This window comes from Rhinoderma darwinii, chromosome 10, assembly GCF_050947455.1.
Source record: "Rhinoderma darwinii isolate aRhiDar2 chromosome 10, aRhiDar2.hap1, whole genome shotgun sequence".
Taxonomy (NCBI): Eukaryota; Metazoa; Chordata; class Amphibia; order Anura; family Rhinodermatidae; genus Rhinoderma; species Rhinoderma darwinii.
Window position 1 is genome coordinate 80,980,125 of NC_134696.1, and position 288,358 is coordinate 81,268,482.

Genomic DNA, 288,358 nt, shown 5'->3' on the forward strand with positions numbered 1-288,358 from the left:
ATAGTCCAGTGGCATTCTGGGCTAGATTGCAGACCTCCTTCAATTCTGCGTGCACTGGCCCTTTAAGACCGTGCGGACGCCCTCCGGGAGACAGTCTCGATACCAGGAAGTGAGTGCCAGCGCCTCAACATTTGTAAAAAATTTCTCCCGAGTACAGCAATACCCCCGTATGTGGTCATATGTACACATTTGCAAAGCCCCTGAGGGTCCAAAATTCTGGTAATCCACAAGTGACCCCATTTTGGAAACTACACCCCTCAATGAAATTATCTAGGGGTATAGTGAGCATTTTGACCCCACAGTTTTTTTTTGCAGTAATTATTAGAATTAGGCTGTGAAAATGAAAATCTACATTTTTTTCCAATAAAATGTAGGTTTAACTATTTTTTATTTTTTAAATTTCCACAATAACTAAAGGAGAAAAAGCACATCAACATTTTTAAAGCAATTTCTTCAGAGTAAGGCAATACCCCATATGTGGTCATAAACTGCTGTTTGGAAACACAGTAGGGCTCAGAAGGGAAGGAGTGCCATTTGGCTTTTGGAATGGTTTCTGGGCGCCATGTCGCATTTGCTGAGCCCCTGTAGTACTAGTTTAGTGGAAACACCCCAAAAGTGATTCTGTTTGGGAAACTGCACCCCTTGAGGAATCATCTAGGGGTATACGGAGAATTTTGACCCCAAAGGTTTTTTGCTGAATTAATTAAAATTAAGACCTTAACCCCTTCCCGCTCCTGGACGTACTATTAGGTCATGGTAGCTGTATCGTTCGCGTTCCATGACCTAATAGCACATCTCGGGAGTAACGGCCGTTTCCTCCGTCCTCCCGACACATACAGGAGCTGTGACAGCTGCTGTCTCGTACAGCAGCTGCCGCAGCTCCTACAGCGGGGACCGATCGCTGTGTCCCCAATGATTAACCCCTTCCCGACAATTGATGTAAATGTACGTCATGGAAAGCATTGACTTCCCGCAAAATGCCGTACATTTACGTCAAATGTTTGGCACCGGCTCAGAAGCTGAGTCGGTGCCATCATCGTCGGATCTCAGCTGTATCTTACAGCTGACATCCGACTGTAACGGCGGGGACCGAAATTAGCTTCGATCCCCGCCATTAACCCCGTAAGTGCAGCGCTCAAACGCGATCGCTGCACTTAAGGTGTTTGCAGCTCATCGGAGCCCCAGCAATGAAATTGCCAGCGTTCCGGTGGCTGCAATGGCAACCGGAGGCCTAATACTGGCCTCCCGGTCTGCATAGCACCGAATCCGGTCAAGAACCGCCCGGCGGCGGAACCTGATCGGCTTCCGTAGCTGCCGGCAAGATGGCGCCGGGTCAGGAGCTGATCCGGCGTCATCAGCGGTGGAAGTCAGCTGTACTGTACAGCTGACATCCACCTGTAACGGCAGGAACCGGAGCTAGCTCTGATCCCTGCCATTAACCCCTTCGATGCAGCAATCGAAAGCGATTGCTGCATCGTAGCGGTTACTAGCAGATCGCCAGCCCTGAGAGGCAATCGGGACTGGCGACTGCTGTTATGGCAACAGGAGACACAATGGTCTCCTGCTCTGCCATTACGGAAGCCGATTTAGGCCCCGCCGGGAGGCGAAGCCTAATCGGCTTGCTGTCAGTGAATGACTGACAGATCTAATACATTGCACTACATAGGTAGTGCAATGTAATAGAAAAAAAAAAATCTGACCGTTGGACCTTCAAGTCCCCTAGTGGGACTTGAAGAAAAGTGTAAAAAAAGTATAAAAAAGTGTAAAAAAAAGTGCAAAAAATAAAAGTTTGAAAACAATAAAAGTTTCAAGTAATCAAATAAAACACAATCCCCCTTTTACTCTTATCAAGTCCTTTATTATTGAAAAATAATAATAAACCATATGTATTTGGTATCGCCACGACCGTAACGACCTGAGGTATCAAAATATAATATTATTTATTGCACGCGGTGAACAGCGTAAAAAAAAAACTTAAAAAGCGTTACCAGAGTTTCTGTTTTTTGGTCACTTTGCCCTACAAATAGAATAGAATAAAAAGTGATCAAAAAGTCGCACGTATCCAAAAATGGTACCTATAAAAACCATAGCTCGTCCCGCAAAAAACAAGCCCTCATACACCTCCGTCGACAAAAAAATTAAAAAGTTATGGTTCTCACAACTTGGCGACAGAAAAAAGACATTCTTTTTACAAAAGTAATTTTATTGTGCAAAAAGTTGTAAAACATAAAAAAGTGCTATCAATTAGGTATCGCCAGAATCGTACTGACCCACAGAATAAAGTTAACATGTAATTTATAACGCATGGTGAACGCTGTATAAAAAAAACGAAAAAAGCTGTGCCAGAATTGCGTTTTTTTGTTTACCTGGCATCCCAAAAAATAGGATAAAAGGTGATCAAAAAGTCACATGTACCCCAAAATGGTACCAATAATAACTACAGCTCGTCCCGCAACAAACCAGCCCTCATACCGCTACGTCTATGAAAAATAAAATTAGTTATGGCTCCAATAAGTCAGGAAATAAAAAAATATGCAGTTGTGCCCGAGGGGAACATTTCTTCTGTTTCAAGAGGCGATTTATCAAGGACCTAAAATTAGGGAACCAGGAAGGGGAGAGCCCAAACATATCCGCTGGAAGCGACGGTGCCCGTATTATACCAGGACAACACTTTCCCAGCAAAATTCCCCAAACTACAAAAGGTGCGGAGTGTGGACCAAAAGGGGATAAGAAATGACACCATTTATCAGTGCGACACTGGCCTGTGCGGAAAGGATTGCTTCACAGCGTAACACATATCTATGGATTTTTATTTTTTTTATACCACCTGACTATGCCCCTTATATACTCCGCCCCGCTTACATGTACCCCCACATTATAAAACACCAGCAATACTCAAACAAATATAGTACCAAGCAAAATCCGCTCTCCAAAAGCCAAATGGTGCTCCCTCGGCTCTGAACCCTACAGTGTCCCCAAACAGCAGTTTCCTTCAACATATATGGCATCGTCATACCCGGGAGAACCCTTTTAACAATTTTTGGGGTGTGTGTCTCCAGCGTCATAAGCTGGGCATGACATATTTGCCACTGAATGGCATATCTAGGGAAAAATATAAATTTTTAATTTGCACCATCCGCAGCGCATTCATTTATGGAAAAGACCTGTGGGGTGAAAATGCTCACTACACCCCTTAATAAATGCCTTGAGGGTTGCAGTTTCCATAGTGGGGGTCACTTATCAGGGGTTTCTTTTTATTATTTCACATCTGAGCCTCTGCAGTTGTGAACCAATACTTTGTAAATCGCCAAATTAGGCCTCCACTCCGCATGTTACTCTTCACTTCTGAGCCCTGTCATATGTCCAGGCAAAAGATTAGGGCCACATGTAGGGTGTTTCTAAAACCGGGAAACACCACATAATAATTAGAGAGCTGTCTTGTTATGGTGGCACAAGCCGGGCACCACATATTGGCATATCTATGGAAAAAAAATCCCATTTTCACTCTGCAACATCGAGTGAACACTAATTTCTACAAAACACATGCAGGGTTAAAATGCTTACTACACCCCTTGGTAAATGCATTGAGGGGTGTAGTTTCCAAAATGGGGTCACTTCTGGGGGGTTTCCACTGTTTTGGGCCCACAGGTACCCAGAAACCAATCCAGCAACATCTGCACTCCAAATGGCGGTCCTTCCCTTCTGAGCCCTGTCGTTTGCCCAAACAGCAGTTTATGACCACATATGGGGTATTGCCGTACTCGGGAGAAATTGCTTTACAAATGTTAGGTTCTTTTTTTTCCTTTATTTGTTGAGAAAATGAAAAAATTTGCGCTAAAGCTACGTCTTATTGAAGAAAAAGGACTGTTTTTATTTTCACTGCCTAATTCTAATAAATTCTATGAAACATCTGTGGGGTCAAAATGCTCACTACACCCCTAGATGAATTCCTCAAGAGGTGTAGTTTCCTAAATGGAGTCCCTTTTTGGGCGTTTTCATTGTTTTGTCCCCTCAGGGGCTTTGCAAATGTGACCTGGCCTCCGCAAATCATTCCTGCTAAATGTGATCTCAAAAAGCCAAATAGTGCTCTTTCCCTTCTAAGCCCTGCCGTGTGTCCAAACAGCCGTTTATTACCACATGTGGGGTATTGTTTTACTCGGGAGAAATTGCTTTACAAATTTTGTGGTGCTTTTTCTCCTTCAGTCCTTCTGGAAATGAGAAAAAATTAGCTAAACCTAGATTTTTTTTGAAAAAATGTAGATTATTATTTTCAGGGCCTACTTCCAATAATTTCTGCAAAAAAACTGTGGGGTCAAATCGCTCACTATACCCCTAGATAATTTCCTCAATGGGTGTAGTCTCCAAAATGGGGTCACTTGTGGGAGGTTTCCACTGTTTTGTCCCCTCAGTGGCTTTGTAAATGTGACATGGCCTCCGCAAACCATTCCTGCTAAATGTGAACTCCAAAAGCCAAATAGCGCTCTTTTCCTTCTCAGCCACGCCGTGTCTCCAAACAACCGTTTATTACCACATGTGGGGTATTGTTTTGCTCGGGAGAAATTTCTTTACAAATTTTGCAGTGCCTTTTCTCCTTCAGTCCTTGTGGAAATTATAAAAAATTAGCTAAACCTACATTTTCTTTGAAACAATTTAGATTGTCATTTTCAGGGCCTACTTCCAATAATTTATGCAAAAAACCTGTTGCGTCAAAACGCTCACTATACCCCTAGATAATTTCCTCAATGGGTGTAGTTTCCAAAATGGGGTCACTTGTGGGGGGTTTCCACTGTTTTATCCCCTCAGGGGCTTTGTAAATGTGACATGGCCTCCGCAAACCATTCCTGCTAAATTTGAGTTCCAAAAGCCAAATGGCGCTCTTTCCCTTCTCAGCCTCGCCGTGTGTCCAAACAGCCGTTTATTACCACATGTGGGGTATTGTTTTACTCTGGAGAAATTTCTTTACAAATTTTATGGTGCTTTTTCTCCTTTAGTCCTTGTGGAAATGAAAAAAAATTAGCTAAACCTACATTTTATTTGAAAAAATGTAGATTTTCATTTTCACAGCCTACTTGCAAAAATTTCTGCAAAAAACCTGTGGGGTCAAAATGCTCACTATACCCCTAGATAATTTCCTCAAGGGGTATAGTTTCCAAAATGGGGTCACTTGTTGGGGGTTTCCACTGTTTTGTCACCTCAGGGGCTTTGTAAATGTGACATGGCCTCCGCAAACCATTCCTGCTAAATGTGAACTCCAAAAGCCAAATAGCGCTCTTTCCCTTCTCAGCCACGCCGTGTCTCCAAACAACCGTTTATTACCACATGTGAGGTATTGTTTTACTCGGGAGAAATTGCTTTACAAATTTTGCGGTGCTTTTTCTCCTTTAGTCCTTGTGGAAATGAGAAAAAAAATCGCTAAACCTACATTTTCTTTGAAGAAATGTTGATTTTAATTTTCACGGCCTACTTCCAATAATTTCTATAAAAAACCTGTGCGGTCAAAATGCTCACTACACCCCTAGATAATTTCCTTGAGGTGTCTAGTTTCCCAGATGGGGTCACTTTTGGGGGATTTTTACTGTTTTGTCACTGCAAGAGCCCTTCAAACCTGACATGGTGCCTAAAATATATTCTAACAAAAATAAGGCCCCAAAATCCACCAGGTGCTCCTTTGCTTCTGAGGCCGGTGCTTCAGTCCAGTAGCACGCTACGGCCACATGTGGGATATTTCCTAAAACTGCAGAAACTGGGCAACAAATATTGAGTTGCATTTCTCTGGTAAAACCTTCTGTGTTATAAAAAAAATTGTATTAAAAATTTATTTCTGAAGAAAAATATGAAATTTGTACATTTCACCTCTACATTGCTTTAATTCCTGTGAAATGTGTAAAGGGTTAAGACATTTTCTAAATGCTGTTTTGAATACTTTGAGGGGTGAAGTTTTTAAAATGGGGTGACTTTTTGGGGGTTTCTAATATATAAGGCCCTCAAAACCACTTCACATCTGAACTGGCCCCTGTAAAAATAGCCTTTTGAAATTTTCTTGAAAATGTGAGAAATTGCTGCTAAAGTTCTAAGCCTTGTGAGGTCATAGAAAAATAAAAGGATGTTCAAAAAACGATGCAAATCTAAAGTAGACATATGGGTGATGTTAATTAGCAACAATTTTGTGTGGTATAACTGCCTGTCTTACAAGCAGATACATTTAAAGTGAGAAAAATGCTAATTTTTGCAATTTTTCGCTAATTTTTGGTGTTTTTCACAATTAAATACTGAACATATCGAGCAAATTTTGCCAGTAACATAAATTCCAATGTGTCACGAGAAAACAATCTCAGAATCGCTTGGATAGGTGAAAGCATTGCGGAGTTATTACTACATAAAGTGACACATGTCAGATTTGAAAAATGAGGCTCGGTCAGGAAGGTCAAAAGTGGCTAAAGAGGGAAGGGGTTAAAAGCCGCGTTCAATAGAGATCGCTGCTTTTTAGGGGTTAAGCTACCATCAATGGCGTCCGGCTATGCCATAGACGGAAGCCTAGTGGGTCCTGACAGTCAGGACCCACTATGCTTGCTGTCAGTGGGTAGCTGACAGCTCTAATACATTGCACTACGCATGTAGTGCAGTGTTTTAGAATAGCGATCAGGGCCTCCTGCCCTCATGTTCCCTAGTGGGACAAAGTAATAAAGTAAAAAAAAAAGTTTAAAAAAGATGTGTAAAAATAAGAAAATAAAAGTTTTAAAAGTAATAAAAGTAAAAATCCCCCTTTTTCCCTTATCAGTCCTTTATTATTAATAAAAATAGATAAATAAACAAATAAACTATACATAATTGGTATCGCCGCGTCCGTACCGGCCTGAACTACAAAATTATTTCGTTATTTATCCCGCGCGGTGAACGCCGTAAAAGAAAATAATAATAAACCGTACCAGAATCACAATTGTTTGGTCACTTCACCTCCCAAAAAATGGAATAAAAAGAGATCAAAAAGTCGCATGTACCTAAAAATGGTAATGATTGAAACTACAGTTCGTTACGCAAAAAATAAGTCCTCGCACGGCTTTATTGATGGAAAAATAAAAAAGTTCTGGCTCTTAGAATAAGGTAACACAATAAGTGAATGATTTTTTACAAAACGTATTTTATTGTGCAAACGCCATAAGACATAAAAAAATAAAATAAACATTTGGTATCGCCATAATCGTATCGCCCCGCAGAATAAAGTGAATATGTCATTTATAGCGCACGGTGAACGCTGTAAAAGAAATAGTATAAAAAAACAATAGTAGAATTGCTGTTTTTTAGTCACCGCGCCACCTAAAAATAGAATAAAAACTGATCAAAAAGTCGCATGCACCCCAAGAAAACTACAATGGATTCCTCAAGGGGTCTAGTTTCCAAAATGGGGTCACTTTTGGGGGGTTTCCACTGTTTTGGCACCACAAGACCTCTTCAAACCGGACATGGTGCCTAATAAAAAAGAGGCCTCATAATCCTCTAGGGGCTCCTTTGCAAAGGAGGCCCAGGGCCGCCATCAGGAATTTCAGGGCCCCCTACAGCTAAATTTTCTGGGCCCCCCTACCGTGGCACCGCCTATTAACGGTACTCCGTCTAGCACTATATCATGGTACCCAGGGCCGCCATCAGGGGGGGTATTAGGGGTACTGATGTGAGAGGCCCGGCCAAACCTAATTGAAAGGGGGGCCCGGCAACTGCCGCGACTTGCCTTTGGTAGAAAAAAAACAGGCCTCTGCAATGGGGCCCGTTTTTTTCACCAAAAGAATGTCGTGAGCTGCGGGCCCCCCTTTCAATTAGGTTTGGCCGGGCCTCTCACATCAGTACCCATAATACCCCCCCTGATGGCGGCCCTGGGTAGCATGGGGGTCGTCATGGGGGCCGTCAAACACCGCCGCCCGTGCGACCGATCGCGCACACCCGCAAACTCCCGCGCATGCGCACCCGCGACCGCCTGGAACCGCGCACCGAATTTTGAGGCAGATTTTGACCTGCCCACACTATCTTGCCGCGTTTTTTGCCCGCGGCGATTGAGGACAGCAGACAAAAAACGCAGGGAAAATGCATTTTCTGCCTCCCATTGATTTCGATGGGAGGTCAGAGGCGGAACAGCAGCAAGAAAGGACGTGCTGCTTTTTCTTTTTTCCGCGACTGGCTCCCATTGATTTCAGATTAAATCAATGGGAGGCGGTTTTGGAAGTTTTTTGGTGCTGATTCTGACGCAGTGTCCGAGTCAATATCAAGGCCCAAAAACTCTGTGAACTGGGCCTTATTGTTAGGGCTTATTCAGACGAACGTGTAATAAATCTGTGCAACGTGCGTGATTTTCACACGCCTCGCACGGACCTATGTTACTCTATGGGGCCGTGCACACTGTCCGTGAGTTTCACGCAGCGTGTGTCCGCTGCGTAAAACTCACGACATGTCCTATATTTGTGCATTGTTCGAGCATCACGCACCCACTGAAGTCAATGGGTGGGTGAAAATCATGCCCAGCACTTTCGCAGCAGTATAAACTTTGAATGAAAACAGAAAAGCACCACGTGCTACAAACAGAGTGTCATAATGATGGCGGCTGCGCGAAAATCACGCAGCCGCGCACCATACGCTGCTGAAACACGGAGCTGTTGTGGACCTTTTGCATGCGCAAAACGCCACGTTTTTGCGCGCGCAAAAAGCACACGCTCGTGTGAATCCGGCCTTAGGGTAGGAACACACTAGGCATGAACACTGCGGATTTTATGCAACACATTTTATTGTGGAAAATCCGCAGCGTATTACAGTCGCAGAAGAGTGGATTAGATTTGAACAAATCTCATCGACACGCTGCAAAAAAAAAATGGACCTGCAGTGTGGCTTTTTAAGCCGCAGCGTGTCAATGTATTCTGTGGGATCGCTGCTCCTCTGTTGCAGAAATGCTGCGGTTCTGCTGCAAAAATTACACATGAGAAAAAAAAAAGGCACTATTTTAAATTCATAAAAAAGTTTAGACTTGCCCCAGCTGTAGTCCTGGTGACGCGATCCTCTATTCTTAGCGCAGCCCGGCCTCCTGTCATGACGTTTCATCCCATGTGACTGCTGCAGCGGTCACATGGTCTACAGCGTCATCCCAGGAGGCGGGGCTACGTTCAGAAGAGAGAGACGCGCCACCTAAACTACGGGCAGGGCAAGTCTAAACTTTTTTTTTCCCTGCAGGATTCCCGCAGCGGACATGCGTCACGAAACCTGCGCCACTATTTGGTACGGTTTTGCTGTCGGAATTCCCTGCGGCTACCGGGGCGGATAAGCTGTGGAGTTTTACTCAGCGTATCCACCTAGTGTGTTCCTACCCTTATGATGTCACTCCTGGAGCTGCTGCCTGTCTCTAAATAGGCAATTGGTCCAGTAGAATTTTGAATTATTTTTTTTTGTGAACCAGCTTAAAAAAATGTTGTTCACATCACCGTTCGCTTCCGCTCCGGGGTTGCGTCTGAGGTTTCCGTCGGGTGAACCCCGCAACGGAAAGTGACAGCACAGCTTCCGTTTCCGTCACCATTAGCGCAGTCGATTGCGCTATTGATTCCGTCCGAAAACCAGCCGGCATGGTGACGAACGGAAACCATTAGCGATGTTTCCGTCACCATTGAGATCAATGGTGACTGAAACGGAAGCTGTGCTGTCACTTTCCGTTGCGGGGTTCACTAGACAGAAACCTCAGACGGTGATGTGAACAGGCCCTAACACAAAAGTTTTGTATTTTTTTAAGCTGGTTCACAAAAAAAAAAAATTCCAAATTCTACTGGACCAACTGCCTATTTAGAGACCGGCAGCAGCTCCAGGAGCGACATCATAAGGAACACACTAGGCGGATACGCTGAGTAAAACTACACAGCTTATCCGCCCCGGTAGCCGCAGGGAATTCCGCCAGCAAAACCGCACCAAATAGTGGCGCAGGTTTCGTGAGGCATGTCCGCTGCGGGAATCCTGTAGGGGAAAAAAAGTTTAGACTTGCCCTGGCCGTAGTTTACGTGACGCATCTCTCTCTTCTGAACGTAGCCCCGCCTCCTGGGATGACGCTGTAGACCATGTGACCGCTGCAGCAGTCACATGGGATGAAACGTCATGACAGGAGGCCGGGCTACGCTAAGAATAGAGGATCGCGTCACCAGGACTACGGCCGGGGCAAGTCTAAACTTTTTTATCAATTTAAAAAGTGCCTTTTTTTTCTCATTTGTGATTTTTGTGGCAGAACCGCAGCATTTCCGCAACTGAGGAGCAGCGATTCCACAGAATACATTGACATGCTGCGGCTTAAAAAGCCACACTGCAGGTCACTTTTTTTGCAGCGTTTCGATGAGATTTGTTCAAATCTCATCCACTCTGCTGCGACTGTAATACGCTGCGGATTTTCCACAATAAAATGTGTTGCATAAAATCCGCAGTGTTCATGCCTAGTGTGTTCCTACCCTAAGGCCGGATTTACACAAGCGTGTGCTTTTTGCGTGCGCAAAAAACGTGGCGTTTTGTGCATGCAAAAGGTCTATAACAGCTCCGTGTGTCAGCAGCGTATGATGCGTGGCTGCGTGATTTTCGCGCAGCCGCCATCATTATGACACTCTGTTTGTATGTTTGTAGCACGTGGTGCTTTTCTGTTTTCATTCATAGTTTATACGGCTGCGGAAGTGCTGGGCGTGATTTTCATGCACCCATTGACTTCAATGGGTGCGTGATGCTCGAACAATGCACAAATATAGGACATGTCGTGAGTTTTACGCAGCGGACACACGAACACACGCTGCATGAAACTCACTGACAGTCTGCACGGCCCCATAGAGTAACATAGGTCCGTGCGAGGCGCGTGAAAATCACGGGCGTTGCACGGATGTATTACACGTTCGTCTGAATAAGCCCTAACAATAAGGCCCAGTTCACAGAGTTTTTGGGTCTTGATATTGACTCGGACACTGCGTCAGAATCAGCACCAAAAAACTTCCAAAACCACCTCCCATTGATTTAATCTGAAATCAATGGGAGCCAGTCGCGGAAAAAAGAAAAAGCAGCACTTCCTTTCTTGCCGCGGTTCTGCCTCTGACCTCCCATTGAAATCAATGGGAGGCAGAAAATGCATTTTTCGCTGCGTTTGTTGTCTGCTGTCCTCAATTGCCGCAGGCAAAAAACGCAGCAAAAAAATACGGCAAGATAGTGTGGGCAGGTCAAAATCTGCCTCAAAATTCTTTAAGGAATTTTGAGGCAGATTTTTTTTCTGCCTGCAAAATACTCTGTGTGAACAGGGCCATACATAATCAGCACTTTGAGACATTTTACTCACTGTGTCAGAAGAGCTGCTCCCACTCCAGTCCTCGTCAGGCGATGTCTTCGGTCCAGATGTCGTCCTTCACCTCCAGGCTCCAGAAAATTGATCGACGAACTCCTGCCGCCGCGCAACAACTGGACTCCTCCCCCTCTCCTTACGTAGCTACGCTCTTGAGGGAGGCGGAGAAGGAGGAGGAGGCGGAGAAGGAGGAGGAGGCGAAGGAGGAGGAGGAGGGCCAGCAGGTAAGTAGTCTGTGCGCCGGGGATGTTCGGGGATGTTCTTGTGGTGCGGGCACGAGCAGGTTGCGCGCCGGCACGCCCGGTCGTTCGCGATTTGCGGTGGAGCGCGCGCGGGTGTTTTACGAGATGGGGACCCGCAGCTCACGTCGGTGTTTTACGAGAAAGGGCCCGCAGCTCACGACATTGTTTTGGTGAAAAGAACAGGACCCATTGCAGGGGCCTGTTTTTTTCTACCAAAGGCAAGTCGCGGCAGTTGCCGGGCCCCCCTTTCAATTAAGTTTGGCCGGGCCCCTTACAGTAGTACCCCTAATACCCCCCTGATGGCGGCCCTGCGGAGGCCGGTGCTTCAGTCGATTACCGTACTAGGGCCACATGTGGGATATTTCTCAACACTGCAAAATCTGGGCAATAAGTATTAAGTTGCGTTTCTCTGGTAAAACCTTTTGTGTTATAGAAAAAAATGGTATAAAAAGGATTTTCTGACAAAAAAAAAAATGTAAATTTCACCTCTACTTTGCTCTAAATTCCTGTGAAACACCTAAAGAGTTCATAAACTTTCTAAATGCTGTTGTGAATACTTTGAGGGGTCTAGTTTCTAAAATGGGGTGTTTGATGGGGGTGTCTAATATATAGGCCCCTCAAAGCAACTTCAGAACTGAACTGGAACCTAAAAAAAAAAAAAATGAGGCAATACTTCGCTTCTCCTAATGAGCATTGCCTACTCTAAGACGACCCCAGTTTTGACCGTTTGTATAAACGGAGACTCCTATTAGACCGTTTCAGTGCCCGGTTTTCCCAAGCATACACCCCCGAGAAGTGTATTTCAATTGATGAGTCCTTGGTACATTTTAAAGGGAGGCTTCAATTCCGCCAGTACCTGCCGAGTAAGAGGGCAAGGTATGGTGTGAAGATGTGTAAGCTGTGCGAGAGGGCATCCGGGTATACCTACAAATTTAGGATATATGAAGGGAAGGACACCAGTGCTCAGCCCCCAGAATGCCCCCCCCCCTTACTGGGAGTTAATGCAAAAATTGTCTGGGATTTGGTGCACCCACTACTGGACCAGGGTTACCAACTCTACCTGGATAATTTTTATACCAGCGTCCCACTCTTCAAGTGCCTCGCTTCCAGAAGTCCTGCGGCATGCGGCACTGCTAGAAGAGATCTGAGAGACCTCCCTAAGACTCTGCAGGGCAAACACTCAGAAGGGGTGAGAGCAGGGCACAATCTAGCAGCAACATATTGTGTGTCACGTACAAGGACAAGAGAGATGTCACACCAGTACCCATGTACCTGTACGAGGTACCAGTACAGAGACCCCCAAACCAGACTGCATCCTGGACTACAATAGGTACATGTGAGGGGTGGACTTGTCAGATCAAGTCCTGAAGACCTACAGCGCCATGCGGTGTGGTGTAAGAAGCTGGCCATGCATATCATACAGATGGCATTACAATGTGTACGTGCTACGTCGATGTGCAGGCCAGACGGGAACTTTCCAGGAATTTCAAGAGGTGGTTATCAAGAAACTAATTTCTAGGGACCAAGAAGCCCAGTACTTCTGGAATCGAGGCCACATACATCGTACCAGGGCAACACTTTCCAGGAGAACTGGCAAGTAGGGCAAAATTCAAAAGAGGTGCAAAGTCTGCTATAAGAGGGGGATAAGGAAGGACACAATATAACAATGTGACATGCGTCCCGAAAAACTAAGGCTCCGTATGAAAGAGTGCTTCAAAATGTATCATACATTCCTTGATTTTTAATCTACCCCAGTTTTACTTACACTGATGCACTCCGCACATCTTATCCCCCTCATCTTTCCCTTCTGAGCCCTGCTGCGTGCCCAGGCAGCTGATAACAGCCACATGTAGGGTATTGCCATACCCGTGAGAACCCACATTACAGTTTATGGGGTGTATGTCCCGGTAAAAATGCTCACTACACCTCTAGATGAATGCTTTAAGGGGTGTAATTTTTAAAAAGGGGTAACTTCTCAGAGGTTTCAACTGTACTGGTATCTCAGGGGCTTCTGCATACATGACTTCGCACCAGAAAATCCCCAGTAGGCCAAACGGTGGTCATTTCCTTCTGAGCCCTCCCATGGGCCCAAACGTCAGTTTATCACCACAAATTGGGCATTACCGCACTCAGGACAAATTGGGCAACAAAATGGGGTATTTTATTTCTTGTGAAAATAAGATATTTTGAGCTAAAACTACATATTACCTCTGGGGCTCTGCAAATGCGACATGGCACCCGAAAACCTATTGATATGGCAGGAAGGAGGTGAAGGGAACAAGTGAGCCCTAATCTACCCACCGCCCTGTCCCTGCCTACTTGCAACGACCCGCCCTAGGCGACGGGGTACAACTTGGCGGCGTTCCCTACGCTGACTAAGTGCAAGGGGATACAAACAGGGCACAAGCAAGGGAAGGGGCGGTAGCCCACGGAACACCGTGAGGAAACGGAGAGGTGAACGAGCCAGTCAGGATCGGAATGTAGTGGAGTATACAAACGCAGAGCACGGAGCAGGAAGCAAGCCAGGGGCAGAGCGAAGCAGGATAAGCGGGAACTGAAGCAAGGCAGAAGCACGGCAGAAGCAGGCTGGAGCAAGGCAGCAGTGGGGCCAGGAATCCAAGAAGAATAACAAGCAATGAGGAAGAGAAAACGGCAGGTATAAATGGACAGGGGGCGGAGCTAACTCCGACTGACCAGGCCGCGATAGGCTCTCCCACTCCTGAGCCTGCCACCCTGATTGGTGGGAGCCGGTGTCAGTCTAAGAGGTCTGGCCTCAGGTGTCGACTGATTAATCATGGGAGTATCCACAGACGTAGTGCCTGGCAGATCCTTTACAGTACTCCCCCTTTTATGAGGGGCCACCGGACCCTTACTAAGAGGACCCGGTTTAGTGGGGAAGCGAAGGTGGAACCTCCTGACCAATACCCCAGCGTGAACATCTCGAGCAGGTACCCAAGTCCTCTCCTCCGGCCCGTATCCTCTCCAATGGACCAGGTACTGGAGGGAGCCCTGGATCATCCTACTGTCCACAATCTTGGCCACCTCGAATTCCACCCCCTCAGGGGTGAGAACGGGAACAGGAGGTTTCCTCGAGGGGGACCAGGACGTCGTGTATGCGAAAGGATGGGGGCAGCTCCAGACAGAAGGATACAGGGTTGAGGACTTCAATGACCTTATAAGGCCCAATAAATCGGGGAGCAAACTTCCTGAACGGGACCTTAAGGCGCAAGTTCCTAGGCGACAACCACACCAGATCCCCGACGACAAACCGGGGGTTAGCAGAACGTCTTCTATCAGCCTGAATCTTTTGTACGCTCTGGGACGCCTCTAGGTTCTTCTGAACCTGGGCCCAGACTGTGCACAGTTCTCGATGAACGTCCTCTACCTCAGGATTATTGGAACAACCAGGAGAAACGGAGGAGAACCTTGGATTAAACCCGAAATTACAGAAAAACGGGGAGACCCCTGACGAGTTACTGACCCGGTTATTCAGGGAAAATTCGGCGAGGGGAAGGAATGAGACCCAATCAAATTGACAGTCAGAGATGAAACACCTTAAATATTGTTCCAGGGATTGATTAGTCCTTTCCGTTTGGCCATTAGTTTCGGGATGAAAGGCGGAAGAGAAGGACAGATCAATCTCCAACTTTTTACAAAAAGCTCTCCAAAATAAGGAAACAAATTGTACCCCTCTGTCAGAAACGATATTGACTGGGGCCCCATGGAGACGCAGAATGTGTTTAACAAACAAAGAAGCTAACGTCTTGGCGTTAGGTAGTTTCTTAAGGGGCACAAAGTGGCACATCTTGCTGAAGCGGTCTACTACCACCCACACCACCGAGTTGCCCTGAGATGGAGGCAAATCGGTGATAAAATCCATGGAGATATGGGTCTAAGGTCTCTGGGGAATGGGCAAAGAACGTAGTAAGCCCGCTGGTTGGGACCTGGGAGTCTTGGACCTAGCACAAACCTCACAAGCGGTGACGTAAGCCCTAACATCTTTAGGCAACCCAGGCCACCAATAGTTTCTGGTAATGAGGTATTTGGTACCCAAGATGCCAGGATGACCAGATAGTACGGAGTCATGGTTTTCCCTGAGTACCCTTAGCCGGTATTGCAGGGGGACAAACAGCTTGTCCCCAGGGAGGTTCCCGGGAGCAGAACCTTGATCAGCCGCAATGTCAGAGGCTAAATCAGAATCAGTGGCAGAAACGATTATACCAGGGGGTAAAATACAAGCAGGATCCTTCTCAGAAGGAGGATTGGCCATGAAACTACGTGACAGTGCATCAGCCTTAATATTTTTGGACCCAGCCCTATAGGTAACCAAGAAGTTAAATCTGGTAAAGAATAGCGCCCATCGAGCTTGTCTAGGATTAAGCCTCCGGGCAGATTCTAGGAAAACCAGATTCTTGTGGTCAGTAAGGACCGTTACCTGGTGTCTGGCCCCCTCCAGGAAGTGACGCCACTCTTCAAAAGCCCATTTAATGGCTAAAAGTTCGCGGTTGCCAATATCATAGTTACTCTCCGTGGGCGAAAACTTCCTAGAGAAGTAAGCACAGGGGCGAAGATGGGTGAGGGAGCTGGTACCCTGGGACAAGACGGCCCCCACTCCCACCTCGGACGCGTCAACCTCCACAATAAATGGCTCCCTTTGGTTGGGCTGAACCAGCACGGGGGCCGAGATAAAGCACTTCTTGAGGGTCTCAAAAGCCTGGACGGCCTCAGGAGGCCAGTGGAGGACATCAGCACCCTTGCGAGTGAGGTCCGTAAGAGGCTTAGCGACGACCGAGAAGTTGGCAATAAATCTCCTGTAATAGTTAGCGAACCCCAAAAAACACTGTAGCGCCTTCAGGGAGGCAGGTTGGACCCATTCCGCCACAGCCTGAACCTTGGCAGGGTCCATGCGGAATTCATGAGGAGTGAGGATTTGACCCAAAAATGGTATCTCCTGTACCCCAAACACACATTTTTCGGTTTTCGCAAACAGATTATTTTCCCGGAGGACCTGGAGGACCTGGAGGACCTTCCTGACATGCTCCACGTGGGAGGACCAGTCCTTGGAAAATACCAGTATGTCATCAAGGTACACTACAAGAAAATTTCCCAGGTAATGTCTCAGAATTTCATTAATAAAATTCTGGAAGACGGCAGGGGCATTGCACAACCCAAAGGGCATGACCAGGTATTCGAAATGACCTTCGGGCGTGTTGAACGCAGTCTTCCACTCATCCCCCTCTTTGATGCGGATAAGGTTATATGCCCCCCGTAGATCGAACTTAGAGAACCATTGGGCCCCCTGAACCTGATTAAAAAGATCCGGAATCAAAGGAAGGGGATACTGGTTCCTTACTGTGACCTTATTCAAGTTCCGATAGTCAATGCATGGCCTAAGACCACCATCCTTCTTCCCCACGAAGAAGAAGCCAGCACCTACAGGAGAAGTCGAGGGGCGAATGAAACCCTTGGCCAGGCATTCTTGGATATACTCCCTCATAGCTTCACGTTCAGGACATGAAAGATTAAATATCCTACCCTTAGGAAGCTTAGCACCAGGTACCAAATCGATGGCGCAATCGTAATCTCTATGAGGGGGCAACACCTCGGAGGCCTCCTTAGAAAACACATCAGCGAAGTCCTGAACAAACTCAGGTAGCGTGTTTACCTCCTCACGGGGAGAAATAGAGTTAACCGAAAGACATGACGTCAGGCATTCACTACCCCATTTGGTGAGATCCCCAGTATTCCAATCAAACGTGGGATTATGCAGCTGCAACCAGGGAAGACCTAATACCAGATCGGACGATAATCCCTGCATCACCAGTACAGAGCACTGCTCCAAATGCATGGAGCCAACAAGGAGTTCAAAAACAGGAGTATGCTGAGTAAAATAACCATTAGCAAGAGGAGTGGAGTCGATACCCACTACCGGGACAGGATAAGGCAAATCAATAAAAGGCATTTTTAGAGACATAGCAAATTCCACAGACATGATATTAGCAGATGAGCCAGAATCCACGAAGGCACTGCCAGTGGCAGACTGGCCAGCAAACGAGACCTGAAAGGGAAGCAAAATTTTATTGCGTTTCATATTAACGGGAAATACCTGTGCGCCCAAGTGACCTCCCCGATGATCACTTAGGCGCGGAAGTTTTCCGGCTGCTTATTCTTGCACCTGGGACAGGTGTTCAGTAGATGCTTGTCATCCCCACAATAGAAGCAGAGACCATTCTTCCTGCGGAACTCTCTACGTTGTCGAGGGGACATGGAGGCTCCGAGTTGCATAGGTACCTCCGAGTCTTCCGTGGAAGAACGAGGAGACGGGACCTCGGGGGGAATCGCAGGGAAGTTAGAGGGGAAAACATTAAAATGCTCAAGCTGACGTTCCCTGAGACGTCGGTCAAGTCGTACCGCTAAAGCCATAACCTGGTCTAGGGAGTCAGAAGAGGGGTAGCTAACAAGCAGATCCTTCAGGGCGTCAGATAATCCTAACCTAAACTGGCACCTTAGGGCCGGGTCGTTCCACCGAGAAGCTACGCACCACTTTCTAAAATCAGAACAGTATTCCTCAACAGGTCTCCTACCCTGACGTAAGGTCACCAGCTGACTCTCGGCTAAGGCAGTCCTGTCCGTCTCGTCGTAAATGAGTCCGAGGGCAGAGAAAAAACGATCCACGGAGGAAAGTTCAGGGGCGTCAGGAGCCAAGGAGAAGGCCCACTCTTGGGGCCCTTCCTGGAGTTGGGATATAATGATACCCACCCGCTGGTTCTCGGAACCTGAGGAGTGAGGTTTTAGACGGAAGTAAAGTCTGCAACTCTCCCGGAAGGAGAGAAAAGTCTTACGGTCCCCTGAGAACCGGTCAGGTAACTTGAGGTCGGGTTCTAGAGGTGAGGTGAGGGGTACTACTATGGCAGCGTCAGACTGGTTGACCCTCTGAGCCAGGGCCTGGACCTGTAGGGAGAGGCCCTGCATCTGCTGGGTCAGGGTCTCAAGGGGGTCCATGATAGCGTCAGCGTAGGAGAAGTGGTAGACTAGGTATGGGCTTGTTATTATGTTATGGCAGGAAGGAGGTGAAGGGAACAAGTGAGCCCTAATCTACCCACCGCCCTGTCCCTGCCTACTTGCAACGACCCGCCCTAGGCGACGGGGTACAACTTGGCGGCGTTCCCTACGCTGACTAAGTGCAAGGGGATACAAACAGGGCACAAGCAAGGGAAGGGGCGGTAGCCCACGGAACACCGTGAGGAAACGGAGAGGTGAACGAGCCAGTCAGGATCGGAATGTAGTGGAGTATACAAACGCAGAGCACGGCGCAGGAAGCAAGCCAGGGGCAGAGCGAAGCAGGATAAGCGGGAACTGAAGCAAGGCAGAAGCACGGCAGAAGCAGGCTGGAGCAAGGCAGCAGTGGGGCCAGGAATCCAAGAAGAATAACAAGCAATGAGGAAGAGAAAACGGCAGGTATAAATGGACAGGGGGCGGAGCTAACTCCGACTGACCAGGCCGCGATAGGCTCTCCCACTCCTGAGCCTGCCACCCTGATTGGTGGGAGCCGGTGTCAGTCTAAGAGGTCTGGCCTCAGGTGTCGACTGATTAATCCTGGGAGTATCCACAGACGTAGTGCCTGGCAGATCCTTTACACCAATCCAGCAAAATCTGCACTCCAAAGAACACACAGCGCTCCTTCCATTCTGAGGCCTCCCATGGGCTCAAACGGCAGTGTATCTCCACAAATGGAGTATTGCTGCACTCAGGAGAAATTGGGCAACAAAATGGTGTATTTTGTTCCCTGTGAAAATAAGAAATTTTTATAAAAAATGACATCTTATTGGAAAAAATTACATTTTTTTAATTTCACAGCCCAATTCAAATAGGTGCTGTGAAAAAACTGTGCAGTCAAAATGGTAACAACAACCATAAATGAATTCCTCGAGGGGTGTAGTTTCCAAAATGGGGTCACTTCTGGTGGGTTTCCATTGCTTTCATACCTCTGGGGCTCTGCAAATGCGACATGGCACCCGAAAACCAATCCAGCAAAATCTGCACTCCAAAGAACACACAGCGCTCCTTCCCTTCTGAGGCCTCCCATGGGCTCAAACGGCAGTTTTTTGCCACAAATGGGGTATTGCTGAACTCAGGAGAAATTGGGCAACAAAATAGTGTATATTGTTCCCTGTGAAAATAAGAATTTTGATAAAAAAATGACATCTTATTGGAAAAAATGACATTTTTTTAATTTCACAGCCCAATTCAAATAGGTGCTGTGAAAAAACTGTGCGGTCAAAATGGTAATATTAATCATAAATGAATTCCTTGAGGGGTGTAGTTTCCAAAATGGGGTCACTTCTGGTGGGTTTCCATTGCTTTGATACCTCTGGGGCTCTGCAAATGCGACATGGCACCCGAAAACCAATCCAGCAAAATCTGCACTCCAAAGAACACACAGCGCTTCTTCCCTTCTAAGGCCACCCATGGGCCCAAACGGCAGTGTATTGTCACAAATGGGGTATTGCTGCACTAAGGAGAAATTGGGCAACAAAATGGTGTATTTTGTTCCCTGTGAAAATAAGAAATTTTTATCAAAAATGACATCTTATTGGAAATATTTTTTTACATTTTTACAGCCCAATTCAAATACGTGCTGTGTAAAAACTATGGGGTCAAAATGGTAACAACAACCATAAATTAATTCCTTGAGGGGTGTAGTTTCCGAAATGGGGTAACTTTTGGGGGATTCCTACTGTTTTGGCACCTCAACACCTCTTCAAACCTGGCATGCTGCCTAAAATATATTCTAATAAAATAGAGGCCCCAAAATGCACTAGGTGCTTCTTTGCTTCTGTGGCTTGTGTTTTAGTCCACGAGCGCACTAGAGACACACGTGGGACATTTCTAAAAACTGCAGAATCTGGGCAATACATATTTAGTAGTGTTTCTCTGGTTAAACCTTCTGTGTTACAGAAAAAAATTGAATACAATTGAAATTCAGCAAGAAAAATTTAATTTGCAAATTTCACCTCTACTTTGCTTTAATTTCCTGTGAAATGCCTAAAGGGTTAAATAACCTTTCTAAATGCTGTTTTGAATACTTTGAGGGGTCTAGTTTTAAAAATGGGGTATTTTATGGGGTTTCTAATACATAGGCCCCTCAAAGCCACTTCGGAACTGAACAGGTACCTTAAAAAAAGGCTTTTGAAATTTTCTTAAAAATATGAGAAAATGCTGTTTATGTTCTAAGCCTTGTACCGTCCAAGAAAAATAAAAGAATGTTCAAAAAACGGTGCCAATCTAAAGTAGACATATGGGAAATGTGAACTAGTAACTATTTTGGATGGTATAACCGTCTGTTTTACAAGCAGATGCATTTAAATTCAGAAAAATTCTATTTTTTATATATTTTCTCTAAATTTTGCAATTTTTCACCAATAAACATTGAATATATCGTCCAAATTTTACCACTAACATAAAGCCCAATGTGTCACGAGAAAACAATCTCAGAATCGCTTGGATAGGTTTAAGCATTCCGACGTTATTACCACATAAAGTGAAATATGTCAGATTTGAAAAATGGGCTCTGAGCCTTAGGCTAGGTTCACACGACCTATTTTCAGACGTAAACGAGGCGTATTATGCCTCGTTTTATGTCTGAAAATAGGGCTATAATATGTCGGCAAACATCTGCCCATTCATTTGAATGGGTTTGCCGACGTACTGTGAAGACAACCTGTCATTTACGCGTCGTCGTTTGAGAGCGGTCAAACGACGACGCGTAAAAATACAGCCTCGTCAAAAGAAGTGCAATATGTGTAACTTTTTAACTTTATTTTGTTTTTTTAATAGTAAAGCATTTTGTAAGGGCAAAAGCTGGGTTTTTCATTTTTTTTTCACATTTTTTTTTAAATTAACTTTATTAAACTTTTTTTTCACTTTTTTACTAGTCCCATTAGGGGACTATCATATGCAATTCTGCGATCGCATTTATAATACACTGCAATACTTTTGTATTGCAGTGTATTAATGCGTGTCCGTTTAACACGGACAGGCATCTACTAGGTCATGCCTCCGGCATGATCTAGCAGGCATTCACTCCAGGCAGCCTGGGGGCCTTTATTAGACCCCCGGCTGCCATTAGAGACACAGACACTCGGCGATCGTATCGCCGGGTGTCGGTGGGAGAGAGAGGGAGCTCCCTCCCTCTCTCCAAAACCACTCAGATGCGGTGCTCGCTATTGAGCACCGCATCTGAGGGGTTAAACGTGTGAGATCGATACTAATATCGATCTCACACGGCAGAGCAGGGACGCTCCCAGCCCTCAGCTGCCTCTAGCAGCTGAGAGCAGGGAGATCTGACAGTTCCCTGCTCTGTTTACTTATTCCGATGCCGCGACGTAAAAAGTCTATGGCATCGGAATAAGGCCCGTTAGTGACCGACGTAGAAACACGATGGGTCGGTCACTAACGGGTTAAAAATAATTATTTGTTTTCTGTATCGCCATATTCTAAGGCCTGTAACTTTTTTTATTTTTGCGTGGTAAAAGCTTTTTTTTTGGGACGGGCTATCGTTTTTATTGGTACTATTTTGGAGTAAATGTGACTTTTTGATCACTTTTTATTCCATTTTTGGGAGGAGATGGGACCTAAAAACAGCGATTCTGGCATTGTTTTTGTTTTTTGTTTTTTTACGGCACTCACCATGTGGGATAATTGACATCATGGTTTTATAGTTTGGGTCGTTACGGACGCGGCGATACCAATTATGTATATTTATTTTTTATTTTTTTTATTTTCCAATCACAAGCCTTATTATGGGGAAAAAAGTCAATTTTGGGGTTTTTAACTTGAAACTTTAACTTTTTTATAACATTTTTATTAACTGTTTTTAACCTTTTTTTTTGTCCCACTAGGGGACTTGAAGGCCTGCACCGCTGATCTCTATTCTAATACACTGCACTACGTATGTTACGAATTAGAGCTGTCAGTCATACACTGACAGCAAGCTTATGAGGACCCGCTGGGGGCGTGTCCTCATAGGCTTCCATAGTAGGCAGACACGGAGGCTATTGTTACGCCTCCGGTTTCCATGCCAAAAATCGGCACCACAGCGATCGCTAAAAACTCCTCAGATGCTGCGATCTCTATTGAGCACAGCTTCTGAGGGGTTAATCGGTCAGATCCGAGACTAGCTCCGGTCCTTGCCATTACAGCAGGGTGTCAGCTGTAATAAATTTAATTTTTTACACTTTTTTATTTTTAATACAAAAGTCGTAAAAAAACTAAAAAAAAAACTATATCAATTTGGTATCGCCATAATTGTATTGACTCGCAGAACAAAGTTAACATGTTGTTTTAATTGCATGGGGGACTCTATAAAACCGAAGTGCAAAATACAATAGAGGAATCGCTGTTATTTTCATTTTCTACCCCACAAAGAGTATTTTTCCCATTTCCTAGTACAATATATGGTACAATAAATTGTTCCATGAAAAAGAACAACTCGACTCGCAAAAATTAAGCCCTCATAGGGCTATATCGCCGGAGGAATGAAGAAGTTATGGCTTTGGAAGTTGGGAAGGAAAAAAAGAAAATTTAAATTCGAAAAATGGCAGGAAGGGGTTAAGGTGGCACTGCACTTCTTCCTGGGTTAGACAGGTCACATTTATTGGAGAGTTTACTTTATTCCCCTGCAAACACAGTGGTGAAAAAAATGTTTAATAAATTAGCTTTCTTCTCGTTTACCCCCCACAATTGCTCCCTAATTACTTTTTCTTCAAAAGGGTTTTTTAGTTACAATGTAAAGAGAAAAACAATAAAAAAAATAAAAGAAATAAAAGGAAGCAAGTAATGCGCTGCAGTAATAACCGTGAACAAGGTAGGTAGATAATCACATCAATATAGTACTGCAATTATCACATCAATTCAAGTTAAGCATATCTACGGCATATAAACAGTAAAAACATACCAGAAAGAGAGCGTCTTGCTTTTTTGATGAGCAGCATGATGAAAAACAGAAGAGACACGCAGCGAAACATGGAATATAATAGGGACAAAAGGGTAGGGATTGCAGGGTATCCTGACCTACTACTATAGTCAGAAAAAGGTAGGGAGGGCAATTGTCACTATCTACAAATGATATGTATTAGAAAACACATCCCACAGGTGCCAAATTTTCGAGTAATCCTCTAGGCGATCAAAAATCAGTAAGATGTTCTAGACATCTAATATCTTTAATCCTGGTGTATAAGTCAGTGAGCATGGGAGGGCCGGGCTGTTTCCAGCAGCGAGTTCTGAAACATCTGGCCACTGTCAAAATGTGCAAAAGAAATGCTAGGGAAGGCTTCCCTATTGGGACGGCAGGACATTCAACAGGTACGATAAAGGATCCAACAGGATGCCTAATTGAAGTATATTGAATATGAGTTGTTTAACTTCATCCCAAAAGGATCCTATTCCTGGACATTCCCAAAAAATTTGAAACAAAGACCCCCTAGCATTTTTACATCTCCAGCAAGTAGCAGGGATTGTTGGGTTCAGGTAGTGAAGGAAATCAGGTGTATGGTACCAGTGCATCAACATTTTATATTGGTTTTCCCTGTAAATTGTGTATACCGAGGTTTTGGCAGCTCTCCTCCAAATAGTTTGCCATGTGGCAGCTGAAATCAGTCTTCCAAAATACCCCTCCCACCGCTGCATGTAAGGGCATGTTCACACAGCCTATTTTCGGGCCGTAAACGCCCGAAAAACGGCCGAAAAATGGGAAGCAGAAGGCCTCCAAACATCTGCCCATTGATTTCAATGGGAAAACGGCGTTCTGTTCCAACAGAGCGTTTTTCGCTGTGTGTTTTACGGCTAAAAAAACGGCAGTGAAAAAGAAGTGCAGGACACTTCTTGGGACGTTTTTGGAGCCGTTTTCCATACACTCTATTGAAAAAAGCTCGAAAAACGCTGCGAAAATCGCGAGTGGCACAAAAAACTTCTGAAAATCAGGAGCTGATCTCTCTTGTAAACAGCTCCGTATTTTGAGACGTTTTTGACTCTGTGTGTGAACATACCCTAAGGGTGGATTTACACGAACAGACCTTTGTTCGCCTATGCGGCCGTGCAGACAATCCGTGATTTTCACGCAGCATGTGTCCGCTGCGTGAAACGCATGACATGTCCTACATTTCTGCGCTGTTCGCGCATTACGCACCCATTGAAGTCAATGGGTTCGTGAAAATCACACGCCTCACACGGAAGCACTTCCGTGGGACGCGCGTGATTCGCGCAACAGCAGTAAGAAGTATGATTGAAAACAGAAAAGCACCACATGCTTTTCTGTTTACAAACATACAGAGTGTCATAATGATGGCGGCTGCGTGAAAATCACGCAGCCGCGCATCATATGGTAATGACACACGGAGCTGTTAAGTGCCTTTTGCACGCGCAAAACGCAGTGTTTTTTGCGCGCGCAAAACGCACACGCTTGTGTAAATCCGGCCTGAGGGTGTTTTCACATTTATCAGTTGCATCAGCATAATTTTTTTTTCTCTCAAGTGATTACAACTAATGCAAAAACTGATACAAAAAAACAGAAACTGCCGGAATGGTGACGAACGGAAACCATTAGCGATGTGTCCGTCACCATTGAGATCAATGGTGACTGAAACGGAAGCTGTGCTTTCACTTTCACTTTCCGTTGCGGTTTCACCCGACGGAAACCTCCGACGGAACCCCGGAACGGAAATGAGCGGTGATGTGAACAGGCCCTTAGGCTTTTTCACAATTTTTACTACAAAACCATCAGTTGTCATCGGTTTTTACCATCTGTTTTTACCATCAGTTTTTATCACAATTGTCCAACAAAAAGGTGGTCTAGGGTCTGAAAATGTGCCAATTTTATCAGAGTGGTGCATAGTTTGTGATAGATTGTATGCATGATAGATTAGATACATGTTGTGTACCATGTCAGGGCTCTCCTTCTCTGCTACACCCTCAGCGCTACACTGAAGTCTGACACACACATTGTAATGTCACGTGTGTCATATTCAGTGCAGCGCTGAGGCCGGCGCCGAGAGGGAGAGCCCAGAAGGCAGCTGCTGTCCACTCACCTCAGATCAGATCTTCGGAGCAGCCTTGTGAACCTGCAAAAACGCCAAACACTCACCATAACTTTAGAGAGTAGCTAGTTTTTGGCGCCTTTTCAGCTACACAATCCCACCCTACATCTCCTACCCACCCCACACCACGCAGGGATTGCTGTTGTTTCTATTCACACAACAGGGTCCGGGTATTGTCCATTAAAAACGTCTGTCTAGGCTCCGTTTTTGATGCCCGTTTTGTATCTATTCCGTGTTTCCGTTTTTTGATGAATTTTTAAAAACAGTTGTATTTCATGTGTAGATAATGAAACAGTGCCCTCTGTAGGTAATGCTGCAGTGCCATCTGTTTATAGTGCCACACACACCCTGTAGATAATGCCACAGTTCCCTCTGTAGATAGTGCCACACTGCTCTCTGTATATAGTGTCACACCCTCCTGTAGATAATGCCGCAGTGCCCTCTTTAAATAGTGCCACACACCACCTGTAGATAATGTCACAGTGCCCTCTGTAGATAGTGCCACACACCCCCATGTAGATAATGCTGCAGTGCCCTCTGTAGATAATGCCACATTAGATAGCGCCACACAGCGCTCCTGTAGATGGCACCACACATCGCCCCCTGTAGATAGCGCCATACAGCGCTCCCCTGTAGATAGCGCTACCCACACTGTATACAGCGCTACCCCATTCCCCTGTAGATAGCGTCACTAAAGCTGCCTCTAGCAGAAGAATCCCTGGCCAGAGCATTTCCGACACTGTGGACGGAGATTTCCTCCAGGAGGAGCCCTTAATGACATAGTCATATATGGAGAGTGACGTCAGCAGTTACCTCTAGAAGCGGAATCTACGGCCAGAGTGTTTTGTGATGCTCTTCTGGCAGGGGATTCAGTTCTAGGAGTAGCCCCTGACGTCACTGTCCATATATTGACTGTGGAATCAAGGGCTCCTCCTTGAGGGATTCCCCGACCACAGCGTCGGCATTTCTCTGGCCGGGGATTCTGCTGCTAGAGGGAGCTACAGTGGCGCTATCTACAGGGAGGGTAGCGCTATCTACAGAGGGTTATGGGGGGCACTAAATTCCGATCCTGCTCCCCGGCCAGAGTGTCGGCAATGCTCTGGCCGGGGATTTCCACGCCGGGTTTTGCCGGAAGGTAGATGCAGCAACACCCGGCGATGAACTTGGGAACAATGGATTAAATAGGATACGGTGCTGGAGCTCAAAGTGCAGACAACCTGTCATTAAGGGTATGTTCGCACACCCTAATTACGGACGTAATTCGGGCGTTTTTGCCCCGAATTACGTCCATAAAATACGCCTCGATAGCGTTGACAAACATCTGCCCATTGAAAGCAATGGGCAGACGTTTGTCTGTTCACACGAGGCGTATATTTACGCGCCGCTGTCAAATGACGGCGCGTAAATGGACGCCCGCGTCAAAGAAATGACCTGTCACTTCTTGGGGCGTAATTGGAGCCGTTTTTCATTGACTCCAATGAAAAGCAGCGCCAATTACGTCCGTAATTGAGGCGGCGTTCAAGCGCCTCCACATGCCGTTACGGCTGAAATTACGGGGATGTTTCCTCCTGAAAACATCCCCGTAATTTCAGCCGTTACGGACGCTGTCGTGTGAACATACCTTACGTGTCGTCGTTTGACAGCTGTCAAACGACGACGCGTAAAAATACAGCCTCGTCAAAAGAAGTGCAGGACACTTCTTTGGACGTTTTTGGAGCCGTTTTCTCATAGACTCCAATGAAAACAGCTCCATTTTTCGCGGCGTTTTTTACGTCCGTTTTTGGAGCTGTTTTCATTGGAGTCTATGAGAAAACGGCTCCAAAAACGTCTAAAGAAGTGTCCTGCACTTCTTTGACGAGGCAGTCATTTTACGCGTCGTCGTTTGACAGCTGTCAAACGACGACGCGTAAATGACAGGTCGTCGGCACAGTACGTCGGCAAACCCATTCAAATGAATGGGCAGATGTTTGCCGACATATTGTATAATACGCCTCATTTACGTCTGAAAATAGGTCGTGTGAACCCAGCCTTTGGGTATGTTCACACGACAGCGTCCGTAACGGCTGAAATTACGGGGATGTTTTCAGGAGGAAACATCCCCGTAATTTCAGCCGTAACGGCATGTGCAGGCGCTTGAACGCCGCGTCAATTACGGACGTAATTGGCGCTGCTTTTCATTGGAGTCAATGAAAAACGGCTCCAATTACGCCCCAAGAAGTGACAGGTCACTTCTTTGACGCGGGCGTCCATTTACGCGCCGTCATTTGACAGCGGCACGTAAATATACGCCTCGTGTGAACAGACAAACGTCAGCCCATTGCTTTCAATGGGCAGATGTTTGTCAACGCTATCGAGGCGTATTTTTCGGACGTAATTCGGGGCAAAAACGCCCGAATTACGTCCGTAATTAGGGTGTGTGAACATACCCTTTGAGTGTCTGGGCAATTGGTCAGGAGTTGGATTTAGGAGAATGTTATAGATAGCAGAAATAAGGCCATTAGTGGTGGTGCCCAGCTGGCATAAGCATTCAAACTGAGTAGGGATGGACCCTAATTACTTTTTAAATCCCATGCATAGACTTAAAGGAAAGGTGTCATAATTTTTTTTTTTATTTGATGTGTTTTAAGTTATGGGCCCATTTTTTTATTTTTTTATTATTTTAATGTGTTCCCTAATGTAACTTTATTTATTTGTGTGTTTTTACTTTTGTGGGGGCAGCCATCTTTATTAGCATCTGTGTATATGTCTCTTCACGATACATACACAGGTACTCTACAGCATACCCATAGCATAGGAGACTAGGGACAAGAGCTGACCCTATCTCTTATGCTGGTGCCTTTTTAAGGCCTCATTCACACGGCAGGGTTTCCCGGCCGGGTGCCGGCCGTTCATAAATCGGCCGGCACCCGGCTGCATTAGGAATAATAGACCCCTAAGGCCTCATTCACATGGCAGGGTTTCCCGGCCGGTTGCCGGCCGTTCATAAATCGGCCGGCACCCGGCTGCATTAGGAATAATAGACCCCTAATGGGGCTATTCACACGACCGATTTTTTGACGGCCGGGAAAACCGGCCATCAAAAAATAGGACATGCTCTATCTACGCCCGGGTACCCGGCCGCCCGGCTCCCATAGAAGTCTATGGGGCCGGGTAATACACGGCCATCACCGGGATGTGTCCCGAGTGATGGCCGGGTTTTCCGAGCTTGCGCTCTATCTCCTCCTCCTCACAGCGCAGAGTGCATGTGAGGAGGAGGAGGAGTTGATGCCATTCTGACGAATGGCATCGCTGTACACTGTGTGGCAGGGCCGGGGTGTACAGCAGGTGGAAGGGAGCGCTGCGCTGGCTCCCTTCCCCTGCTTGTTAAAAGCACCCTGGCCCGGCGACACCTTCGATGGCGCCACTAGCAGCTGCAGCTGCTGCTGCTGCGGCTGCTACTACTGCAGCGACGCCACTATAGCAGAGCAGGGAGGTATCTCCCCGCTCTGCTATGTGCTAGCCGCACTTTAGCTCCTTGAAGGAGCGGAATCCCTGTGTTTTCGGGGATTCCGCTCCTGGACAGAGCGCTTGATGTCTCTGTCCATATCTGGGCAGTGACATCAGGGGAAACTCCTGAAGCGGAATCCCCGAACACATGGGGATTCCCCTTCAGGAGTTGCTGCTGATGTCACTGTCCGTATCTGCCCGGCCCGGCACGGATGCAAAACTTAATGCAAACCGGCCGGGCAAAATGGCAGATTTTACCGGCCGACACTCGGGCTCGGGAACGACCCGGTCGTGTGAATCCCGCCTTACTGTGAACTGTGCGTGCTCTGTGGCATGCGCAGTACACAGCAACCCTCCGATTCAAGGGGGAAGGTTTCCATTTTATTGAAGAGCGGCAGCCCATGCAGTCATTGCAGGAGCTGCCGCAAATTCAAATAAATTGCCGGGTCCCACCTGCTGTGAATGCAGGAATTCATGTTTTGCGGGAACAGCGGCGCTAATACGCCGCTGCACTCTTCAGTCCCAACTCCTACTGTGAAACGCAGTGTAGCGGCGGTTCACAGTATTACAGCCTTCTCCCATTCACTTGAATGGGAGAAGGTTGTAATACTGTGAACCGCCGCTACACGGCGATTCACATTAGGATCAATAAGCCACTGCTAATACGCCGCTGCTCCTTCATTCCGCCGCCTTGGGAGAAGGCTGTAATACAGTGAACCACCGGTAGAGGGCGATTCACAGTATGAGCAAGGAATGAAGAAGCAGCGGCGTAGAAGCACGGCTAATCCTTCAAAACAGCTGATAGGTGGCTTTGAAGGATCAGCGGCGCTTTTAAGCTGCTGCTTTCCCTTCAGTCCCCATTCCTACTGTGAATAGCCATCTAGCTAGCGATTCACAGTAGGAGCAAGGAATGAAAAATTATCCTTCAAGGCAGCTGATCGGTGGGGGTGTCGGGAGTCGGACTTCCTGAGGATAGTCCATCAATGTCTTATGAATAGAGAACTCAATGTGACGGGGTTAACAGCGGTCACATTGAAAGTAGGTCACTGACCTGCTTTCAATGTGACCGCTAGTAACCCCGGTCACATAGCTAATGCATGGACTCTGTCACTTTAGGGGTCCCTTCATTAGCATTTTCTAGTGCACGGGACCTCCATGATGCGCCAGAATTATTAATAACTGTTCATTGACCTCTAGTTTCTATTGTGGCACACGGGAGAAGACAGAAGTCTGCTATTGGTGAGCGTACGTTTTTTTCCGGTAATGCTAGGCTGTGGCTTTATTGTATCTGGCTGGTTATGAATTGGGGGGGACACTACGTCGTTTTTTACTTCTTGGGACGTAATTGGAGCCGTTTTTCATTGACTCCAATGAAGAACAGCTCCAATTACATCCGTAAAAGACGCCGCGAAAAACGCGTGCACTTGTAAAAACGTCTAAAATTCAGAAGCTGTTTTCTCCTGAAAACAGCACCGTAATTTCAGACGTTTTTGGCGTTGTCGTGTGAACATACCCTTAGCTGTTTTTCAATGGAGTCAATGAAAAACGCCTACAAAAACGTCCCAAGAAGTGACATGCACTTCTTTTTCGCAGGCATCTTTTTACGCGCCGTATTTTGACAGCGACGAGTAAAATTAAGGCTCGTGGAAGCAGAACATCGTAAAACCCATTGAAAGCAATGGGCAGATGTTTGTAGGTGTATTAAGGGCGATTTTTAAGGCGTAATTCGAGGCGTAAAACGGCCGAATTACGTCTGAAAACACTGCGTGTGAACATACCCTAAACAGCTGTAAAATACGGGAAAACAGCCCCTGATTTTCAGCCGTTTTTGAAACCACAAAAGTTTTTTAATGAGTTTTTTGTGTCCGTTTTTTGAGCTGTTCTATTGACCGAATGAAAAATGGCTCCAAAAACGGCTCAAGAAGTGACATGCACGGCCCGAAAAATGGCTAAAAATAAGGGTATGTTCACGCACTAAACAAAAAATGGCTGGAAAATACGGAGCTATTTTCAAGGGAAAACAGTCTCTGATTTTCAGACGTTTTGGAGCTGTTTTTCTATTGACCCACTGAAAGACGGCTTTAAAAATGACTCGAGAAGTGACATGCACTTCTTTTACGGGGCGGTTTTTTTACGCTCTGTTTTTCAAACAGCTGCGTAAAAAAACAAACGCCCCATCGGAACAAAACACAATTTTTACCATTGAAATCAATGGCCAAATGTTTAGAGGCCTTCAGCTTCCGTATTTTCAGACTTTCTTGGGGCGCTTACGGCCCGAAAAACGGCTGAAAATAAGCCGTGTGAACATACCCTAGAAGTTTCCAGTAAGCTTCTAAGCTATCCCTACTTTTGGCTGAAGGCAGAAAGAATTTTATGATTTAACCCTAAGCTTCCAGCACACGTAGCAGATTTTTTGCGGATTTTCCATCCAGATTTGTAGGCAGAAAATCTGCAGCGGAAGACTTAAAAAATGTCATCCACACGCTGCAGTACATTTTTTGCACGGAATTCAGAGCTTGCTGCAGATTTTTAAACTTGCAGCATGCTGCGTCTGTTCTGGATGTTCACTGCAGATTTCACCTTTTTGAATGTAAAATTTTTTGAAAATTTGCCGAAAAATCTGCAACAAATCTGATAAGGCGAAATTCACACAAACGTGTGCATTTTACGGCCGCAAAAAATGCAGCGTTTTGCGCGCATTGCCGTTCCGTGTGTCATCAGTGTTTGGTGCGTGGCTGCGTGATTTACACGCATATGGCATCCTTATGACATGCGGTTTCGATGCTTAGAAACTGCAAACAATGTGGTGCTTTTTTTTCCCCTTCATTTATTTAACAACTGTAGCGTAAATCACGCGCGACACACGGAAGTGCTTCCATGTGCTGTGCGCGATTTTCACGAACCCATTGACTTCAATCGGTGCGTGATGCGAGAAAAACGCCAAGGTATAGGACATGTCGTGAGTTTTACGCAGCGGACACACACTGCGTAAAAATCACGGAATGTCTAAACGGCCCCATTGCCTAACATAGGTCCGTGCGACGCGCGTATCACGGACGTTAAATACGCTCATGTAAATAAGGCCTTAGTGTGTAGCTACCCTTAGGCCTTATTTACACGAGCGTAGTTCACGTCCGTTATACGCGTGTGATTTTCACACGGACCTATGTTAGTCAATGGGGCCGTTCAGACATTCCGTGTTTTTCACACATTGTGTGTCCGCTGCGTAAAACTCACGACATGTCCTATACTTGGCCGTTTTTTGTGCATCACGCACCTATTGAAGTCAATGGGTGCGTGAAAATCACGCGCAGCACACAGAAGCACTTCCGTGTGTCGCGCGTGATTCGCGCAACAGTAGATCAAGAAATGAAGGGGAAAAAAAAAGCACTTCCTTCATTTCTTTTTCTAAACATCAAAACCGCGTGTCATAAGGATGGCATATGCGCGAAAATCACGCAGCCACGCAGCAAACACTGATGACACACGGAACTGCAACGCGTCAAAAACGCTGAATTCGATGCCTTGGATTTCTGCTGCAATTTTGCAGTCTGCATTTCTGCAAGCGGAATACGCTGTGGAGACCGCATCACCAAGTGACATGTCACTTCTTTTTTTAGCGAGGTGGTTTTAGAATTTCGACCACTGAAAATTCTACCTAGTATGAACAAAGGAGCGGTTTCCCACTGAAAACAATGGGAATCTTATTACAAGCATTTTTCACGCTGATTCCGACACGGAAAACGCATCAGAATCAGCATGTAAAATTCTGCCATATGAACAAGGTCTTAGGATACCCATACACATAGACGATTTGTTGCAGAATTTTTTTATAGCACATCCACAGCACATTTGCAGCAAAATCCGCACGTTATATGCAGATTTTGCTGCGGATTCATTGTGGATTTCACCCCCTTCTACATTGAAAAGTGTGAAATCCACTGTGAACATCCGTAACAGAACAAATCTCATCCACATGGCTGCTACTGTAATCCGTGGTAAGTTGATATATATCAGGTTTACTATTACATCAGCAAGATGTTTGAGAAGTTACTGTCCATTTAAGTATTTCAAAGCATTATGTCAGCAATCAAGAAATCACAACTTCAAGTCCGGTAGTGGGACAAAAATATAATTGAAATTTAATAAAGTTGAAAAAAAAATGTAATGAATTTTTTTTTAATTATTTAAAAATATACTATTTTAGGGTCCACTGCAATCATAACGACTGATAGAATAAGGTTAATATATAATTTCTCCGCATGGTGTAACAAAAAAATCCAAAAAATGATGGCACATTTGCTGTTTTATTTCCCCATTTAACCCCCCAAAAAATGTATAAAAGTTAAATAATATTTCATATGTAACCCAAAGGCCCTGTTCACACGGAGTATTTTGCAGGCAGAAAAAATCAGGCAGATGTTGACCTGCCAGCACTTTCTTGCCCCGGTTTCCGCTCCTTTTTTGCTCCATTGAAGGCTGCGGGCAGAAAACGCCACGGAAAACGCTTTCTCCGGCTCCCATTGATTTGAATGAGAGGTCAGAGGCGGAACCGCGGAAAGAATGGACATGCCGCTCTCTTTTCTCGCGAGCGGCTAAAAGCCGCTTGGGAAAAGGAACACCTCTGCCTCCCATTGAAATCAATGGGAGGCGGTTTTGGCTGTTTTTTTACTTTGATTTCAACGCGGTTTCTGTGTCAAAATCAGCGCCAAAAAACGTAATGTGGACTGGGCCTGAGGGCTTATTCACGGACCTATATTAGTCTATGGGGTCGTGCAGACAGTTGCGTGATTTTGACGCAGCGTTAGTCCGCTGCGAAAAACTCACGACATGTCCGTTCTTTGTGCGTATTTAGCGCATCACGCACCCATTGAAGTCAATGGGTGCGTGAAAATCACGCATGCCACACGGAAGCACTTCCGTGGGACGAGCGTGATTCGCGCAACAGCTGTCAAACTCTGAGCGTATGTGCACACGATGAGAGGCTTTTACGTCTGAAAAGACAGACTGTTTTCAGGAGAAAACAGCTGCCTCGTCTCAGACGTAAATGCTCCTCCTCGTATTATGCGAGGCGTCTGTGACATTTGTAATCTTGAGCTGCTCTTCATTGACTTCAATGAAGAACGGCTCAAATTACGTTGCAAAGAATTGTCCTGCACTTCTTTGCCGAGGCAGTCACAAACGACGACGCGTAAATGACAGGTCGTCTGCACAGTACGTCGGCAAACCCATTCAAATGAATGGGCAGATGTTTGCCCACGTATTGTAGTCCTATTTTCAGACGTAAAACGAGGCATAATACGCCTCGTTTACGTCTGAAAATAGGTCGTGTGAACCCAGCCTAAATGTAAACAGAAAAGCAGCACGTGCTTTTCTGTTTACAAACATCCAAACGGAGTGTCATAATGATGGCGGCTGCGCGAAAATCACGCAGCCACGCATCATACGGGGCTGACACACGGAGCTGATAAGTGCCTTTTGCGCACGCAAAACACCGGGTTTTTTGCGTGTGCAAAGCGCACACGGTCGTGTAAATCTGCCCTTAATGTGCTAATAAAAACAACAACTTAGTCTGCAAAAGCTAAGCCCTCATACGTCTGTCTCAACTTGAATAGAAAAAAGTTATGGCTCTTCACTTTCTATAACACATTTGCGAAAGTACCAAAAAAAATAATAATATTAATCTCTGCAAATAATTATCAAGTTGTTCATACGGTGTAAACAATATAAAAAACATAAATAAGCTGCATAAGGAACAATGGTGAAATTGATGTTTTCTTGTTCCACCCCCCCCCCCCAAATGAAGTTATTGAATAAATTATATGTACTTCAAAATCCTGACAATAAAAAACTACAACACGTGCGACTACGTCAATGGAAAAATAAAAAATGATGGCACTTGGAATGCGCCGACACAAAAATTGAAGGCACAAAATAGACCAGTCCTTATGGGGTTAAGAAGTAGGTGACAGATGGAAGGGAGAAGGACTGCAGGATCAGAGTACACAGGGTTTGTTTGTAGCCTTTTACCGCAGAGACACATTGGTCTGCATAGGAGCTGTAAACACATAACAACAGATTTTTCAAAGTTGCTTCATTGTTCATTATAACAACTGAAATAAAGGTTGTGAAGGTGGACATGCCCTTTAAGCTGACCATAGACATGGCAGTTCTGATTTGCAGACATAAATGATCAAATATTGTTGGGATTATTTGGGACTCACAGTGAATAATTGTTAATAGCCACAATATGTAACATCTGAGCCATCAATCATATTAAAACATGACCCCTACAAGTTTGATAGATTTTCATTGTCTTTTATTTATAGATATTTAGACAGTGAGCAGCTTTAGACCAGATGTGCTGAGGGTATTGGTTGTTTTTTAGGGAGGAACAGGCAGTTCTATTTCCCTGCAGCTAGCAGTATTATTATTATGATGGTGATTATTGCACCTGCTGATAATTCCGTATTTTGGCCACTAGGTGGCAGTGTTGTCAGACATCAGGCCGCACAGGTGGTAGGTGCAGAGCGGGCAGAGACAGGTGTCGACCTCACAAATGGGCTGTGAAGGTGCCCAGCTGCCAGCTGCTCCTATCCCTGCTTCCTCCTCCCCTGGCTCACTCATGCTATGCAAATAGGTGGTTTGCATTGGCCCCCGGCCAGAGGCGCAGGATGTTGGCTTGCATGGAAGAGGTGTGGTGGCTTCTCTAAACTGGAATTCCGTCTGCCCTCTTAGTGCCTGCATCTGCCACCTCCATGCCATCCCCAGCAGGCAGCCGAAACAGCGACAGTTCTGCAAACCAGCAGCATGGTTAATGTGGAGTACAGTCACCCAGGTACGCGCACTGCTTATCATGCCCGCACTGACTGATAACCGCTGGCACGGTGCCCTCTGTGGGCACAGTCTGCTTGCTGTGCGATGCACTTACTGCAACATGTTCTTCGGCAGTGCAAACTTTAGTAAAACAAAAAAATTTGACCGGTATAACATCTGTCTTATGTAAAACAGCTGCCCCCATCCTGCCATGCGCAGGGGTGATGATGGGTACAGATGTGAAGGCTCCTCAATACTGAGGGTATCTATTTACTCAGCTTAAAATGTACATGGTATCTCTGTAATGAAGTAATATGATGTCAGGTAATGGCAATGATGTGAAATTATAGTATAATAGTAATATGACAATGATTACATTATTATTATTATTATTATTATTATTATTATTATTATTATTATTATTATTACATTCATAAAAATGTATAATATGTTCTAAAACTAATATATGTTTAGTCATTTATTATTGTTGTTATTATAATTAATATCATTATTACTACTACAATTATTACTGTTGCTGTTTTATGTTTTTAGTTTGTCGATAGATAGATAGATAAATAGATGGATAGATAGATAGATAGATAGATAGATAGATAGATAGATAGATAGATAGATAGATAGATAGATAGATAGATAGATAGATAGATAGATAGATAGAGAAATAGATAGATGATAGATAGATAGATAGATAGATAGATAGATAGATAGATAGATAGATAGATAGATAGATAGATAGATAGACAGAGAAATAGAAAAATGATAGATAGTAGATAGATAGATAGATAGATAGATAGATAGATAGATAGATAGATAGATAGATAGATAGATAGATAGATAGATAGATAAATAGAAAAATGATAGATAGATAGATAGATAGATAGATAGATAGATAGATAGATAGATAGATAGATAGATAGATAGTAGACAGATAAATAGAAAAATGATAGATAGATAGATAGATAGATAGATAGATAGATAGATAGATAGATAGATAGATAGATAGATAGATAGATAGATAGATATGAGATAGATAGATAGATAGATAGATAGATAGATAGATAGATAGATAGACAGATGATAGATAGATAGATAGATAGATAGATAGATGATAGACAGACAGACAGACAGATAGATAGATAGATAGATAGATAGATAGATAGATAGATAGATAGATAGATAGTAGACAGATAAATAGAAAAATGATAGATAGATAGATAGATAGATAGATAGATAGATAGATAGATAGATAGATAGATAGATAGATAGATAGATAGATAGATAGTAGACAGATAAATAGAAAAATGATAGATAGATAGATAGATAGATAGATAGATAGATAGATAGATAGATAGATAGATAGATAGATAGATAGATAGATATGAGATAGATAGATAGATAGATAGATAGATAGATAGATAGATAGATAGATAGATAGATAGATAGATAGATAGATAGATAGATAGATAGATAGATAGATATGAGATAGATAGATAGATAGATAGATAGATAGATAGATAGATAGATAGATGATAGATAGATAGATAGATAGATAGATAGATAGATAGATAGATAGATAGATGATAGACAGACAGACAGATAGATAGATAGATAGATAGATAGATAGATAGATAGATAGATAGATAGATAGATAGATAGATAGATAGATAGATAGATGATAGATAGATAGATAGATAGATAGATAGATAGATAGATAGATAGATAGATAGATAGATAGATAGATAGATAGATAGTAGACAGATAAATAGAAAAGTGATAGATAGATAGATAGATAGATAGATAGATAGATAGATAGATAGATAGATAGATAGATAGATAGATAGATAGATAGATAGATATTGGATAGATAGATAGATAGATAGATAGATAGATAGATAGATAGATAGATAGATAGATAGATAGATAGATAGATAGATAGATAGATAGATAGATAGATAGATATTGGATAGATAGATAGATAGATAGATAGATAGATAGATAGATAGATAGATAGATAGATAGATAGATAGATAGATAGATAGATAGATAGACAATTGAACCAAAGCACCCAAATGTGCAAACTGAAATGTCACTTATGCATGGGGTGAAATTCTGATTCCCACAATAAATGGATACTTTAAATGAGTGTTTATTGATCATTAAATCTATTGTGAATTCCTGCCCCTTGTGATTTAGCAGCCGCCATTGTCTAACCAGTGCAGAAAATGTCTAGTAAATTAGAAGGGCAGGGACTGTCTATGTACACAATGCATATGACTGCACATTGCAGGCTCAGCAAGTCTAGAAGAATGGCCGGTCACCGGTAACGAACACCATTTATTCAGAACATTGGTGGAGGGTCTGACCTCCCCGAACCTCAGCAACATGATCTTCCCAAATATAAATGTTCTTAACCCCTTCCCGACATTTGACGTATCCATACGCCAAAGTCGGGTATGGGAAGTATGGAACGGGCTCAGGGAGTGAACCCGCTCCATACGATGCTGGTGTCGGCTGTATGTTACAGCCGACACTTCAGAGTAACTAGCGGCATCGCGCTCCAGGGCTATCCTGCTCGTTTAACTCGTTAAATGCCAGGGTCAATAGCGACCGCAGCATTTAAATCATTAGAAAGAGGGGGGCGACCCCCTCTAACAGCTCATCGCTCCCCCCGCAATGCACTCGAAGGATGGCAATGGCTATGGCTGCTTGGGGGCCTAATGAAGTCTCCCAGGTCCGCCATCTTTGTTCTCCTATTAAGCGCCGCCTCCGGCAGGGTATAATAGATGCCTGTCAGAATCACGATATACTGCAATACATTAGTATTGCAGTATATCGTGCCAGATATCTAACGATCGCTGGTTGAAGTCCCCTAGGGGGGACTAATAAAAAAATTAAAAAATTAGTCAAATAAAGTTGTTTTTTTTATGTAAAAAAAATTTGTAAAAATGTAAACTTCAAGAAACCCCCCTTTTCCCATTTTCCCCCTAGAGCATAGTAAAAAAATAAATAAATAAACATAGCTGTTATCGCCGCGTCCGTAAAAGTCTGAACTATTACAATATATCATTATTTAACCCGCACGGTCATCTCATCTCCCACATAAAATGAAATAAAAAGTGATCAAAACATCGCATGTACACCAAAATGGTATAATTAAAAACTACAGCTTATCCCGCAAAAAATAAGCCCTCATACCGCTTAATCAACGGGAAAATAAAAAAGTTATGGCTCTCGGAATTTGGCGACACAAAATAATAAAACATTTTTACACTTCGGTTTTTACATGTAAAAGTAGTAAAATATAAAAAAAACTATATATATTTGGTATCGCCGCAATCGTATTGACCCACAGAATAAAGCTAACATGTTGTTTTAATTGCACAGTGAATTCCGTAAAAACGAAGCGCAACAAACTATGGAGGAATCTCTGTTTTTTCATTTTCTACCCAACAAATAATTTTTTCCCGTTTCCTAATTCATTATATGGCAAAATAAATGGCGCTACGAAAAACTATAACTTGTCCCGCAAAAATCAAGCCCTCATAGTACTATATCGACGGAAAAATAAAAAAAGTTATGGCTTTTGGAAGGTGGGGAGGAAATAACGAAAATGAAAATCTGAAAAATGGCTGCGGTGGGAAGGGGTTAAAGTCAATTGACACTTTGTAACATCCCCATGAAATGAAATCTTATGCAGATGAGGTTCCTGTAATAACTTTCTTATGGTGCTGAGATCAGTAAATGTCTCGGGAGACAGTCAGTATGTTGCTGTGCCTGGTGACTGAGGATTTGTCCCTTGTCTGGTATCTCCACCAGTAGGTCCTGTTACCTACCACTAGAAATACAATGTAATGCAGTGCTGGCTACACTGACCCCCAAGTCATAGATACGAGTACAAACCCATGGCAGTGGTTGTGACTTTCATGGCTAAGGGAATAGGGAATTTTGTATAGATGTCTTAAAGTGTCATTAGAACCCCCCCCCCCTATCAGGGCCATATTAGAGGCAGGGTAAACAAGACAATTGCTCCTGGACCGCCACCACCTGGGAGCCTGAAGCGTCCTCCACCATCTTGTGTTTAAAAATTATTTCAACATTATAATTTTTTTAATAACTTAATAACTTACTGTGTAATGCTGCTAAACCGAACGTACAGCGGGTTGCATTCATCAGAGTCATCTCTTACACCCGTTCAATGCATTATGGGTTTCCATCGGCTTCCAAAGGGAGCATTTCCATTAATGACACTATACTGGGAACTCGCTATTTATCCAAATCCCTTCTATAATTGTTAGAGGCAGCCCTACACTCAACCTTCTCTTAGGCACATGGCTGTATTGGGAGCCCATATCACGCAAATCCCGAATGTAGCGCCCATAGCATTGACTGATTGCCGAATGGCAGGAAAATAGCCTTTCCCACTCTACCTAAAGAATAATTGTATATATAGTATTAATAAAACATAACCTCTAATCATTGCATTTATTATAAAGAAGGTTTACAACGACTTGCCTTTGGCTCTCTGGTAACTATGTCGATTCCTGCACTATGGCAATTGCCTATCATGTTGTATGTTTCTCTCTAGGGTGCGTCTGCACATCGCTTCCCCTATAACTAGTAGATACTAGACTAGTATAACTGAGCTTTTTGCCATTTTTAATATTATGTCGATTTAGCTGTATGAACAGGGGCGTAACTAGGAAAGACTGGGCCCCATAGCAAACTTATGACTGGGGCCCCCTCCCCTGGGTGCCACACAACCCCCCCTTGTAGATAGTGCCTCCCTGTAGATTCTGCCACACAGCTCCCCTTGTAGATAGCGCAATACAGTCCCCTCCCTGTATATAGCGCCATACAGCCCCCCTGTAAATAGCGCCATGCAGTCCCTCCCTGTATATAGTGCCATACAGCCCCCCTGTATATAGCACCATACAGCCCCCTGTATATAACACCATACAGCCCTCTGTATATAACGCCATACAGCCCCCCTGTATATAGCACCATACAGCCCCCCTGTATATAGCACCATACAGCCCCCTGTATATAACACCATACAGCCCCCTGTATATAACGCCATACAGCCCCCCTGTATATAGCACCATACAGCCCCCCTGTATATAGCACCATACAGCCCCCCTGTATATAACACCATACAGCCCTCTGTATATAACGCCATACAACCCCCTGTATATAGCGCCATACAGCCCCCTGTTTATAGTGCCATACAGCCCCCCTGTAAATAACACCATACAGCCCCAACCCCCCCCCCCCCCAAAAAAAAACGGCCTGTAGCCTATGGTTTGTCTCACAAAAGACATGTATCCCCTATCCATGGGATGTGTGATCGCTGGGACACCCAGCGATAAGGAGAACGGGGGACCGAGAGTCCCCCGAAGTTCTCCATGAGAAACCTCAGACTACTAGGGTCTGTGTCAGCTCAATAAAAATGAAAGGAGCGCTGGTCACGTATGCACATAATCGCGACCGATGCTTCATTCATTTGTACGGAGCTGCCGACACAGACCCTGGTAGTCCGAAGTTTCTCATGAAGAACTTTGTGGGTATTTCGGTCCCCCGTTCTCCTTATCGCTGGGGGTCCCAGTGATCACACATGTATCCCCTATCCTGTGGATAGGGGATACATGTGTTTTGTAGGAAAAACCCCTTTAATGGCAGAGCGGGGAGATACCTCCCTGCTCTGCTATATTGTTCAGTGGCGTCGCGCTGTAGCAGCCATAGGGGTTGTCCCCTCATGCCACGAGCCCCGTAGCAGCCGCTATGGCTGCTACAGCGGTCGTTACGCCACTGCGTATGAGGTTTATCTGGTCCCGGCCATTACACCTATCAATCACCACTGGGGTCCTGCTGTTGATCAGGCGGGCACAGCTCCAGTGCCTGTGCGATCACCATGTTGTACATGAACGGAGGCTTCAGTTAAGGCTGTAGGAAATGATTGCTGAAATTCTGAAGTTTACACAGGGAGCAGGATAATGGCATCAGTGTACAGACAGAATACTGCACCTCAACTCAATATTTTTTTTGCTTAGTTTATTATTTATATATTAACATTTTTTGACAATAATTTAGTAATACTAGAGATTTGGCTAAAATATGAGAGAATGCATTAAGAACGATTCTCTAATATACTTTAAAGTAACTCCATCTCTGACTATCATTAGTTATTGAGGGTAAATGGAAAATGGAGAATCTTTATCGTTCATCTTCATTATCTTTTTGCTTGTTTTTTAGTGCAATAACTTTATGCAGTGTAGAAAAATAATGCTCCCTGGAAAGCATCAGCAAGCAGGCTAGAAACTGATATATAGACCAGAGTTGGTTATGTCTCCATTACTGTGTATTGAAAACTAGAAAAGTAAAATGAGTGGGAGACCTTACCTGCCTCTATGGGTAAGGCTAGACGCAGGTCCAGATCCAGTTATGAACATGAGGAGGTGTAACTTAAGTATGAAGCAGGCTCTGACAGCCGAAGACTATCAGGGCCTGCTGGGAATTGTAGTTTTAACAGCTGGAGACCACTGGGGTAAGGACAAGGTGAGTAAGGGCATGACCACACGTGGCGGATTTCCTCCACAACTGTCCGCATCAATGCCGCACAGAATCTGCTGCGGATCTGCACAAAATGTGCAGTAAATTGATGCGGACTAGCTGCTGCGGACTGCGGTAAAAGTACTTCCCTTCTCCCTATCAGTGCAGGATAGAGAGAAGGGACAGCACTTTCCCTTGCGAAAGTCAAAGAAATTCATACTTACCGCCCGTTGTCTTGGTGACGCGTCCCTCCTTCGGCATCCAGCCCGACCTCCCTGGATGACGCGGCAGTCCATGTGACCGCTGCAGCCTGTTATTAGCCTGTGATTGGCTGCAGCCGTCACTTAGACTGAAACGTCATCCTGGGAGGCCGGACTGGAGACAGAAGCAGGGAGTTCTCGGTAAGTATGAACTTCATTTTTTTTTACAGATAGATGTATATTGGGATCGGTAGTCACTGTCCCGGGTGCAGAAACAGTTACTGCCGATCGCTTAACTCTTTCAGCACCCTGGACAGTGACTATTTACTGACGTCTCCTAGCAACGCTCCCGTCATTACGGGAGCCCCATTGACTTCCTCAGTCTGGCTGTAGACCTAGAAATACATAGGTCCAGCCAGAATGAAGAAATGTCAAGTTAAAAAAGCAAGACGGATCCGCAGCACACATAACATGTGCATGACAGCTGCGGACTTCATTGCGGAAATTAGAATCTCCATTGAAATCAATGGAGAAATTCCGCCATGAGTCCGCCACTGCTCCGCAACAGACAGAGCATGCTGCGGACACCAAATTCCGCTCCGCAGCCTATGCTCCGCAGCGGAATTTTACGCCTCGTCTAAACGAACACTGCTAAATTAAAGTGTAAGTCAATGGACAAACGGCTCCGCTGCGGATTAACGCTGCGGAGTGTCCGCAGCGGAATTTAAGTGAAATTCCGCCACGTGTGAACCCAGCCTAAGAGGAGAGGACAGATCTACTTGTTAATGGTAATACAAGTCATGGTTTATTTGAGTGAAGTTGTATATCCACGTACATTTATCCCTTAAAGGTGGTTGTCACATTATGTTGATTTGCCCTACTAGGGCTTGGAACCCTCTTCTATGAGCCAGAACAGAAAGCCACTCTGCAAAAATCGGCTCCTGCTTTCTGCCGCTCTGTGTTGCGGCTAATGCAGGTGAAGAAGATCGCTGAGCTACGCTGTTTCCGTAAGTCCCATAGAACTAGTAGTTACAGAAACAGGTAGGGACCCGCATCTGTCTGACATTTATGACATATCCTGTGGAAAAGTCATAAATGTCCCTGATAGGAAAACCCCTTTAAGTAAGTAAGTCGGAACATCTTACTGCTGCGAGCAGTATTTTCAAATCTTACCAAAGAGTCGAGCGCTCCAGACTGACCGACACAGTAGCAACATCATCGATACCGGCTAACATCACACGCCTCACCAAAGAGAAGCAGTTCCAGCCATCACATTAGGGGTGAGTTAATGAAATGTTTGACCATATATAGTAGGCTCATTTTTAAGTTGATAATTTTGTATGGCCCGCGAATGATGTTATAAATATCCAAATGGCCCTTGGCAGAAAAAGGTTCCCCACCTCTGCTCTAGATAATTAAGGCCTCGTTCACATCTGCGTTGGGGTCCTGTTCTGAGGTGACGTCTGAGCTTTCTGTCAGAACGGGACCCTGAACAGACACAAACTGACACAAACAGAAACCATAGGTTACCGTTTGCATCACCATTGATTTCAATGGTGACGGATCTGGTGCCCATGGTTTCCGTTTGTCTCTGTTGTGCACCGGATCCGTAGTTTTGCCGAAAGCAATAGCCTAGTCGACTACGATATTCATTCCGTTAAAACGGCGGAACCCTTGCACAACTGAGACAAACGTAAACCATTTGCAATAGTGATGCAAAACAGAAACCTATGGTTTCCGTTTGTTTCAGTCAGGGCTACTCTCTGACGGAAAGCTCAGACGGAACGCCTGAACGGAGCTCTGACACAGATGTGTACTTATTTTATATTTGTACAATGTTTTCTAAATGAGTTTTTTGGAAGAAGCGCAAATACCCTCTTGTAGATTATAATAATATTGTTAATAAAATTATTAGTCCACTATGACAGTCATTCCACAAGAGATGTAATCACTCTTTATATGACTATATTCTGCATTCTTTTACAGTGCTGCTGCTGTGTTTCAGGATCACTATAGTGTTTTTGGATGGTTTTGGTGCTGAGCACCTTGTGGATTCATTGCATCCTGTATGCGAGTCATCTGACAGTTGTAAGCGTTAGGCAATGTCACATGCATATATTCACAGTAGTGGTGAGCTCAGGTGTACAAAATAAATATAACTTCATACATGATAGTTAACAGAAGTCAAGTGCGTAGTATTCACATGAATAAATAGGACTTTACTGAATCTAAAGTACAAAGGTGGAAAAAATATATTTGTCCCCTTCCAGATGTCCCCTGTTATTGCCAATTTGCCACCCTGAACATTTAAAAGTAATATTAAGATTAAAAGGAAAACATCATCCAAAAATGGCATTACTTAAATCAGGTTCTTATTATAAAAATGTATTTTTCTACATTTTGTTGCTTTTTATTTATTTATCTTGTTATTATCCACATAAAAAATATAATGTCGTTTTCCTCCTGCTTTCTAAGGGTATGTTCACACGGCCTATTTACGGACGTAATTCGGGCGTTTTAACCCCCGAATTACGTCCAAAATTACGGCTTGAAAGCGTTGACAAACATCTGCACATTGAAAGCAATGGACTGACGTTTGTCTGTTCACACGAGGCGTATATTTACGCGTCGCTGTCAAAAGACGGCGCGTAAATAGACGCCCGCGCCAAAGAAGTGTCATGTCACTTCTTCAGACGTAAATGGAGCCGTTTTCCATGGACTCCATGGAAAACCAGCTCCAGTTACGTCCGTAATGGACGCGGCATTCAAGCGCCTGCACATGCCGTTACGGCTGAAATGACGGGGCTGTTTTCTCCTGGAAACAGCCCAGTAATTTCAGCCGTTACGGACGCTGCCATGTGAACATACCCTGATGCTCACTTGTCAGCTTTAGGGTCTGTTCACACGGCAGCGTCCGTAATGGCTGAAATTACGGGGCTGTTTTCAGGAGAAAACAGTACCGTAATTTCAGCCGTAATGGCATGTTGAGGCGCTTTTTGCTGCGTCCATTACGGGCTTTTTGCTGCGTCCATTACGGACGTAAATGGAGCTGGTTTTCCATGGAGTCCATGGAAAACGGTTCCATTTACGTCTGAAGAATTGACAGGCACTTCTTTGACGCGGGCGTCTTTTTTACGCCCCGCCTTTTGACAGCGGGCTTAAAAAAAATGCCTGTGTGCACAGAACATCGTAAGACCCATTCTAATGAATGGGCAGATGTTTGCCAACGCTATCGAAGCGCATTTTCGGACGTAAATCGAGGCGTAAAACGCCCGAATTACGTCCGTAAATAAGCCATGTGAACATACGCTTATTGTTTAGACTGGGATGGATTCAACATTATCTCATTATCATTAAAGGGTGGCATTTTATGGCGCTGATTTTGATGTGGAAGCCACCAGGGGAATCAGTGCCAAGAAACGCCCCAAATTGCCCCACTTACCATTGATTTTAATGGGAGGCAGAGGCTTTTTTTCCCCCGAGTGCCTCTTGGCCGCTCGTGGAAAAAGAAGTGGCATGCTCTTTCTTTGATCGGTTTCCGCCTCTAACCTCCCATTGAAATCAATAAGAGACAGAAAAATCCTGCGACGCTCGTTTGGAGCTGTTTTTTTGCAGTGTTTATTAGATTCGATGGCTAAAAAAAATGCGGGCAAAAACGCTTGCAATTCAAAAGATTTTTTTCACAAAGATTTTTTTCTTCCTAACAAAAAACACTATGTAAATTCCCCCTTGTTCTGCTGGAGGCCTACATAAGGCAGGATAGCAACACTATACGGGTTAAACACAGATACAATTTACTCCCATTCATTTCAGCAGCCATAAAGCGCGCACACTTTGTTGTACTGTCTAGACAGAAAATACAGGAAGGAAGTGTGCTTGTCTCCAATATGGCCGCCCCCAGGAAAGTTTTATTCATATACCGTATAAAAGCATATGTACATCATAGAGGGTGGTCCCCTGCTCGGGACCCCTCTATATACCAAAATGGACAGCCGCTCAGTAAGAGTGGCTCCTGCTCTTGTGAACCTAGCACGTTAATGGATTGCATAGACGGCCATTTATTTGAATGACTGACATGCAATGCTACACTGTGGGGCTGCCCTTAGCTTTTCCCCTGTTTTAGGAAATACTTATATTCCCAATAAAATAACAATTCTTGAGAAACTTTTCTTAGCGCTCTATTTTGCGCCGTTCCTGTTATTTATGAATAAATTGACAACTGGGTGTTACCATTCCACTTCTCAAAAAGGTGTGTAGTCTTTTTGTAGCTGCTTTCCGGACTTCACTCCCGAATGAGGGACATCCTTCTATTAACTCAGAATGCCCTATTATTAAGTATATGAAACCTGGTTTCCTAAACTAGACACCCCCTTTAAGATTATTTTAGTACAATGAAGCAGTCATGATTCTGTGGAATGCTGTCATTTATACAAGGATAATAAATCCTGTGTTGTAGACTTCCACTTCTGACTCATCTTTCCATAAAACATTATTCCAAATGTGAATCATCCAGAAGCTTGTTGATAAATATACTGTCACATGTGCATTGACCTTACACTCGGATAGTTGTGGTTTTAGCCATGAATTTCATTTTTACCCAGTTCCTTGGTCCGACTTAAGATTGTCACAAAAAATACCAGCCGGTGTAAGGCTATGTTCACACGGAGTATTTTGCCGAGTTTTTTGACGCTGAAACCGCGTCACAAAACTCGTCAAAAACGCCTCCCATTGATTTCAGTAAAACTGCCTCGCGGCGCCATACAGCCCCCCCTGTAGACAGAATCCTTGAACTGAGAGACCTCGGTTTATCACTCCGGCCAAGATGTCACACTGTTCAATGTTGCGTGTCCCGGAGTTTGGGAGAACAACAACAAACAGTAATGACAGCAAGAGGTGCATGGAGGCAAACCTACGCAAAGATGGATCTTTTGATTGAAAGAATGGCGCATAGTGATCCATTCTGTACTGCAAGTGAAATTGGACATCATATCCGAAGCCTAGGGCGGTAACCAGTGCAGACACAAACCATCAGAAGGCGTTTGCACGACATTGGGCTAAGAGCCAGGCGTCCAGCTACAGGTGTTCCATTGACCACACGCTACTGCTCTCAAAAGCTATCAAAGTGCAAAGCAAGACGGCAATGGAGGCTGGAAAGGAGGTCTATCCTCTTGAGCGATGAGTCCCGCATTTGTCTCGGATGCAATGATAGCCACAGATTGGTCTGGAGACTACGTGGGCAACGCTATGAAGAGGCATTCACAAGGGAACGTCACACCGGTGCTTCTCCTGGGATTATGGTGTGGGGTGGCATAATGTATGGTAGCCGGACCCCTCTAGTCTTCTCTTCTCCGTACAATAACAGCTCGGTGTTACATTGATTTGGTCGTGGAACCAGTGGCACGGCCATTTGTCCAAAGTGTCCCAGAAGTAGTTTTTCAATAGAACAACGCCAGGCTCCATGATGCTCGTGCTACTGTGAGCATGCTGTGTGGCCTAAATGTGCTACCATCGCCTGCAGCGTTTCCTGGATTGTCTCCCATTGAGGACATCTGGGACGTCATTGGTCGACAATTGCAAAGGGAATTGCCAGCAGCAGGCAATCTTGATGATTTGCGTGCCGAAGTGCATTCAGTGTGGCATAGCATTCCTCAGACAACCACTAATAACCTCATTGATAGCATGCCAATGCATGTAAGTGCGTGTATTTCTTCGCGTGGCGCTCATACTCAATACTGAATAAACCAATATGTTTGGAATCGTTTTGTTTCCGTTTTTTTTAATTTGCATATCAATAACATGTCTACCGATCCTGTACTTTTCACAATTTCGAAACTTTTCCTTCTTGATGTTGCAATTTCAATGTTGAGAAGTGTGTGTGTGTGTGTATATATATATATATATATATATATATATATATATATATATATATATATATAGAGCAAAGAAAATCAGGCAGCACTCCGTAGAATTTCAGTGAACAGAGGTGGTGTACTTTATTACCCTAGTGCAACGTTTTAGCTCCTAAGGTTGGAGCCTTTCTCAAGTGTAATGAACTGAGTATATATCAGAGTATATATCATAGTGTCTGTTAATTACATAATGAGAGGCAATCAAGATACAAAAAGTATGAAATACAGAGTCACAATACTGTATATTTTATACAAATAATCATACATGAAGAGTATTAGTGTAGTGAATGAATAGCAAGTATTGAAATTCAATTAATGTGTTGATAGAAAACTAGATCATAGCAACAAGATAAGTAGGTAATCAATGTGCTAATCTGCACACAGGTGACGTGCTACAACAAGTGCTGGCGTATAAAATATATTTAAAATCAATGTATCACCTCGAGGTATCCAAGACAGGGTATGTACGGCGTTCTCAACTCACGAGTGCGCAAGCGCAAAGCGAGTAGTGAAGCCCAGTATCAGGTGTACTGATATCGCGAGACCTCGCAAGCGCAGTACAAAGCTAAGTAGTGAAGTGGCCATATTGTTTATGGGAACACAGTGATGGAATAGCGAATGTCCGCACATGCGTAAAGGATTAGTATCTAGTTCCGTTGGTGGCAGAAACTACAGTAGCTGTAGCGTATATAAAAAAATAATAAAGCAGAAAAATAAAGACTGCTAGATGAGAATATAAAAACTAAGGACCATAATAAAGTAATAAATGGGAATGGTGTCACAGTACGTCACTGGGGGAATCGCAACCAATTATAGGTTAGAACATCATATTGTCACGATGCGGGGTGTGGACCCACTGGGCCATACCGCGTAGCGGGATGGCAGCTGGCCAAACAGGTATGGTACAGAGTATATAGTCCAGAAAGGTTACCAGAGGCAATGTAGACTGTAGCAAGGCAGGCTCGGCTGGGACCAGGCGGCAGGTAGACGTCAGGCGTGGAGTAGCAGAACAGGTGTGAAAATGCAGCACAGCGCGACAACAGCTCAGCACGGCAGTAGACCAGGATAGTACTGGATAGCACGGGATACAGGATACAGGTACGGGGAACACTGGGAAGCTGGAAGACACTTAGGAGACCATTTGCAAGACAAACTTTGGGAAACATCAACAATGCTCACGCGGGGATCAGAAGGGCGCTGGCCTTCTTATAGTCCAGGAAATCATGTGAGTTGATGATGATGATTTTCATGAACTCGCGCTGGCCCATTAAGAGCGGGCGCGCGCACCCTCCGGGAGACAGTCTCGATACCCGGAAGTGAGTGCCGGCGCCTCACAGGGGTACAACGCAGCACAGCAGCAGGACGTCCATGGCCGCGGTCGTTGAGGGGTAAGTTAGAACGACGGCCTGCTGCCATAGACGTTACACATATGAGGTTAGCATAAGTCACAAATGTAAACACGTCACAAACAGTGACTTTGAGGGAAAAACAACCAATGACGTAGCGTATGAAAGGGGGACAAAGGACAATGGGCTGTTAAGTTTAACTGTCCATGTCACTCTATCAAACCATTTAGACAGGCATAATCGGTGTGTTGCACACATCTGTGTCAAAATATCATAAACGTGACCCCCTGAGCAATGTCAATAGGGGCTAGAGACACGTAGTGACAATCATAGAACCAGATGTAAAGCTAAAATCGTGAACATACATAATAAATTTACACCAAAGACCCGGTCCATAATAACGGGGAATAATAACAATAATTTAAACATAAATATATAAATAGATACTTGTACAAGTGTAGAAACAATGTGCTGGATTCTCAGAGGTGAATATCATACGATCCCTCAAAGAAGGAGTCGAACTCTGATGCTATAAAAATAGAAAGAATAAGGTTAGTATACAGTTCACTGTAACCCATAAAAAGAGATTAATCATGAGTCAAAATGAAATAATCGTTGTTATACCATATCATAATATCGGAGGTAAAAATTGAACAAAATAAAGATGAGAGACAAGAACGTGAGACTAGAATTTCCTATACAACACCATCCAGCACGAAGTCAACATTAAAGAGGCTCTGTCACCAGATTTTGCAACCCCTATCTGCTATTGCAGCAGATAGGCGCTGCAATGTAGATTACAGTAACGTTTTTATTTTTAAAAAACGAGCATTTTTGGCCAAGTTATGACCATTGTTCCCTGATTTGAAGAGTTTTCATTCTATTTCCTCTTCTCCTTAGGGGGGAAACATGGTCAAGAATAAAGAAACGCAATTGATGTTCAGTATGGCCCATCTCTGCAAAGTGCTTTGACACTGGTAGGTCTAACCTCTTTTTCCTAATGGAGTACCTATGCTGATTAAGCCTGGTTTTGAGATCAAGGGTTGTTTCACCCACAAATAGCATGGCACATGGACACTGTAGAAGATAAAGGACAAAATCTATGTTGCATGTGAGAAAATGCCTACTGAGATAGACTCTGCTTGAGTTAGGATTTGTGAACGTCGGTCCCTTGCACATCAGTCTGCAGTTAACACAGCTGAGGCATGGGTAGCACCCTAGTTTGGGTTCTTTAAGAAAGGTTTGCTTACCTCCACGAAAATAGCCAATGTCTGCTTTAACTACCGTAGTTTGTCTCTCAGATTGGGTGACCTGCGATAAGAGAACAGAGGAGGTTTGTCAAATTCAGTTATATTTTGTAGCCAATTGTCCAACATCGGCCAGTGGTGTCTAATGATGTTAGCTACCTGATTGCTGTTTTCATTATATCTGGAGACAAACTGAATTCTTTCTAATTTAGACTGTGGGCCATGAGGTAGTAGAAGTCCATTTCTGTCAACTTCATTAATGTGTTTGCGGTGTCTGTAAAAGGCGAGGGGGGGTAACCACGTGTAGTGAATTTCTGTATCATAGCATAGAGGGTGTGTTCGGAAGTGTCATTGTCACTCAGCATCCTCTTAACCCACATCAGTTGGCTAGTAGGTAGGCTTCTAATCATGCTTCTTGTGTGATTACTGCTGATAAAAAGCAGGTTGTTATGATCAGTGGGTTTGGTATACAATTCAGTCTTAAATCGCCCCTCCTCAAATTTAACAAGGACATCTAGAAATTGAATCTCCGTCTTGAAATATACTAATCTGAATTTAATCATCAATAGCATTGAGATAAGTATGGAAGTCATTAAGTGTGGTCAGCTCACCTAGCCAAACCAGAAAGACATCGTCTATGTAACGCCACCAATGTAGAACTCGTCCAAAGTGGTGAAAAACATAGACGAATGTTTCCTCCAGTGTGCGCATGTAGATTTTAGCGTAGGTCGGAGCAATGTTGGACCCCATGGCAGTAACTTGTAATTGGTAGAAAAAATCGTCACCGAACAGGAAATAGTTGCATCTCAAGATTATATCAAGAAGTTGTAGAAGGAATGTGCGCCATTCAATAGAAAGATGGAGGAGTTGAGAAAATATTCAACAGTTTTAAGAAGGGGTCTTAAAGCTGTTGAAAATTTTCTCAACTCAGTGTGGTCAATCACACTGTAAAGACTTGTCACGTCAAAAGAGACCAGTAGGATCTTATTGCCTATGAGTATACAGACATCACCAAGTTTAACCAAGAAATCACTAGGTTCTCTAATATACGAGGCAGAACTTGTTGCATAATTTCTAAGAATTCTGTCAAGGAAAATGGCCATTTTAGAGAATATGGATTCAGTCCCAGATACAATGGGCCTACCTGGGGGATCGATAAGTGATTTGTGTATTTTAAGTAACAAGTATAGAACAGGAGTTCTAGGTTCTTCTACCTTTAGAAATAATCGTAGATCAGTATCAATAAGCCCACAATTTACTGCTTTATCAAGGATGATGTTGATTTCCCTGCTGATCTCAAATTTGGGATCATAAGAAATTTTCTTATAGATCCTAGTATCGCTAAGTTGCCATCTAATTTCTGAGAGATATGTGGGGGTATACATTATGACCACTGCCCCACCCATGTCTGCTGGTTTTATTGTTATACTTGTATCACAAGAGAGTTCTTTTAGGGCTTCTATTTCCAGGTGGGTAAGGTTAGGGTGTGAAAAACCATTATTGATAGAGTTACCCTTCAGGGTATCAATGTCTGCCTTTACAGCCATTATAAATGCATCAATGGCTGGTGTACTGGTTGGGGGACTAAAATGACTACCCTTTGAGAGAGAGAAATCTTTTAACCGTAATTCAGAACATAAAGAGAACTTACTGTTTTGATGTCCAGAAAACCACGTCTTGAGTTTGTTAGCCCTAAAAAAATGAAAAAGGTTAGTTTCCAACTGAAACAAGTCAGTGAATGATGAGGGGCAAACGGATAAACCCTTGTTCAATAATGAGTTTTGTGATGAAGACATTACCTTAGATGAAATATTGACAACTAGCGTCTGCTCCTTTCCGCTGCTCTCCGTGTCATTGGAGGTATGGGTTTGTTCAGCCTCTGAGTCTGTGCGTCGGCAATGCCTCCTACCCTCTCTCCTGGTGTGCTTCCTGCTGACAAGGAAGGATCGCGGGTTGTCCCTGAAAAGATGAAGTATCGTCTCCAGTCAATCTGGTTTGTGGCATAGGTTTTTTCTTTCTCCTAGTATCCCTAGATGTAGATCCATCTTTGAGTTCATCATTCCGCCAAGTGTAGACATGGACCTTAGATTAATCCTCCAAATCTGGGTTCCACTTTTGACGTTTAACCTCCTCCTGGTCAGTTTTCAACTTCTGGACATGTGCAGACATAGAATCTGTAAACTTATCAAACTCAAGTTTGTCAGTCACAGTCTTTAGGGCAGTCTGTTTCTTGTATGTTATTTTGTATAGTAAGAATGTCTTGTTGCAAAAATGCAAAATTTTGTAAAATTATATCAAAAGCATATTTATTACTAAGTTGCTTAAAGCGAGTGGAAAAATATTCATTTTAAGAAAAAAGCATGGGTCTAAGACTAGACAGCATCCCTTGAAGAATTATTTTATGTATATAATACTGTCCAAAAGTTGCAAGGCACAATTGTAAAGTAACCAACCTCTTTGATTCATTCTCAAGTCTCCGTTTCAAATCTGTAGTGGACAGTGGTGGATTAGGTCGACCATAGGCCTTGGGCTGTTACCCAAACTTGGGCCCCCCTTCCGCAACCCCGCCCTGCCGCGCCGTAATTATTGTTAACACTACCTTTTTTGGCAAGCATTAACAAATTGGTTTTACGATTCCCCTTGTCACAGGGCTGTGTCTCTACATACTGACAGTATCACACTGTGCAGGGACACATCCTCCTGACAAGGGGAATTGTCTATCAGTCCTGGACTGCAGAAAGACTTTTTGTGAAATGCACGGATTTCCTATAAAAAAAAATGTCCGGAGAGGTGACAGATTCTATATAACTCTAGTGACTCACAGGTTACTATTTCTCTGATTCTAGTAGTTTTTTTTCCTCTTTACTTCTCCATCCGGTCCAGAGCTCATGACGACTTCTCCCGGCCATGTCCCATTTCTGCAGAATTTGCCACTCAGATGTCTTCGGCTCCACACTTTTCCACACCTATAAAACGAAAATAAAATGATCATGGTGCCACATACTGTACCCATAAATATAATAGCACCAAACACTGCGTGCCTAAATATAATAATACCATAAACTGTAAAACACCACATACACACATCCACTGTACATAGTGCCACGCACGGCCCCTGTAGATATTACACACCCCCATAGATAGCGCAACACACAGCCCCCTGTAGATATCACACATCTCCCCTATAGCTAGCACCACACACATCCCCCTGTAGAGAGCGTTACACACAGCCCCCCATAGATAGCGCCATACAGCCCCCTGTAGGGAGCGCCACACAGCCCTCCCCCTCTTGTAAATAGCGCCAGAGCCCCCCCTGTAAAGAGCGCCACACACATGCCACTGTGAATAGCGCTACACAGCCCCCTCCTTGTATCTAGTGCTACACAGCCTCCTCCTTGTATATAGTGCTACACAGCCCCCTCCTTGTATATAGTGCTACACAGCCCCCTCCTTGTATATAGTGCTACACATCCCTCCCCTTTGTATATAGTGCTACGCAGCCCTCCGCCTTGTATATAGTGCTACACAGCCCTCCCCCTTTGTACATAGTGTTACACAGCGCTCCCCCCTTGTATATAGTGTCACACAGCGCTCCCCCTTTGTATATAGGGCCACACAGCGCTCCCCCTTGCACATAGGGCCACTTGGTGCGCCCCCCTTGTATATAGGGCCACATAGCGCTCCCCCCTTGTATATAGTGCCACACAGGTCACACTCCCCCCCTTGTATATAGTGTAACGGAGAACTACCCACTTGTATATTGTGTCACAGAGCACTACCCCCCCTTGTATATAGTGTTACAGAGCACTCCCCCCTTTGTATATAGTGTCACACAGCGCTCCCTCCCCCTTGTATATAGGCCCACACAGCGCTACCCTCCCCCTTGTATATAGGGCCACCCAGCACTCCCCCTTGTATATGGTGTAAAGGAAAACTCCCCCGCCCTTGTATATAGTGTCAAGGAGCACTTCCCCCTCCTTGAATATATACACAGCGCTACCCCACCTAAAATATATATTACTTACCTTGCCCAGTAACGGCCGCTCCAGCTGGACGCATGTGAATCCTCTGGACTAGACACATGTGCAGACCAGCGTGATGCAATACCACATCACGATGGCCTGCACAGGGAGTCTTCCCAGTGCCTTATAGGCTGCAGGCCTAACTTGGTCTTCAGCCTATAATATTCATTTATATCTGAGTCCTGAAGACTCAGATACAAATGAATCTGGCTGCCGCTAGCACCGGGTCCCCCTCCGGTGCTAGCGACGCCACCGGGCATGAGGGGGCCCATGCGATCATCTGCGGTTCGGGCGGCCATGGGCCCCCTTGGAGCCTTGGGTCCCGGGCTGCCGCCCGAACTGCCCTAATGATGATCCGCCACTGGTAGTGGATGGCGTGTGTAACGTCTATGGCCGAGGGCCGTCGCTCAGACTTACCCTCTGTGTTCTCGACGACATCTCCCTCCAGGGAGACGCCGGCACTCACTTCCGGGTTCTGGGACTGTTTCCCGCAGGGCGCGTCCAGCTGTCATCACTCAATAATTTGCCCAGAATGCTGCTGGACTATAAAAAGGGCTCTGCCCATTTGATCCTTGCCTGAGCGTTGTTCTCTACCTAAAGTTTGTCGTGCAAATGGTCTTCCAGTTCCCAGTGTTACCCGTTCCTGCTGCCTGTACCCTGTAGTCAAGTCGTGTCTTCCGCTGCATCTACTGTGCCATCTACAGTGAGAGTCAAGTCGTGTCTTCCACTGCATCTACTAGCCTGCTACAGTGAAAGTCAAGTTGTGTTTCCGCTACTGTCTACATTGCCTCAGGTACCCGTTCTGGACTATAGACATTGTTTTGTACCTAGTTGGCCAGCTGCTAACCCGCTACGTGGTACGGCACAGTGGGTCCAAACCCCGCGCCGTGACAGCGTGGTCAGGAATCCAGTCCCACCGTCCTGCCCCATCGAGATCCGTTCAATATCGCCGTCCGTATATGAAAAGACGCCAGGAGGTAAATTACTGGGGATATCCCCTAATAAAGACATGTTGAAAAAGTGAAAACCGTGCAGGCTGGCGAGTCAAAGTATACAGCCAATCCAAAGTCCAGCACTGGCAATCTGTGGGTGCAAGCCCTGGGGAATAGACCAATGTCGCATATATATATATAAGTCTAATCATACATGAAGAGTATTAGTGTAGTGAATGACTAACAAGTATTGAAATTCAATTAATGTGTTGATAGAAAACGAGATCATAGCAACAAGATAAGTAGGTAATCAATGTGCTAATCTGCACACAGGTGACGTGCTACAACAAGTGCTGGCGTATAAAATATATTTAAAATCAATGTATCACCTCGAGGTATCCAAGACAGGGTATGTACGGCGTTCTCAACTCACGAGTGCGCAAGTGCCAAGCGAGTAGTGCAGCCCAGTATCAGGTGTACTGATATCGCGAGACCGATATCTTGTTGCTGTGATCTCGTTTTCTATCAACACATTAATCAACACATTAATTGAATTTCAATACTTGTTATTCATTCACTACACTAATACCCTTCATGTATGATTATTTGTATAAAATATACAGTATTGTGACTCTGTATTTCACTCTTTTTGTATCTTGAATGCATCTCATGTAATTAACCGACACTATGATATATATACTCTGTTGTTGCACCAGTTCATTTGCTTGAGAAAGGCTCCAATATTAGGAGCTGAAACGTTGCACTAGGGCAATAAAGTACCCCACCTCTGTTCACTGAAATTCTACGGATTGCTGCCTGATTTTTTTGCACTATATATACGGGACATTGGTCGGTTCCACAGGTCGTGCACCCACAGATTGCCAGTTCTGCTGGACTTTGGATTTGCTATATATGTATATGTAACTTTGTTTCATGAGCCTTATTGATAGAAATGTCCCCAGTAATATTCATTTATTTTCCACTTGCAATAACCCAGGCTGGGAAATCCTTTATTTTTAGTATATCAATCCACTGAGATCTAATTCAAGTCAATTTTGATATTAGAAAGTGTATAATATGAGTATGAACTCAACCAAGATCTATAGGTATTTATATTATACCCACATATGCCTATTTTTGCTTAAAGGGGTTAACATCATAAAGACATTTATGGGCTATCAATTGAATTGAATGGTGACATTCACAGCCCAAATACAATACAATATCCCCCAGAGTTTTCTTTAGTCACGCCCTGATGTCAATTGACATCTTTGAGTGCGCCAAACGTTGCAGGCCCTAGGATAAAAGTTGTCCTGCTGGTAGCACCGATTTCAGTGTCATATTCTGCTCTTAATATGATCGACAACATAGTGGTCCATACAGAATAACTAAGTATTTTATGACTTCAGATACAATTTTATCATAGTATACGGAATACATTTCTCTTCATCTATGCTATGCTCCTGGAAAACCTTTTTGAATTTTTTTTTTTAAATCACATTTAAAGAGCACCTGTCATCTCATCTGACATGTTTGTTTTAGTAAATACTTGCATTCCCCAGGATACACACTACCGTTCAAAAGTTTGGGGTCACCCAGACAATTTTGTGTTATCCATGAAAACTCACACTTATATTTATCAAATGAGTTGCAAAATGACTAGAAAATATAGTCAAGACATTGACAAGGTTAGAAATAATGATTTTTATTTGAAATAATAATTTTCTCCTTCAAACTTTGCTTTCGTCAAAGAATGCTCCATTTGCAGCAATTACAGCATTGCAGATCTTTGGCATTGCAGCTGTTAATTTGCTGAGGTAATCGGGAGAAATTTCACCCCATGCTTCCAGACGGCTCTTCCACAAGTTGGATTGGCTTGATGGGCACTTCTTGCGTACCATACGGTCAAGCTGCTCCCACAACAGCTCTATGGGGTTGAGATCTGGTGACTGCGCTGGCCACTCCATTACAGATAGAATACCAGCTGCCTGCTTCTTCCCTAAATAGTTCTTGCATAATTTGGGGGTGTGCTTTGGGTCATTGTCCTGTTGTAGGATGAAATTGGCTCCAATCAAGCGCTGTCCACAGAGTATGGCATGGCATTGCAAAATGGAGTGATAGCCTTCCTTATTCAAAATCCCTTTTACCTTGTACAAATCTCCCACTTTACCAGCACCAAAGCAACCCCAGACCATCACATTACCTCCACCATGCTTGACAGATGGCGTCAGGCACTCTTCCAGCATCTTTTCAGTTGTTCTGCGTCTCACAAATGTTCTTCTGTGTGATCCAAACACCTCAAACTTCGATTTGTCTGTCCATAACACTTTTTTCCAATTTTCCTCTGTCCAATGTCTGTGTGCTTTTGCCCATATTAATCTTTTCCTTTTATTAGCTAGTCTCAGATATGGCTTTTTCTTTGCCACTCTGCCCTGAAGAGCAGCATCCTGGAGTCGCGTCTTCACTGTAGACGTTGACACTGGCGTTTTGCGGGTACTATTTAATGAAGCTGCCAATTGAGGACCTGTGGGGCATCTATTTCTCAAACTAGAAACTCTAATGTACTTGTCTTGTTGCTCAGTTGTGCAGCGGGGCCTCCTACTTCTCTTTCTACTGTGTTTAGAGCCTGTGTGTGCTGTTCTCTGAAGGGAGTAGTACACACCATTGTAGGAAATCTTCAGTTTCTTGGCAATTTCTCGCATGGAATAGCCTTCATTTCTAAGAACAAGAATAGACTGTCGAGTTTCACATGAAAGCTCTCTTTTTCTAGCCATTTTGAGAGTTTAATCAAACCCACAAATGTAATGCTCGAGATTCTTAACTAGCTCAAAGGAAGGTCAGTTTTATAGCTCCTCTAAGCAGCAAAACTGTTTACAGCGGTGCTAACATAATTGCACAAGGGTTTTCAAGTGTTTTCTAATCATCCATTAGCTTTCTAACACAGTTAACAAACACAATGTACCATTAGAACACTGGAGTGATGGTTGCTGGAAATGGGCCTCTATACACCTATGTAGATATTGCATTAAAAACCAGACATTTGCAGCTAGAATAGTCATTTAGCACATTAACAATGTATAGAATGTATTTCTGATTAATTTAATGTTATTTTCATTGAAAAAAACTGTGCTTTTCTTGTAAAAATAAGGAAATTTCTAAGTGACCCTAAACCTTTGAACGGTAGTGTAACAATTCCTGAGTATCTTTTCTTAGAACTCTGCGTTGTGCCATTCCTCTTTTATTCCTCCTAGAAATGTATGAACAAATTGACCACTGGACGTTACCATTCGTCTTATCAATGGGGCTTGTCCCTACACAGTCTGATATTGTCCAATCAGTGTGCATAGTAAAACTCCCTATTGACAAGAGGAATGGTAATGTCAAGTTGTCAATTTAGTCATACATTTCCAGGAGGAATAACAGAGGAATGGCACAACACAGAGTTCTAAAAAAAAGATGCTCTGGAAATGTTATTCATGACAAATGCAAGGGAAATATTATTTTTATTGTAGGAATATCCCTTTACTGAATACAATTATTCTTTACACACACATTAGGGTTCAGGATTCATGTTATTAGAGTTATATCTGCTATTTACAACATCATTTATTTTTATACATTTTATTGAATTAGAACTGTCGCCGTCAGATCTGCTAATAAACTGCTGAAAAACGCCCGTAATTGCACCTGCCAGCTGGCCCCATAAACTGTAAATAATGGGGTCACATACTTGATCCTGGAGAATCAGCAGGGAAGAGTGAAGGAGCGTTGGTGATTTGCTTCTTCTGTAATTTGCTTCCTGCTTATGACAAGACTGAGGAGCTGTATAAAGTTTCGGTGGAATTGAGTATTCCAAGGTCAGGGTGTGTGGAGTAGATGATAAATGATGAGGATTTTGTGAATGTAATTGATGGGTTGCCAGGAATGAGGTGTTATGATGTTCTGCAGCTCCCTGTTGCTATCTTATCCACTGCACATTAGCTACACTTCTCTACAAATATATGTAATGAATATACAATTCATTCGGAAAGTCTTCAGACCCTTTTAATTTTTTTCACATTTTTATGTTGAGGCCTTGTGCTAAAATAAAAAAAATTCTAATTCTTCCCCATCATTCTGCACTCAATACCCCATAATGACAAAGTGAAAACAATGTTTGTAATCGTTGCTAATTTATTGAAAAGGAAAAACTAAAATATTGCATTGACATAAGTATTCAGACCCTTTACTCCGTACTTAGGTGAAGCACCTTTGGCAGTGATAACAGCCTCCAGTCTTCTTGGCTCTGTCAGGTTGGATTTTGACAGTCAGTGGCAGCCATTTTCAGGTCTCTCCAGAGATGTTTGATTGGGTTCAAGTCAGAGCTCTGGCTGAGGCACTCAAGGACATTTACAGAGTTGTCCCTAAGCTACTCCTGTGTTGTCTTGACTGTGAGCTTAGAGTTGTTGTCTTGTTGGAAGGTGAACCTTCAGCCCAGTCTGAAGTCCAGAGCACTTTGTATCAGGTTTTCATTAAGAATATCTCTCTACTTTGCTCCATTCATCTTTCCCTCAACCCTGACCAGTGTCCCTGCCCTAGCCATTAAAAAACACCCCACAGCATGATGCTGCCACCACCATGCTTCATTGTAGGGATGGTATTAGGCAGATGATGAGCAGTGCCTGGTTTCCTCCAGACATGACACTTAGAATTGAAAAAACGTTCAATCTTGGTTTCATCAGACCACATAATCTTGTTTCTCACAATCTGAGAGCCCTTTAGGTGCTATTTTGCAAACTCCAGGCGGGCTTTCATGTGTCCTTTACAGAAGAGAGACTTCTTTCTGGCCACTCTGCCTTAAAGCCCAGATTGGTGGAGTTCTGCAATGATAGTTGACCTTCTGGAAGTGTCTCCGATCTGTACATAGGATCTTTGGAGCTCTGCCAGAGTGACCATTGGTTCTTGGTCACCTCTATTACCAAGGCTCTTCTCCCTTGATTACTTAGTTTGGTGGGGCGGCCAGCTCTTTGAAAAGTCCCGGTTGTTCCTAACTTCTTCCATTTGAGAATTATGGAGGACACTGTGCTCTTGAGAACTTTCAGTGCAGCAGAATTTTTTTTGTACCCTTCTCCAGATCTGTGCCTCCACACGATCCTGTCTCTGAGCTCTACTGGCAGTTCTTTCCTCCTTTATGGCTTGGTTTTTGCTCTGATATGCATTGTCAGCTGTGAGACCTTCAAAAGACAGGGGTGTGTATTCCAAATCATGTCCAATCAAATGAATTTACCGCTGGCGGACTCCAATCAAGGTGTAGAAACATTTCAAAGATGATCTAGAGAAATGGGAGGCCCTCAGTGCTAAATTTCAAGTGTCATAGCAAATGGTCTTAATACTTATGTCCATGCGAAATTAGAGTATTTCCTTTTTTACAAAATCTGTAAAAATTTCTAAAATTCTGTATTCACGTTGTCTTTATGGGGCATTGAGTGCAGAATAATGGGTAAAAACTAGCATTTTTCTCATTTTACCACAAGGCCTCAACAAAACGAAATGAGAAAAAGTAACAGGGTCGGAACACTTTCCGAATGCACTATATATATATATATATATATATATATATATATATATATATAGTATCAACAGTCTAATCTGTGATTCAAAACATCGGAACATGTATGGATAAGGAATAGAGTCTTATAATATTCCATTGAAAATATAAAAATAAAATGCAATATCGCACCTCACCATTTTAAATTATGTTTATAGGGTGGGAGTTCTTGGCAAACAACTGATGTGCTCTTATCAAAATGCCATGTAAATACCACTTGGTAGACCTAATAGGTTGGTCCTCACACCTCTGTATTGCACTTCCTCCGCCTGATGGTTCCTTTAATTCTCCAAAGCTGAAAGGCACTGGGATAAGACCAAGAACTTTCCCCTTCAAGGATGCTAGATAAGGCGAAAACAACTGAACATCGTGTGATACTGTAACCACTTTAAAAAGGGAATCCATTTTTATTAAATTCACAAAGTTTCTAAGATGAAACAAGTATATCACAAAGGAGAAAAACGCACCATGCCTTGTCTCTGTCCGACCCTGGGTTTCGCTTTCTCGGCTTCTTCTGGGTGATATTAGGCGTGACCATTTCGTTCTCTTAAATAGCCACTGCATGCAAGCTTATAAATAGTTTTCACAATTAGTAAAATACTAAAATATAAAAAATCCAAAAACTTATTTCAAATCCAAAAACACATAAAAATCCCCAAAATTTATGTTTTTGGATTATTAATATTTTACTAATTGTGAAAATTCAGCAAGACTGCAGTACACCAAAAATACAGCCAACTGTACCTGAAATAAAGTAATAAAGCAAGTTTCAGCTTCTCCATAACAGCTTCTCCATAATGGGTAATGTTGGACAGTATAACACTACATAACACCATTACCACAGATGAGACACGTTACCTTGTTTATAATTAAAATGAGAACGAAAGATATTTGTGCCGATTGACACTGGGAGTGAATAACATGCTAAGGAATTGTAAAGGTTATAGTCGGTAATTGCATGAAGAGCAAATCCACAATCGAAGACATTAAACAGAGTCAATTCCTTTACCAGAGAAGACATCCAGAAATCTAAATCTCAACCACGTGCTGCGAAACATTTTCCACATTGAAACATGCTGTGGATCTTCAAATCCGCTTCACACTCATTCTGTTACGAATGTTCAATTTTAAATGTAGAAAGGGTGAAATCTGCTGTGAATCCGTAGCTTAATCCAAACATGTATAAAACCTGTAGATTTTGTTGCAGAAACTATGCGTATTCGCTGCGGAAAAATGTAAAATCCCCAACATGCTCTGTTATTCAAATCTCATCCACATGGCTGGTACTGTAATCTGCTGCGGATTTCCCACACAGAAAATCATCACGGAAAGTCAGCAGCATTTCCTACTCGTCGGCCTAAAGTTTTAGGCTATGTTCACACACTAAAGTAAAAACAGCTGTAAAATACAGAGCTGTTTTCAAGGGAAAACATCCTCTGATTTTCAGCTGTTTTTAACCCCTTCCCTCTTTGGCCACTTTTGACCTTCCTGACAGAGCCTCATTTTTCAAATCTGACATGTTTCACTTTATGTGGTAATAACTCCGGAATGCTTTTACCTATCCAAGCGATTCTGAGATTGTTTTCTCGTGACACATTGGACTTTATGTTACTGGCAAAATTTGCCCGATACATTCAGTATTTAATTGTGAAAAACACCAAAATTGACCGAAAAATTTCAAAAATTAGCATTTTTCTCAATTTAAATGAATCTGCTTGTAAGACAGGCAGTTATAACACACAAAAATGTTGCTAACTAACATCCCCCATATGTCTACTTTCGATTGCCATTGTTTTTTGAACATCATTTTATTTTTCTAGGACGTTACAAGCCTTAGAACTTTAGCAGCAATTTCTCACATTTTCAAGAAAATTTCAAAATGCTATTTTTACAGGGGGCAGTTCAGTTGTAAAGTGGCTTTGAGGGCCTTATATATTAGAAACCGCCAATAAGTCACCCCATTTTAAAAACTGCACCCCTCAAAGTATTCAAAACAGCATTTAGAAAGTTTCTTAACCCTTTAGACATTGCGCAGGAATTAAGGCAAAGTAGAGGTGAAATTTACAAAGTTCATTATTTTTTTCCAGAAATTCATTTTGAATCCATTTTTTTTGTACCACAGAAGGTTTTACCAGAGAAATGCAACTCAATATTTATTGCCCAGGTTCTGCAGTTTTAGGAAATATCCCACATGTGGCTTTAGTGTGCTACTGGACTGAAGCACCGGCCTCAGAAGCAAAGGAGCACCTGGTGGATTTTGGGCCTCCTTTTTATTAGAATATATTTTAGGCACCATGTCAGCTTTGAACAGGTCTTGTGGCACTAAAACAGTGGAAACCCCCCAAAAGTGACCCCATTTGGGAAACTACACCCCTCGAGGAATTTATTTAGGGGTGTAGCAAGCATTTTGACCGGCCAGTTTTTTGCAAAAAATTTTGGAACTAGGCCATGAAAATTAAAATCTAAATTTTTTCAAATAAAATGTAGGTTTAGCTAATTTTTTTTCATTTCCAAAAGAACTAAAGTAGAAAAAGCACCACAACATTTGTAGAGCAATTTCTCCCGAGTAAAACAATACCCCACATGTGGTAATAAACGGCTGTTTGGACACACGGCAGGGCTTAGAATGGAAAGAGCGCCATTTGGCTTTTGGAACTCAAATTTAGCAGGAATGGTTTGCGGAGGCCATGTCACATTTGCAAAGCCCCTGAGGGGACAAAACAGTGGAAACCCCCACAAGTGACCCCATTTTGGAAACTACACCCCATGAGGAAATTATCTAGGGGTATAGTGAGCAGTTTGACCCCACAGGTGTTTTACAGAACTTATTGGAAGTAGGCCGTAAAAATGAAAATCTACATTTTTTCAAAGAAAATGTAGGTTTAGGTATTTTTTTTTCATTTCCACAAGGACTGAAGGAGAAAAAGCACCATAAAATTTGTAAAGCAACTTCTCCCGGGTGAAACAATACCCCACATGTGGTCACAAACATCTGTTTGGACACACGGTAAGGCTCAGAATGGAACTAGCAACATTTGGATTTTGGAATGGTTTCTGGGTGTCATGTCACATTTGCTGAGCCCCTGTAGTACTAGTACAGTGGAAACACCCCAAAAGTGACTCCATTTGGGAAACTGCACCCCCTGAGGAATCATCTAGGGGTATAGTGAAAATTTTGATCCCAAAGGTTTTTTGCTGAATTAATTAGAATTAAGCCATGAAAATGAAAAATAATTTTTTTTTCCAACAAGATGTAGTTTAGATCAACATTTTTCATTTTTACAAGGAATAGAGAAGAAAAAAGCACCCCAACATTTGTAAAGTAATTTCTCCCGAGTACGGTAACACCCCATATGTGGTTATAATAGGCTATTTACGTATATGGGAGCATTCAGAAGAAAAGGAGCGGTATTTATCTTTTGGAGCGTAGATTTTGCTGGAATGGTTTGCGAACGCCATGTTGCATTTGCAAAACCCCTGATGTACCAAACAAAAGTGACCCCGTTTTAGAAGCTACACCCCTAAAGGCATTTATCAAGGGGTGTAGTGAGAATTTAGACTCCACAGGTGTTTTTCAGAAATGAATACGCAGTGTATGGTGCAAAGTGAAAATTGCAATTTTTCCACTGATCTGCCCATTCACCGCACAAGATGTTGTGCCCCTAGAGAATCTTACCCCATAAATTGTTAAGAGGGTTCTCCCGGGTATGGTAATGCCTTACTTCTGGCCATAAATTGCTGTTTGGGCACGCTGTATGGCTAGAAGGGAAAGACCGCCATTTTGAGCATGGATTTTGCTTGGTAATAGTTCTGTTTGAGGTTTTGCTGGTATTTCCGTTTATAATGTGGTGGCATATGTAATCTGTGCGGAGTATATCAGGGGTATATGTAATCTGTGTGGAGTACATCAGGGCATAATAAGAGGGTATAATAATGGGGTAAATAATACAATTATCCATAGATGTGTGTTACGATGTGAAGCGATCCGTTATGCACAGGCCGGTGTCACACTGATAACCGGTTTTCTTATCCCCTTTTGTAACGCTCTGCACCTTTTGGGGACTTTTTCTCCTTCGTAGTTTGGGAAATATTACTGGTAAAGTTTTGCGCTGGTATAATACGGGCGCCCTCGCTTCCAGCAGATGTGCTATGTCCATTCCCTTTCCTAGTTCCTAAATACTAGGGCTCTGAAACTGCAGGAATGTTCCCCTCCGGCCTGCGCATTGACATGTTTTTCATCACCGCATTACTAGTGCCATAACTTTTTTATTTTTCAGTTGATTGAGCGGTGTGCGGGCTTGTTATTTGCGAGACGGGCTGTAGATTTTATTGGTACCATTTTAGAACACATACGACTTTTTGATCACTTTTTATTTCATTTTTTGGTAAAGGAAATTACCAAAAACAAGCAATTCTGGAATAGTTTTTTATTGGTTTTTTTTTTCGGCATCTACAGTGCGCCCTAAATTACATTACATGTTAGCTTTATTCTGCGGGTCGATACGATTACGGCGATACCAAATTTATATAGTTTTTTTTTATGTATTGCGGCTTTTGCACAATAAAATCACTTTTTTTATAAAATCATTTGTTTTCTGTGTCGCCATATTCTAAGACCCATAACTTTTTTATTTTTGCGTGCACAAAGCGGTGTCAGGGATTATTTTTTGCGGGACGGATTGTCGTTTTTATTAGTACTATTTTGGAGTAAATGTGACTTTAAATGTGACTTTTTGATCACTTTTTGATCAATTTTTTGGAAGGAAATGTGACCTAAAAACAAAGATTCTGGCGTTGTTTTTCATGGTTATGTATAGTTTTTTTAATTTTTACGGTTTTTCCCATAATAAAAGACTTACTATGGGAAAAAAGTCAGTTTAGCTTTATTTTTATTTGAAATGTGTGTGTTTTTATTGTTTTACCACATTTTTATTAACTTTTTTTAACTTTTTTGACTTGTCCCACTAGGGGACATGAGGGCCTGATGCCCCGATCGCTACTCTAATACACTGCACTACATACGTAGTGCAGTGTATTAGCGCTGTCATTTATTCACTGACAGCAAGCCTATGAGGACGCGCCGCTGGCGGGTCCTCATCGGCTCCCGTACAAGGCAGACTCGGACGCCATTTTCTGGCGTCCGATTGCCACAGCAACCCAGCGATTGCATCACTGGGTTGCCGGTCGGGTGAAAAACCTATCAGATGCTGCGCTCTATTGAGCGCAGCATCTGAGGGGTTAATCAGCCGGATCGGAGAATAGCTCCGGTCCTGGCAGTTACAGGAGGGTGCCAGCTGTATAATACAGCTGTCACCCCGCGGTGATGGTGCCGGCTCTGCTTCTGAGCCCGCACCATCATCGCGCCGTAACTGTACTGCGCTTTGCGGGAAGCACCTCCCGACAGCGCCGTACATGTACGGCGGATGTCGGGAAGGGGTTAATGCACCAAACGTATTTTGATGGGCTTTTTGGAGCCGTTTTTGGAGCTGTGTTTCTATTGACACAATGAAAAATGGCTCAAGAAGTGACATGCACTTCTTTTTACGGGGCGTTTTTTAAAGCACCGTTTTTTCAAACGGCCGCGTAAAATAACGCCCCGTCTTAACAAAACACAGCTTTTCCCTTTGAAATCAATGGTCAGATATTTGGAGGCGATCAGCTTCCGTTTTTCAGACACTTTTCGAGGCGTTTATTCCCCTGAAAAACGCCTGCTAACACTGCGTGTGAACATATCCTTATACACATGGCTGGGCTACACACATTGAGCGGTAGGCACTCGCCATGTAAATATGTGAGAAAAAACCTTTGTATAAGAATCAGAGCCATACAGAGGTACAGTAGGGCCCATGGACTTCTATAGGTGCTGTATTACAACTCCATATGACTCAGAAGGCCTGTGTGTGGTTTTCTGTCCTCGGCAACACTGCAAGTTTATTATATATTATAATCTCTTTTGATTGTAATACTAATAATAAGTTTTTAGTAGGACATTTTTGTTTATGCAGAAACTAAAAATTCACCTAAACCTGAATCCTGTATCACATAATACATATCATTTAGAACTTGTTTATTTAGGTATATAGATATTGGTATATATTGATGCATAGTACTAGCCACTTTATAATGGATTTACATTTATGGATTTCATGGCTGTTTTTTTTTAACTTTAGAAAAGTTTAAATGCCCTGAAACCAGCCCATTGTTATCTTATGCAAATTCTCTTTGACAGCTGTAATGTGACTGGCTGCCTGGGGCATATGCAAATGATCTCCTTTATCTGTTTGGTTTACCTGTGTACTAAGGGTTAAAGGCCTCATGGGGGGGCAGTATAATTTGTATAAAATATTCCTCTTCTCCAACTGACTTGTGTGTCACCTGGAGGAGAGCCGTAGTGCCTGACTGCAGGAGCAGCCACAGATCTCATCTGGAGCTGCCAACTTTAGAGTAAATCTGAGAGGGTATTCAGGTGAGGAGAGCTGTGCTTATACCGGGGGAGCATTGTGGATGGGAGAGAGAAGTCTACTTTGAAGTGAATATATGAGGTTTAAATTCCTAATAGACACAAAATGTGTCTACTTTAAGGGAAATTACCAATGCAGATCTCACATATACGATCTTTATCATGTTGCATTATCAAAATACTGTCAAATTATGACAGTTCCTATGGAACGTGACTGCCCCATGACAACTCTTAAGGAAGAAGTTGTAGAACACAAGCCATTGTTTACCCCCAAATATTGGTTTTTTTCAATCTATTAGAATTTTTGTTTGATATTTTAAAAAATATATAATTTTGTACGTGTGTGTGTGTGTGTGTGTGTGTGTGTGTGTGTGTGTGTGTGTGTGTGTGTGTGTGTGTGTGTGTCGTCACGGATTTAGCTGCCAGGGCAATGGATTCTGCAGGTAGGTGACCAAATGAAGAGAAATGATAGGAGTTCTGCCACTCCCGCCTGATGAATATGATAATATCATGTGTACACTAGAATTTGAAAGTCCAATGATTTCTATTGTAATCCAATGATTTGTTTAGAAATATACCATAAACATTTATTAAAATTGGCTTCTTTTTCTGGACTTACATCAGGTATTAACATGAGCCGCGAACCAGATTCCACGGAGGAGCAGCAAAACGCAGGTGGACATCTTCAAAATGGTAAGAGCCCAATACTGATGAGTGTTTAGCAGTGTCTTATTGAATGTCACTATTACATAGTACCAGGTATGGAGTGCATGTTCTCCATTCACACCAGTGTCTGCCTCTATACTGATTATTACAGTGCTTGGTTTTTTTAGCATAGTTTTTAATGTTCTCCAGTTCTGTTTTCTTAACATTAATTACTGTCACTGTCCTCCGAAGAAAGAAAAAGACAAGACAGGAGAACTTTAATATTTCCCCTCCATAATCTTGAGTATTGACTAAAATCTACAAGTACAGTGTATGGCTCTTCTTAGTTTGTTTCTGGTATACCAAGAATATATTTTTACTTCTGCTTCCAAGTATGGCTTTATCTGTCAGAACATTATCAAAACGTACAATACATTGTTGGATTAAAAACTATATAATTGTATTATACATAAAATACATACAGATGGAGCAGAATTAATCATTTAACTGAGTCTCTGCTGCACCATAATTACTCAGTAAGTTTACTTGTCTTATGGAAAATGACAAAAAACACTTTCTGATATCATGACACAGCTCTGCTATATAGACAGATAAAGAGATAGATAGATAGATAGATAGATAGATAGATAGATAGATAGATAGATAGATAGATAGATAGATAGATAGATAGATAGATAGATAGATAGATAGAGAGAGAGAGAGAGAGAGAGAGAGAGATAGATAGATAGATAGATAGATAGATAGATAGATAGATAGATAGATAGATAGATAGATAGAAAAGAATAATGGATAGAGATAGATAGATAGATAGATAGATAGATAGATAGATAGATAGATAGATAGATAGATAGATAGATAGATAGATAGATAGATAGATGATAGATAGATAGATAGATAGATAGATAGATAGATAGATAGATAGATAGATAGATAGATAGATAGATAGATAGATAGATAGATAGATAGATAGATAGATAGATATGAGATTTAGTATAATGAATGTTTAAAATGTTAAACTAAGAAATTCTTGTTTTGTAGAACGTAATGTTCGTTGTATTTTCAGGCAATATTTGATTTTTGGAAAGCACATATCTCACCTGTGTATTTTGGCTTCAGGACCTTAAAGTCACCTGCTTCTCTGTCCTGTAATTACCGAGGCTTTTTACCTTTCAGTCATTCTCATATTTATTTAAGAAATAGGAAGTCTTGGCTTAAAGTGAATTTCCACCCTGGAACACATTTTTTTTTATTTTCTGTTTTTTTTCTTTTTAGCTAAATAGGTTTAACATTTGGTAAGGATTCATTTCTTTATATATCTTTATAGCGGTTGGAGCTGAATTTATAGACGTAGATTTAAGAGGCAGCATGCTACCTGCCGGCAGCCACCACTTGAAGAAGCTCACGATCTTTATATATACATTGAACCAACATCTGTGGATATGCCATTATTGTCCGAGATGATGAGAATACCCCTTTAAGATATAATAGTGTCACCGATAAGAGGAAGCATATATTTCTAATGCTACTGATAGTAATCATGTGGCGGTGAGTTTGGATGGAGACCTTATCGGCACCGCACTAGGACCATACAGGAAGATAAGTTTTATGCTCGATAACTACTATCGATATCCTCCGCTATTTTTTTCTATTACGTTTTGTGACACCGTTCATACCTTGACTTTTTTATATGTATGTGTATACTCCGGATACCCACAACTTGGTCCCCTGATGAACCGTTTAATGAAGAAATGCGTCAGGACAGTACAGATTAATACTCTTGTATTTGTATACTACTCGCACACCCTTGTGGAAGAGTTTTTCAGAGTACATGCAGGAATACTTTTCTGCGCGGGGCCGCCTTTTTTGGGGAGTCTACTCCGCTAGTTCTGAGGATTTAGCAGTTAAGGGCATTTAAAGGTTTCAATAGCTCACATACCTTTTTCCTTACCGCTCTGCATTATCATTATGCTGATTGGTTGCATCGGCAGCGTGAGTATTTCTGTTCCTTTATTGACTATTTGTATATACAGGTAACTCAGGAACATTAAGAGTTACCACCGGTTAGTACCTGTTTGTCTTGGGTGATACCCAAAGTATAGGGTTTTCTAAGCATGGACAGGTTCCTTCATAGGGCCACCACTTTTAGTGCGATTACTCCGCATGTACGGAGGGATTAGCAATTTAGGGTTGTCTAGGATTGTGTTGGGACATTTACCCCCACCCCCTTACCCCACTTTTTTTGTAACTTTTTTTTGCTGTTTTCAATATGTGGCTGCTAATGGCAACATAAATACATTTTGGCCTAAATATTGCCATTGACTGCACAAAAACCTTGTTGCCTTGTTTTATTTATATGTTTATGTTATGATTGTATCTTGGTATACGTATATTGTATATTTCAAACTCAATGGGCTCATGAACAAGGAAACCATATATATAAGGCTGGTATTGTGTGTGTACAGGGAAAGGAGGGAGGTAGAGGCAGGACATGTGTAAAGTGATTGTATGATAGTCACATAGTAACATAGTTGATAAGGTTAAAAAAAGACACAGGTGGATCTAGTCCAACCTAATTGCCAATTGCCCCATATTGGGGGCTAAAATTCATTTCCGACTCCATTTATGGCATTCGGAATAAATCCCTGAATCAAACTACCATCTTCACAAATCTAGTACTCATAACTTGTAATATTATATCTTTCAAGACTGCAACCAGCCCCCTCTAGAAATTTCAATGAATCAACCATCACAACATTGTGTGGCAGACAGTTCCATAGTCTCACTGCTCTTAGGCTATGTTCACACGGGGCGGATACGCTGCGTCAAAGTACACAGCGTATCCGCCCTGACATCTGCAGGGAAGACTGGCCAAAAACCGTACGAAATTGTGGTGCATTTTTTCGGCCGGATTGCCCACTTCGGTAAATTGCACATAAAGAAAAAAAAAGTTTCATATTTACATAGCCGTGGCGACGCATTCCTCTGCCGTCCTGCAGGCCAGCCTCCTGGGATGACGTTTCATCCCATGTGACCACTGCAGCCTATGATTGGCTGTAGCGGTCACACGCGATGAAACGTCATCCCTGGAGGCCGGTCTGGATGAAGAAGAACAGAATTCTGGGTAAGTTTAAGATGAAATTTTTTTCCGAGTTGCGATTTATGCGGTGGAATCGCAGCTTTTCCACTGCAAAAATCGCAACATCTGCTGTTTGTTGCAGGTTTTACCTCCCCATTGTGTTCAATGGGGATAACCCGTAACAAAAAATAAGCGATTGCGCAAATACAATTGACATGCTGCGGATTAAAATAACGCACCTAAGATCAATTTCTGAGCTGTGTTTCCGCTTATCATTTAATTAGGCAAAAAGTCTCACAGGACATATAAATATCAGGGTGGGAACAGAGAAGTCTCGACCACCCACTACATCTATCAGAGAAAGACTCCAAAGAATGGTATATATAAACAAGAGAAAAAGGAGTAAGAGATATCAAATATTGAAAAAATAGAAAATCTTTATTAATAATCAAACATGAGAATCTAAAACACATCAATTACTGGGTCAAAAAATATACAAAATCAAAAGTCACTGATTTATTTGTACCCCAAATCAGGGATATATCCCTTTCAAAAAAGCTACACGCGAAACGCGCGTCGGGGCATCACTTTATCCGCTGGGTCACACTACCACGCTACTGAACATAGGTAAGAACATTTTTATGGTTCTGTCAGGTCCTATATATAGTTGTTAACTAGCTATGTTTACTAGGTGTAAGCCCTTACTTAAGCTCTTCACCTTCTTCTTTCTTCTGTCCTGACATACATTTACCTACATGGATATATCCCTGATTTGGGGTACAAATAAATCAGTGACTTTTCATGCCGTAATTTGTTTGTACGTAATGCTGATTTAGTGTACATCTATTTTTTGACCCAGTAATTAATGTGTTTTAGATTCTCATGTTTGATTATTAATAAAGATTATAATTTAAGCAGCGCGTGGATGAGATTTGTTCAAATCTCATCCAATCTGCTGCTTCTGTATTATGCTGCAAGTTTTGCTGAAAATCTGCAGTCTTTACCCATAAGGTAGGTCGCATCTATGATGATGGTGAAACCTTTTTTCCTCTAGACATAAAGGATGCCCCCTTGTCATAGTTACAGGGCTTGGTATAAATAGATCATTATACAAATCTCTGTACTGTCCATTTATATATTTGCACATTGATGGCCCCTAAGACGTCTTTTTTAAAACAGAACAATTCCAAGTTTGATAACGTTTCATGGTACTGCAATCCACCCAATCAATTAATTACCTTGGTCGTCCTCCTCTGCACCCATTCTAGTACGCTTCATATACACAGGTCCCCAAAATTGTACACAATATTCCATGTGTGGTCTGACTAGTGATTTATATTAAGTCAAAACTATGTCCTTATCAAGAGCATCTATGCCTCTTTTGAGGCATCCCATTATTTTATTTGCCTTGGCAGCAGCTGCCTGGCACTGGTTGCTAAAGTTAAGTTTACTGTCCACCAATATTGTTAAGTATTTTCAGTGAATGTTTTACCATTTAATACATATTTGTAGAATTTGTCACCTCGGCCCAAGTTCCTGGAAAAAAAAAGTATCACGCATGTGTATATTTTTTCTTTTACATGGGAGCCTAAGGGTGATGGATGCCACTGTATGGACAGTGGACAACAGGAAGCTTCCCTGAGTACAGCGCTTAAGGTAGCGATCTGCCTGGGGTTTCTGGCCATGTATCCCACTGTATACCTATATCCTCTAATTCAACCTTCCATTGGAGGTGTACGTCAGGTGTCCTCCTAATTTTTACCTCCAACGGAAGGCTATAACGTGAGGTGAAAAGGGCATAATTATCATCGTCAAATATTAAAATGATACTCTAAGTCCTCTACAAGGTCATTAATAAACATATAGTACCAAATACAAACCCTTTTTGTACCCTACTAGTAACTGTGATACAATCTGAGATTGTACCATTAATAACCACCCACTGTGGTATTATCACGGAGACAGTTTTTTACCCAAATACACATATTGTCCCCTAGTCCAAGCATTCTCATTGTATGTACCAACCTTTAATGTGGTACATACAAGTGTTTAAAACATCAACAGAATTAAAAAGTGACCAAATGTGCTCATTTGGATTCATTCTTCTCTGCAGCACAATCCTTATTTTTTAAAATACATTTCTCTTCTACCAGGCTGACTGGAAGAGTCTACTATTAATCCCTTGAGGATGCAATCTATTTGGCCTTCAGGCCTTTTTTTTTTTTCATTGTCGCATTCCCAGAGCTATAACTTTAAAATGTTTCTATCAATACAGATGTATGAGTGATTGTTTTTTTTGCAGCCAATTCACTGATTTCCCTGCACTGTTGCACCCCAGCCACCTGCTGTGCAGTAACTACAGAATGGTCCCATTCAAGTGAAAAAGCTCATAACATAAATTCAGCACCAGAAACAAGCTCATAACAAAAATACAGCAGCGGTACCAAGCTCATAACATAAATATAGTACTAGAACCAAGCTCAAAATATATATGCAGCACCAGAACAAAGCTTATACATATATACACTACCAGAATCAAGCTCAGTACATATATACAGTACCAGAACTAAGCTCAGTACATATCTACAGTACAAACCAGCTCAGTATATAACTACAGCACCAGAACAAAGTTCTGTACATAAATATAGTACTAGAACCAAGTTCTATACATAATGACAGTACAAACCAAGCTTACTACATAAATACAGCACTAAAACCAAGCACAGTATATAAATACAGCACCAGAAGCAAGCACGCTACAGGAATATAGTTCAAAACAAAGTTCATAACATAAATACAGCACCAGAACCAAGCTCAGTACATAAATACAGTACCAGAACTAAGCACATACATAAATACAGTACCGGAACAAGCTCGTAACTTAGATACAGCAAAAACCAAGTAGTAGAGAGCTCAATTTTCTGCAATATAAGTCTGTATCTCGTAAAACTCGAACTCCTAGTATGAGCTTAACAATAGTAAGGGTATGCTGGAGTGGTCATTTCACAAACAATAATGCTACCACCCATCATCACACTGTAGACAATACCATGACTATAGTACCGATCAGACGAGGTCATAGGCAGAATAAACAATGACATTCAATGACTCACAGGTAAAGTGTTCTCTGATTGTAGCCATTCTTTTTCCTTTTCTTCTCCATCTGGTCCAGACCATCATGATAATTTCTCCTGGGCACAATTCTGCAGAGTTTGCCATACAGATGTCTTTGGCTCCCTGCTTTTGCAGCACATGCCCTCTCTGTGCCCCCTAAATATAATAGTGCTACACACTCTGGCTCCTGAATATAATACTGCCACACAATGTGCCCCTGAATAAAATAATGTCCCACACTGTATCCCTGAATAATAAACATGCGCACACTGTGACCCTTTAGTAAATAATGCCCACACTGTGCCTATTCAGTAAATAATGCCCACAATTTGCCCCTTTAGTGAATGATGCCCACACTGTACCCCTTTAGTAAATATTGGCCACACTATGCCCCTAAGAAAATAATGCCACACTGTACCCTTTAGTAAATATTGCCCATACTGTGCCCCTTAAGTAAATAATGCTCACACTGTACCCTTTTAGTAAATAATGCCCACACTTTGCATCCTAAGTATATAATGCCCAGCCCCTATCCCTAGTAAAGAATACTCACCTCCCAACATTGCTGTGCCATCTTTTAGCCACTGCTTTGGCCTCTTCTGCAGAATGACGCAGATGCTGTGATGACATTCTTGCCTGCGTCACGACATCATCACTGTGTGGTTCCCAGCCACAACCAGTCTGCAGACACCGACTAAGTTGGATGTCGGTGGGAGAGCGAGGACTGTGGCCCAGACAGGGCCCCTCTGAGACAGGAGGAGAGCGAAGGAGCTCCAATGATAATCCAACTCGTCTCTCAGGGACCACTTTCAAAATAAAAATTAAGTACATTTCAGCCCCTTTAGTAAATGACCCTTTAAAGGGGTTTTCCAGATCATAAAAATTGTCTCTAAATGGATAAATCACTATGTAACTTTAAGGGTATGTGCACACACACTAATTACGTCCGTAATTAACGGACGTATTTCGGCCGCATGTCCCGGACCGAACACAGTGCAGGGAGCCGGGCTCCTAGCATCATACTTATGTACGATGCTAGCAGTCCCTGCCTCGCTGCAGGACAACTGTCCCGTACTGTAATCATGTTTTCAGTATGGGACAGTTGTCCTGCAGCGAGGCAGGGACTCCTAGCATCGTACATAAGTATGATGCTAGGAGCCCGGCTCCCTGCACTGAGTTCGGTCCGGTACTTGCGGCCGAAATACGTCCGTCAATTACGGACGTAATTAGTGTGTGTGCACATACCCTTACACTTACCAATTTTATGTCTGTCAAGTTATTGGCTGTGAAAGCCCGTACAAGATGTAGTCAGGTGAACTCCCTTTATCAGGTTATTTCCTGCTTCTGTGACGTCCCGTACTCTGATCATGTGGAATTAAGTCCTTTACAACTGTCTCATATCACGTGCCATATTTCTTCACTCACTACCCCCTCCTTTGTAAGAGTACAGTAGGAGGGGAATCTACAGTAGAAGGAGAAGTTAGGCACAGTACAAGGGATGGGGAAAACTGCAGAGCAGGAGAAGGAAGGGGCAAGTGGCAGCTGAGTATATGAGGTGAGAAGAAATCATGTAGATTATAGTTTTAAGGTCCAATGCTGCTGGCATAATCCCACCCGGAGCAAGTCCCGACACCATGTAAACATGGGCACTACATAGAAAAGCCCAAAACAGGAAAAAATAAAAATAAATAACTTCTGAGCTTTCGAGGCATCTTGCTGTTTAATTGAAACATAAAAGGTGAAATTAGTGAATGCTAAGAGCTCCCAGAATACAACTCCTAGAACCAGACTTTGCTGGGCTGTATCCTATGTCTGGCATCTAGCTGAAAATAAATCTGGGAGGAGCTTAGTCAGAGGAGCCCGTCTTTCATCTGCTCTCAACCAATCAGCGTAACGGGAGTGTCTTCAGTAGTTTTGAGCATAGCTAATAGGCAGGATTCCCCTCACAGTGCTCCTCCCAAATGTCTTTTTCAGGTAGATGCCAAGCACAACACAAAGGCCCCAAACTCGTGTGCTGGGAGCTATTGGAACCCACTAGTTTAACCAGAGACACAGATAACTGAGGGCGGCTGTGCAAAAATAGCACGGGTGCCCCCTTCAGCCACCATACACACAACTTTTATCTTCTCACATTTAAAATAAATAATGACTTCAAATAAAATAACAATTTTGCAGTTATCTTCCTGGAAAATGGTCGGAAAGTCTCATTTTCTCCTGCAAGCGGGCTCGGCTGTTTCCATAACTCCCACAGGAATTAATAGAGAGATCAGTGTGGCTACCTCTCCATTAATTTTCCCCCTGGATGTGGCGGCTGTAAATACGCCATAAATGTTTAAGTTGAGAATACCCCATTAATGATAATATCCCTGCTGTCCAGGGCAGTGAATGGGCCAATGGTTCCATCCCTGGTGGTCTCGAGTAGTGTAGTGAATACGTCAACTTCTTATAATGGATGCAAGACTTCTTCCTTTTGCTACTCCATCTGTAACTGCACACTGTTCAGACACACATATATAGCATTATCAGCTATCAGCCAATCACAGAGCAGAAGTTCTGTGATTGTCGGGCTGGGATGATGTGGGGTCTATGTAATCTATGGGAGACCCATTGAGAGTGTGAGCATGAGAGGTGAAGTGAGTAGCAACGTACTTATTTCAAAACCTTTTGTGGCCACTAGCCAGAGTGGGTCCCCCCCCCCCCCCTCCCCGTCTAGGCCCCTGCTGAAGAGGCTGCACAGGCTATATGTCCGCCCCTAAGTTTATCCCTTTATCAGCCGCTTATTGACATCTCTGTTTAAAGTGCCCCTGCCTCATGAGCTGCTAAATAGAATTACATTTTCAACAAGTTGTAACAATCGGTAACAATTATATAAAATAACAATATATTATTAATACTAACAGCATTTCTATAAGACATACAATGAAATAGTGAGGTCTATTTTAGGCAGATCTCCTGGTTCCACTTTCTGTGATTTATTGGCATGTTTATGTTAGATCATTGACATAAATTGCACAATATATACTATTTTCTATGTAGATTAAAAGAACATTTATAGATGACTCAGAATTCAAGTCACTACTCGCTATATGTTATACAATATCCAGCGTCTCCGTGATAGGAGGGAAACAAACTGAAGTCTTGTTCATCTGCACTTTCAGCGTATAGTTGTTGTGATATCACATAGACTGTTTTTGTGGCAGTTTTTTTTATAGCTAAACACAGGAGTGGATACAAAAAGTAAAGCTTGACCACCATCTGAATTCTAATTTTTTGGGAACAGCAAATGTCCTAAAATAAAAACAGAATCAGGGCTCACCTATTCTTTCCTCTGGCGATCCAGCGCTGACACTCTGGTGGTCCTCCCAGTCTTTGTCTACACGCGGGCAGCATGTGACCGCTGCAGCCAATCAAAGCAGTGATGCATCCTATTTCTGGCACAATGCCGGAATTACAACACATGACAGTTGAACCCTTGTATTGGCTGTAGTGGTCACATACTATGTGCATGTAAACAATCAATGGTTGTGCCGCCAAAGCGTCAGCGCTGGATCGCCGGGGGGAGAGGATAGGTGTGTACTGCTTGTTTTGTGAATTCATTTAATTTGCAGCCATTAGTAAAACATTTTAGGAACTCTGTTAAGATACATATTAAATGGGTTTTCCCATCAGGGACATTTATGACATATCCACTATCCACAGGATATGTCAGATGGATGTGGGTCCCACCTCTGGGACCCGCACCTATCTCTAGAACAGGGCCCCCTAAACCCCGTTCTGCCGCTCTGAGTTCCGGCTAAAGTGTGTAATTTCCAACCATGAAGAAGAAAACATGTAAGCTGAAAACAGCGTAGAGTTATGCTGTTTCCGTAAGTCCCATACAAACTGAATGGTAGATATGGAAACAGCGTAGCTAGAGATAGGTGATGGGACCCGCATCTATCTGACATATCCTGTGGATATGTCATAAATGTCCACAGAATATGTCATGAATGTCAGATAGATGTGGGTCCCACCTCTGGTACACGCACCTATCTCTGGGACGGGGCCCCCTAAGCCCCGTTCTAGCCTTTTGTGGTCTCCCGGCCACTTGATTACATGTCGAGTTACTGAAACAGTGTAACTCGCTGAGCTACGCTGCTTCCATAACTCCCACAGAACTGATTAGTAGTTATGGAAACAGCGTAGCTCGCATGCTACGCTGCTTCTGTAACTGCCATTCACTACTATGGGAGTTACGGAAACAGCGCAGCTCAGCGAGTTATGCTGTTTCTGTAACTCATCCATGTTTTGCAGTGGGCTCAAGTCCCCGAGGGGAACTAATAAAATGTGTAAAAAAAAAAGTTAGATACATTTTCAGGAGTGTATAAAAATATTAAAAGTTAAAAAAAAAACGGATCTATTACAAGATACCATTATTAAACTGCACGGTGAACGGCGTAAAAAAGTAATTGAAAACACCAGAATCGTTTTTTGGGTTACCTTAGCACTTAAAAATATTAAATAAACAGTGATCAAAAAATGGATACCAAATAAAAACGACAGCTCGTCCTGCAAAAAATAAGCCCTCACACCGCTCAATCGATGAAAAATATAAAAGTAATGGCTCTCAGAATGTGGTGAGCAGGGTCGTATTTTGCTAGCCTGTTGTGGTTGTGATTAGTAGAGTCACGACACTGATGAGAGAGGGCAAAGTTGCAGCTTTAGGAAAAAGGTACCACCGCAACAGTAACCCTTTATTTGTTTATTATTTTTTTTTTTTTTGTTACATTATTTCAAATGAACTAGTTTATTACATTTTAACATTGCCATATGTCACTGAATGCTACTAGTTGATACTTGGAGCACACTAACCTTCCCAGGCATTGTCCCTTCTTGCACATAATAAATGTTTTTGTCTGCCCCCGATCTCATTGCCATACTGTGATCTGTTCTGCTGCCATTTTATGTATATATATATGAGTTTATATTCACTTAATGCTTGCTGAATAACAATTTTCTTACGTCTTTGACACTTTTATTTGTATATACATACCTGTTTCTCTCTCAATGTTATTATGGCCTGGCAAAGTCACTAGTACACCATAGCCGAAACGCATAGCCAGTGTCATCGCCACACACTACTTGCCATGGCAATGCGGCGCACCCATCTGCGAGATGTAGCAGAGCAGCGCTGGAATGGGGAGAGGTATGTAACAACCATAGTCACACAAGTGTATTGAAATAAAAAAGAGATATGGCCTTTATTTATGTCCATAGTCTGTCAATGTTCTGGCAGTTCTCTGTGTTTTCTTTTTCCAGACATATTTTCATCCATTTCCCAGCCACAGATACAAATTAAATACAGGCTTAAATATGACCATAAATATTGCTAAAAAATATGAAGCTGCATGTTTTCATACCTTCCAATGTCCAGTTTATTGCAGTATTGTTCCACAAAACGGACCTCCAAATGCGCCTAATAGTGGGAATTTTTAACTGCATTGGGGGCGTAAATTAAAATGACCCGCAAATGGTGATTAAAATGTTGGGAGGTATGCGTTTTCAGTCTCCTCTAAAGAAGACCTACCATAAGTAAATTTAAAAAAAAAGCCTTTCAGTGTACAATAAAATATGAAAAACTATTTTTAATATCTTACTTCTGGGCCAAGATATTATTGATTGAACACACATTCCCAAAGTCTAAGTTGCATTACTTAGAGATTCTGTAGAGAATATATGCCCTTCTGACTGCCAGATGTAGTCAAGTTCTCACATGTACGCACATAAATGCCACTGTTTAAACCAGGAGGGATGGAGATACTGATGTGTTTGGCGATATCAATTCATACAAGCTCAGGCGTTGGGTCTGTAACTTTAAGCCCTTGGAGCTCCATGTCATAACTGTACGTCATGATTTGCTTAGATACTCCATGATGTACAGTTACGTCAGGAAGATTGAAACGGTATAGCAGTTGTTTCACGCCATCAATAACGGGGTATCAGAGAAACCGCTGATCTCAGCCATCCATAGATTCTGCACTCAATACTGCAATCAATATTGCTTGTGGTATCTAACGGTATTTGCACACAGAAACTCAAAAACGTCTGAAAATAGCTCCTGATTTTCAAACGTTTTTTATTCAAAGTCACGTTTTTCGCTGCATTTTTAACTGACGTTTTTGGAGCTGTTTTTCTATAGAGTCTATGAAAAACGGATCCAAAAACGGCTGAAGAAGTGACATGCACTTCTTTTACGCGGTCGTTTTTTTACGCGCCCGTTTTTCAAAACGGCCACGTAAAGAAACGGCCCGTCGGGACAGAACACCGTTTTCCCATTGAATTCAATGGGCAGATGTTTGGAGGCTTTCCGCTTCCGATTTTTCGGAAGTTTTTCGGCTGTTTAGGGCACGAAAAACGGCCAAAAATAAGCCTTGTGAACATACCCTAAATAGTTTAAAGAAAAGGAATTGGGCTCCCGTTGTGTCACCCCCATCAGTCCTGGTATTGGGATCGCTGAGAGTGGGAGATCAGTAAGGCCCCCAAGGTCATCAGCCATGACACCCATTTAGCCTATGCATTTTATATGCTGAAAAAACATAGGGGAAAAGGGGGGGAGGATGAAACCACCAGCTCTGCGTTCTGTATTCAGGTCTCATCCGGATCTCCGCGACGGCACACGGCAGACAACATAGAAGAAGAGAAGATAGGATCCAGCGAAGTGTAGTAGTTAAAAGGAAATTGATGTTTCCACTTTATTGAAAATAAACAATTAAATATAAAACACGGAAGGGAGAACGCAGTACAGGGTGGTCTCAAATGGCAAAATGAGAAAGCCTACGCGTTTCGAACACGGTCTGTGTTCTTATTCATGGCTGATGTTAGTGTGGCATTACTGCGTGCTCCCTCCCGTGTTTTATATTTAATTGTTTATTTTCAATAAAGTGGAAACATCGATTTCCTTTTAACTACTACACTTCGCTGGATCCTACCTTCTCTTCTTCCATTTTATATGCTCATATAGTATTGCATTGGAATAAACAGACTAAAAGCATAAGCATAACGTAAATTAAAAAAAATCATAGAAAGAAAAAGGAATAAACATGATATTTTTAAATATTTTTTTTTTTACCACCAACACATCACAAAAAAACAAATACCATAACAATCCATGCTATGAAACTAATGTGTTGTTATTATTGGTGTACAGTGAAGGGATTAAAAAAATAATAATAATAATGGTGTGATTTATTTTTTTTATGCATTCTGCCGCTATAAAAAAATTATATAAATTGGACATGAACTTATCTGTAACAACTCGTCCCTCAGTAAATATGATCTTATAAGATCTATAAAGCTACATCAACAACAAAAATACAAGTCTTGGGCCCTGTTCACACAGAGTTTTTTACAGGCGGAAAATTCTGCCTCAAAATTCCGTCAGGCAAAAACGCCTCGAAAAACTCTTTCTCTGCCTCCCATTGATGTCAATGGAAGGTCAGAGACGTAAACGCCCGAAGATAGGGCATGTCGCTTCTTTTTCCCATGAGACGGTTTTTCCGCTCGCGGGGAAAAAAACGCCTCCGCCTCCCATTGAAATCAATGGGAGGCATTTTCGGCCGTTTTATTGGCGTCTAAAAAAACTCTGTGTGAACAGGGCGTAGGTTGGCAGAATGCAGGGAAGCAAAACTGCTTTTGTTTTCTGTATTGTTCTACTCACCAAAAACAACTGAAACCGAATTGTGAGTTGACATTGCCAACGAAGAAACATATAGCAGACAAGACCCAGTGTTTCCTGCCACACACGTAAAAGAATAATCATAAAGAAATGACATCAATCACAAATCAGAAATGACTGGGATAAATCTATTAGTAATTATGTTTTCAGATATAACTGGAAATTAGATTCTTCTTATCCCCCCCCCCTCCCCCAGTACATATCCAACATGCAAGATCACCTTAAATTCACTTGACATACCATATACAGTATAGTTGGAAGAAAGCAGCAGCACTCGAAAAATGCAATAGATGAACAGGGTGCCAGCAAATGATCCTGATCCAATGATCTTTAGTAGTAGGAAGAAATTGTTGCGGTACTCTCAGAGTAAGGTTACATTAACACGATCGTATCGGATTCATGCGCGTGAAAAACACTCGTGAATCTGGTCTGTGTGTGTTGCGTTATGCATCAGTGTTTTTATTCACTTTATTCACATTATTCACGCACTCGCATAGCACATCTTTTTTTTTTTCTTTTTTTTTCTTCTATTTCCAAACGAATTGATGCACAAATCCCGCACCGCACACGGATGTGCATCCGTGTGCGGTGCGTGGTTTCACGCACCCATTGACTTCAATGGGCGCGTCGGTGCGTGATAACGCACCAATATAGGACATGCAGTAAATTTCACGCAACGGACTCTCGCTGCGTGAAAACTCCTGCATGTGTGAACGACCCTATTGAAATCAATGGGTCTGTGTGCTGTGCGTGATTTATATGTGCAGCACACGGACGTTATTTACGTTGGTCTGAATGAGCCCTTAAGGTATGTTCGGGTATGTTCACACGGCAAACCAAAAATGGCCGTAAAATACGGAGCTGTTTTCAAGGGAATGAACAGTCCCTAATTTTCAGCCGTTTTTTATGCATCAAGCGTTTTTTTATGCGTTTTTTACTGTTGCTTATGGAGCTGTTTTTCTATTGAGTCAATGAAAAACTGCTTAAAAAACTGCTCAAGCAGTGACATGCACTTCTTTTTACGGGGCGTTTTTTTTACCCAGTGGGAACGAAACGCCATTTTTCCCACTGAAATCAATGGGCAGTTGTTTGGAGGCGTTCTGCCTCTGAATTTTTTGCCGTTTTTCAGGGCGTTTATGACTGAAAATTAGCCGTGTGAACATACCCTTACACAACCTATTAGGGAAAAACGGCGTTCTGTTCGCACAGGGCGTTTTTACGTGGGCGTTTTTAAAAACGGCCTCGTAAAAAAATGCCTCGTAAAAAGAAGTGCATGTCACTTCTTGAGCCGTTTGGGAGCCGTTTTTCCAAAAACGGCTGCTAAAAACGCCGCAAAAAATGAAAGTTGCTTAAAAAACTGGTGAAAATGAAAGACCGAGAGAGAGAGAGAGAGAGAATGAGACAGAATTAGAGAGAGAGAGAGAGAGGGAGAAAACAAAACAAACCCCTATGGTTGCCACAATGGTTGTTTCTTTTTTTTCTCCCTTTAAATTTATAGAGTAAGGCCTCATGTACACGAACGTATTTTTTCCCTCCTGTAAATACTGGCGTAAATACGGGTCCTTGGTCACACGTATTCGTCCCGTATTGCACCAGTATTTACGGACCCGTGCCCGTAAATACGGGTCCTTGGTCACCAGTATTCCACCCGTATTTACGGGCACGTTTTCGCTGCAAAATTGCACTGCACTAATCGGCAGCCCCTTCTCTCTATCAGTGCAGGATAGAGAGAAGGGGCAGCCCTTTCCGAGGTAAAAGTAAAAGAAATTCATGCTTACCCGGCCGTTGCCTTGGTGACGCGTCCCTGTCTTGACATCCAGCCCGACCTCCCTGGATGACGCGGCAGTCCATGTGACCGCTGCAGCCTATGATTGGCCTGTGATTGGCCGCAGCGGTCACATGGGCTGAAACGTCATCCCGGGAGGCCGAACTGGAGGAAGAAGCAGGAAGTTCTCGGTAAGTATGAACGGCTTTTTTTTTTACAGGTTGATCTATATTGTGACCGGTAGTCACTGTCCCGGGTGCTGAGAGTTACTGACGATCGTTTAACTCTTTCAGCACCCTGGACAGTGACTATCCCCTGACGTCGCCTAGCAACGCTCCCGTAACTACGGGTGTACACACGTAGTCACCCGTAATTACGGGAGCCCCATAGACTTCTATGGGCCTGCCCGTGCCGTAATTACGGCCTGAAATAGGACATGTTCTATATTTTTCAACGGCACAGGCACCTTCCCGTAAGCATACGGGGAGATACCCGTGGCCAACAGAAGTCCATGGGCTCGTAAAAACGTGCCATAATTACAGCTCGTAATTGCGGGCGTTTTTACGTTCGTGTGCATGGGGCCTAAGAGTTTTAAATCTACAATACTTTAAATCACGAAAATGGCAATAAGAACTATATATTAAATATGAATACTATGTTCTTTGTATATACTTTTCATATATAGTGACCTCTGTGGCTTTGAAGGCGTGCTGCAGTTTTTTTTTCCTATACCTGCAGGGTGCCATATCCCATCTCATGTCATATAGGGGGGGAGATTAATAGGAGTGGCATTTTTCATGCCAGTCTTAATAGGAGACAAACTGGTGTGAGATGCAACAAATGTATTAACCCCTTAAGGACACGGCCAATCTTCGTTTTTTCATTTTCGTTTTTTCCTCCCCGCCTTCCAGAAGCCTTAACTTTTACGACATAGGCGAATGAGGGTTTGGTTTTTGCGGGACAAGTTGTAGTTTATAGTGGCACCATTTATTGTACCGAATAATGTACTGGGAAACTGTAAAACAATTATTTGTGGGGTGAAATGGGGGGGTTTTGTTTTTGCAACGTCCATCAGGCAATAAAAAAATTAATTTCACCTTATTCTAAGGGCCGATACAATTACGGCGATACCAAATTTATATTTATTTTTCTGTTTTACCACTTTTATATAAAAAAAACTATTTGCGATACCAGTTATGTTAACTTTTTTTTTTTTAACATTGCTTCAGGGAAAAAGTGAGAAGGTGTTATTATTTATTTTAACCATTAGGGCATGTTCAGACGTGGCAGAATTTGCATATTTGAAAGTTTGTTCAGATGTTGCGGATTTCACAGCGGACAGGCAGTCGATTTCAGCTTCTGCATTGCAAAGTCAGAAATCCGTAGTGAAAATCCACTACTTCTCCGCTGACGGCCATGCATGCTGCGGAATGAAAATTTTGTACCGCAGCCTATTTTTCGCAATATCTGCACTGTTACCTAAAATGCCCTAGAAAGTAATGGTAAAAAAGTCTGCTGCGGATTTCCATTGCAGACTGCCCACAGTGGAATTCCGCCACGTCTGAACATGCCCTTAATATATATTTTTTTGGAACATAAAAAACACTTTATTTAACTGTGTCTTACTTTTTTTATTAGTCTCCTTAGGGGACTTGAACCAGCGATCGTTGGATCACATGCATGATATACTGCATTACAAATGTATTGCAGTATATTGCTATACTAACAGTCTCTATTGAAGCCCTGCTAGAGGTAGGGCTTCAAAGGAGTACAAAGATGGCAGACCTGGGGGCCTTCATTAGGCCCCCAGGCTGCCATGACAACCGTCGGCACCGCACTAGCGTGTCGCGGGGTGCCTATGGCATGTCAAAGCGGGCCGCCACCCTGATTCTTATGATTTCAATGCAGCGGTCGCGATTTACCACGGCATTTAAGGGGTTGAACTAGTAGAATCAAAGTGATCTTTGACTCCGTTCATTTCAGTGAGGTCTCGGCTGTATTTTTCAGCCGTCACCCGCTAAGTATGGAGCGAGCTCAGCCCGTGAGCCCGCTCCATACTTCCACTTAACGGCTGCTGCGTCCAGGAGTTATAATTTTCGCCCGTTTCTGGTGTAAAATAAAAGCACTGGCCACTTTTAAGTTGAAGCGTCAAGAGTGGCGAAAACTATTTCAAAATTTCATTTTTTTTAACACTTTTGAGCCGTTTGCGACTTTTCTACGCCCAAAAACTGGCATAGAAAAGTTGATGAACCCCCCACACGAGCGTATTTTGCCGCCATTTTTTACCTTTCAGTTTATTCGGCATAAACCAAAGTGGGAACAACTGCAAAACATAATGTGTGGATTTACTATGTGGTACACTACGGTACATGTGGTTTTTAATAAGAAACTGTTCTAGAAACTACAACAATTAATCAACTATAAAGATATTTGGAAGTTTTGTGAGCAGAGGAAGTTTGCATAGCACTTTATGTAGCCAAGATTCAAAAACAATGTTTGTTCTACAAATAACTGTCCACAAGAGAGACAGAACAATAGTGTAGCAAAGCAATATCTCATCATATTGATATAATGTACAATAATACACTTATTTCACTAAAATAATCAGTGAAGAATTAAAGGGCTAGTACAGGGAATTCACACGTGCAGCCCATTTAAGGCCAGCACCTGACTACGGCGTCACCTTTTTTAGTGTTATGACATCATAGGTGTAAATGACATCACTCACCCTATGAAATCATAGGTGTTATGATGACATCATAGGTGTGGTTAAGCCTACACTCTGCTAATAAATGAAATCCTGTGCATATGTTTAAAGAGGGAATTTCCCCTGAGGTTATTTTCAGATATTTTCTGTTCGGTCACATAGATATATCAGAATATAATGTTGGTGGGGGTTTCCTAAGCTTATTTATCCACTAATTTCCACCACAAAAGACCATAGCACTCTATAAATAACGTATAACCCTATTTTTATCTTATTTTTTTCAAATATTGCAATAAAAATATTGACAACAGGGAAAAATAAAATGATCATTGTCATTCTAGAATTTTATTAATAGAATTATAAAAAAAAAGTATGGGCAGAGCACTAATAAGACCGCAATGATATTCCTGTATATCACAGATTTACATATAAAACTTTATTGGTATAGGTTCTAGATCTATACACATCTGATTAATGCAAATAATCTAATAGACAGATGAAATTTAAGTCATAGTTCGCCAAAAAACTGATGCTAGTAGCGGTATCGGTAAAGCACATCAAGAATCAAACACTTGCAGTTACAGTCAATCTGTAATCTCACCACTCCAGATGACATATTGGGGCAGTTCATAGACTTGTTCCTTCTGTGTCGGTGTGTTCCAGGTGACAAACGGAAACCATTTGCACCAGATCCATCACCATTGAAATCAATGGTGATGCAAACGGAAACCTATGGTTTCTGTTTGTTTCAGTTAGGATTCCAATCATGGGTTCCCCTGACAGAAAGCTCAGACGGAACACATGAATCGAGTCCCGACGCAGATGTGAACGAAGTCTAAGGTCGGGTTCCCACGGGACGGATACGCTCTGTAAAAATCACGCAGTGTGTCAGATCTGGAACCCGCATGACATACACCACATTGTGGTGCGATTTTTCAGACGGAAATTCCGCTGCGGAGGAAAGCCGTTCATACTTACCCCCTCCCTCCTCTGACGTCTGCTCCGGCCTCCCTGGATGAAGTTTCAATCCATGTAACTCTGCAGCCTATGACTGGCTGCAGCAGTCACATGGGATGCAACATCATCCCAGGAGGACGGACTGCAGGAAGGAGGACGTTCTGGGTAAGTCTGATTTTTTTTTTCCGGCATTGTGATTTTTGCGCGTAAACGCTGTGATTACGCCGCAAAAGTCACAACGCTTGGCTTTCTGTTGTGGGTTTTGCATCCACATTGAATTCAATGGGGAAAACCAGCAAACGGAAAACGAACAAAAACGCTGAATAAATTGACATGCTGCGGAATTAAATTCAGCATCGCAGGTCAAGTTATTAACGTTTACGCTGCGTTTTTTTTCCGCAGCGTGGACATGAGATTTTACTCAATCTTATCCACTTTGCTGCTACTACAAACGCTGCAGGAATTTCCGCACATAATTCCGTTTGCGGAAAATCCAAAGATCACAGGTATTACCCGACTAGTTTGGCCTTTTGGCTTTATCAAAAAATTGCTATATAACTTAGTGGGAGCTTAATTTTGAAATTAATAAAACTTAATTATAACAGAAGTCTGGAGTGTTGTTTAATTTTTGAATTTTCTTTAGCATTGTGGATCCGGAACGTGCACACAGCACACGTAAGTATAGAGGAAGGAGAGGAGTGAGTCCATTGCTTTAGCATGCTCTCTTATGATTTTACACAGCAAGCAGAATCAGGACCGGCAGGAGAGGCTGTTATAAAAAAGGGACATTTTCAAAACGATTTACCATTGAACTTTTCTCCAAGAGTCTAATTTTAAGAGTAATTGTACTTTCAGAAAACTTTTCATATCATAGAGACATACCAGAAGTTTTGATCGGTGGAATTTCAGGTGCTGAGACCCTCACCATCGCTGAAAGAAAAAAGAAGATGAGCACCTTTGGCTGTGATCGGCTCTTCTTGTCAGCCTGAAGACGGGCTCACATCAGATCGGTGATGGTGGGGATCTCATCACCCTGACCCCCACTCATCAAAACTGCTGATGTGTCGGTATGACATATCAAAAGTTTTCTGAACGTACAATCTCCTACCTAGTCGCCTCCAGCCGTGCCAGGACATTTATCCGAATCTGCAGCGGCTGGTGGCGATGTCTTCCATCGCTCCGGTGAAGGATCTGCCAGAGGAAGTGACGTCACAGCATGATCTCACGAGATCACGCTGTGCTGTGTATAAAGCTGGGCGTGAATGAAGAGAAGTGTATGACGCTGATTGGTTAGCGTCATACAGTTTTCTATACAACGCCCACTTGGTGAATAGAAAAAAATGCCCAGTTGGGCATTTACTGTAGAAAAAATTTTCATAAATCGAAAAAGGTTCATAACGTGGTCAATAATAAAATTTTTTTAAAACAAAAACAGTAGTTATCTACATCAAAGAGCCTATTAGATTAGGTAGAAGATAGGGAAGTTATCAACTGGTGACAGATCCTCTTTAAGTATCTTTTACACTTATCTTTATATTTTTCACATTTATGACAAGTACTTATCAGAACCCCATGGATGTAAGATGTGCTCTTAAAGGAGTATTCCGGTTACAACAAGTTACCCCCTATCCATAGGGTAAGGGGTAACTTGCTGATCGGTGAGTGTCCGGCAGCACGGACCTCCACCATTTACGAGAACCCCGAACCCCTCGTTTGAACCGAGTGGCAGGTCGCTCATGCGCACTCCTACTCCATTCATTCTCTATGGCAGCGTCGGAAAAAGCCGAACACTACACTCGGCTATCTCCGACTGCCACCTACCCTGGATGACATCATTCTTCTTGCCACCCGGATTAACATGAGGATCCGGGAGCGATCCCAAGAAGTTCATCGGGAGAGAAGATTCCCCAGGCTGGCTCCTACTTTCCAGCAATCTCTGTTGTCCTCATGAGTTGTTCCTCCAGAGGAGCCTATGCAGGTGGACCAGCTCAAATTGTCAGTCCATGAGAAACAACGCAGATGCACTTCAGGGCTTTGTCTGTATTGCGGCCTCGGAGGCCATGTGCGTTTGTGTCCCCAGAAGCCAAAAAACTCCAATGCCTAGGATTGGTTGGAGAGACAACCCTAGGTGGAACAGCGCTGAATAAAAAATTATCTTCCAAACTGTCCATCCCCGTGACCATAGTGTCCGGCGAAAAGATGCACTGGGTCTCTGCCTATCTGGACTCAGGGTCTGTGGCAAATTTCATCCAAAAAGACCTAGTGGATCATTTCCACTTGCCCACAGTCCCTCTGGAGATGCTGTTGAATGGACTGCCTCTGCCGACCCGATCGTATCTGAAACCAGGCCACTGAAGCTCTTTATCCAGGGTCATCACTCCAAGCATTCCTAGGTTTTGGGATTTTTTGGGACACAGGCGCACCAGGTGGCCATCGAGGCCGCAATAAAGACAAAGTCCAGATGTGCGTCTGCGTAGTCTCTCTTGGGTAGATAACTTATAATGGTCCATTATTACCGACTTTTCAGGAGGATCGGCATCTGAGGGCAGCAGGGGTTGCCGCTACGTAGGGGCCAGACTAGGAAGGCCTCCCTCCCGTCTAACCTCTTGGAGGCGTTCACGGATCCGCACATCAATCCTGGCAGAGAGAAGGTCGAGGTCATCCAGGGTAGACGGCAGATCCCGGGCGGCAAGTTCGTCCTTAATTCTGGAAGATAGTCCGTGCCAGAATGCAGCCACCAGAGCCTCATTGTTCCATGTGAGCTCTCCCGCCAGGGTGCGGAAGTGGATGGAGTACTCACTCACGGAGGTGTCTCCTTGGCGCAGGTCAATCAAAGAGGCCGCTGCAGATGAGACCCGGCCGGGCTCCTCAAACACCATGCGAAACGTTCGAAGGAAGGCAGGGAAGTCACGGGTCTCTGGTCCTTGTCTCTCCCAGACAGGGTTCGCCCATCCAAGGGTCTTTCCAGTGAGGAGAGAAATGATGAACGCGACCCTGGAGCCATCAGACGAAAAAGTCCTAGCGTACAAGCTGAATTGGATCTGGCATTGATTAAGGAAACCGCGATAGGCACTTGCTTCTCCATCGTAGTGGTCATGAAGGGGCAAAGAAACACGTGGGTTAATACTGCCAAGCGGTGTACACGGAGGATCCACATTTCCAGGAGGTGTAGTAGGAGGAACAATATTGCCAGGAGGTGAAGTAGGGGGAACAGCAGCTTGTGCCTCCTGCCGACGTGCAAGAATGTTCAACGCCTGGAGGAGTTGGTCCTGTCGGGACCGGAGGTCCAGCATATCCGCTCGCATCTCTTGCGTCGTCGTCATAGTTTTGAACCGGCCAGCGGGGTCCACGGCCTGAGCGTACTGTCACGAAGGGTCTGTGGACCCACTGGGCCGTACCGCCTTGGCGCTAGGGCAGCTGACCAACAGGGCGCAGGTCACAGTCTATGGTATATAGGGTACCTGTGGCAGCACGGACAGTAACTTGGCAGGAACTAGGCAACAGGTGGACAACAGGCGTGGGTAGACAGTCAAGCGTGGTATCCAGCACGGCACGACAATAGCAAGCATGGCACTAGATCGGGATATAGGAACAGGAGCAGGAACGGGAAACACTGGGAGCAGGAAACACTTGGGGACCAATTTGCATAGACAGACTAAGGAAACACAACAACGCTCAGGCATCGAACTAGGGGGCTGGACCCCTCTTATAGTCCAGGGTACTCATGGGTCAAAGGTCGTCCATGATGTCCGGTGCGCGCGCTGCCCCTTTAAGAGCGGGGACGAGCGGGATCCGGCAGAGGTGAGTGGATGCAAGCGCTGGCGTCTCCTGAGGAGGAGGCTGGGGCCAGCGCTTGCCGACTCGTGGCTGCGGCTGTCAGCGGGAGGCTGGAGCTGACAGCCCGCAGCCACGGACATTACAGCAGATACTTGGAGAAAAGAGCCGCCTCGGTATCTTCCAGGTACCAAAGTCTGGCTGTCCTCAAGGAATATCCGGCTGAAGGTGCCGTCATACAAATTTGCTCCCAGGTTCCTCGGACCCTTTGAGTTCCTGCAGCAAATTAACCCTGTCTCTTATAAGCTTCAGCTGCCCCCTACCCTCAGGATCCCCAACTCCTTTCATGTGTCTCTCCTGAAGCCTGTGGTCCTGATCTGCTACTCGCTAAGACTCCTAGCCCTGCAGTTGCTCCCAGCGGTTCTGCTGATGTGTTTGAAGTTAAGGAGGAAGAACTTTTTTATTTTGTGGATTAGAAGGGGTTTTGTCCTGATAACGGGTCCTAGGAGCTAGAAGAGAACCTCAATGCTCCTACCCTCATTAAGAATTTCCTCTCTTGCTCTGGCCCCAAGAAGAGGGGGCGTAAGAGGGTGGATACTGTAACGTCCACAGCCGCGGACCGTCGTTCTAACTTACCCCTCGACGGCCGTGGCCACGGACGAGTGAGTTCTGGGCAGTATCTCCCTCCACTTACTTCCGCATAACTGTGCTGGTTCCCGTAGGGTGCGCGCATTCACGCCCGGCCTTAAAGGGCCATACTGGTGCACATATGTAAAATCTGTAATTAGCCCATGATCACTCTGGACTATAAAAAGGACTCAGCCCTTTCACTCATTGCCTGAGTGTTGTGTTTACCCATGTTAGTCTTAGCAAATGGTCCCGTAGTGTTATTCTGTTTCCGTTGTTCCCGTGCCCTGCTACCTGTATCCCAAGCTATATTTGTTCCTGTGCCTTAGAGTTTTGGAGTCATGTTGTGCCACCTGTCACACCTGCTGTTATACACCACGTCTGGTGTCATCTGCCTGCAAGTTCATCTGTGCCTAGCCTCCGCTACTGTCTGGACTATCAAAGTTACCCATGTACTAGGATTGTTGTTTGATCAGCTGCTACTCCGCTACGGCGGTGCGGCCTAGTGGGTCAACATACCCACGGATCATGGCAACGTCTATATGGGGGCACAATGTGACCTTTTTTGCCATTTTACTGCCGCCATGAGTTCCCCCGCAAAGGGGCCTACTAAGTCTGTGTCACCCAAGGGCCCACATAAACCTCGAGCCGGCCCTGTATGTATGTTTAGAGAGAGAGGGAGAAGCAGCGGCAACATGAAGGAGATTTTACAACCGCAATGAGCAGTGTAGCCGAGAAGCAGTCTGTGCCTCCTCTCTCTATTCCTGCTCTCTCATCCTGCTCCCCCTCCCATTTCAATAGACTTCTATCTGCCTGCTCCCTCCTCCAGTTCCCACTTTCCTCTCCCTAGACTTCTATGGCAGCGTATACCCCTACATATATCTCCTAAGCATCACTAACAGAGCATGACAACAAAAAAACTTAAGCCATAAAACCAAATAATCTCTCAGCTCAAAAAATTCCATACATTTACAGACTCATTAGTCCAAAAGATAATCTATATTAGTCCATGCATATGGTCAAATTACCACCCCACACACACACACACACAGAAATATATACAATGTGATAAAACATAATTAAAAACAGCCTTAAGTAAAACCATCACACAACCCAGTCAACTAGGTATCCAATTACAATATGTTTAGCCGGTTCAGGACCAGACACCATTTGAGAGTTCAGGACCAGACACTGTTTAGCCATTTTTAGCACGTGTCAGTGAAACCGCTATAACGTTTGTATTTATTGGGTTAGCGACGTGTTTTTTGCGATGTTTTTTTTGTAGACAATGCAGGTTTCTTTTTTTTATTATTTTTATGCACATCCTTTTTGCTGTTTTTTTAAATAACAGTAAAAAAAATATGCTTTTTTACTTTTCAGATAATTTGTTTCTGGTAATAATATAGTTTTACCCTAAAATAAACCTTTTATTTATGATAGTCAATGTCTACTGTAAGTTTTGATATATTACATGTCTATTTTAGGGTAAATGGGTCAGGGCTAGCGTTACTACAATGATTGTCGGGGGGAGAACTTTTTTTGGGTGGGTATTTTATGTGTATTTGCTATTTTGTATTATTTTTTACTTTATTTTACTTTTATTCTTTTATTATTATGGTCTGTCCCCCAAAGGTCAGAAAATACCTTTTCCTCTTTTGCGCCTTATTTTTCCACTGTAACTGGGGCTGCACAATCAGCCCCCTTATAGTGACTATTGTCACTAATAGGGCTGTGGTGGGTTTAGTTAGACCCAGCAGAAGTCTGCCACTAATGGCATCCCGGCGACAATGTGACTAGTCACATTATTACCGGGACATTAGAAGCAGCGGCGCTGCCGCTATTCTATACACAGTGCTCGTTGAGCGCTGTGTAGAGAAGATAGAAGCAGTGAAAGCTGCTTCTATCTTCTCCTCAGGATCCCCGGCAGTCACTGACTGCCAGGGACACGACATTCAGCTGCCCGATCAGGGCAACCAGCTAAAACCCATGCCATAAATACACTATGGCTCAGGTTTTAAGGACCCTGACCGCCGGGCGTTTATATACAGCCAGCGGTCGGGAACCGGTTAATAGTGGCTCATGAAACTAGGTTCAGTGTCATGAACGAGACCCTAAAGATAAAGTGACCAAGAAAGTAAAACTATTGAATGAGGGTAGTCAATTACCTGTGGCTGGCATGATGCCAGATGGAAGATTCACAAGAGGAGACACCTCAACGCGCATTTCATAGTCTTCGTCAGGTTACTTTTGGACTACTGAGTCAGTAAATGTATGGAATTTTTTGAGCTGAGATATTATTTGGCCTTATTTTATGGGCAGCATATCTATATCTCTCAGTCTGCCCCCTCTTCCTGCTCCCCATTACATCTCCATAGACTTCTATGGACAGCATCTGTGACTCTATCTCTCTGCTCCTTATCCAGTCACCTTCCTACCCTACCCTCTCCATAGACTTATATGGGCAGCATGTCTGTGTCTCTTTCTCTCACTCTGCTCCCTCCTCCTGCTCCCCCTCTCCATGGACTTGAATGAGTAGTGTGTCTGTGTCTCCTCTCTCCCTGTTTTTTCCTCCTGCTCCCCTTGCCTCTCCCCATAGACTTCTATGGGGCATGTGTCTGTGTCTCTTTTGCTCCTCCCTCTCCTCTTTCCATAGACTTCTATGGGCAGCGTGTCTGTGTCTTTCTCTCCCTGCTCCTGCTTCCCCCTCTCCTCTCTATAGACTTCTATGGACCACTAATCTGTGTCTCCACCCTATTCTCCTGCTCCCCCTCCCCATCCATAGACTTCTATGAGCAGTGTGTCTGCGTCTTTCTCTGCGTGCTCCCTCATCCTGCCACTTGTCTGTAACTCCTCTCTCTTCTCCTGCTCCCCCTTCCCTCTCCATAGACTTCAATGCGCAGGCAGTAAAGAGACATACACATACTTTCTGCAGTCTGTTTTCTCTGCTCTGCAACTAGGGATGGATACACCTACACCTGGTAGCAGTAACTTCCCACAGAATTTGCATGGATAAAATGACTACATTTTAACTAAGTCGATTACAAAATTGATATAGCAGGTATGCTATTAAATTAACATAAGTTAGTGTCCATTTAAACAAGGAGGAATATAGACCATATCAAAATCTGTTGTTTTCTAAACCAAACTCATATAAGGACAATAGATTTTTTTAATTAGGTTTATCAGCGACAGTTATCTAATGTGTCTGGCCAGCCGTACCCTAGTGACTGCCAGTGATATGGAGTGACCCTAGGGACATATTTCAGTAATGCTATGACATCCCTGCTGCCACTAGGGCACAATAGTATGCCTTCAATTGGGGAGCCAAATGCAGAGGGCTTGGGAAACACTGGTGTATACACTGAATTAAGTATTAAAACAGGCAGGCAGAATTTTATCTTTTATGTCTATGCCTAGGATTGGAGCTCTGTATCACAAAAACGGAGGTACAATGTTGGATTTGAAATTAAAATGGTGGAAATTCACTTGAAACTGAAACTCAAGTTTTAAAAAACAAACAAAATACTTCTGACATATATTACAGAAAAGGCTCTATTCACACAACACTGTGGCACTATGCGAGATGTATATGACTAAAGTTCTAGGGCTTAAGGCTTCATGTTGCACACTATGGCCACATATGGGATATTTCTAAAAACTGCAGAATCTGGGTAAGGCTTCGTTCACATCTGCGTCAGGGCTCTATTCTGAGGTTCTATCAGAGCTTCCCGTCATAATGGAGCCCTGACTCAAACAAAGAGAAACCATAGGTTTCCGTTTGCATAACCATTGATTTCAATGGTGACGAATCCGGTGCCAATGGTTTCCGTTTGTTTCTGTTGTGCAAGGGTTCCGTCGTTTTGACGGAATTAATACCGTAGTCGACTACGTTATTGATTCCGTCAAAACGGCTGCAGCGGTCACATGGGATGATACGTCATCCTAGGAGGCTGTACTGCAGGAAGAAGGAGAGCGTTCTGGGTAAGTATGACTTTTCTTCCTGAATTGCAATCTACGTGGCGGAATTGCAGCGATTCCACCACAAAAGTCGCAACACTTGGCTTTCTGTTGCGGGTTTTGCATTCCCATTGAATTCAAGGGGTAAAACACGCAACAGAAAATCAACAAAAACGTAGCATAAATTGACATGCTGAGGATTTAACCCCTTAATGACCAGCATATTTTAAACCTTAATGACCAAGGTATTTTTTACGTTTTTCCATCGTCGCATTCCAAGAGCTATAACTTTTTTAATTTTGCGTCAACATAGCTGTTTAAGGTCTTGTTTTTTGCGGGACAAGTTGTATTTTTTATTAGGACCATTTTGGGGGACATATTGTTTATTGATTAACTTTTCTTAACTTTTTTTTGGGGGGGGAATAAAAAAAAAACCTGAAATTTCGCCATTCCTTTTTTGCGTCCCAAATCTATGCCGTTTACCGTGTGGTATAAATAACACAATAACTTTATTCAGCGGGTGGTTACGATTGCAACTATACCAAATTTGTATCGTTTTTGTGTGTTTTACTACTTTTACACAGTAAAAACGCTTTTTTTTCAAAATTATTTGTTTTTGTGTCTCCATATTTGAACAGCCATAACTTTTTTTATTGTTCTGCCGATGCAGTTGTATGAGGGCAATTTTGGAGTAGATGCGACTTTTTGATCACTTTTTATCACATTTTTTTAAAGTCAGGATTCACAGAAAACAGCAATTGTTCCATAGCTTTTTATTTTATTTTTTTACGGCGTTCACTGTACGGGTTAAATAATTGGTTTTTTTTAATAGTAAAGCAGTTTGTAAGGGGAAAAAGTGGGTTTTTCATTTTTTTTTTCTTAACTTTCTTAAACTTTTTTTTACTTTTTTACTAGTCCCACAAGTGGACTTTAATATGCGATTGTCCAGTTGCTTTTATAATACACTGCAATACTTTTGTATTGCAGTGTATTACTGCCTGTCCATTTAAAATGGACAGGCATCTGCTAGGACATGCCTCCGGCATAACCTAGCAGGCATTCACTAAAGGCAGACCTGGGGGCCTTTATTTGGCCCCCAGCTGCCATCGGAGACACAGACACTCGGCGATTTTATCGCCGGGTGTCGGTGGGAGAGAGAGGGAGCTCCCTCCCTCCCACTCTCCAAAACCACTCAGATGCGGTGCTCGCTATTTAACGGGTGAGATCGATACTTATATCGATCTCACACGTTCGAGCAGGGACGCCCCCAGCTCTCAGCTACCTCTGAGAGCAGGGAGATTTAACGGCTCGCTGCTCTGTTTATTTATTCTGATGCAGCGCCGTGAAAAGGCTTATGAGTCAGAATAGAGCCCATTAGTGGCCGCCGTGAAAAGGCGTATTGGCGGTCACTAACGGTTTAAATTCCGAACGGCAGGTCAATTTATTAACGTTTACGCAATGTGGGAACCTTGCCTAAATGCTGTTTTGAATACATTGATGGGTGCAGTTTCTAAAATTGGGTAATATATGAGGGTTTTTTAATACATAGGCACCTCAAAGCCACTTGAGAACTAACGAAAATATGTTTGCAAATTTTGTTGAATATTTGAAAAACTGTTAGTAAACTTATAACTTCCTAAAATATTAAACTTTAAAAATGATGCCTGCATAAAGAATATATATGATAAACCTTATGTATTCACTATTTTGTGTTCTATCATTATTCACTTTAGGGCTTATTCAGACGAACGGGATATACGTCCGTGCAACGTGCGTGATTTTCACGCGCGTTGCACGGACCTATATTAGTCTATGGGGCCGTGCAGACAGTTGCGTGATTTTTACGCAGCGTGAGTCCGCTGTGAAAAACTCACGACATGTCCGTTCTTTGCGCGTATTTCGCATCACGCACCCATTGAAGTCAATGGGTGCATGAAAATCACGCATGCCACACGGAAGCACTTCCGTGGGACGCGCGTGATTCGCGCAACAGCTGTAAAACTATGAATGTAAACAGAAAAGCACCACGTGCTTTTCTGTTTACAAACATCCAAACGGAGTGTGCGAAAAGCCCGCAGCGTGCATCATATGCTGATGCCACACGGAGCTGTTAAGTGCCTTTTGCGCACGCATAACGCACACGCTCGTGTGAATCCGGCCTTAAAAGCAGAGGATTTTAAATTTAGGAAAGGAATTTAGAAAGAATTTAGAATTATTTTTTTTTATAAATAAAGTATAAACATATCAACCAAAATTCACCACTATGGCCTCATGCACACGACCGTTTTTTTGCGGCCGCAATTTATCCGCATTCTTGCAGGATAAATTGCGGACCCATTATTTTCTATGGCCCCATGCACACGACCGTGATAGACACAGATCAGTGTGTGGGCTGCAAATCCGGACCGCAAAAACTCAGGACAAGTCATTTTACGGTCCGGATTTGCGAGTTCACCAATACTGGTGAGTTGTTGTGGGTCCCTGAGTCCAGGTGACACACGGATGCACAACAAGAGTTTTTTGCAGACCACAAAACCAATACGGTCATGTGCATGAGGCCTAAGATAAAGTACAATATGTCACGAAAAAACAATCTCAGAATCACTTAGATAAGTAAAAGCATTCCAAAGTTTTAATCACACAAAGTGACACATGTCAGATTTCAAAAATGGGGCTGCGTCCTGAAGGCCAAAATAGGCTTGGTCCTGAAGTGGTTAAAATATAATATTAGATAATCGGTATACAGCCTCTCAAATAGGCATTATGTTGGAAAGGCCCAAGCAGTTCCGATACTTGATTGAAATAAAAAAGGTGTCAGAGAGGGACTGTCAACAACATTTATTAGTACACATTCCTTCATTAAACTAACCCTTAACCCCTTAGTGACCAGCCCACTTTAGGCCCTAATGACCAAGCTATTTTATTAGTTTTTCTATAGTCGCATTCAAAGAGCTATAACTTTTTTATTTTTTCGTCTACATAGCTGTATGAGGACTTGTTTTTTGCGGGATTAGTTGTTCTTTTTAATAGCACTATTTTTGGGTACATATAATTTTTGAATTAACTTTTATTAACTTTTTTTGGGGGGATTATAAAAAAAAACTGAAATTCCACCATAGTTCTATGCGTTTTAAATTGACGCCTTTCACTGTTCGGCGTAAATAACATGTTACCTTTATTCTATGGGTCGGTACGATTGCGGCGATACCACATATGTAGAGGTTTTTTATGTTTTACGACTTTTGCACAATAAAAACACTTTTGAACTAAAATTATTTGTTTTTGCATCGTCGCTTTCCAAGAGCTGTAACTTTTTTATTTTTCCATCAATGTAGTGATTTTTTGGGCTTGTTTTCTGCGGGACGAGACGTAGCTTTGATTGGTACTGTTTTGGGGTGTATGGGACTTATTGATTCATTTTTATTATGACTTTTTTGGGGGGCAATGGAAAAAAATTGCAATTTCGCCATTTTTTTTTGCGGGTTTTATTACGGTGTTCACCTTGCGGTTTAAATTACATATTAACTTTTATTAATGGAGTCATTACGGTCGCGGTGATACCATATATGTGTACTTTTATTTATTTTTTACACTTTTACTAAATAAAACCACTTTTTATGGAAAAAAATGGTTTTATTATTTTTTTTTACTGTCATTTTTATTATTAATCTTTATTTCACATTTATTACTTATTTTATTAGTCCCACTAGGGGACTTTACTATGCGACCTTCCGATCGCTGCTATAATGCTTTGGTATACTTCGTATACCAGAGCATTATTGCCTGTCAGTGTAAATCTGACAGGCAATCTCTTAGGACGTGCCTCCGGCGCGTCCTAACAGGCATATGTCCAGGGCAGACCTGGAGGCTTTTATCAAGCCCCTGGCTGCCATGACACCCCATCGGAGACCCGCGATTGCATTTGCGGGCCGCCGATGTGTGACAGGGGGAGCTCACTCCCTCTGTAAACAAGTTAAATGCCGCGGTCGCTATTGACGGCGGCATTTAACAGGTTAGTAAACCTCGATCGCGGGTGTTGGAGCAGGAGCCCAGCTGTCACCAGACAGCAGAGCCCCGGCTCCAGCCTGCACGGGACACCCGTGCAGGACTTAGACTAGGCCACCGTGAAAAGGCGACGGCCTAGCCTAAGGCCCCTTAGTGACGAACGTGAAAAGGCGACGGCCTAGCTGAAGGCCCCTTAGTGACCAACGTGAAAAGGCGTATTGGTGGTCACTAAGGGGTTAAGCGACCAACCACATAACATAACGTCCCCACATGAAGTACTGTATAGTAAGAAACAAGTAACCATGGTTGCAGTTCATAACTAAAATAAACAAGTCATTATAGACTTCAAATAGTAAGAATTGTAAGTGCACACCTACGTATAATGTATACAGAGCTGACATAATATGCAACATTCTGTTTTTGTCTGTTGTGTCTTTTTGTTCTGTTTTTTTAAACAAAAGTATGAATATCTATTAACTGTACATTAGTGGGGTTCTAAAGTGTTCATAAATAGCTTTGACCAGTGGCGGACACAGACTGCAAAAGGCCCCTGTGCAGATAATGTGCCAGGGCCCCCCCGCCCCCCCCCCCCAATACCGACAAAGTTACCTAAACATATATATGCATATAAAAATAAACCTTACTAATAAAAATTATGAAGGAAGATTTATATTGTACATTTTATTACCAGTTTAGAACACAAGTAACACATTTTTTTCCGGGTTAAATTCTTATCTAAACTAAGTCCCTAAATGTGGGCAAAGAAAATGAAAAACCTATACTCACCTCCTCCGGCGCCTCCGTTCCCCCTCCGCAGCCCCTATCCCTTTCTGTGTTTACAAAGCTGCTGTGGTGACGCGCGGTCGATGGCACATGACCGCTGCAGCCAATCAATGCCCTCAACAGCGATTTGCTGTGGAACTACTGTCCTCAGCAGCACACCAATGAGGAGTTATTGGCAGCAGCGGTCACGTGCCATCGGCAGCGCGTCACCAGTGCAGCCTTGTACACTTGTAACACAGACCGAGACAGGAGGATGGGGGCTGCGGCGGGTGAACGGAGGCGAGGGAGGAGGTGAGTATAGTTTTTTTATTTTCTTTGCCCACATTTAGAGACTTAGGTTAAATTGAATCATTGAATATAACACAAAGCACTCATGCAACTGAGATGCAATAATTTAGATGATCTTATCATGCTTAGCTTACTGCACTGTTACCTATCAAGCAGGACTGAATCTCAAGATATCTACAGAGGGGGCTGTATGGCGTTATCTACAGGGGGGACTGTATGGCGCTATCAACAGAGGGGGCTGTATGGCGTTATCTACAGGGGGGACTGTATGGCGCTATCTACAGAGGGGTCTGTATGGCGCTATCTACAGGGGGGTCTGTATGGCGCTATCTACAGGGGGGACTGTATGGCGCTATCTACAGGGGGGACTGTATGGCGCTATCTACAGGGGGGACTGTATGGCGCTATCTACAGGGGGGACTGTATGGCGCTATCTACAGGGGGGACTGTATGGCGCTATCTACAGGGGGGACTGTATGGCGCTATCTACAGAGGGGGCTGTATGGCGTTATCTACAGGGGGGCTGTATGGCGTTATCTACAGGGGGCTGTATGGTGTTATCTACAGGGGGGACTTTATGGCGTTATCTACAGTGGGGTCCGTATGGCGTTATCTACAGGGGTTCTGTATGGCGTTCCCTACAGGGGGGGTCTGTAGGGAAAGTCATACAGCCCCCCCCTGTAGGGAACGCCATACAGACCCCCCTTTAGGGAACGCCATACAGACCCCCCTGTAGGGAACGCTATACAGCCCCCCCTGTAGGGAACGCTATACAGCCCCCCCTGTAGGGAACGCCTTACAGCCCCCCCCTGTAGGGAACGCTATACAGCCCCCCCCCTGTAGGGAACGCCATACACCCCCAATCACTCAAAAAAATGCGACCTACAGTGTGAAAAGACAAAAGACATGTATCCCCTATCCACAGGATAGGGGATACATGTGTGATCGCTGGCATTGATAGGGAGAGCGGGGGACCGAAAGTCCCCCGAAGTTCTCCATCACTCACCTCTGACTTCCGGTGTCTGCGCAGCTCAAGTGTGACCGGCGCTCCATTCATTTCTACGGAGCTGCCGACACAGACCCCGGAAGTCCGAGGTTTGTGAAGGAGAACTTCAGGGGACTTTCGGTCCCCCGTTCTCCCTATCAATGCCAGCGATCACACACGTATCCCCTATCCTGTGGATAGGGGATACATGTCTTATGTTTAATGGCAGAGCGGGGAGATACTCCCTGCTCTGCCGTAGTGTTCCGTGGCATCGCGCTGTAGCAGCCATAGCGGCAGCTAGCGGAGATTCCGGCCAAGGTGGGGGCCCGTGCCGGCAGGTGACGCGGGCCCCCTCATGCCGCGGCCCCGTAGCAGCCGCTACGGCTGCTATAGCAGTAGTTACGCCCCTGTGTTAGGGGGAGTTCACACTGAGGTTTTTTTCGCGAAAAACGTCAGAAAGTGCCTCCCATTGAAATCCATGAAATTTTTCCTGCGAGCAGTAAAAACCGCATGCGGGAAAAAGAAGCGCAATGCCCTTTCTTCGGGCGTTTCTGTCTCTGACTTCCCATTGACAACAATGGCAGGCAGAAAATGCGTTTTTTGCTGCGTTTCCCTGCCCACGGCCCGATGGCCGAAAAACGCCACAAAAAAACGCAATGAAAAACGCGGGAAGTGTTCTACCGGCAGGTCAAAATATGCCTCAAAATTCCGGAAGGAATTATGAGGCAGATTTTTCTACATAAAAACTTCTCCCTTCTGACATGAACTTTTTAACTTCATCTACCTGTCCTCTGCAGTCTGCACGTCCTCCACTCGTCCTGTGTCTGTCCTCCGCTCATCCTATGAGTTCTCCGGCAGTCCTGACTGTACTGTCCAGCCGCCCGAAGTCTTACGTCGCACCGCCCCCTGTCCTCTCCCCTGCCTGAGCGCTCCTCCTACCACCAGCATCGCCGTCCTGTCCTATTCATCTGTGCCAGATTGGCAGTGCAGTGTAGCGGCTATCACCGGGCCCGGGCACCCGCCCCCTCCCTCCCGATTGGTAGTGCAGTGTGGCGGCTATCACCGGGCCCCCGCCCCCTCCCTCCCCTCATGCCTAGTGTTGTGATGCTACTAGGCATGAGGGGGCCCGTGCCGCCAGGCCTGGTACATAAAATGTAATGTGCCTGTCAGGGCGACACGGGCCCCCCCATGCCGCGGGCCCCGTAGCAGCTGCTACGGCTGCTACTGTGGTAGTTACGCCACTGAACGGGCCCCCTTCCCACGCGGGGCCCTTGTGCAGCTGCACCGGCTGCACATGCGGTATGTCCGCCCCTGGCTTTGACCTTTCCTGGATGTCATCTTTTGGTCTGAGAATATATCTGACATGTGCTTACTCTGTATGAGGACTATGCCACATAGGACACCCTTAAAAATGTCAGAAACTGCCTTAATGCATTTGGTGCATCATATACCAATTGGCATTCAACAACTCGTCCACAATATGCATCAATTTGAAGAAAATGACCAATAATTTTATTGAAAAATAGAAAGTAAAACAATCTCTTTTTTTTTTTGGGTGCATTTCAGTGTTTCCTTATTCACTTTTTCACGAGGGAATACAAAAAAATAAAATAACAGTATTAATATATATGTGTATGTATATATATATATATATATATATATATATATATATATATATATATATATACACTACCGTTCAAAAGTTTGGGGTCACCCAGACAATTTTGTGTTTTCCATGAAAACTATAAAAAATATAGTCAAGACATTGACAAGGTTAGAAATAATGATTTTTATTTCAAATAATAATTTTCTCCTTCAAACTTTGCTTTCGTCAAAGAATGCTCCATTTGCAGCAATTACAGCATTGCAGACCTTTGGCATTCTAGCTGTTAATTTGCTGAGGTAATCAGGAGAAATTTCACCCCATGCTTCCAGAAGCCCCTCCCACAAGTAGGATTGGCTTGATGGGCACTTCTTGCGTACCATACGGTCAAGCTGCTCCCACAACAGCTCTATGGGGTTGAGATCTGGTGACTGCGCTGGCCACTCCATTACAGATAGAATACCAGCTGCCGGCTTCTTCCCTAAATAGTTCTTGCATAATTTGGTGGTGTGCTTTGGGTTATTGTCCTGTTGTAGGATGAAATTGGCTCCAATCAAGCGCTGTCCACAGGGTATGGCATGGCGTTGCAAAATGGAGTGATAGCCTTCCTTATTCAAAATCCCTTTTACCTTGTACAAATCTCCCACTTTACCAGCACCAAAGCAACCCCATACCATCACATTACCTCCACCATGCTTGACAGATGGCGTCAGGCACTCTTCCAGCATCTTTTCAGTTGTTCTGCGTCTCACAAATGTTCTTCTGTGTGATCCAAACACCTCAAACTTCGATTCGTCTGTCCATAACACTTTTTTCCAATCTTCCTCTGTCCAATGTCTGTGTGCTTTTGCCCATATTAATCTTTTCCTTTTATTAGCCAGTCTCAGATATGGCTTTTTCTTTGCCACTCTGCCCTGAAGGCCAGCATCCCGGAGTCGCCTCTTCACTGTAGACGTTGACACTGGCGTTTTGCGGGTACTATTTAATGAAGCTGCCAGTTGAGGACCTGTGAAGCGTCTATTTCTCAAACTAGAGACTCTAATGTACTTGTCTTGTTGCTCAGTTGTGCAGCGGGACCTCCCACTTCTCTTCCTACTCTGGTTAGAGCCTGTTTGTGCTGTCCTCTGAAGGGAGTAGTACACACCGTTGTAGGAAATCTTCAGTTTCTTGGCAATTTCTCGCATGGAATAGCCTTAATTTCTAAGAACAAGAATAGACTGTCGAGTTTCACATGAAAGCTCTCTTTTTCTAGCCATTTGGAGAGTTTAATCGAACCCACAAATGTAATGCTCCAGATTCTCAACTAGCTCAAAGGAAGGTCAGTTTTATAGCTCCTCTAAACAGCAAAACTGTTTACAGCGGTGCTAACATAATTGCACAAGGGTTGTCAAGTGTTTTCTAATCATCCATTAGCCTTCTAACACAGTTAGCAAACACAATGTACCATTAGAACACTGGAGTGATGGTTGCTGGAAATGGGCCTCTATACACCTATGTAGATATTGCATTAAAAACAAGACGTGTGCAGGTAGAATAGTCATTTAACCCATTAACAATGTATAGGGGGTAATTCTGATTCATTTTATGTTATCTTCATTGAAAAAAACTGTGCTTTTCTTTAAAAAATAAGGAAATTTCTAAGTGACCCTAAACTTTCGAACGGTAGAGTATATACACACACACTTTACTTTTTTATATCTATATATATATATATATATATATATATATATATATATATACACACACACAGTGGATATAAAAAGTCTACACACCCCTGTTAAAATATCAGTTTTTGTCATGTTACAAACTCAGTGCAAGATGAATAATTTCAGAACTTTTTACACCTACAGTGTGACCCATAATCTGTAAAATTTCATTGAAGAACAAACTGAAATCATTTAGAGGGGAAAAATAACAAAACTACAATAGTGTGGTTGCTTAAGTGTGAACACTCTCTTATAATTGAGGATGTGGTTGTGTTCAGAATTAGCCAATTACATTTAAACTCATGTTAAATAGTAGTCAGTACACAGCTGCCATTGTTTAAAGTGATTCTGAGTAACCCCATATAAAGTTAAGCTGTTCTATTAGGATTTTCCTGACATTTTCTTTGTTGCATGTGACAGCAAAACCCATGGTCCATAAAGAGCTTACAACACATCAAAGGGATATGATTGTTGAAAGGCATCAGTCAGGAGAAGGGTACCAAACAATTTCCAAGTCATTAGATATACCATGGAACACAGTGAAGACAGTCATCATGAAGTAGATTACATTTTGCACAACAGTGACGTTACCAAGGACTGGATATCCCTCAAAACTTGTTGAAAAGACAAGTCGAAAATTGGTCCAGGAGGCTACCAAGAGGCCTACAGCAACATTAAAGGAGCTGCAGGACTTTTCTGACAGGTTCTGGTTGTGTAGTGCATGTCACAACAATCTACAGTATTCTTCATATGTCTGGGCTGTGGGGTAGGGTGGAAAGACGGAATCCTTTTCTAACATAGAAAAACATCCAAGCCCGGCTCTGTTTTGCAAAGACCTACATCAAGTCTGCCAAAAGCATGTGGGAAAACGTGTTATGGTCTGATGAGACCAAGGTTGAACTTTTTGGCCATAATTCCAAAAGGTATGTTTGGTGCAAAGCCAACACTGCACCTCACCAAAAGAACACCATATCCACAGTGAAGCACAGTGGAGGCAGCAATATGCTTTGGGGCTGTTTTTCTGCAGCTGGAACTGGAGCTTTAGTCAAGGTGGAGGGAATTATGAACAGTTCCAAATATCAGTCAATATTGGCACAAAACCTGCAGGCCACTGCTCAAAAGCTGAAGATGAAGAGGAATTTCACCTTTCAGCATTACAACGACCAAAAGCATACCTCCAAATCAACAAAAGAATGGCTTCACCAGAAGAAGATCATCAGTTTTGGAATGGCCAGACAGAGAGACCTTAATCCCATTGAAAATCTGTGGTGTGACCTGAAGAGGGCTGTACACAGGAGATGCCCTCACAATCTGACAGATTTCGAGCTCTTTTGCAAGGAAGAGTGGGCAACAATTGCCAAGTAAAGATGTGCCATGCTGATAGACTTCTACCCAAAAAGACTGAATACTGTCATAAAGTAAAAGGGTAATTCAACAAAGTATTAGTTTAAGGGTGTGCAAATTTATGCAACCACATTATTATTGTTCTTTATTTTTCCACCCTAAAAGATTTCAGTTTGCTTTTCAATACCATCGTACAGATTATAGGTGACATTAATGGTGGAAAAAGTTCTGAAATGACTCCTCTAGTATATATATATATATATATATATATATATATATATATATATATATATATATATATATATATATATATATATATATATATACAGTGAAGGAAATAAGTATTTGATCCCTTGCTGATTTTGTACGTTTGCCCACTGTCAAAGACATGAACAGCCTAGAATTTTTAGGCTAGGTTAATTTTACCAGTGAGAGATAGATTATATTAAAAAAAAAAAAAACAGAAAATCACATAGTCAAAATTATATATATTTATTTGCATTGTGCATAGAGAAATAAGTATTTGATCCCCTACCAACCATTAAGAGTTCAGCCTCCTCCAGACCAGTTACACGCTCCAAATCAACTTGGTGCCTGCATTAAAGACAGCTGTCTTAAATGGTCACCTGTATAAAAGACTCCTGTCCACAGACTCAATTAATCAGTCTGACTCTAACCTATACAACATGGGCAAGACCAAAGAGCTTTCTAAGGATGTCAGGGACAAGATCATAGACCTGCACAAGGCTGGAATGGGCTACAAAACCATAAGTAAGACGCTGGGTGAGAAGGAGACAACTGTTGGTTCAATAGTAAGAAAATGGAAGACATACAAAATGACTGTCAATCGACATCGATCTGGGGCTCCATGCAAAATCTCACCTCGTGGGGTATCCTTGATCCTGAGGAAGGTGAGAGCTCAGCCGAAAACTACACAGGGGGAACTTGTTAATGATCTCAAGGCAGCTGGGACTACAGTCACCAAGAAAACCATTGGTAACACATTACGCCATAATGGATTAAAATCCTGCAGTGCCCACAAGGTCCCCCTGCTCAAGAAGGCACATGTACAGGCCCGTCTGATGTTTGCAAATGAACATCTGGATGATTCTGAGAGTGATTGAGAGAAGGTGCTGTGGTCAGATGAGACTAAAATTGAGCTCTTTGGCATTAACTCAACTCGCCGTGTTTGGAGGAAGAGAAATGCTGCCTTTGACCCAAAGAACACCGTCCCCACTGTCAAGCATGGAGGTGGAAACATTATGTTTAGGGGGTGTTTCTCTGCTAAGGGCACAGGACTACTTCACCGCATCAATGGGAGAATGGATGGAGCCATGTACCGTCAAATCCTGAGTGACAACCTCCTTCCCTCCACCAGGACATTAAAAATGGCTCGTGGCTGGGTCTTCCAGCACGACAATGACCCGAAACATAGAGCCAAGGCAACAAAGGAGTGGCTCAATAAGAAGCACATTAAGGTCATGGAGTGGCCTAGCCAGTCTCCAGACCTTAATCCCATCGAAAACTTATGGAGGGAGCTGAAGATCCGAGTTGCCAAGCGACAGCCTCGAAATCTTAATGCAAAGAGGAGTGGGCCAAAATTCCATCTAACATGTGTGCAAACCTCATCATCAACTACAAAAAAACGTCTGACTGCTGTGCTTGCCAACAAGGGTTTTGCCACCAAGTATTAAGTCTTGTTTGCCAAAGGGATCAAATACTTATTTCTCTGTGCACAATGCAAATAAATATATATAATTTTGACTATGTGATTTTCTTTTTTTTTTTTTATATCATCTATCTCTCACTGGTAAAATTAACCTAGCCTAAAAATTCTAGACTGTTCATGTCTTTGACAGTGGGCAAACTTACAAAATCAGCAAGGGATCAAATACTTATTTCCTTCACTGTATATATATATCTCAATCCAAAAAATAGGTAGCACACCGTAGTTCAAAGTGCAAAAATGAAGGGTACTTTATTGCCCCATGTGTGACGTTTCAGCTCTGTCCTCTAGAGCCTTTCTCAAGGCTCGATACTTGGAACAACGGTGTGCTGTCTATTTTTTGGATTGCTGTATATTTGGGACCTTGGTCTGTTCCCTAGGGCACCCATATTTGACCAGTGATGCTGGATTTTCTGTTTTTCTCTATATACATTGCACAAAGTCATGGATTTTGTAGGATTACAGGTGATAATGATAATCATTTTCATATGTAATTTGAAACACAGTCATTAACTGTAACAGAAACAGCTGTGTAGCTGGATGTGTAGGTGAGGAAAAGCCAAACTCTGTTACAAAAGTGACGTTGTGAAAGACAATTTCATGTCATAGGTCCAACATGGCAAGACTGAACACAGCAACAAGACACAAGGAAGTTATACTGCATCAGCAAGGAGTCTCCCAGGCAAAGTTTTAAAGCAGACTGGGGTATAAAGATGTGCTGTTCATGTCCTTTTGAAAAAGCACAAACAAAACAGGCAACCTTGAGGACCGTAGATGTAGTAGTGGGCCAAGGAAGCTTAGTGCAGCAGATCAACGACACATCACGCTTACTTCCCTTTGAAATCGGAAGATGTCCAGCAGTGCCATCAGCTCAGAACAAGCAAAAGCTGGTGGTACCCAAGTTTCATCCATCTTCTATTCAGAGAAGTCTGGGCAGAAGTGGTCTTCTTGGAAGAATTGTGACCAAAAAGCCATACCTTCGACTTGGAAACAAAGCCAAGTGACTCAACTATGCATGAAAACATATGAACTGGGGTGCAGAAAAACGGCAGCAGGTGCTCTGGACTAATGAGTAAAAATGTGAAATATTTGGCAGTAACAGAAGGCAGTTCGTTCGCCGAAGGGCTGGAGAGCGGTACAATACTGAGCGTCTGCAGGCAACAGTGAAGCATGGTGGAGGTTCCTTGCAAGTTTGGGGCTGCATTTCAGCAAATAGAATTAGGGATTTGGTCAGGATAAATGGTTTCCTCAATGCTGAGAAATACAGGCAGATACTTATCCATCATTCAATACCATCAGGGTAGTGTCTGATTGGCTCCAAATTTATTCTGCAGCAGGAGAACAACCCCAAACATACAGCCAATGTCATTAAGAACTATCATCTTTAAGTCTTACTTTAGAACTGTTTTTTCGAAAGCTGAGGCACATCCAAATGTTTCAGGTATGCCCCGCCAGGATTTTGAATGTAAGATAGCTGTCTACGCTGATGATCTTTTGTTTTTTATAACTAACCCGGCTGTCTCTCTTCCTAACCTGACTCACAAGTTCAAGCTGTATTCTAAACATTCAATTTTAAAATCAACCTCTCTAAGTTAGAAGCAATGGATATCACCTTGGCCCCTGAATTAGTACATCTTATTAAAAATTTTTCAATTTTCGGTGGACCGTTGTCTCCTTGAAATACCTGGGAGTTAATATTAGTCCAAAGCCAACCGATCTCTATCAGTTCAACTTTCCCCCACTTATGCGCACTATACGTGAGGACTGTGTGAAGTGGACTAAAGGGAGTTTTATTTGGTTAGGTCGCTGTGCAATATTTGAAATATCTTCTGCCTCGTCTTTTATATCTCCTCCCGCCTCTGCCGATTAGAGTTCCATCCTCTCTTTTTAGAGCTATTGCCTGTATTCAGATATCATTTATTTGGGCAGGCAAGACTGCAAGAATTAAGAAGACATTGTTGTGCCGACCCCAAAAAAAGGGGCGGGGGAGCATGCTTTACAAGGTCTTAAGACATTAATATTTGGCATCTCATCTGTCGCTTCTCATTGACTGGTGCCAACATGGCTCCTTTAACCCTTTAATGAACAGCCTATTTTAGGCCTTAATGACCAAGCTATTTTTTAAGTTTTTCCATCGTCTCATTCAAAGAGCTATAACTTTTTTATTTTTGCGTCGACATAGCTGTATAAGGTCATGTTTTTTGTGGGACAAGTTGTATTTTTTATTAGCACCAGTTTGGGGTACATATAATTTATTGATGAACTTTTTTTGGGGGGATAGAGAAAAAAACAGCAATTTCGCCACACCTTTTTTGCGTCCTAAATTTACGCCATTTACCGTGTGCTATAAATTACACAATAACTTTATTCAGCGGGTTGTTACGTTTGCAACGATACCAAATTTATATAGATTTTGTATGTTTTACTACTTTTACACAGTAAAAATACATTTTAAAAAAAAAATACCAACTGCCAATGCCCCGTGCAGTTGTCACGTATATAAACGTTGGCAGACTGGAACGGGGGTTAATGATCGCTCCGGCTGGGGATTCTGCTCAAGAAGTAGCCCCTGATGTCTCTGTCCATATTTGGACAGTGATGTCAGGGGGTCTCTCGAGGAGCGGATTCCCCAGCCGATGTTCTGGCCGGGGATTCTGCACGGGAGAAGCCCTTGGTGTCACTATCCATATATGGACAGTGACGTCAGGGGCTACTCCTGGAGCAGAATCCCCGGCCAGAGTGCTGCCGAAGCTCTGGCAGAGGATTTCGCTCTTAGATGGAGCCCATGACGTCACTGTTCATATATGGACAGAGACATCATGGGCTCCCTCTAGGTGCAGAGGGATTCCGCTGCTACAGTGGTGCTATCTACAGGAAGGGGGTACCATTTATGGGGGCGCTATCTACAGGGGGAGTGGAACTATCTGCTGGGGGGTGGCGCTATATGCAGGGGAGTGACGCTATCTGCAGGGGGGTGGTGCTAACTACAGGGGGGATGGTGCTATCTACTGCGGGAATAGTGCTATTTACAGGGGGTTGGCGCTAGCCGCATGGGGTGGCACTATCTTCAGGGTATGTGGTGCCATCGTCAGGGGGGTGCTATATACAGGGGGTGGCGCTATCTTCAGGGGGGTGGTGCTAACTACAGGGGGATGGTGCTATCTACTGGGGGAATGGTGCTATCTACAGGGGGTTGGCACTATCCACATGGGGTGGCAATATCTACATGGGCACTGTGGCATTATATGGACACTACCTACAGGGGACACTGTCGCGTGATCTACATAGGCACTGCGTGTGGCACTATATGGGCACTATCTACAGTGGGTCCTGTGGCACTATTTACAATGACACTATGTGGGCACAGGCACTATCTACAGTGGGCAGTGTGGCATTATCTACAGGGGTATTGTGGCACTATCTACATGGGCACCGTGGTGTTTTCAGTTGGCTGGGACAAAAATTCTTCCATTTTTTTTTTTTACGTGCATGAAAATCGGATAGTAAATGGCGGTTAAAAATGTCCCGACAGCCCGGAAATGGATTCAAATTTTGAGACATACTGATGCAAAACAGCCATGAAAAACTGACAGTTGATCCGTTATTTACGGCCCTTTTTTTCACGTTGTGTGAATATAGCTTTATAGCCCTCTACACTCAACCCCCTCACAGCGATCCAGGCTCACGGAGAGAGATGATGACTAATTGTTACAGGGCTGCAACAGCATGTGTATATATATATATATATATGTGTATATATATATATATATATATATATATATATATATACACACACAAATAATATGGATAAATATATTTACAAAAAAATCTCATTTTTTGTGATTTGTCTGCTCATAATATAAATTAAAAACATGGAAATAATTAAACTAATCTAGAAAATGGAAGCCTCATAAGTCTTGTAAAAAAAAACGAAATAATAATTGTGATATTTATAGCGGTTGCAAATATATTATCGTTTAAAGAAGTGCATATCAGAAATGGAAAAAGTGACCTGGACACAGGGGCATCAATGACCCTCGGTCATGAAAGGGTTAATGCCCTATCCCATGTTATTGCCACTTTTGTTCTTGGATTTTTCAGCTGCTAAAGCTATATATAAAGATGAAAAATAAAGAATAAAAAAAGCGTAAAAAAAAGAACAAGGAACCCTGGAAGTGATGATATAGCCCCACAGATCCCTGATCTCAACATCTAGTCTATCTGGGATTACATGAAGAGACAGAAGGATTTTAGGAAGCCTATATCTACAGAAGATCTGTGGTTTGTTCTCCAAGATGTTTGGAACAACCTCCCTGCCGAGTTCCTTCAATAACTGTGTGCAAGTGTACTTAGAAGAATTTATGCTGTTTTGAAGGCAAAGGGTGGTCACACCAAATATTAATTTGATTTAGATTTCTCTTCTGTTCATTCACTTTGTATTTTTTTAATTCATAAAAAAGAAAGTATTAACACTCCTATTTTTTAAACCATTTTTTACTTTGCATAATTTTTCCACAACTGCCTAAAACTTTTGCGCAGTACTGATATGATATGTCAGTAAAATACATGTATAAGAAATTAGATTCTTACATTATTTTTTTCATAAAAATACACTAGAATTTTGATTAAAAAAATATGAATCAGGTACAAATAAATCGTATATATAGTATACAATAGTAACAATTTCCTGCTCCAAAATAATATAAAACACTAATCAAGGGACCAAGCATTCTTTTTCGTTTTTTCCTCCCCACCTTCCAAGAGTCATAACTTTTTGATTTTTATGTCGATATATCCATATGAGGGCTTGTTTTTTGCAGGACAACTTTTATTTTTTAATTGCACAATGTTTGGGTGTATATATTATATTGCTTATCTTTTATTCATTTATTTAGGGAAGGAATTAAAAAACAACAGCTATTCTAGCATGGTTTTTCACGTTTTAAATTTACGCCGTTTACTATGCGGTGTAAATAACATGTTAACTGTATTCTATGGGTCAGTACAATTACAGAGATACCAAATATGTATATATATATATATATATATATATATATATTTGGTGGCGGGAATGGATGGAAAAAATTTGTTACGATCGCGGTGATATTATATACGAGTATGTTTTGTGTTTTTTTGCACTTCTACTAAATAAAACCACTTTTTATGGAAAAAAGTGGTTTTATTGTCATTTTTACTGTAATATTTTTTCTTTTTAATTAAATTTATTTAACTGTTTTAATATTTTTTTATTAGTCCCAATAGGGGACTTTACCATGCGATCTTCTGATCGCTTATATAATGCTTTGGTATACTTCGTATACCAAAGCATTATTGCCTGTCAGTGTAAAACTGACAGGAAATCTATTTGGCCATGCCTCTGGCATGGCCTGATAGGCATACAGCCAGGGAATCGGTGACAGAGAGAGCTCCCTCCCACTGTCAAATATGACATGCTATTGACCGCGGTTTCTCCAATCCTAGCTGTTGCAGCGGGAGCCCAGCTGTCATTCACAGCTGGGCTCCCGCGTCGATCGTGCGGACATAGCTTCTCTGCCTGCACGATCCTGTTCACGTACATGCACGGCGGAATGCGCTAATGGCTGGATTCTATGCCGTGCATGCACGTGATTTTGCGCCAAGGGGTTAATGTTGATCATTATAGTAACAGTTAATGAAAACCCAAAATTTTGTGTCTCAGAAAATTAGAATATTATATAAGACCAATTTCAAAGATGATTTTTAGTACCGAAATGTTGGCCTACTCAAAAGTCTGTACAGTATATGCCCTCAATACTTGGTCGGAGCTGCATTTGCATGAATTACTGCATCAATGCGACGTGCCATGGAGGCGATCAGCCTGTGGCACTGCTGAGGTGTTATGAAAGCCCAGGTTGCTTTGATAGTGGCCTTCAGCTCATCTGCATTGTTGGGTCTGGTGTCTCTCATCTTCCTCTTGCCAATACCCCCTAGATTCTCTATCGGGTTTAGGTCAGGCGAGTTTGCTGGCCAATCAAGCGCAGTGATACTGTGGTTATTGCACCAGGTATTGGTACTTTTGGCAGTGTGGGCAGGTGCCAAGTCCTGCTGGAAAATGAAATCAGCATCTCTATAAAGTTTGTCAGCAGAGGGAAGCATGAAGTGGTCGAAAACGTCCTGGTGGACGGCTGCGCTGACTCTGGACTTGATATAACACCCCAACCAAGTATTGAGGGCATATACTGTACATACTTTTCAGTAGGCCAACATTTCGGTATTAAAATTATTTTTGAATTTGGGATTATATAATATTAAAATTTTCTGAGACCGCAAATTTTGAGTTTCATTAACTGTTCCCATAATCTTCAACATTAAAAGAAAAAAATGCTGGAAATAGATCACTCTGTGTGTAATGAATCTGTATAATATAGGAGTTTCACTTTTTGAATTTAATTACTGAAATAAATTAACTTTTTGATGATATTTTAATTCATTGAGAAGGACTAGTATGTCCCAGAAAATGATATAATTTGTTCAGAACTATAATGCTTGTTAGGCTTTATTCACACCATGTTAGGGGCAAACAGTTGAGGTATACGTATGCTCAACTATATACAGAAAATGTATGCAACTGCAAGACAATACAGCCACATACTGTACATCTGCCTGTGACTAAAAATTTTATATCTTAAAGAGGCTCTGTCACCAGATTATAAGTGCCCTATCTGCTACATAATGTGATCGGCGCTGTAATGTAGATAACAGCAGTGGTTTTTATTATGTATATGACGCTGATTGGTCACTGATTGGTCAGCGTCATACACTTCTCTTTACAACGCCCACTTGGTAAAAAGGTAAAAAACGCCCAGTTGTCTATTTAGAAACTAATTAGGATAAATCTAAAATTGTTCATAACGTGCTCAAAATTGAAAAAATAAAAACCACTGCTGTTATCTACATTACAGCGCCGATCAGATAATGTAGGAGATAGGCCACTTATAATCTGGTGACAGAGCCTCTTTAATGTTTACTTTTTTTTATTTTGGAACTTCTGTGGAATGAAAATACATTTTAGACTCGTTTTTTTTCTTAATATTATTTAAAATTTATTTTATTTTTTATATTATTTTTAGGATTTATTATTAACAGGTGTATGTTAAGACTACAGCTTTGACCGACTCCTTTATGTTATCTCTTGCTGAGCGGACATAATGGTCCTTATTTGAATGTCAAACCCTCGGATTCTTGGTCATAAAAACTTTCAGCCTCATTTAGGGAAATTTGTCCTTCAGACCAAGCAGCAGTATGGAAATGAGCAGGTCATGCAAATACCCTCAACACAGTTCTCACAGTGAAGGATTGTGCACGCACCATACAAACACACAGCACAGACTTCAAAACATGCGTGCGTGTACATACGCACTGGATATATACTGTATATATATTTATCGATTTTAACCTTAAAAAAGTTGTTTCTTTGTTTTTCACAATTGTTTGACCTCATCCATCAAAACAGAAATAAAAATGGCATCATAGCAGGAAAAAAAACAAGAATCCTAACAAAATCTGACCTAAAAGAACAAAACCTGAAAGAGTGAATGGCATCCATTGTCACGTGCCATACTTAAAGAGGCTCTGTCACCAGATTTTGCAACCCCTATCTCCTATTGCAGCAGATCGGCGCTGCAATGTAGATTACAGTAACGTTTTTATTTTTAAAAAACGAGCATTTTTGGCCAAGTTATGACCATTTTTGTAGTTATGCAAATGAGGCTTGCAAAAGTCCAAGTGGGTGTGTTTAAAAGTAAAAGTCCAAGTGGGCGTGTATTATGTTCGTACATCGGGGCGTTTTTACTACTTTTACTAGCTGGGCGTTCTGACGAGAAGTATCATCCACTTCTCTTCAGAACGCCCAGCTTCTGACAGATCACGCTGTGACGTCACTTCCCCAGGTCCTGCATCGTGTCAGACGAGCGAGGACACATCGGCACCAGAGGCTTCAGTTGATTCTGCAGCAGCATCGGCGTTTGCAGGTAAGTCGATGTAGCTACTAAGGCTGGGTTCACATGTGGCGGAATTGCACTTGAATTCCGCTGCGGACACTCCGCAAGGTTAATCCGCAGCGGAGCCGTTTCTCCATTGACTTCCACTTTAATTTAGAAGTGTTCGTTTAGACGTTGAGTAAAATTCCGCTGCGGAGCATAGGCTGCGGAGCGGAATTTGGTGTCCGCAGCATGCTCTGTCTGTTGCGGAGCAGTGGCGGACTGGTTGCGGACTCATGGCGGAATTTCTCCATTGACTTCAATGGAGATTCTAAATTCCGCAATGAAGTCCGCAGCTGTCATGCACATGTTATGTGTGCTGCGGATGCGTCTTGCTTTTTTAACATGACATTTCTTCATTCTGGCTGGACCTATGTATTTCTAGGTCTACAGCCAGACTGAGGAAGTCAATGGGGCTCCCGGAATTACGGGAGCGTTGCTAGGCGACGTCAGTAAATAGTCACTGTCCAGGGTGCTGAAAGAGTTAAGCGATCGGCAGTAACTGTTTCTGCACCCTGGACAGTGACTACCGATCCCAATATACAGCAACCTGTAAAAAAATAGAAGTTCATACTTACCGAGAACTCCCTGCTTCTGTCTCCAGTCCGGCTTCCCAGGATGACGTTTCAGTGTAAGTGACGGCTGCAGCCTATCACAGGCTGCAGCGGTCACATGGACTGCCGCGTCATCCAGGGAGGTAGGGCTGGATGCCGAAAGAGGGACGCGTCACCAAGACAATGGCCGGTAAGTATGAAATTCGTTTACTTTCACTAGGGAAAGTGCTGTCCCTTCTCTCTATCCTGCACTGATAGAGAGAAGGGAAGCACTTTTCCCGCAGTCCGCAGCAGCTAGTCCGCATCAATTTACTGCACATTTTGGGCAGATCCGCAGCCGTAATCCGCAACCCGGATTAGGTGCGGCATTGATGCGGACAGTTGCGGAGGAATTCCGCCACGTGGGGGCATGCCCTTACCTGCAAACGCTGATGCTGCAGCAGAATCAACTGTAGCCTCTGGTGCCGATGTGTCCTCGCTCGTCTGACACGATGCAGGACCTGTGAGTGACGTCACAGCGTGATCTGCCAGAAGCTGGGCGTTCTGAAGAGAAGAGGATGATACTTCTCATCAGAACGCCCAGCTAGTAAAAGTATTAAAAACGCCCCGATGTACGCACATAATACACGCCCACTTGGACTTTTACTTTTAAACACACCCACTTGGACTTTTGCAAGCCTCATTTGCATAACTACAAAAATGGTCATAACTTGGCCAAAAATGCTCGTTTTTTAAAAATAAAAACGTTACTGTAATCTACATTGCAGCGCCTATCTGCTGCAATAGCAGATAGGGGTTGCAAAATCTGGTGACAGAGCCTCTTTAACATTAGTTTCATATAAGGGCTTATTCAGACGAGCGTATTATAGCATATTAAAAAAACGGACAGCACATGGACCCATGCAATTCAATGGGACTGTTCACATGGCCGTTGTTTTAACTGACCGTGTGAAGATATTTTCGTCCGTTTTCACGAATATTTCAATAGACTCAAATCTATGGGGGATCCATGAAAACGGACGTTTTTCACGTCCGAGTTTACACTCGTTCGTCTGAATAAGCCCTAATGCATACTAGAATAACATAAAACAGTAATGTACATGAGCCATTTGAGTAAAAGCCTTTGGGTTACATCCAAACCATGCGGTAATTATTTTCTATTTCTAAAAACGTTGATACTTTGGTACTTAGCTTATATATAGCACCACACACAGCAGGCGTCGCAGTGGCATGCCCACATCTCTTTCCTATGTGGAATTGTTTTTCTGTGAAATAGATAGATGACAAGAATGAAACACATTCTGTAAGATAAACGGGCAACGATGCTTTTTTCACCTCATTTTCATACTTCACAATGGTCGCTACGTTACACCTCAGGGCTTGTTAAGACAAGCTGCTATAAACTACAGGGTTGCAGCTCACGTTTGGATTTGCATCTCATGGGTTGTGTTTGATGGTAAATCTTAAATTGCATATAATTCAAAATAACTCACTCAGCTCAAGTTTTATCATAAAAAAGCTAAAGTAGAACTAATAATATAAGGTTCGCTAAGGCAGTTACACACATAGGTTTTCAGACACAGTGGCAAGTCATGTATGAAAGCGTTAGAGCAAGTAAAGTTACAGAATGAACACAGTGAAATTTACTACATTTTTTAAAAGTGTTCTTTTTTTACATTTTCTGCAATGCCTAGAATTTTTTCCAAGAAGAATTTCCTTCCAGAATGCACGCACCGAATTCAATTCCCGCATGTAGCCTTTATCTGTTTTGGGTGAATGTTCGTTTTCTACTATCATGTTAGAGATTCATTATTTTGTGCTCATTAATTTCTTAATATATCTTTATAGAGGCTGGCGATTTATTTTCCCGATACAGAGCTCCAAATCCCCTGCATGGACATAGCTAGAATTTTATCATTTCACTATCTGCAGTCACCACTAGAAGGCGTTCACTACATACTTTTTCATTATTGAGTTCAATGTATAAACAGCATGCAGTAAGCTCCCCCTAGTGGTGTCTGCAGGCAAGCAGAATGAGTCAAATGGAGCTCCAAACACTACAAAGATATATAGAGAAATTAAGATGCACAGAATTCTGGGCCCATTATGATAAAAAAGAAAAATGTCATTCAAGGATGACCAATCAAATTAAATAAATGAACCCACTATGTAAAGCAGGTTTGGTTAACCATTAAATCTGTATGGGGCAGAACAACTGTCCCCCAATGTCTGCTGTTGGGAAAAAAAAGGTCTCAACATGCCTGATCCTTTGTTTCCCTGGGAGATATGTGCTACCAGAAACCGATTCCCCCCCATACGACTGAAATAAACAAGCATTGCTGGCTGATCTGAGTGTACACTTATGGGGAAGTCAGGAAGACTGCTGATGGATGAACGAGTGTCTCATGCTTTCTCATGTGTATGGCCAGCTTAACTTGGGCCCAAAGTATAAAGACTGGGTCAAGAAGTAGGCAAAATCCTCACTTGGCTGTTCTATGCCAAAGCCCTGGCTGCAGGGCCAGCCTTAGGGGTGTGCGACCTGTGCCTTTGCACAGGGTGCATCACTCCAGCAAGTGGAAGGGGGTGCTGTGCTGGCTCCCTTCCCCTGCTTGTTTCAGAAGCGCCAGGGCCCGGCGACACAGCAGTCTCCTTTCCGCCCAGGCGCTTCTTCACTCAGCGACACGTTGCCGACGCTGTGACCGGGGATTCCACTCCAGGAGAAGCCAATGACGTCACTGTCCATGAATGGACACAGACGACAGGAGTTTCTCCTGGGGTGGAATCCCCGGTCACAGCGTCGGCAACTCTGTGGCCGGGGAATTTGCTTCAGGAGTTACTCCTAATGTCACTGTCCATATATGGACAGAGACATCAAGGGGAGCGCTCCAGGAGCAGAATCCCCGGCCACAGGTGGGAATCCGCTCCTTCAGGGAGCTACAGCGGCTCTATCTACATGAAGGGCGGGTGCTACCTACAAGGGGGCTGCAGGCTGTGTTGGCACTACCTACAAGGAGGCTGTGGGATGTGTGGCACTACCAACAATGGGGCTGTGGGCTGTGTGGCACTTCCTACAAGGGGGCTGTGTGGCACTACCTACAAGGGGGCTGTGTGGCACTACTTACCAGGGGGTTGTGTGGCACTCCTACCAACATGGGGGCTGTGGGCTGTGTGGCACTACCTGCAAGGGGGCTGTGTGGCACTACCTACAAGGGGGCAGTGTGCCACTACCTACCAGGGGGTTGTGTGTCACTCCTACCAGGAGGCTGTGTGGCACTACCTATCAGGGGGCTGTATGGCACTCCCTACCAGGGGGCTATGTGGCACTACTTACCAGGGTTCTGTGTGGCACTACCTACCAGGGTCTAGTGTGGCACTACCTACAGAGGGCTGTATGGCACTACCTACAAGGGGGTTGTGTGGCACTATCTACAAGGGGGCTATGTGGCACTATCTACAAGGGGGCTATGTGGCAGTAGCTACAAGGGGGCTATGTGGCGGTATCTACAAGGGAGCTGTGTGGCGCTATCTACAAGGGGGCTATGTGGCGCTATCTACAAGGGGGCTGTGTGGCACTACCTAGAAGGGGCTGTGTGGTACTACCTACAAGGGGCTGTGTGGCACTACCTACAAGGGGCTGTGTGGCACTACCTACAAGGGGCTGTGTGGCACTATCTACAGGGGGAATCTGTGAGTGCGGGGCTGATGGTCATTTTACTGTGAGTTAGGGGCTGATGGTCATATTACTGAAAGTGGGGGCTAATGGTAATTTTACTTTGAGTGGGGGGATGACGGTCATTTTACTGTTAGTGGGGGCTGATGGTCTTCAAGTGGTTTCCACCTCTGAGCTCCAATTGAAATTAATAGAAGGCAGAAAATACCTGCGGCGCTCGTTTGGTGCTTTTTTTCCTGCGTCTTTTGCATTGGCTTCAACGGCTTAAGAAAAAACGCAAAAAAAAATGTCAAACAACGCCGTCAATTCCTGAAGGAATTTAGAGGCATATTTTTTTGCCTTACAAAAAAACGCTGTGTGAACACACCCTACGTGTGTAGTGCTTGTTTCTAGCCATTTTCTGTCTGTCTCAAAACAATTTTTGGTAGGGGTGTCCTGAGGAAATTTTATTTTTCCAGTGCTGCCCCATGTCGGAAAAGGTTAGGAAACTCTGTACCAGGCTACAGGATCACGCCGGCCTATGCAAAGATCCCGTCATGGAGCAGCTCAGTTTGTAGTGGGAACGGGGCCTAGGTGAGTAAAATTTTTGTTTTTGTTTGGGCGCACTGTCAACAAGAGGGTGGTGGGGGGGGCTGTATGGCACTGTCTACATGGGGAGGTGGGGGGCTGTATGGCACTGTCTACAGGGAGGCTGTATGGCAAAATCTACAGGGAGCACTATACTGTGTGGGGCCACTAAGCGGACATTATACTGTGTAGGGGTACTACAGGGTGCATAATACTGTGGGCACAATTAGAGGACAAAATACTGATGGGGTGGGGCGCCGAAAGATCATTTCTCACAGGGCGCCATCTATGCTAAGGTTTGCCCAGCCTGGCTGTACATAGTATACCCTGTTATCAATCATTTCAGGCTAGGGAAAAGATAACTGTAGTCTTCAAAGGATTACTACCAAAAAAATGTCCATCCGTCCCCTCCGCTGCTCTCTACTTTATCTCATATGTCTTCACTTCTGGGAATCACCAGTAACATTTACATACCTACTTATATTAGCAGCTCTAAACGGAAGGCTTTAGGATTAGTGATCATTCAAACTTTTTATTTGTGAGACGTTTTAATATCTAGATTTCAGGTCTGATGTTTGAAATCTGATGTTCTGCAAAAACATACATGACCCCAATAGTGTGAACACTCCTCCACCAATATGGGTATCCCACAGTGATCAGTACCATGGGCACCATTGTCAAGCAGTACAGCAGTTCTATAAGATTCGAATTACAGAATGCACTTTATACTTTTTGTTGCATTTTGAGTTATAGCAGTGCCGAAACATTGTCTGACCAGCAGAGCTATCTAGTAATTGGTTTCAACCATTACAATAGCTGTGGATGGTATAAGTTATTTTGTGTTCCTCTAAAAATACAGTAAAGCATATTTTCCAACATGTTCTCTGCTCATAAACCAGCATTAGCAGTTACCTTTGGGCGGTTTCGAATTAAGTAGACCATAGGTCCTAGGCAGTTCACCAAACTTGGGTCCCCCTTTCCCGCCGCCTGAACACCACCTTTCTGTGCGTGCATTGTCAAATGGTTGTTACGATTCCCCTTGTCAAAGGGCTGTGTCCCGACATGCTGACAGTCTCCAACCATTGCTGACAGTATCATGCTGTATAGGGACAGATCCTCTTGCCAATGGGAATGGTAACACGCATTTGTCTATTAGTCCTGGACTACTGAAAGACTTTATGTGGAATACAAGGATTTTCTATAACGGACATGTCAGGAGAGGGGGCAGATTCTCTATAAATCCAGTGACTTACAAGTGATGTCTTCTCTGATGGGAGTCGTTCTCTTTTCTTTTCTTGTCTTCTCCATCTGACACAGACCGCTATGGCGACTTCTCCTGATGACTGCAGAGTTTCCTGATGAAAAATCTTTGCCTCCACTTCTGAAGTCATTTGCAGCCTCTATAGAAACACAATAATTCAGACACCAAGGCCAAGGGTTAAGGGGGTTGTTCGGCCCCGGCAATTTCTTAATACTGATGACCTATCCACATGATAGTTTATCAGTATATGATCAGTGCGGACCCCGCACTGATCAGCTGTTGTGGCTGCTTCCTGTTGTAGTGCAGTGTTCAGTCCCCCTAGTGCTGGAAGCAGATGGCTCCGTACACTGCATAGACTGCAGGACTTCAACTCTGCTTTTATTCACTTGAATAGGAGCAGAGCTGCAGGATTGCAGCACAACCACTATACTGTGGCCTGAGCCATCTGCTTCCGGCACAGACATCCGCTGCCCGGAAGCAGCTGGAGCAGCTGATTGGTGTGGGGTCTGGGTGTCAGACCCCCACTGACCATATACTGATTACTTATCCTTTGGATAGGTCATCAGCATAAGATAAGTTAACTTTATTAATCCCCGAAGAGAAATTTCAAAATAAAAAATGATCCGTGCCTGGACAACCCCTTTTAATAAATTCTGACCACAGACAAGACCCTAGAATACATCCAGACCCCAGACTTTCTAAACTATTGTAGTCCCCAGATCAGAACCCCCTTAAACAACACAGGCCTCAGAACAAGTACCCTAAATAAATACAGACCCTTGACAAGACCCCCTAAATACAGACCTCAGACCAGACCCCTAAATACAGACTCCAGACGTGACCCCCTAAACTAATACAGACCCCAGACCTGACTCCCTAAACTAATACAGACCCCAGACCCCTAAATACAGACCCCAGACTAGACCCCCTAAACTAATACAGACCCCAGACTAGACCCCCTAAACTAACACAGACCCCAGTCCCCCTAAATAAAGACCCCCTAAGTACAGACCCCAGAACTGACCCCCTAAACTAATAATGACCCCAAACCTGACTCCCTAAACTAATACAGACTCCAGACCCCTAGATACAGACACCAGACCCCCTAAAGTAATACAGACACCTAAATATAGACCCCCTAAATACAGACCCAAGACCTGACCACCTAAACTAATACAGATACCAGACCAGACTCCCTAAATACAAACCCCAGAACTGACTCCCTAAACTAATACACACTCTAGACCCCTAAATACAGACACCAGACATGCTAAACTAATACAGACCCCAAATATAGACCCGCAAATACAGAACCAAAACAACACAGACCCCAGAACAAGCACCCTAAATAAATACAGACCTTTGACAAGACCCCCTAAATACAGACCTAGGACCAGACCCCTAAATACAGACCCCAGACCTCACCCCCTAAACTAATAATGTCCCCAGACCTGACTCCCTAAACTAATACAGACACCAGGGGGGATTTATTAAGATTCATATGCCAGTCTCAATCTAAAGAAAGTTGGCGTAAGATGTGCCTAATTTCTTGAGAGTCACATGTCTTAATAAATAAGGCACATCTGTGGCCAGAAAATCAACTCTAACCCACTAAGCCCTGTCCACTTTTTAAACTAGTGGTGGAGGTGGCGTAAAAATAGAAACGGTGCAAAACTTTTGTGCAAAAAGCAAGTTTTTGCGCAAATTGCAACTTTTCTATGTCAGAGAATTGGCTTAGAGGGCTCCATAAATTTCTCCCTTTGTCTGCTTTCTCTGTATTGCATTTGGTGCTTTCACCTTAATCTGAAATTGTAAGTAGATGACTTTTCACATACGATTAAAGCACACATCCCAACCGTCCCGGATCCGGCGGGACAGTCCCGGTTTCTCCCCGCTGTCCCGCCGTTCCGGGCGGTCTGCAAAATGTCCCGCTGGGTGCTGCAGCTGTATCAAAACAGCTGATCGCTGCTGACAGGCGCCCTGCATGCCAGACGTCCGCAGCAGCGATCAGAAGAAGGCAGGAGTCTTGTGGCGGTGTTCTGACTGGGATCGATGCCTGCCTGGGAGTGGACCAGTCCAGTCACCTGACCTGTCATCTGACCTCACCGGTCAGGTGACAGATCAGGTGACTGGACTGGTCCACTCCCGGGCCGGCATCGACACCAGTGAGAACGCCGCTGTAAGACTCCTGCCTTCTTCTGAGGGTGAGTGACATCAAAGCAAAGCGGAGAGTGGCAGCAGTAGGGCCTGCTACCTCTACCGCTCTCCGCTCTGACGGCATTGTGGCACAAAGTATAAGGGGGTTGTGTGGCACTATGTATAAGGGAGAGGGGGTTGTGTGGCAATATGTACAAGGGGGGAGGGGGTTGTGTGGCACTATGTACAAGGGGGAGGGGGGTTGTATGGCACTATGTACAAGGGGGGAGTGGGGTTGTGTGGCACTATGTATAAGGGGGTAGGGGCGTTGTGTGGCACTATGTACAAGGGGGGAGGGGGGTTGTGTGGCACTATGTACTAGGGGTAGGGGGTTGTGTGGCGCTATGTACAAATGGGGGGCTGTGTGTGGCGCTATCTACAGGGGGCTGTGTGTGGAGCTATCTACAGGGGGCTGTGTGTGGAGCTATCTACAGGGGGGGCTGTGTGTGGAGCTATCTACAGGGGGGCTGTGTGTGGAGCTATCTACAGGGGGCTGTGTGTGGAGCTATCTACAGGGGGGCTGTGTGTGGAGCTATCTACAGGGGGCTGTGTGGAGCTATCTATAGGGGGCTGTGTGTGGCGCTATCTACAGGGGGCTGTGTGTGGAGCTATCTACAGGGGGGCTGTGTGTGGAGCTATCTACAGGGGGCTGTGTGTGGCGCTATGTACAGGCGGGGCTGTGTGTGGCGCTATCTACAGGGGGCTGTTTGTGGAGCAATCTACAGGGGGGCTATATGTGGAGCTATCTACAGGGGGCTGTGTCTGGAGCTGTCTACAGGGGGGCTATGTGTGGAGCTATCTACAGGGGGGCTGTGTCTGGAGCTATCTACAGGGGGCTGTGTGTGGAGCTATCTACAGGGGGGCTGTGTGTGGAGCTATCTACAGGGGGCTGTGTGTGGCGCTATCTACATGGGGGGCTGTGTGTGGCACTATCTACAGGGGGCTGTGTGTGGCGCTATCTACAGGGGGGCTGTGTGTGGCGCTATCTACAGGGGGGCTGTTTGTGGCGCTATATACAGGGGGGACTGTGTGTGGCGCTATCTACAGGGGGGGCTGTGTGTGGCGCTACCTACAGGGGGGCTGTGTGTGGAGCTATCTACAGGGTGGCTGTGTGTGGAGCTATCTACAGGGGGGCTGTGTGTGGAGCTATCTACAGGGAGGCTGTGTGTAGAGCTATCCACAGGGGGCTGTGTGTGGCGCTGTCTACAGGGGGGCTGTGTGTGGAGCTATCTACAGGGGGCTGTGTGTGGCGCTATCTACATGGGGGGCTGTGTGTGGCACTATCTACAGGGGGGCTGTGTGTGGCGCTATCTACAGGGGGGCTGTGTGTGGCGCTATCTACAGGGGGGACTGTTTGTGGCGCTATCTACAGGGGGGACTGTGTGTGGCGCTATCTACAGGGGGGGCTGTGTGTGGCGCTACCTACAGGGGGGCTGTGTGTGGAGCTATCTACAGGGTGGCTGTGTGTGGAGCTATCTACAGGGGGGCTGTGTGTGGAGCTATCTACAGGGAGGCTGTGTGTAGAGCTATCCACAGGGGGCTGTGTGTGGCGCTGTCTACAGGGGGGCTGTGTGTGGCGCTATCTACAGGGGGGCTGTGTGTGGAGCTATCTACAGGGGGCTGTGTGTGGAGCTATCTACAGGGGGCTGTGTGTGGAACTATCTACAGGGGGGCTGTGTGTTGAGCGATCTACAAGGGAGCTCATGTTGATGATTTTTCCATTGACCGGTAGCAGAGTTACACAACAAAAAATCGCCATCATGTAACTCTGCTACCTGTCAATTGAAAAGTCATCCACCACAGGGTCTCCCTCTTGACTTTCATTGTTCTCAGCCTTTTAGTTTGTCCTGCAGCTGCTGCTGTGATGAGCAAATGTTATACCCAAGTTAGGAAAAGTAACACAAAGACGATATAACCTGAAATATAATAGTTGTGCTATCCAGACAGTTTAGAGATCCGCAGTGACAATGTGCGCTTGTTATTTGCAGAAGGATCTGGCCGTGATTTGATGTTTATGCTGGATATTGGGCGTGGTTAGAGGCGTGGCTTAAAATGTCCCTCTTTTCCGAATTCAAAATTTGGGAGGTATGGATTAAAGCTATAGGGAATCTGGTGATTTCGGCAGGATCGGATGATGATTTAATTTGTATAGGGTAGCACAGCTGTGCATTAGCCATGTGCCAATTTAAAGCAAATTGTCGTAGTATTCCTCTGCCAACGTATATATTTATTTGGTCTTGTTTTTCTTAGAACATATATGGCTTCAATATTGTGTAATAAACTAAGTGATGTATTGAAATCTGACAGAGTGGGAGAGACGAGGAGGGGAAAGCTCTGCAGGACGTTTTCCTTGCAGATAGGTTTGGACCACCAGGACGTTTATAGTCTATAAATAAACCTACAATAACATGAAAATCCCCAATAAATTCAAATACTATTTGAGAGACCCACAATAAGATATATATATATATATACACACTAATTGGAAGATACCGACAATAAGCCATTAACAGCGTACTTTTGTGAAAATACATAAAATCTTTATCTAGAATTCAAGATCACAAAGCCCATAATAAAAAGACATTAACACACAAGTCAGGATAGAATAAATTACCTAAAGAGGCAGGTAGGCATCACATGCAAGAAATATCTGATAAAATACTTGAATAGGTAATAACTAACTCTGGTTGATGCATATAATCATTTTGGTGTGTAAATGTAGTGAGGGTATGTTCACACGGCCTATTTTCAGACGTAATTCGGGCGTTTCGAATTACGTTTGAAAAAACGCCCCTAATACGCCTACAAACATCTGCCCATTGCTTTCAATGGGAATTACGATGTTCTGTTCCCACGAGCCTTTATTTTACACGTCGCTGTGAAAATACGGCGCTTAAAATGAAGGCTCGTCAAAACAAGTGCAGGACACTTCTTGGGACGTTTTTGGAGGTGTTTTTCATTGACTTAATTGAAAAACAGCTCCAAAAACGGCCGTAAAAAAGTGAAAAACGCGAGTTATTAAAAAAATGTCTGAAAATGAGGAGCTGTTTTCGCCTGAAAACAGCTCCGTATTTTCAGACGTTTTTGGTCACTACGTGTGAACATACCCTAAGAGTCCTGCATACCCAAGCATGTAACACATAACTGAAACTTATCCAAAGCATACAGCCATGATAATCATCCACAGTGGATATAACAAATACCTATAACATAATGAGAACAGTATACTGACCCATAGGTGTATACAAGTGATGTCCTCCCACCTCACCCTCTGATGCGTGTTTCGCGTTACCTTCTTCCAGGAGTGGTGAGTTGGGAGGTGGGGGGGGACAGATCTTAAATATTGAATAGAGCCAATCGAGTGTGGGACATAATTAAATGTCACCATACCTATGAGGAGCATGGATCCCGCCGCGTTCACACGCTCCCATGCCAGCACCCCTCCAGCGCGTCACCAAAGTCCAAAAATATTATGATACGTATATAATATGAAAATGCATAATATCAAGTGACAAACATTAACACCTCATGCACACGACCGTGTGTGCCCTCTGAGTCCCGTCAGTGATCCGAGGAAAGATCGGACATGTTCTATCTTTCCTTGGATTGGGGACTCAGACCATTTGTCACGGACACGATTCACCCGCTAAAGTGAATGGGTCCGTGAAGACTATCGGGTGCCACTTGGATGCCGTCAAAAACGGCCCGAGTGGCACAACAGTCGTGTGCAAGAGGTCTAAGGCTCTAATCACATGACAGGGTCCAAGTGTTGGCAGAAAAAAACGTCAGTTTTGGTCCGTTTTCTCAGCTGTTTTGCATCCTTTTCGTTCCGGTGCGAGTTTCCATTTTTAACGGCTGATTTTGACCCGTCTTGCATCAGGTTTTTTTCCCTGTCCATTTTAAAAACTGATGAATTTCATTTGCCAATTTTTTGCCATACACTTCCCTCTGTAGATAATGCCACACACTGCCCTCTGTAGATAATGCCACACACTGCCCCCTGTAGGTAGAGCCACACAGCCTCCCTGTAGGTAGTGCCACAGAGCCCCCTGTAGATAGTGCCACACAGCCCCACTGTAAGTAGTGCCATGCAGCCGCCCTCTAGGTAGTTCCACACTGCCCCCTTGCACATAGCACCCCGGTAGATGGCAGACCCCCCCGTAGATGGCACCTCCCCGTAGATGGCACCCCCCTTCTTGTAGATAGCGCCAATAAATCTTTCTTGACAACAGATGATAATTATTATTTTGGCTGTATATCATCGGCACTAGTGAACACACCCTATTTACATGTTTTTAGATTATAATTTGCATAGATGATCCTTTCAAGATAATTTTACAGATTCTCTAAAAGCAGTGACAAGTTTGATCATGTTTAGAGCTATGAGAGCTTTGTGGTTGACACACTGATATTGAAATAAGGCTGAACACAGCGCCCAGCAGTATCCTAATCGTTTGATTGTTTTTATATTTTATTTTTTTACATTACAATCATGGAAAAAAAAAACTGATGCAACAGATGAAAAGTATTGTCACCACTCGTCCTCAGTTACCTTAGATGTTTCATCTACTGTCACATCCACTTTAATATAATTTGAAAGAACAAAAAAAACAGGAGATTACAACTGATCATAGGGTTTTCTTTTTGTTTTGTTTTTTACAATAAGCATTGATAGCCTGTAAGCAGTGTGGTTGAGCTTGGTGAGGGATTGGAAACAATTCAACGGGGCTGCACACTTTTCCAAGCACCATGACCCCTTGGTTCTTGATATTGTAATGACGGGGTAGGGAGACAGACAGGTGAGCCCTAATCTACCCGCCACTCAGTCCCTGCCTACTTGCAACGGCGTACAACTGGGCGACGGTCCCTACTCTCACTATGTGCACGACAGACAGACAGACAAGGGTACAAAGAAGCTAAGGGAAAAGGGGCAGATGTCCATGGCAACACCGTGAGCAACAAGAGTAGTGAACGAGCCGAGTCAAACCAGGAGTGTACGAGGTACCAAACGCAGAGCAAGAGAGTAGTCAGTAAAGCCAGGGTCAATATGAAGCAGAGGACAAATAGTACAAGCAGCAGCAGCAGAGCCAGGAAACAAGCAGAATCACAGGCAAAGGAGAAGCAGGAAATGAAGGTATAAATAGACAGAGGGTGGGAGCTAGCTCCGTCTGGCCAGGCTGTGATAGGCTCTCCCACTCCTCAGCCTCCCAGCCTGAGTGGTAGACGAAGGAGTCACTCTATCAGACTTAGGAGCAGGTGCAGACTGACTAACCACGGGCGTCGACACAGAAGCTGTGTCTGGCAGATCCTTTACAGATATCAGTTGAGGTCCCAGCAATCAACCCACCATCAACCAAACATTGGTGGAATATCAAATCCATATGCCAGGAATTCATATCTTGGGACACACATATAGGCATGTGTTACTTTCTTCACTCTGCCCCCTCTTCTACTGTCTGTTCTTAATCAAGAAAAGTTGCAGATGGAGGGGCATAACCAGGGCCGGCTCCAGGTTTATGTGGGCCCTTAGACGACACAGACTTAGTAGGCCACTTTTCGGGGGAACTCAAGGCGGCAGTAAAATGGCAGAAAACTTCACTGTGCCCCATATAGACGTAGGCCCTGTTTATGCCCCATATGGAAGTTAGGCCCCCAGTTTGTACCCCCATAAATTTAGTGCCCTTTGTAGATAGTGCCACACAGCCCCCCTCCCATGTAGTGCCACACTGCCCCCTCCTCCCAGGTAGTGCCACACAGCCCCCCCGGTAGGGCCACATAGCCCCCTCTCCCAGGTAGTGCCACACAGCCCCCTCCTCCCAGGTAGTGCCACACAGCTCCCACCTGTCAGGTAGTTCCACGCAGCTGCCACGTAGTGCCAGACCGCCCCCTCCTCCCAGGTAGTATCACACAGCCCCCTGCTCCCCAGGTAGTGCCACACAGTCCCCTCCTCCCAGGTAGTGCCACACAGACCCCCTTGTACATAGCACCCCAGTAGATGGCACACCCCCGTAGATGGCACCTCCCCGTAGATGGCACCCACCTTCTTGTAGATAGAGCCACTGTACGGGACTGCTCCAGGAGAAGTCCCTGACGTCGCTGTCCATATATGGACAGTGACGTCAGGGACTACTCCTGGGGCAGAATCACAGGCCACAGCGGCCGACGCTGTGGACGGTGATTCCACTCCAGGAGAAGTCGCTGACTTCACTGTCCATATATGGACAGTGACGTTAGGGATTTTTCCTGGAGCGGTCTACTGCTCCATAAGCGGAATCCCCGGCCACAGCGGCCCGTGATTCCGCTCCAGGAGAAGTCCCTGACGTCACTGTATATAAAGTGACGTCAGGGACTTCTCCTGGAGCAGAATCACCGGCCGTTGTGGCTGGGGATTCTGCTTTAGGAGTAGGGGACCGCTTCAGGAGAAATCCCTGACGTGACTCTCCATTTATATACATTAAAGTCAGGGACTTCCAACAGTGCGGAATCCCCGGCCACCGCGTCAGCAAGGCTGTGGCCGAGGAATAGGGATTCCGCTTCTACAGGGAGCAAATAAAATCTCCTCCTCCTCATATGCACTTCCCACTGTGAGGAGGAGAAGAGAGCGAGTGAGCGGCAGAAAGCACGGCCGTCACTCGTATTACATCCAAGAGACAGCCGTGTTTTACACGGCCCCATAGACTTCTATGGAAGCCGTTTGGCCAGGAGAACGTCCCAAAATAGGGCATGTTTCATTTTTTAACGGCTCGGTTTACCGGGCCGTAAAAAAATCGGCTGTGTGAATAGCCGCATTTGGTGTCTATTGTTCCTAATGTGACCGTGTGACGGCCATTCAAAAAACATTATGACCCAATACAAATATAAAACAATAACATTTTAATATTTGTTATATCCAGTGTGGATGATTATCATGGCTGTATGCTCTGGATAGGTTTCAGTTATGTGTTACATGCTTGGGTGTGCAGGACACTTACGCCATTTACACACCAAAATGATTATGTGCATCAACCAGAGTTAGTTGTTACCTATTCAAGTATTTTATCAGATATTTCTTGCGTGTGATGTCTACCTGCCTCTTTAGGTAATGTATTATATCCAATCTTGTGTGTTAATGTCTTTTTATTATGGGTTTTGTCAGCTTGGATTCTAAATAAAGATTTTTGGATTTTCACAAAATTACTCTGTTAATGGCTTATTGTTGATATCTCGCTATTGGTATATACTATACGTTTATAGTCAATAGACAGTCTGCAGCTGGTAATAAACATGCATGTCGGGAAGTCGCGACAGACAAATGATGATGTTCAGCCACCAGCTATCTAATGTATTTAACCAGTTTAGCTGTCTCTTTTTTACTTTCTCAGGCCATTGTGAGCTGTTGTTATTTTTAACCCTTCAAAACACCTAAAGGGAGTCTGTGGGGTTCTCCCCATTTTTGCAAGGGTCTCCTCCTGAACTCCAAAACATACTGACAGGTTAACTGGCTTCCTTGAAATTATCCATAGTGTGTGTGAAATTGTATTGGGAGCCCCACTGTATACTCTGCGTACAGCGCTGCTGAATATGTAGGTGCTATATAAGCAAAATAAATAATAGCTATATATAACTCAGGTCTTGTGCTTCTTTGATTTTGTATTGATGGAGGGCCTGGCAACCAAAAACACGCAGACAGATTGACAGATATGATTTGTTAGGCCCTATTTACACAGAGTTTTTTGCCGCAAAAAAACGGCCGAAATGGTTTCCCATTGATTTCAATGGGAGGTGGAGACGTTTTTTTACCGCGAGCAAAAAAAAAAAGCTTGCGGGAAAAAGAAGACACATGCCCTATCTTTGGGCGTTTTCCGCCTCAAAAGCCCCATTGAAATCAATGGGAGACAGAAATAAACGCGGTTTTTTGCCGTGATTTTTTACGCGTTCCTCGGCAAAAAACACTTGCGGTTATGCAATTTTTCTATTGAAGAGATGGCTAAAACGCGTGTGGTGCAAAACCACTTAAAAATAACCGGAGCTGATTCTTCCAGACAGAATTCTCTGCCTGCAAAAAACTCTGTGTGAACATACACTTAGAATTTTACTTATTAGATTGGTTGACTCATATATATATATATAGGCTTGGTTGTTATATATGACAATTTATACATAAATACATAAAGAATGGTATAATTGTTGATAAAGAAGGTATTCGTATGCACCTTATTACTTTATGACAATCAGTCCAGAATTATTGAGGAAGATATGGAAATTATGACTTCTTGGTCCTTGAAGCCCCTAAGGCAAACTATGAAAACTAAACCTCAGTATCAATGTAGCAGACATAGCAAGAGATGCAGGGCCATAAATCTTTTTTCTGACACCTGTCACAATGGGACAAGCTGAAAAAGTTCCATCATGGGATAATGGTAATGGAATAAAGATGACAAAGAGAACATTGACCTCGGGCGCAGTGACTATGATCGTGTTTACACAGTGCCTAAAGCAGAATTGGGCAGGAATTGATGTAGAGACTACATGTGCTCGCATAATGTCTCAAGGGGCAGAATGTCCACCTTCTTATATAATATATATATATATATATATATATATATATATATATATATACCATAATAAATAGCTTGTGGGTTTAGTCTGAACAGATAGTCAAGGCGGCTTCTAATAAGTAAAATAAAATAAAGTTATTGTCGGTCTATGTCTAATTGCAACTTTTGAAAGATGAATATTTTATAAATAGAAAAAGTCAAATATTATAATATTGTACTTATTGTATATAGAACTTTATGTTGTTTTTAATGGCTACTGAGCAGACCTGTAGGTAACTGGCCCACTGATTGCCTTACATCTAGTAACCTTTATCCAGAATGACCCTACAATTATACTGTAGAAACAATACATAGGATAATTATTGCACTGAAGGCAATTCCTATTATCAAATTAATTGCACCCAACATTTTTATGGGATTTCAGTGCCTCTGAATCCATTCCAAATATATCTATATTCTTCCTTAGCTATTGGAAGTCAATGTTTGCTTGCCCACAGCTTCCAGTAATATTACCACAGTAATATCTGTAATTCTGTGCTCGGTGCTACATGCCATTCTCAAAATAAGTTTTAAAAGCAAACAAAGAACAAAAACAATCCAATGACATTAAGATGTATATGCAAAAATAAAATTTTGGGTTAATATAAGAAAATCCCACATTCAGGATCCTCATAAGTTAACCAGAACATAGAACAGCTACATAGAGCCTCTCTTGCTCTTGAGGACACGTCATGTCTGTGCAATACACAAACAGCCCATTGATTTTACTATGTAATGCTTGTTTTCCCCTGCAGTGGCGCTGTAGGGGATTTGAACACTGACAACAGGTTACAGCTGCTCTCTGGGGGGGGACACTCTGTGATCGGCTGATTGTTGGAGGATGCTTCTAACAAAAAAGGGATTGTGTAAAGTGGATATCCCCTTTAGTATTGGCAGAAAACCGTGATCAATAGCTTGTTATACTGAGATTACAAATAGTGTTTGGCTATTTAAAGTGTGAAATTAAATCTTAACCAGTCACAGCCCCCTTTAGATGTGAAACCCACAAAAACACCAGCCATTAAGCTTTTACATTGGTTACGGCTGTTTGTGGCGAGAAAACACTACAGAAGATAATGAATGGTCCCGTCTGACTTTTTGTACATTAACTCCAGACTTGAAGTTTGTCATTCATTGCTATCATCTGCTGATTTTTTTTCCTTTTAAAGGGATTATCCCAAAATTCAACGTGTGTCAGAATCCCAGTACCTTTCTAACTTCTATAAATAGAGTTCCACATGCTCAAAAGAACTTGCGCGTTCCGTCTATTTCTTTTGAGTCTGTTTCTCCTGTAAGGGCCAGTTCACAGAGTTTTTTGGAATCAGCTCCAAGAAACGTCTGAAACCGCCTACCATTGATTTCACTCACGAAAAAAAAAAGTGTCATGTTCTTTCTTGCCTCGGTTCCGCCTCTGACCTCCCATTTAAATTAATGGGAGGCAGAAAAAGTGTTTTATCGCTGTGTTTTTTGCCCACAGCCCAAAAATGGGCACAAAAAAAATTCAGCAAAAAAAGTACATACAGTTTTTTTTCTGCCTGCAAATTCCCCCATGTGAACAGGGCCTAAGTGCTGCACTTTTCACTCTGCAAACAGGGTGGTCCTGCTGCTCAGCCCACGTGACCACTAGGAAACTACATTTCCCAGAAGCACCTCGGGTCTCCACCAGGCTGCAGGCACCGCCCTGTTCTCTACTGACATTTTATTAAATCTGGCAAAAATAATAAATATTAATGGACTAGAATTTATAGAGTTTTTTTCATTGGTGGTTCTAGTGAATATCCTTCTGAGCAGGCTTGACTGTCACACATCCAAGCAGAGCTGCAGAGGAGCCGCCTCTGTAGGGAAAGCAGCAAGACAGAGGTTCCGGTTTCTTTCTTTCTGGAAAGAGATAGATAAACTAATTCTGGCTAAATATGTTACCATATTATTATATTAGATCTTATTGATTTTATGTCAATACATGTTCTGTATAGATGGAGTCTGGGCCCTTAGAATAATTGCCTACATAAGTGCCGAAGAAACCCAAGAAACTGTGGTCAGGGGATAATCCACACTATCAGTTTGTGTCTGCTCAGGGTCCCGTTCTGACGGAAACCTCCGACAGAACGTCAAAACGGGACCCCAATGCAGATGTGAACAGAGCTTAAATTATCTAAAAAAATCAGTGTGTCACTTTTAGGCCATGTTCACGCAGGGCGGATAGGCTGCATTAAAGTACACAGCGTATCCAACCTAGAACCCACAGAGAATTCTGGCCGAAAAACCTCACCAAATTGTAGTGCAGATTTTTCGGGGCGTAAAGAAAAAAGCCAAGACTTACCCTTTGGGTGTTGTCATAGCAACGCGACCCTCAACAGGTCCCTCTGTTCCCTCTGATTGGCTGCAGCAGTCGCATGGGATGAAACGTCCTCCCAGGAGGCTATGTTGCATGGAGAATAGAGACGCATCACTTCGACAACAACTAGGGAGTAAGTCTAGGCTTTTTTAATTAATTTGAAACAAAAAAACATTTGCTATTTGTTCCGGGTTTTACCTTCCCATTAAATTCAATAGGCAAAACCTGCAACAGAAAATCAGCGATTCCGCAGCATAAATTTACATGCTGCAGATTTAAAAAAACACATTGCAGATCAATTTATGAATGTTTTCTCATCAGATTTTTTACGCAGATTGTGGATGAAATTTGTTCAAATCTCACCCACTCTGCGGCTACTGTACTACGCTGTGGATTTTCTGCAATCAAATCCGTTGCAGAAAATCTGCAGCTAATCTGCCCTGTGTGAACATATCCTTTGGCTGAGGTCACTTGTCGCGGTCAAAATGCGGCAAAAAAATACATTTTGACTGCGACGTGTGAACCCAGACATAATTGTTTTTGAGTGGTAGATATAAGGATGTAAAAAAACTCCCGTCTTCATTCACTTTGAAGTGTGCCTATACACATAGCAGCAATGTGTCATTAGTGTGCGACACGTCTAAGAACCGCACGTGGTTTGACCATGAATTCACGTGGTTTTGCAATGTTGATTTTAGCAGCGCAGCTTGTACAGATGAAGCACTTTGTTTTAATGTGCTTCACCTGTACAAGCCGCGAGGTCTACAACTGTAAGGCAAAACTGCAGCAATTCGCATTAAAATCACATGCGCGGTTCTTGGCTGCGAGGCACAATATCGTCACACACGGACACCCTAAAGCATTTAGTTAGAGAAACACAATGACTTAGATTAAATCTGATACCTTTAGGGTACGAACACACACAGCGTGTTCAGGGCGGATGCGCTGCATCAAACTGCGCAGCGTATCCGCCTTTAAAACCGAAGGGAATGTCGTCCAAAAAATCGCACCACATTGTGGTGCATTTTTCCGGCAAAATTTCTGCAGTGGAAAGCAGCGCTGGAAAAATAAAAAAAAAACTTTCATATTTAACCCCTCCTTCTTCTCTGCATGTAGTCCGGCCTACTGGGATGATGTTGCAGGCCATGTGACCGCTGCAGCCTATGATTGGCTGCAGCGGTCGCACGGGATGAAACGTCATCCCAGGAGGCTGGACTGGAGAGGAAGCAGGGAACTCGGGATAAGGGCGGATTTACACGAACGTGAGCATTTTGCACGCACAAAAAACGCTGCGTTTTGCTTGCGTGGCAGCAGCGTGACAGTTCCGTGTGTCATGTTCATATGGTGCGCGGCTGCGTGCTTTTCACGCAGCTGCCATCATTATGACACTCCGTTTGGATGTTTGTAAACAGAAAAGCACGTGGTGCTTTTCTGTTTACATTCCAATTTTTTACTGCTGTTGCGCGAATAACGCGCGTCCCACGGAAGTGCTTCCGTGTGGTGCGCGTGATTTTCACACACCAGTTGACTTCAATGGGTGCGTGATGCGCGAAAAACGCAGAAATATAGAACATGTCGTGAGTTTTACGCAGCGGACTCACGCTGCGCAAAACTCACGGACAGTCTGCACTGCCCCATAGACTTGCATAGGTCCGTGCGACCCGCGTGAAAGCCACGCGGGCTGCACGGACGTAAATCACGTTCGTGTAAATCCGCCCTAAGTATAATTATTATTTTTTCTTTCTTACTTGTCATTTTTGCGGTGGAATCATTGTGATTCTGCCGCAAATGTCGCAACACACACTACCTTGTTGCGGGTTTAAGCACCCCATTTAATGCAAAAGAAGAACTGCGATTCCGAGGCATTAATTGACATGCTGCTGCTGAAGAAACCTCACCGCAGGTCAATTTATTTGCATTTTTCCGGCAGTTTTTTTCCACTGTGTGGGGACGAGATTTGTTGAAATCTCACCCACGCTGCTGCTACTGTAATACACTGCAGATTTTTCGCAATTAATCCATTGCGGAAAATCCGCAGTGTTTACGCCGTATGTGTTCGTTCCCTTAAAATAATATCTCAATAAGGCTTTATTCACACCTGCATTACAATGGAAGCCACAAACGCATAGCTGGATCAGTCGTCCGACAAACCCTATTGACTTACAAAAGTCGGTTTTCGCTGAGGTGCATGCAGCGCTATTTATACCGTCTAATTTAACAGAATCTAATTAACGCGGGTGTGAACATTGCCTAACAGAAGTAAGAAATAACCTTTTATAAATGTTCTCCTTTAAATTTATTTTTGTGTTCAGAGAGATTTTTAGACATTCACACATGAGTCTATACTATGCTTTTTTTTGCACATTACTTATGTTGTCCATGTTTTTTTATTTTAGGTGTTGAGAGAGAATCTCTAGATTTCAGCAGACAGGTAAGTCATTTCTTCCTGATTTATATATCATGTACCTACTTTGCGGTTTTTTTATGGGCAGATGTTCAAATTGTTGAAGTGAAGTCGACGGTATGATGATGGATGGAGGTGGCCAGACGTCAATAGTTGGAATGCAGCACCTCAGTAATAAAGCTTTGGACGCCAATGACAGTTCAGTGTCTGACAGGGCATATGTTAGTACATTAAAATAAATAACAGTTATTGGAAATGGAGAGCTGTGACGCGGAAGAGCCAAACCACATGCAACCTCCACTCTGCCAATGACCACTTCATGGTGTAAACAGGGTGACGTGCTGCCGACATGATACAAATGTATGAGGACGAGAGATCAGAGTAAGGGTATATTCACACAGCCTATTTTCAGACGTAATTCGGGCGTTTTACGCCTCGAATTACGCCTGAAAAGACGGCTCCATTACGCCTGCAAACATCTTCCCATTGCTTGCAATGGGTTTTACAATGTTCTGTTCAGACGAGGTGTAATTTTTACGCGTTGCTGTCAAAAGACGGCACGTAAAAAGACGCCCGCGTCAAAGAAGTGCATGTCACTTCTTTGGATGTTTTTGGAGCCGTTTTTCATTGACTCCATTGAAAAACAGCTCCAATTATGTCCGTAATGGATGGCGCAAAAAACTTGGATGTACTTGCAAAAACGTCTGAAATTCAGGAGCTGTTTTCGCCTGAAAACAGCTCTGTAATTTCAGACGTAATTTGTTAAGAGGTGTGAACATACCCTTACGAGAGCTTGTCCCCATACATTACTGGTAACAGCTCCTTGTGAAGGAGCAAACGAGCGCCGATCAACAAGCTGTCTCGTTGATCAGCGATTGTTTACTCTGCGCTTGTCGGGTCGTGTAATTAGACCGTCTCTTTCAGCTGCTGTTTCAATACTGCTTCCCCCGACAACAAAGCAAACCTTATTCATTTACTCTACTGCTTGTTTATTATAGATTGTAAGCTGGTATGGCATGTAAGTGAACCTTCAAGCAAGCTCTTAAAAGGGTTTTCCACTAACGGACAACTGATGACCTATCCACCTAATAGGTCATCAGTCTACGATCGGTGGGGGTCCGACACCCGGACCCCGCACCGATCAGCTGCTCCAGCTTCCTCCGGGCACTGGACGTCCATGCCGGAAGCAGATCATTGCGGTCACGGAATAGTGGCCGAGCTGCAGTACTGCAGCTCTGCTCATATTCAAGTGAATAGCAGTGGACCTGCAGTTCTGCAGCACGGCCACTATGCAATGTACAGAGACAACTGTTTCCATACACTGCATGCTGTGCAATGACATTCAGTGCCCAGAGGCAGCTGGAGCAGCTGATCGTTGCGGGGTCCAGGTGTCGGACCCCCACCGATCGTATACTGGTGACCTATCCGGTAGACAACCTAATGGACAACCCACTTCAGTTATTCAGAGTTAACAAGTTGATAACTTTTTGTGAAGCAACATGTTGCAAAAGTTGGGTTACAACCAATATGGCTGCCCTTTCAGTTCCTACAATGTGTGTGACCCTGTTTTCCGAGACTCCTGGATGGCACAATTGCATAGTTAGTAGTGATGTTTCACCTGCCCCTATGCCAATATCTAGACAGATTGAACTCTCCAGGACTCCTGACTGCCAAGAGACACCTTTATGGGAGAAGTATTGACAATAACTTTCTGTTGTCAATTTTGGAAAACAGAAATGGAGCAAATAAATATAGCTAAGGCCTAGAAAAAATCTGACTCGAAATTCCTTCATGAGTTTTGATGCAGATTTTTTACTGCCAGCGTTGTTTTAACTCTTTTGTTTCCGTGTTTTTTGCAGTGTTTTTTGCCTGCGGTCGTTGAATCTAATGCAAGAACTTCGGGCAAGAAACACAGCAAAAACGCTCTGAAACGAGCGCTGCAGGTTTTTCCGCCTCCCATTGATTTTAATGGGAGGTCAGAGGTAGAAACCGCTTTTTTTGTTCTGCAAGCCACCAAAAGCCGCCTGGGAAAATTGGACCATTTTTTGGCACTGATTCCGACACGGTTTTCGTATCAAAACCAGCACCAAAAAACTCTGTGTGAACTAATCCTAAGAAACAAACACTTGTCAGAAGAGGAGAGCTCAAGGATTTGTAATGGGGACTTTCATGTGTTTTAGGTATAAATGTTATTAAAACATACGACTAAAAACAAGAAAAATTTAAATTAAAAAAAAAACCTTTTTTGACAGCAGCTGATAATTATTATTTTGGCTGTATATCATCGTCACTAGTGAACACACCCTGTTTACATGTTTTTGGATTATAATTTGCATAGATGATCCAGCCCTTGAAGATAACTTTACAGATTCTCTAAAAGCAGTGACAAGTTTGATCATGTTTAGAGCTATGAGAGTTTTGTGGTTGACATACTGTTATTGAAATAAGGCTGAACACAGCGCCCAGCAGTATCCTAATCGTTTTTTTTTTAGTTTTTTTTTTACATTACAATCATGGATAAAAAACCGATGCAACAGATGAAAAGTATTGTCACGACTCGTCCTCAGTTACCTTAGATGTTTCATCTACTGTCACATCCACTATAATATAATTTGAAAGAACAAAAAAAACAGGAGATTACAACTGATAGATGTGAACACAGCCAAAGCAGTCAGGAGTGCTTGTGTGACAAAACACCCTTCAAGTGGCAGAAGGAAGAAATTACAATAATCATTAAAAAGGCCAAGAATTACATATAAGCATGAGGAAAAGGTTCTCAGTTCTTGGGAGCGTAGTCCAAAACCTAGGACTTGATGTCAGGGGCTTCCACAGAGATGGAGTCCCGAAGCAGAGCCGCTAGCACTCTGCCTGAGACTCCTTCTCTCCTCCTGACATCACTGTCCATATATGGACAGTGATGTCAGGGGCTTCACCAGAGCCGGAGTCCCGGAGCAGAGCTGCTAGCACTCTGCCTGGGATTCCTTCTCCCCCTCTAACATCACTGTCTATATATGGACAGTGATGTCCGGGGCTTCCCCAGAGACGCAGTCCGGGAGCAGAGCTGCTAGCGCTCTGCCTGGGACTCCTTCTCCTCCTGACATCACTGTCCATATATGGACAGTGATGTAAGGAGCTTCCCCAGAGATGGAGTCCAGGAGCAGACCCGCTTGTAGCGCTATGCCTGGGACTCCTTCTCTTCCTCTTACATCACTGTCCATATATGGACAGTGATGTCAGGTGCTTCCCCAGAGACGGAGTCCCGAAGCTGAGCCGCTAGCGCTCTGCCTGGGACTCCGTCTCTCCCTCTGACATCACTGTCAATATATGGACAGTGATGTCAGTGGCTTCCCCAAGGACGTGGAGCTGAGCCGCTTGTATCGCTCTGCCTGGGACTCCTTCTCTCCCTCTGACATCACTGTCAATATATGGACAGTGATGTCAGGGGCTTCCCCAGAGATGGAGTCCCGGAGCAGAGCCGCTTGTAGTGCTCTGCCTGGGATTCCTCTCCCTCTGACATCACTGTCCATATATGAACAGTGATGTCAGGGGCTTCCTCAGAGACGGAGTCCCGGAGCAGACCCGCTTGTAGCGCTCTGCCTGGGACTCCTTCTCTCCCTCTGACATCACTGTCAATATATGGACAGTGATGTCAGGGGCTTCCCCAGAGATGGAGTCCCGGAGCAGAACCGCTTGTAGTGCTCTGCCTGGGATTCCTCTCCCTCTGACATCACTGTCCATATATGGACAGTGATGTCAGGTGCTTCCCCAGAGACGGAGTCCCGGAGCTGAGCCGCTAGCGCTTTGCCTGGGACAACTTCTCTCCTCCTGACATCACGGTCCATATATGGACCGTGATGTCAGGTGCTTCCCCAGAGACGGAGTCCCGGAGCTGAGCCGCTAGCGCTTTGCCTGGGACTCCTTCTCTCCTCCTGACATCACTGTCCATATATGGACCGTGATGTCAGGGTCTTCCCCAGTGACGTAGTCCCAGAGCAGTTCCGCTTGTAGCGCTTTGCCTGGGACTCTTTCTCTCCCTCTGACATCACTGTCCATATATGGACAGTGATGCTGTGACGATGGCAGTGACAGCAGCCGGTGGCCGAGTGGGTCCCCCCAAGGATAGTTCGCCTCAACACTTTCCCGGGTTCGCCAGTCGCTGATGCTGGCCCTGGGCAGAAACATAAAATTTGGTCACATATCAAAGACTTCTTGCAGACAGGGGTTGCAGGAAATAGCCTGTGATTATTATGAGGGATGATTTGATTCCTTGGCGCCAAACAACGTAGCATTACATTGGATGTGCGCTATCACAATATGGCGTGGGCTCAAGAGCTGAGCCCACACCATACGTGGTATGTGTTGCCTGCAATGGATGGGATCGTAGATAACTCAGAACCTGGCCGATTAACAACTCGACTGCCATGGTCAATAGCGACTGCGGCATCCTCTGTCCCCCCATCTATACCACAGGTGCCAATCGGTTCGCCAAGGGCTCCAGGTCTGTGATCTATTAATAAATATTGCAGTGTAGTGCATGGACAATGTATAGATTACATGGTAAAGTTCCCTAGGTGGACTTAATAAAAAAAAAAAAAAAAGTCAAAAATTATAACATTTAATTACGTTAATAAAAATGTAAAAAATATAAAAAACTACAAGTTTTCCCATCTATCGCAAAAAATTATGTACAATAAAAAGTCATCATAATAGGTATCTCCACATCCGTAAAAGTCTGAACTAATAAAATATCACTTTATTTAACCTGCTTGATGAACGCTGTAGGAGAAAACAAAATCACAATGCAAGCAGTTTTTTTGGTCACCTCACACCACCCAAAAAAGTGTAATAAAAAGGGATCAAAAAGTCATGTGTACCCCCAAATGGTAAATACCAAATAGCTAATACCAATAAAAACTACAGCTCTCACACCGCTCAATTAATAGAAAAATAAAAAAGTTATGGCTCTCAGAATATGGCGACACAAAACATTTTTTTTTTTTAACAAATTTCAACCCGCAATGAATTTTTTTCAGCTTTCCGGTATATTTTATGGTACAATAAATGGTGCCATTAAAAACTAAAACTCGTTACGCAAAAAACAAGCCCTCAAATTGCTATGTCGACAGAAAAATAAAAAAAAATATGACTCTTGGAATGTGACGATGGAAAAACAAAATAATTAAAAATATATGGCTGTGTCTCCAAGGGGTTAACATGCATATAATAGTGGCTCTTGTATCTTTACCCCTAGCTTTTCAGTGCTCTGCATATCTTTTCTTTCTGCATCCGGTTCTCCTTCTGCGTTCTCAATCTTTCACTCCTATTTTCTTATAGTGTCTGCCATATTCTAGCAACAGTGCTTGACACCCTGGTAGCTAAAGGCCAGTGATTTACTTATGGTTTTCGTTCTGTCAGGTGTCCGTTGCCCTTGACGGGCAGCATAGTGTCGTCTATTTTGCCCAGTAAAAAACATGGGCACCTGACAGATCTATTAGTAGTAAATGGGATATTTTCGGAAATGGATTAATCATATCAATGATGCCATTGTGAACCGAGCCTCGAATATTTTTTTTTATAAGCACATTACACTCAACCGTTCTCGACAACATCTTCATTATTTGCTTATTTTGGCTCCACGTCTTTCCTGAAACCTCTACATTACAAGGAAATATAGTGGATGAGGAGGGAATTCAGTTCACCAAGCTGGGTCCTGTTTTATTTCCTTGGGGAAATGGGTGGGGAACACTTGGCATAGTTTGGCTTGTTAGTAAACAGTTTCACAACAGTCTTAACCTCTTGTGTGCATTGAGAAGCAATGCGTCTGCAGCCATACAATTACTAACAGCCTAAGAGAAGCACAGGAAATAGTTATTCATAGGGCATGGCCAGACGTGGCATATTTCTGCAGACACTGTCCGCATCAATGCTGCACATAATCTGCGTTGCAGATTCTGTTGCGGCTTTGCCTAAATTGTGCAGTAAATTGCTGCGGATTAGCCGTTGCGTATTCAGGTGAAGAGTACTTCCTGTTGTCTCTTAAAATATTCCATCTAGGTCTGGCTATAGACCTCGAAACACATAGGTCCAGCCAGAATGAAGAAATATCCTGTTTGTAAAACCAATACGCAACGCAACACGCCTAACATCTGCGGATTTCATTGCAGAATTTTGAATCTCCATTGAAGTCAATGGAGAAATTCCGCAAGAAGTCCGCAAGAAGTCCGCTACACGTCCGCAGCAGCCAGTGTATGCTGCGGACACCAAATTCCGCACCGCAGCCTATGGTCCGCAGCGGAGTTTTCCGCCATGTGTGCACGAACCTAACTAAAAAGGTGTGGAAACCAATGGAGAAAATGTCCGCTGCGGATTTCCGCAGGGGACTGGCCGCAGCGGAATTCCAGAGCAATTACGCCACGTCTGGCCATGCCATAAGTTTTGTTTAGACCCAAGGTATAGTTTCAACCACCCCACAAGCGTATCTTCCTCAGTTCCTCCATTACCCATTTTGAGTTTTACCCAGTGACCATTCAAGCAAATATGTTATATTTTTAACTAATGAACAACATTTCCATTGGGCAGAGCGAATAGTTTGTAACCATATGTAGAATGATGTATGTCTTATTGGACACATTTATGGCGACCTCGTGTTAGATCTATGGACTACACTGATGGACTGAATTTTGAGCGCAGGAATCCATTACAAGGACCCTAGATGTGCCCCTCCACAAATTAGTCTTGATGGAACTTGATTGTTGATTTTCTTGTGCGAGTAAAGCAACATTTAAATAAAAGTATCACATTTTTGTGTGAGTAAAATGTCATTTAGTATCACAGAGAGAATACCGGATTAAAAAAAGCCAAAAACTGGATTCACACACAGCGTTTAGGTCCGGCTTTCATGGTGTTTTTAGGGTTTTTTTTCCTGCTTTTTGCAGTTGCTAAAACTGCAGCAGCCAGATGTTTGCTAATAGTATATTCTGAAGTTCTCTACACATTCTAGGATAGGTTTATCAATGTATTTATGCCAGTTTACGAATATGTCAAAAAAAGAGGGTGGGGCTTCCGAATCGCGCCAAGTGCAACTCATTTACTAATTTTTTCTCCCTCTTTTTTTTGTTTTAGAAAACAGGTTGCGCTGTTGATAAATTTGGCGCACGCTATACAGATGTAGCCATCTTTATCTTGACTCTGATCATTTGCTGCAGCGTGATATCACACAACAAAAGCCATTGAAAAGTATTTGAAAAAGTAAAGTTAAAGTTTCCTGCCACTGTGTATTTAATGCGTTAAGAGTCAACATAAGACGGCTACACCTGTGTATGAGGGAGATCCCAACTCTCGTATGGTGCGCCAATATTAATAACTCTCCCTTAATGCAATTTTGTTTCTGCCGCTTTATAGCTTTTTTGACCTTTGTTGCGTTTTTTCAGAAACACATCATGCTCTAGGTATTGCTTTTATTAGAGCTTTTTAAACCCATAGACCTCAATTTTAACAAAAACGGCAACTGCCTGTATGACCTGTGTTGCAATTTTATTTTCCAATGAAAACACTTGCAGAAGTGGTGTTAATATGGCAACAAAAGCTAGGAGCACAATTGTTTTACATACAATCCCTGTGGCAGCACCAACTGTATATACAGGCCTGTTCACCACAATTCTGCCTCTTAACCGTATTTATTTATGTTCTAGATCAAAACTGAAGATTTCAGTGAGACATTGCAGTCTGGAATACCACATCGGCCATGCCATCTTTCTCAAGGGAGCATAATGGGTGGAGGGCAAATGCCTGGGGTAAGTCAATCTTCATCTTCCTTTCTTTCCTTCCTTAATACACATTCCTTTCATTCTCTTCATTCCTCTTCCCCTGCCTTCCCTCTCCTCTTTTGATCATACTTGTTTTTACTTGGCATATCACAATGTGAAGGTTCTACTTCCAAAGCATTACAACCATATGACGTTGTCTAAATCTACATGTTGCATCTGATATTTGGCAAAGGGAGTCCATATGACTACCATCTGGTTGTCATGCTAGAGTGGAGACATGCTTATAGAGAATTGAACCCCTGGAGGCAGCCGATAGACAATAACTACAGGAGAAGATTACACTTTATATCTTAAAATTGGTGGTAGTAGTAGTAGTAGTAGAAGAAGTAGTAGTAGTAGGTTGCCCATGATTTGGTTCATTGGGATCCAATCACACTTCTGATGTAGGACCCAACATTATTTAGGCACAATCATTGTATCTAAGGCTGGGTTCACACGACCTATTTTCAGACGTAAACGAGGTGTATTATGCCTCGTTTTACGTCTGAAAATAGGGCTACAATACATCGGCAAACATCTGCCCATTCATTTGAATGGGTTTGCCGACGTACTGTGCAGACGACCTGTAATTTACGCGTCGTCGTTTGACAGCTGTCAAACTGCGACGCGTAAATTGACTGCCTCGGCAAAGAAGTGCAGGGCACTTCTTTGCAACGTAATTTGAGCCGTTCTTCATTGAAGTCAATGAAGTGCAGCTCAAGATTTATGAGCGTCAAAGACGCCTCACATAATGCGAGGAGCTTTTATGTCTGAAACGACGCAGCTGTTTTCTCCTGAAAACAGTCTGTCTTTTCAGACGTAAAAGGCACTTCTCGTGTGCACATACCCTAATGGTGAAACCCAACTATGAATAGAATAACTTTGTATTTTTGTCTTCTTGCAGGATCTGACTTCTTTACATTCACTCCAACAACTAGTATTGGTCCCCAGTCACTTACAGTCAGCTTCCCAGTTCCTTCTTTCACAGTCACAGCCTGTCCAGCAAGGTAATATCCATGTCCGATATACATTTGCTGTTTAGTGGTATACAACATATTATTCCCTTTGATTGTCCATTTCAGGCTGGGGAGAGGCTGATGGTAGTTTGCTTCAATGGAATTAATGACAGAAAGTCCAGAAAAATATTTGCTCCTTTAAGTACTGCTGTATCTGACATATTTCCAGTTCTGGGAACCTTCAGAAACCTTTCCATACATATGTGTGAATAAAGTTAGCTGCTCGTCTTATAAGCTGCACTTCTATAACCTGCTGGCTTCAGATTTATTGGCCCTTTTATGTAAAGATCCTCCGTCATAGATCTCATTGAGGCATATACACCTTATAGCCTCAGTGACAGACGTGCCTAAAGCTGGAGCGTGGACCTCACCTTTCGATAACTTGAAAAGATGAAATATGAAAAGAAAACAAGGGAAACAATATAATACTTGACACAGACAATAATTAAAAGTAATCATGTCTGTAGTTTGCTACATAGGGTTTAATAATTATAATATATAGGGCATTTATAGCTTTCTAAAAAATTATTTTAGGCTGTGTTCACATCAGCGTTCGTTCCCACTGAGGGTTTCCGTCTGGTTAACCCCTCAGTGGAAAGGCAAACAGAAACCTCAGCTTCCGTTTCCCTCACCATTGAACTCAATGGTGACGGAAACCTAGCTAATGGTTTCCGTCTGTCACCGTTGGGAAAGGGTTCCGTTGTTTTGACGGAATCAACAGGGCAGTCGACAGTGCGGTGACAGTCAGAAACCATTAGCTAGGTTTCCGTCACCATTGAGTTCAATGGTGAGGGAAACGGAAGCTGAGGTTTGCCTTTCCGTTGAGGGGTTAACCCGATGGAACCCCCGACGGAACCCCTCAACGGAAGGGCAACGGTAATGTGAACAGGCCCTTAAAGATGAATAACCTATGATAGGCAGACATTAAGAAGGTGCAAGTTTGGCAACTATAGTTGCTTAGCCAATGTACACAGGCTGATTAAATATTTATTTAGACTATATAAACATTTTTCCTAGCAGACAATAAATAAATATATTATATATCAAGGAAATGGAATGTGGTGTAGAAGAGATAGGAAGGGTCAATGCACACGATGCGTATTACGTGCGGTTTTGCCGCGCGTATTTGCGTGCGGCAATACCACAGCGTAATACAGTATCAGCATAGTCAAAAAGATTCCAGGAAATGTACATGCTGCAGTATTTTTCTGCACGTAAATTGACCTACGGAGCGGATTTTAAAATCCGGCGCATGTCAATTTATCTTGCGTTTCCGCTTTCGAATTGTATCCTAGTGATGAGGTAAATTGCACCAAAAACCGCAGCATGAAAATCCGCAGAAAAACACATCGAACCATAAAAACTGCACCGAAAAACGCACGATTAGGTGCGGTATTTACCTGCGAATATCCTGCGTATTGCTGCGGTTTTGGTGCATATTTTCCACAGCAAAATACGCAACCTGTGCATGTAGCCTAAAGGAAATGTCCAACCCTTTAAGGTTACATGCACACATTCCGTATTTTTCTGGAAAATACGCAGCAAAACCGCAGGAAACCGCAAGACATTTGCAGCAAAAAAAAGGACCTTAGGGTGCGTTTTTTAATCCGTTTTTCAGTGCGGTTTTTCAGCGTAAATCGCGGTGTTTACATGCTGCAGGTTTTGCTGCGAATTTCTTCAGAACTAGGGAAACCTATGTTGGTACTGTATTACGCTGCGGTTTTGCCGCATGCAAATACGCACAGCAAAACCGCACGTAATACACATTGTTCACGTTGATCCTAAAACATTTTGTTTGACGTAGAACATTCTGAGTAGTTTTATAATATATCTTTATGGAAGTTGGAGGTTTGTCTTTCTGATACAAAGCTCAAATAAAATAAAACATAACTTAAAGGGGTTGTCCACTTTAAATTTTTTTATAAATTTATTTATAGAATATACATGTATTTAAAATTCTGCTCACATTCTTTTCTTATACCAGTGTATTTGCCTTTGTCTAAAATAAGACAATGGTGTAGCCCACAGATTAGTCCATAAAAATCCATCCATAGCATAACTGAATGGACTAAAGATGGCGGCAGTCAAGTGCAGGGCCGCCATCAGGGCAGTATGGCTGTTACTAACGTCAGGGGCCCGGCCACAATGCTTAAAAAAAGGGGCCCATCTGCTTCTTAGCAACTTTAAAAATTTGGATCAGGGCCCCAGCGTTAGTTACTTGGAGAAAGGAACGGACCCTTCATTGTAATAAGGCCCATTCCTTCCTCCAAAGTAACTAACGCTGGGACCCTGAGAGGACTTGCAGTAGGGGCAGCATGAAAGCAGAAGCTCCGTGTGGAGAGAGCCGCCCACAAGACCTTCCCTACACAGCCGACTGGACCCTGCAAGGCTGGCGAGTGCCCCATCCTCCTTCAAATTTCTCCTAACCCCACTTGTAGAAAATAAAGTGGGGTTTTTTTCCCCATATATGGACAGAGACGTCAGGGGCTCAGTCTATGAGCGGACTCCCCAGTTCGCTCTGACAGGAGATTCCGCTCTTCTGACGTCACTGTCCATATATGGACAGAGACGTCAGGGTCTCCGTCTGTGAGGAATCCCTGGCCAGAGGGATTCCGCTCCTAGAGTGAGCTACAGTGGCGCTATCTACAGGGGAGGGGGTGGTATCTACAAGGGGAGTGCTATCTACAGGGGACGTGCTATCTACAGGGTGTGCTATCTACAGGGGGTGCTATATGGGGATATGGCAAAATCTACAGGGCACATTGGCGCTATCTACATGAGCAATTTGGCGCTATTTACAGGGGACACTGTTGTGCTATTTACATCGGCACTATGGCACTATGTGGGCTCTGTGGCACTATGTACAATGGGCACTTTGGCACTATGTGGGCAAGGGCACTTTATATGTGGGCACTATGTCACTTTATATGTGGGCACTGTGGTACTATATGGCCAATATGGCATTATATACAATGGGCACTGTTGCACTATGTGGGCACTGGCACTTTATATGAAGGCACTATGTCACTTTATATGTGGGCACTGTGGTACTATGTTGGCACTGTGGCACTATCTATAGTGGGCACTGTGGCTATATGTTTGCACTGTGGTAGTATGTGGGCACGGTGGGAACTGTGGTACTATGTGGGCACTGGCACTTTATATGTGGGTACTGTGACACTATCTACATGAGCAATTTGGCGCTATTTACAGGGGACACTGTTGTGCTATTTACATCGGCACTATGGCACTATGTGGGCTCTGTGGCATTATGTACAATGGGAACTTTGGCACTATGTGGGCAAGGGCACTTTATATGTGGGCACTGTGGTACTATATGGCCAATATGGCATTATATACAATGGGCACTGTTGCACTATGTGGGCACTGGCACTTTATATGAAGGCACTATGTCACTTTATATGTGGGCACTGTGGTACTATGTTGGCACTGTGGCACTATCTATAATGGGCACTGTGGCTATATGTTTGCACTGTGGTAGTATGTGGGCACGGTGGGAACTGTGGTACTATGTGGGCACTGGCACTTTATATGTGGGTACTGTGACACTATCTACAGTGGGCACTGTGGGACTATGTGGGCACTGTGGTACTATGTGGGCACTGTGGCACTATCTACAGGGACATTGCGGCACTATCTACATAGGCACTGTGGGGTTTTCAGGGGGTTGGGACAAAAAAAAAACCTGACAAATGAAATCCATCCTTTTTTTTTTTTAACGGTCATGAAAAACTGATGCAAAACGGATGTCAAACGGCCATTAAAAACAGGCAGACTGACTGGAAATGGATGAATATTTCGAGGCACACTGATGCAAAATGGCCATGAAAAACAGTTGATCAGTTTTTAATGGCCATTTTTTTTCCACTGTCGTGTGAATGTAGCCGAAGGCTCTATTCACATGGCAGGGTCTGAGTGTCGGCCGATAAAAGCGGCCGTTTTGGTCAGTTTTTTTCCCCTCTCCGTTTTAAAAACGGATGAATTTCATTTGTACATTTTTTACCACACACTTTCCCCTGTAGGTAATGCCACACACTGCCCTCTGAAGAAACTGCCATGGCCCCCCTGTAGATAGTGCCACACAGCTAACTGTTGGTAGTGCCACACAGCCCCCCTTGTAGGTAGTGTCACAAAGCCCCCCTTGTAGGTAGTACCACACAGCTCCCCTTGTGGTTATTGCCACACAACCGGGGTCGGCCTAAGGGTTGTGCGAGTGCACAGGGCACTGCACCCTCTCAGCATGTAGGGGGCGCCACTGGGCTCTGCTCTGTCCTCAGGAGCCGAGGAGCAAGAGAAGAGGAAGCTCCGCCCACAGCCCGTCCTGCAAGAAGCCTGTGATCCTGTCAGCAAGGAGAGATGGTAAGTGTCTATGTGTTTGTGTGTGTATATATTTCAGTGTGTGTGTGTGTGTTCCGCTTATACACTTTACTTCCCACTATATACCCTGCTTCCCCTTATATACTCTGTTGCCCCTATATACTCTGCTTCCCCTATATAATCTGCTGCCCCTTATATACTCTGCTGCCCTTTATATACACTGCTGCCACTTATATACCCTGCTGCCTCCTATATACCCTATTGGCCCTTATATACTCTGCTGTCCCCTATATACTCTGCTGCCCCTATATACTCTGTTGTCCACTTATATACTCTGCTGTCCCCTTATATACCCTACTGCTCCTTATATACTCTACTGCCCTCTATATACTCTGTTGCTCCTTATATACTCTGCTGCCCCTTATATATTCTGCTGCCCCTATATACTCTTCCGCCCCTTATATACTCTGCTACACCTATATACTCTTCTGCCCCTATATACTCTGCTGTTCCCTATATACTCTGCTGCCCCTTATATACTCTGCTGCCCCTATATACTCTGCTGTCCCTTATATACCTTGCTGCCCCATACACTCTTATGCCCCCTACATACTCTGCTGTCCCCTATATACTCTACTGCCACTTATATACTCTGCTGTCCCTTATATACTCTGCTACCCCTATATACTCTGCTGCGCCTTATATACTATGCTGTCCCTTATATACTCTGCTGTCCCCTATATACTCTACTGCTCCTTATATACTCGACTGCCCTTTATATACCCTACTGCCCCTTATATACTCTGCTGTTCTCTATATACTCTGCTGTCCCTTATATACTCTGCTGCCCCTATATACTCTGCCGTCTCTTATATACTCTGTTGTCCCTATATACTCTACTGCTCCTTATATACTCGACTGCCCTTTATATACCCTACTGCTCCTTATATACTCTGCTGTTCCCTATATACTCTGCTGTGCCTTATATACTCTGCTGTCCCCTATATGCTTTGCTGCCCCTATATACTCTGCTACCCCTTATATACTCTGCTGCCTCTATATACTCTGCTGCCACTTATATACTCTACTGTCCCTTATATACTCTGCTACCCCTATATACGCTACTGCTCCTTATATACTCTGCTGTTCCTTATATACTCTGCTGCCCCTATATACACTACTGCTCCTTATATACCCTACTTCCCCTTCTATACTCTGCTGCCCCTTAAGGGAAACACCACATTTTCATATATGGTAATCTATAAAACTTTAACCAATTCATGGCAATTAATTCATTGATATAATCTTTTTAAAGTGTATCTCCAGTTTGGAGGGGCACTGCATAATATATGTGTGTGTGTGTGTGTGTGTGTGTGTGTGTGTGTGTGTGTGTGTGTGTGTGTGCTTTGTGTGTGTGTGTGTGTGTGTGTGTGTGTGTGTGTGTGTGTGTGTATCTGTACTCAGAACATTATCACTGTGTGTTATCTGTGGTGTTACATAGGACTGCATGTGAAATCTACTACATTATTTGGACTGTGTATATGTGTGCCTGTGTAGGTGTATATGGTCTATATGTGAATGTGTCTTTGTGCTTGTATATATGTGACTTTTATGTATTTGTATATGTTCCTGTCTGTGTGTGTGTATATATATATATATATATATATATATATATATATATATATACATATATATATATATACAAGAAATAGAGCCCAGAAGCAGCACTCAGTGTTGCTCAGTGTTGAGTGCTGCTTCTGGGCTCGATTTCTTGTATATTCATGAGGAGTACATCACTCCTTGATATCTGAAGCTAGCACCAGCCGTTTTTTGTTTTTTTTACACTGTGCTGCTCCTATTATTTGCTTGATCTTAACCTAAGGCCGGCCCTGCACACAGCCTCCCTGTAGGTAGTGCCACACAGCCCCCTGTAAGTTATGCCACACAGCCCCATGTTGATAATGCCACACAGCCCCCTGTAGGTAATGCCTGTTACATAGCACCCCACCATAGATGACACCAACCTACCTTCCTGTAGATAGCTCCACTGTAGGGAACCGTTCAAGGAGAAGTCTGACTTCAATGTCCATATATGGACAGTGAAGTCAGGAGCTTCTCCTGGATCGGAATCACCGGCCACAGCATCGGGGATTCCACTTCAGAAGGCTCTGATGTCACTTTGTCCATATATGGATAGTTAAGACAGGTACTTCTCCTGTAGCGGAAACACCGGCCACAGCGCCAGGGATTCCGTTTCAGGAGTAGGGGACCACACCAGGAGAAGTCCCTCACGTGACTGTCCATATATAGACAGTGAAGTTAGGGACATCTCCTGGAGCGGAATCCCTGACCACAGCTTCGGCAACGCTGTGGCCAGGGATTGGGGATTCAGCTCCTACAGGGAGGCCTAAGGCCTCATTCACACGAGCGTATCAGATTCACGCGGGGGAAAAATGCGTGTGAATCTGGTCCGTGTGTGTTGTGTTATGAATCAGTGTGTTTTGCGAGTGGCATACGTTATTCACACACTCGCAAAGCACATCTTTCTTTATTTTTTTTATTTCAATCGAATTGATGCGCAAATCACGCACCGCACCCGTGTATAGTGCGTCTTTTTCACGCACCCATAGACTTCAATGGGCGCGTAGTTGTAGGAAAACGCACCAATATAGGACATGCAGTGAGTTTCACGCTGCGGACTCTCGCTGCGTGGCAACTCACGCATGTGTGAACGGCCCCATTGAAATCAATAGGTCCATGTGCTGCACTTGATTTCCATGCGCAGCACACGGATGTTATTCACGTTTGTGTGAATTGGGCCTAATACCTGCAAATTAGAAAACTGAATGATTTCCTATTCCACAAATAAATTAAAAAAAATATAAAACTGGACAACTCCTTTAAGGCTACGTTAAGGCTCGTTTTTACTGTACGTCTGACGACTTGAGAAAACCGTGTCAAAACGTATACCACATTGTGCACATTGATTTCTATGGTCAGGATTGATGCCCTAATGGTGTCGTTTATGCATACGTTTTGTTTGCTTACGTTGTATCCTTTTTTTCCATGTCCTGAGAAGCGTAGTCTACTACGCTTTTCAGTACTTTTCCAAAGCGTTTTTATATGTATGGAAGTCAATGGCGACGTATGCATGACATATGCAATATTAAGCCTTACGCTTGCATACGTAAAATGTATACTTTTTTTTTAACCTTATATGGGAAATCTTAAGTTTGATTTAGCTAAAGAACAAAAAAAACGTATATGTTTTTATAAGTAAGAACGGACACAAATGTATAAAAACGTATACGACGTATACCCCAAAAACTATACGTATATGTTACAAATGTGTTTTTGTAACTTTAAAAACTTATACGTCGTCGTATACCACAAACGTGTGCACAAAACGAGATGTGAACTTAGCCTAACCCATAATACCCTTATAGAGTATCCGAACATGTGTTCTCTACACCAGACTTTTAAGGGAAGATTGCTGTATGACTTGAATTGGACAGAAAAAATACGAACTACATTTTGTTAATGCTTCTAGTTATTTTTTTACATACAGCATTGGTCACTGGAAAAACTAACTACAATTCCCATTCCCAACTCTCATATACAGGGAGTTCAAAAGGTGTGTGTAGTCCATAGAATGGGGATATTACACATCCAAGAACAGGACAAGTCATTGAAATGCTGGCACCACACTTTCTTTACAGAGGCCCTTTTGTTCCAGAATATTAGACAAATTTTTACCCAAATTATCTGAATGTAGAAACTAAGTACCCACAAGGTATTCCACCGGAGGTGTAGGGTGCAGGTTATTTTTTTTTTAATGGTCGGTATGTAATAGAGAAGGAATAAACATTTTCTTTTTAAGGCAAATATTTCATTTTCAATCTTTTCCATCACATTTCTTAGAGATTGAACTTAATTTTGACCCCAAAGAAATGATCATGAATTACATTAATGAGATCAGACTGACGTTCTGACGCCCTGTGCCATATGCATAACGCTGCAGTAGGTCTTGGCAGCATTTTAGTTTGATAGGTCCAGTTTTGATGATACTGTGCTTCTTCCTTTGATGACATTCCTTTGAGTTTTTCATAAATTTTTACAGGGATCTCCGATTCATCAGGCAGAGCAGAGAGCGGCTACAATCATGAGCATCTCCCATTCTGGGGGACACATCACGTCCATACATTATGCAGACAGCCCGCTGATTTCAATGGCCACTGTACAATGCCCTGTTTCCCCGGGGTGTTGCTGCACTCATTGTCCGGTTCCTGGACATGTTACACCTGACTGCTGGGGATCCCATCTGCAAGACACTTATTGTCAGTGGTCCCTCCTAACAAAAAGGGATTCCCCAAAGTGGACAACCCTTTTAAGTTGGCAGGAGATTAGAACAAGCAGACCTCTAAAATCTAAGGTCTTATTACACGGCCCGATATGGAGACAGCTCATGGATCGGCGCTCGTTTGTGCTTTTCACAGGGAGCAATGCATGGTTTTGTATGGGGAATGAACTCACATGGATCTGACCACCCAATGTAAAGAGGGCTACAATGGAGGACTACAAGTTGTGAGAGGTCAATGTTTTGTATTGCACAGTTGACTTGAAGGGAACCTGTCAGCAGATTTGGGCCCACAAAACTGCTGATGGCACTATATACAGGGTGGGGAGTGTAGCGTAAAGATACCTGTGTTGTCGGTCAATCACGCTGCATGACGAGAGAAATCTACGTTTTGATATCTCCGGCGCTGCAATCGCATGTGCCATGGAGATGGCCTCTTCATTCAGTGCACTGGGCTCTATGCACTCAACGCTGCCAGCCTCTCCCCTCTGCTCTGAGACCACTAGAGCCGTCACTCAAAGCAGAGAGTGACACTTACGATAGATTTTTCGGTCACGCAACTTGCATGACTGACATCATAGATATAATTATGCTGCACCCCCACCATGTATATAGCGCTGTCAGTAGTTTAAAGGGCTCAAAAATGCTGAGATGTTCCGTTCATCTTCTAATCACTCATATAATGTATTATACAGTATGTGAAACATTTACTACAGAAATATATATTTTTACTGAAATCAATTGACGTACAAACTAGCTAGAAAGGTGCCTGGTAAATACATGAACGTACCTTGAGTGACAGGTATTTTTACAAATTTTGAGGTTTAATGTGGGACACACGACAGAATAGTGACATCTACTGGAGACTTGTGGTCTAGCTTGTTGCTTCACTAATACAGCATTGCACACAAGCTGGAATGTTTATAAGAGAAGTATGACTACAAAGAAACTTTACAATTGTTGGGGTGCTTTTTCTCCCTCATTCCTTGTGTAAATGAGAAAATTTTACATTTATTGAAAAGAATGAAGATTTTAATTTTCATGGGCCAAATCTAATAAATTCTATGAAACACCTGTGGGTTCAAAATGCTCACTATACCCCTAGATGAATTCCTTGAGGGGTGTAGTTTTCAAAATAGTGTCTTTTTTGGGGTGTTTTGGCACTGCAAGACCTTTTCAAACCTGACATGGTGCCTAAGATATATTCTAATAAAAAGGAAACCGAAAAGTCCGCTAGGAGATCCTTTGATTCTGAGGTCACTGTTTCAGCCCAGTAACGCACTTGGGCCACATATGGAATATTTCTAATTGAATTTCTGCACAAAAAAATGAAATTTGTAAATTTCCCCTTAACTTTGCTTTAATTCATGTGAAACGGCGAAAGGGTTAAGAAACTTTATATATGCTGTTGTGAATACTTTTAGATGCAGTTTTTAAAATGGGGGAATTATGAGGGGTTTCTGAAATAAAGGCCACTCAAATTCACTCTACAGCACTGACTTGGTCCCTAAAAAAATATGTTTTGGAAATCTTCTTGAAAATTATTTCTGCTAAAGTTATAATCTTTATGACGTCCTACAAAATTAAAAGGACGTACAAAAAACAATTCCAACAAAAAGACATCATGGTAAATGTTAACTAGCAACTATTTTGTGTGGTATTACAATCTGTCATACAAGCAGATACATTCAAATTTAGAAGAATGCCAATTTTTACATATTTTCTCTAAACGTTCTTCACAAATAAATACTGAATGTTTCAACCTTCAAATTTTACCACTAACATAAAGTACAATGTGTACCGAGAAAACAATCTCAGAATCGCTTGGATAAGTAATAGCATTCCAAAGTTATTACAACATAAAATGACACATTTTAGATTTGAAAAACGTTTCCACAAGGCCAAATCTGTCTGTGTCTCTAAAGGGGTTAAAGAGTTTTGTGCGGGTACAAGAAGCTTCAAGTAATCATCCTCTTATAGGTTGATTCTATAATAAGTTGATTGCAAGAAGTGAGCAGACAGATAAGAAACCAATGGACACGAGACACTGAGGTTCTAACCATTTGACACTATTTTTAGGGGCAGTAAACTGCTGGACACCAGCGACTGGGTACTAAACCATTGGATACCATTGCCTTTGTTAATAAAATGCTGGACACAAGGGACCAGGACAATAAACCACTTGCTCAACAGCGAACTAGAATGGTTAGTGGTGGAAGGTGAGGGAGGGGAATACCGATTGTCGGAGGCAGAGTATATTGAAGCCTGTGTCTTCTGTTTGCACACATAGACAGAGGCTTAATCAAGACCACAGATACGACAATTTTATGGCAATTATGTAAGGCTGTGTTCACATCATATTTTATTCCTACATTTGGCGTATACGTCAGGAATGGTCCTAGCGCATAGGCCAAATGCATACAAAGGTCCCCATTGACCCAACGTGAAAAAATAATTGACCATAATTATTTTATTTTTAGGTCTTCTGCAACCAAATCTCATTGCTTTGCCTCATCAACAGGGTGCATCTCAAGCTGGAATGGGATTGGCTTCCCAGGTACGGTCTATGATAGGATGATGTCAGAGGTGCAAGGCTCAGATGTTCCTGTAAGCAGTGTTACTTCTCACCTTCAAAGCATATTAGAAATGAAAATTTGAAGTCCCAATAGAACTGAAATATAAATGAGAAAATCAGACCACCCACCAGTCGTAAGAACGGAGGTTCCGTTCCTCCTCACTGAAATCACGCAGTGAGGAGGAGCTTGAATAGAGCACCACCCGCCACCCTATTCAATGCCTATGAGACTGACAGAAACAGCCGAGCGCTATACTCACCTGTTTTCGTCATTGACATTGAGTTTGAATGGAACGGTGCCATGTATTCTCAACCGCCAATACATTTAAAGTCCCCCGTTCTAGCGATTGGTGGGGCCCCCAGTGATCAAACAATTGTCAATTTTGGGAAAACTCCTTCAATGTTAAAAAGTATCTCCACTTAAAATAAAAAATAAATGCTCTTAAAGCGTATTTTCCAGGAGTTTTAACTGACATTAGGAAATGTGATAAAATGTAAAAGTATAACCAATATTAACCTGTTAAATCGCCCACCGCTCCAGCGCTGATACTTCAGTGGTTCCTTCCTGTCTTTGTTTACTTGTCTTGCAGTGATGACTTGCCATTCATCCACTTGACTGCTGCAACCAATCACTGGCGTTCAGCGGCCTTGTTCTGTACATGGAAGTATCACCACTGAGGCCAGTGATTGGCTGCAGGGAAGTAAACAAAGAACGGCAAGGACCGACGGGAAAAGTACAGCCTTACAAACCCAGGTACAAATCTCATGTCCCCTATCATTGATATCTCACACTGTAAATATTGTAATCTAAGAGCTGTAGCTGCTCTATCTAAATGACCATAATAACTTTATTATTGCCAACATCTAACAGGCTGTGGGGCGTCCAGGTCTACCGGGTTCCTCTATGGAGCCTCATTTGGAAATAGCGCAACACCTACATACCCCAAAACACTTATCTGTGGCCCCAGATGAGCCCAGCGATTTGGAAGAACTGGAAAAGTTTGCCAAAACTTTCAAACAGAGAAGAATAAAGCTTGGATTTACACAGGTAACGGTCTTAGTGGAAACAATCTGAAAGAATTTAAAAATGCACTGTATAGGTGATGGCTATAAGTGCTGCCACAAGTGAATTCACAATCTCTATTTTTCAGGGGGATGTTGGATTGGCCATGGGTAAACACTATGGAAATGATTTTAGTCAAACAACAATATCACGATTTGAAGCCCTTAATCTCAGCTTCAAAAACATGTGCAAGCTAAAGCCCCTGCTAGAGAAGTGGCTGAGTGACGCAGGTAAGGTTAATATTGTTGGCTCTTCCCACAAATACTATACTCAACATCAATTCTGCCTTCAAAAACATTTTCTGGGTAGAAAATTTTTTAGCAGTGTAACAATCTGATTCCTGCGATACCCAGAGAAGCAACCTACCGGACAGCAGGATTTCACCTATAGCATAGGATGCCCAAGAACGGTTCACTTGCATGGTGCCACTGACAATCAATGCCATGCAGTGCTGTAGATATACCCAAGGTTTTGCCACGTTTATAAATCACTGTCACACGTAGGCCAAACATGAGTGTTCCTGGATCAGAAATCAAAAATGATCCTGGGTAGAAATATTATTCATTTTGGGAATTGAACATGCACATTTTTATATGACCCCATAGGAATACTGTACATGCAATATTTCGCCGTGGAGACTGCACATTCACTTCCTCGTAATATAATCTGTGTTATCTTACTCACATCATGAGTGCAATGCATACCCAACCAGGTGAACAGAATCACATGATAGTCGCATTTCCAAATGGTACTTCATAAACTCCTTGGACTATGAGCAGTGGTAATACAATAATCTCATGAAGATAACACCTGCCCATATGCCCTACCAGGACATATAAACATAATGGGCTCTTCCCCATCTATGAGCAAGAAACGAGAACCACTCTGTATGACAACCATTCATTTGAAATGTCTGGCTAGATTCAGCGTCCTTCAGCTAGTAACCGGGGCTTAGAGAAGATGAACGCCGCGCCGCCTTCCAATTTCATGAGACAACCTCTTTGAGATCCTCAAAATATACCGTAACATTGTGAGCTTGGATATTTAGAATAAGCAGCTCTGATTGTTCTAGTGCACCTCATTTTATACTAACTTGTCGCCTTTTTCTACTGTCTAGAATCTGCTCCATCAGATACCGCCATACCGCCCAATACTACTTATCCACAACTAAGTGACATGTTTGGGCGTAAAAGGAAGAAAAGAACAAGCATTGAAACAAACATACGTCTGACTCTGGAGAAACGCTTTCAGGATGTAAGAAAAATATTGGACTTCATTTCAATGTACTCCTTTACTTATGTCATTACTGGAATACCGGTTTGGTTTTATATTTCCCATTTCAGAACCCAAAGCCGAGCTCAGAGGAGATCAGCATGATTGCCGAGCAGCTTGCCATGGAAAAAGAAGTAGTACGGGTCTGGTTTTGTAACAGACGCCAGAAGGAGAAACGAATTAACTTTCCAATCAATATGCCATTGAAGTCCCCGATCTATAACTCAAGAATGGTGAGATTTGTAATAATCCGTTTTCTTGGACTCAGCGTGTGTTGAACAATTTTTTATTCTAACATCCAGGCCACCGTAGCTGCACAGATCATACGACAGATAGAACAATTTTGTAGAGATTATAAAAAATTTAGCTAAAAACTGGAAACTTTGTTCATCGCTCGTGATTTGTTTGTACATGGAAAATTTTTCTCTGCAGATGGTCGTGAATGTTGAACTCCTGGGAGGGAGAAAAACCTGGACCGCACATCAACTTGTTATACATTGATCTATTGCGGCTGAGCAAAATTTATAAATATGAATATGAGATTCTTAGTAAACATTTTGATCAAGCCCACTTGCTATTTCACGGCAACCTCTTTTAAGTGGGTCCCTACTCTATTAAGTGCAGTATCGCATGGCAACCAGTGCCGTCACCACACAGCACCTGCAAAGGGAGCATCTCAGGGGCCCAACAGCACCCATGCTACCAAGCTGATCAGCAACAATATCAACTCAATTGCTAATGTGCTTATTAATGCTGAACTCTCTTTATATGTACAGACATAATAGGACTACCTAGCCTGTTCCTAGCAAGATTAAGTCATTTTTGTTCTTCTTTCCATGCCAGGTATCTACGTCCAGTTCTTTAGGGTCTCTGGCTATTACCCCAGTGCACAGCACAATGACCAGCACAGGTAACTCATAATAATATGAGATTGTCATTTAACATTATGCCATTATTTCATATTAAGAAGTTTTAAACCTACCAATAATCTGAAACCAAGCTTTTCCACCAGCTTCAGATATAATATGTGTGAAATGGAAAGTAAAAGTTGTTTGAGGGCCACATTGGGACATGTATGTGTCCGATTGGCGGGAACCCAGCAACTGTGACCCATGTTAATTGCTTTTTTTGTATAATTAATTGTCCATTCTCTAAATTGCTGGGGGTTATTTAATTTGTATGTGATTATACTTATTTATGTTCAGATGGAACCAATCTGACCATATCTTACATATACTACATTATATAAACTAGATTAGTGCTCATCTTTTTGGGTTTAATACAGGGCATTAATCACAGATATTGGTGACATCACTAGAATATGCCATCAAGGTCTGATCCAATTGCTAGGAAAAAAAAGTGGTAGCACTGTGCCACTTGTTCACCTGTACAATGCCCTTGAGTTTTCCTCAAGCTGTTAAGGATGACCTGTAAACTCACCTGAAATGTCTATTTTAGTGAAGACTTGTATTACCCGTGAAATAACATTGCTAGAAAATATTTTCTTAGAACACTGCATTGCGTAGTTCCTCTGTTATTCCTCCTGGATATGTATGAATAAATTTACAACTGGGCGTTATTGTTCCCTCTTGTTAATAGGGTGTGTCCCTACACAGTCTGATACAGTCAGCACTAAATGGACAGTGTCAGGGTTTGTATATAGACACAACCCTTTGACAAGACGAATGGTAATACCCAGTTGTCAATTTATTCATACATTTCCAATAGGAATATCCTCTAGATCTATAGTCGTTGATCAGCTCACAGCTTCCTTGTTGCTCTCTTATGAAAACTGCTGGATCACACCCATGAATGGATTAAGCCAGAGACAAGCCTTCATCCAATAATCCAGACGAAAAGATATCTAGCAAAGTGGTCGCCCAGTTCTATCAAAATAGAGAATTTACTCTTTAACCACTTCGTGACCGCCGATATGCCTTTTCATTAATGAGCTCTAGTCTAGGCCGCCGCCTTTTCACGGCGGCCTAATCAACATCCTGCACGGGTCTCCGGTGCAGGCTGGAGCCGGGGCTCGGCTGTCTGATAACAGCCGGGCTCCTGCTCCAACGGTAGCGATCAAGGTTTACTTCGTCCTAATAGATGCCTGTCCGTTCTTTACTGACAGGCAATAATGCTCTGGTAAACGAAGTATACCAAAGCATTATAGCAGCAATCTGAAGACCGCATAGTGAAGTCTCCTAGTGAGACTGAAAAAATAATTAATGTGAAATAAAAATGAATAAGGAACACATTAAAAAAAATAAAAAACATTTTTGCCATAAAAAAATGGTTTTATTTAGTAAAAGTGTAAAAATAATATAAAAACTACACATATATGGTATCCCCGCAATCGTGATGACCTAAAAAATATTATCATATTATTTAAACCGCACGGTGAACCCCGTAAAAACAAACGCAAAAAACAACGGCAAAATTGCTATTTTGTTCCCATTTTTCCCCAAAATAATAATAATAATAAAGGATTAATCAATAAGTCCCATGTACCCCAAAATGGTAGCAATGAAGTCCTGCAAAAAATAAGCCCTCATATGGCGACATTGACAGAAAAATAAAAAAGTTATTTTAGTTCAAAAGTGTTTTTATTCTGCAAAAGTAGTAAAACATAAAAAAAACTATACATATTTGGTATCGTCGTAATCGTACCGACCCATAGAATAAAGGTAGCATGTTATTTATGCCACACAGTAATTGGCGTAAATGTAAAACAATGGCTAAAGTGCTGTTTATTTTTATATCCCCACCCAAAAAAAGTTCATAAAAGTTAATAAAAAAATTCTACATACCCCAAAATGTTGCCATTGAAAAATACAACTCATCCCGCAAAACACAAGTCCTCATACAGCCATGTTAACGTGAAAATAAAAAAGTTATAGCTCTTCGAATGTGACGATGGAAAAACTATAAAAATTGCTTGGTCATTAGGGCCCAGAATGCAAGCAGGGGGAAGGGGTTAATATTAAAATCCACGGTACATAGGGTCCTTAGTTGTAGTAATAGACTACAGAGGTATAAAACATGTATACCTGATGAGAAATCTGTATGTTATTGGAACTGAACAATCTATTTGCTGATTTCTTTACCTTTGGATGATTGGATATAGAAGGAAATTATAATAATGATTGTTATATCCAGATATAACGTTAAATAGCTTGTCTAGAACTTTTTGTTGCGTTTTACTATGTTGTTAAAAATGCTTTTTGAGTAGTGCAACATTTTCAGTAGCTCAAAACAGTCGGATTCTGGTGGAATATGCATATTGCTGAATTGTAGTGTGGTGAATATGCTATAGAAAGTCTGAACATATTACCTCTCTTATTATAGTAACATCATCTTGTTCCCCTGGGAGCTCCAGTAGACCATCCTCACCAAGCTCAGGTCTCCACACCAGCAGTGCTGGAATGTCTCTAAATAATTCCAAGCCCAATGTCAATAACTCCAGCTACAGTTCTTCCGGGTGAGGTTATTTTGCTTTACTAGCACAAAAATGACTACGTTTTGATCATCCACGTTTGATATTGGGAAAAGTAGTTCATAACATAACATCTAGCTCAACTAACACAAAAGTAACAAGAGTCTTAGGCTTTGTTCACATCTGCGTCGGGACTCCGTTCATGGATTCCGTCTGAGCTTTCCGTCAGGGGAACCCATGAACGAAATCCTAACTGAAACAAACGGAAACTATAGGTTTCCGTTTGCATCACCATTCATTACAATGGTAACGGATCCGGTGCAAATGGTTTCTGTTTGTCATCGTTGTGTAAGGGTTCCGTCATCTTGACGGAATGAATAGCACAGTCAACTACGGTATTGATTTTGTCAAAATGATGGAACCCTTAAACAATGGTGACAAACAGGAGCCATTTGCACTGAATTCGTCACCATTGAAATCATATATATACACATATATACACTACCGTTCAAAAGTTTGGGGTCACCCAGACAATTTTGTGTTTTCCATGAAAACTCACACTTATATTTATCAAATGAGTTGCAAAATGACTAGAAAATATAGTCAAGACATTGACAAGGTTAGAAATAATGATTTTTTATTTTAAATAATAATTTTCTCCTTCAAACTTTGCTTTCGTCAAAGAATGTTCCATTTGCAGCAATTACAGCATTGCAGACCTTTGGCATTCTAGCTGTTAATCTGCTGAGGTAATCGGGAGAAATTTCACCCCATGCTTCCAGAAGGCCCTCCCACAAGTTGGATTGGCTTGATGGGCACTTCTTGCGTACCATACGGTCAAGCTGCCACAACAGCTCTATGGGGTTGAGATCTGGTGACTGCGCTGGCCACTCCATTACATATAGAATACCAGCTGCCTGCTTCTTCCCTAAATAGTTCTTGCATAATTTGGGGGTGTGCTTTGAGTCATTGTCCTGTTGTAGGATGAAATTGGCTCCAATCAAGCGCTGTCCACAGGGTATGGCATGGCGTTGCAAAATGGAGTGATAGCCTTCCTTATTCAAAATCCCTTTTACCTTGTACAAATCTCCCACTTTACCAGCACCAAAGCAACCCCAGACCATCACATTACCTCCACCATGCTTGACAGATGGCGTCAGGCACTCTTCCAGCATCTTTTCAGTTGTTCTGCGTCTCACAAATGTTCTTCTGTGTGATTCAAACACCTCAAACTTCGATTCGTCTGTCCATAACACTTTTTTCCAATCTTCCTCTGCCCAATGTCTGTGTGCTTTTGCCCATATTAATATTTTCCTTTTATTAGCCAGTCTCCGATATGGCTTTTTCTTTGCCACTCTGCCCTGAAGGCCAGCATCCCGGAGTCGCCTCTTCACTGTAGACGTTGACACTGGCGTTTTGCGGGTACTATTTAATGAAGCTGCCAGTTGAGGATCTGTGAGGCGTCTATTTCTCAAACTAGAGACTCTAATGTACGTGTCTTGTTGCTCAGTTGTGCAGCGGGGCCTCCCACTTCTCTTTCTACTCTGGTTAGAGCCTGTTTGTGCTGTCCTCTGAAGGGAGTAGTACACATCGTTGTAGGAAATCTTCAGTTTCTTGGCAATTTCTCGCATGGAATAGCCTTCATTTCTAAGAACAAAAAAAGACTGTCGAGTTTCACATGAAAGCTCTCTTTTTCTAGCCATTTTGAGAGTTTAATCGAACCCACAAATGTAATGCTCCAGATTCTCAATTAGCTCAAAGGAAGGTCAGTTTTATAGCTCCTCTAAACAGCAAAACTGTTTACAGCGGTGCTAACATAATTGCACATGGGTTTTCAAGTGTTTTCTAATCATCCATTAGCCTTCTAACACAGTTAGCAAACACAATGTACCATTAGAACACTGGAGTGATGGTTGCTGGAAATGGGCCTCTATACACCTATGTAGATATTGCATTAAAAACCAGACGTTTGCAGATGGAATAGTCATTTAGCACATTAACAATGTATAGAGTGTATTTCTGATTAATTTAATGTTATTTTCATTGAAAAAAACTGTGCTTTTCTTGCAAAAATAAGGAAATTTCTAAGTGACCCTAAACTTTTGAACGGTAGTGTATGCGTACACATTTGTGTATATATATATATATAGAGAGAGAGAGAGAGAGAGAGAGAGAGAGTAGAAATCTACTGGATTGTTGTACAGTTTGATTAAGTCAAATGTGATTGTTATTTCACTAGAGCAGGAGGACTAAACCTGTTTAGTTGCTTATTATAAATGTTATAGGAAAGATACATCATGTCCAATATATTTTACTGCCCCATCCCCCATCTCGTAGACTCACCCCTCATAGACATTAGATTGTTGGCAACTTACAATGAATGTCCACCCGTTTTTTACCTGAATATAAATAGGTCCAAAATTCTGATTTAGTTTTGTAATACATCTTTAAAGTACCCTTTTTTTCCGTAATTTTTACAATGTCTTACCCCAATAATAAGATATTTAAAGCCCTGCAGACGTTGATTGCGCCATATAAATCAATGATGATATTAATAATAAAATGGTTGGAGCTCCGTTTTTCTGATACGGAGCTCCAAATCCCATGTATAGCTATATAGTTAAATGATAAAATTCTAGCTGTCTGCAGCTGCCACTAGGTGGAGCCAACTGCATACATTTAACTGAATAACAAAACAGTATGCCATAATCTCTTAAGCTCCCCCTAGCGGCGTCTGCAGGCAGACAAAACGTAATCATTTAACACAATGAATATAGAGGTCCTTTGGTGCTCTATATTATACAAATGTAGCTCCAACTGCTATAAAGATATATTATGAAATTAATCAGCACAGAATGTGGGACCTAAAACAATATGATGTGAAAAAGAGGACATTCACTTTAAGACTGCTTTGTGTAACGAGAACATGTGGTGATTACATTAGACAAAACAGCTTATTGATTACAACAGACCTATACAAGATTTTCTTGTAGCTTAAAAGCATATTGCATATTATACACAGCCGATAATCAGAGGGAATGGAGCGCTCGTTCCCGATCATCGGCCTATGTAAAAGGGCACAGCGATCAGCCGTTAAACTAAGAAACGTAAACAGGATGTGCTGCCAACTATGATGCATACTGTATGGGGACGTACAATGATTGCTCCATGTAAATGGAGCAAAACGAGTGCCGATCCACCTGCTATATTGCCGATCGGTGCTCGATGTAAAAGGACTCTTTTAGTGGTTTTGACTGTACGTTATTTAATCATCGTTTACTACTCGAGAGACTGACTTTTATTTGTAATCAAAAAATTAATTTTTCTTACTTTTTTTCTGAATGTAGACCATGGTATCGATGGAATCCTCCAACATATCTCCACTGAAGAAACGTCTAACTCAAGTATAATTGTGGTGGTTTCTTTATTCAGACACTGAAAGGGCACCACTTAATGCAAAGTCACTGCCATGAATAAATTACAATATGGACTTCAAGCTACTAATAAAAAACAATCAATTCCAAAATATATAAAAGAGGGACCAAAGACTGTGTACTGCCTAGTTAAGAAATATTCTGTGCTAGTGGAAGTCCCACAGCGGATGGTCATGTAGAATCAGTATACATCTGCAGCTCTCACTTCCGTGAACCTTCTTATGACAGCTTAGCACCACCACTAAATGGAAGCAAGGTCATTTACCATGTTTTCACCCTGACATAGCATCTGACTATTTCCCACTGTTTCTTGGCAACTAAATTATTTAATCTTGTAAATATTCTCATTTTTAAATAACGTGTGAGTTTTACTTTACTTTGTAATTCAGAAGAACACAAGCTTTAAGTTTTTATGAATAATATGTTCAAGTTCTGATAAATGATATTGTTACAAATGCTGCATTTCATGCCGTGGATGCATCCAAAGAGATCTTAATCATGTACATATGAAGAATAAAATTATAGATCCACCCATGCTTACATGAAAAAAGTGCCCGATCTCTGTTCTTAACTACTGAGATTTTTTTTCAGACTATTATATATTGTGTCACCTACCACAATTTTTGCAGAACAGCAATAATGTAAGCAGGCTGGGTACATTGATTTATTTATCAATTGCCATCCCCCATATTACCAAACAGAAACCTATAGAAACCCTATCATACGAATATATCACCTGCAAAGCAAAAATATGCTATCCGATTGATTAAAAGAAGCGCAAAAGCAAAGTATTCAAGGAAAAAGTTCCAAACAAATAGAAATCACACAGCAAAATTATAAGCAAAACAGTAAGTAATTACAAATAGCCACAATGTATATAGCAAGTGCCATGACTTAGCATAAGATTGTATATGTTTAATACTGTGGAAGGGATTTACATAGATTCCACAGAACAAGAGTTTACTGTCATGTTTAGAGGTAGCTAAGTATACAGATCACTCCTTCCAAGGTTGTTTACTTTCTCTATCACTATTTTAGCCAATAAGCAAGTGCAAATCATAAAAAATATGTGGCCAGATTTAAGGGTAAATAATCTTGCAGACTTTCTATTGAGCGGGTAGACCGCTCGCTCGGGTTTCTGAGGAAAGCCGATCAGGAACGAACCGACACAGCGCTCTCCCGAGCCCTTCTGCAGCTTCAGTGCTCGGAACCCCAACAATCAAAACTTCTGACATGAGACTTTGACATGCCAAAAGCTTATTAAAAATGTAAGAACCCTTTAAGAGATAATTCAAATCACAGTGTGATCCTACTCCCCAACACGCGTTTCGCGTAATCTGGCTCCACCTATGGTATTATTGATGATTTGCACTTGCTTAGTGGCTGAAATAGTGATAGACAGAGTAAATAACGTTGGAAGGAGTGATCTGTATACTTAGCTACTTCTAAACATGACAATATTTGCTTGGTCTCTGGAATCTTTGTAAATCCCATCCAAAGTATTGAACATATATTGAACATATACAACCTTATCCTAATTTGTGGCACTTGCTATATACATTGTGGCTATTTGTAATTACTTACAGTGTTGCTTATAATTACGCTGTGTAATTTCTATGTGTTTGGAACTTTTTGCTTGAATACCTTGCTTTTGTGCTTGTTTTAATTAAAAAATAAATATATTTTAGTATTAAAGGGAATGTGTCTCTAGAATTTATTATATTTTTTTCAGTTAAACAGTTAGTATATAAGTGATTACACATTGTTTTAATTTTTTCACAAGTCAGGAAATATTATAAATTCTATATTATAACATTTCCATGTGCTGGTCACTAGAGGGAGCAATTCCCAAAATTGCAGCATTGCAATGTGGTAAAGCAACCTCATTGCTTTATGCTGCAAATTTGGGGTAGACGCACTCGCTCTAGTGTCCTCACACAATCCCCCCTCCCTTATTCTGGCTAGTACCAGGAGAAGGAGGGGGTTGAATCTTCAAACATCCTACACTGTGTACCGCCATTTTCTGAGCGAATGCACAGTGTAGGAGGATTAGATACAGTGGTAATCAGACAGTATAACACGAACATAATACATTCATCACATACACAAACATAACTTACCTGCTCCTGCCGCCGCTGCCATCTCCGATCCTACTCCTCGCGTCTTTGCTGCCTTGAACATATGTGCGGAAGCCGCGACCGGAAGTTGTCATCTTACTGTCCGGCCGCGGCTTCCGGTCCACATGAAAATGGTGCCGGATTTCGCTCTATCAAAGACCTTCTTTTTGGTCTGTGTGGGAGCAGCGCATGCGCCGTTCCCACACAGACGGCATACGCTATAGTGAATGGAACGGCTCCCGTTCGCATTCTCTATGGGGATGTATGTGCCGTATTCCATCTCTGTATGTGTCGTTAATCGACACATACAGAGATGAAAAAAAAATGGCAGCCCCCATAGAGAAGTAAAAGTAAGAAAAAAGTAAAAAGTACAACACAAGAACACAAATAAATACAATTTATTTTAATATCATACTAAAAGCAATATTATATTAAAAAAAACATTTTTCGTGACACCTTCCCTTTAAACTAGTTTATTTATTACTATTTTCAAAAATATATATAGTATTTGGTATTAGTTTATTGCTCGTTTTTGCTTTGTAGGTGATATATTTTATATTGTATGTTTATTGCTTCTTTGTCATAACAACGGAGGCAGTAATCATCTCACATAGTGGGAAAACAACCTGGGATTGAGCTTACCTATTGTGAATTTAGAACACTTGCTTGTCTTTGTTTTTGGAAGTATATAAAACCAAAACTATGCGTACACAAGCAAGAACAACTGCCCAATAATATAGCTTCAAGAATAAAGGAAAAAAGATTTATGGAGAACACTGTCTGATAAGTTAAAAGGCGGTATCATCACCCCTTCTTTTTGCAACCAGAGTATTACTCCCTCGATGAGGAGAGCTGGACTCAACGCTCTACTCTTATCCAGGAACGCCAAACCGTAGGCTCTTTCCAATAACTTCTCCAGCATCGCCAACCAGTATATAAATAGATTTAATAAAATACAGTATAACAACTTTTACAAAAAATAAGATAAAAGATAAGGATCCTTATGTTTTATCTTATTTTTTGTAAAAGTTTATATACTGTATGTTATTAAATCCATTCATTACCAAGAGCCGAGTATTTGACCATTGGTTGTAAATAAAGTATAACAATAAAATACAACTTTGTACTTGCAATATAATGAACTGTTACATACTTTTATTAATACACAAACGTATTTTACAAGAAACCTTGAGGATTAAGCAATTGAAGCAGTATAATTAATAAAGTGCCGGAAAACGCAGATCTATTCGCTTCAAAATCTATGATAAATTGATGCAATTTTGCACCAATTTTTCAACCCATTTGCAGCAATCATTCCATTGACCCTGAAGAGGTTTATCTGGTTTCATCCAAATAAAGCTTATTCCTTGTACTAATGAAAAGAAATACAACTTCTAAGATACTCTGTGTTTTAATTCTGCACCATTTTCTAGATATGTATTTGCTGTCAATGAATAAGAACACTCTTGTTTATATCATACTTGCCAACTCCTGGAAAAAGGGGGAGAACTTCTGGACTCCTGGAAGAGCAGCCAAATCTCCCAGGTGCTTTGCGTCCGCTTTAAAATACACTCTCCCCCATCCCCCGTTCCTGCAGTCCTCTTTACTCCCAGACAATGTGCCGGGGCCAGCATCAGGATGTTGTCTGCAGTGCCGCCCGATAGTCTGGTTTTAGGGGGTTTGTATTTGTCTGGGGGGTCTGTATTTAGGGGGTCTGCTCTGGGGTCTGTATTTATTTAGTGGGTCTGTATTTGTTAGGGTGTCTGTATTAATTTTGAGGTGTGATGAAGGCGGGACATATGCACAATTTTTGATCCAAATAGTTGGGTACGCGTCCTATATAAATGGGCAGGACAAAAGTATATAAACGCTTCATATATCGCTTTTCAGAATCTCGCGGCAACCATATCACCCAGCTTGCAGGGGCGTCTCTCCACACCTGATGCTAATTCAGGCAGAAGAGTATAACTGGACTGACACTTTAAAAAGTATGCCAGAATGTATTTGTATTTGTATTTTATTATAGATCTAGTTTAAAAATACAATCCATTTGATAGATTAAACCCTTAATGTAAAAGCACCACTAATAAAACATATACACGTCACAGGTGTGGGGAATGTGGACCCACTGGGCCATTCCACCGTAACGGAGTAGAAGCTGGTCAAACAAAATGTCAATGACTGTCATTAGCACGAGAGTACCTGGATAGCTGGCTTGTGCTCGATAATCGGAAGCTGGCTTGTGCTGGACAAATGGACTTGTCTTGGATACAGGAGATGAGAACTGGAGTCGTCACGGACACTGGACTTTATACGGACACTGAACACGGATACTGAATACAGGATAATGCTAGGGAACCTTTGCAGACTAAGGCCCCATGCACATGAACGTAAAAACGCCCATAATTACGGCCCGTAATTACAGGCCCATGGACTTCTATTGGCCACGGGTACCTCCCCGTATGATTACGGGAAGGTGCCCGTGCCGTTGAAAAATATAGAACATGTCCTATTTCAGGCCATAATTACGGCACGGGCAGGCCCATAGAAGTCTATGGGGCTCCCGTAATTACGGGTGATTACGTGTGTGCACCCGTAATTACGGGAGCGTTGCTAGGCGACGTCAGTGAATAGTCACTGTCCAGGGTGCTGAAAGCGTTAAACGATCGGCACTAACTCTTTCAGCACCCTGGACAGAAACTACCGATCACAATATAGATCAACCTGTAAAAAAACAAGACGTTCATACTTACCCAGAACTCCCTGCTTCTTCCTCCAGTCTGGCCTCCTGGGATGACGTTTCAGCCCATGTGACCGCTGCAGCCAATCACAGGCTGCAGCGGTCTCATGGACTGCCGCGTCATCCAGGGAGGTCAGGCTGGATGTCGGAAGAGGGACGCGTCACCAAGACAATGGCCGGGTAAGTATGAATTTCTTTTCACTTTTACTGCGGAAAGGGCTGTCCCTTCTCTCTATCCTGCACTGATAGCGAGAAGGGGCTGCCGATTAGTGCAGTGCAATTTTGCAGCGAAAACGTGCCCGTAAATACGGGTGGAATACTGGTGACACTGGACCAAATAGATCATTTTAATTATTGCCATGAAATCTGACATACTTAGTGGAAGCTTTTTCCTCATAAAGGCTGTGTCAATTTTTGGAAAATAGAAGCGAAAGTGTGCCATTTTTAAATAATTTTTGCAAAAAATTGCTGCAAAAAACGCAAATTGACTGCGACTTGTGAACACAGCTTTACACCTTCATCTTTATTTTTTTAACCAACGACTGTATATTCCATTTTACATTTTTTTAATTTAACCTGCTGAAATTTTTAAACTATTCCAGTAACTCTTCCAATCAGAGTGCTCTTGTGGTCTTAGATATTCAGAGTGGCACCAGTATCACTTTGAGAGATTGGGTAAACAAAAAGGGATCTAATATCGTCCTTCATTATTTAAAACACTGTGTCATCACATTTTACATTTTTACAAGTTCTGGTTCCAGAAGGTCTAAACATTACACCCCTTGAGCAGATTAAGACAACTGTTCAGGATAGCGTTAAGAGTATGTTCACACGCTGTCCAGACTGGGGCTGTTTTTCATACTGATGACTAGAGATGAGCGAACCGGGACAACCGAACCCGGTTTCGGTCCGAACTTCCGGAAAAGTTCGGTTCGCAGCGAATCCGAACTTCACCGGGTTCGGCCGAACTCGTTTTGACCGAACCCGGTCAAAAATATTATACAAATCGGCAGCCACTTGTCTCTATCAATCACTGATAGAGAAAAGAGGCTGCTGATTAAAAATAAAATAAAAAGCATTTCATACGTACCCGGTCGTTGTCTTGGTGACAAGTCCCTCTTCTTCCTCCAGTCCGACCTTCTTTTCTGACGCGGCAGCCTGTGATTGGCTGCAGAGGCCTCTGCAGCCTGTGATTGGCTGCAGAGGCCTCTGCAGCCTGTGATTGGCTGCGGCGCTCACATGGGCTGCATCGTCATCAAGGAATGTCGGGCCGGATGTCGAGAGGGACGCGTCACCAAGGCAACGGCCAGGAGACCGGACTGGAGGAAGCAGGGAGTTCCCGGTAAGTATGAACGTCTTTTTTTTTTACAGGTTACTCTATATTGTGATCGGTAGTCACTGTTCAGGGTGCTGAAACAGTTACTGCCGATCAGTTAACTCTTTCAGCACCCTGGACAGTGACTATTTACTGACATCGCCTAGTAACGCTGCCGTAATGACGGGTGCACACATGTAGCCACCCGTCATTACGGGGCCTCATGCACACGACCGTAAAAACACCCGTTATTACGGGTTGTAATTACGACCCGAAATAGCGGGCCCATAGACTTCTGTTAGCCACGGGTACCTTCCCGTTTTCTCACGGGAAGGTGCCCGTGCCGTTAAAAAGATAGAACATGTTCTATTTTTTTATTTTACGGGCCGTGCTCGTAATTACGACTTGTAATTACGAGCACAGCCGGCCGCTTTTGCGAGCCGTGCTGTCATTATAAGGGTATGTTCACACGACAGCGTCCGTAACGGCTAAAATTACGGGGATGTTTCCGCCTGAAAACATCCCCGTAATTTCAGCCGTAACGGCATGTGCAGGCGCTTGAACGCCGCGTCCATTACGGATGTAATTGGCGCTGCTATTCATTGGAGTCAATGAATAACGGCTCCAATTACGGCCAAAGAAGTGACAGGTCACTTCTTTGACAAGGGCGTCTATTTACGCGCCGTCATTTGACAGCGGCGCGTAAATATACGCCTCGTGTGAACAGACAAACGTCTGCCCATTGCTTTCAATGGGCAGATGTTTGTCAACGCTATTGAGGAGCTATTTTCGGACGTAATTCGGGGCAAAAACGCCCGAATTACATCCGTAATTAGTGCGTGTGAACTTACCCTAATTATAGCAGCACGGCCCGTAAAATAGAAAAATAGAACATGTTCTATTTTTTTAACGGCATGGGCACCTTCCCGTGAGAAAACGGGAAGGTACCCGTGGGTAACAGAAATCTATGAGCCCGCTATTGCGGGTCGTAATTACGACCCGCAATAACGGGTGTTTTTACGGTCGTGTGCATAATGGGAGCACGGCTCGGAAAAATGGCCGGCCGTGCTCATCTCCTGAAATACTCTGTGCTGCCTTAAACTCTGTGGACAGGTCAGGATCCTGTTTCTTTTAAATGCTGCTAGGGAACCCGCTCGATCCACTATATAAGGCTGCGCTACAGTGCAGCATTTAAAATAAACAAGATCCTGACCTGTCCACAGAGTTTAAGGCAGCACAGAGTATTTCAGGAGATGAGCGTGCAGATTCAGTGCTGCTGTGAACTCTGCTCTTACCATTACGTAGCTCTCAGTCTGTTACCTCTCCTCCACTACTGTCCTCAATAACACCTTCATGATTGGCAAGTCACCACGTAACGGTAAGAGCAGAATTCACAGCAGCACAGAGTATTTCAGGAGATGAGCATGCGGATCTTGTACGCGGTGGTGACTTGCCAATCATGTGAAGGTGTTATTGAGGACAGGAGTGGAAGAGAGGTAACAGACAGGTGGGTACGTGGTAATAATGGTGGTTAGTGTTAGCCTCTGCACCGGCTAACACTAAGCCTCGCCTTAGTAATGGATGTTGTCACTCAGACAGCGGCCATTACTAAAGTGGTAGTAATAAAATTTGAAAAGAAAAAGACAAAGATATAGATAAAATATTTTATTGAAATAAAGCACCCACAACACAACCCTCATTAACCATTTTATTGTAGAAAAAAAAACCGTCATCTAAGTAGTCCTCGAAACCGACGTAGTCCAAACACCAAACCTGTAAAAAAATAAAATAAAAAAAAATGAAATAAAACATGTCGTAGGCTTAGATTCAGTTTAATGTGTGATACTGACTGTTATACCATGTATAGAAGCCTACCGCGAAGTTGACTTAGATACAGGGCGCCAGCAGACAGTATCATACATGGCCATACAGACATATATACAAACAAACATACATGCAAACATATATACATACATATATACAAACATACATACAAGCATGCACATATATACATGCAAATATACATACATGCAAACATACACACATATATACATACATACATGCAAACTATCATACATACATACATGCATACACACACACACACATGCAAACATACATACAAACATACATAAATGCAAACATACATACATGCAAACATACATACATGCAAACATACACACATGCAAACATACATACATACACACACACACATATACATGCAAATATACATACAAACATGCACATATATACATACATGCCAACATACATGCAAACATACATGCACATATATACATACATAGATGACAACATACATACATACATACATACATACATACATACATACATACATACAGTGAAGGAAATAAGTATTTTATCCCTTGCTGATTTTGTAAGTTTGCCCACTGTCAAAGACATGAACAGTCTAGAATTTGTAGGCTAGGTTAATATTACCAGTGAGGGATAGATTATATTTAAAAAAAAACTGAAAATCACATTGTCAAAATTATATATATTTATTTGCATTGTGCACAGAGAAATAAGTATTTGATCCCTTTGGCAAACAAGACTTAATACTTGGTGGCAAAACCCTTGTTGGCAAGCACAGCAGTAAGACGTTTTTTTGTAGTTGATGATGAGGTTTGCACACATGTTAGATGGAATTTTGTCCCACTCCTCTTTGCAGATCATCTGTAAATCATTAAGATTTCGAGGCTGTCGCTTGGCAACTCGGATCTTCAGCTCCCTCCTTAAGTTTTCAATGGGATTAAGGTCTGGAGACTGGCTAGGCCACTCCATGACCTTAATGTGCTTCTTTTTGAGCCACTCCTTTGTTGCCTTGGCTGTATGTTTCGGGTCATTGTCGTGCTGGAAGACCCAGCCACGAGCCATTTTTAATGTCCTGGTGGAGGGAAGGAGGTTGTCACTCAGGATTTGACGGTACATGGCTCCATCCATTCTCCCATTGATGCGGTGAAGTAGTCTTGTGCCCTTAGCAGAGAAACACCCCCAAAACATAATGTTTCCACCTCCATGCATGACAGTGGGGACGGTGTTCTTTGGGTCATAGGCAGCATTTCTCTTCCTCCAAACACGGCAAGTTGAGTTAATGCCAAAGAGCTCAATTTTAGTCTCATCTGACCACAGCACCTTCTCCCAATCACTCTCAGAATCATCCAGATGTTCATTTGCAAACTTCAGACGGGCCTGTACATGTGCCTTCTTGAGCAGGGACCTTGCGGGCACTGCAGGATTATAATCCATTACGGCGTAATGTGTTACCAATGGTTTTCTTGGTGACTGTGGTCCCAGCTGCCTTGAGATCATTAACAAGTTCCCCCCGTGTAGTTTTCGGCTGAGCTCTCACCTTCCTCAGGATCAAGGATACCCCACGAGGTGAGATTTTGCATGGAGCCCCAGATCGATGTCGATTGACAGTCATTTTGTATGTCTTCCATTTTCTTACTATTGCACCAACAGTTGTCTCCTTCTCACCCAGCATCTTACTTATGGTTTTGTAGCCAATTCCAGCCTTGTGCAGGTCTATGATCTTGTCCCTGACATCCTTAGAAAGCTCTTTGGTCTTGCCCATGTTGTAGAGGTTAGAGTCAGACTGATTAATTGAGTCTGTGGACAGGAGTATTTTATACAGGTGACCATTTAAGACAGCTGTCTTTAATGCAGGCACCATGTTGATTTGGAGCATGTAACTGGTCTGGAGGAGGCTGAACTCTTAATGGTTGGTAGGGGATCAAATACTTATTTCTCTGTGCACAATGCAAATAAATATATATAATTTTGACTATGTAATTTCCTTTTTTATTTTTAATATAATCTATCTCTCACTGGTAAAATTAACCTAGCCTAAAAATTCTAGACTGTTCATGTCAGTGGCCAAACTTACAAAATCAGCAAGGGATCAAATACTTATTTCCTTCACTGTACATGCAAACATACATACATGCAAACATACATACAAACATGCAAATATATACATGCAAATATACATACACACATGCACATATATACATACATGCCAACATACATGCAAACATACATGCACATATATACATACATACATACATGACAACATACATACATGCAAACATACATACATACATGCAAACATACATACATGCAAACATACACACATGCAAACATACATACATACATGCAAATATACATACAAACATGCACATATATACATACATGCCAACATACATGCAAACATACATGCACATATATACATACATACATACGTACATACATACATGACAACATACATACATACATACATGACAACATACATACATGCCAACATACATACATACATACATACATACATGCCAACATACATACATGCCAAAAAATAATAATAATACGTTCATACTTACTTTCCTCCTGTCCGGCCTCCAGCGATGACGTTTCATCCATGTCGCCGCTGAGGCCTGTGATTGGCTGCAGAGGCGGTCACGTGGGATGAAGCGTCATCCCTGGAGGCCGGCCTTCTGACGTCATCCTGACGTGCGTGACCGCCACTACAGCCTGTGATTGGCTGCAGCGGCGAAAGGGATGAAACGTCATCGCTGGAGGCCGGACAGGAGGAAAGTAAGTACGAACGTATTATTTTTATTTTTTTATTACATTAAAATTGTATTTTCCGCGCGCCGAGCATGTACTGTCAAGGTTGCTGAAAGAGTTAGTGCAGCCCAATAACTCTATCAGCACCCTGGACAGTACCATGCTCGGCGCACGGAAGTGACAGGTTCGGTCCGAACTAGTTCGGTCCGAATCGAACTTTTTTGTGAAATTCGGCGAACTAGCTGAACCGAACTTTTGATAAGTTCGCTCATCTCTACTGATGACCTATCCACATGGTTGGTCATCAATATATGATCGGTGGGGGTCCGACACCTGGACCTCGCACGAATCAGCTGTTTCAGGTGCCTCCGGGCGACGTAAGCTTTGCAGGGTCAGTGCAGGGAAGCTTTGCAGGGCCACTTCATACCGCCCATGTTGCAGTACTGCAGCTCTGCCCCTATTTAAGTGAATAGGAGCAGAGAAGCAGTAACCCAGCACGGCCACTAAACATTGATCGGAGCCATTTGCTTCTGGCACCGACCACTTCATAACTTCCGATGCCCGGAGGCAGCTATAACATCTGATCATTACGGGGTCCGTGTGTCAGACCCTCACTGATCATATACTCATGACCTATCCTGTGGATAGGTCATCAGTATAAAAAATGGCCCCCAGCCTAGACAACCCCTTTAATCTTGATCCATTACATTGACATTACATTAGGTTACTTTGAAACTGAATTGGTGATATCCCTACTACTGTTATATATACACTACACACACATGGGGTCCAGTTAACAAAAGGCTTAGGAAATGTCTTCAAATTGGAAGATCAATATATTGACCAGGTAATAGCCCCATAATAGGTAATATTTTTATTTTGTCCTCTTAAGTTTAACATTCTTTCCTGTACTAGGGTTTATATCGAATTTTTTTTGCCAATATGGATAAGATTTTACATACTGTGCTAGATTTGACTCTTATGTTATAAAGGGGCGTAATATGGTGGATAGCCAACTCGGAAATATAATATTGTAGATAATTCAAAATATCTTTCATTAGGCTCACCTTTCAGTTCATTTTAAGGACATACAGATGTAGCCATCTTTATCTTGACTCTTAACGCACTAAATACATAGTCGCAAAGAACTTTAACTTCACTTTTTCAATGGCTTTTATCGTGTAATATCACGCTGCAGCAAGATAACAGTCAAGATAAAATGTGCTACATCGGTGCATGTCTCCCATAGGCCCCATTCACATGACAGGGATACTCGGCCGTGTGACGGCCGTTTATTTAACGGCTGTCACCTTTCAAATGGGGTTATTCACATGGCCGATTTTTTGACAGCCCAGTAAACCGGGCCGACAAATTTTTCAAACATACCCTATTTTGGACCGTTCACCCGGCCGCACGGCTCCCATAGACGTCCATGCCGCCGCGTAAAATACGGCCCTGACTTGGATATGATCCAAGTGACAGCCGTGCTTTCTGACGCTCACTCTCTCCTCCTCCTTACAGTGTGAAGTGCATTTGAGTAGATTTTTCTTGCTGCCACCGCCCCCTTATAGATGGCACTCCCCGTAGATGGCACCGCCCTGTCCCGCATCCGTAGATAGCGCCACTGTATGTGCGGAATCCCTATAATCAACAGCCACAGCGTTGCCGAAGCTGTGGCCGGGGATTCAGCTCCAGGAGAAGTCACTGAGGTCACTATCCGTATATGAGAGTGATATCAGGGGCAACCCCAGATCTGGAGTCCTGCCTGGGACTCCAGCTCTGGTCCTGACATCACTGTCCATATATGGACAGTGATGTCAGGGGCTTCCCAGAGCCGGAGTCCCGGAGCAGTGCCACTTCTAGCGCCCTTGCTGGGACTCCTCTCATATCTACAGAGGGCAGTGTGTGGCATTATCCCCAGAGGGAAGTGTGTGGTATTATCTACAGAGGGAAGTGTGTGTCATCTTCAGAGGGCAGTGTGTAGCACTATCTTCAGAGGAGAGTGTGTGGCACTATCTACTGAGGGCAGTGTGTGGCATTATCTACAGAGGGCAGTGTGTGGCATTATCTACAGAGGGCAGTGTGTAGCAATATCTTCAGAGGGCAGTGTGTGGCACTATCTACAGGGGGCTGTGTGGCATTATCTACAGAGGGCAGTGTGTGGTACTATCTAAAAAGGGTAGAGTGTGGCATTATCTACAGAGGGCAGTGTGTGGCATTATCTACAGAGGGAAGTGTGTGGCATTATCACGTGATTAATGGCTGTGCTTGAAAAAAACAAAACTTTATGTTAATATTACCTTGAACAAATATTTATTCTCATCGCTTGCGAACATTGCAGAGGAACTTCATTTCACCCCCAGGACAGGTCCAATTAAGAGTACCTATATGAGTGACCTGCGATTCTTAAGAGATATTAGTTCTCCTCTGCATTTATTTATGTATACCCCATTTACACACAGCAGGATATAAACTCTTGGATTTGGGGGCATGCTGCAAAAAAAGAAAATCTGCAGCATGCCCTATCTGTTATAGGTTTGTTAACCCACTGTATCGGGGGGGGGGGGGGGTGAAATCCCCGGCAACATTCAAAGTAAAATTTGCATGTTAGTATGTAAACTATTTATTTGCAGATTTTTCAAAGTTACGCTGAAAAATTCTGCAGTGTGTGAACATGGTTTAGAGCTTTAGTTCTGAATATCAACATTAAACATATTGCACATAAAATTAGGAAAGCTGTATCACTTGTGAAAATATCTGTGGACTAATAATAGGACACATTTGCAAAGGGTTAAACAGTGACCTTGATGCTTCAAAAAAAATCTGACAGTAAAAAAGATTTATGCAACTGATGACTCATGGCTATAGGTCCAAATTTATGGATGCAGCTGTATATTTTGGATTCTATCAGAAGTGATGTGATTAAGCACACCCAGGAACGATCAAAGGGATGATACATTGAGCTCCGGAGAGGTATAATCATGACACACAGATGCTGACAGAATACTAATTCTACAAATCATCCTTGTTATAAAGAGATCATTAGAAACACTGTGGCTATTGGTGAATAATTACAAGTAAACAATATCATTGTTTTTTGTGGACTTGCTTTTACAGAAATTCACTATTATATTTTATCAAAAGGTTCCAGAAATAGAATCGTCCTATTGTGATAAGCAAAGTTAAAAAGTGTAATTTAGGTGAACAGCAGAACAACATTTTTATTAAAGCAATTATATCCTGCGTACAAATTATATATGTGTAAGTACTGTAACATGGTACACTCATTTTAATGTCTGTGTTTGTGATATCATGATGAAATTATTGCCAATACTCTGAACATCAGATTCTAAAATTACTCTAATAAACACAAAAAAAGTTTAATAAAGAGACCAGGAGCCACAGATCACAGGTTTACTGTTACCTTATCAACAAAATGGTTACAAATAAGCTAAACAGCAGCACTAAATGTCAAGCAGCAGCTGCAAAAGCTAATAGGATTTAGGGTTGAATGAAAAAAAGAGATAAAAACCTGTAAATTAAATGTAATATTACCACTCTATAAATCCCTTGTAAGGTCAGTTCTAGAATATGTAATTCAGTTTTGGGCTTCAAATTGTAAAAAGGATATAGGAGAGCTGGAGTGGGTTCAAAGGTGGGCAACTAGATTAATAAATGGTTTGGGAGGTATCTCTTACAATGAAAGGCTAGAAAAATTGGGCTTGTTCAGCTTGGAAAAAACCTCCTTAGAAGTGATCTTATATGTGTGTTGTCAATATAAAGAACTAGCACATAATCTGTTCCTTCCAAAGACTTCACAAAGGACCAGGGGATATTAATTGTGTGTGGGAAAAAAGACATTAATATAGGAAATATCAATGTCTCTACAGTTAGAGTATTCAAACTATTAAATGCCCAACCCAGAGAGGTAGTAAAGGGAGAAACTTTAGCAACATTTAAAAAAGGACTAGATGTTTATTAACTGACCAATGGTATTGAGGGTTGTAAGTAATCTAGCAATGAAAGACGCATAATTGATTGATAAACGTTGAGCTTGGTGGACCTGTGTCTTTCAACCTATATAGCTATTTAACAACTCAAGTATAGAAAACCAGCACTGAAAAACGAGCCGAGTCAAACCAGGAGAGTACGAGGTGCCAGACGCAGAGCAGGAGAGTAGTGAACAAGCCGAGTCAAACCAGGAGTGTACGAGGTACCAAACGCAGAGCAGAAGAGTAGTCAGTAAGCCAGGGTCAATACGAAGCAGGGACAAGTAGTTCAAGAAGCTGCAGCAGGGCCAGGAAACCAACAGAGAAGAATCACAAGCAAAGGAGGAACAGGAAAGGCAGGTATAAATAGACAGAGGGTGGGAGCTAGCTCTGTCTGGCCAGGCTGTGATAGGCTCTCCCACTCCTAAGCCTGCCATCCTGAGTGGTGGAAGATGGAGTCAGTCTCACAGACATAGAAGCAGGTGCAGACTGATTACCTTTGGGCGTGGATACAGAAGCTGTGCCTGGCAGATCCTTAACAGTAAGGCTCTGGGATAAGCAGCTTGGTGATGCTGATGGTTTATTTGAGGTTGGATTGATATGGCAGTGTACTTAAAGGCTGTGTACATCTTTGAATGGAGTTTTTTTTTTTTTAGTAAATCAATCTGTTTGGTGTTTTTAAAGGAATATGCCCATCAGGGACATTTATGGCATATACACAGGATATGCCATAAATATCAGATAGATACGGGTCCCACCTATGGGACCCACACCTATCTCTAAAACGGGGCCCCATAAACCCCATTCAACCTTTCTCGGTTCCGCATCTATCTAACAATTATAAATGTCCCTGATGGGCAAATCCCTTTAAGCAATTTTCTTATTGGCTTTTATTAAAAAAATATTTACGATACAGCTTCTATGTATCCTATATACATAGAAGCTGTATGGTTCTCTCTCAGCCGATTCCGTCAGTTAAGCTGTACTGATGGCTCAGCTGAGAGCGGGCCCTACGTGTCTCTGACATACGTAATCCACCTAATATCAATCACACATAATTTATGAACCCCTTCCTCAGATTATAGAGGACTGGCATCTTGCTCTGGAAGACCTGTTGTCAGGAACTGAACTTCCTGATCTTGAGCTCTCCAATATTGCTTTGCAGCCTTGACCACTGTGCTACAGAGAGCCATGTTTGTGCCTGCTTTCTCCCAGCCATGTGTTTGCTGCTCTTAATGATTAGTTATGGATTGTACCTGCTTTGTAGCTATCAGTCACGGACAAATACACGGTAAACAGTGAGGTCCCTGTTCTTCCCAAACCTCTGTCCCTACCTACTTGTACGATCCGACCTAAACGACGGCGCACAACTGGGCGGCGTACCCTATACTAGTACAAGTGAAACTGACAAACGGATAAGAGACAATACGAAATAACAAAGGGTCACCTGGGAAGTACACGGAGGGAGAGGCAGGTCAATTGTGCCACGGACAAGTCAGGGCGCAAAAGGCGGAGTCAGGCAGGCAGGGTCAAACCGGGAGAGTGCGAAAAAATAAAAAGTCAGAAGGCAAAGAAAAGTCAGGAGTCCAGCTGGGGTCAGGGGTCACAAAGGAGTCAAAATGCAAGTCGTCAGGGAAGTCTGAAACAAGGGAAAGCACCAGGCTAGGTAACTCTAATTACAGGCAAAGGCCTACTACCCCAGGCTGAACTAAATAAAGAGAGGGCGGGAGCTCAGGAACAACAGCCAGGCTTTGATTGGCCTGACGTTCCTGAGCTCCTATTGGCTGCAGACTGCCTCAGTCTGCCAGGCCGGGCGACCCCCGAGCGAGTGACTCTTGACGTCCTGGAGACCGAGGGAGCCGCAGAAAGGGAGTACATGACAGTACCCCCCCTTTTACTAGGGGCCACTGAACCCTCCACCCCCGAACCAGGTTTATTCATAAATTTTTTATGAAAGTTTTTTTATAAGGGTCCGAGCGTGGATGTCTCGGACTGGGACCCAAGTCCTCTCCTCTGGACCATAATCTTTCTAATGGACCAGGTACTGGATAGACCCCTGAGCCTTTCTACTGTCCAGCAACCTGGCCACCTCGAACTCCTGTCCCTCCGGTGTCAATACTGGGATGGGAGGTTTCCCTATGGGAAGGATGGGGGGGAACAAATCTCTTCAGAAGGGAGGAATGAAACACATCATGGATGTGGAAGGAGGGGGGCAATTTTAAGCGGAGGGGCATCACCAGGTACTCAAAGTGCCCTTCGGGGGGAGTTAAAGGCAGTCTTCCACTCATCCCCCTTACGAACTCTAATCATGTTATAAACACAAACAGAAAAAATGGGACATAAATATCATCAAAACCACAAAAAAGGCCATACTCACTAGGTAGGTGGGTGGGTGAAAACCCGTTCTGATGGGAACGGGTTTTCACCCACCCACCTACCTAGTGAGTATGGCCTTTTTTGTGCTAATCATGTTATAGGCCCCCCCGCAGGTCAAACTTAGAGAACCATTGGGCGCCCTGACCCTGATTAAAGAGATCGGGGATGAGCGGAAGTTGGTGTTGGTTCTTTACGGTAATATTGTTAAGCTGACGGTAGTCGATACAGTGTTGGAGCCCCCTGTCTTTCTTCCCCACAAAGAAACCAGCACCTACAGGTGATGAAGAGGGGCGAATGTACCCTTTGGCCAGGCTCTCCTGGATATACTCCCTCATCGCTTCACACTCAGGGCAAGATAGATTAAAGATTCTATCTTTGGGGAGCTTGGCTCCAGGTACCAGGTCGATTGCGCAATCGTGTACTGGATGAGGAGGTAACTCTTCAGAGGCTTTTTTAGAAAAGACGTCACTGAAGTCCTGAATAAATTCAGGAAGAGTGTTCCCCTCCTCAACGTGACTGACCCTTAAGGTGGATATACAAGATGACAAACACTTCTTACCCCAAGTAACAAGTACCCCCGTCACCCAATTAAAGATGGGGTTATGCTTGCGCAACCAGGGGAAACCTAATAAAATCTGAAGAGTCTGAAACAAGGGAAAGCACCAGGCTAGGTAACTCTAATTACAGGCAAAGGCCTACTACCCCAGGCTGAACTAAATAAGGAGAGGATGGGCGCTCTGAAACATCAGCCAGGCTTTGATTGGACTGACGTTCCTGAGCTCCTATTGGCTGCAGACTGCCGCAGGAAGGGAGTACGTGACACTATGTAACATTTTTATCTGCCACTTTCTTGCCCATGCTTCCGGCTTAATAGGGTCTCTCTGTAATATTTTACGATGAAGCTAAGTTTGGATTATCCTACAAAATTTTGGGTCATTTGCAAAAGCTAGATGCTAACTATTAGAATGGTAGGGATTAGATTGTTGGAACCCCCACTGATCGCCAAACGGGGTTCCCGCAGCAGCTAGGTCGCTTGCCAGGAAGAGGTGAATGGAGTGGTGGTCCAGCATGCGCCCTGCCACTCTATTCAGTCAATGGCAGTGATGGGAACAGCTGGGTACAACACTTGGGAGTTTCAGTCACTGCCCGTGGATAGGTGATAACTAGTTACAACCAAAATACCCCTTTAAGGAGTGAAAAAGGATTTTAAAAAGAATTTGAAATTAACTTTAGCCCATTTTGAGTGTGTACTATCTACAACTACACTTTGTTTTCTGACTCTCAACCAATTCTTCACCAATATACATACTGTCACGGCTATGGGGTATGTGCATTGGTGGATTAAGTAGACCATAGGCCCTGGGGTGTTACCCAAACTTTGGCCCCCCTTCTCCACCACCACCCTGCCGTGCCGTAACTATTGTTAACACTACCTTTTTGTGCAAGTATTAACAAGTGGGTGTTACGATTCCCCTGTCACAGGGCTGTGCTGTGTCCCTACATACTGACAGCATCACACCGTGCAGGGACACATCCTCCTGACAGGGGGAAAGGTAGCATGCATTTATCTATCAGCCCGGGACTGCACAAAGACTTTTTGTGAAATACAAGGTTTTCCTATAATGAACATGTCAGGAGACATGTTCATTTCCGTTAACAACGGACGCCAGTTTAATATCCTGCATTACATATCATGCAGTACGACCCATGTTATTTACTATGCAACATGTGGATGCTCAAAGGTCTATGTTGGTCTTACTTCCAGACAACTTAGGGTTCGCGTCCGTGAACATGTGAGGGATATCCTGGCTGCGGAAAAAGTCAGCGATCTGTCAGTTCTGAAGACGATACCAAAGCATTTCAAATTATACCATGGATGTGACCCCAAAACTTTTTTGGTGCGGGGCATAGACATGGTACATTGTGGTGTCAGAGGGGGCAAAGATTCTAGCACAAAAAGAGTGCAGATGGATTACTACCCTCGGTACCATGGCCCCTTTTGGTCTAAATGAAAAATTGAGCTTTTCTGCTTTCCTATATTCATATTCACCCATTGCAAATAATGTGTTTTTAGGCGATTTTATCTTATAATGTACATTTGTCCTACCTGTAATTGTTACTAATCATGTGTCTCTGCATCCATGTTTAGATCTTGTTGTATTCTTCCAATGAGGATCGTTCTTTGGGACAGCCGTAAGGTTGCTGGAATGAATGGGAATACGAATATTCGATTTATCAACAATAGACAGATGGATGAGAAATGAACATTGTGTCTTAATATTGTACATCAATTATGTCTTAAAGTAATATTGTCGGATGATGCCTTTCCTTGGAGTACTATTATATTTTTCCCTCTTTTTGAGATATAGACCCCTTAAACCCTCTTTTTATATTTATACTTATATTTTTAATTATATGTGTTTTTATATTGCGTTTTCACGCATCTTCTTCACTGCACTTATCAGTATATTAATTTTACTGTCATATTATTATTTTTCTTTTTTGTGATTACATATCACTTGCTGGTGCTCTTTCTATTAAGTTTCCTTACACTTTCTTGTCCGAGTGCATTGGTCTCGGTCTTAATTAATTCTTTATCATCCTTTCACTATTTATTACTATTTACTTCTTGTCACTTTTTTATTTTATTTTTATCTATTAGATTTATGGTCACTGTTTTTATGTTTAACCCCATGATATAAGGCAGTCACCACTGTTTGTACATAGACTTTAGTTTGAATGTACCGTTCGAATTGCCACATGGGTGTAGCATCATCCATAAATAGAGACACAGTTATCGGACATAATACAGACCTCATCTTGGGGTTGCGCATGAGCAGAGATGTCGGGCACTTGTCTCGGTCCCCTTTCTTCAGTACGCCGACTGTGCACTTGCGCGATCTCCTTGGAGACGCGTCTTTGGAGACGCGCGTGCGCATTTGAGGCGTGACGACAGGCGACCGAGGTTTTGTGACCTTTGACCCAATCTCGCGCATGCGCCGTGGACCACTGATGAGGGTCTATACCCGGAACTTCATTTCTCTTCCCTTCTCTCCTCGTTATGCTTGACAGAGGACACTATATAAGGAGGACAGGATACAGCCTAGATTATACCCCCTGAGGAAGCTGATACAGCGAAACGCGCGTTGGGGTGTTATTCTCTTCACGTGGATCACGATTTATTCCTATAGCCATGGGTGAGTGTATGTTTCCTGGCTCTTTCTGGTGATTTCCAGATGAGCAACCCTGTATACCTTCGGATGTATTTTTAGATTGGATGGTTCCTTACTTTATGGGACGGCCGCACGGTACATTCACTGGACATCAGACTTTAGGTCTTTTTGATGTTTTTCTTCCAGAGCATCATGTGATGCTGCCTGGATACGTGGGATATACATTGGACTAAGGGGTGTTTTTTCTGGACTTTTTGGATTTATACAGATACATCAGTGTGATACCTATATTTGATGGATAGTGTTTTTTGTAACTATTTACTACTACACTGTATTTTTGTATACCCTCTCTATCATCTATGTCCATTTATGTCCATGTTCTAGTATTCATACTATCCTCGTGGTTATGTGCTATTTTGGAGTGATCCATATGTAACTCTCCTTTTCTAGAAACCTCGCCATGTTTTTTATCAACTTGTTAGATGTGTATAATATATGTAATAAAATTTATTTTCTCTATTTGATATGTAGCTTTGTGACTCTTGTTTCTCAATTTATGCTATGCTATAAGTGAGTCCGCTATTCTGTGACATTTTGGGGGTGCCTTGAACCAATGTTGGTCGTACCTAACCACTTACTTTCTCCTGTGAGACATTTGTTTATACATGTCAGGAGAGGTGACAGATTCTCTATAAATCTAGTGACTCACAGGTGACGACGTCTCAGATCCTAGTAGTTGTTTTCCTCTTTTCTTCTCCATCCAGTCCAAACTTCATGATGACTTCTCCCGTCCATGACCCATCTCTGCAGAATTTGCCGCTCAGATGTCTTTGGATCCTCCTTTTCAGACATTTCCACACTTATAAACGAAGATAAAATTATTATGGTGCCACAAACTGTGCCCCTAAATATATTAGCACCTTACACTTCCCCCTGTAGATAACGCCACATACAGCCCCCTGTAGATACCGCCACACACAGCCAGTGTAGATAACATCACACACTCTCCCTGTAGATAGCGCCACACACACACCCTGTAGATAGCATTACACATAGCCCCCCTATAAATAGTGCCACATACAGCCCCCTGTAGACAGCATCAAACACACTCCCCTGTAGATAGTGCCACACACCCCCTGTAGATAGTGCCACACACCCCCTGTAGATAGTGCCACACACCCCCTGCAGATAGTGCCACACACCCTCTGTAGATAACGCCACACAGCCCCCTGTAGATAGTGCCACACACCCTCTGTAGATAGCGCCACACACAGCCACCTGTAGATAGCGCCACACACACACCCTGTAGATAGCATTACACATAGCCCCCCTATAAATAGTGCCACATACAGCCCCCTGTAGACAGCATCAAACACACTCCCCTGTAGATAGTGCCACACACCCCCTGTAGATAGTGCCACACACCCCCTGTAGATAGTGCCACACACCCCCTGCAGATAGTGCCACACACCCTCTGTAGATAACGCCACACAGCCCCCTGTAGATAGTGCCACACACCCTCTGTAGATAGCGCCACACACAGCCACCTGTAGATAGCATCACACAGCCCCCTGTAGATAGCCCCCCTCCTGTAGATATAACTACACAGCCCCTTGTAGATAGTGCCCCCTGTAAGATAGCATCCCACACAGACCCTGTAGATAGCGCCACACACAGCCCCCTGTAGATAGCATCACACACTTCCCATGTAGATAGTGCTACACACCCGCTGTAGATAGTGCCACACACCCCCTACAGATAGTACGATACTCCCCCTCCAGATAGCATTACACACATCCCCCCTGTAGATAGAATCACCCCCCACTGTAGATAGCATCACACACCCCCTGTAGATAGCGCCACACACAGCCCCTTGTAGATAGCATCACACACAGCCCCCTGTAGATAGTGCCACACAGCGCCCTATAGATAGCGCAACACACAGCCCCCTGTAGATAGTGTCACACACAGCCCCCCTGTAGATAGCATCACAAACATCCCCCTGTAGATAGCATCACCCCCCCCATAGATAGTGTCACACAGCCCTTGTAGATAGCATCACACACAGCCCCCTGTAGATAGCACACACAAAGCCCCCTGTAGATAGCGAGACACACACACCCCTGTAGATAGTGTCACACACATCCCCCTGTAGACAGCGCCACACGTAGCCCCCTGTAGATAGTGCCACACGTAGCCCCCTGTAGATAGTGCTACACACAGCCCCCTGTAGATAGAACTTCACACAGCCCCTGTAGATAGTGCCACACACAGCCCCATGTAGATAATGCCACACACAGCCCCCTGTAGATAGTGCCACACACTGCCCCTTGTAGATAGCATCACACACAGCCCCCTGTAGATAGCATCACATACAACCCCCAAAAGATAGCGCCACAACCCCCTGCAGATAGCGCCACACAGCCTCTGTAGATAGCATCACACACAGCCCCTTGTAGATAGCGCCACACACAGCCCCCTGTAGATAGCGCCACACACACACACACCTGTAGATAGTGTCACACACATCCCCCTGTAGACAGTGCCACACATAGCCCCCTGTAGATCGTGCCAGAACCCCCTGTAGATAGCGCCACACACAGCCCCCTGTATATAGCATCACACAGCCCCGTGTAGATAGAATCACACACTGCCCCCTGTAGACATGTGACATGTCAGAAGTTTGGATTGGTGGGGGTCAGAGCACTGAGATCCCCACCAATCGTTAAAACGAAGCAGCTGAAGCGTTCAGCCGCTACGTGTCTGTTCGGCTTTTTCTGGAAAGCCGATATATCGGAGTACGGGCTCATAGACTTTCTATTGGGTCCGTACATGATACATTTATTTCCGGAAAAAGCCGAACAGACACGAAGCGGCTGAGCGCTCACACGAGCGCTTCAGCTGCTTCATTTTAGCGATTGGTGGGGGTCTCAGTGCTCGGACCCCCACCAAACCAAACTTCTGACATGTCACTATGACATGTCAGAAGTTTGTCAAATGTTTAGCTAAACTTTAATGTTTTTGTGCGCAGTGCGGAAATGAAGCAGTGACCATCTGGCGAAGAACAGTGACCATCTGGCTTGATGAGGGTTCAGCAATTGTGCAGACTGTAGATATGTGAGATTCTTGTGATCTGTGAAGATGATGATGGGATGAGCAGCCCCTTCCAGCAGGTGTCTCCACTCTTCTAAGGCCAACTTGACGGCGAGTAATTCTCAATCCCCAATGGAATAGTTGCACTCCGCAGGAGAGAAGAGTTTGGAGAAAAATCCACAAGACACTGCCTTCCCCTTGGAATTCTTTTGAAACAGGAGTGCTCCAGCACCAATGGAAGAGGCATCAACCTCCAATGAAAACTGTAGAGTCACATCAGGATGATGAAGAACAGAAGCAGAAGTGAAGGCACTCTTGAGGTTGGAGAATGCCGACTTTGCCTCAGGGGTCCAGACCTTGGCGTTCACTCCCTTCTTCGTAAGAGCTGAGATGAGTGCAGTAAGTGATGAGAAATTTTGGATGAACGGACGATAAAAATTTGTAAATCCTAGAAATCTCTATATGACTTAGAGACCTTGAGGACAGGCCACTCCAAGACAGACTTCACTTTCTCTGGATCCATTTCTAGACCACGATCAGAGATAATATAGAAAAGATGTTCTTTCAAATACGCACTTCTCAAGTTTAGCATATAAGCTGTTACCCCTTAACTGCGACAGGACTTGGCAGACATGCCTCCGATGCGTCGTCAAATCAGGTGAGTAGATCAAAATGTCATCCAGATAAACCACACACAGTCATACAGAAGAGCACGGAAGGTGTCGTTTACAAACTCCTGAAACACCGCTGGAGCATTACACAGTCCAAAGGGCATTACGAGATACTCGTAGTGACCGTCTCGGGTGTTGAATGCGGTTTTGCATTTGTCACCCTTGCGAATACGGATCAGGTTATAGGTAGGCCCAGGCAGCGAGCTGCTTTTATCCGGCAGCGGAGCAGAGAGACATTGTCAACCTGCCCCGCTGCTTACCAGGGGCGTAGCTAGTAACGGGCCTTCGGGGCCCAAGCCCCAGATCTTTGGCACGGTGCCCGGGGCTGCCACATTCGGGTCGCAGTTGCAACAGGGCCACTCGCACGGCATCTATAAAACTTACTATAGTAACTGGGGCTTATGTAATAAAATACACGGGCCCCTGTTACTATAGTAACAGCACATACTTACCCATCTTCCTTCCCGAGCGCAGTGGAAATCCTGACGACTTCTCACGTCATCACGTCACGACGCTATGCGCTGCGAATTACGTCTTGGCGGTAGTTGGTGTCGGGACATCCGCTGCACCCTGGAGCCGAAGAGGAGGTAAGTGTAACAGTACTGCCTGCTGGGGTGCTGTATCTAAGCCTGCCTTGTGGTAGGCTTAGATACAGGGTCTAACAGACAGTATCACACATGGACCCTTTATCTAAGCCTTCCGCGTTAGGCTTAGATACAGGGCCCCAGCAGACAATAATCTTATACAGTATAAGATTGCTGTCTGCTGTGGTCCTGTATCTAAGCCTACCACATGGTATTTTTAGATACATGGCCCATGTCTGATGGGATAAGCTTACCACATAGTACGCTTAGATACAAGGCCTAAGATTACTGTCTGCTGGGGCCATGTATCTAAGCTAAGCCTATCCCGCTGGGTCCACACCCCGCACCGTGACAGTACGCTGAAGCTATGGACCCCGCTGGTCAATTCAAGGGCCTGTCACCATCCCAAGCCATGCAGGCAGACCTGCAGGACCTGAGAACACGACAGGATCAACTCCTTGTGGCAGTAAACTCCATGACACTACAGCTAGGGTCGCTAGCTGCTTCCTCCTCTGCTCCTGTTCACGCTTCTCTGACTGATCCTCCTGCTACAGCTCCTGTCAGCACTGGTTCTGATCCTAGGTTCTCGCTGCCACTACCACCTTGTTTCTACGGAGACGCAAGAGCGTGCAGGGGATTTCTCAACCAGTGTCATATCCTTTTCACCCTGCCCGCCAGAGCATTTCCCTCAGACGGTACCAGGACCGCCTTCATTGCTTCTCTACTTGCCGGCAAGGCCCTGGCGTGGGCGAACCCAATCTGGGAACGACAGGGACCCGAGACTTCCAGGCGTTCCTGCGGTTATTCCGCATGGTGTTCGAGGAGCCTGGACGAGTTTCGTCAGCAGCTACTTCTATACTGAACCTTCACCAGGAGTACACCTCCGTGGGCGAGTACACCATCCAGTTCCAGACCCTTGCAGGTGAGCGGTCCTGGAACAACGAGGCGTTAGTAACTTCCTTCTCGCATGTCTTGTCATCCAAGATCAAGGACGAACTAGCTGCTCGTGATCTACCAACTACCTTGGATGATCTAATTTTACTTGCCATCCGGGTTGACATGATGCTCAGAGAAGGATCCCAAGAGGTTCGTTGAGAGAGAAGGCTTCCTAGGTTGGCTCCCAACTTCCAGCAACCACTCTTGTCCTCATCTGTTGCTCCACCCGAGGTCCCAATGCAAGTAGATCGGCTTAGACTATCTGTCCAGGAAAAGCAGCGCAGGCACACTTCTGGACATTCTGTATATTGCGGCCTCGCTGGCCATGTCGTGCGCCTGTGTCCCCAGAAGCCAAAATACTCCAACGCTTAGGATTAGTTGGAGAGACAACCCTGGGCGACACAGCATTTGACAGACAACTCTCCTCTAAGCTGTCCATCCCTGTGACTATTGTCACTGGCGAGAGGCCCCATCTGGTCTCTGCCTATCTGGACTCTGGCTCTGCAGCCAATTTTATATGCGGAGACCTTGTGGATATTTTTCACTTGCCCACTACCCTCCTGGAAAAGCCGTTGATCGTTGCCTCAGTAGATGGACTGCCGCTGCCCGACAGAATATTGTCTGTGACCAAACCGCTGAGGCTTCAAGTGGGAGCACTTCATTCTGAGCTCATCTCCCTGTTTGTCCTACCCAAGGCTTTCAACCCCGTGTTGCTGGGTTTGCCTTGGCTCCGTCTACACGCCCCAGTCCTGGATTGGAACTCCGGAGGGGTTCTCCAGTGGGGTCCCAAGTGCCTCAACCGCTGTCTGGGGCATATCCATCCGCTTCAGCCTCCTCCGCATCAGTCATTGGCAGGGTTGCCCTCTTGCTACTCTCAGTTCTCGGATGTCTTCGACAAGAAGGAGGCAGAGACGTTGCCACCACATCGAGCGTATGATTGTCCTATTGACATGGTCCCTGATTCGTCTCCTCCTCGCGACAGAGTATACACTCTCTCCTTACCTGAAACCCGATGTCTGCCTATATTAAAGGAGAATTTAGAAAGGGGCTTCATATGCAAATCCTCATCCCTAACCGGGGTGGGATTTTTCTTTGTGAAAAAGAAAGACGGATCCCTCCGACCCTGCATTGACTACCGGAAATTCAACCAGATCACGGTAAAGAACAGATACCCATTGCCTTTAATCTCTGAACTGTTTGATTGCATACGGGGGGCAATTTTTTTTTCCAAACTAGACCTACCGGGGCCTGCAATCTAATCCGGATTCGTCAGGGTGACGAGTGGAAGACGGCATTTAATACACGTGATGGGCACTGCGAATACCTGGTTATGCCCTTCGGCCTGTGTAACGCCCCCGCGGTCTTTCAAGAATTCCTCAATTACATTTTCCGTGATCTCCTCTATGTCTGTGTTGTGGTGTATCTCCTTGAAATTTAGATTTTTTCCCCAGATCCAGTAACTCATCAGAGATATGTCCGCCAAGTTTTGCTTCGATTAAGGGAGAATCACCTATATGTCAAGATGGAGAAGTGCGTGTTCGAGAGAAAGTCTCTACCTTTCCTGGGCTACATCGTCTCCTATCCGGCCCTCAAAATGGAACCTGAAAAGCTAAAGGCTGTCTTGGAATAGACATGCCCTCAAGGCTTAAGGGCCATACAGCGCTTCCGGGGATTCGCCAACTTCTGCCGGCTGTTCATTCCCAACTTCTCCTCACTGACAGCTCCCATCTCTACCCTCACCATAAAGCGCATGAATACCAAGGTGTGGACTCCAGAAGCAGAGGCCGCGTTCAAGAGCTTAAAGAAGGCCTTCACGTCAGCCTCAATCCTTCATCATCCTTATGTGTCCCTACAGTTTTCGTTGGAGGTGGACGCCTCCTCTGTTGGTGCTGGCGCACTTCTGTTCCAGAGAGGTTCCAAAGGCAAGACTGTGGTATGTGGCTACTACTCTAAGCTTTTTTCTACCGCAAAGCGCAACTACTCGATTGGGGATCGGGATTTACTGGCCATCAAACTGGCTCTGCAGGAGTGGAGACATCTACTAGAGGGCGCAGTTCATTCAATCCTGGTCTTCACGGATCACAAGAACCTCACCTATCTCCAGACGGCCTAATGGCTGAACCCTCGTCAGGGCAGGTGGTCGCTGTTCTTCGCTCGGTTCCAGTTTGAGTTCCATTACCGCCCTGCTGACAAGAATGTGAGGGCCGATGCCTTGTCTAGGTCGTTCGAGACAGAAGACACTGTGAAGTCCCCACAGAATATCATTGACCCTTCCTGCATCATCTCTGTCAACCCTATGAAAGTTAGAGACATTCCTCCAGGAAGGACCTTTGTACGTCTGGCAGACAGAGGAAGAATCCTTTGCTGGGGACACAGTTCCAAGCTGGCAGGTCACGCGGGTGCCCGTAAGACCCGAGACCTAATTGCCCGTCAGTTCTGGTGGCCCACGCTGCCCAAAGACGTCACGGATTTTGTCTCCTCCTGCACGGTGTGCGCAGCAAATAAATTTGCCCACTCCAGACCAGCTGCTCTGCTCCAGCCCCTGTCTGTGTCTGATGCCCCCTGGTGACATATTGCAATGGACTTTGTCACAGATCTGCCTCTCTCTGTTGGATGCAGTGTGGTCTGAGTGGTGGTGGATCGATTCTGCAAAATGGCTCATTTTGTTCCATTGACTGGCCTGCCTTTTGCTTCCCAACTGGCCGGCCTCTTCGTCCAACACATCTTCCATCTACACGGCTTGCCTCTGCATATTGTCTCGGATCGAGGGGTTCAGTTCACCTCAAAGTTCTGGAGAGCACTCTGCGGTCTCCTCGGTGTTAAGTTGGACTTCTCCTCGGCCTACAATCCCCAGTCCAATGGTCAAGTCGAGTGGGTTAATCAGATTATGGAGAACTATCTGCAGCACTTTATCTCCAGGCAGCATGATGACTGGGTGCAGCTGCTACCTTGGGCTGAGTTCTCTTATAACAACCATACTAGGGAGTCCACCACCTCCAGTCCATTCTTCATTGTCTATGGCTAACCTCCACGAATTCCTGTTTCCACCATGTCCCAGGTGCCTGCAGCTGACTCTACTTTCAGGGACTTTATGCAGATATGGCAGCAGACCCGATCTTCTATTCTGCAGGCGATGGACCGCATGAAGAGAAAGGCAGACACTAGAAGACGAGAACCTCCCCAGTTTCTTCCAGGTACTAAGGTCTGGCTGTCTTCCAGGAAAATCTGGCTGAGGGTGCGATCTTGCAAGTTTGCCCCCAGGTTCCTTTTTCCTTCCCTTTTCCCGTCCCTTGGTTGAACTTGATGGACATGTGTCTTTTTTCAGCCGTACTAACTATGTAACTATGTAACTATAAGTACTCCTAGTTCTGCAGCGGCCCCTGGGACATTCAAGGTGAGGGAGGTGGCCGTCTGCTAAATCCGTAGAAAGTCGCGGTGGACCGTGTTAGCAGCTGGAACCTAAGAAGGCACAGAGACGGGCAGGGGAATTCCTGGGTGCTGGCCGTACACCAAGAAGGGAGAAGAGCGGGTTGATTCCCCCGTATGGTTGTTGTAGGCAAATTCGGTCCATGGAAGCAGACCTGCCCAGTTGTCTTGTCTCGGAGACACGAAATTCCTGAGGAAACCTTCAAGTATTTGGTTTATCCGCTCTACTTGACCATTGGATTGGGGATGGTACGCGGAAGAGAAGTCTAGTTTGACCTCCAGCAGTCGGGAAGATGACGGAAGGCCCGAGAGAGGTACGAAGTGGAAAAGCGATCCACCACAACCCAGATTACGATACACCCAGCAGAACTAGGCAGATCGGTGATGAAGTCCATGGCAATGTGCGACCAGGGAGAGTCAGGCACAGGCAGGTGGTGCAAAAGGCCAGCAGGTCTTGAATGGGAGACTTTATTTTGAGAGCAACTGGAGCAGGCAGAAACAAAGTCTTTAGTGTCTTGGGACATGGAAGTCCACCAGTACTGACAACCAATCAAATCGAGAGTCCTTTTGATGCCAGGGTGCCCAGAAACCCTGGAGGCATGACCCCAACGCAGAACACAATCCCTTTGTTTCAGGGGTACGTAAGTCTTTCCTCGGGGAATCTGTACCACTTCAGCAGGAGCAGCGATCACAATATGTTTCGGATCTATAATAAACTGGGGGCTGGGCTCTTGGTCTGTGGGGTCAAAACAGCGAGATAAGGCGTCAGCCTTGGTATTCTTTCCAGCAGGTCTGTAATGAAGCTGAAAATCGAATATGGAGAAGAATAATGCCCACCGAGCTTGACAAGAGTTTAGGCGTTGAGCAGTTTGTAAGTATAGGAGGTTTTTATGGTCTGTGTAAATGATGATGGGGTGCCATGCACCCTTAAGCAGATGTCTCCATTCCTCCAGGGCCAATTTAATAGCTAAAAGTTATTTATCTCCAATTCCATAATTTTTTTCAGCGGATGTGAACGATTTGGAGAAAAAAACGCAGGCCACCAGTCTCCCTCTACAAGTCTTTTGGGACAGAATAGCTCCAACTCCCACAGAAGAAGCATCGACCTCCAGAATGAATGGTTTGGTGGAATCCGGTCTATGTAGGACTGAGGCAGAAGAGAAGGCAACTTTAAGAGCTTGGAATGCGGCTTCGGCCTCCGTGGTCCAGTCCTTGGCATTAACCTCCTTTTTGGTCAGAGCAGAAATAGGAGCTGTCATAGAGGAGAAATGAGGAATAAACTGGCGGTAATAATTTGCGTAACCTAGCAGGCATTGGACCACCTTGAGTCCTTGCGGACGAGGCCAGTTGAGAATTGAGGATAGCTTGGCTGGATCCATTTGAAGACCCTGGTCGGAAATGACATACCCCAAGAAAGGCAGGCTGGTTCTCTCGAAGAGGCATTTTTCTAGCTTGGCAAGCAGAGTTCTCTCTCAGACGTTGTAACACTTGGCGCATAAGCACACGATGGGTTTGAATATTGGGAGAGAAGATTAAAATGTCATCCAGGTATACCACCACACAGCTGTACAACAAATCTCGAAAAATGTCATTAACAAAGGACCGGAAAACCGCAGGAGCATTACAAAGTCCAAAGGGCATGGCAAGGTATTCAAAATGCCCATCACGAGTATTGAAGTCGGTTTTCTATTCGTCTCCCTCGCGGATACGGATGAGACTATAAGCTCCACGAAGGTCTAGTTTGGTGAAGATTCCCCCCCCCCCCTGTAGATGGTCAAAGAGTTCTGAGATCAATGGTAACGGGTACTTGTTCTTTAACGGGATATTGTTTAATCCTCGGTAATCAATACAAGGACGCAGGGAGCAGTCTTTTTTTCCCACAAAGAAAAACCCTGTGCCAGCAGGAGAGGAGGACTTACGGATGAATCCTCTCTCCAGAATTTCTTGGACATACCTAGACATGGCCTCAGTCTCGGGCAAAGACAAAGGGTAGACTCTACCTCTGGGAGGCCTGGCGTTGGGGGCCAGGTCTATGGCACAGTCGCTTGGCCTGTGAGAAGGCAGCGATTCAGCTTGTTGTTTGCAGAAGACATGCGAGAAGCTTTTGTATGAAGTAGGAAGTCCTGCTGAGTTAGGTTCTGCAGACTGAGGCATAGGAGGGCGAATAGATAGCAGACAATGTTGGTGACAGAAGTCACTCCAGCGGGTAATTTGACCTCCAGTCCAGTCAATAACATGAGAATGCTTCTGCAAGCACGGAAGACCTAGAAGCAAAGGGTTCAGAGAGTTCTTTAACACAAAGAAGGGGATACGTTCCTGGTGCAGTGTCCCTGTTAACAGGAGAATGGGCTCAGTGACAAGATAGATAGTTTCCTGTAGGAGCCTCCTATCTACAGAAGCAATGGACAGCGGTTTGGTGAGTCTTTGCACTGGGATTTGGTGGCGATTTACCAAGGACCGGCACAGAAAATTCCCAGCGGATCCTGAATCTAGGAAGGCTTGAACGTCGAAAGTGGTTCCTGCAAAGGACAGCTTCGCTGGTATGGTCATCTTCTGAGAGGAAGGTATTCCACCTAGGGTAGCCTCTCCTACTTGCCCTAGGCATTGGAGTATTCCGGCCTCACTGGACAGTCTCTGAGGAAGTGGGTTTTTCCACCACAATACAGACATAAATTCAACTTGCGTCTATTCTGGCGCTCCTCAGGCGTGAGTCTTGTTCTCTCCACCTGCATGGGTTCGTCCGACCGGGAGGAAGATGAGGCCAGAAGAGGTCTTTGGAAGGTTGGTGCCAGTTGTGATGTCCGATTGCCTCAAGCAGATTCCTGTTGTCTCTCACGGAAACGTATATCAATACGATTAGCTAGAGTAATCAAGTCATCCAAGGACGGTGGAAGGTCTCGGCCAGCAAGTTCATCCTTGATTCAGCCCGCCAGATCCTCCCAGAAGGTCGATACCAAAGCCTCATTATTCCACTGGAGTTCCGTAGCCATTGAATGGCGTATAGGCCTACAGTGGAGGTTCCTTGTCGGAGCTTGAGTAGAGAGGACGCTGCAGAAGAGGCTCGAAACGTGGAGAGAAAGTTCTGAATGTTGTACATGATCGGGTCGTTTCTTTCCCACAAGGGCGATGCCCAAGCCAGCGCTTCACCAGACAGAAGGGACAGGATATAGGCCACATTAGCCCGGTCTGAGGAAAAATGATGCGCCATGATTTTAAAGTGGATGGTGCATTGGTTAACAAATCCCCTGAAGGTCTTGGGGTCTCCCTCATAGCGGGCAGGCGTAGGTAGGTGTAGTCCAGGACTGTAGACAGGAGCTTGCTGTGGTGGGGGTGGTATTATCGGGGGCGCCCGTGGTGCTAGTTCGTTCAAACTAGTGGACACATTCTGCAGTAGCTGAAACAGCTGATCTTGGCGGACTCGTTGTCTAGAAAGCTCCTGAGCCATATCAGCCGTGTCATCCAGGGCTGTGTCAAGGGGATCCATGGCTTGTTCAACCTATAACGGTTCTCACCGGTTTGTTCGTGGATCCTCGTTGTCGTCTGGGAGATGGTGCGTGGAACCCAGGCAACGCTTGGCACAGCGGGTAGAGGCGGTCGGATGGATAGGCAGAAGACGGGAAAGGCAGCAGACGTCGTAACGGATATGGCAGCAATAGGTCAGGGCAGGCGGCAGACGTCGTAACGGGTATGGCAGCAATAGGTCAAGGCAGGCGGCAGACAAGGATAGTCAAGTTCAAGCAGAGGTCAGTAACGGGAAATCCAGACAAAAGGCAGAAGGAACGGAGACAGGGAACTAGGGCACAGGGAACTTGGTTGATGGAAGGGAGGAGGAACCTTAAATAGGAAGTTCTGGGAATTAAGGCGCGCGCTGGCCCTTTAAGGTAGGACGAGTCAGCGCGCGCGCCCTCTAGTGACTGCAGCCGCACATCGAGGATGCCGACCACGGAACGAGGAAATGGCTGCACTCACCTGACGCCGTCCATGGCCAGCAGAGCGTCCGGACCTGGTAAGTGGAGCTCGGGACGAGCAGCTGATGAGGGAGGGCGCCGGATCCGGAGCAGAGGCCTTGGGAACGGCGCAGCAGCCGTTACAGTTTTTTTTCTCTTATTGTAACTTTGATAAAGATCAGACCACATTATATAAGTAATCAATGCAAAAATCCAAGTAATTTTTATATTTATATATTTCTGGGTTTATTTTGATCTCGTTAGCTATTTTCTTTTCTGTGCCTAACTGCTAATTAAATTTATTTTTTTACATTTCCTAATGCATTTAAATAAGTAAACAGGCATTGATGGGAGCTCTATATTCAATTTAGTTAGACAGTGTCTGGCTATCAAGTTTTGTGAAAGTAAAATTCCTAGAAAAACATGCTGGGACTTGTAATTCTACAACAGCTAAATCCCACACCGTGCCTCCCATTGATTTACAGTGTAGGATGAAGACAAAGGATTTATTTCAGAAAGGCTTGGGTGGAGTCTTTCAAGTGAATGCGAACTTCAGCTTTTTGGCACTACATATCTCAATTCATGTTTGAACTTTTTTGTTTCCTAACAGCTATCTTTTACATTATATTTTAAATGTTTTTGAATGATATGCTTGAATATTATTTTCATCATATTGCAATATAATAAATGTTGCACTGTTGATTTCTACCATTTGCAAACAGTAACGCTATCCATATTCAAGTTCTAGGTAAAAAAGCAGTACATCAAATTTCTTTATCATACTCCTGCATGGCCTCCTGTGTTACAACAAGGATCAATGGTGAATACTATAAACACTTAGGGTATGTTCACACGGCGGGGGTCCGTAACGGCTGAAATTACGGGGATGTTTCAGCCTGAAAACATCCCCGTAATTTCAGCCGTACCGGCATGTGCAGGCGCTTGAACGCCGCGTCAATTACGGCCGTAATTAGCGCTGCTATTCATTGGAGTCAATGAATAGCGGCTCCAATTACGGCCAAAGAAGTGACAGGTCACTTCTTCTACGCGGGCGTCTATTTGCGCGCCGTCATTTGACAGCGGCGCGTAAATATACGCCTCGTGTGAACAGACAAACGTCTGCCCATTGCTTTCAATGGGCAGATGTTTGTCAGCGCTATTGAGGCGCTATTTTCAGACGTAATTCGGGGCAAAAACGCCCGAATTACGTCCGTAAATAGGCCGTGTGAACATACCCTTAGGGGTTAGGGCAGTGGCGTAACTACCGCTGTAGCGGCTGCTACGGGGCCCGCGGCATGAGGGGGCCCGTGTCGCCCGCCGGCACGGGCCCCCACCATGGTCGGAGGCTCCGCTAGCTGCCACTATGGCTACTACAGCGCGACGCCACTGAACACTACGGCAGAGCAGGGAGGAATCTCTCCGCGCTGCCATTAAAGGGTTTGTTCCTACAAAAGACATGTATCCCCTATCCACATGATAGGGGATACATGTGTGATCGCTGGCAGCGATAGGGAGAACGGGGGACTGAAAGTTCTCCATCACAAACCTCGGACTTCCGGTGTCTGTGTCGGCAGCTCCGTAGAAATGAATGGAGAGCCGGTGGCGCTTGTGCGCATGCGTGACCAGCGCTTCTTTCATTTTTATTGAGCTGCGCAGACGCCGGAAGTCAGAGGTTAGTCATGGAGAACTTCAGGGGACTTTCAGTCCCCTGTTCTCCCTATCAGTGCCAGCGATCACACATGTATCCCCTATCCTGTGGATAGGGGATACATGTCTTTTGTAGGACACACTATAGGTCGGATTTTTTGGGGGGGTTGGGGCTGTATGGCGTTACCTACAGGGGGGCTGTATAGCGTTACTTACAGGTGGGGGCTGTATAGCGTTACCTACAGGGGGCTGTATAGCGTTACCTACAGGGGGGGCTGTATGACATTACCTACAGGGGGGCTGTATGGCGTTACCTACAGGGGGGGCTGTATAGCGTTACCTACAGGGGGAGGCTGTATAGCGTTACCTACATGGGGGCTGTATGGCATTACCTACAGGGGGGCTGTATGGCGTTATCTACAGAGGGGATATATGGCGTTATCTACAGGGGGGGCTGTAAAAAAGGCACTATCTACAAGGGGGGTTGTGTGACACCCAGGGGAGGGGGGGCCCCAGTCAAAAGTTTGCTATGGGGCCCAGTCTTTCCTAGTTACGCCCCTGGGTTAGGGAGCATAGTGGGTACCATGTAGATGTACATGGTACTGTAAGGAGTGGGTAAGAAGAGCAATAAGTGAGTACACGTTTGTTTACCTATCCTTATTTCACCTTATGAAACCTGTCATGTCGAGCATGCTCGCCTATCGCAGACAGCATGTTATGGAGCTGGAGAAGCTGAGCAGATTGATATATACTAGTAGTTGTGTGCAAAAAGATTCAGGATAACTTGTAATGTAAAAGCTCACTGTGGGCTAAAAAGTCCAGTGGGCGGTCTCAACCAATGATGGAAACAAGGACTGAAACGTCACATTTGTGGGTAAATAAAAGTCCTATTTTTGGATGTGCTACCTTATTCCTTGAAAATTGTTGTTTCCATTTGTGGAACCTTGGATCAGGTTCTTGTAAAGGCTTGCATCCATTATATTACATCAAATATTCTCTCCGGTGCTGTGATCAACCTCCTTTCTTCAACCAATGGACCGCCTTTCCTGTAAGAGTGTAAATACTGAAATAGTTGCCTGAGTAGTACCGCCCACTGGACTCTTAAGTCTAGAGTTAGCAGGGATTTTAATCAATAAATTACAGGTTATGAATCTTTTCGCACACAACTATATATCAATCTGCTCAGCTTCCCCTGCTCCATAATATGCTGGCTGAAGGTTGGAATGCCTGTTTGACATGAAAGGTTCCATTTAAAAAAATCATTCAGTAAACCTAATTTTCAATTAATGACCAGACACAGTTGAGCTTTCTTTAGTTTACACTGGTTTGATAGCTATAACTTTTTTCTTGTTTAATTATTCAACTAATTAAATAAATAGTTTTGTGTGTTTTTTCCATGATATGTGAGGCTTTATTCCTCAATATAAATTTATTTCTATTAATATAAAAAATTTTACTTTTTAGTGAGTTTAGGAAAATGTAAAAAAAAATATATTTTATTTCTTCCTATTATAATAGCATAAAGATGTACTAAAATAAGTCTATTCCCCTTTCTGACATTTTGATAGAGGTGGTTATGGGCTGCCACTGTGGTTTAGGCTGACAATGGCAATCTTTTTTTTCTGTATTTTTACTTATTATTTTTTTTCATTTTTACATAAGGTCACAATAGTCCTTTAGAGAAGTAGAGAGCTTGAAAATACAAGGAAAGCACATCATATGTATGAAAAGAGAATAAAAGTGTTGACACTCAAAAGGGCAGTGCCATTATTTTACGAAATGTGGATTCTCCCTGACACTAAATATTATCAGATACTGGACCATGATCCCACTACAAGCCATTAAATGAACTCACATCTCTTATTAATCATGCTTATAATGCTGGAGTCCTCATAAAAAAAGGAAACAATGGTTGACAATGTTGCAGTGAAACATGTAGGAAAGTTGGAATGTGAATGCACATTTTAAAATCACATAATCATAAGAATTTCTATACAGAGTACTAGTCATATCAAGTGGAGTAAAGACGAAAGGCAGGTCAAACACATAAAAATCACAGCGGACAACAGAAAAAATGCCAGAAAACTCACCACCAGGGCTGATAACTAAGTGGCGAATTCCAGGAGCGGTTCCCCTTTAAAGGTCAGAAGGAGTGACATCATGTGCCGCCGGGACCCAAACCTGTGGCTGGAGCTTAACAGCACAAGCAGAGGAGAGCTGTGGCGTCCCATCGTCATTGTGATGCTATGGCCCCGGATGGGCATACGTGCCATCCGCCAAGAGGAGAGAACGCCTTGGCGGTGCATGTTGGCCCATGGCTGACACTAACCCCGTGTAGACCACTTGGACCACAATGAGACAAAAAAATTCTCTGGTTAATCTTGGAGCATGGATAATGTGAAGATGCTTCCACAAATTTTTCAGGGCTGCGGCGTCACCATGTTGCTGATATACCGCTTGCCAAGCAGGGAGAAAGCGGCGGCAGCTCGTCTCAGCCCGCGGCTGACATTTGTTTTGCATGATCTAACAGAGAAGTGTATTATTTAATCATGGGACAACTCTTTTAAATATCCCTTGTTAAAGGACTGCTTACCCATTAGAAAAATAGTGTTGTCCGCCAAATTTATTATTTGTTTTAGACACTTTTTGCACCTTCCTATATAGTTTTGTCTATAAAAAGGGGCGTAACTAAGAGGAGCACCAGATTTATTAACCACATGCGCAAAATATTTATGTAAAATACACAGGCCAAAAGGTGGCATAAGAAACAGTGTCTAACATGTCTAGCAAGATGCGTCTAAATTTATCATATACCGTGAGACACTGGCGCAGTGTCTGACTGTTTGTTCTAGTTTTATCCTGTCTACATTTAGGACAGAATTATTAAATCGCCCCCATGTTATAAGCTATCAAAAAAAATTGTTGGCTTATTCTCAGGATAGGCAATCAATAGCTGATGGGTCAGGGTTCGTACGAGCGCTGCACCCCCTTCAAAACAGCTGATCTGCGGGGGCCACAGGAGTCAGACCCCGACCCATCAGCTATTGGCCTATCCTGAGTATAGGCCATCAATATTTACTGGCTGGAAAACCCCTTTAACCATGTTGTGCAGACTCAAGTTTTCCCCCTTATGATACGTTATCAATTTGGTGCATTTCTAAAGCTCTGTTCACATCTGCAGCATGGCTTCCATTTATATCAGAAACTGCAACGCAGTGCCGAATCTGTCGTACGAAGCATACCACAAGCATTTGACGGATCCCGTTAACTTATAACGGGGTCCGTCTGATTTCATTGCGGTGTGCCGTTTTGACGGGACGTATAGCACTGCATGCAGCGCTGTTCATCCCATCAAATTTGACGGAATTTGCAATAGAGGCACTGACACAGATGTGAACAGAGCGTAACACTATCCCTTTTCTAACCAAGCTACTGAACTTTTTTCAGCCAAGAACACTATTAAGTTTATACATGTGCGCCAGTAGGGCACAAGCCTGTTATCTCTTACTAATTGTGGCCAGTATAGCTGACTATTTTAATGTGCCCTTCTCCTATCTGCTCGCTCTCTGAAGCATCCATGTTTATTTACCTAAACTATGCAGTTTTTCCCTGTACCTCTGCATCCAAGTGAGTCTCCTATTTAATCCCAGGTACAGAGTTTTTCTCTGTTTCTACAATTCTGACTGACATTTCATTCCAGCCCATTCTTAGCAGTAGTTGCCACATATGAGATTAATATATACTTTCACCACCAATATCATATTACACCACCTCTTATATGCTTCTTATATATCTAAAATAACCTCTTATATATATATATATATATATATATATATATATATATATATATATATATATATATATTGTGAGGGTTTAGCATCAGGAGAGGTTGGTACAGCGGTTTCTTAGTAGCCAGAGACAGGGACACCGTGCATTAAAGTTCATAACAGGGCTTTGCCTGTGTTTTATTCTTGTCAAAGAAACAGCCTCTTGTACAACAAGGCAAAATACAAAATAAATCCTGCTCGTCTGAGCACTAACTAAACAAGATATTATCTAACTATACCAAGTGCCTTCCTACCAGGCACTGGACACAAAGTAACACAGGTCTTTACTCACATAGAATACAGGCTACTCCAGACTTAGTAGTCTCCAGTCTGAGTCAGGGGTGAGACTCACACACACTGTGTCTGCACCTTTTTATACACAGGCTGCAGGTGCAGCTAATTGAGCAGCAGCCTTGTCCCACAAACAGAGGTGGACTAGGGATTGGGGAACCCGCCCTGCTCTTCCCCAATCCAACTCCAGGCCCTTTTTCCGGCTTTTCCTTAAGCCGAGATTGGAAAGCTAGAGCTTTCTATTGCAAAAAATATTCCCTGGAGCCTAGGATACATATGACAGGATTCTAGGGGAAATGTACCTTCCCTCAATGACTTTACCTGTCACTGTCTCACAATATGTATATATAGTTTAACATTCATGTTCTATGCATTTATTACTCATTTACTTGTAACCCATGCTGACATTTCACACTCCTGGCACCGCCTATAGGCCATCTTGGACCCTTTTTATGCCATTATAAATATTTGCTGCGTTTGTGTGTTTTGTATATAATTTCTGTGGTTTTACATAGGGAATTGCTTCCCTATATGCTTTATGATTGAGATAAACAAATGGATTAAACCTTCTTGTCATTTTTCTCGATGGGGAGAGCTGTCCAGGTATTTTTCTTTCCTCTTCTCCACTATAATAGACCTTTGGTGGACATTTTAATATTAGATTTAGCTTTAACTTTACAGTTTTCATCTGATATGTCAGCTCCAGTTACAAGGCAGTCTCGCTGCCCACGTTACAGGGTTGATCTGAGTCTGCCAAGACACAGCAGATCCAGCCTCTTCTTGGCACCCATCAGTTATGTCACTAAATATCTGAGGCTAATTGTGGCATTGCCGCTTACTGTATTTTATATTCAGCTCCCATTTACCGTCGTGTGATTCGGAAGGCGGACAATAAGCAAAAAGCCTCTGCTTGGTTTATGCGGAGTTCGGTTGTCTCTGACAGTCAGATCTCCCCTCCTGATGCTGCACATTTTACATTTATAAATGCTGCTACTGAGTCATCTGTGGATCAGCCAGACATAAACTATATGGACAAAAGTATTGGGACACTGCTCTTAATCATAGAATTTAGGTGTTTTATTCAGTCACATTGCTACAGGTGTATAAAATCCAGCACCTATCCATGCAATCGCCTTTATAAACATTTGTAAAAGAATGGGTCATACTATAGAGTTTACTTAATTCCAGCGTGGTAATGTAATAGGATGCCACCATTGTAACAAGTCAGTTCGTAAAATTTCTTCTTTCCTAGATTTTCCACGATTGACTGTGAGTGGTATTATTGTAAAGTGGAAGCGATTAGAAACCACAGCAACTGAGCCACGAAATGGCAGACTATGTTGCAGAGCGGTCTATGTCGATAAGTGCTGAGGCGCATAGGGCATAAAATTCATCAACGCTCTGCAGACCCAATAACTGCAGAGCTCCGAACCTCTTCTGGCATTAACACCCGCACAAAAACTGTGCCCCGGGAGCTTCATGGCGTGGACTTCCACGGCCAATCATCTGCAGGCAAGTATTACATCATCAAGCACAATGCCAAGCATCGCCTGGAGTGGTATTAAGCACGCCGCCACTGGACTCTGGAGAAGTGGAAACGTGTTCTGCGGAGTCACGAATCACACTTCTCTATTTGGCAGTCTGATAGATGAGTCTGGGTTGGGTGAATGCCAGGAGAACGTTACCTGCATTGTGTGAACCGTAAAGTTTGGTGGAGGAGGATAATTCTATGGGGTTGCTCTAGGCCCCTTACTTCCAGTGAAGGGAAATCTTAATGCTTCAGCACACCAAGACATTTAAGACAATTGTATGCTTCTTTGTGAGAAAAGTTTGGGGTTCGGCCCTTTTCTGTTCCAACATGACCGCGCACAAAGCATGGTCCATAAAGGCTGGGTGAGTTTGGTGTGAAAGAACTTGACTGGCCCCACAGAGCCCTGACCTCAACCCCATCCAACACCTTTGAGATGTACTAGAACAGAGATTGTGAAACATGCCCTCTTGTTCAACATAAATGTCTGACCTCTTCTGGATGAATGGGCAAAGATTTCTATAGGCACACTCCAAAATCTTGTAGAAATTCTTACCAGAAGAGTGGAACCTGTTTAAGTTGCAAAAGCTCCTGTAGGTGTAATGTGTAGTTGTCCCTATACTCCATAAAGTGTATACCATTATTTTATTTTTATTTTTTTCATTATTGAAGATGATTAGCTTTTCAATAAAAAAAATGTACAAAAGAAATACAATCGCATACAAAACAAATGGCAATTCAACTAAAACAAATCAGTAGGATACAAATAAAGTATACCTAATGTCAAAAACACAAGTTTACAAGAATGTGTGAAACAAAGTGAAATACTATTGGTATATAAGATGTTTATTTAACCCCTTCCCTCTTTGGCCACTTTTGACCTTCCTGACAGAGCCTCATTTTTCAAATCTGACATGTTTCACTTTATGTGGTAATAACGTCGGAATCCTTTTACCTATCCAAGCGATTCTGAGATTATTTTCTCGTGACACATTGGACTTTATGTTACTGGCAAAATTTGCTCGATATGTTCAGTATTTAATTGTGAAAAACACCAAAATGTAGTGAAAAATTGCAGAAATTAGCATTTTTCTCAACTTAAATGTATCTGCTTGTAAGACAGGCAGTTATAACACACAAAATTGTTGCTAATTAACATCCCCCATATGTCTACATTAGATTGGCATCGTTGTTTGAACATCCTTTTATTTTTCTAGGACGTTACAAGGCTTTGAACTTTAGCAGCAATTTCTCACATTTTCAAGAAAATTTCAAAATGCTATTTTTACAGGGGCCAGTTCAGTTGTAAAGTGGCTTTGAGGGCCTTATATATTAGAAACCCCCAAAAAGTCACCCCATTTTAAAAACTTCACTCCTCAAAGTATTCAAAACAGCATTAAGAAAAGTTCTTAACCCTTTAGACTTTTCACAGGAATTAAAGCAAAGTTGAGGTGAAATTTACAAATTTCATATTTTCTTGCAGAAATAAATTTTTAATCCAATTTTCTTTATAACACAGAAAGTTTTACCAGAGAAATGCAACTCAATATTTATTGCCCAGGTTCTGCAGTTTTTGGAAATATCCCACATGTGGCCATAGCGTGGTACTGGACTGAAGCCCGGCCTCAATAGCAAAAGGAGTACCTAGAGGATTTTGGGGCCTTATTTTTATTAGAATATATTTTAGGCACCATGTCAGGTTTGAAGGGCTCTTGCGGCGCCAAAACAGTGAAAATCCCCCAAAAGTGGCGCCATTTGGGAAACTACACATCGCAAGGAAATTATCTAGGGGTATAGTGAGCATTTTGACCGCACAGGTCTTTTACAGAAATTATTGGAATTAGGCTGTGAAAATTAAAATCTACATTTTTTCAAAGAAAATGTAGGTTTAGCTAATTTTTTCTCATTTCTGCAAAAACTGAAGGATAAAAAGCACTGTAAAATTTGTAAAGCAATTTCTCCCGAGTAAAGCAATACCAGACATGTGGTAATAAACGGCTGTTTGGGCACACGGCAGGGCTTATAAGGGAAAGAGCGCTATTTGGCTTTTGGAGCTCAAATTAAGCAGGAATGGTTTGCAGAGGCCATGTCACATTTACAGAGCCCCTGAGGGGACAAAACAGTGGAAACCCCCCACAAGTGACCCCATTTTGGAGACTACACCCATTGAGGAAATGATCTAGGGGTATAATGAGCGTTTTGACCCCACAGTTTTTTTGCAGAAATTATTGGAAGTAGGCCCTATAAATAAAAATCTACATTTTTTCAAAGAAAATGTAGGTTTAGCTAATTTTTTCTCATTTCCACAAGGACTGAAGGAGAAAAAGCACCGCAAAATTTGTAAAGCAATTTCTCCCGAGTAAAACAATACCCCACATGTGGTAATAACCGGCTGTTTAGACATACGGCAGGGCTTAGAAGGGAAAGAGCGCTATTTGGCTTTTGGAGATCAAATTGGAATGGTTTGTGGAGGCCAAGTCGCATTTGCAGAGCCCCTGAGGGGACAAAACAATGAAAACGCCCAAAAAGTGACTCCATTTAGGAAACTACACCTCTTGAGGAATTCATCTAGGGGTGTAAGTAAGCATTTTGACCCCACAGATGTTTCATAGAATTTATTAGAATTGGGCAGTGAAAATAAAAACAATCCTTTTTCTTCAATAAGACATAGCTTTAGCGCAAAATTTTTCATTTTCTCAACAAATAAAGGAAAAAAAGAACCCAACATTTGTTTCAAAGATTTTATTAGAATCGGGCAGTGAAAATAAAAATATAGTTTTTTTGCCAATAAGACGTCGATTTAGCTAAAATTTTTTAATTTTCTCAACAAATAAAATGATAAAAAGCAGCCCAACATTTGTAAAGCAATTTCTCCCGAGTACGGCAATACCCCATATGTGGTCATAAACTGCTGTTTGGGCACACGGCAGGGCTCAGAAGGGAAGGAGCGCTATTTGGAGTGCAGATTTTGCTGGATTGGTTTCTGGGCGCCTGTGGGACCAAAACAGTGGAAACCCCCCAGAAGTGACCCAATTTTGGAAACTACACCCCTCAATGCATTTACCTAGGGGTGTAGTGAGCATTTTAACCCTGCAGATGTTTTGTAGAAATTAATGTGCACTCGATGTTGCAGAGTGAAAATTTTATTTTTTTCCATAGATATGCCAATATGTGGTGCCCAGCTTGTGCCACCATAACAAGACAGCCCTCTAATTATTATGCAGTGTTTCCCAGTTTTAGAAACACCCTACATGTGACCCTAATCTTTTGCCTGGACATTCGACCAGGCTCAGGAGTGAAAGTGTACCATGTAAAATTGAGGCCTAATTTTCCGATTTACAAAGTATTCGTTCACAACTGCAGAGGCTCAGATGTGAAATAATAAAAAGAAACCCCTGAGAAGTGACCCCATTTGGAAACTACACCCCTCAAGGCATTTATTAAGGGGTGTAGTGAGCATTTTCACCCCACAGGCCTTTTCCATAAATGATTGCACTGCGGATGGTGCAAATTAAAAATGTATATTTTTCCCTAGATATGCCATTTGAGTGACAAATATGTCATGCCCAGCTTATGCCACTGGAGACACACACCCCAAAAATTGTTAAAAGGGTTCTCCCGGGTATGACGATGCCATATATGTGGAAGGAAACTGCTGTTTGGGCACATTGTAGGGATCAGCGCGGAGGGAGCGCCATTTGCCTTTTGGAGAGCGGATTTTGCTTGGTAATAGATTTGTTTGATTATTGCTGGTGTTTTCATTTATAATTTGGGGGTACATGTAAGCCGTGCGGAGTATATAAGGGGCATAGTCAGGTGGTATAATAATGGGGTAAAAAAACAATAAAATTATCCACAGATGTGTGTTACGCTGTGACACAATCCTTTCTGCACAAGGCGGTCTCGCACTGATATATGGCGTCCTTTCTTATACCCCTTTTGGTCCAAACTCCACACCTTTGCTGTTTGGGGAATTTTGCTGGGAAAGTGTTGTCCTAGTATAATACGGGCACCCTTCCAGCAGATATTTTTGGGCCCTCTCCTTCCTGGTTCGCCAATTTTAGGTCCTTGATAAATCGCCTCTTGAAACAGAAGAAATGTTCCCCTCGGGCCGGCACAACTGCATATTTTTTATTTCCTGACTTATTGGAGCCTTAACTAATTTTATTTTTTCATAGACGTAGTGGTATGAGGGCTTTTTTTTGCGGGACGAGCTGTAGTTCTTATTGGTACCATTTTGGGGTACATGCGACTTTTTGATCACCTTTTATCCTATTTTTTGGGAGGCCAGGTAAACAAAAAACCGCAATTCTGCCATAGTTTTTTTTTTATAGAGCGTTCACCACGAATTATAAACTACATGTTCACGTTATTCTGTGGGTCTGTACGATTCTGGCGATGCCTAATTTTAAGAACTTTTTTATGTTTTACAACTTTTTGCACAATAAAAAGAATGTATTTTTTCTGTCGCCAAGTTGTGAGAACCATAACTTGCTGTATGAGGGCTTGTTTTTTGCGAGACAATCTATAGTTTTTATGGGTACCATTTTTGGATACGTGGGACTTTTTGATCACTTTTTATTCCAATATTTGTAGGGCAAAGTGACCAAAAAACAGAAACTCTGGTATAGTTTTTTACGTTTTTGTTTACGCTGTTCACCATGTGCAATAAATAATATAATATTTTGATACCTCAGGTCGTTACGGTCGCTGCGATACCAAATACGTATGGTTTATTTATTTTTTTCAATAATAAAGGACTTGATAAGGGAAAAAGGGCGATAGTGTTTTATTTTATTACTTGAAACTTTTATTGTTTTCACTTTTTTTTATACTTTTTTTCAAGTCCCACTAGGGGACTTGAAGTTCCAACTGTCTGATGTTTTTTTTCTAATACATTGCACTACCTACATAGTACAATGTATTAGATCTGTCAGTTATTCACTGACAGCAAGCCGATTAGCCTTCGCTTCCCGGCAGGGCCTAATCGGCTTCCGTAATGGCAGAGCAGGAGGCCATTGTGTCTCCTGTTGCCATAGCAGCAGTCGCCAGTCCTGATTGCCTGTCAGGGCTGGCGATCTGCTAGTAACCGCTACGATGCAGCAATCGCTTTCAATTGCTGCATCGAAGGGGTTAATGGCAGGGATCGGAGCTAGCTCCGGTTCCTGCCATTACAGGTGGATGTCCGCTGTAACATAAAGCGGACTTTCACCGCTAATGACGCCGGATCAGTTCCTGAGCCGGCGCCATCTTGCCGGCGGCTACGGAAGCAGATCAGGCTCCGCCACCGGGTGGATCTTGACCGGCTTCCGTGCTAGGCAGACCGGGAGGCCAGTATTAGGCCTCCGGTTGCCATTTCAGCCACCGGAACCCCAGCAATTTCATTGCTGGGGTTCCGATGAGCTGCAAACAGCTTAAATGTAGCGATCACGTTTGAACGCTTCATTGAAGGGGTTAATGGTGGGGATCGAAGCTAATGTCGGTCCCCGCCATTACAGCCGGATGTCAGCTGGAAGATACAGCTGAGATCCGGCGATGATAGCACCGGCTCAGCTTCTGAGCCGGTGCCAAACATTTCGCGTAAGTATAAGACATTTTGCGGGAAGCACTAGCTTTCCATGACGTATACTTACGACAAATGTCGGGAAGGGGTTAATGTTGTACAGGGACGAATAATACTGAAAGTATTTAGCAATATCATTAGGGTCAGTTACATCTGTACCCGAAGCAGATTTGATTTTGGTATATATGCAGCCTGTGATCTGGGGTGCAGTGTCCACATTTGTTAGCAAACAAAAGAATTTACAGTTTCTGTCTCTATAGTTAGTTTAAGATTGATCAAAAAGGGCTCTCAGTTGAAGTCTCAGGTTTTCAAGTTCAGAGAATATAGGAGTAGCTTTTGTTTGTGTTGGGTCTCAAGAGTTTTAATCTTGTCCAATAGTATCGTCATAATTCTATTTTTTTTTTTTGTGGAATGAGAACCCCTCTTAACACACATTTAAAGGCCTCCCATTGTAATGGTAAGGCTGTGATGTCATTCACATGGTTGTGGAAGAAAGACTGAATGGAGTCCTTTAGTGCCATCACACATACAGTATCATTTAAGAGATTGTCATTCAACTTCCAATTCCTGAAATGGTTTGGACTGTCTGGGACTTCTAAAATGAAATAAACTGGAGCGTGATCTGACCAAATTTTTCACATAATTGTAAACCAATAATTTGTCACTAAATCGCCAAAGATTAGGGCTACATGTAGGGTGTTTCCAGAACCAGGAAACAGGTTAATAATTACAGAGCTGTCTTTTCATGGTGACACAAGCTGGTCACCACATATCGGCATATCTATGGAAAAATTGCCATTTTCACTCTGCAACGTTGAGTGTACACTAGTTTCTGTAAAATACAGGCGCTGTTAACAGTCTCACTACACCCCTAGGTGAATATCTTGAGGGGTGCAGATTCCAAAATGGGGTCACTTCTGGGGGATTTCCACTGTTTTGGTCCCACAGGCGCTTTGCGACATAGCGCCCAGAAACCAATCCAGCAAAATCTGCACTCCAAAAGCCAAATGGCGCTTCTTCCGTTTTGAGCCCTACTGTGTGCCCAAACAGCAGTTTATGATCACGTATAGGTTATTGCCGTACTCGGGAGAAATTGCTTTACAAATGTTGGGCTGCTTTTTCTAATTTTATTTGTTGAGAAAATGAAAAAATTTTTAGCTAAATCTACGTCTTATTGCCAAAAAAACTATATTTTTATTTTCACTGCCCAATTCTAATAAAGTCTTTGAAACACTTGTTAAAATGCTCACTACACCCCTAGATGAATTCCTCAAGGGGTGTAGTTTCCCAAATGGACACTTTTGGGGAGTTTTCACTGATTTGGTCCCAAAGGGGCTTTTCAAAAGCGATATGGTGTCAAGAAACCAAACCAGCAAAATCTGTGCTCCAAAGGTCAAATGGCACTCCTCTTCTGAGCTCTGCCTTGTGCCCAAACAGTAGTTTATGACCACATCTGGGGTATTTCCGTACTCTGAAGAAGTTGTTTTACAAATGTTGGGGTTCTTTTTTTCCTTTATTTGTTGAGATAATGAAAAATCTTATTGGGAAAAAATAATATTTTTTTTATTTTCACTGTAATAAAAACTATGAAACACCTGTGGGGTCAAAATGCTCACTACACCCCTAGATTAATTTCTCAAGGGGTGCAGTTTCCTAAATGGAGTCACTTTTGGGGAGTTTCCACTGTATTTGTCCCTCAGGAGTTTTGCAAATGCGACATGGTGCCGAGAAACAAATCCAGCAAAATCTGCCCTCCAAAAGCCAAACGGTGCGCCTTCCCTTCTATGCCCTGCCGTGTGCCCAAACAGCAGTTTATGACCACAAATGGGGTATTTATATACTCCGGAGAAGTTGGTTTACAAATGGGGGGGGGGGCTTTTTCTTCATTCCGACATATCTTATTGGAAAAAAAATGTACACAAATATTCTTACATGTGGGGTTAAAATGCTCACTTCACTCCTAGATGAATTCCTTGTGGGAGTGCAGTTTCCAAAAAAGGGTCTTTTTTGGGCTGTTTCCTTCAAACCTGACATGGTGCCTCAAATATAATCTAATAAAAAGAAGGCCCCAAAATCCACTAGGTGCTCCTTTGCTTCTGAAGCCTGTGCTTCAGTAAATTAGCAGACTAGGGAAACGTGTCGGATATTTCTGAAACCTGCAGAATCTGGGTAATAAATATTGAGTTGCGTTTCTCTCGTAAAGACTTCTGTGTTACAGAATTTTTTTTATGAAAAATGAATTTCTGTAAAAAAATATAAAAAATGACATTTGTACGTTTTACATCTACTTTGCTTTAATTCTTGTGAAACGCCTAAAGGGTTAGGAAACTTTCTAAATGCTGTTTTGAATACATTTTAGGGCTGCAGTTTTTAAAATGAGGTGACTTATGGGGGTTTGTATTTTATGGGCCTATCAAAGTCACTTCAGAAGTGAACTGGTCCTTGAAAAAATAGCTATTTGAAATTTTCTTGAAAATGTGAGAAATTTCTTCTAAAGTTCTAAGGCCTTATTCACACGACAGTGAAAAACGGACGTGTGACGGCCGCTTTTTTTAACGGCCGTCTCACGGCCGTTTTCAGAACAATGATGTTCTATGGGTGTATTCACACGGCCGTTTTTTTAATGGCCGTCAAAAACTAGGACATCTCCTATTTATGGCCGTTTTAACGGCCTGACGGCCCCCATAGAAGTCAATGTATCTGTTTTTAACGGCTGTCAATACATGTAACAACTGTTAAAAACGAATCTGTGAAATGGGCATTCGCAAGGGAACTACTAGTTCCCTTGCTGGCTATTGGCGGCGCGACGACACATACTCACCGATGCAGTGCCGACCTCTTCACGTGTGGTCTCTAGTCTTCACAGGTTCTGCGAAGGCGACGCGATGACGTCATCGCGCCGCCTTCGCAGATCCCATGAAGACGAGAGACCACGCGTGAAGACGAGCTGCATCAGTGAGTGTCAACCCATTGCCTTCACATATCCAGTGAAGACGGGAGAACTTACCTGAAGAAGACAGCGTTGCATCGGTGAGCATGTAGGTTATTCATGTCGGGCTGTGTGGCATGATCTACAGGGATGCGTGTGGCATCATATGCATCAGGGCTGTGTGTCATCTACAAGGAGTTGTGTGGCATCATATACAGGGAGTTGCGTGACATATACAGGGAGGTGCGTGGCATCATATACAGGGAGGTGCGTGGCATCATATACAGGGAGGTGCGTGGCATCATATACAGGGAGGTGCGTGGCATCATATACAGGGAGGTGCGTGGCATCATATACAGGGAGGTGCGTGGCATCATATACAGGGTGGTGCGTGGCATCATACAGGGAGGTGCGTGGCATCATATACAGGAGGTGCGTGGCATCATATACAGGGAGTCTGTGTGCCATCATACAGAGGGAGGTGTGTGGCATCATATACAGGGGGTCTGTGTGCCATCATATACAGGGAGGTGTGTGGCCTCATCCACAGTGAGGTGTGTGGCATCATATACAGAGAGGCTGTAAATAGTCTCTAGGTGAACATGTGACCGTCTTTTGGGTGTTTTCAGGGGGTTGGGACAAAAAAAGCCTGCCCAGTGAAATTCTTCCGTTTTTTTAACGGCCATGAAAAATTTATACAAAACGGATGTCAAACGGCCATTAAAAACGGACAGACGGACTGGAAATGGATGAAAATTGAGACACTGATGCAAAATGGCCATGAAAACCTGACAGTTGATCAGTTTTTAATGGACATTTTTTTTCACTGTCGCGTGAATATAGCCTAAATTTTTCATGGCTGTTAAAAAAAACTGATGAATTTCATTGGTCAGGATTTTTTTGTCCCAACCGCCTGAAAACACCCAAAGGAAGGTCACATGTTCACCTAGACACTAATTTACAGCCTCCCTGTATATGATGCCACACACCTCCTGTATATGCCACACACCTCCTGTATAGGATGACACACACCTCCCTGTATAGGATGCCACACACCTCCCTGTATAGGATGCCACACAACTCCCTGTATAGGATACCACACACCTCCCTGTATATGATGCCACACAACTCCCTGTATATGATGCCACACAACTCCCTGTATATGATGCCACACAACTCCCTGTATAGGATGCCACACACCTCCCTGTATAGGATGCCACACAACTCCCTGTATATGATGCCACACACCTCCCTGTATAGGATGCCACACACCTCCCTGTATAGGATGCCACACACCTCCCTGTATAGGATGCCACACACCTCCTGTATATGCCACACACCTCCTGTATAGGATGCCACACACCTCCCTGTATATTATGCCATGCACTTCCCTGTATATGATGCCACGCACCTCCCTGTATATGATGCCACACAACTCCCTGTATAGGATGCCACACCATCCCCTGTATATGATGCCACACAACTCCCTGTATAGGATGCCACACACCTCCCTGTATAGGATGCCACACACCTCCCTGTATAGGATGCCACACACCTCCCTGTATAGGATGCCACACAACTCCCTGTATAGGATGCCACGCACCTCCCTGTATATGATGCCATGCACCTCCCTGTATATGATGCCACACCCCCCCTGTATAGGATGACACATACCTCCTATATATGATGAAACACACCTCCTGTATATGATACACACAGCCTCCCTATATATGCCACAGTGCCTCCCTGTATATGCCACAGTGCCTCCCTGTATATGCCACAGTGCCTCCCTGTATATGATGCCACACACCTGCTGTATATACCAAAAATAGAGCCCAGAAGCAGCACCCGATAGCAAAAAATATGAATTTATTCACCCAACACACTGTGCTGCTCCTACTATTTGCTTGATCCACCTCCTGTATATGATGCCACACAGCCTCCCTTGTAAGATGATGCCACACAGCCTCCCCGTGGATGAGGCCCCACAGCCTCCCCGAGGATGAGGCCCCACAGCCTCCCCGAGGATGAGGCCCCACAGCCTCCCCGAGGATGAGGCCCCACAGCCTCCCCGAGGATGAGGCCCCACAGCCTCCCCGAGGATGAGGCCCCACAGCCTCCCCGAGGATGAGGCCCCACAGCCTCCCCGAGGATGAGGCCCCACAGCCTCCCCGTGGATGAGGCCACACAGCCTGCCCGTGGATGAGGCCACACAGCCTCCCCGTGGATGAGGCCACACAGCCCCCCCCTGTAGATGAGGCCACACAGCCCCCCCCTATAGATGAGGCCACACAGCCCCCCCTGTAGATGCCACACAGCCCCCCCTGTAGATGCCACACAGCCCTCCCCTGTAGATGCCACACAGCCCTCCCCTGTAGATGCGACACAGCCCCCGCCCCCGTAGATGCGACACAGCCCCCGCCCCCGTAGATGCCACACAGCCCCCCCCCCCGTAGATGCCACACAGCCCCCCCCCCGTAGATGCCACACAGCCCCCCCCCCCGTAGATGCCACACAGCCCCCCCCTGTAGATGCTACACAGCCCCCCCTGTAGATGCCACACAGCCCCCCGTATGTGATGCCACACAGGCCGACATGAATGTCCTACATACTCACCGATGCAGAGCTGTCTTCTTCAGGTAAGGTCCCTCGTCTTTAAAGGATCTGCGGCGATGTGACGACACATACTTACCGATGCAGCGCTGTCGTCTTCTGGTGTGGTCGCTAGTCTCACGGGATCTGCAGCGCGATGACATCATCGCTCTGTCTTAGCAGAACCAGCGAGACTAGCGACCAGACCAAAAGTCGGCACTGCATCAGTGAGTATGTGTCATCGCGCCGCCGATAGGCAGCAAGGTTAGTAGTTCCCTTGCAAATCCCCATGTCACAGATCCATTGTTACAAGTATTGACAGCCGTTAAAAATTTATCCACTGACTTCTATGGGGGCTCTCAGGCCGTTAAAGCGGCCAAAAATAAGACATGTCCAATTTTTTGAAGGCCATTATTCACGGGAAGTTAAAAAGACGGCCGTGTGAATACAACCATAGAACATCATTGTTCTGAAAACAGCTGTGTGACGCCCGTTAAAAGATTGACCGTCACACACCCGTTTTTCCACTGTCGTGTGAATAAGGCCTAAGCCTTGTAACGTCCTAGAAAAGTAAAAGGATTTTTAAAAAACGATGCCAATCTAAAAGTAGACATATGGGAAATGTTAACTACCAATTCGTTTATGTGGTATAACTATTTATCTTATAAGCAGATACATTTAAATTCATAAAAATTCTAATTTTTTCACTACATTTGGTGTTCCTCACAATTAAATACTGAATGTATCGACAAAATTTCACCAGTAACATAAAGTCCAATGTGTCACAAGGAAACAGAATCGCTTGTATATGTAAAAGCATTCCAAAGCTATTGCCACATAAAGTGAGATATGTCAGATTTGAAAAATAAGGCTGTCAGGAAAGACAAAAGTGGCCACAGCGGGAAGGGGTTATCGATATTTTTTGTATAATTAAAAGTTATACAAATTTCCAATATACTTTCTGTATTAATTCCTCACGGTTTTCAAGATCTCTAATTGCGGTTATTCAGTAAGAACATTCATTGTTTACTTCCAGTGGATAAAATTCAGTCCATGGTCATGTGATGGACACACAGGTGCTGGGATCATAAGAAGACACATCTCTGATACAAATACTGTAACGAGCCGTGCACCTGTGTTTCCATCACATGATCATGGACTGAATTTTATCCACTGGAAGAAAACAATGAATGTTCCTACCTCTTCCCGACATCCACCTTATATATACGGCGGTGGTCGGGAGGGGAAGAAAGGAGCGGGCTCACGGGTTGAGCCTGCACCATAAGTTATGTGCGTCGACTTTATGGTACTGGATCCTTCTCGTTTAACCACTTAGATGCCACGGTCAGTAGCAAACCAAGGCACCTCAGTCGTTAGATAGAAGGGCGCAACTCCCTCCGACATACCATCACCGCTACCGCTACCGCTACCGCTGTGCAATTCACAGGATGATAATGGTTTTTCGCGATGTCTGCCATCTTTGTGCTCCTATTAAGCCCTGCCAGGGCTTAATAGGAGCACAAAGATGGCAGACAAGCCCTCATACTGCTTCTATTGACGGAAAAATAAAAAAAATTACGGGTCTCAGATTATAGGGACACAAAACAAATATAATTTTTAACAATGTAAAAGTAGTAAAACAAAAAAAAAAAACTATATTAAATTTGGTATCACCGTAATCATATTGAACTGTAGGATAAAGTTAACATGTTACTGCACAGTGAAAACGAAACCCAAAAAACAATGGAAAAAAATCACATTTCTTTTCACATTCCACCCGCAAAGAATTTTTTACAGCTTCCCAGTATATTATATGGTACAATCAGGGCCGATTCTAGCTTTTATGCTGCCTGAGGCGAAAATTTATGTGGCGCCCCCCCAGATTTTGAATGATATGCCCCTGGCTGCTCTACATCACTAACAGCCTCCTCCAACTCTTGCGGATGCACCGTTGCCTTGTACCCCCCTGTAATGCGCAGTGCAACAACGAAAACGGGCAGAATACACCTCGCTGTGGAGCACAAGGAAATGGCGCATCTCGAGAAAGTTGGAGGAGACTGGTAGTGATGTATAACAGTCAGGGGAATGTCAATCGAGCATGGACAGGTGGGTTTGGGGGCAGTACTATGTGACGCTTCAGGATAGCGGCACCGCCCCATGAACCTTTAATGAGTAAATAGGATATAGGGTGCGCCGTTTTAATAGTTGATTTTTTTTAGATTTTGCTGCATCTGAAAAAAAACATACAAGGGAATGATTGGAAACAGGGGCGGATTATAATGAGGGCAATCTGGGCAAGTGCCCGGGGCCCGAGGCTGGAAGGGGGCCCAGTTCACCCCTGTTCTCCCTTACCGGCTGATAAAATTACAGCCGGTTCAGAGAACCGGAGTGAAGCGGGACCTGTCACCCAACCAGTGGCGTAGCTATAGGGGCCGCACTACATCAATAAAAAGTTACTATAGTAACTGGAGCCGCGGGCCCGTTACTATAGTAACTACAGTACTTACCTTCCTGTTTCCGGTGCGCAGCGCATGACGTCACAACGCTATGCGCCGCGCAAAGCATCCTGGATAGAATCAGGACATCCGCTTCGGCGGTGCAGCGTCTTCGGAATTCAGGGGGGGGGCCCAGACCTGAAAAAGTGCCCGGGGCCCATGGTACCCTTAATCCGCCCCCCCGATTGGAAATATTGTCAGGTCATGTATTACCGCATGGTGGCAGTTCAAGGGGTTAAAACAGGTTAAACCTGATTGGATTCCATTAAATATACAATGAAATAAAAACAATTATATCTGCCTTGCAATTTTGTTATTATAAATATATCCTATATAATTACAGCTACAGAACCATGCTCAATACATATATACAATACCAGAACCAAGCTCGGTACATATATACAGCACCAGAACCAAGCTCAGTACATATATACAGCACAAGAAACAAGCTCAGTACATATATACAGCACCAGAACAAAGCTCAGTACATAAATGCAGCACTAGAACAAAGCTTAGTACATAAATACAATACTAACTAGAACCAAGCTCAGTACATAAATACAACACCAGAACCAAACTCAATACACATATACAACACCAGAACCAAGCTCAATACATATATACAACACCAGAACCAAGCTCAATACATATATACATCACCAGAACAAAGCTCAATACATATATACATCACCAGAACAAAGCTCAGTACATATATACAGTAGGGATGCACGATGCATCGAAACTTCGATACTTTGCACCCACAAACAGTTCGATACCATTATTTCATGTATTTCGAAACACAGCCGCACAGCTCAGTATTGTAACTCATGAATGTATCAGAGCGGGGCTGCGGCTGTGTGATACCACCATTGGCCCGCTCCTGATAAAAAGTACGCACGCGATCAGCATGATGTGATGCGGCCGTCACTGTACTAATTATTGCCGGCACTGAAGACAGAACATGGCGGGCGCACTGCAAAACACCCCCATATTCTGTCTTCAGCGACTGCGCTGCCGCTCATTGGTGCAGCGCTGGCAGCATCGCCTCATGCTGACCGCGTGCGCACTTATTGGCAGGAGTGGGGCAATGGCTATATTACACAGCCGCAGCCCCGCTCTAGCGGCGGAGATCAGAGAAACCTCTCATCTCCACCGCTATTTCCCTGAATGCTGCGATCAAAGCGGACCGCAGAATTCAAGGGGAAAATGAGGAGGGGTGCCGCTTGGATCGCGTCCCGTGGAATCCCTGTGATGCGATTGAGGGACATACCATATATGGGCATACAGCCCAGGGTCCATTGAAGGACCCCTGGCCTGTCTTACAATATTTCCTGTTAGGGCATACTTAGGTATGTCCTAACAACTGCCTGTGTACTATCCGTACACAGGCTAATGTACTGGCATATAGATATATGCCAGTACATTAAAGTTTAAAAATAAAGTAAAAACAAAGTTATGTTAAATAAAAAAAATACACATTCACCTTTTTTACAATAGACATTAAAATAAGTCTCAATACATAAAATATACATATTTGGTATTGGTGCGACCATAATAACCTGCACAACAATTTTTTGGGGACATTTATGATGTGTACGCTATAAAAAAAATAAAATAAAAACTTCTTTCACTTATTAATGTGAGGCACGAGGTGTGATGAATTTAACCTCCATGTGCCTCACATTAATAGTAACTAACCCCATCATGTAACTTACACATTATCCCAATGTTGTCCATTATGACTGAGAAACATGATGGGGTTAGTTACTCTTAATGTGAGGCACATGGAGCTTCAAAATTCATCACACCACGTGCCTCACATCAGAAAATGGAAGGACTTATTATTTTTTTGTTACTTTTGGCAAAGTATCGTTTTGGTATCGAAAATCACAATACTACACAAAGTATCGGTATCGAAGTTCAAATTCTGGTATCGTGACAACCCAAAATATACAGTACCAGAACTAAGCTCATTACATAAATACAATACCAGAACCAAGCTCAGTACATAAATGCAGCACCAGCACAAATACAGTTTAGTACAGAGAACTTTTGCAAATTTAGTGCAACCCCTGCTGTATAGGTTTGTACGGCGCAAAACTACAGCTCCCAACATGGCCCGAACAATGATAAGTATATGCTGGGAGTTGCGGTTTCACAAAAAAAAATTATATTCCTGCAGATCATACAGTGACTACAGTACTGATTAGAGGAATAATAAACATTTACATTGAGTGACCCACAGGTAATGTCTTCTCAGATTCTAGTTATTTTTTTTTTTTCTTCTCCATCCAGACCTCATGACGACTTCTTCTGGCCACGGCCCATTTCTGCAGTTTGCCGCTCAGATGTCTTCAGCTTCTCACTTTTCAAACATTTCTGCACCTATAAACGAAGATAAAATTCTCATGGTGTCACACACTACACCCCTAAAAATAATAGCGCCATACCACACCTCCAATTATAATAGCTCCATGCACTGTGTCCCAGTTTATAATAGCACCATACACTGTGTCCGATTATAATAGCACTATACACTGTGTCCGATTATAATAGCACTATATAGTGTGCCGCACACACATACACACAGCGCCCCCTGTAGATAGTTCCCACCCATAAAGTCCCCTTTAGATAGTGCCCATAGAGGCCCCTGTAGACAGTGCCCCAGATATAGCCCCTTGTGGATAGTGCCCCACATATAGCCCCCCTGTAGCTAGTGCCCCACATATAACCCCCTGTAGACAGTGCCCCAGATATAGCCCCCTGTAGCTAGTGCCCCACATATAACCCCATGTAGATAGTGCCTCACATATGGCCCTCCAGTAGATAATGCCCCACATCTAGCCCCCCTGTAGATAGTGTCCCACATCTAGCCCCCCTGTAGTGTCCCACATCTAGCCCCCCTGTAGTGTCCCACATCTAGCCCCCCTGTAGTGTCCCACATCTAGCCCCCCTGTAGATAGTGTCCCACATCTAGCCCCCCTGTAGATAGAGCTACCCACAATTTTAACAGAAAAAAACATCTTTAAATACTCACCCAGTCCGCCGCCATCCTCTTGCAATGCAGGTCTGTTCTCTTTTGAGCAGGTCTGCAGGGGCTGAACGACACAAGTGGTGCAATGAAGTCATCGCACCGCTTGCGTCATTAAAAGACGCTGAATGGCAGGGCACGGAACGCGTATTCATGTAATTATACTGCAGTAGGGGGTCACGGCGACTGGTTTCAGTGGCGCCACCGCCCCCTCAGAGAGGCAGCAGGTTGCCTGAGGCAAGAAGCTCATCTCGCCTCATGGACGGTGCGGAAGCGTACAATAAATGGCGCCATTAAAAACGACAACTCGCCCTGAAAATAAAAAAGCCCTCACACAGCTATAAAGACGTAAAAATAAAATAGTTATTGCTGCTGGAAGATTGGGAGGAAAAAAAAGCAAACAATGTCAGCGGATAGAAGGTGTTGAGGAACAAATGTGCTAAAGCTGCTAAACAACTCACAAATACAAAATGCACAAACATTTCCAGAGGTTCTAGATATACGTGAAATAAAATCACCGCACATGCAGCCATTATTCAGGACTTTCTGTCAACAATTTCATTGTAGAAAACTACAGCAGCCTCCTCCAGTTACACAGGACTGCTTAGTAAAGAACGACATTATATTCCACTGCAATGTAAATGTCAATAAAGCTAAGAAAAGTATTATAAAATGGAAGTCTCGTCTACCAACTGCGCATGCGCATAGGGTCTGTTTTTAAATCAGTGACTTAGTAACGCGAGATTTGGTAGCGGAGTCCCGGTGTGACGTACAGTGCTTTATTTCTCGCTAATAAGCTTTTCCTGCCAGGTCCGGAGTCGCCAGTAATTGGTGGTGACGTGAGAGCGCATGCGCACTTCACCACAGGAATTCGCCCAGAGTAACTCACCTAAGCAAATAGCGCATGCGCCTGCAATTCTCACGTCTTGAGTAATTGCTAACTACGCGAGATTTCCTAGCGCATGCGCGTTGAGCACGATGAGTCCCGGAGAGGTGCTGGTACTTAGTACCCTTGAGTACCGGCAGAAGAAAACTCTTGTTTTGGTGACTTTTAATGTCTAGCTCTCCGGTCTCCATAGTTCCATTGCCCTTATGAGCTACTGCTTGGAGTTTCCATCCCCCTGCGGGACGGGAAGATTAACCCTAAGCTTTCAAATTTAGCTAGAGTTGAACTAACATGTAACTTAGCTAAGGTAAGACTATCCCCAAGGAACCCAATGAGTGGAACACAGTCTGCGGCCTCGGACAGGTGAGTGCAAGCTTCACGTAAGGTGCAGGGGGCATATACTTGGTTGTGATTCTCATTTTGGCAGTAGATGACAAGACAGCACGTTCAGTATGTGGATAGTAATGATATCTTCCCATAGATGGAGGAATGTACATATAATACATCTAATATCGAGGCTCCATAATCATAAACGTTACATCAGCGATACCAAGACCGTCCCAAACGTTTCGGGAAAGTTCCATGAAAGTTTAATGGACACATCTTAAAGTTCTAGTCCCTGTATTTATGTGATTGTGACCGGCGAGTCGTAAGCTACTGATCAGTGGGCACATCGTTGGCATAATCGGCTGGTTAATAGGACACTAGATATTGGCGTAGTAACCTGTGCTCTGCCTGTAACACTGTAGCGGATCGTACCCCAGCTGCTGTGTGATGGTTGTGTGTAGATATCTTTATCATGTTATTGCATTTCCTAATTTTTTTTGGCTTCTTTCCAAATATCGGTGTTATCTATGGTGAAGGTAATCTTCAACTTGCGTGGTGTGACACTGTCAATTGCCACTAATGGCGACTGTGGAGTGTGACTTTTGGGTCACGGTGCCAGATCGTGCAAAAAGCGCAGTTCCTGCTGTTATTAAAGGGGTCGTCCGGTTACAGTGATTAAGTTTATATAATTTCTGTATTAATTTCTCACGGTTTTCAAGATCTCGGCTTGTTGTTATTCAGTAAGAACATTCATTGTTTACTTCCAGTGGATAAAATTCCGTCCATGGTCATGTGATGGACACACAGGTGCGCGGCTCGTTGCCTGGTCACGTGATGGACACACAGGTGCGCGGCTCGTTGCCTGGTCACGTGATGGACACACAGGTGCGCGGCTCTTTGCCTGGTCACGTGATGGACACACAGGTGCGCGGCTCGTTGCCTGGTCATGTGATGGACACACAGGTGCGCGGCTCGTTGCCTGGTCACGTGATGGACACACAGGTGCGCGGCTCGTTGCCTGGTCACGTGATGGACACACAGGTGCGCGGCTCGTTGCCTGGTCACGTGATGGACACACAGGTGCGCGGCTCGTTGCCTGGTCACGTGATGGACACACAGGTGCGCGGCTCGTTGCCTGGTCACGTGATGGACACACAGGTGCGCGGCTCGTTGCCTGGTCACGTGATGGACACACAGGTGCGCGGCTCGTTGCCTGGTCATGTGATGCATGTGATGGACACACAGGTGCGCGGCTCGTTGCCTGGTCATGTGATGGACACACGGGTGCACGTCTTTTTTTTTTTTTTTTTCCATTACTTTGTTGTTCTCTCATCTATAATATAAAATGTAAACCTGTATCGTTTGGGTCTCTTGTCTCTTTACCCGCTTTACTTCGTGGGTCCTATTCTTGTTTTCATTGCATGAGCTGCATTATATTTAGGTTTGCATTTTTTTTTATCTTACGAAGCAGAGATGACTAAAATACTGCTGACTTTGGGAGTCAGTTAGACCAGTCCAAAAGCCAATGCAGTAATTTATCAATGGCTGGATGTCCGTATTATGGCGTAAAGAAATCGGAAACTATTCGCGCATGCCATATTTGCACAATAATTTGCACATTTTTGCTATAACTTACGTTATAGACTTGCAGAAATTATAGCGGAAATCCACGGCAGCTACGAGCTGGTGCACAGATAGCCAGAAATACATCACATTTATTAAGAAGCGTGCATCTCTTAATAAGTTGGGCGCATTTTACTTCAACGGGCATTAGGTTAAGACTGGCTTATGAAACACCAGTCTTAATAAATTCCCCCCAAAGTGGTTAAAGGGGTTGTCCGAGATTAAATAACTGTGTTAATGCTTGTAATTTATAAATGTAAATACATTTGTAATATACTTACCTTTTCCAAAGTGGCCCCGTTTCCAGATCCTGCCGTGGGGTACTTGACGGATGACGTCACTCTCTGCTCTGGCCGCTGTACTGATCTTCAATTCTTTGCCGGGCAGACGACAAGTCACTTGTGACGTGCCCTGTATGGGCTTTTCTGCTGCACAGCCCGTAATGAGCATGCGCTGTCACTGCTGTTCTCACGGTCCCTGCTGTTCTCGAGATAACAGCAGGGACCGCGCATGCGCGTTACAACAGAACAAGCCATACAGGGCACCTCACAAGTGACGTGTCGTATACCCGGAAAATAATTGAAGATCAACACAGCGGCCAGAGCCAGTGCAGAGAGTGACGTCACCCGTCAAGTATCTGGAAACAGGGCCACTTTGGAAAATGTAAGTATATTACAAATGTATTTACATTTCTTAATTGCAAGTATGAACAGTCATTTAATCTCGGACAACCCCTTTAAGTATGTTCTGCTGGCACCTGACTGAAAGTAGTTCTTGTCATGCCTTCGTATTTGCTTCTGGATGGGTCCCACTACGTTGACAAGCACACCGGTTTTGGCCCATTGCTGCAGTAGTCGTCCAAAGACCTAAATAGGGAAACAACTTAAAAATGTAGCCTATGGTTGCCAAGATATGCTGGGAGTTGTAGTTGTACTACCGCTGGGGAGCCACATGTTGAAGACCACTGTTCTAGCTGCATTGATCACATGTCTCGCGGTATTTGTTTCCGTTCCAGGTTTCCGTTTTTCAGACTGAATCAATAGCGCAGTCGACTGCGCTATTGATTGCGTCGGAAAAACGGAAACCTGCCGGAATGGTGACGAACGGAAACCATTAGCAATGTTTCCGTCGCCATTGAGATCAATGGTGACTGAAACGGAAGCTGTGCTTTCAGTTTGACTTTCCGTTGCAGGGATCACCCGAAGGAAACCTCAGACGGAACCCCGGAACGGAAAGCCAACGCTGATGTGAACAGGCCCTACGCAAATATTGATCTGTCAGTTTCTAATATACAGTCCATTAATATTCGGGCCCTGCTGCTGATGTTGCGGAGCAGTGTGCAGGGAGGATTGGTTTATTTTCACTCCCTGATCCTCCTATCCTCCCTATATCTGCTCTATAAGGATGTTATACTTCCCAATACCAATGCAAATGTTCTGGTAATATGGCAGGCCGCATGACATGTAACTGAGCAAATGCCTCCATACAGGCAAGCTGGAAGGATGAGCGTGCAGGAAGTGTAAGCTCATAAACAAAACCTCCCTACACCCCGCCGTCTATAAGAGCGAGCACTGTGGGAACAGAGAAGAGCAGTAGCAGTGAATTCAGCGTTCTCACCTATCATGCGGATAGGTGATAAGTGTCTGATCGCTGGGACCCCCACCGATCATATAAAAAGAGTGTCCCAAGTCGCCTATGTGAATGAAGCAGTACTGTGCATGCTCGGCCACCGCTCCGGTCGCTTTTTATGGGACTACTGGCTATAGCCAAAGTGATTACCAATAAGCAATATTCAGGTCATTAAAAGTTTACACCTATTAACCCCTTAGTGACCAGCCCATTTTAGGCCCTAATGACCAAGCTATTTTATTCGTTTTTCTATAGTCTCATTCAAAGAGCTATAACTTTTTTATTTTTTCATCTACATAGCTGTATGAGGACTTGTTTTTTGCGAGATTAGTTGTACTTTTTAATAGCACCATTTTAGGGTACATATAATTTTTTTATTAACTTTTTTTGGGGGGATTATAAATTAAAACTGATATTCCACCATTGTTCTATGCGTTTTTAAATTGACGCCGTTCACTGTGCGGCATAAATAACAATTTACCTTTATTCTATGGGTCGGTACGATTACGGCGATACCACATATGTGGAGGTTTTTTATGTTTTACGACTTTTGCACAATAAAAACACTTTTGAACTAAAATTATTTGTTTTTGCATCGTCTCTTTCCAAGAGCCGTAACTTTTTTATTTTTCCATCAATGTAGTGATTTTTTGGGCTTGTTTTCTGCGGGACGAGACGTAGTTTTGATTGGTACTGTTTTGGGGTACATGGCACTTATTGATTCATTTTTATTATGACTTTTTTGGGGAGGCAATGGAAAAAAATAGCAATTTCGCCATTGTTTTTTGCGTTTTTTTTTTACTGTGTTCACCTTGCGGTTTAATTTACATATTAACTTTATTAATGGAGTCATTACGGTCACGGCGATACCAATATGTGTACTTTTATTTATTTTTTACACTTTTACTAAATAAAACCACTTTTTATGGAAAAAATTTATTTATTTTTTTACTGTCATTTTTATTAATAATCTTTATTTCACATTTATTATTTATTTCATTAGTCCCACTAGGGGACTTTACTGTGCGATCTTCAGATCGCTGCTATAATGCTTTGGTATACTTCGTATACCAGAGCATTATTGCCTGTCAGTGTAAACCTAACAGGCATATGTCCAGGGCAGACCTGGGGGCTTTTATCAAGCCCCCGGCTGCCATGACACCCCATCGGAGACCCGCGATTGCATTTGCGGGCCGCCGATGGGTGACCGGGGGAGCTAGACTCCCTCTGTAAACACGTTAAATGCCGCGGTCGCTATTGACGGCGGCATTTAACGGGTTAAACGGCCGCGATCGAAGTAAACTTCGATTGCGGGCGTTGGAGCAGGAGCTCAGCTGTCATCAGACCGCAGAGCCCCGGCACCTGCCTGCACGGGAGACCCGTGCAGGACTTGGACTAGGCTCACGTGAAAAGGCATCAGCCTAGCCTAAGGCCCCTTAGTGACGAACATTAAAAGGCGTATTGTTGGTCACTAAGGGGTTAAGCAGAACCATAGATCCTATTGATGCATTAGTTGTCATGGAGGCCTTTTATATATGATTGATACATTTCGTTAATAATTATCATGTCGCTCATTTACATAGAGCTCTTATTTTAGTGATAATTGTTTCATATAAAATAAAGCATACGCCCTGCTGGAGATCCCCCTCGTACATGCATCAGGGTACAGTCACACATGGCAGATTTTGTTGAAGAAATAACATGCCTATGAATCTGTTTTTTTCTGCTGCAGGTGGATGGATTTCTGCTATGGATTGTACCCTTAAGGCATGTTCACACGGCGCTAAAAACAGCATGTAAATTTGTGAGTGCTTTTTAAAATACAGGCGTCTTCCACGTGTTTTTTGGCATGCGATTAGGACTCCTTGACTATGGGAACATTTGGCATGTTTTACGCATCCAAAAATGTACCTGACGCTTCCTTTTTACACAGCGCTTTTTTAACCGTTTTTTGACGCGTATTTAGGAATTTAAAATGTGCCAAAATACACGGCAAATACACGCCATGTGAATAGGGCCTTACACAGACTAGTAATGGTCTATTTACCACATGTGGGCCTCAGATTTAGGACTTGACTCCATCTGTGGGCCACACATTACATGGTGTCTCCTGTCCATTGTTTACAGCAGAGGTGGCCACAAATAGTCACTCTCCATTATAGTCAATGAGAGGTAAAGAGGCTCTGTCACCACATTATAAGTGGCCTATCTTGTACATGTGATCGGCGCTGTAATGGAGATTACAGCAGTGTTTTTTTATTTAGAAAACGATCATTTTTGACGGAGTTATGACCTATATTAGCTTTATGCTAATGAGTTTCTCAATGGACAACTGGGCGTGTTTTACTATATAACCAAGTGGGCGTTGTGGAGAGAAGTGTATCACGCTGACCAATCAGCGTCATACACTTCTCTCCATTCGTTAACACAGCACATAGAGATATAGCTATATCGCTATGTGCAGCCACATAAACACACTATAACGTTACTGCAGTGTCCTGACAGTGAATATACATTACCTCCAGCCAGGACGGGATGTGTATTCAGAATCCTGACACTTCACTAACACAATCCCGACACTACAGCACAGGAAGCTTAATCTCGCGAGATTACGCTGTTTACTGTCATTTCAAACGAGATTACGCTTGCTGTGCTGTAGTGTCGGGATTGTATTAGCGAAGTGTCAGGATTCTGAATAGACATGACGTCCTGGCTGGAGGTAATGTATATTCATTGTCAGGACACTGCAGTAATGTTAGTGTGTTGATTTGGCTGCACATAGCGATATAGCTGTATCGCTATGTGCAGTATAAATGAATGGGGAGAAGTGTATGACGCTGATTGGTCAGCGTGATACACTTCTCTCCACAACGCCCACTTGGTCAAAAAGTAAAACACGCCCAGTTGTCCATTGAGAAACTCATTAGCATAAAGCTAAAATAGGTCATAACTCCGTCAAAAATGATCGTTTTCCTAAATAAAAAAACACTGCTGTAATCTACATTACAGCACCAATCACATCATGTACAAGATAGGCCACTTATAATGTGATGACAGAGACTCTTTAAGTGAGCGCACTCACTGCGATGTATAGTACACAGATGGGAGTTGAGTGCCAGAGGCTGCACGGTGACCACCCGTGGGCTGCCTCTTACCCAGCACTGTCACAGACGCCCTGTTGATTTCAATGTGTTCAGTGTTTCACTGCAGGGTAAATGAGGACTGGCTGGCAATAACCCCTGATTATTGGGGGTCTTAGCAGCAGGACCCTCATGGTCAACTCATCATATGGGCTATTTTCTGTTACTGTTAGTGATCGCTTTTATCGCCTGGACACTGAAAATTCAAACTTTTTTTATTTATTAACATTTTCTTTTGCTATGAGCAGGAAAGTTGCTAAAAATAAATACTCACCTGTTCAATCCCTGCAGTTTTTACATGCCCCCGCTCATGTGGTTTTCGCCAGCCTTTGTTGACCCTGCCGCAATGAGGGCTGCCGTTCATGCATGTGACTACCTACTGAAGCCAGTAATTGTCTTCACTGCAAGACAAGTCCTCAAAGACTTAATCCGATTAAGTATTTGTTGTTGTTTTTTTTTTTTTTTTTTAAATCCCGGACAACCCCTTTAAGACGTGTGTCTCCGTACTAGAAACAGCCCTGTCTGGTTCTACAAAACTGTGTCCAGACAAGCTCCCATAGTCTACAGTGTTTTGTCCACCTCTTCCTGATTCTTCTTCCATCGGACATTCGGGAGGCCTCCATTATATTGGCTAGTTTTGGCCATAGGGAAGAAAAAAAAGCCAAAAAAAAAGCAGAAATGTCGCTTCCTTTGCCACCAGCACTGTTTTTTAAGGAACAGCCCTGGACCTAATTCTAGGCCCCTAGCACTGTCCCGTGTGAGTCCCTTTCAGGGCATACCTGATGCTACACAGGCAGTAATGCATTGTAATAAGTATTTACATAGTTAAATATAAATAAATGTGTATTCCAATGCTTTATTATAAAAATAAATTAAATAAAAAATTGCAATTTTAGGGTATGTTCACATGGGTCAGATTTGCTCCACAAGGAATAGAGGGATACAAAAAAAAATACTATACTCCCCTGCCCTGGTGTACGGTAGTGACACGCCACTATTGCCCGGGCTGATATCTGCGCTGCTGGCACCCTGGGATGACATGATGTCTCATCCTGGTTTTGTCCCAGCCTATGATTGGCTGCAACGATCACATGGGATGAAACGTTACCCTAGGAGGCCGGCAGCACAGAGAACAGCCGTGGGTATAGCAGTGAGTATAGTATTTGGTTTTTTAAAAATATCATTATTTTTTTCTTCCTTTGTGTCTCAGCATTTGCTACTTGTTGTAGAGTTTTTAACTTCCTCATTGAACTCAATGTGGAAAATCTGCAACAAATATTCAACCCCTGCAGTATGATCAAACATGCCATGGATTAAAAAATCTGCACCGCAGCTCAATTTCGTCACAATTTTTTTTCGCAGTGTTTGATGAAATTTTCTAAATCTCATCCACTTTGCTTCTACTTTAATACCCTGCAGATTTTCCGCCCAAAAATCCGGACGGGAAATCCACAGCAATTGCGCTACGTGGGAACGTAGCCTAAAAGTAAAAGTTCTCTTGTGAGACCAAAAAATAATCTGAAAATAAAGTTTCATAAAGTCTGTGTACACAAAAAAGTATGACATATTTGATATCCCGTTAATTGTTATAACCCGTACAATAAAAGGTCATTCTGGTTGTTCGAAGAAAGTAAAAAAAAAAAACGCGCAAAATAAAAACAATGGTGGAATTTAATTCTTGGGCCTTCCACCAAAAAAATTGTACAAATTAAATGTAACATTTTATGTACCAAAAAGTAGATCTACAAACAAAGCTCGAAAAGCAAAAAATAAAATCTACATAGCAATGTCGGCGAAAAAAATAAAATGGTTTTGCACTCAGAATGCGGTGAGGCAAAAATTAGTTGTATGTTGAAGACAATTTTAGTCTTGTTCTTGAGGGGTTAAATTAATTACTTTTTAGTTATTTTACTACTGACGTCCCAGAAAACCCCTTAGGTGTCTGTCCACACGCAGCGTAAACACTGTGACCGCATTTTTTGTGTGGAAATTCTGCAGCGTCCATTTCTATGTTTCTTTTCACCATATTTTTTCCACAGCGTGTGGATGAGATTGGTTGAAATCTTATCCGCTTTGTTGATACTGTAATACAATGAAATGAGTTGCAGAAAATCCGCAGCTAATCTGCCCCGTGTGCACATGCCCTTATTGTAGCGATACACAGCACGGATACAGCAGGGAATTCCGCCCAAATTGTGGTGCTGTTTTTCGGACGGCATGTCCACTGGAAATACTGCAGGAATAATAGGAAAAAAAAGTTTATGCTTACCCGGGCCGTAGTCATGGTGACGCGTCCCTCTCTTCTGGGCGCAGCCCGGCTTCCTGGAATGACTCTGTAGTCCATATGACCGCTGCAACTGTCATGTGATGAAACATCGTCCCAGGAGTCCGGGCTGCGCTCAGAAGAGAGGATTGCGTTGCTATGACTACGACTGGGGTAAGTATAAGTTTTTTTTAATTCGTTCGAAATAAAAAAGCTTTCTTTTTTTTTCTCATTTGCGATTTTTCTGGCAGAATCGCAGAGTTTCTGCTGCGAAAGTCGCAATACATTTCTTTGTTGCAGGTTTTACCTCCCCGTTGAGTTCAACAAGTAAAACCGCAACCGAAGAGCAGCATAAATGGACATGCTGCGGCTTAAAAAAAAAAAACGCACCACAGATCAATTTATGAACGGTTTCTCTGCAGATTTTTTCTGCTGTCTGTGGATGAGATTTATTCAAATCTCAACCACTCTGCTGTTACTGTATTAGGCCGGGTTCACACAGAGTTTTTATGCAGGCAGAAAATCTGCCTCAAAATTCCGTTTGGAATGTTGAGGCAGATTTTGCTCTGCCTGCACGGCGCGAAAATTTTCGCTGCGTTTTTCACCCGTGGCCATTGAGTGCCGCTGGCAAAAAACGTCACGAAATACGCTTTCTCTGCCTCCCATTGACATGTCAATGGGAGGTCAGAGACGTAAACGCCCGAAGATAGGGCATGTCGCTTCTTTTTCCTGCGAGACTGTTTTTCCGCTCGCGGGAATAAAAACGCAGTTTTTTTGGCACGTTTTCCGGTGCGGTTTCCGTGTAAAAAAAAAAAAATCGTGATAAAAAGCTCTGTGTGAACCTACCCGTAGAGTATTTTCACACGGCTTACTTTTCCAAAAAACTGCCGAAAAATCGGAAGCATGTTTCGGCGGGCCGTTTATTTTACGTTTTTTTTTTTTTTAAAAATGGCCGCGTAAGAAGACACCCGCGAATAGAAGTGCATGTCACTACTTCAGCCATTTTTTTGAGCCGTTTTTCATAGACTCTCTATAGAGAAAAAGCTCCAAAAACGGCCGTAAAAAACGCAGCGAAAATCGGGAGTGGCTTAAAAAAACGTCTGAAAATCAGGAGCTGTTTTCCCCTGAAAGCAGCTCAGTAGTTTCAGACGCTTTTTTTATTAAGCGTGTGCAGATACCCTAAGTCCTTATTCACACTAACGTGTTTAACGTCCGTGATACACGGGTGAAAATCACGCGCGTCGCACGGACCTATGTTAGTCAATGGGGCCGTTCAGACATTCCGTGATTTTCACACAGCGTGTCTGCTGCGTAAAACCCACGACATGTCCTATACTTGGGCGTTTTTCGCGCATCACGCACCCATTGAAGTCAATAGGTGCGTGAAAATCATGCGCGGCTCACGGAAAGCACTTCCATGTGTCGCGCGTGATTCGCGCAATAGTAGATAAAGAAATGAAGGAAAAAATAAAAGCACCGCCTTCATTTCTTTTTCTAAACCTCAAAACCGCATGTCATAAGGATGGCATATGCGCGAAAATCACGCAGCCACGCACCAAACACTGATGACACACGGAACTGCAACACGCAAAAAACGCATCGGTTTTTTGCACGCGCAAAACGGACACGTTCGTGTGAAAAAGGCCTTACTCTGAAGATTTTCCACAATGAAATCTGTTGCGGAAAATCCACAGTGTTTACGCCTAGTGTGTTCCTGCCTTTAAAGTGAATCTCCACCTTTTTGTCGTCATGTTGGTTTTTAGGCCTCATGCACACACACACGACCGTAGCCGTGTGCACGGCCGTGATTTTCGGGTCGGCTGGCTGCGGACTGTCAGCCGCAGGCCGCCCGCACATGCACATGGCCGCGGCCATTGTTTTCAATGAGCCCGGACCGCAGAACCGGGCCGTAATAAGACATGCCCGTTCTTTCTGCGGTCTGGCCTCCCGGGCCGTGCACGGACCGCAAAAACTACGGTCGTGTGCACGGCCCCATAGAAAAGAATGGGGCCGCAATTCTCCCGTGGATTTTCAGGGGAATTGCGGCCGCCAAAACACGGTCGTGTGCATGAGGCCTTAGGTCCACAATTCTGTGCTGATTTCTTACTATATTGTTATAGCGGGCAGAGCGTTGTCTTCTGATGCAGGGCTCCAGATAGACATAGATTTAAAAGATAACATGCTACAGAATTTTTGACCTTTTTGGTTCCAAAAAGAAGGGTGGATATTCACTATAAGGCCCTGTTCACACAGAGTTTTTTTTTACGCGGAAACGGCCCGAAAATGCCTCCCATTGATTTCAATGGGAGGCTGTGGCGTCTTTTTCCCGCGAGCGGTAAAACTGTCTCGCGGGGGAAAGAAGGGACATGCCCTATCTTCTGGCATTTACGCCTCTGACCTCCCATTGACATCAATAGGAGGCAGAGAAAGCATATTTCGCAGCGTTTTATGCCCGCGGCGCTCAATGGCTGCGGGCGAAAATAGGCGTGCAGGGAGAGGAAGAGCTGCCTCAAACTTCCAAACGGAATTTTGAGGCAGAAATTCCACCTGCAAAAAACTTTGTGTGAACATAGCGTTAGGGCTCGTCCACACGTAGCGGAATTGCGGCGTTTTTTTCTGTCTGGAATTTTGGAGGGAAAAATGCCTCAGAATACACTAGCAGCAAAGTGGGTGACGTTTAACAAATCTCATTCGCTCGCTGCGTAAAATTGCAGAGCAGAAATTGACCTGCGGTGCGTATTTTTCAGACCGCAGCATGTCAATTCCAGTTGCGGAAAGTGGACTGAATTGCTGCGTTTTTCAGAGGAGATGTCACTATCTCCCAACGTTGTGAAAAACGCTGCAAAATACGCACCGTTTTCTGCAGTAAAAACGCAGGAAATGGTGCGTTTTTGACGCAGCGGAAAGTCTGCAATTTTCAACGGAATTGCTGCAGAAATTTTCTGCAGCAATTCCATTATGTTTGGACAAGTCCTTAGTTGGTGGCTCGTATATAGGACAATGACATTTGAATATCTGGGAGTCGCCAGTGTGGATTGCAGGTGATCCTTTTATTTTTCCTCTCCCTCCCCCTGTGTTTTACATGGTTTGTATGACTATAGGGTGTAGTGATTCATTAAGGTTATAAATAAATAAATACATCTACGTTCTGCGCTTTCGCTGGAGTACACAAGGCCTCTTCTGTGTCTGAGATCTTCAAACACCACTGCGTGCCACAGCCAAGCTATTATCCCATCACTTTTTCCATGGTACTGGGGACACTCCGGCACTGTTCCCCCGGTTTTCTTTGGAAATGTGCGCAGTTCCAGACATTGGATTTTCCAGTTATGGTCTCTCTACTGAACTTCTATTACTGTGTTTTGTTTTTTTAATGTGTGAAGAAAAAAAGCAGTCTCTCGTAAAAACCACATTTATCTTCCAATTCTATTTCAATGAAAATACTCAAACTGTGACACTTAAAGGGGACCTCCTTTCTCCAAGTCAGACAGGTCTATTTTAGTAAATAGTGGCATTCGCTGTGAAATAACAATTCTGAGGCCTCTCTTTTTTACAACTCTGTGTTGCGCCGTTCTTCTGTTATTCCTTCCAGAAATGTATGAATAAATTGACAACTGGGTGTTGCCATTACCCTTGTAAAAGAGGTGTGTCCCTACACAGTCTAACTTGGTCAGCACTGATTGGACAGTGTCAGTCTGTGTAGAGACACACCCCCAACTGGTAACACCCCGTTGTCACTTTATTGAAAAATTTCTAGGAGGAATAACAGAGGAGCGACACAACGCAGAGTTCTAAGAAAAGATGCTCCAGAATTGTGACTTCATGTGGAATGCAATTATTTACTAAACCAGATAAGTCCTAGAACAGAGAGGTCCTCTTTTAAGGGAATGTCCGAGCACGGGACGTTTTTTCATGCTGATGACCAAAAGGTCATCAGCATGAAAAAACGTCCCGTGCTCGGAAAACCAAAGACCTGGACCCCGCACCGATCAGCTCTTCCGGCTGCATCCGTGCTCCGAAGTTATGAAGTGGCTGGTATCCGAAGCAGTTGGCTCTGGTCACACTATAGGTTCCGTGCTGCAGCTCAGCTCCTATTCAAGGGAATATGAGCAGAATTGCAGTTCTGCAGCACTGTCACGGTATGGAGCCATCTGCTTCCGGCGATGAACACTGCACTATATCCGGTGCCCGGCGGCAGCCGGAACAGCTGATTGGTGCGGGGTCTGGGTGGCAGACCCCCACCGATTTTATATACTGATGACCTATCCCATGGAAAGGTGGATTTTTGCAGGCAGAAAATTCTGCAATTTTGAGGCAGATTTTGATCTGCCTGCACGCAGTTTGCCGCGTTTTTTGCGGCTTTTTTCGCCCTTGGCCATTGAGCGCCATGGGCATATAACGCAGCGAAATAAGCTTTCTCTGCCTCCCATTGATGTCAATGGGAGGACAGAGATGAAACGTCCGAAGACAGGGCATGTCGCTTCTTTTTCCCGCGAGACTGGTTTTCTGCTCGCATTAAAAATATCGCCTCCGCCTCCCATTGAAGTCAATGGGAGGCATTTTTGGACGTTTTTTTTGGCGCAGTTTCCGCGTCAAGAAACTCAGTGTAAACTGGCCCTTAGACTTTTAACATCCGATCTGTGATTTGTTTCTTGTATATGTATTGAAAAGTGGTGTAGACTAAACTTATCAATCAAACCGTATGCAATGGGAGCCCATGACCGATGTAAGGAACGGTGTAGGCATACAGTTGCATGTGTTCAGTGGCATACTTCAACATACACGCTGGGCATGAGCCCCTAATGCGATGTGCTCCTATCTATGATGTCATTGTAGATAGTTTTATAGCACAATACGTAGTTCTTGTTATGTAAACTGACTCACCGACTCACACAGCATCTTATGTGGACCGGAAGCCAGTTTCTCTCTAAGGCTGCGTTCACACGAGCATGTTACGTCCGTTACGGACGGAACGTATTTCGGCCGCAAGTCCCGGATCGAACACACTGCAGGGAGCCGGGCTCCTAGCATCATAGTTATGTACGATGCTAGGAGTCCCTGCCTCTCTGCAGGACAACTGTCCCGTACTGTAATCATGTTTTCAGTACGGGACTGTAGTTCCACGGAGAGGCAGGGACTCCTAGCGTCGTACAGAACTATGATGCTAGGAGCCCGGCTCCCTGCATTGTGTTCGGTCCGGGACTTGCGGCCGAAATACGTTCCGTCCATTACGGACCGAACATGCTCGTCTGAACCCAGCCTAAGCGTTCTGAGTCTTATAGACTTACACAGAGAAACTGGCTTTTGGTTCACACACAAGACGCTGTGTGAATCGGCGAGTCAGTTTAGAGATCACGTGACCGCACAGGGGAGCCAAACGGAGAGGAATGAAATGTCATATACATGTACAAGATGCCCATTACAAACGGGCAAAGCGATAACAATTTTCATGGGAGTTCTTCTTTAAATTTATCTTTTGGTATTTTTTTTCTGTTCATTTAATAGTATTAAGAAAATCGAGATTTAAATCGAAAATCTCCCATAGGGTTGAGAAAATTCTAGATTTTTATTTGTCAAAATCACCCAGCCCTAGTTGGGACCATTTTCAAGCTTTTGACATACACGTATGAACCCTGGATTACGAAATAATATTCTATTCTCATAACCATATACTTTCAAAAAGTAGACACCTGGCACAGTGTGAAATGCCACCCATCACTTTACACCCATGGGCGCCTTCATGCATTTTTTTTTGTCTGTTAGCAGGGACATTCAATGAATACACAAGGGGAATATAAATGAATTAACTAGGAAATAAAATAAATGAACACTTCTTCAAACCCGTACATACAAGTATTTGACGTTCCGCATCCTGCAAAATATGTTGCCCCAAACGTACAAAAAATATTCCTACCCACCATCTTGTCTGTTTTACCCTAGCCTCATCTGCGCTGGTGGCTTCATTAAAAAAAATGTATATTTATTTTACAATTGTCTGCACCTTGCGGATTCTGCTGCGGATCTGCTGTTAATCCACAGCAAAATCTGCAACAATTGGGTTTTGTTGCTGATTTTGATTTTCCCACTGAACTCAATGGGGAAAATCAGCGATAAATCCGCACCAGAAATTTCCTAAATTTGTTGTATCCACTTGGCTGGTAGATTTTTCGCCTCAAATCGTACAGGAAAATCCATGGCAATTCCGTACGTGTGACGTTTTTTTTTTTTTTTTGTTTTTTTTAACGGCTGTCCCACAACTGCATGGATTTCTTTGGGGCTATTCACACAGCCATTTTTTTTTTTTTTAACAGACCGTGTGAGGGGCCTGTGAAAAATAGCACATTTCCTATTTTTGACCATTTTCACGTCCGAGTTTACACTCGTTCGTCTGAATAAAGCCTAAGGAAGAGAACAATTCTAGTGTGAATAGAGCCTTTCCTTTTAGCCCTTGTTTACATAGTGCAGGTTTGGTGCATTTTTAGTGGATTTTATCGCATTTTGTGCAGTCTTATATTAGCAGTATGCCCATTACGTTGTGGATTTTCCATGGATTTGCAATAAAATCCCCAGTGAAAAATATTTACAGTCTTGATTCTGTACTTTTGTAAGGTCCACTTCTAGTTTTGGCTAAAAAGAAGCATGCAAAAAATGCACCAAATTTCCATTGTATGAACCTGACCTTATGGTTATTTTCAATTCTATGACTGTATGGGGAAATACCTGCCAGGGAGTGAGCAATTTTCTGCAGGTAAATTACACTCTCCAGGGAGAATTGGAATCCCATTGGAAACCTTTTGTACTTCCTAGTCATGTGATGACGTGTCATTTAATTTGATGGTAACCTGGGAGAGAATTTAACATTTTAGTGTTTAGTATAAAGTAGATACTAAATAAAGTGTAGAATGGTCATGTAGCATATAATGCAATGCAATGGACTGCTAAGTAAATATATTAAAGTCTATGTACACCTTAGAGGAGAACCTTTTTTTCTATCAAAGTTTTTTATGTTATTCTAAACCGCTTTTAAATTGACTTATTAAATTTTATTTTACTTTTTAAGATGCAGCTTCTGTGTACCCTTTAGGCCGGATTCACACGAGCGTGTGCGTTTTGCGTGCGCAAAAGGCACTTATCAGCTCCGTGTGTCAGCCCCGTATGATGCGCGGCTGCGTGATTTTCGCGCAGCCGCCATCATTATGACACTCCGTTTGGATGTTTGTAAACAGAAAAGCACGTGGTGCTTTTCTATTTACATTCATAGTTTGACAGCTGTTGCGCGAATCACGCTCGTCCCACGGAAGTGCTTCCGTGTGGTGCGCGTGATTTTCACGCACCCATTGACTTCAATGGGTGTGTAATGCGCGAAATACGCACAAAGAACGGACATGTCGTGAGTAAAAATCACACAACTGTCTGCACGGCCCCATAGACTAATATAGGTCCGTGCGACGCGAGTGAAAATCACGCGCGTTGCACGGACGTATATCCCGTTTGTCTGAATAAGCCCTTATACATAGAAGCTGTATCGTTTCGTCAAAGCCAAATCTGTCCGTTCAGTTGAACTGACGACTCGGCTGAAGGCTGGTCCTGTGTGTCTGACAAACAGGCTCCAGCTAATATCGATCACATCTATCTAAGTGATCATAATAAGCTGAATCCTGTGTGTCAGAGACGCACAGGACCGGCTTTCAGTTGGGCCGTTCGTTCAGCTAGACTAACGGAATCTACTTTGATGAATTGACATTCTATGTATAAAGGATACATAGAAGCTGTATCTTAAAAAGTAAATAAAATATGTCATAAAAGTAAATTTAAAAGTTGTTTAAAAAAACACAACATTGCTTTTATAAAAACATAATTCTCAAAAAAGGTGTACATAGTTGTTAAAGTCTGTCCCCCCACCCTGCCCCCAGATACCGGTCTGTGAGCTGCGTTTAGCATTGTAGGGGCTGAGCAGCAATACCACAGAAGGTCTGTGGACCAGAGTGGCACTGTTTCTGGGGGGAAAAAAAGCAGACCCCATATTTTTTTCTTCTACATTTCCTTTGAATAGGACCTATCGGTTCTGAGAATTTATAATTGAGATCCATCCATCCATCCATCCATCCATCCATCCATCCATCCATCCATCCATCCATCCATCCATCCATCCATCCATCCATCCATCCATCCATCCATCCATCCATCCATCCATCCATCCATCCATCCATCCATCCATCCATCCATCCATCCATCCATCCATCCATCCATCCATCCATCCATCCATCCATCCATCCATCCATCCATCCATCCATCCATCCATCCATCCATCCATCCATCCATCTCTCCCCTCCCTCAAGTCATTGACAAGCCATGAGGAAGGACGTAGTATGCGTCTGAAACGTCCCTGATTTATCTCCCTGTACCTGGAAGCTATCTTCTGTTTTTAAGAAGTTTAGAATAAAATTGAAACGAATGTTTCGTTTTTAAAAGTCTCAGGGTATGTTCACACGCACTAATTGCGGACGTAATTCAGGCGTTCTTGCCCCGAATTACGTCTGAAAAATGCGCCTCGATAGCATTGACAAACATCTGCCCATTGAAAGCAATGGGCTGACGTTTGTCTGTTCACACGAGGCGTATATTTACGCGCCGCTAACAAATGACGGCGCGTAAATAGACGCCCGCGTCAAAGAAGTGACCTGTCACTTCTTTGGGCGTAATTGGAGCCGTTATTCATTGACTCCAATGAAAAGGAGCGCCAATTACGTCCGTAATGGACGCGGCGTTCAAGCGCCTGCACATGCCGATACGGCTGAAATTACGGGGATGTTTTCTCCTGAAAACATCCCCGTAATTTTAGCCGTTATGGACGCTGTCGTGTGAACATACCATAACAAGCGCTGGATCATGGCCTCTTTCTTCTTACATGGTGTACACTGCCTCACCCTCAGGCTTTATTCAGACGAACGGGAAAAACGTCCGTGCAACGCGCGTGATTTGCACGCGCGTTGCACGGACCTATATGTGTCTATGGGGCCGTGCAGACATGTCCGTGATTTTTCCTCAGCGTGAGTCCGCTGAAAAAAAGTCACGACATGTCCGTTCTTTCGGCGTTTTGCACGCATCACGCACCCATTGAAGTCAATGGGTGCGTGAAAACCACGCATGCCGCACGGAAGCACTTCCGTGCGAACTGCGTGATTCGCACAAGAGCTGTCAAAAGGATGAATGTAAACAGAAAAGCACCACGTGCTTTTCTGTTTACAAACATCCAAACGGAGTGTCTTTGAGATGAGCAAACCCGGACAACCGAACCGAACTTCACCGGGTTCGGCCGAACTAGTTTTGGCCGAACCCGGCAAAAAAATTTCCGGTACGCGACGTCAGGAGATAGTCACTGTCCAGGGTGCTGAAAGAGTTAAACTGTTTCAGCACCCTGGACAGTGACTTCCGATCCCAATATACATGAACGTGTAAAAAAAAAAAAGAAGTTCTGACTTACCGATAACTCCCGGCTTCTTCCTCCAGTCTGACCTCCCGGGATGACGATTCAGTCCAAGTGACAGCTCCAGCCAAGCACAGGCTGCAGCGGTCACATGGACTGCGGTGTCATCCAGGGAGGTGGGGCCAGATGTCAAGAGAGGCGCGTCACCAAGGACGCGTCACCAAGGCAACGGCCAGGAGGGAAGTTCTCGGTAAGTACGAATGTCTTTTTTAACAGGTTGCTCGATATGGTGATCGGAATTCACTGTCGAGGGTGCTGAAAGAGTTACTGCCGATCAGTTAACTCTTTCAGCACCCTTGACAGTGACTGATGTCGACTAGCCTCATCTCTATGATGGCGGCTGCGCGAAAATCACGCAGTCGCGCATCATACACGCATGACACACGCAGCTGTCAAGTGGTTTTTGCGTCCGCAAAAACGCCATGTTCGTGTGAATCCAGCCTCACAGTGGACTTTTCCAGCTCAGAAACAGGAAGTCTCACAGAGCAGTCACAATCTGACTTGGACCTGCTCATTGCTGCATGTGGAAAGTGACTTTAGCTGTCTCCGCTCTTAAAGTGCCAGAACTTTTATCACTAAATTAGAGAGGACATTTTTTAATTTTCCTAAATTTAGATATTATTGAGAGGTTTATAATTTTGTCTATTATTATTACCTCATGAGGTTTTCTAAGAGGATAGGATGACTTTAAGGCTGGGTTCACGTGACCTATTTTCAGGCGTAAACGAGGCGTATTATGTCTCGATTTACGCCTGAAAATACGGCTCCAATACGTCGGCAAACATCTGCCCATTCATTTGAATGGGTTTGCCGACGTACTGTGCCGACGACCTGTAATTTACGCGTCTTCGTTTGACAGTACACTTCTTGGGACGTTTTTGGAGCCGTTTTCTCATAGACTATTGAAAACGGCTCCAAAAACGGCCGAAAAAACGCAGCGAAAAACGTGAGTTGCTCAAAAAACGTCTAAAAATCAGGTGCTGTTTTCCCTTGAAAACAGCTCCGTATTTACAGACATTTTTGGCTCAGCGTGTGAACATACCCTAAGAATGCATAAACTGGTAACATCTTATTTAGCTAGATGTTAGCAAATGTTGGTATTCAAGGCAAATATTTGTATTATGTCCTCAGAACCTGTAAGAGTTTTAATTTTTCTTTTAAAGGAACAGCTGAGGTGGACGGAGGTGTCTATTGCAGGCTGTGTGTTCCCCTTGTGCTGTCTGGGATATGACATGTCTTGGAGCATGCCACAATTCCTTTTTCCTCATGGAATTCATTATAAAAGACAAAAAAAACAAACAAACCCTGTGTGAAAAAGTAAGGCACTGTTTGTAAAGTATTGTCCTTCGCATTCAATAGGCACTGGATTTGGAATCTGTGTGATACGGTGGTGGGCATGAGGCCTTGTACAGCACTGGGGGGGGGGGGGGGGGGGGGCATGTAGAAAAGTCTAAAGGGTCAGTTGACACGGAAAACGGCCGAAAATGCCTCCCATTGATTTCAAAGGGAGTCAGAGGCGTATTTTTCCACGAGCGAGAGAAATGCCCTATCTTCGGGCGTTTACGTCTCTGACCTCCCATTGACATCAATGGGAGGCAGGGAGAGTATTTTGTGGCGTTGTTTGCCCGCAGCGCTCAATGCCCGCGGGCGAAAAACGCGGCAAACTGCGTGCAGGCAGATCAAAATCTACCACAAAATTCCAAACTGAATTTTGAGGCAGAATTTTCTACCTGCAAAAAATCTCCATCTGACCATACCCTTAGTCTGCAAGGATTTATTTCCTAGCCAATGTCAGCTCCCAGTGCGTCAAAGTAGCCGTTTCTTTACATGAACTGATCTTCTGTTAAGAGCGTTTTTCTATGACGTTTAGGGTATATATGTGGGGTGCTTCCTGGTCACCCGCCAGGTATTGTAAATGGTTGCGTGTTTTGCTCTCACCCTCTTGTGTGTCCCCGGTGTCTGTCTTGGTTGTTTGTATCCTCCTGTTTCGCTATGTCTTCCCAGTGGGCGGGGGTGAGGCTGGGTTTCCGTAGCAACCAAGGAGACACTGCAACCCTGCTCAAGGGGGGTTCCTATTGAGCCCTGTATTGGTGCACAGATCAGGTGACCGCACTGGTCAAGGTGATTGGTGCAGCATCTGGATAGAAAGAGGTTAGAGAGAGAGAAGGGGTGAAGTTAGAAAAAGGCGGGAAAGTGTGAGGTAATGACAGTGGAGGGAGTTAGAGTGACAATAGGTAGAAAGAAGCTGAACATTAGAGCTTCCGGCCGAGTGTCTAGGAATCGAACACCACAAAGTGTCATCAAGTCAGAGGGACCTGAGAATAAGGTCTGCATATTAACTGAATAAATTATATCCAGAATTGTGGTATCTTTGAAGTAATATTTCTTGGTTATAAATATACAAGTTACAAGCAAGGTATGCATGGACTTTGGACTATCTACTTACTTTACAATACCCCCTTAAATAATTGTGCCTAAGGTACTCGGACTGTTGCCAGAGTACCGCCGAGGGTGTCCGTGCGCGAAAGGTAGCGGTGCCTCCGCAACGACTCGCGGAAGTGTAGCAGGGGTAGGAGTGGCGTCTCTGTGACCCGTGGCAGCACTATAGGGACCTGTGTGTCCACAGATTCCTTTGACACATACGGGCAAGGTGGGAACTCCTGCGGAGGTAGAGTTCCCCAACCTCGGTTATTGACCGCTTTGCCGAAACTTATACGCTGCTGTTTAATAAAGAAGTTGATTGGTTGTAAGTCTGCCTACAGTGTATCATCAATAAATCCACGTTACACATTCACACATGGCGGGATGCGCTGCGTAAAGGTACACAGCGTATCCGCTCTGGTGGCCGCAGGTAGTTCGGCCGAAAAACCGTGCCAGATTGTGGTACAGTTTTTTTGCCAGAATATCCGCTGCGGAAAACAGATGAGAAAATAAGTGTATATTTACCCTCTGACGTCCTGCCGACTGACTTCCTGGGATGACGTTTCATCCCATGTGATCGCTGCAGCCAAAGATCGGGCCTGTCCTGGAGGACCCCTTTAGTTGTGGTACTTAGACTAAAGGGGTATTTGCAGAGCTAGTGTTATTGTAAAAAGGCCTTCACGCGCTAGTCTATGAATATTACCGGGGAAGTGGGGATCACAATGAAATTTATCTTATTGCTGAACCATTACCTAGTGTGTTCGTTTCTGTGAATGACGCACAATATTATGCAACGTTATGTTACCACTGTTTGTGTTGTGTGGACAAAACCTGTCTGATCTGTGTGCCACAACTAATAGGCTAACCTCAAATCTTCTAACTATACCAGATTGTGAGTGAGTTTTATGTTAAAGGGGTCCAAAATTAATATGCACGAACAGGGCCGCCATCAGGAATTTCTGGGCCCCATACAGCCAAGATGTCTGGGGCCCCCCCTCCATTACCGGGGGTGGGCAACGGAAATTGTGGTGCTCACGTTTGTACGTTATACGCATTAACTGATTTTGGTGCCGATGTCAATTACAGTGAAGGAACAACATACCATGAGGGAAACAAGAGACAACCAAACTCTGAAACACGTCCCAATACTAGACACGCCATGCGCACAAGTATAATATAATGCCAATAGGGTATACAAAATATATGTATATGAGGCTACATCTATAAAAGAAATGCTGCCCGTTGCAAAATGTGCATGGCAAGTGCCCGCTACAGATCACTGGCGCAGATACAGGCAAAAGTTACAGATATATGCCAAAAAATGTAGTGTGAAAACGGATATACCTGTGGACGTGATGGCAGCACGGGACGTGGAGAGACGGCACAGGAACGCCTCGACACTACCTTTTTTGGCATATATCTGTGACTTTTGCCTGTATCTGCGCCAGTGATCTGTAGCGGGCACTTGCCATGCACATTTTGCAACGGGCGGCATTTCTTTTATAGATGTAGCCTCATATACATATATTTTGTATACCCTATTGGCATTATATTATACTTGTGCGCATGGCGTGTCTAGTATTGGGACGTGTTTCAGAGTTTGGTTGTCTCTTGTTTCCCTCATGGTATGTTGTCATCTGTACATGACTGCTATTTCTCCTGATATATGATCCGTTACTCTTGTTGTATTTATTATTGTAATACCATGTATCGTTATGTAATAATAAAGATGTATATTTTTTACTATTCATAGTAGTTATCTTCATATTCTATTGGGATGCTATGTCCCTTGCGCTTTCGCGCTTTGTAGGTTGTTTCAGAGTCATATTGGGGATTCTCCTTTTCGCTTTACCCTGTTTTGAGGTTCTTTGTAGGTTTAAAATTACAGTGAAGGAAACCGCGGAGCCGACAGTGACCGGTTAATGCTCCAGATTTTGATCTATTTAGCTAAAAGTTATCTGACTGTATGGCATACAGTGGGATACGTCACCTGGGAAATGGCCCAGGGGAAACTCCTGAAGTCACTGCCCATGAACAGAGCTGGAGCCTTCTACTAGCGCTCTGCCCAGGGATGTCCATATACATAAAGTGACGTCCGAATCTTTGCAAAGCCTGAGTACACGGCCGGAGCGTCGACAATGCTCTGGCCAGGGATTCCGGCCCTAGAGACCTCTGATGTCACTTTACACATATGGACAGTGATGTCAGGAGCTTTCCCAGGGACAAAGTCCACGGGTAGAGCACTCGTGATGCTGCCTGGGGACTCCGGAATAACAAAGTCTACTACGCCATTTCATCCTTCAAAAATAAGGTAAACCGACGTCTACCAGCCCGACGGAGGCTAAAAGGACATAAAGGAGCCCTATGAATTATCGTTTACGTTGTTTATACTGTAAGGTAGGAGATTTCCTGACTACACGATAAACTTAGGGCAACAACACGATGTGAAGGGGGAAGGGAGGGGGAAGCTTGTGAGGTTATAAGGAGCACTAATGCTCCGCTCTTACGTTGCCATTAAAGTTCAATGTGTTTTTCCACAGCAAAAATCGGAGGCTTTCCCTTTGATTCCTGGCGCAGATGCTACAAGCGTGTAGCAGATCCGCACGAGAATTAGGCCCTGTTCACACAGAGTTTTTTGCCACATTTTTTTCAGCGGAAACCGCGGCAAAAAACGTCCTAAATTGCCTCCTATTGATTTCAACGGGAGGCGAAGGCGTTTTTTTCCCGCGAGATAGAAGCGACATGCCCTTTCTTCAGGTATTTCCGTCTCTGACCTCCCATTGACATCAATGGGTGGCAGAGAAAGCCTGAAGGAATTTCAAGGCAGATGTTTCTGCCTGCAAAAAGCTGTGTGAACAAGGCCTAAGTCCCATTGTCATTCAAAGTTGCTCATCCTCGGGTTTTCCATGTAATATAAGTCGCATGCTACTTATTGCTGTGGCGGATTTCTTTTCATGGTGCGGACAAAAATACACGTGGAAAATTTTTCACAGCATGTGAACTGGGTTGCGGAAACCTCATATGCATGGGATGCAGAATCATCGACATGTCATCGGAATCTGTATCAAATCCAACATGTGTGAACGGGGCCTTAGGGGGAGTTAAAAAAAAACCTCTGTTAGGCCAAATGCACACGATACTTATTACGTGCAAATTTGTCGCGGGTATTTTCGTGCGGCAAATCCGCAGTGTAATACAGGACCGGCAAAGTAAATGAGATCAAGAAATCTCATCTACATGTCGCATTTTCTGCACAAAAACTGACCTGCGGTGCGTATTTGAAAATATGATACATGTCACTTTATCTTGCGTTTCCGCTTGCGAATTGTTTGACTAGTTTAAAAAATAATAAAATATCTGCAACATAAAACCTGCACCTATTTCCGCATCAAAAAGTAAAAACCGCACCTAAAAACGTATCAAAAAACGCACAATTACCTGCGGTTTTAATACGGATTTTGTGCACCAAATTCCTCAATGTGTGCGTTACAGAATTTGCTGGGGGTTTACAGCAAATTAACCCTTTACATTGTAAAGGATGAAATACGTTACAACTCTGCAACATTAGGCCTCATTCACACGGCAGGGTTTCCCGGCCGGGTGCCGGCCGTTCATAAATCGGCCGGCACCCGGCTGCATTAGGAATGATAGACCCCTAATGGGGCTATTCACACGACCGATTTTTTTACGTCAAAAAATAGGACATGCTCTATCTTTGCCCGGGCACCCGGCCACCCGGCTCCCATAGAAGTCTATGGGGCCGGGTATTACACGGCCATCACCGGAATGTGTTCCGAGTGATGGCCGGGTTTCCCGGCGCTTGCGCTCTATCTCCTCCTCCTCACAGCGCAGAGTGCATGTGAGGAGGAGGAGTTGATGCCATTCTGACGAATGGCATCGCTGTACACTGTGTTGCAGGGCCGGGGTGTACAGCAGGTGGAGGGAGCGCTGCGCTGGCTCCCTTCCCCTGCTTGTTAAAAGCACCCTGGCTCGGCGACACCTTCGATGGCGCCGCTAGTAGCAGCTGCTGCTGCGGCTGCTACTACTGCAGCGACGCCACTATAGCAGAGCAGGGAGGTATCTCCCCGCTCTGCTATGTGCTAGCCGCACTTTAGCTCCTTGAAGGAGCGGAATCCCCGTGTTTTCGGGGATTCCGCTCCTGGACAGAGCGCTTGATGTCTCTGTCCATATCTGGGCAGTGACAGGGGAAACTCCTGAAGCGGAATCCCCGAATACATGGGGATTCCCCTTCAGGAGCTGCCGCTGATGTCACTGTCCGGATCTGCCCGGCCCGGATGCATAACTTTATGCAAACCGGCCGGGCAAAATGGCCGATTTTACCGGCCGACACTCGGGCTCGGGAACGACCCGGTCGTGTGAATCCCGCCTTAGGGTATGTTCACACAGCTTATTTTCTGGCCGTAAACGTCTGAAATATCAGAAGCAGAACGCCTCCAAACATCTGCCCATTGATTTCAATGAGAAAAAAACGGCGTTGTGTTCCGATGGGCCGTTCTTTTTACAACGGCCGCATAAAAAAACGGCCGCGAAAAAGAAGTGCAGGTCACGGATCCCTCAATAGACTCAAGTCTGTGAAAACGGGTCCCGCACGGCTGCAAATCGGCCGTTCTTCACGTGTGATTTCACACACGCTGGTCTGAATATCGCTATAGGCCTTATTCACACGAACGTGTCCGTTTTGCACGCGCAAAAAACGCTGCGTTTTGCGCGAGCAAAAGTTCGGTGTGGCATCAGCATATGGTGCGTGGCTGCGTGATTATGACACTCTGTTTTGATGTTACAACACAGTAAAGAAGGAGGGGCTTTTATGTTTCCCTTCTCTTCTTTACCAGCTGTAGCGCGAATCACGCGTGTCACCCGGAAGTGCTACCGTGTGCGATTTGCACGCACCCAATGACTTCAATGGGTGCGTGCTGCGCGAAACACGGGCAAAGTATAGGACATGTCGTGAGTTTTACACAGCGCACACACGCTGCATGAAATTCACTGACAGTCTGAACGGCCCCATTCACTAACATAGGTCCGTGCGACACGCGTGAAAATCACGCTAGTAGCACGGACATATAACACGTTTGTGTGAAGAAGGCCTTATATTGTAATTTGTAGTGAATTTTCAGTGCGCAATCCGCACCAAAAATAGGAGGTAAGTAAGTGGCCTTATTCAGACGTCCATGTTCGGTTTGTGAAATACGGAGCGTGTATCGGCCATATTTCCCGGACCGACCACAGTTCAGGGAGCCGGGTTTCTAGCATCACAGTTATCTATGATCATAGTCCCTCCCTTCCCGTGGGGATGCTGTCCCCGGTCCCGTACTGAAAGCATCATTACAATATGGGGCAGTATTCCCGCGGAGAGGCAGGGACTCCCAGCAACACTGGTAACTATGATGCTAGGAGTCCGGCTCCATGAATTGTGGTCAGCCTGGGAAATACGGCCGATACACGCTCCATATGTCACGGACTGAACGCGGCCGTCTGAATAAGGCCTTAGTCTAGTTACACAGTGCGGTGAAATCCCTTTTTTTTGCCACAATTTTTGCAAAATCGCGGCAAAAACGTGATTTGACCGCACTGTGAGAATATAGCCTAACAGCACTTTTCATGTCTTGAATCCTTTTTTTTATGCAATTTTCGTAATTGGGGCACAAATCACGCGGTTTTGCCACGATTTTTATATAATCGTGGCAAAACTGCGCCATTTTTGCCGCGATTACGTAAATCGCGGCAAAAAAAAACGCTAGGAAAACGAAAATATACCAAAAAACATTTTAATCAACTTTATACATACTACAAACGGGGTCAGGGGGATGGGAAGCAGGATGGATAGGGGAAAATACTCACCAGCCTGCAGGTCCTGTCGGCAGAGTAGAGGAGCTGGGGGGCGGGATCTCCACACACCGCTTCTGCACATGTTGCATCTTCAACAGGTTGCTAGGGGGGTGCCGCGGGCGTTGCTAGGGGGGTGCCGCGGGCGTTGCTAGGGGGGTGCCGAGGGGGGGGGTCAACAGTCCGAGGGGGGGGGGCGACGGCAGCCCGGCGGGCCCCTTTTCTTCATCCATGTGGCCGGGCCCCTGACGGGAGTACCAGTAATACCCCCCTGATGGCGGCCCTGTGCACGAAGGATTACCCCAGTCAAAATGTATCACTGTGATAGGCCTAGTACATGTGCGGTGCATGACACTTTGAATCCTTGTGTCATTCTACGGCCCTGACACAGAGTATCAGTTTTGCCTGTAATGTTTCTTTAATTTGCCTCCGCACAGAGATCGCTCAGACTTTGTAATGCGCTTTAGAATGGCCGTCATTGCGTCAGTGCCCGTGTATTTTGGAAATTTTTTAGATATTGGGTTATTTAGTCAAGGCTACTATAGACGCTTGGATAATTTTGTAGATAAGAAAGACAGACATGGGTTGAAAAGAGTTGCACGTAAATTGGTGACAAATCGCACACGAGTCATATGATAAGGGCAATTGTTCTGTGACAGTTGAAAATAAAGTTTTAGCCCCAAGGTGACCATGTGAAAAGGCCAATTTGGACCATTTTCTGTCGACTGTCTGTGCCTTTGTTCTTGTAAGGGTATGTGCACACGACCTATTTTCAGACGTAATGGAGGCATTTTACGCCTCGAATTACGCCTGAAAAGACGGCTCCAATACGTCGGCAAACATCTGCCCATTGCTTGCAATTTCTGTGCAGACGACCTGTCATTTTACGCGTCGCTGTCAAAATACGGCACGTAAAATGACGGCTCATCAAAAGAAGTGCAGGACACTTCTTGGGAAATTTTTGGAGCCGTTTTCTCATAGACTCTATTGAAAACAGCTCCAAAAACGCAGCGAATTACGCGAGTTGCTCAAAAAACGTCTGAAAATCAGGGGCTGTTTTCCCTTGAAAACAGCTCCGTATTTTGAGACTTTTTTGACTCTGTGTGTGAACATACTCTTACACGAATGAGTGACGGCCAAAGGCAGATATCTATGTAAAACCTGATCCGCTGTGTTGGATTTTTATTTTTTTAGACGTCGGTGCAGTGCTTCGAAAGTTGTTCATGTCTAGCAACAGATCTGCGTCCCATACTTAAAAGCCCAGAGCAGGCCAGGGAACGATCATCGGTTTGTCATTTTAACTTCTGTCCAAAATGACAGCCTTCACAGACCAATTACGAATGACAAGTCGTTAGGAATCGGCCATCTGAAATCACAAATTTATGGTCAGTTTAAAGAGGACGTGTCACTAGGTCATAGAAGTTGAACCAGTTAACTGACCTGAATAGCGCCGTCTCCCTGACTCCAGCGCTGGTTTTTTTTTTTCTTGGACACCGTTTCAGAGATATGGCCCGCTGTTGTGTTGGCTCCCTCTCTGCTAATTTACTGTAGTTTGCAAACAGGGCGTAAACTGCCCACAAGCTGCCTTGCGCTGATTGGTTCGCATCAGAGGCAGGGAAGCTAACTAGATCAAATTAGCATATCGGGAGCCAACACAACAGTGGGCCGTATCCCCGGAACAGGGGCTCGGTGATTATCTTTTCTCGCCGCCTCCTCTGGTCCGGTCGCCTGTAAACATAGTTGATGACGCGCAGTGCCACTGCTCAGCCGGAAGTGAAGGATCAGACACGGAGCATAGTCTCTCCTAGTACACGCCCCTGCTCCTTCTACTCTGATGTAGAAGGAGGGGGTGGCGTTGTTATTCATCAATCTCCGCGCCCCGATGGTTACATAATTACAGCGCTGATGGGGTTACATGAACCCCAACATCCCTGTATAGGATGATGGGGGTTATACACAGGAATATTGGGGGTTTTATACAGGCATGTTGGTGTAATACATAGGGATGTGGCAGTTATATGCAGGGATGATCCCTGTGTATGACCTCATCATCCCTGTGTATGACCCCCCACATCCCTGTATATAACCCCCATCCCCCTGTGTGATTATTACTGGGTGTTTGTGACTGTACAGGGAGCTGGGTGACTGTAATTAGAGCAGGGAATGACCTGTGAACATAGAGGGGTGTGACAGTATGCAAATAGCTGAGATGCTGTGGAGGAAGAAGGGGCGGTGGTGTAAACTGTCTCCTCAGATGGAGCAAGGGATCATGGGTATGGTGGGTTACAACAGAGGCGTAGCTAGGTTCTCCTGCACCCGGTGCAAAGATTCAGATTGGCGCCCCCCCCCCAACTTATTTCCCGACATTTCCTTCCCCCTCGCCATGTTTTCTTTCCCTACCAATCAATGAGGTGTAATTTTTTGTTCACAATTTTTTTAATGTAACTCGAGTATAAAAGCATTTCTACATTTTACAAGCGATATAGTTCTATAATGTAATTAACATAAAAATAAATTAACAGAAAATAAATTAAAGAGGCCACACACAGCCCCCTGTAGATAGTGCCACACACAGCCCCCTGTAGATAGTGCCACACACAGCCCCCTGTAGATAGTGCCACACACAGCCCCCTGTAGATAGTGCCACACACAGCCCCCTGTAGATAGTGCCACACACAGCCCCCTGTAGATAGTGCCACACACAGCCCCCTGTAGATAGTGCCACACACAGCCCCCTGTAGATAGTGCCACACACAGCCCCCTGTAGATAGTGCCACACACAGCCCCCTGTAGATAGTGCCACACACAGCCCCCTGTAGATAGTGCCACACACAGCCCCCTGTAGATAGTGCCACACACAGCCCCCTGTAGATAGTGCCACACACAGCCCCCTGTAGATAGTGCCACACACAGCCCCCTGTAGATAGTGCCACACACAGCCCCCCTGTAGATAGTGCCACACACAGCCCCCCTGTAGATAGTGCCACACACAGCCCCCCCTGTAGATAGTGCCACACACAGCCCCCCCTGTAGATAGTGCCACACACAGCCCCCCCTGTAGATAGTGCCACACACAGCCCCCCCTGTAGATAGTGCCACACACAGCCCCCCCTGTAGATAGTGCCACACACAGCCCCCCCTGTAGATAGTGCCACACACAGCCCCCCCTGTAGATAGTGCCACACACAGCCCCCCCTGTAGATAGTGCCACACACAGCCCCCCCTGTAGATAGTGCCACACACAGCCCCCCCTGTAGATAGTGCCACACACAGCCCCCCTGTAGATAGTGCCACACACAGCCCCCCCTGTAGATAGTGCCACACACAGCCCCCCCTGTAGATAGTGCCACACACAGCCCCCCCTGTAGATAGTGCCACACACAGCCCCCCCTGTAGATAGTGCCACACACAGCCCCCCCTGTAGATAGTGCCACACACAGCCCCCCCTGTAGATAGTGCCACACACAGCCCCCCCTGTAGATAGTGCCACACACAGCCCCCCCTGTAGATAGTGCCACATTCCCCCGTTTTAAATAGCGCCACACTCCCACCCCTTGTACTTAGCGCCACACTGTGAACAGACCGGTGAGCGGTAGCCTACCGCTACCACTCTCCGCTCTGCCTGGTGTGACTTAATGGAGGAGTCGAGGAGGTCATGCAGCGCAGGCAGCGGCGGAGTTCCTTCTGACTAGGGTCGGTGACAGCCAGGGCCGGCCTTAGGTTGGATGGCGCCCTGTACGGGACACTCTATTGCCGCCCCCTACACAAACCAAAAATTAACCACATATATGGACACGCTGGAACATATATACTGTACATACATAAAGACATACAGGCAAATATACATACACACATTCTGGAATACATACATACAGGTAAATATATAGACGTACAGACACATATACGCACACCGGCAGATAAATACACAGACAGGAACATATACAAATACATAAAAGGCACAAAGACACATTCACAAACAGACCCGTATATAGGCACATATGTACACAGCACAGATAATGTAGTAACTGCTGCCTGCAGTCCTATGTAACACCACAGATAACAGTGATAACTCTCTGAGTACTTCCCCATGGAACTGCTGTTCTGTAGTGAACAAAATAATACAGTATGAAACAGCAGTTCCGTGAGGAAGCAGAGACTCCTAGTACATAGCCACATCGCCCTGTAGATACCGCCCCGCTGTAGATGGCACCCCTTACAGATCGCATCTCCTCCCCTTGTACCTTGTAGATCGCACCCCTTGTACCTTGTAAATCACCCCCCCCCTTGTACCTTGGACCACAACCCCCCCCCTTATAGATTGCGCCGCTGTAGCATCCACTAGGTGCTGAATCCCCGGACAATGCTTCGGCAACCTCTGGCCGGGGAGTCCGCTCCTAGTGGCATCTACAGCGGCGCGATCTACAAGGAAGGGGGTGGGAGTGCGACCTGCAAGTCGGTAAGGGTGCGCTGTACAAGTCAGGTGGGTTGTGCTGCGATCTGCAAGGGGGTGGGGGTGCGATCTATAATGGAGGGGGGTGGAGTTCCGATCTACAAGGTGGGGTACGATCTACGTGGGTGTGCGATCAAGGGGGTGTGGCACTGTCTACATGGGCACTGTGGCACTATATTGGGGGGTGGCACTATGTGGGCACTCACTATATGTGGGCACTTGGTCACTATATGTGGGCACTGGGTCACCATCTACCCTGACAAATGAAATCCATCCTTTATTGTTTACAGATTCTGTTAATCTGTTCCCTGCCGGGGAACACATAAGTTATAATCAATTAGATAGACATTTTCCCAATTGTATTTACGATAAAATAAAGTATTTGCAGAGTTTAAAAGTTGTAAAGTTACGTACAAAAATTCTAGTAATATGTTAATTTAATTTTAATTATATAAATAACTTATCTCTTGGTATTCCTGTTAAATAAACAGAAAAAAAAATAAGAAAATCAAGATTCAAATCGAAAATCGCCCAAAGTGTTGAAAAAAATCTAGATTTTATTTTTTGGCTAAATCATCCAGTCCGATGTGTGGGGTGCATATATGGGGGCAGTTATGGGGCTTTATACTTCGTGGAAGTCGGTTATAGAGGCATTATACTATGTAGAGACAGTTATGGGGGGCATTCTACTGTGTGGAGGGCAGTTATGAGGGGCATTCTACTGTGTGGAGGGCAGTTATGGGGGGCATTCTACTGTGTGGAGGGCAGTTATGGGGGGCATTCTACTGTGTGGAGGGCAGTTATGGGGGGCATTCTACTGTGTGGAGGGCAGGTATGGGGGCATTCTACTGTGTGGAGGGCAGGTATGGGGGGCATTCTACTGTATGGGGGGCATTCTACTGTGTGGAGGGCAGTTATGGGGGGCATTCTACTGTGTGGAGGGCAGGTATGGGGGCATTCTACTGTGTGGAGGGCAGGTATGGGGGGCATTCTACTGTATGGGGGGCATTCTACTTTGTGGAGGGCAGTTATGGGGGGCATTCTACTGTGTGGAGGGCAGGTATGGGGGGCATTCTACTTTGTGGAGGGCAGGTATGGGGGGCATTATACTGTGGAGGACAGTTATGGGTGCATTATACTCTGTGGAGGGCAGTTATGGGAGGTATACTGTGCTGACAGTTATGAGGGGCATTCTACTGTGTGGGGGCAGCTATGGGGACATTATACTGTGTAGAGGCAGATTATCGGGGCATTATAATGTGTGGGGGCAGCTATGGGGGATTATACTGTGTGGGGTGCACTATACTGTGTGGGGAAGTGTCAGGGGGTATATTATATACAGTAGTAGACAGCAGGCTCAGGGGATAAATATTAATTCAATGGTGTAGCATGCAAATATGACTCGTGGCATACCAAAAGGGGTGTAAGCCTAAATAATTGTTCGTTAATCATAATTGAGGATACATGTTTAATTGTGATTTTGATTTAGGTTATAATTGCCCAGCCCTGAGTCATAAGGAGAGGGGGACTACCACTGCCGACACCTGCCAGAATAAAGGACCAGACATCAGTCAGTGGACGCAGGATCCACCTGCATTCATGCAACATGATTGGGATCCCTCCGTTTTGTGATTCAGATCTTTATTGTCAGAGCTTTGGGGGTATTCTATAATGCACTTTAGATTTTGTAGACCATGTAGCGGTGGGATGATGACTGTGATTGTGGAAAATATAATCATGAGAGGTAAGGAATGTCATGTTGTGCTAATGACGTCAGCAAATATTCCCGGTGAAAATGGGCTTGGTCGGCTTCTAATTCGGATTGTGGTTTTGTTTAATATATTTAGAGCTTCGCTCTCATCCTACCTGGGATTCTGCCGACACTGCAAACCATGACCTTGCTAATCCAGCACGCTTAAAATATTAGTCTCAGAATATGGGAAAATCCCACATTGTATTGTGAGAAGGTTCCATACCAACTAGTGTGGGCTGCTGTGGAAACGAGTACCTGGTATTATCGCAATTGCAGATAAATATTTTTGGACGGTTTACAAAACAGGTACACACCCTTCTCCGACACGAAGAGAAAAAAATTCTGTGCTGTTGCCATTACACTGCTGCAGTTAAGAGGCCACACTTGGTTAGAAAGCCTGTCTGCCAAGTAAAAAGGAAATAAATAAAAATCACGCGTGACCAAGCACTATTTCTTTGGTTCATCGTCGCACAGTCGTAACTTTTTTTAATTTTTCCGTCGACGTTGCCGTATAAGGGCCTATTTTTTTGCAGGCCGAGTTTTATTTTTTAATTGCACCATTTTTGGGTGCACATGGTAGATTGACAAACTTTTATGGCCTTTTTTTTTTGGGGAGGAAATGGAAAAAACCAGCATTGTCTTTCGCGTTTTAAATTTACGCCATTCACTATGCGGCCTAAGTAACATATTATTCTCTTTTTTTCTATGGGTCAGTACGATTGTGGCAATACTAAACTATGTATAGGTTTTTTTAATGTTTTACTACGTTTGCATGAAAAGCCTTTTATAAAAAAAAAATAGGTACTGATTTGGGATACATGGGATTTATTTGATTTAGGGGGGCTTGGTGGAAAAAAAAGGAATTTTGCGGGTTTTTTTTTGTGGGGGGTTTTGTAAGCCGCTCAACTGGCTGTTTCATCAATTTGGTGGTAATACCATATATGTGTATTTTTTTTAATTTTTTTACACTATTATTTTTACTGTAATTATTTTTTTTTCATATTTTTTTCATAAACGTTAACTGTATTTAACTTTTTTTTTCCTAGTCCCACTAGGGATTTCACAGTGCGATCTGATCGCAGATATAATGCTTTGGTATACTTAGCATTATTTCATGTCGGTGTAAAGCTAATAGGCAATTACTGACGCCAGACCTGGGGACCTTTGTTAGGAAGCCGATCGGTGCGTCGCGGGTGTGCTGATCGGGTCACAAAGGGAACTCCCTCCCTCTATCAAACACCTTAAATGCCACGGTAGCTATTGACCGCGGCATCTAAGGGGTTAAACTGCCGGAATCTAAGTGCTCATCAATTGCGGCAGGAGCCAGACTGTATAACAGCCACGCTCCTGCCGCTGATCTCGTGGGTACAGTGGCAGAACCCACGAGATATGAGCAACGAATATATCCATCACGATGCTGGAACTAGCTTGTCGTTAAGGGGTTAAAATAAAGAATTGTTTATATTATACTTAACCAGAGCAAAATGTTACTTTTAGAATGCTGCACTCTTAGGCTATGTTCACACGGAGTATTTTGGGGGAGGAATATCTGCCTCAAAATTCCGTTTGGAACTTTGAGGCAGATATTCCTCTCCCTGCACGCCGATTTTCGCGGCAATTATCGCGCCGTTTTTCGCCCGCGGCCATTGAGCGCCGCGGGCATAAAACAGCGAGAAATACGCTTTCTCCTGCCTCCCATTGAAGTCAATGGGAGGTCAGAGGCGGAAGCGCCCGAATATAGGGCATGTCGCTTCTTTTTCCCGCGAGGCAGTTTTACTGCTCGCGGGAAAAAGACACCGACGGCTTCCATTGAAATCAATGGGAGGCGTTCTCGGGCCGTTTTTGCCGAGTTTTGCGACGCGGTTTCCGCGTCAAAAAACTCGGCAAAATACCCCGTGTGAACATAGCCTAAGGCTTATTCAGACGAACGTGATATACGTCCGTGCAACGCGCATGTGCGACATGTGCGTTCTTTGAGCGTTTTTCGCGCATCACACACCCATTGAAGTCAATGGGTGTGTGAAATCCATGCATGTCACATGGAAGCACTTCCGTTGGACAAGCGTGATTCGCGCAAAAGCAGTGAAAAGGATGAATGAATACAGAAAAGCACCACGTTCTTTTCTGTTTACAAGCATCCAAATGGAGTGTCATAATGATGGTCGGCTGCGCGAAAACCACGCAGCCGCGCATCATACAGAGCTGACACATGGAGCTGTTAAGTGCCTTTTGCGCAGGCAAAACGCTGCGTTTTTTGCGTGCACAAAACGCACACGCTCGTGTGAATCCAGCCTAAATGTGAACAGTTTTTCTGTTTCTAATGCCTTGTGTATGATCTGCTCATTTACACAAACCAATAAAATGGTCCCAAGTTGGCAGCACATCTCCCTGTGTAAACAGGGAGATTTGCTGCCAACGTAATGGAAATGTATGGGGACGAGCTATCTTAAAGATCGCTCGTTCCTAAACGTAGCCGAGCAAACGAGCGCTGATCTACTAGCTGTCTCGTTCATATGCACTTGTTTTTACTTGCTTTATCGGGCTGTGTAAAAGCATCCTCAATGACCTTTTAGTTGGACCATTGATCGATCAAACAAGGGCTCATATGCTCCATCGTTCCCGATCATTGCCCTTTGTAAACAGAGCAGCGATCAGCCGATGAACAACAAGCGCTTGTTCATTGGCTGATCGTATTGTTTATGCAGCAGATAATAATATGGTTGTCAGCAGCACATCTCCCTGTATAAACAATCGCTCGTCCACCTTGGTATTCCCCGTAGTAACGATCGCTCGACCACATACATTACTGATCATAGCTCCTTGTGAAAGGAGCAAACGAGGGCCGATCACCAAACTGTCTCGTTGATCGGCGCTCATTGTTACGGCCCATATTGGTGTAAAAGGACCCTTAGTCTACCCCAACATTTTTTGTTTCTTGTTTTGGCTCTTTGGGGGGTCTGTTTAGTGGGTCTAATTGTACACACTAGCATAACTTTATTAGGGTATCCTACTGATATTATTTCTTTCTTATAATTAAAAATTGGTGCGGATATCAATTTTGTAGGTCCTTTTTAGGGAAAAATACAATGAACAATATTTCAATTATTCACCTAATTCTCCCACACGTAGTGATGTCAAATTTCTATTCTTTGTGTAAGTTATGACATCGATCTAGCTTTAAATGTGTCATCCCCCTTACCTTTGGTCGCCGCCTCTGTACATGGATGGTAATTATACAACTACAGGACGGAGAAACACAAAATCCTGGGTAGGTATAAGATATATTTTTATTTTTTTATGCCGCAAAAACCGCAACATTTAGGTGTTGCAGGTTTTACCTCCCCATTGAATTCAATGGGGAAAAACTAACAAATAAGCAGCGATTACGCAAATACAATTGACACGCTGGGGATTTAAAAAAACATATCGTGGTCACGTTACTGGTTTTAGAAAGCCATAATTAGGAGGGGGAAAAACTCATGTACTTACCTGTGCCCTCTATTTCTGCCCGGTGTGAATGTGCCCTTATATTACATCATTAAATGAACATACAGTTCCAGCCATGTGGATAAAATATGAACAAATCTCATCCACATGCTGTAGAATGGAAAAATCTGCTGCAATTTTACCTGCGTAACATGCAGATTTTTCTCTAGACTTACTATGGATTTTACCTCTCTACATCGAAATGAATGAAATACGCATGGAAATACACAGCAGAAATTGATTTTCTGCTGCGGATTTTCAAATCCCCACCTCAGGTCAATTTCTGCGCAGAAGAATTCTGCAGCATGTGGATGAGATTTGTTCATATTTTATCCACATGGCTGGAACTGTATTACATTGCAGATTTTACGTCCACAAATCGGGAGAGAAAATTTGCAGCCTAATGCTATGTTCACACGGAGGAATTTTTGTGGTGGAAGGCAGATTCCTCCGCAAAATTCTGCCTCCCATTCATTAGCGGACAAAAGAAGCCTTCTGCCCGATCTTCAGGTGGACTCTGCCCACACCTCCCATTGAAGTGAATGGGAGTAAGAATCTTCCTACTGAAGGCAGGGATAATTCTGCAGCGGGACCCGCAGTGTGAACGTAGCCTAAAAGTTTTCTAATCTTTGATCTCGGTGGTCCAACAACGTGGGCATTTGGGCCATATAACATTGTTCCTCTGAGTGTTTTTTGTTTAACAATTTTCTCATGTACAAAGCTCAGCTTAGAGACCGCTTTTATTATACAATGTTATAAGGCCTAGATGTGGTATTACAGCCGTGCTATTATTGACGTTTTACTGGCAGCAGTTTGGTTTTAGAAAGTGGGCAAAAGTTGATTGTAAGTTCTTAAAAGAAATGGGTTGGGGTGTTCATTGTGCTGGTACCGGTCTGCTATAGAATGATGAGGATATGACCTCCGGATTAGCAGGCACTGGCTGCAACAAGAAAGTGATAGAATCGTGATAAAGGAGAGTTCAGTGTTGTCAGAATTAAGTTTTTCAACATATGTAACCAATGCTATTAAGATGTGCAAATACTCTGCGATGCCACTGATGGAAAACACAATATACCTATACCAGATCACTGAACTGGCCTTTTAAGCCACCTAATATTTGAAGGCACCAGGTAACATGTCACCGGCTTATACACAGTCATTGATGAAGAGAGTAAGTCACACAGTGATTATGTGATGGACGGAGGCCAGTCCTGTACACAACTCGGATCTTAGGGTCCCTGCGTAGAGACAGGAAATGCAGACGTCATCCCCTTTCACTGGCTAGAGAGAAACTGCCCTTCATCTGGCAATGAGCCCAGATGTTGCTGTAGGGAACAGGATGAGGACAGCGTAGTATACTGGAGTCCTAAGTTGGTCTCATTCATCTCCAATCCGGGACCAGTGTAAATGACAGTATTTGTATTGTTCTTATTGCAGAAGGCAGTTTTCAACTTGAAGACCTCTCTGCATCTTGACCTGTTTGAGTAACAGATACAGAGCTGTTCTGCCTGGTCTGTGTAGTCTGGTGAGAAATAAGTAGTTTAAAAACTGTCCTACCATCCCTGCTAAAAGAAAAAAAAAGCATGGGTGAAGAGCTGAAGATTGATTCCTGCTCTGAGGGAGGCCCGCAGGTAGCTGTAACCGTATGAATGATGTGCCACAAGCTGTGGATGGGGGCTGCGTACCATCTCCTGGTATAAATGGTCCTGTGGCAACAAAAAAGGATCTTCTGGGGACCACCCCAACGGTTGCGTGGTGTTCAGATTCGTGGCCAAGGCAAGGGCTACACCCTAGACATCTTGTAGCGCTACTGATTGATTGACTATCTAATGTGTATGGTGTGCTCCTGGCTTTCCCCCGCCTGCAGTATTTGGTGAAAGAAGGATGAGACATGTTGGATTTAAAAAAAAATCTTTGCGTGCTGTGGATTTACAAATCTGCAGCATGCCTTATGTATCCCGGATTTATTCTGGATTTTTTCTGTGCATTTTTCCCCTTGATGTGCAAATGGTAAAATCCAGTGCATGTTTTGCAATGGATTTGCCGCCATAATAACCGCGGCATTCAGGAGATTTCCATTACTGCTTAAACAAACTGTAGGCGAGATAATGATGCAGGCTGACATTGTAGGAGAAGTATAACTGGTGGCAGTACTGCAGTATACGGTTCATACATTACTCTTCTCTATATTACGCGGAGCGGGAAATATAAGCAGAGTGTAAGATCTTCTGTTCAGGTCCTCTGTCTTACTCCAGTACTTGTACAGTATGATTGCTTTATTGCTTGTTTCTAAATTTTTGTTATATACTTTACAGCATGTAGATCATTCTGATAATAAATCGTCTTTTAGCAATTTCTCTAAATCATATCATTTATGTTTTCAGGTTTCATGGAAGAAAACCAACCAGGTAAGTCAATTTGCTACCTAATATATTTTTCATATAGAATTCTTTAATTTCTTTTATATGCTTTTCTTGCATTGGCGTATTTTTTTAGTTTCTTGCCCTTTTTCTTTATTTGATTTTGTTTGATCTTTGGACGGAATTATTTTTTTTGTTAATATTAGGGCCTGTTCTCCTCAGCGTCGTCTTTCCGTTGAAGGGTTCCTTTGGAGCTTTCCGTCGGGGGAACCCCTCAACCAAAAGGCAAGCGGAAACCATAGCTTCCGATTGCATCACCATTGATCTCAATGGTGACGGATACTTTGCTAATGGTTTCCGTTTGTCACCGTTCCATTCCGTTGCCTTTCCATTGAGGGGTTCCCCCGACGGAAAGCTCAGACGGAACCCCTCAATGGAAAGACGCTGATGTGAACACACCATTAGTAGACTCCAATCTATGGCTTTATAGCTATTCAAGACTACATCCTGCTCCATTTAAATATTTTGAATAGGACCAACACCAATAGACTATCTATGGTCTGTCGATGGATATCGCGTTACAGCGGAGTAAAGACAGAGTAGATGTAATGTTCTGTAATGTTGCACATGGAACAACTTTAAGCAATGGACTAGATGCCCCACATGGGCAGCAGCCTACCATTGTTCTGACATGAGCTGTCACAGTGTAGCCCTCTTTATAAAAGCTTGGATCATGACAATTTGCATTGCTGTAGATAAAGCTATAGAAGACTGACTATTGAATATAAGGAAGAGCTTGAATGGAGCGGCGATCAAGCATGCACCCGCTGTTCCATTAAATGTCTTAGATGGCACTGTAGTCATTCCGATGGACTTTAAATGGAGCCGCAGTGCGCATGCTCGGAACAGGGGGTTTGGGACCGTCGTTCTCACAATCGGTGGGATCCAAGCCATGGGGCCCCCAGCGATGAGAAAATGATCAGCTATTCTGTGGATATGTGAAAGTCCATGCTTCTGGGATAACCCCTTTAAGTCAGGATTCACACAATGCAGAGTGTACAACCAGCGGTCATTGTATCCACGTCCTGTGTTGTGTTTTATGTTAACATTGTGGGTATTTTTCCAGGCATGGGAGCATTCTGAGCAGTGACATATCGACTGACAGGAAGCAGAAGGTTGAGCGGAGCGTCGGCTCATCCCATGACAGCACATCTCATGATTTTGACCCTACAGGTAGGACTTGTATTGCCTAGCACTTTATTGCGAAGTTGTACTGTGATTGAGTTAATCTGGTCAGTGTCCCTAAAGGGGTCATCTTGTTACGACAACCCCCAGTCCATTTGTCCATTCTATTAAGGTCATTGAGGGGATCCCTGGCTAAGGACCTACCTCTGTTAGCCAGAGGCTGCAAACAGCTGTTCTTGCAGACCTGGCCCATTCATATATTATGTGGGCGGCGATTCATTGGAATGGCGGTAATGCAACTGTATATACCCCCAATTGTAGTCGGCTATTTCACCAGTATGTGATTATGAAATCAGTGGATTACGTCTCCTGAAATCAGTGGTGGTATTGTGACACTTCCATTAATGTTTAAAACACAATGAGGAAGTGGTTGTCTGGGATTTAAACATATTTTTGCTTAGGGCAGGAAAGTTAATTAAAAAAAAAAAAAAAAAGTCTTTGACTTTCCTGCAGCCATGACGAGCCGTTCATGCACGAGCCTCAACGGTGATGCTGGCATGAACTGCACAAGACTTCTAAGGCCAGTGATTGGCTACAGCAGTCAAGAGCATGAATGGTACGTCATCCCTGCTGAATAATGATGGGCGGGGCCATTGGTGCGTGGCACTGGATTGGTTGGAGATTGAACAGGTCAATGTTATTTTTATTTTATTTATTCTTTTTTTAGCGACTTTACTATTTTTAGAAAAAAAACACCACTCCCAGAAAACCCCTTTAAATGTTCAAGTCTTTATTATTAGCTTTAATTTTGAACAGTTTGTATCAGTGAGGGAGTCCTTCATACACCCTAAAGGTCCAATTACACGGCCCGTGTAAACAAGCACCGATCAACGAGAGTTCACAAGAAGCAATGATTGCTTATGTATGGAGACGAGCGATCGTTACTCCTATTGTACGTCCCTATGCATTTTCATCATGTTTGCACCACATCTTGTTTACACAGGGAGATGTGCTGCCGATAACTATGATTTTTAATGTTGCATAAAAGAGCAGATCAGCCGCTGAACGATGTTTGCTTGTGCATTGGCTGATCGTTGTCCTGTTTACGCCCGCTAGCCTGATCATTGGCCCGTGTATTAGGGCCTTTAGGCTGCATTTGCACTCCTGAGATTAGTTGCCACTTTGCAGTGCACAATATGCTCTGAAAATCTGCAGCTGAAGTACAGTACAATGCATTTGATAAGGATACACTAAATCCCATATACATTCTGCAAAAAAAATTATGCGGATTTGAGGGCATTCTGTGGATTTAGAAATTTCACTTATTGCAAAATCCATTTGAAGCTCAATAAAACTGAGCTCCGACAGCTATAAAGATATATAAAATAAATGACCTTCGAGTTCTGGACCTAAAAACGACATAGTGTTAAAAAGTGGACATTCAATTTCTTTTCAGTTCATCTTAATGGAAGGAAAAATAGGTATAAAAAAATGTCTTGTGTCTAAGACTTAAAAAAACAAATAAAATCCAGCGTTCCGGTAGAACACCCTGAGGTTCAGCTCTAGAAAGTTCAGACAAGTTACTAAACATAGACTTTTGTAGAATAATATGAAAACTTTCAGGTTTAGCCCCGTGCCTGAGCAGAGTTGGCAAAGGTCAGTGCTGGACGAAACTGCAAAACATCTATACCAATTGCTTATATCTAAAACAAGTTGTGAAACTGGGAAATCTCATTAATGGTGAAGAATTGTTTTTACATCTGTCAAATTACTCCGATACGTTTCTCTCTGCAGGGTCGGCCATGCACGATGGGCAAGTCGGTGCGGCACATACTGACCGTAAAATTACTTGTCCTGAGTTTTTGCGGCCCCCACACAGAGCCTGTGCATGGGGCCATAGAAATGAATGGGTCCGGGTCCCATCCGCAAAATTGCGTAATGCACATGGACAAAAAGATACCGTTGTATGCATTAGGCCTTAGTTTTCTGGAGACCCGTGACCCCCGATTTTACCAGAACTTGTGCAGTGAGATAGTGGGGCAGATTTACTACTGCTGTCTTAGATGGCTGCTCTACCTATAATCCAAATCTTCTCTTTGATTCCAATAATAGATTTATACAGTATTCTAGAAATGCTCATAATGCAATTCCCTAAGGACTCCTGCACACGGCCGTGCCCGTAATCATGATCTGAGATTACGGGCACGGAAGGCCGCTGGCGGCTGCGGACAGACACCCGCATTTTCGGCCTGTGCTCCCATACAAAGTATGGGCTCATGGTCCGTAAAAAGTAAAAGATAGGACATGTCCTCTGTTGTAGAGGCTTTCTACGGCCTGGACACCTTCCCGCAAATATATGGGCAGGTGTCCGTGGTCAATAGAAGGGAATTGGTCAGTAATTACGGACAAATTCTACGGTTGTGTGCATGAGGCGTAATATATTAGAAGATGATCTCTCCGATTGCTGCAGACCCTACTAGGGTGATTTTATGGGTATATTATGTTAGAGTCGCTCCTTCCACAAAAATAAGCTTTTCTCAAATCCACTTGTGTGGTGAGGTCCAAGTGTGTGAGATATTGTCTCCACAAAGTTCAGCATATTTTTTATTTATTTTTTCATCCTCCCCTTTAAATGTCCATTCTTGTCCAGGGCATTTTATATCCAACTACATATCCGGGCTCCTAATTCGTTAACGGTCTTGTGTATCAATTATGTCAATCTGCCAGTTTCTGCTTACTTGTACAGTGTGTGCTTTGGCTGTCATGCATTGTAGGAAATGTAGTGTTTATACCATTGAGTATGCAGTCACATGACCTCTGTATGCTGTACACTACGCAAAAAAATTCCGTAAAAGGTATGGAGCGAGCCAAAGCCAATTTTATTTCGGATAATTTTGCGAAGTTCACACAATTATAAGAGGGGAGGGGAGGTATTATGTAATCCCATGTAGCCCTTACAGGGTGTATTCACACACAGCGGTAATGATTCTTCAACATTCCCGCAATGCAAAAAATAGCTATACTTTTTCCTGCAATTTACATGCAGGATACGGTTGTCCTGCAATTGTGGTTACGGTGTTAAATACAATAGGAACTGTTTCTATTTAAAACCTGTTCTAGACTTGTTTACTCCTAAATCTTACAAAAAATATGGGATCAACTGGGAAGGTGGTTAAAGTTTTGCATTTGCTAAATATTTTTTCAGTTTATATTAAGTTTCATTTGTTCCACTATGGTGGACTCCGCGCAATGGTGTGTTAAAATGTAAGGTTCCCTACAGAGGTCCTGTTAACTTCTCTTCACTTGACAAGGGGAGCGAAGGAGGTTGTCTAGTTTAGAAAACCTATTCGGGAATTCTGAGTTAATAGAGGGGGGTCCTTTGTTTAGGATCCTCATCTCTTGAACAGAGAGGAGAGTGGTTACAAAGAACGTCTCACACTGGAGGGCCTGTATTACACAGGCAACATATCGTTTTGAATGGGTGCTGGGTAATGCTTAGTTCGCCATGTGGTGGCGCTGCAGGGATATTGAACACATACTGCCAGGTTTCCCCACAACTGATTTGTTGCGGTTTCCAGCAGCAGGACACGTTTTCACGTAGAACATGTAACAAGAATCTAGAATGTTATTTAGGTGTATTTTACACTAAAATTGTAGATTATGTTAACACTCGCCCTATCGCTGTCCGTCCTGTACCCCAATCGTTGAGCCCAGCAGATATGTAATGGTAAAGAAGCACACAGGGAGATTATGGTTTTACACCAGGTCATTCCCTCCTCAACCCCTTCCCTCCCATTTTGACTGTGCCTTAATGCAAATGGAAGTACTTTTACGCCCTGAGGATGAAGCGGGCACGAGCTGTGTCTGCACCATACGTGGCGGGTGCTGGCTGTAATATACAGCCGACATCTCGCTGCAACGGCGGCGATCAGTTAACTCTGATCGTCGCCTTTTAACTCCTTAAATGCTGCGGTCAATAGCGAACGCTGCATTTAAGTGGTTGAAACAGAGGGAGGGGGCTCTCTTTGTGCCTCATCGGCGGGGTGCCGATGGTTGCTATTGCAACCAGGAAGCCTAACAATGGCCTCCTGTTCTGCCATGTACGGAAGCCTAAGGCAGGACCTAATAAATAGACTAACCGTCAGTTGAAAAATGACAGTTACAATACACTGCACTACATAAGTAATGTAGTGTATAGTACAGCGGATCAGAAGATCAGGTCTTCAAGTCCCCAAAGAAGTGTAAAAAAAATGTTGAAGAAATCGAAATAAAAGTTTTAAAGAGGCTCTGTCACCAGATTTTCAAACCCCTATCTCGTATTGCAGCAGATAGGCGCTGCAATGTAGATTACAGTAAAGTTTTTTTTGTTTTTTTTTAAACGAGCATTTTTGGCCAAGTTATGACAATTACACAATACACGCCCAGTTGGACTTAACTTTAAACACGCCCAGTTGTACATAAGAAAGCCTCATATGCATAAATATAAAAATGCTCATAACTTGGCCAAAAATGCTCTTTTTTGGAAAAAAAACAAACGTTACTCTTATCTACATTGCAGCGCCGATCACATGCAATAGCAGATAGGGGTTGCAAAATCTGGTGACAGAGCCTCTTTAAGTAATAAAAAGAAGATTTGCCATGTTTCCCTGAGCAAGTCCTTTTATAATTGTAAAAAAGACAACTATGCGTAATGGGTATTGTCGCGTTCGTATCGGCCTGAACTATAAAACAAAACATATTGTTGATCCCTCAAGGAAAATACCGTACAAAATAAGATAAAAAACTATGGCAAAATGTCTTTTTTTTTTATGTCAACTTGGTTCCAAAAAAAAATGGAACAAAAAGTTGCAAAATGGTGGTTACATTTCTTACATTAGACTCAATCCTTATAATACGATGAAGCGCCAGATGCAGGAGCGGGGGACCCTCTCTCTCTCTCTTCTTCCCTTGAGGCTTCCTACCCTTGTCACTTCAGTGGGACGATAAGATACAGCTTTCTGCTCCTGTGTAATGGCTCTCAGCCGGTCAATAAGGGCAGTAAACATGTATAGGTGAAGGATGAGATTCACCGCCTTGATAAGGTGACACTCCTCACTGTCCACAGAATGGATTCCTGTTACTCTCAATAGATGGCAGAAGATTTTCTTCTCTTACGGTTGTTTTCTTATTTCCTGCGAGCTTTACTATGGCCTGATGGCACAGGCAGCCGGTCTCTGGATCCAAGATGGGTGGACCCGGGTACCACTCTCCTCCTCTACCAACCAACTCTAACTGCCACTCACATTCAAACTCTGACTAACTGCCACTGGACCCCCCATGTCCTAAGCTCCTCCCACCTTCTGGAAACTTCCCAGTCTAAGCCGCTCCTGCATAGGCTGTAACACAGTAGATTGTAACTTCACATTTGTTATTTTAAAGTGACAGTACCTAATAGTGCAAATATGTCCTAAAATACATTTACATTATCTCACAAGTAGTGTCTTGGACATTACATGTTCTAATTTCTGCAAAACTTTTGGGTTCAAAATGCTCACTACACTTCATGATCACTTACACCCCTCAAAGCCACTTCAAAACTGAAGTGGTGTCTAAAAAAATGTTTTGCAAATTTTGTTTAATATTTGAAAAGCTGCTAATAGACTTATAAGCCTTATAACGTCCTGAAAAAATGAAATCAGAAAAAATGCCTATGTAAAGGAAGACCTCTAGTAAACCTTTTATTTACAAATTTGTGTGGTACCACTATCCAAGTGACACATGTTCGATTTGAAAAATGGGGCTGGTCCTGAAGGCCAAAATAAGCTTGGTTCTAAGGCCTCATGCACGGCCGTGATTTTCGGGTCGGCCGGGGGCGGAGTGTCACCCGCGAGCTGCCCGCAAATCGCTGACCGTGCACATGGCCGCAGCCATTATTTTCTATGAGCCTGGACCGCAGAACACGGCTGTAATAAGACTTGCCCGTTCTTTCTGCTGTCCAGGCTCCTGGGCCATGCACGGACCATGGAAACCACGGTCGTGTGCATGGCCCCATAGGAATGAATGGGGCCGCAATTCTCCCGTGGATTTTCGGGGGCTTTGCGGCTGCAAAAGCATGTTGGTGTGGATGGGGCCTTAAGGGGTTAATGTAAGTGTCATTGTTAGGCCATGCACACGACCGTATTTTCATCCATCCGTGAATACTGTCCGTAAACACTGATCCGTAGTCATCCGCAACTTATCCGCATATACAGAACTGTGTCCGCAAATACGTAGTGCATCCGTATATACAGATCCACAAATTATATGCAACATTTGCAAACCTGGCGTCGCCTAGCAACGCTTCCGTAATTACGGACGGCTAAAGGTGCACAGCCGTAGCCCTCCGTAATTATGGAAGCGCCCGTAGACTTCTATGGGGAGTCCGTGCCATAATTACGGACAAGAATGGGACGTTCTATATTTTACAGATCATTTCTACGGAACGGACACCCATCCGTAAAAATACGGAAAGGGGTCCGTAGCCCATAGAAATTAATGGGTCCGTAATTACGGGTGAAAGATACGGTAGTGTGCATGGGGCCTTAGTCAAAATAGGCATTAGACTGGCTTCACCTGGCTGTAACAAATATTTTTAGGGTCTGTACTAATACCCCCCCTTTCTACTAATCGGAACCTAGATCACCATAGAACCCCACTGTGATCTTAGGTACTCCATTGTGCAAGGGTTCCGTTGTTTTGACGGGTTTAAGAGCGTAGTCGACTACGCTATTGATTCAGTCAAAACAACGGAACCCTTGCACAGCCGAGACAAACTGAAACCTTTGGCACCGGATCCGTCACCATTGAAATCAATAATGATGGAAACTGAAACTTTTGGTTTCCGTTTGTGTCAGTTAGGGTCCCGTTCCGACGGAAAGCTCCGTCGGAACGTGAGCCTGGCGCAGATGTGAACGAAGCCTAAGACATAAAACTGATTAGCTCCATAAATATTTGTAATTTACTATTGATAATTAGAAGTTGTACAAATTCAGACCTCAAGCACATGGCCAATAATCCATACTACACCTATGTCCTGCTATACTTGCTGTACTATGATGTTTGTATTTAAAAAATATTTTACTAAAAAAAAACCTCACGTGTTGCAGTGGTATTCTTATGGTGTCCGGCCTAGAGGGTCATGTTGTACAAACATTAAAACAAAAGATAAAGAAATGTAAGGCTCTGTGTTCCCCCCTTTCCCCCATAATGTTTTTATTGCTCTTGAAGTTTAGAATATCGCAACATGTCACATTATTCTATTCCAAAAATACTGAGACATTTTGCCAAAAATCCATTTACTTTGACCTATTATCATGCAATGTTGATCCAGAGGAAGGCAAGGTAAATCCCTAGATGAATCCTTAAACATCTTAAACTTGTAATGTTTTGTTTCTAGAAAACTAGACTCTTTTAGCCCCTGGCATAATGTGGTTTACATGTATAGTGCAGAATTACAGCAGGCACAGGAGCTGTGCCCATGCCATCCGCATTGGGTGTTGGTTATATATTACAGCTAACACTCTTCTGCAACAACTCAGATCGGAGATCACTTCTATCCCGGATGTTTCACCCCTCCGATTCCACAGTCAACAGCGACCATCGGGCACCCGTGTTCCGATTGGAGGTTGCTGTTAAGTTGCAATGGCACCTAGGGGCAAGCCCCTATGTCTGCCATTTATCTATGTCTATCACTTTTACACTGACTGACATAATACACAGTAAAAATCCAAAGTACAAAAAACAAACACTCTTTATTCCCCTTACAAAATGCTTTATGATCGAAATTTTTTAATAGAAAATACACATATATGGTATTGCCGCAACTGTAATGACCCATACTATAAAATTAAGGCTTTAGCTACCTCACGTTAACACCTTTTGCGGGTTAAATAACTCTGATCCCAGCGAGGGAGGAGGCTCCCTCTGAAAGCCCATCTGCACCCCAACAATGTGATCCGGGTGCCATGGCAGCTGGCAGCCTAACAAAGGCCCCCAGGTTTTCCATAGACGTAACACTGACCGGCATAATACATTGCAATGCAGACTATTGCAGAGTGTTATGTAAGCGATCGCATGTTTAAATACCGGGGTGGGTATTTTGCGGCCAAACCCGAATCAGTCAGGTCAGCGGGACTGACTGCTTCACTGAGCGCTGTTATTAATCAGATCTAAGTTCATAAACTTAGATGTGATCGTAATTTGCTGGTTCGTGTGTGTCCGAGACGCTCAGGACCAGCTTTCTGCCAAGCTGTAAGTCCTGCTGACCTCACGCATTCGGCTTTGATGACAAGAGACCGCTTCTATGTATACAGGATACATAGAAGCTGTATCTCAAAAAGTGCATTTAAAAAAAAAAATATATATATATATATATATATATATTTATTTTTTTTGCCTAAAATCACATTATACGTTGTTTTATTAAAAAAGAAAATGAACCCAATGCTTTACATAGCCTTTAAGTCTCCCCTAAGCCATCCTTTCCTCTAAGTCCCTGAACCCTTCCCTCCTCGCAGTGTTTATTAGCCGTTCTGCTGGATGGATGGGATGGAAACCTGACTCTATAGAGGTAACTATTTGGAGTTGAGCATGCTGGATAATCTGCTGCGTGGAGCATATCTGGAACAACAATGCCCCCCTGCAAAAGGGGAACCCCTTTAGATTAAGTGAATGGTGTAACCTCCTATGTTATGTGGCTGCATAGTTCATCACGAATGTAAACCTGTTTCCAGAAATATACCGCTCCTGGGAGATATTGGTTGCCAGTATTGCCATGATGGCCCATTTATTAATATTTAGGATTTTTCAGTTAATTGATGTATTTGTCTGTGAATTTACCATTGTTCTCCTTGCATCTTCATCTCCCCTTCTCTCTTCCGCTGTTGTGCAGAGAGTTCGTCCAGGAAGACAAAGTCTACTTGGGATGAGAGTAGACAAGAGACCTATGGTAAGCCCAGGCTGCAAGAGTGGCCTTTTGCCACCTGCACGTCCATTGCTGTTTCTCTAATTCTCTCTTTATTTGCATGGCATTCCTTACCTATAGGGTGGCTCTGGGTGCCTTTTTGTTCTTCAGCCTAAAACTTCATAGCATGCACTTCTGTAATCTGCTTTGTGCGATGTTACAGGCACAGCTTTGCAGCTTTCTGGTACAGCTTGGCAGCAGGGAAACTTTCATTGGGCTCTAATGGAATCAACACTTAGAATTTGCTCGTAGTTTATAGGTGCGATATTAATATTTCTCACAAACTGCTATATATTTTATTCATTTGGACGGTCTTGATCCGTTTCTCTTCTCTTTTTTTATTTTTTTATTTTTTTTATTGTACTTATTAATAGCCCAGTTATTTCCTCCAGTCTCGTTTTTGCAGCCAATATTTTTTTTATTGTCCTAATGCAGTTAATATTAAAAATAAAGCAACTTTGCTTATAGTTTTAAAATAGATTGTGTCTACAGTTTCTATGGAGACCGGTGTGTTTCCATGGTACCAGACTACAAATCCTGTGAAGTGTACCAAATGTATGTTAGGTGTCTAGGTGTCAAATAGAAAGGGGGTATGGCTGCATGAACTTGATTACACAGGTTTTGTTTGTCTGTTGCCATGGAGACACGTAGGTCGGCATAGGCGCTGCAGACTCAAAACTGTTAAAGACTATGTAAACCTTTTTGAAAGCAATTTTTTTTGTATTTTTTTTTTTTATAAAAAGGTCCGTGTGTTTTGTGCAACTTTATATTTCGTTTTTATGAAAAATTATTTTTACATCTTGAGACACAGCTGCTCTGTATTCTGTATACCGAGCAGCTGTATCTTATGCTGAATCCTGCACCCGTTAGGTCAGTGGTCCACAGTCTAGTGTAAACGCTGCCGTCCGTCAGTCCACTCTAAATATTGCTGCTGGACAGTCCACAGTCCAGTGTAAACGCTGCCACTGATCAGTCCAGTCTGGTGTAAATGCTTCTGTTTTTTACTTTTTAATAATGTTCATTTTTAAGTTGGCAACCAAATTAATCAATCAATTGGCTTCTTAATTTTTAGACTTGGGGCCCCAAGGCACCCAAGTGATTTTTATTTTTTAGCCTGAAGCTCTGCATTAAAACATTTCGGTGAGTTCACTCAGAATGAATTTGCTGCAGTATACCCGACCCAGATTTCACAGGGAATTCCAGACAAGTCTGTTCCAAATAATTTTCGTCCGGATTTGCCACTTCGCAGAGCCGAAGGGGTTACAAAAATAAAAACTACTACTCTACCCTGGCACTACGGTAGCAGAGAGTCCCTGCCATGCCGCCTGGTCTGTGTTGAGCCATCGTCCTGGAATGACGACGTCTAGGCCCATGTGAGCGCTGCAGCAGCGATACGACGCTACAGGAGTGCTACGGGAGTCGTCAGGTTTGACGAGAATATAGTATATTTCATTTACCTCCAACCTCCACTCCAAATATAGTTATTCAATCATGGGTTTAAAATCTGAAATCCTCTTATGTTGAAGAAAAGTGGCTCCGTGGCTTGATCAGCATCTTCTTATTAGACTTTTATTTTTGTTAATGTTAGGCTATTTTTAAATGATTCCAGCTGATTCTCGTTTGTGGGACTGCAGATTTCACGTATCCTCCTGATTCTTTTATGTGGGGCTCGTTGACAAGCAATGTGCCCTTATTTTTCAATGTTTTGAGCTTTTATTATCACATTTCAGGAGAGGAGTATTCTCCTACCTATTTTAAAACTATTGCTGCATGTGAATACACTCTTAGGCTTGATTCACACATTGCGTATTTGTTGCTGATTTTGATGCACATTTTTGAGTCAAAGCCAAAAGTGGATCCAGGAAGGAGGAGAAATAAGTTTTTCCTTATATATATCTCAATCCTTTTGAAACCACTTCTGGCTTTGGTTAAAAAAAAAAACAAAAAAAAAAACAAACTATTTGCCATGTGTGAATCCAGCTTAAGGGTACTTTCACATGACACAGGCAAATTGCAATTTTTTTTTTTTTTACATCCATTTTGTCAAAATCTCAGCAAAAAGAGCAACTTGACTGACGTTCTAACAGAACACTCCAAGTTGATGCAGTTTCCATTGATTATGTTTGGGATTTTGCTACGACTTGGTTTACTGTGGTAAATTCAATGGATTGGACATGATTGTGAAAGACACCTCTTTCTATAAAAGGTCCCACAGTTGAGCGTGCATGTCCGTGCAATAGCCAAACCATGACGTTGAAAGATTTGTCTGTAGATGTGAGTCCGTATTGTCGAGGCACAGATCTGTGACAGTTCAAAAAAAGACCCCAAAAATTGCTGTAGCTTTGAAGGTGTCCAAGAACACCGTGCCCGCCATTCATTTGAACGTAATTCTACATCTCCCCGGCAGCTACTGTATGGCCGAACTAAACTTCCCCTGCAATAACAGCTGATCACCATTAGTTCTAGGAGCTGAACCTGCGGCAATGAGCGGAGGGGCATGACAGCGGTCTCTTTTTTTTTTTTTTTTTTTTTTTTTTCGGGTTAGTGTTATTAAGGCTCCTTTCCTTCTTACACCCATGTAATATGTCTGTGTGTCTTATGTTGTGATATGCTTTGTTTTCCAAAGAATTTATCTGTAAAATCACTGTCGCCTTCTAATCAACTTTTGAAAATTTTGCGATTAATCACTTTGCCATAAAAAGATTTCTTGCACTACTAGAGCAAATTTATTTCTGCAGCTTGCCATTAGATTTCGTTATAACGAAGTAGTATATATGGCTAACATCATGCCGTAACCGTAAAATAATGCAGCAGATTTCGGTTCAAAACTACATGGTTCTATTGATTTTTTGTTTTTTTTCTAATTGAAAAAAATTAAATTTCAATCTAAAAAATAAAAGCCGTTTCATAGGCAACAATCTGGATGGGGTACAACTTTGTAATATAGACAGACACCCGGATTCTGCCTATGCACACTATCGCAGGACTTGGTGAGTGAGTATTGATCTGTCTTGAAGGTCTAATGTAGTGTATTTATGAGTTCTGTTTTGTTGTGACTTTTGCTAAGATTTTCATAATTGCGGCAAAACCGTGACATTATTGTAAAACCGCCATGATTATGAAAATCTCGGCAGAAAGTACAACAAAGCTTGGTTCCTGTAAATACACCCTTAGACCTCCAAGACTCACCAATACTCATTTGGCAAGTCCTATGATCGGTGCGGAGAGGCATAATCCGGGGGGTGTCTATTACATAGTTTGTACCCAGAATGTGCTCTATCTGACTTTGTAACATAGGTTTCTCTGCACATAGGAGAGCACTTCCTGGACTAGATCTCTAGGATATGCAGGTACTGAACTCTTTTAAAGGCGTATTCACACGTTGCTGTCATATCAAATGGCTTTTGGCACAACTTCCACGATATAACCGCAATGTGGGAATGCACCATAATTTTTTATTTTATTTTTTTAAGCTGGCCATACATGTAAACTTAAATGGACTGTCCACTTTCAGCAAGTTAATGTAAATCTTGATATAATTCGAAGTTATTCAATTTTCCAATATATTTTCTGTATTAATTCCTCATGGTTTTCAAGACCTCTGCTTGTTATTGAGTAGCTTCCAGTGGATAAATTCTGTCCATGGTCATGTGATGGACGCACAGGTGCTGGGATTGTTAGAAGACACAGCTCTGATGCACATACTGTGACGAGCCGTGCACCTGTGTGTACATCACATGACCATGGACAGAACTTGATCCACTTGAAGTAAACAATGAATGTTCCTGCTGAATAACAAGAAGCAGAGATCTTGAATACTGTGAGGAATTAATCTAGAAAGTATATTAGAAAATTATATAACTTTTAATTCTATAAAAATAACATTTGCTGAAACTGGACAACACCTTTTAATGTTGTGTTTGAATCGGAGACCACAGGTATAATAGACGTGCAAGTATTCTCTTATCTACTGCGACGTTGATGAATGAAAATATCCTGAAAATTTCAACCACAAATCTTTCTCTATGCACTCATTAATATATCACACATATGTAATTCATGGTCATGGTGGTGGAGCTGCGGCACATGAAGGCTGTTGTTCGGCAGAGATGGTGGTGGAGCTGCGGCACATGAAGGCTGTTCGGCAAAGATGGAGGTGGAGCTGCAGCACATGAAGGCGGTTGTTCAGCAGAGATGGAGGTGGAGCTGCGGCACATGAAGGCTGTTCAGCAGAGATGGAGGTGGAGCTGCGGCACATGAAGGCTGTTCGGCAGTGATGGAGGCGGAGCTGCAGCACATGAAGGCTGTTCGGCAGAGATGGAGGTGGAGCTGCGGCACATGAAGGCTGTTGTTCAGCAGAGATGGAGGTGGAGCTGCGGCACATGAAGGCTGTTGTTCAGCAGTGATGGAGGTGGAGCTGCGGCATATGAAGGCTGTTCGGCAGAGATGGAGCTGCGGCACATGAAGGCTGTTCGGCAGAGATGGAGGTGGAGCTGCGGCACATGAAGGCTGTTCGGCAGAGATGGAGGTGGAGCTGCGGCACATGAAGGCTGTTCGGCAGAGATGGAGGTGGAGCTGCGGCACATGAAGGCTGTTGTTCGGCAGAGATGGAGGTGGAGCTGCGGCACATGAAGGCTGTTGTTCAGCAGTGATGGAGGTGGAGCTGCAGCACATGAAGGCTGTTGATAGGCAAAGATGATGGTTCTATCTGAGGCTACTCCACCCTACTTGACCAGGAACTAAGAAGTTGTGGTGCAGATTCACTTTAACAAATCTTTAACATTGTTGTGGATCTACTCCTTTAAACAATGTTATCCAGTAAATAAACATTGTAACTTGTATGTCCAGCTTCAGATTTTATTTAATCCTGTGTTTTCGTCTTGTTTTCCACCTGCTATTGTGTAATGCTCTGACTCTTTTCGGTGCAGGTTTAGTTCAACGCTGTGTGATCATACAAAGAGATGAGAATGGCTTTGGGCTGACAGTCAGTGGTGATAACCCCGTCTTTGTTCAGTCAGTGAAGGAAGGTAAGCCTCCATGATTATCACATTCCTTCTCCTCGCTCTTCTATTTTGTTATGATTGTATTGGCAGATATTTTTTCCTTCACTTATGCCTAGGGCTAGTATTATGTTATAAGAAGCAGGGTAGTGCGAGAAGCTTCAATGTACCCAACAGCACTTTTCTTTCTTTGTAGGTTTTATTATTATTGCCAGTGGGCTTACTATGCGCTATAGCATTAATCTGGTTTATTATACATGCCAGTAGTGGAAAACCTTTTGTTGGGAATTGTCTTTGTAGCATTTTGTGAGGTTTGACCCTTGATGAGATAAGACTTTGTTATTGTCAATGTGAATAATGAAAGCAATTGTGGGCACGCTCGTTAATACTCTGATATACATTCTAATATGTGGATAGTAGAAGATGAACTTATTTTTAATGCTTTAAGCATAGTATAAAGGATCCTCCATGAGTTACTAGATCCTAATATGTACTCAGTTAAACTTCAGTCCCCGAGCGCTATTCTTGGGACCGTAGGGGTCATCTACCGATGACTTAATCCAGTTTGGTTGTTATCCACAATATGAACAATGCAAGTTGTATTTCATTCAGAACACTCCACAAAATCAGATCACAGTATCCTGAGTTTGGTCCTTTAACATACTCTGATGCTTTTTGTGCCTAGTTTTATTTGAAGGGGGTTTTCCCAGGATAAGTGATAAATGTAAGATCGCCGGGACCCCCACTAATCACTAGAGCTTCAGTTTGAGCTCTATACTTGGCTATCCATGTCCATCCCATAGCCTTTGAATGTATGGGCATTACACATACCCGACGGCCGCTCCGCTCAAAGTTTCCCTCGTTGTGCTCATGTGGTGAGGGGAAACGAGGGTCCCTGTTTTAGTGATCAGAGCCCCCAGTGATCATACATATATCACCTATCTTGGCATAAGCCTATTAACTATATGGTATTGGTGTCCCCTAAACTTGAATCAGAACCTGGTGTAGCTTTCTGTCCACCGTTTTCTCTGTTTAGAGATTGTAAGGAGCTGTTTAATAAAGGTTTTCACATTCTCCCTTTATGTTCTGACCGGTGTTCTCTTGTGAATACAGAAGCCTCTGTTCTAGAGAGTTGCACCTGGGGCAATATTAACATATAGTATAAGCGTTGAAGAGACGAGGGACGTTGGAAGTGCAAAGTCATCATTTCTCTAGTTTTGAGACCTACATGGCCATCTAATTTCATTAAAGGGGTTTTCTCATAAAGATCATGTATTAACTATCCACAAGATAGGGGATAAATGTCTTATTGGTGGGGGTCCGACTTCTGGGACCCCCACAGACTCCAAGAATGGGCCTTCTAGAGTTCCTCATGTAAATGGAGCGTGATTGCGCCACAGCTCCATTCATTTTCTATAGCGCTTTATGAAAAGACACATTTAATTTTAATCTTGCATTACAGCTGTTCAGAGTGGTGATTTCTGAGTTTAATTTTGATCAAGAGATTCCGGGGCCCGTACGGGTATTGAACCAGCGACATTGGTAGCTCTCTACCTAAATGAACTATCCGGATAGATTAGTTTCCCAATTGACACAACTGTTAACCAAAGGGGGTTTTACACCGGGCAATTATCAGGCAAACGGTCGTTCATAGAACGCTCATTGCCGGTAACTGCCCTGTGTAAACAAGGCAGCGGTCAGCAGATGAGCGAGCAAACGCTCGTTCATCTGCTGATCGTATCGTTTTAGAGAAGTTAAATATTATAGTCACCGACAGCTCATCTCCCTGTGTAAACGGGGACACTCGCTGCCGACATGATGATAATGTATGGGGACGAGCGATCGGAGTGACGACAACTCATCCCCACATATAGATCCTTGTGACAGGCGCAGACGAGCGCCCATCAACGAGCGATCTCCTTGATCGGCGCTCGTTGCACCGGCCGAAATCGGCCGTTGTAATATGTCCTTAAGGCTTCTGTTTCTGTTAACCAAGTTATCGCCCCCGCCAACAAAAAAAAAAAAGAATTGCGCAGTAGACTACAGTATTCCAGCTGTCAAAATGCTCGTAGTGTTTGACCATTAATGTTATCACACAACATGCCATAGAAATATATTAGATAATGCGGGCGATGTCCCTAGTCTGTTCAGAAGCAGTAAACCAGTATTCAAAGTCACAGGTAAATGGTCATTATTATATCGTTGTTCCTTTCTTTAGATGGAGCTGCTATGCGAGCGGGGGTGCAGACGGGAGATCGTATCATTAAGGTAAAATAATTTCTAATCTTAGTGTGCTCGCTTATACCAAATTGTATTGAGCAATGTATACTACTCTTGCCATGTGGAGCACAACACGTTACTACTATTCACTACACACCTGATTGGGGAAAGTTTCTTTTTTCTGTCTTTCAAATAAAAAAATATAATCATGATTCATAGAAAAATCAATGACCACAAAAAAAAATCGTAGTAAATACCGGGTCAGAAAGAATATTTGCAGTAGATGTGAAGTAATAAATGGCGCGTATATGTCACTTTTTATTCTCCCTTTATATGTGGCATTTAATTCTCCCAAAATGTGATCAGATAAAACAGGTCAGACCTTGCCCTAAGATGTGGCATTTATTTCTTTCTTTTGGTATTTCGGTTAATATATGATAAATGGTGTATTTTGATAGGACTGGTTCAGGTCAATGAAATATCTAATCTTTTCTGTCGTACTGGAATGGTTTTGATATTTTTTTTTTTACTTGCTCTTATGTCTTTGTACGTCCAGTGATTTTTATTTTTTTAAATTTTTTTTTTTTTTTTTTTTTTGCATGTGTAAAACTTGTTCTACATTCTCTTAGATTCATGACCTATTTTCAAGAATGTGATGCGCATACTATAAAATGGGGTTGATTTTGATTGTAAAAAACACAATAAAATAAAACTTTATAAATGTGTCCCCTGACCTTTCTCCTATTATAACTTCAGCCTTCTATTTTATTTTTCAGGTTAATGGGACCCTGGTCACACACTCAAATCACCTTGAAGTTGTAAAGCTTATAAAGTGTGAGTGTGTTACTTACCGAAAATTTAAAAAAGTGAAACCGAAATTCCATGTGTGTTTGTATATATAACAGAATTGAGGTGATGCACTTCGAATTGACGTATTGGGGCAGATTTACTATTCAATGTGTCAGATTTCTATAGTACGTGTCATGCGCCACATTTTTAGACACTTTTTTGACCGGCTTGGCGAGAAAAGGGTGTTACCTAGCCAAACTGGTGTGGTTTAAAATGTGACCCCATGCGGCAAAAAATGCACCCAAATTTTGGCACAAAAAACTGGTGTAATGGAAGCCAACTAATAGATGGTATAAGGTAAAGCGCCAAATTGATCATACAGCATTCACCACTATAGGTTTGGTGCTAATTCTGGATGCATGGTCTAAGTTTAGATTGTCTAAAATGTAGACCGTGTTAGAAAATCGCCCCATTATCTTTTAAAAGTCATTACCATATAGTCTCCCCTCTTTTTAATTCTTTTATTTTTTGCTGACTGGCGCCACAGATTGCTGCATAAGGCTTCGTTCACATCTGCGCTAGGGCTCTGTTCCGCCTGAGCTTTCCATCGGAACGGAGCCCTGACCGACACAAATGGAAACTATAGGTTTCTCTTTCCATCACCATTGATTTCAATGGTCATTTGGTGACGGAGCCGATGCCAATGGTTTTCATTTGTCTCTGTTGTGCAAGGGTTCCATCGTTTTGACGGAATCAATAGCGTAGCCGATAAATGTAACGGCGTGTGCAAAGTGCAAATGAAGAGGAAACCATGTAAAGAATGGAGAGGCTGCGGCGCTCATGCGAACGCTGTGGTCCCTTCAAACCATTTTAAAAACTCGGATAACTTTGCAATAGACTGAATTAAAGAGAACCCTGATCTGTTTTTAATTGTCACTTTTTATTTCTTTCTACACAGCCGGCTCCTACGTGGCTCTAACAGTTCAAGGTCGACCTCCTGGATCTCCACACATCCCTTTATCTGAGAGTGACCCATTATCTCCATTGCACATGTCCCCGGTGAACCATGGACACGGACCCTTAGAAAGAATAACCAGCCCCATATTAATGGGGGTTAGTACTTCTGATTGTTTTAAGCTAAAATATGGAGCATTCTTAAATTGTTCTTCTCTGCCATGTTCTTAAATGGTAGAATGGACATTTTTATAGTACAATTTTATAAAACATATTATGGGATTTGAAACAACTTTTAAAGTGTTTAAAAAAAATAAAATAATGTTTTTACTTTTTGAGATACAAAGAAGCTGTTTCTTGTTCTCAAAGCTGAATCCATCAAGTCAGCGGGACTGATGGCTTCGGTGACAGCGGGTCCTGCGTGTTTCTGACCAGCAGGATCCACCTGTTATCAATCACATTTAAGTTTACGTAGGACCCGCTGTCACCAAAGCAGTCAGTCCTGCTGACATGACGGATTCGGCTTTGAGTGAAAGATACAGCTTCTGTGTATCCAGGATACATATAAGCTGTAACTTAAAAAAAAAAATTTTTAATAAACAATTAAAAAGTTGTTTTAAAATTCCATGATATGGTTTCATTAATAAAAATGCAAAGGTTTACATAGCCTTTAAAGGGAATGTGTCGCTAGAATTATTTTTTTTTTCAGTTAAGCAATTCGTATTTAAGTGATTACACATTGTTTTCATTCTTTCTTATTTTTTCACAAGTCCAGGAAATATTATAAATTAGATTCCAATTTATAACATTTCCATGTGCTGGCCACTAGAGGGAGCAGTTCCCAAAAGTGCAGCATGGTCACTGTGGTAAAGCAACCTCATTGATTTATGCTGCAAATTTGGGGTGGACACACTCTCCTCTAGTGTCCTCACACAATCCCCCCTCCCTTCTTCTGGCTAGTGCCAGGAGAAGGAAAGGTTTAAATGTCTTAAAACCTCCTACACTATGTGCCGCCTTTTTCTGAGCGACTGCACAGTGCTAGGAGGATTAGATACAGGGCGGAGCAGACAATATCACACGAACATAATACACACGAACATAAATTACCTGCTCCTGCCGCCGCCTCCGCTGGTCTACGCTCCTCTTCCTTGCGCCTTCGCTTCGTTGAACATATGGCCGGAATCCGCGGCTGGAAGTCGTCATCTTACTGTCTGGCAGCGGCTTCCGGTCCACATGAAAATGGCGCCGGATTTCGCTCTACGAACGAGCTTGGTTTTGATTTGTTCCCACACAGGCGGCGTACGCTTCTGAGAATGGAACGGCTCCCGTTCGCATTCTCTATGGGGTTGTATGCGCCGTATTCCATCTGTGTATGTGTCATTAATCGACACATGCAGTGATGAAAAAAAAAAAATGGCAGCCCCCATAGAGAAGTAAAAATAAGAACACAGTAAAAAGTAGAACATGAGAACACAAATAAATAAAACTTGTTAATATCATTGTTAAAAGCAATATAATAATAACAAAAAAAAATTAAGACACCTTCCCTTTAAGAAATTTCATCTATAAATTTAGTATTTTTAGAAATATTTTTTATATTACTGATAACTTTTTTTAAATGCAGCAATCCCACATCCGCTTCCAAGTCACAAAAACTTGGATTATTAACTTGACTACATGGTGAGTGATCTGTCAAATAATATGAATAATTCTTTCCTACACATTTATATTCCCTTTCCACTTCTCTTATTAGGAGGAGAATAATATTGTGCACAACCAGAAATTAGAGATCCTGAAGAAAATGCTGCAGAAGGAAAAAGAACAGTTACAGGTCGGTCTTGGTTAAGATGAAGGAGCAGCTGTGGTACTCTTGTGCCTTCGGACCTGATGTTGCTTTTTATTTTAGTCTTCCCAGGAGGAGTACAGCAGTTCACCATCTACGCGGCTCTTTAAGGAGATCAAAGACTCCAAGAAACACATACAACAGCTTCAAGAACAACTATGTAAAACCAAATCTCCCCCACAGGTCAGCACACACCTTGTAGTCAGCAGGAACAGTCTCAAAATCCAGTTTGTGCTCAGAGTTCAGGGCTCATGCGCAGACCCTGTATGAAGACACCTAGCTCCGTGAAGTAAAACCTCTGCTTGCATTGTATCAAATCGGAGGCAGCCGAAGATACAGTATGGTGCTGTAGCATACTACGTGCACCATATTGTGGATCGGTACAACACATATGCACGAGGCCCCCCAACGTTGAAATATATGCACTCTGCTGTGGAAATATCAGGATTGGTCTCACCCACCAACCTCTGTTGCATGACTAACAAGAATATGTTATGAGTTCTCACAAAGACAACACCCTATAAATAGAAGCTGACCCGCCAATCAGCTGAATGTGGCAGGTCTGGCTCTTCTAACCCCTGGTAATCAGTTTTGGCGCCAGGGGAAGTCATGTCTGACTTTAGAGGGGCATTTAGCATTACATGTCAGTCAACCAAATAAATGGCTGACCGTGTAATGCATGGATGTGCCAGGTCTCTTGCTTTGGCCCTTGTACAGATTAGGCTGTTTTCGGGACATTAAAAGGGTTGTCCGGGCACTGGGCATTTTTTCATCCTGATGACTTATCCCCAGATGACCTATCAAGTGAATTTGAGCCGCGCCAGCTACTGTACTGTGACAAGAGCCATCTGCTTCCGTCACGGACATCCGGTGCCCGGAGGCAGCTGGAACAACTGATCCGTGCGGGGCCTGGGTGTTGGACCCCCTTACATATACTGACGACCTATCCTGTGAATAGGTCATCAGTATGAGAAAACGCACTGTGCCTGGACAACCCCTTTAATCTTATATGTATATATGTGTGTGTGTGTGTGTGTATGTGTGTGTGTATATATATATATATATATATATGAGAACCTTTCACCTCCCCAAACATGTGCTATTTACATAGCGGTGCCGTTATATTTGGCACCCAATATGTATAGAAGCCCCTGAACAGTCAATGGGGTAGTTTCTAACTAAAAGGCAAGGGGGCGTGATGTCTCCGCTCTGACACTGTCCAATCAGCTGCGGACAGTGTCAGGGCGGCTTGTGGTGAGTTCCCTCCCGTGAGAACACACACAGACTGCTGTGTTCGCGCGCAAATCGATGTCACCACTCACGCCGCAGTAGATCTCTTCGTTTCTTCTGCTGCTTCTCCCGTCTCTGCTTCTCCTCCTCGTCGCTTCTCCTCGTTCCGTGGCGGCGGGAGTGGTGACGTCGATGTGCGCGTGAACGGCCGTGCGCGCATGTGTGTGGGCGCGCGCACATCGACGTCCACTCCCGCCGCCACGGAACGAGGAGCAGAAGAGACGAGGTGGAGATCTACTGCGGCGGGAGTGGCGTCGTCTATGTGCGCGCATGCGTGTTGGCGGCTTCCCGCACGGTATCTGCAGCACGAACACGCCAGTCTGTGTTCTTGCGGGACGGAACTCACCACAAGCCACCCTGACACTGTCCACAGCTGATTGGACAGTGTCAGAGCGGAGACATCACGCCCCCTTGCCTTTTAGTTAGTTAGAAACGCCCCATTGACTGTTCAGGGGCTTATTTACATATCGGGCACCAAATATAACGGCACCGATATGTAAATAACGGAGATAGGATTTTTTTTTTTCGTGATAGATAGTGGTAATGGGGAGTTGATCACAGGGGATCAAGAGAAGGCAGAGTTACTAAATGGGTTCTTTAGCTCTGTATATACAACAGAAGAAAGAGCAGCTGATGTAGCCGGTGCCAGTGCTGTTAATATATCAGTTGATATACTGAATTGGATGAATGTAGAGATGGTCCAAGCTATATTAAATAAAATAAATGTGCACAAGGCCCCGGGACCAGATGGGTTACACCCTAGAATTCTTAAAGAGCTTAGTTCAGTTATTTCTGTCCCCCTTTTCTTAATATTCAGAGAATCTCTAGTGACTGGTATAGTGCCAAGGGACTGGCGCAGGGCAAATGTGGTGCCTATTTTCAAAAAGGGCTCTATGTCTTCCCCAGGTAATTATAGACCAGTAAGCTTAACATCCATCGTGGGGAAAATGTTTGAGGGGCTATTGAGGGACTATATACAGGATTATGTGACAATAAATAGCATTATAAGTGACAGCCAGCACGGTTTTACTAAGGACAGAAGTTGTCAAACTAACCTAATCTGTTTTTATGAAGAGGTGAGCAGAAGCCTAGACAGAGGGGCCGCTGTGGATTTAGTGTTTTTGGACTTTGCAAAGGCATTTGACACTGTCCCCCATAGACGTCTAATGGGTAAATTAAGGACTATAGGTTTAGAAAATATAGTTTGTAATTGGATTGAGAATTGGCTCAAGGACCGTATCCAGAGAGTTGTGGTCAATGATTCCTACTCTGAATGGTCCCCAGTTATATGTGGTGTACCCCAGGGTTCAGTGCTGGGACCACTATTATTCAACTTATTTATTAATGATATAGAGGATGGGATTAATAGCACTATTTCTATTTTTGCAGATGACACAAAGCTATGTAATATAGTTCAGACTATGGAAGATGTTCATGAATTACAGGCAGATTTAAACAAACTAAGTGTTTGGGCGTCCACTTGGCAGATGAAGTTTAATGTAGATAAATGTAAAGTTATGCATCTGGGTACCAACAACCTGCATGCATCATATGTCCTAGGGGGCGCTACACTGGCGGATTCACTTGTTGAGAAGGATCTGGGTGTACTTGTAAATCATAAACTCAATAACAGCATGCAGTGTCAATCAGCTGCTTCAAAGGCCAGCAGGATACTGTCGTGTATT

General features: G+C 43.6%; 2 protein-coding genes and 1 long non-coding RNA gene across 11 annotated transcripts in view; 2 read left to right on the plus strand and 1 right to left on the minus strand.

Moving 5' to 3' along the window:
* Positions 1-42,443: 42,443 nt before the first annotated feature.
* Positions 42,444-168,289, plus strand: POU2F3 (POU class 2 homeobox 3). The gene is made up of 15 exons (XM_075840826.1): positions 42,444-42,519; positions 43,609-43,731; positions 50,924-50,956; positions 68,852-68,920; positions 138,598-138,632; positions 146,297-146,398; positions 147,315-147,417; positions 158,602-158,678; positions 159,568-159,744; positions 159,848-159,989; positions 160,877-161,013; positions 161,103-161,264; positions 161,875-161,941; positions 164,374-164,506; positions 167,809-168,289. The coding sequence occupies exons 1-15, from the start codon at positions 42,444-42,446 to the stop codon at positions 167,846-167,848; spliced, it is 1,476 nt and encodes a 491-aa protein (XP_075696941.1). The 3' UTR covers positions 167,849-168,289.
* Positions 168,290-175,761: 7,472 nt separating this feature from the next.
* LOC142662388 (uncharacterized) lies at positions 175,762-188,956 on the minus strand. Its single transcript, XR_012850916.1, has 3 exons — positions 188,893-188,956; positions 187,118-187,212; positions 175,762-175,840 (listed from the first exon to the last, which is right to left on the minus strand). It is a non-coding gene; the product is annotated as an uncharacterized LOC142662388 (long non-coding RNA).
* A 36,740-nt stretch (positions 188,957-225,696) lies between these two features.
* The window catches only part of ARHGEF12 (Rho guanine nucleotide exchange factor 12), a 162,495-nt gene continuing 99,833 nt past the window's right edge, over positions 225,697-288,358 (plus strand). For 5 of the 9 annotated variants that reach the window (XM_075840099.1, XM_075840101.1, XM_075840096.1 and 2 more), the window contains exons 1-10: positions 225,697-225,992; positions 264,437-264,460; positions 265,539-265,645; positions 274,506-274,562; positions 279,506-279,604; positions 281,796-281,845; positions 282,574-282,631; positions 283,545-283,699; positions 285,294-285,371; positions 285,447-285,566. In XM_075840099.1, the coding sequence (XP_075696214.1) occupies positions 225,961-225,992; positions 264,437-264,460; positions 265,539-265,645; positions 274,506-274,562; positions 279,506-279,604; positions 281,796-281,845; positions 282,574-282,631; positions 283,545-283,699; positions 285,294-285,371; positions 285,447-285,566 (780 nt within the window). In that variant the 5' untranslated portion in view covers positions 225,697-225,960. Of the gene's footprint in view, positions 225,993-246,363; positions 246,422-264,436; positions 264,461-265,538; positions 265,646-274,505; positions 274,563-277,890; positions 277,928-279,505; positions 279,605-281,795; positions 281,846-282,573; positions 282,632-283,544; positions 283,700-285,293; positions 285,372-285,446; positions 285,567-288,358 lie in introns of those variants that run through there. The other 4 variants (XM_075840104.1, XM_075840098.1, XM_075840102.1 and 1 more) reach the window with 3 other exon arrangements.

Excerpts from the sequence above, each read along its gene's own strand:
- POU2F3 (XM_075840826.1), top strand. The coding sequence starts at position 42,444 with ATGAAGCAGGCTCTGACAGCCGAAGACTATCAGGGCCTGCTGGGAATT. Across the intron at positions 43,732-50,923 it reads CGCTGAGCTACGCTGTTTCC|TATGGCCCATCTCTGCAAAG; the intron begins GTAAGTCCCATA and ends ATTGATGTTCAG. Across the intron at positions 159,990-160,876 it reads GAAGTGGCTGAGTGACGCAG|AATCTGCTCCATCAGATACC; the intron begins GTAAGGTTAATA and ends TCTACTGTCTAG.